This window comes from Dermacentor variabilis, chromosome 11, assembly GCF_050947875.1.
Source record: "Dermacentor variabilis isolate Ectoservices chromosome 11, ASM5094787v1, whole genome shotgun sequence".
Classification (NCBI taxonomy): domain Eukaryota; kingdom Metazoa; phylum Arthropoda; class Arachnida; order Ixodida; family Ixodidae; genus Dermacentor; species Dermacentor variabilis.
In genome coordinates, this window is record NC_134578.1 from 45,623,506 (window position 1) to 45,911,863 (window position 288,358).

At 44.9% G+C, this 288,358-nt stretch overlaps 7 protein-coding genes across 10 annotated transcripts; 4 read left to right on the forward strand and 3 right to left on the reverse strand.

Annotated features, from left to right (window-relative positions):
* Positions 1-12,868: 12,868 nt before the first annotated feature.
* LOC142563720 (translocator protein-like) lies at positions 12,869-26,596 on the forward strand. The gene is made up of 3 exons (XM_075674315.1): positions 12,869-13,026; positions 24,673-24,885; positions 26,179-26,596. The coding sequence occupies exons 1-3, from the start codon at positions 12,910-12,912 to the stop codon at positions 26,353-26,355; spliced, it is 507 nt and encodes a 168-aa protein (XP_075530430.1). The 5' UTR covers positions 12,869-12,909; the 3' UTR covers positions 26,356-26,596.
* LOC142563719 (S-phase kinase-associated protein 1-like) lies at positions 26,531-38,410 on the reverse strand. Its single transcript, XM_075674314.1, has 4 exons — positions 36,784-38,410; positions 34,543-34,760; positions 34,236-34,376; positions 26,531-28,924 (listed from the first exon to the last, which is right to left on the reverse strand). The coding sequence occupies exons 1-4, from the start codon at positions 37,061-37,063 to the stop codon at positions 28,895-28,897; spliced, it is 669 nt and encodes a 222-aa protein (XP_075530429.1). The 5' UTR covers positions 37,064-38,410; the 3' UTR covers positions 26,531-28,894.
* Positions 38,411-44,217: 5,807 nt separating this feature from the next.
* LOC142563746 (sulfotransferase 1A2-like) lies at positions 44,218-60,431 on the reverse strand. Its single transcript, XM_075674347.1, has 6 exons — positions 59,706-60,431; positions 58,946-59,157; positions 57,442-57,568; positions 56,729-56,823; positions 54,027-54,210; positions 44,218-47,224 (listed from the first exon to the last, which is right to left on the reverse strand). Exons 1-6 carry the CDS (start codon positions 60,139-60,141, stop codon positions 47,079-47,081), a joined length of 1,200 nt encoding a protein of 399 aa, XP_075530462.1. The 5' UTR covers positions 60,142-60,431; the 3' UTR covers positions 44,218-47,078.
* Positions 60,432-60,598: 167 nt separating this feature from the next.
* On the forward strand, positions 60,599-73,478 carry LOC142563747 (UPF0046 protein C25E10.12). Its single transcript, XM_075674348.1, has 4 exons — positions 60,599-61,164; positions 63,577-63,781; positions 64,972-65,198; positions 66,776-73,478. Exons 1-4 carry the CDS (start codon positions 60,888-60,890, stop codon positions 66,907-66,909), a joined length of 843 nt encoding a protein of 280 aa, XP_075530463.1. The 5' UTR covers positions 60,599-60,887; the 3' UTR covers positions 66,910-73,478.
* Positions 73,479-78,317: 4,839 nt separating this feature from the next.
* On the reverse strand, positions 78,318-100,580 carry Rab21 (RAS oncogene family member Rab21). Its single transcript, XM_075674353.1, has 5 exons — positions 100,054-100,580; positions 92,418-92,477; positions 90,958-91,065; positions 87,817-88,024; positions 78,318-83,653 (listed from the first exon to the last, which is right to left on the reverse strand). Exons 1-5 carry the CDS (start codon positions 100,189-100,191, stop codon positions 83,523-83,525), a joined length of 645 nt encoding a protein of 214 aa, XP_075530468.1. The 5' UTR covers positions 100,192-100,580; the 3' UTR covers positions 78,318-83,522.
* A 306-nt stretch (positions 100,581-100,886) lies between these two features.
* LOC142563748 (TBC1 domain family member 15-like) lies at positions 100,887-194,589 on the forward strand. 4 transcript variants are annotated; one of them, XM_075674352.1, is made up of 16 exons: positions 100,887-100,972; positions 110,485-110,574; positions 112,197-112,359; positions 116,568-116,808; positions 162,542-162,659; positions 162,878-163,081; positions 163,514-163,639; positions 166,778-166,881; positions 167,648-167,742; positions 168,605-168,721; positions 169,293-169,393; positions 173,765-173,864; positions 174,430-174,527; positions 174,911-175,027; positions 180,205-180,597; positions 190,183-194,589. In XM_075674352.1, exons 1-15 carry the CDS (start codon positions 100,946-100,948, stop codon positions 180,529-180,531), a joined length of 2,028 nt encoding a protein of 675 aa, XP_075530467.1. In that variant the 5' UTR covers positions 100,887-100,945; the 3' UTR covers positions 180,532-180,597; positions 190,183-194,589. The 4 variants fall into 4 exon arrangements, with proteins under 4 accessions (XP_075530467.1, XP_075530466.1, XP_075530464.1 ...); XM_075674349.1 differs by lacking the exon at positions 100,887-100,972 and adding an exon at positions 104,819-104,922; XM_075674350.1 differs by lacking the exon at positions 100,887-100,972 and adding an exon at positions 104,819-104,922 and having other exon boundaries at positions 180,205-180,500.
* A 4,825-nt stretch (positions 194,590-199,414) lies between these two features.
* Positions 199,415-240,069, forward strand: LOC142563776 (TNF receptor-associated factor 5-like). Its single transcript, XM_075674387.1, has 12 exons — positions 199,415-199,562; positions 217,090-217,366; positions 217,880-217,984; positions 219,427-219,585; positions 220,412-220,486; positions 222,165-222,239; positions 225,129-225,221; positions 227,758-227,820; positions 230,552-230,605; positions 232,004-232,066; positions 234,068-234,139; positions 236,744-240,069. The coding sequence occupies exons 2-12, from the start codon at positions 217,136-217,138 to the stop codon at positions 236,918-236,920; spliced, it is 1,167 nt and encodes a 388-aa protein (XP_075530502.1). The 5' UTR covers positions 199,415-199,562; positions 217,090-217,135; the 3' UTR covers positions 236,921-240,069.
* Positions 240,070-288,358: the final 48,289 nt, after the last annotated feature.

The window sequence follows — 288,358 nt, forward strand, 5'->3', positions numbered from 1 at the left end:
CCTTTATGTAAACCTCAATAGACTTTATTGTTCATCAGAAGATTTCATCTCGCATACCTTCAGGGCATTTGTTCCTCAGCTGACCACGATGTTGATGTATGCCAGCATGACAACGGAGAGTCTTGCATGTACTTATCTTCCAGAATTTATTCTGACGATACTGGGCAGCTGCCTCCTCGCACCGTCCCCTAAGACTCGCGTGTTTGCGGATACAAAAAGTGCTGACTCTACGTCGTAAGTGCACATCTTGAAAAACAAGACTCTTTTTCTCTGTGTTAAAACTAAATTCTAATAACGTAGAGGTTAAAAAAAGATATAAGGTAAGCAATGCGCATTGCACTGAATTCATTCACTGCCGGTGTGCGGTGAAAGCGTCTGCCAAACTTCGTATTTTACAAATGTTATGGCGTGTCCGCAATATGCGTTACAGTTTACAGTCCTGAGTACAGGAATAGCGGACACGTCGGTGGCACGTCGGCGCCGGTTGCGTCGGCGCCGGTTGCGCCATCTCGTGACGCGTTTTAAAGCGAAGCTTCCTTTGCCTCTTCCTCCCATTTTGCGGATGCTGTGCAGAGCCAAGCAAAGAGCTTCATACACTGGGCATGTGCATGTGGTCAAGTGACACTGGGTATGCGCTCGTTCTTGGTCAATGCCCCTGATGGGGTACGCGCATGGTTAAGTGTTCGAATGGACAAACGCTGAATTGCGTTTGCCTAATTAGCGCAGCATTTGCCTAAATTTAAATTACTTTTGTGCCATTCTGTGTACAAACATTTCCGTCAACAGCGTTGCGTTAGCATTAACATTTGCGTAAACATCAAGGAAAGCTTCACTGAACACCAATTCCCACACGTAAGCGTGCGATCCACATAATTTTCTTCAACCGCGAAGCTTTAGAAATGTCCCATGTTGCGCCGTTGCAACTCAAAGAAGTGACTTGATGCTGGAGTAAGAGCATCAAGGTGTAGTCAGCTACACTGCGGTGTGGCTCACTTTGAGCGTGAACATTGAGCGTGAAGCGTGTGACGAACATTGAGTACTGTGCTTTCGTCATGCCATGTAGTATTCTTAGGAACATACGCGTGCCCCCTTAAATAGTTAGAAGCAAAGCGATAGTATGCCCAACTGCCTCGTCAAAACTTTCTTTTTTTTTTCTGTGCCTCTGCAGTATCCTTCACCCTTCTGGAACAGGCAGCCGCCATGTCATTTTTTCTGGTATTGTTACTTTGTGTTTATATGTACAAGCACACGCCCGCAAGTAATAACCAGTTTACAGTCTCTAAGCTCTCATCGTTTCGTGCATAGTCCGTGATCCAACTTTTCGTTAAGCAATGTTGTCCATCTCTCAACCTTTCCTAGCGAAAGCGAAAGCATAAAGAGAAAAGAACAAAACAGGAGATGGTCCCTTTTGAAAAATAAAAGTTAACAGTTCAGGCAGCTTTTGCAAAGCGGGATAAGAAACCTAACGTGTTGCCAGATGTCACGTCCTGTCCCTTAATACAGTACCCCTTTCTCCCGTATCACAAAAACAAATGGCTCGGGAACCGTTCACGAATGTTTCTTTTAGCACCCGACCTCCCGCGGCGCTAGACGTGTCACCTCAGGATGTCTCTACTTCCCAAAACAAAGACAGAAAGAAATACAGTCCTGTCTAGCTTCCGGTTTAGTTGGCACCACTGCGCAAAGGTCGAAGCCTGGACTCGGTCGTGCGCCCCCTTGTGTGCGTTCCTTTCATATCGGCAGGACGGGGGGGGACGACGATTTAAAGTTCCCGAAAACCGAGGGAACAACAATGGCGGCGCGGTGGCGAGCGGCGGAAACCGGAAGTATGACGCTATCCGCGCAGCGGGAAGTGTGAAGAAAAAAAAAAAGGGACGTACGCGGGAGGTCCCGGTTTTTTGGCACCAAACGCAGACGACCACCACATTGTGCGCCTGCTATGGTCGCGCGAGCGGACGACAACACAACGCAGCAGACGACGACCCACAATGAGCAGACGACAATGCTTGGGAAGAGGGATGTAAGCGGAAGGGGGAAGGCAACACACGTAACAAAAAACTAACCAAAGCTCAAGTGCATAAAGAAAGAGAGAACTACGACATCCGCTGTAGGAGAGAACTGGATCTACAGCCGTGCGGCTGGATCCCGTATAGCACTTAATCGCGCGACCTTGTTTTTCCCTTGTTTTCTCTTTTTTCCCCAATCGGGGTGGAGCAAAAAAAAAAATGGCGGAAAGCGAAGGAGTCCAGCCTTCTTCGTTGTGCAAGCAAAGGTGGCACGCGACACGTGTGCCCACAATGCAGCCCGGTCTCTGTGGTGGTGAACCGTAATTTTTCGTTGTACCTTTTTTTACGCGTAATAAACGATGCTGTAGTGGTGTCGCCCGTGTGTATGCAGTCGTGTGGGCTATACAGGAGTGATAGGGTGGTGCAGTGAGTGGCGACCTCTGGTGAGCGTGTGTGTGTGTGTGTGTGTGTGTGTGTGTGTGTGTGTGTGTGTGTGTGTGTGTGTGTGTGTGTGTGTGTGTGTGTGTGTGTGTGCGTATGGTTGCTTGTGACGTGTGCGTGCGTAACCTTATTTTGTGTTACTCATCTGGCTGATGCTGCTCCGGTCGTGGTGTTTGAGTAGCCCAGCTGCTAGCGGATAAAGAGGGTCGGGGAGGACACGCGGGTGAAACATACGCCCATTCTTGTCAGCGCTGAATCAAGCCGCACAGTGGCTGCCTTTCGGAACGCGGCACGCGCGACCTTTGCCCCTACCGGGGTGGCACCCAGGTCACCAAGGACGTCGTCTGCACAGATGTGGCATTTATGCGCTGGTCCTTTAATTTTTTGGCACACTCGGGTCGCCTCCCTTTCCAGACGCTATGCTGCGCTGTGGCCTTCAACTGTAGTCATGCGTGAAGGTACAGTCGCGATCGAAAGTTTCGGGACTATGACACCAATAACAAAAAAATCAGTACATTGGATTTCAGCTTCGTGACCTGGAATTGGTTTAATGCATTGTATTGGACAAACGCGCACGCGCACGCGTGCGCTCTGGATTTCAGCCGGAATACCCAGGCTGCGAAAAAAAAAAATCGCGACACCACTGGTCCCCAAACTTTTGTTCGCGACTGTACACAATAACTTACAGTAAAGACAAACCTCGGTATAACGAAATCGCCTCCAATACGAAAAATACATTCATTGTAGCCGATATTCGCTATAAGCATACTCCTTACACGCTTATGTATAGTCGAGAATAATTCTATACTTACATCGGTACATTCGATATTTCGTTACGTCAGTGAGCGTTATATCTAGGTGAGACTAAACAGTTTGAACTCGTCCGTAAACGTACAACGGTTTACTAAATACGGGGACACTGGAGGAGAAATCATGCGCTAGCAGCGGCGTTGGTGAAGTCATCTTGTGAGTCCTATAAATGCGCTTTACGTCACCGTCCTTGCAGAAAGGAAAAATATTTGGAAGATGCTTAAGCTTCGCCTTTACGAATGGAACGCGTGAGCATTCAAAGATCCCTGCGTGTTTCTCATGCTTCCTAGCAACTGCAGCTTACGTCACCTTAATGTTTACCGGGAAACGCTGGCGGCGAAAGCTATGCACGAAGGCAAGCTCTCTGGTAGAAACGCAGCCTCTCGCATGGGTCGCGATGAGGTGGAGGCGAACGCCATCTGGAGATGTTGCAAGGAACCGGGCGCACCGCTTTATGGCCTTTGAGTTTGCGCGCGCAAAATCTGGGAAGCCATGGCCACTCTATGAACGGTGGAAACGCTGGAAAAGGTGTTTGTGTTATTTTTTTTAGATTTTGCGTAACAGAATTATGTTTTCTCGTATATTCAAATTAAAATCCGACGCTATCATGTCTGTGGGTTGTGCGTAAGTCGCATTTTAACATTTTTCTACGTATTTTACCTTGAGAAATTCAATTAGTTCATTAATTTACTTGCGCCACATGGAGGTCCTGCGTGATTGGGTATGGGTGGTTCGAAATGCTTTATTTTGGATACGCTGGAGACCAGACACAGGACGCCGGACACCGGACTTTCTGCGACACGGGGCGCTTAACGATATTGCGTTAAAAGAAAACAGAAATCCACTCTTTGTTAGAGTTGCTGTCAACGCCTTTGTACCAGCAGATAGGTAGGACATGGTTTCTACAATGAAGTCCACGTCTCGACATGGCGCCGCCTGCGCTGACGTGCACTTCTGTGTATCCGTTGTTATAGTATTCCGTAAAATGCGACCAATTACTCTTTGCATTCGGTTCTAAAGTAATTGAACACAGCTATACATGTGTAGCCAACTGTGCCAATGATCTACTACCAACCGACAAATACAGTAAATATTAATACAAGACCCTCCTCTACAAATGCTCCTCATTCTTTTCCTTCTTTGTTTGCGTGCTTTAACAGCATTTGAAACAGCCGGCTCCTAAAGACATCCCCCGGAAAACGCGTACGGAGTTGAGAAATCTGAACCACACACAATGTGTAGTTAAGAAGCGTTCTAAGACGCATACGCGTAAGCGAGCACTGGTCACCAACGCTGAGGGGTTATGGTGCAGTTGCTACATACATCGGTCCAGATTCATATGGTACGGTGACCTGTGTTTTAATGCGGATCGCTCACATATAAGCTACCTCCTGCCTCCCGTCAGTTTTTGTAAAGCTACTTCACTAGCCTAGTTTCGGCTGGCGCAATGCGTTGCCGGATGGCGCAGTGAGTTCGTCTAAGGTGAGTCATTTTGTGTGTGACGTGAGAGTGCGTGCGACAATAACGATTGCGTCACGTCGACATGACAGCAACTGCGATGACGACCGCGATGGAGCGTGATGACGACAGTGAAGTTACAGTAATATTGATGACGACGGCAATTTTTAGAGCGCCTCCTCACCGAAATGCGAACGGTGTCCCAAAACGCAGGTTCTCACGTGCGCATTGTGCTTTTATTTAATGCGATATAAATTATGCGGACACATCAGGCGAATTTCCGCTGTCGCCGTCGCCGTGACGTTCCGTATAAAGTCCAAGTGCGACAACACGATTGCGCGCCGTAGGCTTTAGGTGCGAGGGAAAGCTTGTGAGGTTGTGCCGAGAAGGGTTGCGGCTCGATGCGGCGACGTCCCTGGGCGCGCGAGGAAAGATGCTGGGAAAGGAGCATGCCGTCTTTTCACGCGCGCAAGGGGGGCGGGGATGTGGGGAGACGTGCGCGCGCTAGGAGGGGGTGGGGAGGGGGCGCTTTAGTGCGAATCTCCCCTTCCAGTACGCTTGCGGCGGCCGCGGGCGCCCATGCTTGAGATAGGTGAAAGCTTCGTTTACGCTGTGTTCTCGCGCGTCTATGTCGCACTAAAGTGAGAGACAGCACGTGGGGGAATTCATTTGCCGCAGCTCCCGCTCATCACGCAAGTGCTCGGACAGCGAGTGTCCGCGGTCATCGAGCGTCCGCGGTCATCGAGTGAGGTGTGTTCGTGTTTGCCTGTGCGCACGTTACAGCGTGCTTATCAATTTAGTTAGGAAGCAAATGGTTACAGCAGTTTATGCAGCTGATAAAACTACTAGCTTTACTTCGTATAGCCAGCTAATAATTTGCTATAACAATCCCTGATTCGCCTTTCGGACGAAACTGCGACTTTTTTTGTGTGTGTGTTCTAGCAACTCAAAATGAAGATTTTGCGTTTATCGGCTTCTTGATATCGCTGAAGTTTTGCGACGAGTTTGCTTTTTACAGTACGGGTCGTTCATAAAGGGCTTGTCAGTCCGGCATTATTTTCTTGGTTCATGCATAGAATGATTTTCTAGTAGTCTAGTGATGCCTGACTGCAGCAGCGCAGCAGCATGTTAGGCCACAAATTATATCCAGCATTTTACTGAGCAATGCGGACCGACATGCTACCTTCTTTACAACATTTTAATGCCTACAAAGAAGGAGTCACGATGCCATTAAAGTAAGAGCGCAGGTCGCTGTAGTATATATATTAAATATTTTACGAGATACACATAGTGACAACGGCTCCCAACCCATCCAAGCCAGCCGACAGTCCACAACAGTCGACGCCGTAAAAGAAACCTCGCCAAAGTAACTACAGACGTAAAGTGTTTGTCCTACCAGCATCCACGTATACATGCGATTCTTATTGACCAATACTAATCTAACATAACTCCCGTATAACGAACTGCACATCGGATATATCGAAATCAGAGCGCCAGCTGCCAGCGCTATGCACCACTTACATGCCGTGAACGTAGCGTCAAGGGAAGTTAATTTCTTTGTGTCATGGTGCTCTTCTTTCTTTCTCTTTTTCTGCGCCCTTATTTGCAGAGAATGTGCCGTGCCGTTACTGTGCCGACATTGAGATCAATGGGACTGGACTTGGTCAACACAATCTGGCGCACCGAGAGTGCCATTTTTAGCGACGCTGATGAGTGGTTTCTCTATACGCCGGATAACAAATCCGTATATAACAAACGCATCCCCAAAAAATTCGCTTCAGTTCTTTACAGGCGAATTCGTGCTATCGAGTTACCGGATACATCGAAATATTTTTAGAGAATAAAAGCGCTCGTTATAACCGGGTTCGACAGAATTGTAGCTCTAGCAGCATAAGAAGCCGGCCAATGTTGGCCCACACCAACTGACATTAGACAACGCTGGCTCGGCAGTGGTCGCGCTTACAGTGGTACTTGGGAAAAGACGGTCAGCGCCCGGTTTCCACAAGCCCACGCGATACTTTTCGTCTCCGATATTCCTTGTACAAACACACGTCGCAACAACGGGAGCTTAGTGGCCATTACACCTTCTTACACCACAGCGGAACTGCCTCAAACAACGGGTTCCATTGTCACCCGGGAACGTGCACGCTATCCACCGGACACATCACTTTTCACAGCTCTGTTTCACCGAAGTCTCGCTTTCTAAGGTGTCGATAAATCCCTCTCCCAGCGACGTCCGCATAGACACGTCTTCGGGTTTTAAAGTGAAACCCGAAGCAGACCGCAGCTCACTCTTATCGCCCGTATAGCTCCGTAAGCTTAATTTTTTTTCCCGCGGTTCTGTGGGACCTAAATGTCCGCGACAACGAACCGCAAAACGCCGTTTATCCCCATTGTCGCGGCACTATTTTGCGGTCACTTCGTCGTCGTTGTTGCGTCAGCCTAAAAAGGCCACGTCGCCGCGGTTTGGCTTTCTTTCTCTCGAATCATTTTACACCGCGCGCTGATCCTGCTAATCTCACGGAGCGAACAGGTCCTGCGAATCGAGCGAGAAAATGGACACGACAAGTCTGTGTGTTCTTTTACGCTTTTTCGCTTGTCTTCTGGTACCTCCGTGTTATTTTTTTCTACCTTTTGTTCCGTTCGCACGCCCTTCAGAAAGCCGCGTGTCAAAAGAACTCGCCTTTCTGTACCTACACAAGGGTGTCGTCACGCTCGGGTGCACAGACAAGTGAGGAGTCTGTAAAAAAAGGGGCTGGCTAATCCAGTCTTATTGAGACACTTTACCCCAATCTCGAGGTTTCCTTTCTTTTTTCTTTTTTTTTCTTCGAGATGTTTCCCGTGCCCTCATCCTGCCTGGGGAAGTGATGGCTTTCCACTTCCGCTACTTGGACGCCGAAGAGACTCGGGACCACTTGAACTGAAACCGCAGACTCGTTGTTTCCGTATACGTTGCAGTTGATTGAAGAAAAGAGTGGTTGCGACTCTAGCGCTGTGGGAGCACAGTTGCGTATACCCAATGAGGCCTCAGTTTCGAGTTTCCGACAGCGACGCTTCGGCTTCAGCACGGCGGGATACGGTGGTCGCCATAAAGTCGTGAGTTTGTTGTTGCCTGAATCGAAAACTGCATTCCATTCTGTGCGCAGTAAAACATGAACGAAAGGAAGAAGAAAATACGCCTGTACGGCGGAATTTCGGCACATGCTTTGGAAATCAAGTAGTCCAATGGATCACTGAACATTCATCAATCAAAGATTAATCAATAAACTAACCCTAATAAAAATACTAGCGAGCTCAGGTGCACCCTGTCTCCTCTACTGTGACAGTCACTAACACAAATAAGTTTCGCTTTCGCTACAGCCGGATATGGATGAGTCGTGACGTCACGACACACTGACTTGCACTCTGCTCCCGTGGTTGTTGCAGCCGCCACATGCGAGTGCTTGCCAGAAGAGCCTGCGATGCACTCGTGTAATTTTTTTTTCTTCTTTCACTGCGAAGCCGTTAGCTTCTAGTTGGTCGGCATTTTTTCGTGTCCGCGTCCGGCACCAAGAATGTGGGCCGATCCCGGCGGCTGTGCAGGGCCAGGGACAGTGGCTCGTATAGATAGATAGATAGATAGATAGATAGATAGATAGATAGATAGATAGATAGATAGATAGATAGATAGATAGATAGATAGATAGATAGATAGATAGATAGATAGATAGATAGATAGATAGATAGATAGATAGATAGATAGATAGATAGATAGATAGATAGATAGATAGATAGATAGATAGATAGATAGATAGATAGATAGATAGATAGATAGATAGATAGATAGATAGATAGATAGATAGATAGATAGATAGATAGATAGATAGATAGATAGATAGATAGATAGATAGATAGATAGATAGATAGATAGATAGATAGATGTACAGGCTTCAAGCAGTTAGCAAAGTGAAGCGAACAGTGCGCGCATTCTTTGGAATCACGCATACGACATACGGCACAGCATATACGTTTCAATAAATGGCATGCAGATAACACGCATAAAAGCCATATAATTGACGATAAGGCGCTCCTGATAACAATGCAAAGCACGCAGTGCTCCCTGCATGCGTTTCCCGGTAAATATCACTGTTGCGCAGGCTGCCGCATTGACGGCTGCTTGCAACGCGTGGGGAGTGAGGTCCGTAGCCTCTCGTATTTAAAAAAATACTAGCCTAGCAATTGGTTTTACATTTTCTTCCAGCACCACTATGGGCGGCGGTGCACTGTCAAAATTACCGTTACTCCCATTGGTATGATTATTCCATAAATTATCATTACTACCATTGCTCTAAAGCAATAGAGCATTACCTCCACCCCCCTCCCTCCGCCCTCAGCAGTTGTGCTGGTTTTCAACAGCTTCGCTGGACGTCTACGTATAAGGTATATGTAAAATTTGCCTATGCCTATACTTGTACTTATAGGTATAGGTAAATTTTGCTCTGTACCTCGATGATCTATTTCATAAGGTCCGGCATTGTGAGTCGACTTTAGCAGTGAAAGAAAATATCTCAAATGTGTTTCCCGACATTAATACTTGCTCAATATTGTCCTTTTAAGCATCAAGAGTATGTTAATTTTGTCACTGCTCCTTTGAGTTTCACGGTTTGTGAGCACGAAGAGCGGATCTTAAGGGCCGATAGAGGAAGGAGAAAGGTAAATAATGACAATAATAAATGAGAGAGTGAGCCTAGGGCGCTCATCAAAATCATCCATCCCTGCAATCATAGAAGATGAAGAAGAGGAATCAAAAGAGTCATGGCGGGGTAGACTTCAGCCGATGGCCAAATTTCTGGCCATCGTTACCATGAGTGGACCAGAATAACCGGCCAAGCATCACCGCGGGACCACCGAACAGGAAGGGCTGCCCCCAAGGAACCACCACGTAAGTCAATCCAACACTCAGCTCGCAAGGAGCTGTTGGCGCGACATGTGGACCGCTGTGCCGTTTACAAGGAGATGTTGTGGAACGATTCCACTTTCGACTATTAGTAGAAAATAGTCCGCTACCTATAGCGAGTAAGAATAGAACTGCAGGGGACACACACCAGCGGTACATGGTGTGCAAATTGACAACTCCGCAGGTTTGTTTTCCTTTGCAGTCGAATTCCTTAAATCAATTACTCAGCGTAGCAACTGAGCGTTTATTGAAAACGAAGGGAAGGTATGTACGTGGTGATAACAAGACAGGCCACTTGTGTCAGTGGCTGTGAAGTTTTAATGCGAGTAGCATCCTTAGGGTGCCCACTCATATTTTGGGGGCTATCTATCTATCTATCTATCTATCTATCTATCTATCTATCTATCTATCTATCTATCTATCTATCTATCTATCTATCTATCTATCTATCTATCTATCTATCTATCTATCTATCTATCTATCTATCTATCTATCTATCTATCTATCTATCTATCTATCTATCTATCTATCTATCTATCTATCTATCTATCTATCTATCTATCTATCTATCTATCTATCTATCTATCTATCTATCTATCTATCTATCTATCTATCTATCTATCTATCTATCTATCTATCTATCTATCTATCTATCTATCTATCTATCTATCTATCTATCTATCTATCTATCTATCTATCTATCTATCTATCTATGTCTAAGTTTCTTTCGCACCAACTTGGGTCATCGGGAAGCACATGGTCTAATGGGAGAAGCGTGGGGCTGCTGTGCTAAGGGAACACCATGTTCGAAACTAACCAGCGGATCGACCATCTTTGAACACTGGGTACGTGCCGATCTTGAATGCAAAAAAAAAAAATATCCCCTTGCCCAATGCAATGCCTCAACGCGCCCTTCCGGCACTGATGTAATAAATGATCAATAAAATAAATATGTGCACGTTTATTTGTCAACAACACGCGCCATTAACGAAGCACTTCCCGAGCTCAGTTTCAGCAATCACCGACAGCAACAGCTGAAAAAAAAAATTGCTGCAGAACCCAACTCAGGATCAATGTCGAAGTTGACGAGCTTAGCATCGAAGCAATGTAATAACGCCCCCTTTTCGCGGAGCAGTTAGCTCTAGAGGAACGAGGTGGCGCTTTCGGCGGCGCGACGCACATTGCCTCAACGGAGAAAAAGCTCGAATACGAAATCATTACCGCCTCACCCCGGCTACGTTGCGATAAGCTGTCGGAAATGCAACTGGCTGTCCCTAGCACACCGAGCTCCATTCCTGCTGCAGAATTCCTGATGCAGAATTCCTGCTGCAGCAATTGAAACGCGATACTCGGACAACATGGCGGCCGGTACTTTCTTGTGCCACCGGTGGGCGCTGGTGACACTGAGATGATGCATTTTTGCGTCACATGAAAGCGAGAACGTTTTTTTTTTACGCATCGTAAGTGATTTCTGCCTCCTCAGCAATCACCCAGCGATCCCCGGTGGCGCAACAGGCGCAGGCCGCCACGCTCTCTGAGTATCGCCTTTCCATTGCTCAGCACTGTATACAGTGGCCAACTGCATACTGTACAATTGGCTGCAAAAATAGCGACTCGCATATTAAGGAACGGAACGATTCTGCGTGACCTAGCCAACGGACCGCTGCTACGTAAGGACTGCGCATGTTCCGGCCCTTCGCAATGCACGGCTCTCCTCTAGGATAAAAAAAATTCCCTCGTCCGCCAGCGTAGTATCGCTAACATCCAAATGAAGAACTTTACCCCGGAACGTAGGCAAAAGTGAGCACAAATCGTTAACCAATATGACAAAGGGAGTAGCGCCGCTTCCTGGCATAGTAAGTTTCTCGCACGTTATCTACACACATCCACCCCAACTCAGACGCCTCAATCCTTATGTCGACTGTATCGCCAACGTATCAAGAATAAGTGAATGGGCGCACACTAGAATCAATGCGCCGAAGGATGGGTGATGGCCTGCACCACCAGCACAGAAATGTTCGAAGCTGAGCGGTTCGTGACGGTCCACAGAGTAAGCGAGTGACTAGCGATAACACGTCTTCGCTACAAAATATTGCAAAGTACAGGACCTCTACGTTCCGAGCCTTGTGCAGAGCAAAACCAAACCTATCGCAACTGAGCACACCTGCGAGTAACACGGTAGAAAATAAACAATCCGGTAGCCACCGCACCAAGGAACATTACCGAGTCAGCAATATGACAAACCGCTGCTTTAAAGTGTTTGCCAAATAAAGAACAGAGCGCTAAACACACTAATCCCGACTTATGAGCTCCGAAAGCACTTTACATGTCCCCTGAAGCTGTGGCCAAAGCTTCGTATCGCCTGCCCAATCATTTCTACGATATCCGCCGAAACAGAGGTTTGCTGAGCCACGCAGGATGTCATGTAGTACATTAGTTGTAAACCCTGAGGCAACGGAGGCTGCTGAGGCAAGCGATTGACGCTTCACCACGTGATCAAACATGGCGGCGCCCACAAGATCGCTGTGAAAAGGGTATATTGCCAACGCCGGAACGTGCATGCACTTGGGCTCCCCGCGCTTCTCACTGCACACACTGCGACGTCTAGCGACGCCGCCGCAAAGTCCGCGCATGTGGAACGGGTTCTATTCCGCCGAGCACCTGATAAATTTAAAGGATTTTTTTTCTTTGAAGACGGCGCATACGCAGTGACACATGGCCAGTAATGCAAATTGGAGTCGAGTCTATTGAAGAATGGCACATACGTATAGTGCGGCACATAGCCTTCGACCTAAGTTGGCGCCAAATAAATTTGGAGAAGAGCGACACACATCAAGTCACACACACTCGGTGATACAAGTTGGCATCAAAGAGGTTCATTGAACAGCGCCACCTACCCAGTGACCCAAGTAGTCGGGAAAATGGTTAGACAGACAGACAGACAGACAGACAGACAGACAGACAGACAGACAGACAGACAGACAGACAGACAGACAGACAGACAGACAGACAGACGTGTAGTCATATATAGATAGATTGAGTGAGTGATTGATTATTGCTGATGTTTGCTGGTGTAACGAGCTAAATCCACCGAAGGCAGTACCGTGTCGTCAACTGACATTGATAAGCTTCTGCACCTATAAATGAATAAGCAATATCTACACTATCGCACGTGTCCCAGATTCACCGGCCCACAGCGGGATTCCTGCTGCAAGATCTACAGCAGTTGGGAGGACTGTCGTGACGACACCGGACAAGATGAAGTTCGGAGTCGTCGACCTGTCCAGACAGCGACCTCACCATTCTGTGCCAAAGGTCTCGGCTGCCAGTTCAGGCGGTGCTGAAGGGTGCGGCGATGTGTGCCGCTTCACACCGGTAAGTAACATTCCTCAAGCTTTGAGGCTTATTGATCAGTTTTACACAACCCTACATTGCACGAAAAAAAAACCGTTCGTGTCTGTAACGCAGTCTAATGAGACATTTACTTAGAAGCGGAGGACACACCACAAGGCGCTGCCCCGTGACCTCAACCACCTAGCAATACACAGAGAATCTGCGTGAGAAGCAATACTGAAGTTAAGCGTTCCAAACTTGAAAAGTGCCACGCCCTTCAGATTGAAAAAAAAACGACCAGTGATTGAAATTGACTGAAATTTATTGAAATTGATTGAAATTGATAAGCCCGAAAAGCAAAGCATATATAGAGATAGCAACGTACTAGACCCGATGTAAGATTCTTAGATTTATCGGCCATATGAACTCAACGTTCGCTTACTAATTATCTTAACAAGCGTGATGTCACGCGTGCACAAGCAAGTTTTGACATACATACATACATACATACATACATACATACATACATACATACATACATACATACATACATACATACATACATACATACATACATACATACATACATACATACATACATACATACATACATAGTTGCTCAGTGGCTATGGTGTTGGGCTGCTGAGCACGAGGTCGCGGGATCGAATCCCGGCCACGGCGGCCGCATTTCGATGGGGGCGAAATGCGAAAACACCCGTGTGCTTAGATTTAGGTGCACGTTAAAGAACCCCAGGTGGTCAAAATTTCCGGAGTCCTCCACTACGGCGTGTCTCATAATCAGAAAGTGGTTTTGGCACGTAAAACCCCAAATATTATTATTATTATTATACATACATACATACATACTTTTTCCTGAATTTAGCGACGGCTATTTAAAGTACGCGCATTTTTTCTTATGTGCTTTGCTTGTCTATTTCCCCATCAGTGACGAATTATGATGCACTGCTGACAAACGCGTGGAAATTTCATCCAAATGCCTTGCCGATTCAATAAAAAAAATCAACGTATAGTACGCTGGCGATCCGCATTCAGCCGGCGTCTTTGGATGCATTTACTTGACAGCACAACCTCTGCATTTACACTTCGACACCGGCGAGGAGCTTTAAGGCCTTTAACAGTCAGGCTGCCAGATGTCCTGCCACATGAATTCGAAGTAGTGACACTCTTGCGCCCTTAATGCTGTTGCAAAGGTCCGAGCATTACCGTCGGCTCTGTTGGACGAGACAATCGCTGTGAACGGTGAGCCTCGCCACGTCGTGCTACTAACCTGTCTTTGGTCACCGTTAGCGGCAGGTCGCGCCTAACTGTGCCCTGATGTTACAGTGGCAACATGCTTAAATTAAATGATAGGGTTTTACGAGCCAAAACCACTTTCTGATTATGAGGCACGCCTTATAGTGGAGTACTCCGGAAATTTCGACCACCTGGGATTATTTAACGTGCACCTAAATCTAAGCACACGGATGTTTTCGCATTTCGTCCCCATCGAAATGCGGCCGCCGTCGCCGGGATTCGATTCCGCGACCTCGTGCTCAGTAGCCTAACACCACAGCCACTGAGCAACCACAGCGCGTAGGCAACATGCTTGGCGTATGTGTGTTGGCCACAGATGACGAGCTGCTTTGCTGGGGCATATTAAAAATTCACGCTGTCCAAACTGCTGGCAGGCTGAAGTTAATAGCCACCACGAACTAAGCAACGTCTTCCGAGGTACGGCAGCCGCGTAGGCCTATTTCCCGTAAGTCAACTCGCAAATAGACCAGCGAAGGCGAGTGGCATCAAAGAAGGCTGCTTTGTCGAGGCCAGCTGCTTCCCTATATCCCCATATAGGGAATCCTTCCATATATAGGGAAACCTTCCCTATATAGTCAGTTACTTTCCTCCATGCCTGCATGCGTATAACCATTTACGAAACACACGACGCAGACATGATCAGCACCGCCGCTGGCGCCATCTCGTAACGCTGAGTGCAGCCAAAGCGCGGCTTATGTGTCACTCAGTCACTGGTGCTACACATTCATCGTAATGATTCATCTTCATTCATCGATTCAATGATTCATTCAAATTAGTGATTAGTGTGCTCAATTAAACCCCTCAAATTCAATTGGACTTAAGAGTTATTTCTTCTAATGAAAAACTGTGCTCAATACCCCCAAATGGGGTCCTTAAGGAAATAATAAATGACGATGATGAGTCACCAAGGCTTAAAGCACAAGTGCGCATGAGACTATATTTCTTCAAGAGCATTAATTACGATGTAATTATTGCCTGCGTACGCACTTATCTTACTCACTGTCCCGCTAAACTCTTCTTGTATTCCTTAAGGAGAGCGGTGAATTAATGGGTCGCTGGCATGGCGTCACCTGAACTCAAACGAGGCACACACCCATATTTTCGAGCATAACCTATCACCGAAACTCCGTTAAACCAGACGAGACGTTGAGTTAACTTCGTTGCTCCGAGGTTTTCAGTGCTTTAGGTCCTATGAAAATGTGCCGGAGAATCGAAAGTACGATTTCGCAAAAAAAAATTGTTAAGTTGGGTTTCGTTAAATTGAGGTTAGACTATCACCTTTTTATATTTCCTTTGTCAGGAACAACGTTAAAATGGTGCATAAGAAAGAAGAAGGAAAAAGGTTCTAAGGCAAATTAGACAGGTATCTTGGTACACGTACAACAAAATTTGTACTGGAGTAAATGAGCTGAAACATCATTTGTGTCAATGGGACACCCACCCACTAGATAAACTTAACATATTACAAACACTGATATTTTAAAAAATAAGCTTGAAAGGCTTGCGGCTTTGGAAAATCCATTTTCGAACTATTTCAGGGCATAAAGCAAGATTGTGGCCCGGTAAGTCGCGAAATCTTCACTTTTTTTATTCAAAAGGAGCGTGTTCTACTTAAATCGATTCAGCGCTTGCTTGCATTGAAACGCTTCATCGTTTGGCATGAACGAGTGGGCAGTTCTGAAACTTGCTCTGATGGTGGTTTGGGCAAGTATGCACTGCGTGATCCTCCACGCACAGCGCATACGAACGCTATAGCGAAACAAGGTTGCGATTTGGCACCTCAGCACCTCAGCGCTACGGACAGCAAATTCTCGTCTCACCTTCATATCTCCATTTGGTGTACCTATGGAACCAGTCATTACGCTACGAACCCTCAATTTCCCGAGAGCGCAGCAAATAACTATGTTACCTTGTAATGCGACAGCTCAAAACGCGCACCATGCGCGACCTGACTTTGGACGTGACTTTGGACGCTTTTCCGCGTAAACCAAACTGATGCGGTGGTCTCGTGAGCGGTGCTCACGAGACCACAAGAGCCAAAAACGAAAGGTATACTCCCGCACGATGCAGGTGATAACGCACCCTGAACCCTTTGGTGCGTTTGTTTCTGAACGAGTTGAGATTTGAGGTGTGGTTTATTTCACCACATCAGCACATTTGTACCCCAACAGAATGTACCACTTATGGTAAGGCTAGCAGGGTAAAAGCTGCATATCTGCAGCTTGACTAGCCTAGCCCTCATGAACGACGACATGAACTCATGGCGACATGAAGAAGTCAACGCAATGTTGTCGGGGGTTAGGGGTCTTTAATTTCCCCCTAACCTCGTGCCTTTCTCGGGGGGAAAAAGAAATAAAAAACAATATACAGGGTACGGACGACTGAAGAAGGTACCCAATGCACCGCCAGACTTTTATAAAGTTTACTAAAATAACGGGATACATTGGCCACGCCTGTAGGTCACTTAGTATGCGCTGCTGCTCGTACACCTGTAAATACACAAAACCTTTGCGACAGACCCCGAAAACACTCGACTTCATTATTCATGTTTTTTTGCCAGACCTACATATTACATATAGAAATAGCAGCGGTCAGGAAACCATAAGTTGGAGATTGTAACTTCCAGAATCATTACGACCGCGGAACTCCCTTCCGGTAATACGTCAAGTTCATGAGGTTTATATCATGATAGTTCCTTGTTCGTCGCAAAGAAGCTACGGCGTGAAGAACGGTCTTGCAAGAAGTACAGATTTTGAAGTCCCGAAAGCTCTCGAATGTTTTCTTTTTCTTTTCGCGGTGCCTCTGCAAGAAACACCGATGGTCACGGAACTAAAATGGGCATGTTTTAAATTCCACATTTATTAGAACCGCGCAGTTGACTGCGCGTGAAAGTATAGCCTAATTCATAAGACTTATCCAGGGAAATTTTTAAACCTCCTTGGGGCTTATCCCTCGATCACTTCGCCTTCACAGCTGAGGAAGTACAGCGTTCCGGTGGGCATCACGCTGATTCCCTGCATCGGTGGCGCCGTATGTTCCCTCTACCTTCGCAAAGAGCACCGACACTGGTACGAGGTAGGATGACAAAAACTGATTGATTGATTGATTGATTGATTGATTGATTGATTGATTGATTGATTGATTGATTGATTGATTCGCTCAAAGTCAGTAAGCCAGAAAAGACTCAATATTTGGAAGACGCTTAAGCTTCGCCTCTAAGAGTGGAACGCGATAGCGTTCAAATACCCCTTACTGCTTTTCATGCATTCCGGCAACTGCAGCTCATTTAACCGTAACGTTTACTGGGAAACGCTGGCTGCGAACGCTATGCGTGAAGGCGAGCTTTCTGGTAGAAACGCGGCCTCTTGCGTGGGTCGATCTCCTGTTATTGTTTCACACTTTTAATATTTCAGTCTGAGAAGAGGTAACATAAAAGACATGCGCTGTCGGTGTTTTTTCTTTTCATTACATTTGTTTGTGGGCTGCCGTTCCCAAATTTCGAGGAATAACTTCGTGAAGAATGAAAGACGAGGTATGAGCAACTTTGGTGGTAGAGAAGTGGTTGGGTTTGCGTGGCTCGGAATTTGGTTCGATGGAATGTATAGATTGAATGCGAAATCCGCGCGTAGTACAAACACTGTGACGTCAGAAAACTAGGATTAATGCAGAAAAAAGCAGTGCGTTTTGTTTGTAGGAGGTATGACAAAGAATCTTCGCCGTCTCTCTTCCCCTGCCGACTCCTGCACAGCGTCGCAAACTTGAATGCCTAAAATTTCTTCACACGTTAATCAATTCTCGACGCCTCTCCTCTCTAGATAACTATACTTGACTTTTTCCAAACCCTCACGTACGAGGAGTCACCACGCTCTAAAGATGCTCAAGTATGTATGTATGTATGTATGTATGTATGTATGTATGTATGTATGTATGTATGTATGTATGTATGTATGTATAAATAAATAAATAAATAAGTAAATAAATAAATATGCTTTTTGCCGAAGCGACGTCTAGCGCCGACGCCAACGCCGGATTTTCTGCGACACGGCCGCCTTGCGTTAAAAACGAGATACGGGCGGTGAGGCCGCCTTGACGTTCCTCGAACAGCTCACTGCGACGTCACAAATTTTGAAAGTCACGTGCTCGGGCCTGGTCCATTGTTTATCGATAAGGGTGGACAACGCTATATTTTAAAAGAGAAAAAAAAAGACTGAAATTAGCGAGTTTCAAGAACTCCAACTCAGTCGCAACAGCCCAAGGAAAAAAAAAATACGTTGAAGTCCCAGCGCTGTGTAGTTCTTCGCGCGAGATTACAAAAAAATAAAATAAAATAAGCATGAAAGTTAAGCTATCATTTTCGGTTTCGGCAGGAAACCAGTTACCGCGCTGAAAAAATATAGGCAAATGAAATATTCTAGGTTTTTAAAGAATAATTTATCAGCCTATACCTATATTAGAGCATTCCCCTGTAGTATAACCCTGTTATGCAGGCTGTTTCTTTTTAGCTACACCAAATTTTTTAAAATCAGACAACCTAATTTTTAAGCGTTTCTTATAAGGCCTCAAAACGCGTCCCGAAAACGAGGATTTAACAATTTTCATTTAATACTAATTGATGCACACATTTGAGAATTTGCCTGCGTATACACCGCCCCTAACGTTCCCCATATTTTCTGAAAATATAAACTTCGTGAGTGATAGTGCTCCTTTTTATCTCAGGAAGCCGTGAAAGAATGAATATAAAATTTTTGGATGTTGCTCCGCATTGACAGTTTCGACATAAAACATGCTGGAGCAAATATTCGTAGCACGACACAGGCGTGTGCTGCAGCCAAACGTCTACAGACAACTCAGAACCATATCGTAATAGAATGCCAAGATATTCACCCAGCAGAAACCACATAGGGAACGTCCGCCTCCCAGAAGCGCTGGGATTCAAAGCAGATGGAAGCATTAACTGATGAGCAGGGAGAAGATCAATACAGCCGATTTCGTTAGAAGCATATGTAAGGGTTTTCAACGAAGACAGAAAATACCAAGAAGAAATAGGCAAAATGCTAGATTGTAATAAATGTAGTAAAACTTGATTAGCTCAGACAGACTAGGTGACTATATGTGACCGTCGCGATTTAAAGGGGATTTCAATAGAAAGCCTCATCAGCAGCAATTGCATAGCGGCACTGCTGTATCCAATCCCTAGAAATATTTTTGTATGTAGCTATTGTGGACATAAAATTCTTCGTTTTTATAAGAAAGTTTTCGTTTCTGTAAGTTCCTATGCAAGCCGCGTCGTGCTACTGTCTGTAGTTTTCAGATTACCGTATTTTTACTTTCTTGCTACTTGTCGATACAGGCCTAGAGTTTCCTACAAAAATTACCCGAGGAAGCTGGCGCTAGTGTCTACAGCAGCTGCAAGCACGGTCGTAAAGCCATGGCGGCCGCGATGTACGTAAAAAGAAAACAACTAAGAAGGAGCATTGCGCAACGCGATTGAAGCCAAGCGAGTCGGCCCAACACGTGATCGTCACGTCAGAGCGCGGTATATTTTAGTGATCCGGCTGTGGCCGGTAAAGGGCGAAGCTTTCCAGCAAATCCCTCCGCACGCCACTGAATAAATCCCTCCAAATCCCTCTAACTGACGTCACGTTAGGTCAGATTGAGCCAGGGTAGGGTATAACCTACCTAACCAAACCTCAACGACAATTTTTTAAAGATCGTGCGCATCTGTAGTGTATATGTAATCTCGAGGAGATTTCTGAATTATCGCATCTTCCCTATATACTTCAGGAATCTCCAACACCATTTTCAGCAATACCCTGTATATTCGAAGCCGACCCGCTACATGCACAACTGACGTAGCCCCATTGCAGGCCCGTTCGTGGAACGAGCCAGGTCTCAGAGTACGTCTAGGACGATGCAATGGGTACATACGGCTCGAGGCGGCAGAACAATGGACCGCGTGCGTGGTTTGGGTAATGGGCCTATATACTACAGCTTCAGCTGCTGCGTTCACGGTGCATAACGCTGTTATATATGGACAATTCTGACGACCGCGTAGAGAGCGCATACGTCACATCAACGCCACCATTGCCTTCTGGAGCGCCGCTGTAAAGTGTTTGCTTTATTAGACACCAGGGCGGCGCAACGCGCATGTGTTTCTCACCGGTACTTTTGGCGGAAGTGCGCGGCGGAGCGGAGGTGGTTACGCACCGTAAACTCTTTGATCGAGCGGACGGGTGCCCTCACGACTGCGGGCTGGCCGTGGATTTTGCAACGTTTGGCTTTTCGGGCTTGCGGATATTTTCTTTGCTTTGTTTCACTTCTTGCGCGCGAGTCCGTGAGCGCACGTGGGACGCAGGCGGCACGTGGATAATCGTACAAAACGCGCTCCGCTCCGCTTCATGATTATTATAGTCACCACTGTGAAAGCTCTACACGCAAGTATAGTTCGGTCATTGGAGTCTCACTCCGCGTCCGTTTTGCAGTGCGGTTGTATTTGATCTGCGACGCCTGCCACGAAATAACTACTTCAGATATTACAACTACAGCTTGTGGGCAAGGTTACGACGAATAACGTTTCATTCGTGCACGCTTACGCTGGCCCTATGCGATGCACTATGTTATGGTCACGGGTGCAAGCGGTTCGCTGTGGCCGCTGTTTAAGGAAACGTGCAGCTCCGCTTGTTCGGTGGGGAATGGGTTGGAATCTGCGACGTCTTCCATATAATAATGATGTCAGACCTTTAGACACAAAGTATGAGTCTTACTTTTACATCGAAGTGCACAAAACACATAGCTGCATCTTTTCATTCATATATGGAGCACTATTTTTTGATCACAAAAGCGAGAAGTCAGAGAAGTCTCTCTCTAGCCGTCATTGTGTCGCTTTCTATGAAACAGTGTGGAGACTACATACTCTGGCGCTAGTGTCTACGGGAGCTGCCGAGTCACACTCACCGAGCTCCTACTGGACGCCGAGTCACATGCCTATATCACTGTACCGGCTGTGTTCCAATGCTCCCCGTTAACGGCAAAGTAAACCTCTAAGCGGACAGCGGACATATAAGGCCTCGTTCCATTTCTGACCAAGCCGTCAAAGACGACAGCTTCGCAAAGGCAGTACCGAAGTAAAAAACGATGCAGGCTACTTTGCTGTCCAAACAAGACGGCGGCTGAGCAGGAAGCATGGAAACTCGACGGGATGGTCGTCTGCGCACAAAAAAGTGCAGCCACGTTTCCCTGCGCATGCGCGGAGTTAAAGTACAGAAATAATAAGTGCTTTTGTTCGCTTTTTCTTGGCGCCGGTGACGGCACGTTGCATATGCGCCTTCCCATCATCTTCTAGACGGTTTCAGAGTCGTTCCATTAGTTGGCTCGAAGCCGCCTGTCTCCTTAGCTGTCTACGTAGACTGTCTCTGTGGTTGGCCAGAATTGGAACAGATCCGTCGTGTCCGCCGACCCACGTGTTGTATAGTTTCGCATTCAAGACCAAAAAGCATTTTCTAATACTTTTGGTGAACCGCTGAGGAAAAGAAACGACGCAACCCATCTCACGATGACTCTAAAAGTTACTGCGATTATCACTGAAGCAGTGCAGCGACACAGCGTATGGCCACGGCCGAAACGAATCATATTTGAGCCGTGTAATACTAAATTAAATTATGGGGTTTTACGTGCCAAAACCACTTTCTGATTATGAGGCACGCCGTAGTGGACTCCTGAAATTTCGACCACCTGGGGTTCTTTAACGTGCACCTAAATCTAAGAACACGGGTGTTTTCGCCCCCATCGAAATGCGGCCGCCGTGGCCGGGATTCGATCCCGCGACCTCGTGCTCAGCAGCCCAACACCATAGCCACTGAGCAACCACGGCGGGTTGAGCCGTGTACTAGAGTTGGACTTCTCTCGCGCTTCTTTGATGGTTGATGATGATCTATTGGCATCCCCTTTGAAACTGGGCGGTGACAAATAGTCACCTAGCCTGCTTCAGTTAATCAGGCACGCTTCCGATGATGGTGATGATTTATTGGCATTCCGATTGGAACGGGGCCGTGATGAGTAGTAACCAGCAGTACTTGAGTCAATCAGGTATGCTATACATGCTTTTCATTCTAGCATTCTTGTATACATCTTCATCTTTTTTCACTCCCTCAAAACTTCGCTGTCTACCTTGTACCGCACCTGTGCCTGTAACGGATCCCATCGTATCAATCCCTTCCCTGGTTTTCTTTTTTCATCAATACTCTAAGCGTCTTTTGCTCAGCTTGACTGCTGACTGCTTGAGGCTTACATCCACTAGAAATCCAAGCGCTCCTGGAAGGTGCACGTTACTTATGAGCCTCCCTGGGTAATATACCTTCGTATTTCCTTAGGGTGTACTGAGCGGTCTGCGGATCTTTGCTGCAGCAGGAAAATGCGTCATCTTCTGTAGCTAATATTTGCTTCGGTATGCATTCTCCCCCTCAGGTCACAAGCTGGAGCCTCAAATAGCAAGGGACTGCCCTTTGTGTTATTGTACAGATTTCCCTCTAATTTTTTCTTCCCACTCTCATAAATCTTCATGGTTTTATTTGTTTCCATTCTTAGCATCCGATTCGCTGCTTCTGTTTCTCACACTTTCCTTTTGGTCGCTCCTGGTTGTCTATTTACACTTCCTCTGGGCACACTGCGTCATCTAGCGGTGGGCGCGCTAAGTCCCTCGATGTATGTAAATTTCACATATCTATAGTTAGCCCATACTAATTCGCGGCTAAAGCTGATAACCTTCCTTGTCGAGAAGTGTGACACTGGTAGAAATTATCTTTTTTTTTGTTGCCCAGGTAAAATGTTACGGCAGCGCCTCCTCGTCCTTGTGACCTCACGCTATGCAGCTAGTGAAGAAACACCGAAGAGGAACGTTAGGTTAAACTGTTTAGGTAAATTTGCTAGTAAAGTGGCCACTCTTAACCATGACAGGATGCTTAGCCCCAAAGAAATGCGCAAGAAAAAATGCAAGCTGGCAGCTGATGCCGCTGAGATTTCCCGCACTAGCACGTCGCGACGGAACGAATTTTGTGGCGTCTGTTTGGGCCTAGTTAAATTTTAGTACAAATGTACTACATTGTGTTCAAAAAGAGCCAAAGATTGACATTTGCAAGTTTCAAGAGCTGCTACTATGCGACAACTGCCCAAATATAAAAAAAAAAATCGCCCAGGCATTCCACACAGATGGTTAACCAGCGAATGTGGAACGGGCGGCCCCGGTGTTAATCACTGGGTTAATCCCGACGGTTCATTAAACGACGGTTCGGCAGACTGCCGGACCCTCGGTAATCAGTTGCTGCTTGCGCTCGGCTGCACAAGCCTGTTCTAGTGCCCGCGGGCTGCAGCATCGGCACGGCGTAGACGAGCTCGTTCCCCGTTCTGATAGCGGTGTTGCTGGTCGAAAGCTGTCTGCTCCTCAGGAGTACGTATGACGTTCATAATGGCAACAGCGCGAACAAAAACGACGACGGAGTTGTTCGCGCTGTCACCATTATGAATGCATGCCAACTCACCCAACTTTCCACTTTAATACAGTACGTATGACGCGTGGCCTACCCATTTCGGAGCCGGAGAGAAACTGCTGCGCGCGCGCTCGACGCCACTACTGGGGCAACCAATCACACGCCTTTCTTTCTTTTTCGCGCATGCGCATGGGGTTGCACCGGAGGAGTCTTCAGCGTACAGGTGAGAGAAGACGGACGTACGAGCAAATCGGATAACCATACACATCTTAGCTGTAAAAAAATTACTTTGAAATCCGTGATGTCACCTAGATGTGGCGACGCTGGGGTTTAGGTGCGAAGTTAAACAAAAATAGAACTCTAACCTTCATTTTCTCCCCTAATCTAATCGATCTATCACCGCGAAATCAGTGCAAATGAACTCGTTCAAGAATACCCTGCCTAAACAAACATAGCATTTATGTGTTCAATGTCCCGAGTGTGTCTTCAGTGACTCCAAGCTCTGCAACTTTGGATTGTTCTCGTAGTGTCGATCACGTTTCCTGCCTTTTTTTTCCTTGCTCCTTCATTTTATGTGCTGGACAAAAAATTATTTAATTATGATGCTGCGGTTTCACGTGCAAAAACCACGATCCGATTGTGAGGCACGCCGTAGTAGGGGGACTGCATGCGGATTAATTTCGGCCACGTGGAGTTCCTTAACCTGCACTCCAACGTATGACACACGGGTCTCACTCTCATCGTGCCCCCTTCGGAACGCGGCCGTAACGGCTGGAATCGAACCGGCGTCCTCAAACTCAACAGCGCAACGCCATAGCCGCTGAGCCTACCACGTTGAGGCGGACACCTACGAACTGTACACCTGAGCACCTTCTGTCGGGTGTGTGCGCAGAACCTTCGCAAGCCCGTGTGGTGTCCTCGCCAGTGGCTCTTCTTCCCGGTGTTCAACGCGTGCTACGCCTCGATGGGCCTCGCCTCGTACATGGTGTACGTGCAGCAGGGCTACCAGGGGTCCTCCAGGTTCGCGCTGCAGCTGTACGGCACGCAGCTGACGCTCGCCTGGTTCTGGGTGCCGCTGCTGTTCGGACGCCGGATGCTTGGACTGGTGAGCGCCCTCTCTCACACGCTCGTTGTTCGACTCGCTCCAGTTTCGCTTACCAGTTTTACCGAACATGGCCTCCAAGATTGCGAGACCTCGTAACGCCAGATCTCGGAGGCCAAGTTCTGGCCATAAAATTTTCTACTGAAATAATCAGAAGTCTAGAGCTGCAATCGTGTGGATACGCAAGATACCGAGATACGCAAGAGACATTTAGAGTATTGGCGAGAAAAAAGAACGCAGATAGGAGACGGGGGCCGAGGTTATCACAGGCATCAGTAACTTCACGCGATGAAGCATGTAGGAAGGGTGCAAGATTACGATAGAGTAGGACGTAAGTAGCTTACAAACGCTGACTGCGCCATCCCGATTTAGAGGGGACACCACCAGAAATCATCATCATGGAAATGATTAGTACTTTCTCTAATCTCCGTGATTATGGTTTAAGACATGCTTGTTGCTTTATTCATTGCTTCTTATCTTGAATTATGGGCGTGAATTTGCAAGCAATCATACTTTTTCTAGAAGCTTGAAAGCAGCCTATGACTGCGCGCATGAATACTGATTGCAAATCGTTCGCCTTACAACGCATCATTTTTTTCAAGATTATCAATTTGCAATGCCGCATAGTCGTTTGAAGCCAAAAAGGGAGAAGTTTAGGCAAATGCATGCACTATCCACTATTCCGAAGGTAAATTCATGGGTTTACTTCAATCTATTTGTTTTTATTTCCCAAAAACGCGATTTCTGCGGAAATATGCGTTTAAAGTTGATAAAATTAGTAATCTCAATTCCACAATTGGTTCATAATGTTCGTAACATGAGTTTAGAACAATAATTCAGTGGTGTTCTTAAAAACAATGGGTGTCATTTATGAAACATTGTTATTCACACTGTTTATTTAAACAGTGTGAATAACAATGTTTCATAAATGACACCTCCGTTTTAAACAGTGTGAATAACAATGTTTCATAAATGACACCTCCGTTTTTTAAGAGCACCACTGAATTATTGTTCTAAGCACATGTGTTTTCTGCATATTTAATAAGTACTTTGTTTATTATCTCTTTTTTGTCCTTTGTTTTATTGCGCACAAATAAGAAGGCTTTAGTTCGCCATTTTGCAACACGCATAAACAAACGATTCAATTAGCGCGCTGACCGAACCCCCTGTATATTTGGAGCTTTTATTGACACTGCAGCTCCCGAGTTACCTACAGCACGTTTTGTAGGAAAATCTATACGCCTGTATAAGCGACAACTATTCTCCGTTTTTATTGATTCCTTTCTCTCCTGCAAGGCCCTGGTGGACTCTGTGCTGCTGGCCGGCGTCTCCGGTGCGACGCTCTGGTGCTTCGCTCCCATCAGCGCCGGAGCCGCCGCCATTTTCGCGCCCACCTTTCTCTGGTCCGTGTACCTCGCGCTCACCTCTTTCTTCCTCTGGAGGCGAAACTCCATCGTCCTCAAGAACGGCTAAGAAGAACGAGAAATTCTGGACTTGTCGCTGCCTCCTCCCCCTCCCACCGTATATATATATGGCGCAATAACCTGCGTTCATTCGATGTTGTTTACCCGGGAATGGGGCCCAAGACGAACGGAGATGGAGTAAAAGAAATTATTGCCGTTTATTTGTTTCGAACGTACCGATTGTTTGGGTACACTTTTGTGCTTTAACGAACACTAAAGGGCGAAGAATAAAACTGTTGTTGATGATGATGATGATGATGCAGAAGAAGATGATGATGGGAGCATTCTTTTTTAAACGTGCTTGCGACAAGATTCCTTAGAAATTTCTGTTGCATTGCCATCTTTAAATATATTTATGCTTTATTTTGAAGAAGAATAACTACAGTTCCCATATGTCTCAGACAATTATTTAAGAAGAAAAGAAAAAAGAACCGGCAACATTTGCTGGTTACGTATTCTAGCTCCTATTTTGACGCACTGGAATATGCATACATAGGCATCTTCTAGGCTGCAAGAGATTGATGGTGTCGAAGTTCCACCCAACCCCGGACCTAGAGCATGGCGATTCGAGTCGCCACTTTCTCACCGTCCCTTTCTCACCGTGCCCATTTAAGGCGGATCTTGAAAATTATGCAAGAACAAGGCGAATTTATCCCCCTTCGTCTCATGACCATGCACTACGTCATTACGACAGGGAAAACAGCGACGCGCAAAAAGGAGCTTGGCAGCGTAAAGCCACAATTGGAAACAAATGGTGACGTCATCCGACAATGTACTAGACCAGCGCCAAAATGAATTGCTGTAAACGGCAGTCGGCGACTTTTAATGCGAAGCATTAAAAAGAAGCTCTCGGCAAGGCGACGCAATGTCATCTTCATTTTTTTTTCGGTTCACCTAAAAAAAAAATCAATTTTCCGCCTAAAATTCGGCAAAATAACGCTACGCACTTAAACTGCACCTAATATAGTCTATAATATCCCAAAATTGAGGATATATGCAGTAGTTCAATAAATATAAAATAAACCTTTTTTTTCGCTTCGTGAGGAGTGTGAAGTCATAAGTTAGCTTGTGAGTTTGGAAATAGCCAATCTGTATATTCTGTGCAGTAAGCCTTCATTTAGAGTGGGTCACGTGATTATAGCTTAATTTGGCGGTCCTGGGTACTCCAGCCACGAAGGCCTCACCACTTGCAACAAAGAGCGAAGCTCCGCCCCCTTCACGCGCTAGATGCGCAGCTGCCACGACACTGGCGGGAACCTGGCGCAGAGGCGCGCGCTCATTGGTGCAATGGTCGGGCACTAGGCGCCACTCTCCACAGCTGCTCCCGTTCTCGGACTGCAAACTGTCTCGACCAAACCGAAGCTGAGCGTTGCTTCTACGTCATGCGCAAAGAACAACCGGAGATAGGTAGCGCTGCGCTAACCAAACGGGCGAGAAAGAAAAGCTTTTTAGCTTGCAAACGCGCAAATAAGGAGTCGCTAAACACAGTAAGGCAAGCAAAAACCTCGGAGCTCTAGAAACAAGCACACATGTATTAAACCGCCATCGCGGTAATTGTTGGAACACGAACAGCATCAGTACAGACGGGTGGCACTTGGTTCCACTGTGTTCTGCTAAAATGTATTGGCACTGTTCTTATGTTCAATGCAACTATAGGCAAATCGTGGGAGAACTCCTATGTAAGGTACACTGATTAGCTATGCTAAAGCAAATAAAAGAAAAACAAACAATTATGGTATTGCATATTTCGATAGATGTCATACCAAGTGCGACAGGCACGTGAAATATACACCTTCTTCAACGTTTCCTATTTGTATATTGAAGCGGCCTCACTACAGCAGCCTGGTGGCTACGGGCTCGCACACTTGTAGTTTTAACGTGGTACCTACAAGAGCATCAGGGACTTGATGTCGGCGAGTTGGTGCAACGTACCTGAAGCAAAACAGCACGAAATAGACGAGGACGAAAAGAAGACAGGTACTATACGGACGGGCGCTAACTTCCAACTAAATTTTTATTTGAAGAAACAAGACTTACGTATACATGAAAAAATAATTGCACCACGCTGACGTCATGAGCTCTCTAGCGCATCAGGAAGGCAATCTCTTTGTCGGCAAGCACCACTGACGGGCAGCTAATGGACGTGCCCTCGGTCGTCGCTATGTAAAAGGGCACCCAGTATCTCCCTTTCCTGTCTATTTCCGGAACTTGCATGTATATAAACCTTGTTTCTTGAAATAAAAGTTTTGCTGGAGTTAGCGCCCATCCGTTAATTGAATCTGTCATCTTTTCGCCTTCGTCTCTTTTGCACTGTTTAATTTCTTAAATTACCTACAACAGAACAAGGAAAGAAGGCTGCTTGTATTGACAGAGAGTCCAATCAGAGCCAAGACTAGACTTGTGTCCGGTCATCCATCGGAATCGCGACGCGACGTCACGTGATCGCACTTTCCGAAACGGTGACGTGTGCCACGGGGGACCGGCGTCCACTGCCGGACAGCATGGAGACCAGGCTCCTTCGTGCGAACTTCCGGGCACACGTCACGCCTTCAGTCGTACCATTCAGTCTCTCGCTTAACCTGCATGAAAGAAAATAAAGTTTTCAAGCATCCGTTAAAAGTCATCGATAATGATTGTCAGAGACAGCGTCAGCTGCTTTGAAATCAGCCGGCTGTCTCTTGACGACCAGCTCAAGCTGATAGAGAGAGCTGACAAGATGGCAAGAGCCAGCGGAGCCCTGGGCTAGGGTCCCCGACCATTACGATTTCTCTCATTATTCTTTTAATAAAGTTTATCTATCTATCTATCTATCTATCTATCTATCTATCTATCTATCTATCTATCTATCTATCTATCTATCTATCTATCTATCTATCTATCTATCTATCTATCTATCTATCTATCTTGAACGGCATTCTATATAAACCATCTGAACGACGAGGAGATTATGAGGCGAGGGTGCGGGGTGATGCAAAAACGGTAGTGCAATTAGGTTTATGTGCACGCTAAAGATCCTCAGGCGATCAAAACTCATCCGGGGCCTTCTATTACGCCATCTATCATAACCTGCTCTGCAGTTTCGGGACGTAAAACCCCATGATTTTTTTTTCTTAGAGCGCAGCTCTTAGGCGCCCGTTCCTGCGCAGAGCGTCGACGTATCCGAGCGAACGAGCACTATGAAGTATGAAAGGGCGAACGCGGAACGCAGCGGGGGATTAAAGACGCGAGGAGGAAGGTGCAGCAGAACCATAAAATAGAAAGCGGAGGAGGAAGGTATGGCGAAAGCATGAGAACAAAAGCGTAGTGCGGCGACGATGGCTAAGAGATGGCGCCAGCGTAGCGCGCGTCGTCTGGAACGTGTCTCTGCAGCGGCTGCTGTGAATCGCGTCCACGCGTCACCCACGTGCTGCCTGTCCAAATCTCCAGATTAGCGAGGTAGCGAGGCAGTCGCGCCACACTTAGCTCTGTTTGCAACGTGCCGCACGAGACAGATTGTCTGCGCCAGCCAATATATCGCGAAATGAAAGCACGTATAGAGCTGCGCTCAAAGTTCGCATTAGGGAGTACCGTAATCACAGGTGAACTTTTTGTGCATGCGCGTGTGTTCTTTTTTTTACACTGATGACGACCTTATTTTATGCTGCACAATCTACAAGAAACCCATATGGGTTCATTGTTCACGGCTGCCCAGCCGAAAGCCCAAGTTTGGGAATAATAGAGCTGATGAACTAAATGCTGAACGAGTCTGTTCCGGTTTATTTTCTGGTATTGCGCTAATTTGCGCGAAACGCACATGGACATAATAAGAGGAAGGCACAGACCAGACTAATGACCAAGACAATTAACTTTTGACGTGGGCGGTGACCACAGACCCTTGTGGGTGTGTCTTTTTTTTTTTCACGTGCTAAAGGAAAAACCAACTGTCCGTTCAACTCTTAACTACGGGCCGTACTCCAACAACAACATTCGAAAACGTCGCACGAGGGGTTGACCGACTCCTGGCATTGCTGCGTTGCAGCCAGGCGCGCCACAACCTTGTCCTCACCGAGCAGAACCAGGCCAAAGTAAAGGAAGGCGGCGTGGTCGTCCAGTTCTGTCGCTCCTGCTCTCATGCCTAGTGAGTGGCACAAAGAAACGACGCTGCGGACAAGCGGCTTATACAACAAAAGGTGTCTCTCTCTCCAGTCGACACCTCTGCTCGACGATTGATAGGGATTGATAATTGCATCCTTTTTTAGAACGGAGTGACGGCAAATAGCCTCCTAACTGACTTGAGTTAATCAGGTTTTGACGTAATGGTTCTACGAAAGCCCGCAAGGTGGAGAGAAGTAATTAATTAAAGGAAAATTCGACATCCCCCCATTCGTAGCAATTGCTACAATTACTACGAATTTTTCTTCAACTGCGAGGCTTTTCTTTCGAGGAACCCGTATGGGTTTCCTTTGTAGCACTTGCTACGAATGGGTGGATCTGACATATTCCCTTAATTACTTATCTCCACCTTGCGGGTTTCCGCCGACCCATTGCGTCAAACTCTGGCCTTTGCTTCGAGTTCTTGACAAATTCGACTTCACCCTGCCATCTGCTAGCCGCCTGGTTAGGTGAGATGGTTGAACGGGTTGCCTCGGAAAGGCGGTGGTCCCGAGTTCGAGTCCTGGACCAGGACGAATTTTCTTCAACTGCGAGGCTTTTCTTTCGAGGAACCCGTATAGGTTTCCTTTGTAGCAATTGCTACGAATGGATGGGTGTCTAATTTTCCCTTGATTAATCAGGTTTTACTGCATCTATTTCAGTTTAGCTTCTTGCCTAGACCTACTTCATCTTGCAAAAGTTACTTATGCCTGTAACGGTCCTGCACCCATACTTCCCATTATTTTTTTTGCGCCACCAACACTATAAACGTATCTTGCTTGCCTTCATGTCGACAAGTTAGTACTCCCACCAGCTTTGAACCTCATGCGCTTTTTGGCTGTTCTGAGCTGGGAATTGCATTTCAATGCGCCGAGTCATCCCTGTTTCTTTTTCTGTAGAAGACAGACATGCCTCACATTCTTGCGAATATTTATTTTATCTTTTTTCTGTTCTGGCCGCCAGTTCGGACTTTTTTGACGTTTAGTATTCGGATTTAGGATGCTTCGTACATCCTTTTTAACAAGCAGGATCGCCGCCAAATAAGAACACGTGCATGTTCAATGTTGTCACCAATCAATGACGGGCTGAACCGCATCCAACATAGCACCCTATGGCCTCCGAGATCACCGGCACAGCGTAGGCTTCATACGTAAGAGTCCTTGTTTGTCGCGGGCTATTTGAATTGCAGAAGAGACGCGCGGTTCTTTTCAGTCGGAACGTTCACTCCAACCAACTTCTAAAGTCTTAGAAAAAAAAAAATAAACGTTGCACTGTTTAGACAAAAGTATATTGTAACAAGCTCGATTGAATGGTTCCCTCGAGTGACTCTTAAGGACTTTTCCTCTGATTACTATACAGGAAAGGTCGTCTTTAACAGCCTCGCAATGGAACAAGAGTTATTGGCTGATAGTTCGCCATTTAAATCAGCGTATTCAGATTTTCTGGAGATGAGCGTTTAGTTAACGGAACTGCCACCACGTTGCGTATTGACCTTAAACTTTTCAAACTTTCCGCGGTGACGTAGTGATGGCGTCAATGAAAAAAAAAAGAATTAAAAGCTATCACTGAGCAAAGAAATTCACCACAAAACTTGTCCCGCCAGCGTTATCAGTGTTCTTGATGAAGGGTGACCGCTCATCGGCTGGTAATTACTTTTCATCTTGAGAATGTTTAGTAGCAACGAGGCAAACCTAGCGGTGATTGATTCCGCACTTTTCAGAGACTTCCCAAAAGGCATCCGCGCTTTTTTTTTCTTTCTTTTTCTAATGCTGCGGAGTCAACAGGCTAGGATAATTGTCGGAAGCACTTCGCGGTAGCTTTACCTTGGGCCTAAATCCAATGTCACTTATTCAAATATATGTAAAACGCAGAAACGCTTTCTGAGATAATCACTTGGCTGATTTTATTGAAATTTGTTGCATTTGAAAGATAATGTTAAATTTTAGTGAATGTTGTAAGCGGGATTTTGAATTAGTTCTGGATGTTTTAAATGGAATTTTCAAAAATTGTTAAGCCTGAAAAAAATATAGGAGCACGAAGCTTACAAATTCGCAGCTCTGCACCTGGAATAGATATCGCAGTTCTGTAAACTGCATCCACGATAACATCCAAAGCGGATAAATTTGATATGCCGATTTATATAATACGTGAATTTGCTACATTTTTACAAGGTTTTCGGAGATGTTCTATTCACAAATTAGGGGTATTTTTGACAGTCATGTATAATATATATATTTTGTCCGCTTTAAATGTACTTTTAGGTGCGATTGACGAAATTGCGACATCCCTTTCCATGTTGAGTTACAGATAGTTTCGTTTTTTGAATATATGCGATTTTTGTTCATATATATATAAACAATTGACGACCTAAATAAAAAATTCGCAACCAATAGTAATTATATTTAACATTTTTCTTTTGTAAGCGACAAACGTCATCAAATTTGGTGCTGCGGTTGCCGAGAAAGACGATTTCTAAATTTCCGTGTATTAAGATAGGAGGCCCGAGCTAAAGCTTTCTGAACGTCGCGCAAAGTCTACGAGAGACGCCGTCGTGGACGGCTTTTGATTTTCACCAATCGGTTTCGTTAATTAAGGTACGCCCTATTGTTTCCCTAGCAATTTTGCTTTCCGCACTGATGGGCTACCGCAGCAACTGCAAATCGAGGAAAATGTACTTGGGTATTAAGATGGACGCGCAAACAAGTCGGCTTTGCACCTTGGAGCAAAAGGTATGACAATAATTTTACGAGCTGTTTCTTTGTCGTCGTCCATTAGCCTGCTATGGCCGAAGCTTCTCACACTATCACGTCACGTTTACTGGTGACCAAGCCAGGTACATCTTTGGGCATGACATATGCAGTACTTGCATTTAGTTGTCAAAGCACTGCCTTGTCACGGTCATTCTCAAAAGTGAAAGATTACCACTATTTACGATTATTGCGCAGTAATACATGCAGGATTTTTCCGTTCTCCATATTGTCTACCATGTTGCCATTCTGCCTTTATAATATAGCCGCAATGCCGACTGGCAGGTATCAAGTGCCAAACAGGATGCCCACGTACTCGAAGGCCTCGCGCACTACTCCGCACGCTTACTTGCATTCAAGAGTTGTGCGACTGTCGAAGACATCATTAAGGAATGTTCGAAGTTCGAGGAAGGTGACAGTCGGCACATGAGACAATTTGTTCGCATTCCCATTGCGCGAAAATCGGCGTTAGCCTTCGAAGAATGACACCGTAGAGTGCTTTGTAACTAATGTGATGTGGTCCGCGTCGGACTCACCCCGTAATGCTGTCGACTAAGCATCTCGCTTATATGTGTCGTCATCCGATAGTTGCCGGGCGCTGGCGTCGACCATAGGACCTACCGGACCTCTCTTCAACACTTGCCGACATTCTCGCCTTATTTCGTACCATGGAGTTCCGGCTGAACTCTTTCAACAGCCATCGATCCCGAAATTTGGCTACCTGCCAACGTACGTTCTGGCTTTTTATCTTTAGGTTATCTTTATATTTAAGTAAGCGCTATTCTGAGATTTCCATCTGTTTCACCTTTCCCAGGACGCCCGCATTTTTGTCGGCCTCTGTTCATATATGGGGGCATCTTGATATGCGCTGACAGGCTCCGCGAGAATAATGTGCCCGCTTAGAACGCTTCGATAAAATTTTTAGAAGAGGCACCGTGCGCCGCCCGTTACTCCCAGTTTGCCGTGCATATTTGTTTACTGTGTGCTATGTTCAGTCTCGTCAGCTGCTCACCAGCTGCTCATCGGAGGGCGTGAAATTGTTCCTGATGCACAGCCGCTTCCTCATCTCGTCGGTAGTCTTGGCGCGGATCATGCTGGCTACCATCCGGCAGGCGGAGTTCATCAGACCCTTGATGTCCAGGTAGTCTGCGGCCTGCAAGCAGTTTCCGTGGAAACACATTCACAAAGATAAAAAAGGGAATGTGCCGCATCATGGTCTCCGTATCAACACCCACTACGGCTTTGGTCGCCATGAGCGCGAGGGAAAGAAAGCGGTGATTATAATCGAGAAAACACGGCAGTAACGACCGATGGCTTACCACGATCAGCTGGAAGAGCGTGGCCTGGTCCACGTTGAAGAACTCGGCGTCCCACGAGGACAGCGGCTGGCGCACCCCGATGGCCGCGTCGTCCTCTGCCAGCAGCAGCCAGTCGTCCTTGTGGTAGGTGGCCCACTGCAGGACCTTCTTCAGCGTCGCCGTGCTAACGTTCACCAGCGGCACCACTTCGTCGGCGTCCGTGTTCATCTTGCCTAGGTCTGCGTTGCCCAAAAGAGGTAAAAGAAAGGACAGTACTGTTCAGCGTCCGATCCCTTCATAAAGGCCAACTGCAACGTCATTTCGAGTTGCGTGAAAGGTCTATAGTTTTCAGGTAATCTTACATTTGAAATACGATCGTGCACGACGCGCCATGAAAGGATCGCAGAAGTAGACGTCTTGCATACCATAACGGGGGAAAAAGAAAAGCGCCTCCCTTACCGCTTCATCGGATGTGACGTATGAATCCGAAAGCGTGGCTCCTCAGCGTGACCCCGGCTATAGAACGTTGCCCGCAGCTGTCCGCAGCGCGGTGGAAAATCTCGGAACTGACGTGCTGGGACTTACGTCATATCCGCTAATCACCAGGTGCGCGCATCGCCTACTTGGGTGCTGGTGTTTAAAGGCTGCTAATAAGTAATGCAGACAATTACCAGGTTTGTTGCATGGTAGCGAAACTAAGAAAGAAAAAAAAATCCCCGACGATTACGATACTCCCTCTGGCGAAATTTGAGCGCAGCTGTATACTTGTTTTATTTCGCCACAGATTGAGGCATCGCAACCAGTCACCGCACGACTGGCAGAGCCACGATGCGCGGCGCCATATACAGGGTGTCCCAGCTAACTTTAGCCAGAACTTTAAAATATGCGAATGCCAAGTAGCTGGACAGAACCAACGTAATGTTGTTTGCCGTGGCTTGGAGATACTCAAATTCTTTTTTTCATTCTGCCTAATTAGATTAGCCTTAACTAATAATCAATTTGCAAATATTGTAATCAGATTAAAAGTGTCAATGGAAAAAATTGCAGAGCGACATGAAAAAATTGGAGGACGCTTAAGCTTCGCCTTCAAGAGTGGAACGCGACAGCGTTCCCGTCGACCCGCCAAGGGGTGTAAGACAATGGGCTACGGCGCAGCGACTACGCGCCCCGCATTGGACGCGGTGAGCGTCGAGCAACGCAGCGTTCGGCGCGACAACGAAATGTGCGCCTGAGCAAGCGACGCACGCCTGAGCCTTAGAAACAGCTCGTTTCTAAGGCAACACCGCGTTCACTAGAGGCGCTTTTGTACCGCTTTGAAGCATCTCTTGGTGAAACTTCCGGCAATAAAGAAAAAAAAAAACTCGTGGCTCAGTGGTAACGTCTCCGTCTCACACTCCGGAGACCCTGGTTCGATTCCCACCCAGCCCATCTTGCAAGTTGTTTTTTATTCATGAAGTGCCTGTTGGGATTTATCGCCCACTGTCAACGCCGCGGACGCCGACACCGACACCGGCTTTTCTGCGACACGAGCTCCTTAACGCTATCGCGTTAAAACTCCCGATACAGATTTGTGTTGCTCAATAAGCGCTACATAAGTGTTCTTTCTAGCCTAAAAGAAGCCCGCGAATGCACACAGAGTGCCTCGAGCGGCCAGTCGCGAGCAATTTTGCGTGCATCTGCATGCTTCTTTCACGCCCGGATTATGTAGCACATATTGAGCAAGGTTTACGGACTAGATTCCAAGGGAAGGGAAGCGTAGCAGGGGGCAGCAGAAAGTTAGGTGGGCGGATGAGATTAAGAAGTTTGCAGGGACGACATGGCCACAATTAGTACATGACCGGGGTAGTTGGAGAAGTATGGGAGAGGCCTTTGCCCTGCAGTGGGCGTAACCAGGCTGATGATGATGGTATTGAGCAACAGAAAGCTTTGTTGGGAGTACCCTCGTTTTCCTCATGCTTTCGTGTCGTTTTTCTCTTTTTCCTTCTTTATTTTTTGGCTCCGTGGCAGTTAAGAGGTTGGACACTTTCAAATTGCGCCATGTTGCTCCATTCCGCCGTATGGGCGTTTTGAACCAATCAGAGATGCCGTGCAGCCCTATGAGCAAGTCAGAGCTGGCGAATTGGACGATGCGGCGGAATTCGACAGCGTGCAGATTAAAGCTCTCCGATGTGCCTGTCGATTTGACAGTTACGAAGCCCGCCGATCCTATCGACCAACTTCCATTCCATCTATTTAAACAATAGAAACAGCGAGAACCCGCACCTTCCATCATGGTTCGCAGCGTTCCGGACACCATGGCCGTCTGCAGGTCCACCTCGAAGACATGTCCCTCGCTGCTTTGCAGCTTCATGGTGCTGGTAGACGGAGCAGCGGACGTCTCTACCGCCTGCTGAGGCACGGGAGACGCAGCGCTGATGTCTATGCCTGCAACGCTGGCTGATGGTGAAGCACCAGCCATCTGCCAGGCGCCCACGTCCTCCTCTACGGCAGCGTCCGGAGGAGGAGTCATCGGACTGTCGGGGACATCGCGACCGGACTCCATGATTTTGCTATACGAGGTTGCTAGCTCGCTCACGGAAGTGTGGCACTTGCCCACTACGCAGGAGTGACCAGGAAGCCGGCGCAAAGAGCGCGTAAAGGGCACGACGATGACGATGACCTCAGGAACTGGCACACATATTTACTCGTTGTGTGTGATCGGCCGAGAATGTGGAGGCGTGAAGATAGAAGACTTATGAAGCGTCCTGAACTTATATGGGCGAAACTTTCAAAGAAATAAGAAACGCTGTCCGAAATCTATTTTTTCGCTTTATTAAAGGGACGCTAAAGGCAAATATTAAGTCAAGCTAAAGTGATAGATTAGTCCTCCAGAATCTCTAAGGCGTCAATATTATCGCGAAAAGAGCCTTAATTATCGAGAAACTGAGGTAAATGCAGGACATGATTAGAGACTCCCCCGGGGCATTCAAGTACTTGCCCGAGGACGAAAGCGCTCCTTAGTTAAATTCTGTCACTAATATTCCACCCCTCGTTGCACAAAAAATCCTTGCATTGTGTTATAAGACGAAATAAAATGCTGCTTGTTCAGTTCTATTTCACTTTTAGAAAAAATTACTCATTGAAATAACCTTGACAACGACGCGGGCGGTGGAAAGTATCGTTTTTGCTCGATACGCCTTCGCGTTTCAATAGTTATCGCGTAGTGCTGCGTTGGATTTGCTAGCTCGCGAAACTCGCGCAAACCGCAAGTAGCAGACAATGCAACTTCCATGTGATGTCGCCGGATGCCCGAACGGTCTACGCCACTTGACCAAAGAGCAGCTGCAGCGGCGAATCCGCCACTCTGTCCTTAGTGTTCCTGTATATGCTGATAGCATATAGAGGAACACTATCTCTCTTGCCTCGGTACCGCCATCTGCCGGGCGCCGCTTTACTCACCGACGGCAGCAAAGGACGATGATGGCGTATACAACGTCACCATTCCCCCGGTTGAGTGGCGGGATATTTGAATTGCGATAAAGATATACGGACCCTTCAGATGCAATTTTCTCGTAAACTAAGTATTTTCTTGGCACAGAACAAGCGTTGCGGAGTTCGTGACCTCGGCCATGGTAGCAAATGCACCATGAATCTCCAAGATGAAAAAGCGAAGCACGCTCCAAAATTCGGCTAAACATGAGGTATGGGTAGCTGCATAATCAAGCTTTAAAACATCGAAACTGTAATAAGCACAGTTGCCTGCCCTAACTTTTCAAGCAGCAGTTATTATATTCATACATCCCTTGTCCATGCAATCATGCCAAATTATTTAACAAAGCTTGGCCAAAAGAATCGTTACTGAAACTAGTAATAAATGAACGATGTATCAATGCACATATGATGAAACCGATAGGTTATTTAATATCGCATACCTGCCGAAAGGCGTCTTTTACGACAAGCTGCAGGCTGTGGGCGGCGCAGCCAAATCGAAATTGCTCCAACTGACGGAACTCGCGTAAAAAGCGGGCAGTCGTCGAAATTGTCATCATCATCGTGCTCTTCAGTCTCCCACCCGGTAAATGCAAATGCATTTATCATTGATGAAGTGTTATCTGTCACCACGCGAAGGACCTGGAAAATGAAATAGAAACAGTTAACGGAGGCGAAATTGTACGAAAATACATATTTCACCTTGTCAGCGACGTTGCACTGCAGCAACGCTGCGGCATACTCGGAGCGGATCCGAGCAGCTGTGTGGCTCCCCGTCAGGCGACTGAAACTGAGTAGCCTCGCGTGAGCCGTAAAGTCGGTGTCCACGAACTGCTTCGACGGCCAGGAAACACTCCGTAGACCGCGACGTCACACGTCTAGTGCAATGCAGACGTACTCCGCTCCCGCCAAAGACAATGACATTTTGGTCTGCAGCGCTGGCAATTTCCCGTGCAGGAACTTCTCTCTGAGGTTATCCCGCGATGGCAAGTTGTAGCCTGGGACGGCGACCTGAAATTGAAGGAATTCAAAGCAGTTACATTGTTGAAAGGCGGCCTATAGTAATGCCAAACTCACCGTTACGAATTGTTTTAATGCATCGCTCAGGACAACACAAAAGGACTCCATTTCAGCGCAAATTATGTTGATTATGGCGTCGATGAATAGACACAGTGCTGCGCCCAGCGGTGAAGGCCGACGTTATCTACAGCTGGTTTGCCAGCCCCTTCTCTTGTTGCGTATACTCGAGTTCGCGCTTTCTTTCTAGGTGCCGAATCAAATCAGATAAAACTCCGACTACCGCATGTATAATTTCGGAGCAAAGCTTGCAGCGTGCAGCTTGTTTGCTTTCTTCGCGGGTAAATTAAAAAAAAAAAATTGTTTCCAACCTACCATATTGGCGCACTTACTGCGTTCTTGAGCCGCTGGGCGCAGGGGCCAGTGTGGCAGTGCGTTATTGAAGCGCTTTTTATTTGCAATAGAAGGCTGGAAGGAAGGGTGGGGGTGCTTGCACAGAAAGCCGAGGGGGATGCTTCGAAGCATTGTCTAGCATTCACAGTATGAGCGAGTTACTAAATGAATGATTGGGCTCCGCCAACAGGCGCCCGCTGAGCGGCGGCGTCTAGAATTGCTCGTAGATAGAGCGGGGCGTGCCACTTTTGACGGAGCTCGACGTCTCTGCGCAGGCGCGAGTAAGAGCGGGCGGGAGAGAGAAAATCTGCGGGCTTTTGCTCCTTACTCAGTCTAGGCACTACGGAGGAGGTTTCTTAGAGCGCGTTGTATTCGTTTGTCCCCTAGACATGCCGGCATTGCTGCACTCATCTCTTCCGTCTCCTTTTCAAAAATCACTTCACACACACGGCATTGCGGAGTTCGGTCGAGTTGGTTTATACGCTCCGCCGCTGGCTGCCCGCGCGGTGAGGCAGTGGGCGCGGACGCCGCTAGGTGATCGCTGTGTCTGAAGGGACAATGTTCTGACTGGTGTTTTATAAGTCGCGGGTCGCTTTTGTCGTCGCGACGATAGATCGGATTTTTTACGAGCACTGCTCTAGGAGGGCACATGTAACCGGCAAACGGACGCCTCAGGAGAGCACCTGAGGTTATATTAAAGCAGGCGGCACAGGATCTCCAGGGCACCCAAGCGGTAGCGGGGCGATCAAAGCTGGAAGCCGGGCGGCCCGTGGGTTGGGGCCTCTGCGAGCGCCAACCCACAGACCAGTCCGGCTTTTAGCTTTGATATCCCCGTTGCCGCTATGGTGTCCTGGAGGCGCCGCCAATAATGCGAAGTAATGACAGGTTGTTTTCATTAGTAAAAACATGATCGATTAAATATGATTGCCTTGAGCCGCCAACTTGCGATGCTAAGTTCAGCACAACCGCGCCCCGCGACTTCTGCCGGCACGCCTAGGGACAAGCGCACACACCGCGCGCGAAGAAACTCCTCCGTAGTACCTAGGCAGAGTCGTATTTTCAAGGAGCAAAACTCCCCACATTTCCTCTCTCGCACCCGCTCTCTCTCGCGCATGCGCGCAAACGCTCGTCGTCTCCGCAAGTTCCGCGCCCCGCTGTACCTACGAGCAGTTGGAAATACGCCACCCGGACAGGTATTTACAATTCCTAGTAGGTACAGCGGGGCGTGGTACTCGCAGAGACGACGGACGTTTGCGCGCATGCGCGAGGGAGAGAGGAAATGCGGGGACTTTTGCTCCTTGAATATACGATCTTGCCTAGGCACTACGGAGGAGTTTCTAAGCGCGTGTTGTATGCGTTTGACCCTAGGTGTGCTGGCAGAAGTCGCGGTAGTGCTGAACTCGGCATCACAAGTTGGCTGCTGGACGTAGTTATAATTACTCAATCGTGTTTATTTACTAATTAAAACAACGTGTATTATTTCGCATTATTGGCGTCGCCTCCAGCTCACCAAGCGACAACGGGGACATCAAAGCTAGAACCCTGACTGGTCCGTGGGTTGGGGCTCGCCGAAGCTTGTGCGTGCCAGGGCAGTATAAGATCGGCTGTCCGCTATCGCGGGCAGCCATTATCTTATGCGAACACCCACTGGCACGCTTCGGCCTCCGCGGCCAACGAACCGCCCTGCTTCTAGCTTTGAGCCCCCCGCTACCGCTTGGGTGCCCTGGAGATTTTGCGCCGCCTGCTTTAATATAAGCTCAGGTGCTCTCCTGAGGCCTCCGCTTGTCAGTTACATGTGCCCTCCTGGAGCAGTGCTTGTAAAAAATGCACTATATCGTCGCGACATACACCAGTCAGAACCTTGCCCCTTCAGACACAGCGATCACCAAATGTCCGTGCACACTGCCTCACTGCGCGGGCAGCCAGCGGCGGAGCGTAAACAAACTGGACCACGCACTCCGCCACGCCGGTATGCGTAGGGGACAAACACACTCAACACGCGTTAAGAAACCTCCTCCGATGTGCCTAGGCAGACTCACATATTCATAGCAAAGGCCCCCAGATTTTCTCTCGCCCCCACTCTTACTCACGCCTGCGCAGAAACGTCGAGCGCCGTGAGAAACGCCACATCGCGTTGTACCTACTAGCAATTGTAAAAACACAACCCCCCGAACCTGCCACCCACCCTTTCTCACACCCTAGAACAGAGTGCATGTGGGCTTTCTTCGGTGCGAATCGTCGCGTCGGCGCTCGGGGAGGCACCGCTGTGACCGCAGTTACTTTGAAACAGCTGTCTATAAGGACAGAATTGTAGCAGGCACGTTGCTTATAAATGTGCCATGCTTGTAGACTGCGAAGTCATCTAAAGAAATACTGCTTTATTGTTAAATTCGAGGCTCTGACTTACTAATGTTTGATCTTGGGCTGGTTGGTTCTGCGGCATATTTTGACAAAAACAGCATGTAGACGAAAAGGCGCTCTATTTTCGGAAAAATACGTAATTCCATTTCCATTCCGGGCAAAAGGTGCTCAATTCCATTGCCATTACATTCTTCCAAGCATTGTTGTTATTCTATTCCCATTCCATTCCAGGGTCACGAAAATGTGGAATGATTCCGGAGTCATTCCAATTCCGGAGTGGTTCAGACACCCAAGGCTCTCATGCACGTGCCAAGGCACATGCCAGCAGGCCTTTAACAGATGATTTCTACATTCGCATTGCAGCCCCATTCACTATCTTCCCAGCCTCTACCACAGCTTGGGTTGTATAGTAAAATTTGACGAAATATTTAATTTGCTATTGCAAATGCCTTCTCTGGAACTCATAAGCTTGTGAGAAATGCGTGCCCATCGAAGTTTTTTTTATGCAGACATATCCACTGTTGGCGTCCGGCCGATGCGGTGGCCCGAGTTGTCGACTATGTATGCGCTCCTCGTCGTGATACCATCGTGGCCACTGCATTGTTGCGATTCCAGCTTCGTGATCTTACTCCTGTAATGAAGTCATTCAAGCCTTCTGATTGAACCCAGTGGGACAGGTTGTCTAATAGCTTAGCTAACTAGAACTAGGTATGTGTTTGGGTCGTGCTGCCATCATGGTCGTTGAATCATTGTCATCCGACTCATGGTGTCGTCATCAAGCCATTGTCATACAGTCGACGTGCACTCACTGTCACACTGCCATAGTGACGCCGTCGTGGTCGTTCAATCGTCGTCTTTCCAGCTTCACGATCCAACTCGCCATGCTGTAGCCGTCACACCCACTCTGACCTAGTGGTCCAAGCTGTCTAATAGCTTACACCACTAGGTATGTTGCCGACGTCGTGATGCAGTCGTGGTTGTTGCATCGTCGTCATTCCAGCTTTGTCATCCGACTCTAGTAATGCCGTCGTCACAAAATTATCGTCATGCCGTCATTGTCCTATGGCCTTCGTTGTTCCATGCATGTCAATCTTTCTTCGTCATTGCATTATAATCATACTGTCATTCAATCGTCATTATGCTGCCCTTGTCATCGTCAGACAGTCGCTATCATGCCTCCCTTGTCAGACGGTCGTCGTAATGCTGTCTTGGTTGTGCCATCATAATTATACAGGCTTCCTGGTATCCTGGTAGACTCATCATACACTCGTCAAATTACTATCGTCCTCATGCCGTTGTCATCATCATACATTTGTTCTTACACCATTGTTGGCATGCTATCGTGGTTATTTTAACATCATTGTAACTCCAACATCTGATACTCGTCATGTCGTCATAATGCCATCGTCGTCATGCTGTCGTATTCCCATTGCCATCGTTTCAGTATCGTCATCTTATTGTCGTTATATCCAATGCATCCATTGTCATACCGTCTTGGTTGTGCCATCATTGTCATTCCTGCTTCTTCATCCATTTGTTGTCATGCCGTTGTCGTCACACCATCATCTTGATACAGTCATTCTGTTCTCCTCATGACGTCGTTGTTACATTGTCGTCATATAAGTGTTGCAATTTAAGAATAGACATCTCACTGTCGTCATGCCACTGTTATACACCTTTGCAGTTCTATAGATATCACTCATTTTTCGTTATTCCATCATCTCTGAATCAGCATCATACCAACCTCGTCATGCCTCCATGCTCATGGGCGACATTGGCATGAGAATGACATAGCAAAGTGGGACGATATTGGCAAATATGGAATATAGTCAATGCAATGAAAGTCTCAGAATTACCAATAAACATCACATAAACACGACTTCAGGAATATGGTCTGTCGCTACACTGCTCGAGTGCAATTCACATTACCATCAAGAGACATTGTGAGACGAGTTGTGCAGTAATATTTTTCTAATTGAAATGAGTTTTTTCTGACACTCTGACATTTATGAAATTTTTGCAGTCTCTTCCATGCAAGCAAAATTCATCAGCGACTATACTTAATTGCATAAGAGGTTAAATTTCGATATAACAAAAATTCAAAATGACGAAAATCGCAGATTTTACCAATGTCATTACTAGAGGTCTAATTATATATAATGTAATACCTTGTTGAAAATGATCAACTTGAAAAGTCACAATGCCATCTAAAGCCAGAGGGACAAAGTTTAGGCAAATTCCTGAATACCCATACTGGCTAAACCACCGTAACTGAAGCTCCCATAGACACTAGAGTCAGAGCTTCCTTTAGTAATTTTGTGTTATAAGCTATGTATGGAGGCAGGCTGCAGAGTGAGTCACTGTTGTGGCCACTATTGTGGCCCACCTGTTGCCTTGCAGGCGGTCTACTAGCAGAAGATACCTTACTGTGGGAACGTTACAAAATGACGACAAAGTAAAGAAAAACCAATGCAAATTGTGGTATGGCAACTTTATTCATTTTAATAAATACCCTATGCACCCACGATACCTGTACAGCCCAACACCCAATGCCTTTCCTTACATAAAATACACGTTACCTAACTGCAATGCTAAAATTTGACACTGCACATCAAACCTCACCGGTGACTCCTTAGAATGTGTGACCCTATGCAAGACGAACAGGCATAATACAATTGACAAAGGCAGTTGCGTGCACAGGAATCCATTAAACAAAATTATTGACGACTGTTAAAATGAAGTTTTAGCAAAGAGAGGGCTCAAGCAAGCTAGTGATTTTCCAATTCAAAAGATCACAGGAGTAGAACTCTGGCTTGTGAGCCTGGCATTACTTTTCTTGTCGTGTAGCTGAAGGCTGGCTAATTAGACAGGCAGCCATTATCCACGCAATATAAATATGGGCAACAATGTGCTAGTTTCTGCCCATCTAGGCAGTTTTCATGAACTTATGTAGTTGCCTCTTTCGAAAACCAGACAAGTGTTTGTTTTGGCTGGGATGACACACAGTGTTAAGAACGGCCAGCTGCAGTGAAAGTTTGCCAGCCATTTACGACAGCGGTGGCAACCTCATCTTGGAACGCCGCCACCAACCTCTAGCCACGGCGTGACTAAGTCGACTTTGTGTCAGGAACAATGCGCGCATCCTCCATTCTCCGTCGCTTCAGCTAGGATGCGTTTGACGAAGCAGGCTTTGTGCTGAAACCGCCACCGTTACGCTCTAGCCTCGTCGCCGTTGTGACTGAAGGAGTTCGACGAAACAGGCTTTGTGCGCAACACGACAACGTGGACCTAATCTGCTACGGGTGGGGGAGTTGCCGCGGGAAAGCCGACGAAGGCTCCTTCCCACGCGCCGACCAAGACGCAGGACAATGTGCTAGCTGGGCGCGCTACCCGGAACGGCTCCGAGTTCTACAAAATTCGTGTGGTGTCGATTTCGGACCGTGAACATGTGTGTGTGTGCGTGTGTGTGAGCCCTCATCCTCATCCAAATCGAGAGCCCGCCTCCTCTAAAAGGGCGGGTCATCTACAATGACGTTGAAATATGACGTCGAGCGGAGTGCATATAAGCAGCGATTGTCGGCTGCTAGTGTGTGCTCGTTGTCGTGCTAGAAATGTACTCGTGAGCTGCGTGCTCGTTGTCGTGCTCAAAATGTACTCGTGAGCTGTGTGCTCGTAAGCTGTTTGCTGTGTGCTCGTCTTGCGGGCTCCATTCGGGAGTCACGCTAGACTGTCGATGTATCTCATGTTCAACTGTAAATAACATGTAAATAAATCCTGCTCTCCTAAGTCCCGACGAAGAGTCAAGCTCCTTCCCACAGCTACGACTGCCAAATCTTACATGTGAATGGCAGCGGGGAGACCGGCTTACAGCTCGTAGATCGCCTGACAACTCTAACAAATGGTAGCAGTGGCGAGCTCATACGATGAATCTTACAACAGACAACAGGCAGTCTGTGTCCAGCTTTTCAACTGCATTCGTCCATGTACCACACCCCCACGTCACCGAAGACCCATGCATGAAGGTACTCCCATCATTTCTCGCTCCTCTGTCTTCACTCCGCGTCAGAAGAAAAGCATGGCCGTTACTTCAAGAGTGCTGAGAATGTTGACAACTACGGCAGAACTAACTTAAATCGCGCACTTAGCCTATGGCTTAGCAGTCATTCGCCTAGTCTCCTGCATACCCAGCCTCGCTTTGGAGTGCATCATGCCAGGAAATATTTGGGAGGAGCTTGACTTGACTCCATGGAGGAGCTTGACTACCGTGCCATGGTTCGGAGTTGACCTTATCCGCAAAGAACTGGCCTGACATGAGCTGGACAGCACCGGTTCAAAGGAAGAGCTCATTCAGAGCCTCGAAATCAAAATTCACCAACGGCGTGAGGCAACGACGCTATCATACGGGGGTAAATCTGCTACCGCCGGCAACTCAGGTTTTACCCTTGACCCCGCGATGCTCAAAACTCTGGCACTTCTGTTTCAACAGATGCCACACCAGTCCACTACAGTTACCACACAGCCAGTTGTGCGGTCAGCGATTGCCTGCTTTGACAAGTCTTCAACACAAAATGTTAATGCCTGGCTGAATGACAGCCACCGTGTACAGCAGCTTGTCGTATGGGATGACGGTACCATCTATCTCATTGTCGCAAGTAAACTAAAAGGCACAGCTAGGAACTGGCACCTCGCTTTTGGAAATCACCATTCAACCTGAGAAATGTGGAGCGCCAAGTTAGACCAGGGGACTTGGTCATCCAGAGAGGGGTGGAATGTGGGTGATGTGCTTGGCCCAGTTTATGTGGGCTGCTACAGATGGTGCAGTGCGTCCTGCGCAGCAAGTAACTGTGCCGACATCGTCAGCTACTTGTTCTTCCCTTTCCGGAGGCCTGGTTTTTGCTTTGCTGTCTTTCTGCGATGGGTAGATCGCTCAAGCCATAGCCGCTGGCGTGTTCAGCCGGTGTTTTGCAAAGTGTAACGTTCACCCTCATTAAGCCGTTTACCTACAATGTGAGCCTTCCTGCCTTCAGCCCAAGCCTCACTGTATGCCGACCAGCTAAATGTATCATCTCGGAAAGGCATGTTGTTTCCAGCACCGAAGGAACTAAAACTTGACACAATACACTGCTGGGCTGTTTGCAAAACATATCAATTTAAAACCTAAATTTTTCAAAATTCCTGTAAACCTACGCATGTTAACAGTCCCAGCAAAGCACCTGTGTTGGCAGACGTTGCTGTACACTCGCAGTGAAAATCACAAGTTAGCTGTCACATTCTAACATAATTTCACAATTGAAATTCATAAAAAACTATAAGTGGGACTAGACAGCATCCTTCTCAGCTTCCTCGTCCGGTGGAAGCTCATAGACAAAGGTCAGGTCTGTGTTGCCGAACTTTTCCTCTAGCCAGGCGTCCATTTTGGCGTTCATCTCTGGCGTGAAGTAGTTCTTCCAGTCGCCAACGATTCCTGGATAACAAAATGCAGAAGATTGTGATGCAACTTTTCCTTCCCACTTAGAACACTATCTTAACTTTTATACAGGCTTACAGTACCGGTATATACGTAAATGGCTTTAGAAAGGGCTAGTATTAACTGTGATGTTGCAGAATGATTGTTTGCGGTGAACATGTGCTGCGAACGGCTGTGACCATGTGCATGTGCTTTATGCCTGTCATTCCCCTCTCCTCTATAATAGGAGCAACCCATATTTCCTGATTGCCTTTCTTTCATCTGTCTGCCTGTCTGTCCATGTGCACGTGTGTGAGGTCATCCATTGGTGACCCATATTGGTGACCCAAAAAGGCGCACAAAGGGCTGGAATTTACGGATGATTTGCCAGATGAAGAGACACTTCAGTTTTGAGACTTGAATATAAGGCTAAATGACAGCCACATGTGCTGGGCTTACAAGGTGCGGGGAAAGTAAGAAATTCCGCATTTTGACTGCGGTCACTAAAAAGTGATAAGCAGAGGTATTGCCTTGGCATGTGTCATCCAGGCAGTCAAAAGATAATGCCACCAGTTCATAACAGGAAGCCTTGCACCACATATAAACAGGCCGAGGAGTAGCGGATACCGAAAAGATAACACTGGAGATTAAGGACTATTGAAGAAAAGGCAAAGAAAAGAACAAAGAAAACTAAAGAACCTGTAATTTTACTGTAAAAACATTAACTAAAGAAAAGGTAGCACACTGGCACCAAGTCCAGGTGCTATTGTCTACCCCGCACAAACTGAAAAGAATATGCAAATAAGCCCGAGACAGAAAAGGAGCCAAGCCAAAATGGCTGTGAAACTAAATACACAGGTAAGCTTGTAGAAGGCACTAGAAGTGTTGTTCAAAAGATCCCCCTATCAAGCAGCAAGATATCCATAATACAGGCCAAGCGCTGTATAAATGAAAGGCTATGCGAACACAGGTACACATGCTAGCCAGCTGACTGCACTCAACCACTTTGTTACGAGCTGCAAATAGTGCAATTGTTCTGCCCTGCTAGTCAAAAGAAAGCCTGTTGTGAGCACAAAAAGTAAGTACGACAGAGATTTGGGAAGTGCTCATGATATCAGAACAAAAGAATGCATGCGTAAGCTTTAGGCGTGTGTGAATATTAAAAAATTTCAAATAAAAAATTAGTGTCCTATTTGAATTCGTCTTCAAATTCAGTATTTACTATTCGTAAATGCAAAGATATTTATTTTTTTCAAAATACTTTTCAAATATTTCAAAACATCAGCTGTGCCCAAATGCATTAAATATTGGAGCAAAACCACGGTAAATTTTCACCCCCGTGAGTATAGTATAGACATGAGAACTTGCATAGTGGAGCAGGCTTCGTCACTTAGGTAGTCATACTTTACAGGCTCTATAGCGATCATTCACACACTCTGTAGAGCCCCGTGCAACTGATAAACGACTTGTTTGCTCCTAATGCTCCATTTGTGCTTTTGATAAACATAGCTTCATAACATGCTTAAGATTACTGGGAGGTGAACACCATCTTGTATTAATTGTAATAACAACTGTTGATTACTATAAATCTATTAGAAAAGTATGCAATATTCGAGTCGCTCCTGGAACTACAGTCTACGTTCGTTACAACGGACCCATGTACAACAGACGTTTGGATATAACGGACCTTATTTCAGCCTTAGTTTGTCCTACCTATTTTATTAATGCAACGAACTTCGCTTTTAACGAACCGGGTTACAACAGACTATCAGCTACAGCGGACGAAATTAGCGGCAATTTTTGTCAAAGTTGGATGTATAAAACGGACTATCACTGTGCCGATGCGGGCTGGCAACTGACTTGCGAGGGACAGCCGACGATCGCAGCTCAATATCCCGCACACGAGAGAGGACGACGGCACCGAAACGCAACGTCTTCTACCATATGCGAGGCAAGGGGGGAGGGGGAGACGGCGAGAGAGAGAGGTTCGACTCCAGTGGCTGCTGCTTACGGCACGGCTGCCGTATCTTGGAAGCAATCTGCGATGTGGACAAAGTGCTCGGCCGCGTGGGCGCCGCATTGAGAGCGATCTGCAATGCGGACAAAGTGCACCCTGTGCCAGTAGCTTTGTATGTGCTGTGCTTTTGATGTTTACTTCCCATTGAAGCGAGAGACAGCACAAAAGTCAATTTGATCGCTGCTGCTGCACACTTATCTTGTGTAATTTGCTATTGCAATCGATGCTTCGCTTCTCAGGCGAAACTGCGACTTTTTTAATTTGTTTTTTCTTTTTACTTTGAATGTTCACCACTCACTCTTTGCAATAATGTTGTTAGACATAGCGACAAAAGTTCTGGAAGTGAGGCGTTTCGAATATTACGGACTTCGGATAAAAGGACGTTTTTTGTCAGACTATTCGGGTCCGTTGTAACGAGAGTCAACTGTATTCGATTCATATTTGATCTGGTCTCAAAAACCACTATTCGCACACCCCTAGAAACCATTCCTTTGATTCTGCGCACAAATGTTGAGCTACAATTTGTAACAAGTGCCCCTCTGAACCATCAGAAATGCAGGTCAACAGATGTCACATTCTTTTATTTGACAAAGGATTTCATGTTTTTCTTATTTCCTCACGTTTCTTCCCTATTTTTCTTGATTTATGTTTTGCGAATTGATTCATAATTTTTTGTGACGTAGCTGCTCACGTCGCCCACTTTACACCATATATGAATAAAGCGATGAAAGGGGCTATATTTGATGAAGAAGGAAAAGATGACAAAGAAGGAAAGAAGGATGCGGACGGGTGAAGCGTCATCCTTTTGCCAGTGTAAAACTCAGTGCAACAAAATCACGACCATATATTAACATCTGCTTCACTTGAATAAAATCGGCTGGTAATTTGTGCATTCATACCAGTGGTTATGTTGCGCCTTTTGGTTTGTTCTGTTCTCTGTTAAAAACATCGCACAAGAAAACTATAAACTATGCATGTATGTGTATGTGTGTGTGGATGTGTGTGAAAGGAAGAATACATTCATCAAACCAAGAGTCATAAGAAGCTACAAAGAAAATCCGTATGTGTTTTCCAGAAAGGAGTTTGGAAGTTGAAGAAAAATTTGTCCTAGTCTGTGGATAGAACCCAGGCTCAGTGCCTTTATGGTGAAGCTGCTTTATGATCTGTCAATATGTTCGGCTTCATAATACGACCTGCTAACCATTCTGGTTAGATCAGATTAGCAAAGGAAAGCCACATGTCTTGGGTTCTGTTCACAGATATGGATAAATTCTTTGTCAACTTCTGAGCTTTCTAACAAATTCGTACAGGCTTCCGTTGTAGATCTGCACATAAAAATCAGTTGTTGACATTCAAATTTTACATGACTTTTCTGAAAATTCTTGTCAAGAATTTTTTGAAGTTTCACTGTTAAGATGCTGGCTAAAGCGGCGAAGACTATGCAACTGCTAGCCCCAAATAATGAAGCTCCCATCTGACAATGAAACCATGTCAGAATGCTGCAGTCCACCAAGTTTAGACGCTGCCCCCAGTGCAGTCATTGGGCTAGACTAAAATGCAGTGCAACCACTGTGGTGGCGTAGTGGCTTTTGCGTTGCACTGCTAAGCCCAAGGGTGCAGGATCAAATCCCAGCCGCCGTAGCTGCATTCTGATGGGGGACAAGATGCAAAAATGACTGTGTAACGAACATTGTGTGCATGTTAGAGAACCCCAGGTGGTCAAAATTAATCCGCAGTCCCCCACTACAGAGTGCGTCACAATAATATTGTGGTTCTTGCTCGTAAAACACCAGAATTAGTTTTTTTTTTTACAATGCATTGCTGGTGTCAAGACAACACAAAAAGAATGACGAGGGCAAAAAGTTAGGTTAGACGTCCTTTCGTGGGAAAGCAGGACATTTAAAAGAATAAGTCTTATAAACTAGTCCCTGCTGCAAAGCCTTTTAAACCCTGTAGGTTTTCCTTGTAAATGTTTTCAGAAATGTTCCAACCACTGGGGCTGATACAATGAGACCTATTCTTGCACGAGGCCTCTGAGTGAATGAGCAATTTTTTTACCACCTGTTAAGGGAAGTTTCACCGCAGTTCTCATGCAGTGGGGTGTTTGGTGTCAGATGTCAAAGAACAACAATATTGCAGCTTGCATTTGAGGCACTGGTGAGAAAGTTCAGCCAATCCGGTGCTGGTGATGAGCTATCACTGAGAACAGCTAGCAGCACAGCCCTATCATGCCGTCGGAATGTGCATCCAAGCGCCACTGTTAGTGAAGTGGGCATAGTGTGCAGGGACATATTTCAGATATAATGGAGTGAATAGAAGTACTAAGCTGTGATATAGTGAGGCATTTGAAGAGGCTCGAGTATAGTGAAGGAGTTGCACCGGAATTGCACCAGAACGGTGAAGTAATTATGATGACTTGGATAGGTTTCGAGCAGTGAAAGAACAGGCCTCTAGGACTTCCATAAAGTGAGAGACTTCCCTTACAGTCTCTGACTTTCGGTACCTCCTCCTGTGTATCATTATGCTGTATTATGCCTTTTGTTTTAATAAACTTCCTTATTTATTCATTCACACAGCTTCACGGTCTTTGATGTGCAAGTTGTTTGGATTGGCATACATCTGGGAAGTTTCCTCTTACCTCAAAAGAAACAGCCCCAGTAGCGACATATTTTGCAAAGTTTCAGGCGCTCAAAACACTATGCAAGTTCCCAACCTGTATTACAAATAATGTAGCTTTGTAAGCCTCATAAAAGTGGAGTGAAAGTCGACACTTGCATACACAAATGCACACAATGCCCAAATAGTAATAAAGCCAACCCAAAAGACTTGTAGGCACAAAGCATGCTTTTGGAATCAATCCTGTTTCCTATGTTTGGTCAACACCACTTTCCCTGCAGCTTGCTGCTTAAGCGCAGTGCTGCATCTTCATGGCAAGGCACATTTCCCCGCCAAGTCGAAATTCACTGCACGACAAGTTGCACTGCCGTGAAGCCGCCACTGATGGGAAAATTTGGGTACAGCTTGCAACCACACTTTGCACTTGAATTTTTTTCATTTTTGGCAAACTCTATAGGCACGAAAATGCGGTAAGTGAAAAATGTAACCAATGATTGGCAGCAATTAATTAAAGAATGAGCTAATTGAAATTGTGCCAACATTGCTGTGTTGAAAAAAGGTTGCAGTTTTCCAGGGAAGGCAAAATACTGACAGTGATAGCAAAGCGCTGGACTATCACAGAACTAATTAAACAGATTTCAGTAATAAACTTTTCAGTCATTATTTTAGGGCACACATTGCAATTTAGAAAGAGGAGCTGGTGAGCTCGCAGGGCATATTAAAATGATTTCTGAACCTGGCCCCAGTCTCACCATATGCATTCAGAAATTGGGTAGCAAAATGTGTGGTGTTAAGGTAAAATTTTTCTTGCACTGCTGATGAAGGCATTTGTCAGCAAAAAAAAAAAAAAGAAGTCAGCAGAACAACCGTGCATTTTGACACAAGTCTGATGGCACTTATCTCGCAAGTGGTGCTATTTGAAAAATTCCTTTTATGTGGTTGTGCCATGAGAACTCACCAGCTTTGCATTAAAGTACAATATGTCCCCTAAACTGGCTATTTAAGAAGTTTGTGAAATTTGGTTAGCTATGCCTTTTTATTTATGGCGCAAGTAATGCCTGCCTGCTGCTTGAGTAATCCAACTTATAGGGTAGAATTTTGCTACCTGCCACAAGCGATTTTTTAGAAATTCTATTAAGATTATAAAGACGTAGAACATCCAGCACAGTCACCGATAGGTAATTTGAATGAGATGGGGACCAACTGACAGTTTGAATAAATTGGAGTCTGAAATATTGAATCCACCAGAAAATAGGTAACTTTTTTCCAAAAGTGGGCAAAAACTTGTCAATGTTTTGCTGCAAACACATACACTTGCCTGTGAGCTGGTCAGTATGTATTTCAATAATTGTCATGCTCACTGCAGATAGATGAAAGCATAGTCAATGTATGCACTGAATCTTCATCCTCTGGCAACGTTAAACAAAGATAGACTGTGCTCTATTAGTCAAATTATTGCAGATTTCTTTGCAACAATGTCTTGCACTTCCCTTAATTGCCATCCTTGTTGGTGAATGTATAGAGGGTGGAGCTGGCGCTACTTGAAGTTGCTTGATTATTTAGAGCAACAAAAATTAATAACAGCAGTCAATGAATTATTCCGTGACTGCACCACTTATTTAATTCACAAAGGAAAGAACGTTAGATGCGTGAACCTCGCAAGAGAAATCACAAATGCAGCGTTTTCAACCAAGTGGCTTGGCTTGACTTGTCCAATGGTTTAGGCATGGTTGGGGACTAGTAGATAAACTATGTTTTGCTAGCTTTGGATTCAAGGAGGCGCTAGTGAATATGCTCGTGATGTATTAAAAGAAATACTGCTCTTTCTGCTCCGTTAAATCGTTGAATTTGCGTGCAGTCGAACAGGCGGAGTACGATTTAACGAATGATGCACTGTAAGGCATCTGAAACTTTGGTAGTTCTTGCTCATTAAGCCTATGGGGCCAGTGGTGGTGCCGAGAAGCTGTTCGAGAGTCGAGCATGCCCAAATTGCTGGCCTAGATAACAGCAATAAAAAGAGGAAAATATATAGAAGGAAAAAAAAAAACAACAGAAATTCAGACAATATACAATAAAAAAAGTTATCCAGAAATACTACATTCTCTCTTTTTTTTTTTGTGCGTTGTGAACTGCTCGAAATGGAAGCATTTCAGCTTGCCTGGTTTGCCATGCTGATACACAACCTACCTTTCCTCATGAAGCCACCTTCTTGAAGGTTGACAAAGCCAAGCTTGCGCCAATGCTCGTAGTTGGCAGCCGGGTTGCGCACCATGTGGCTGAAGTTGCAGTGCTCGGCGATGGCCAACACCTCGTCGTCGCGTAGCGGCCGGCCCAGGAAGAGGGCTATCCTTTGAATGATGCTGCAGGCGTCCTGGCCATGCGTGGTCAAAATTGCATGATACCAGAATGAACACAAGCGGACTGCTGCACTTGTTGTGACAGAGCCACAGCTTTGGCAAGGTACAAAGCCTGGGCCGATCAGTTCACACCAGTCGATGCAACAGTGCAGAAATGCAATCGCACACAAACGCAGACTGACAAATAACTTAGGCCTGCTTGATTTTTTACGCTATGCTAAGTCACTCACAGAAGCTGCAGTGCTGAGTGTTGAGGAACTGTTTAAGTAGTTGGAAACAGGTTGCAACACGGCACTATGCCTGAGCACAGCATCTAAAACCTCAGATGCGACACAGCTCTCGCATAACAGCATGCGGCTCTCAAAGAGCTGGTTGGTGTTCCGCTACACAAGTTACTTGTGTGAGAGCTCATGCCCTTTACAGAGAAAGTTGTGCCGCCGACAACAAAATTTGGCGAAAGAGTCAAAGAAAGTGATTTGCTTCGAAACGGGAGAAAGGGCCAAATAGATAAATTCCCTTTATTAAAGAGATGATGCGCTTGAAAGCACGAATTTGCTGCAGTTAGTATATTAAATTAGTTGTTTCACTGCATAATTCCATAGATAACACTGCCTGTAACCGAGACTTCTGCTTTGGTAGTTCAGATGGCTACATGCATGTGTTGACTTGTTATACGTGTGCTCTCCTAGGTTGAGCCATGTCGGGTGATGACGTAGCTTCCGTGATATGAAAGTGTGCGAGGAACCTCAAGAAAAACCATTTCTGCAGTTAGCACACAGCATGGTATTCTAAACCTCTTGCTTTGCCCCCCCTCCCCCTTCTTTTTCTTGTCACTCTTCTTATATACTATTCGTACAAAAGAAAATGGTTCCTTCATGTGAATTCCTTTCAGATGATAGGAGCAGCCCAGTGCTTGCAATCAAAAGGCATAAATTATATTAATTTACTAGGTTTATGCCCCAAAGTAATGCGGGGACCATGAGGAACATTGTAGGGTAAGGGTTGATATCAAGGCGAAAGCCCTAAGGGTCAAAATCCGCTGTCTAGCATTATCGAAAAACTGACCATCCAGCATTATGGCAACAAAATTCAGTGGCACCAACATTGATAGTGCCACCCATGACTATTAGTGGGGCTTGAACCCACAACCTTTGGTGGGAGTCAAACCAACAACCACTGATGGGAGTCCAACTCACGACCTTTGGTGTTAAACAGGGCAGAGTTATTGAAGGTACCCAAACCCATGACCTTTGGTGGGACCAAAATTCAATGGCACCAACATGTATGGTGCCACATCGTGGGAGTTGAACCCACGACTTTTGGTGTCAATTAAGGCAAAGTTAACACACAGTTAATTAAGATGTAGTTAATTAAGGCACTCCAACCCACAACCATTGGTGGGAGTCGAACCGACAACCTTTTGTGTTAATTAAGGCAAAGTTAATTAAGGCACTTGAACCCGCAACCTTTGGTGGGACCAAAATTCAGTGACACCAAAATTGCTAGTGCCATCTTTGATGGTCGAACCCATAGCCTCTGATGGGAGTCGAACCCATGACCTTTGGCGATAATAAGGGTCAATTGAGGTACAGTTAATTAAGGTAGAGTTAATTAGGGCACTTCAACCTACAACCATTGGTGGGGCTTCAGATTATTTGGTATTTCAGGCAACTGCTGCTGAGTTTGAATAATCTCTCAGCTACGCAATATTGTTTCACATTTGTGTGTACACTCTGGTCCCCCAACTGCACCCTCACCTAATAATCATGGCCGCTTTATAAATGAATACATACGGTATTATTTTGTATGTACAGCCTACGGTATTGTTCGAAAAAGTGCTTGCTCTATTCCCAAACATTATGAAATCCCTGCCACTCCTGCTGCATGCAGTATACATGAACATCACTGTTACTAGGCAGGTTTCTATAGATGCCATGACTAAGCTGTGCCTCTTACAGAAACAAAAACACAGGAATCTCAACATTGGTAAAGCAGGAACACATGTGGTAGCAGGAAATGACACCACTGCTCCGGTACTATGGTCTCCGCGATCCGGTGACCTAACCTGATCTCGGAAGCCCTGCCAGTACCAAAGCTCAGTGAAAAGATGGACAGGACATGGAAGGCATTATCCCATGTAGGCATAGGGACACAACTTTGGGCACAGTAAGAACAAAAAGAGGAAGGCCTTCAAGGTTGCAATAGAGGAAGCCCACGATTTGTCTGTGGTGTGTGTGTGCTTGCAGTTTTAATGACACAGCGGCAGCTTAGGTCATACTGTGCGAAGGCAAGTGTTGTAGATGTTATCACAAGTCTTTTTTAACTTTTGATTGTTGATAACTTGATTGTTGATAACTTTGCTTACACAAAGCGCACTCAAAATCTTTTGGTTGTAAAAGATTTGTCAGGCTCCGATACTAGACGCATTCTATGATATTAAAGAAGGTTGTGACACACTGCCTAGCACAGACTTCCGAATGTGGAGATTGAAATAAACAACCTTGTTTAGACACCGCTGTGAGTGAACATTACCTTGTGGAGATCTTCATACGAGATGATGAGCACATTGGGATCATTTCTGTGTTCCCACCATTCGAGATAGTGCTTCCAGATGGGTCCGTAAGACACTACAGGAATGACAAAGCAAGATTAGCTCTGCAGATAGCAAGAGCGTGAATGTATTGAGTTGATATCGCAAACATATAGTGTGCTTGATACACATAGCTTAGCATGCAGGTTTGCAATCACACAGCAGTAAAGATCTCGTCTATACAGAAATCAATGCAGTATCGAAAAATTATCAGGAAAGTGTGAACGCCCAGGCTTGCTGGTGAGACACTTTCAAACTGAATGGTGAAGAGCCGAGAACCACACTTATGCGATAAAATTTTTCTTGAAATAGACAGCATTTGTGTCAATCCATGTCAACATTGATGATCTATTTGTTTTAAAGAAATGTTCTTATATTGTGTTTTGTCCTTGTCAAATACAAGTGCACTCTCTTTCAAAACAGCTTGTTGTTTGAAGTCAGCTTTAGGAGCATAGGTATTCTGTTTCTCTACTTTGAGCATGCATTGTTCTGTTCTGAAGAGAACATTCAAATGCTCTTCATGCCAAAGATCTTTCAGTGAGTTCCAGTGAACTAAATATGGAACACAGACTTCTTACATTGCACAAACACACACAAAAAAAGCTTTCAAGAGATGGCTCTATGGCCTACATGCCAATTTGCCAATGATTCTTACCATGTCCCTTCAGGAACGATTCAAAGAAATCCTTGAAGCTTCCCTCATATCCTGTCTCTTTGATGAGCCTAGTGAAGTGGTATAGTGACACGCACACATCCTTGGGGTTCCGCATAATGTAGATAATCTGAGAAGAGAAGCAACAGCACTTGGCAAATACAGTTTTATTTATTTTTTTAGAAGGGGAGGGGTAATTTTTTACACATAGCAGTACTATTCTGCCATCAATGATCAACCTGCCTGACAGACTAAGCTACGCACATCTCAAACACTTAAAAAAAAAAGAAACGGGCATCCCAAGTGGCATCTACATTTATGCCACAAGTGGCATCACATTTCTAGCACATCGCATCTGTGGAAGTGGTGGTAAAGCTCTATGAAGGCAAACCACATTGGAGACATTTAGCCTGTCTGCTATTCCGGCAAACGGGGGCCGTTTGGTCAGATTGCCGGATTTACAGGGGTGTAAACGTGAGCGGCCGGAGTGGTGCAGCTTCCTGGTGGCGTGGTGTTCAACCGGACAAACACAGAGCTAAAGTTGCATTAACCCACTATATCCTGCTTCACTCCTGGTGCAAATTTTCGGCAGCGGCCTAACTGTAAACACGATTACGCCGCTGTCGAAAATTTACCCCAGCAGCTAAGCAGAATACAGTAATTCGCTTTGCGTTTGTGTGGTTGAGCTTTGCACCACCAGCTGGCGCCACCAATCTGGCCGCTCATGTTTATACCCCCCTCATCTAGCAAACCGCCCGCGCTTGCCAGAATACTGGACGCACAAAAATCCTCTATTAATGCAGTGAGAGAGGGTAGTCCAGGACGGGGCGAGTTGTCTCATGGGGCGAGTTGTCTCATAAGGTGCACAGAAATGCTGGCATAATGCCTTCACGGCAAGAGGAAGTACGAGGCGGCTGCTGGTGTGTGCTCTCCACCATTCACCGGCAGAAGAATGGACTCGCTGGAAGTGGGTTTTGGCTCCTTTCGTATGCAGAGAAACGCACTAGATGTAAATGCCGTTGCACAAGTACATTAGCCTGATGTGGTATGACAGCAAATGAGATTCGTTACTGCTGCATTTGTGTAACGACGGTGCTCCAGACGAACAAGTTGACCTGACAAATACTATGTATGTGTGAACCATAATGCTTTCATTTTGTACACTTGTGCACACAATTTAGCTGTGTTTTTCTTTCCACTTTCTGTATTTTCCTGTAGGTATATTTCAAAGTGTACTGAAAGTGAATTTCATGTCAAGGCGTCAAGCCGCGTTATTTGTGGCTTTGTGCACGTGCGCCTGACATCACATCATTTATGTAAAATAAACCAATTGAGTAGAAGTAGGTCTAAAAAAGTTACGCATAAAATAAAAGCGATGAGCTGAGGCCATCTGAAGTATGGAAAGGGCGACGCTTTTGATGTCACCTGAAAACCTAAACCAGTGCTTCCTCATGATATGAGGACATGTAGGGAAAGACACAGGCGAAGGAAAGGCCAGCACACACACCTTTGGGTTTTCTGTGCGTATAGACTCTGGTAGCAGGGAGTAAGGGAGGTGCGTCTTGACCATGCGGGTGTCTGGAGAACTCTCGATGGTCGAAACGCCGGGGTAGAAGTACTCGAGGAAGGGGAACCGCTGCTCCATGTTGCGTTCTGACGCAGACCGAAAGTCAAGCCCCGTCACAATGAGGTAAACGATCTCCTGCACCCACGTCGTACCTGGATATTCAATGATGACAGTAAGCCACATCAGTTGACATCAGCGTAGTTGCTATCTTGTTTGATACACTTAAGGCGCACGCACATTCTATGTCAGTTTCCCATCACCGGATTACTTTTCCATCCGTCAAGGTTCCGACCAAGATACTGTGATCTATAAATAAATAAATAAATAAATAAATAAATAAATAAATAAGAAGAGAGATGTTTCAAAGCTTCTTTGAAAGAACCACTGAAGAAACTCTGGCTTTTACACAGTTGACCTTTGGACTTGCAGAAACTGACGTGTTTCGGTTGATATACGAGCACCCAAACACAGACACACTTCACTAACCACAAGCGAAGATCTCACAGAAGGAAGCAGCTGGCGAGTTTAGCCTTTCCAAATAGCGAAAATTGAGACCCGTGACAGGATTGCAGCAGTACTAGCGGATCGACGGCAAAAATATCAAGACTAGTTCGGCGGCGGAACGTCGACAACAAACGCAGACATCACCTCTACACGGCGAACGCCTGACAACCACCGCCATCCGCTCGGGCGCCCTCACCAGTCTTGGGGAACGACACGACGTAGACGTCGTCCGGTCGGGCCTTGAGCGCCTGGACCCTGGGCAGCGACCTGATGACAATGCCCGGGAACACGTAGCCGCGGTAGTTGTAGAAGTACATGTTCGACGCGTAGTTGTCGTCTCGCGGCAGCATGACGCACTCGCGAAACAGCTCGCTGTGCTCGGCCTGCCGCCGCCGCTTGAAGTACAGCGCGGCCGCCAGCGTGCCCCCGAACAGGGCCGTCGAGAAGAGCCTCTTGGCGAGCTTGTATCGACGAGCGTCGTATCCTTCGCCGTTGCGCGGCTGCTGCTGCTCGCAGTAGAAACGCCGCGGCCGCGCGATCGTCGGAATCGCTGTGCGACGGCACATTTCCGCGACGGACCGCCGAGGCAGCGCTACCCTGAACCCGGTGGCGACACTTCGAACCGGCAACATGACTGTCACGCTGACGACGGTCGGACCGTCGCGGTCGCTCGAACTGTTGGGTCGCTAGGCAGCTGCTGTCTTCGGACGGCGACGCGTACTGCTGTGACCCCGAAGTCCGAAACGGCGAAGGTTCAAAGCGTCGCAAGAAGGACGACGCGGCGAATGCGGAGGACGGACAGCCAAGTCATCGACGTCTTTTCACTGAGGAGCCGATACCAAGGCTGCTCTCAGTACGGAATTAACGCCCGCTCACACGAACTAGGTTGTAAATCCGAATCTGAATTTCGTGGGCGCGGCCATTAATGCAAACACAGCACCGCAGTAAGTCGTAACGAACAATTTAATAAGCTCATAAAAAGCTGAACATGAAGTAAGTAAATTATTTTCGCATGCTAAGAAATTTACTTGTTTTAGGATTACGTTTAGTTTGTTATCACAGCAGAAGAGTGCGGAACTATTGTAGCGCTTCTTTTGTTCGTTCGTGGTTCGTGTTGATTATTCGGTTGATCGTTGTCGCAAGATTGGTTGTCGTGCGGGGTTTGATAAGCTGTGATCCCGTTTTGAAATGCCTAAAGCCATGCAGCTGCGCCACCCTTCGCTTCCCCGCGGTGACGTAAAAACGTCCTGGTGATGCGATCCCATTATCGGTCTCTAACAGAAATCGCTGGCGATTGCCCATTCATTGCTCCCGGAGTAGCAACCGCTGTTCTGAAAACGAAACTAACGTTGGGCGTGCGCGTTGCGTGAACGCGAAAATGGGCAGCGATGCCGTGGTCGTTAACCCGCTGACCCACGACTCCCACACGGCTTGGAATCGGCTCAAGGCGACCCAGACGGTGCGCACGGTGACTCCACTTTCGCTGGACACGCCGATCAAAGATGACGCCGTGCGTTTTGTGTGCGTCTCGGACACGCACAGTGCGATTCAGCGGATGCAGTACCCGATACCTGACGGTGACGTCCTGCTCCACGCCGGCGATTTTACAAAGAAGGGATCGCCCCACGAAGTGGGCGCTTTCAGCGCGTTTCTGGGTGAGTTTCGTTTCCTTTCGGATGTGGTGGTCACGTGGAACGTTTGTTCGGAAGTCGCGCCGGCGCGAGTATTCACTCAGTAGCAGTGCACGCCAGATCGCGTAGTGATCGAACAACGAAACGGGGTATATACTGTGCCAATCAAATCTGCGGTCTGATCATTACGCGTGTGCAAATTGCTGAGCCGGTTGCAGAGTCCGTTCTGTGCTTTCAAATTGCGCCACACTTTCGTTACGTGTGAAATTATATATCACCTCCGCGATAACATATGTATAGTTTAATTGCTGCAAGTGGTCGCTTGCGGGACCGCCTTTGATGACAGAGATAAGTGTACTTAGTGCGTATTTTAAGTAAATTGGATGCACAAATATAAACGATATGACGTAGTACATGTATATATCGGGAATTAGTAAATTCGACATATTTTTTGTATTGCATATGCCTGATGAAGTGTACTAACATATTTTGTGTGTTGGTAATGCGAGCTTGCTTCATGCACATTCCTTCGTTCATTAATTAATTAATTTGTTCAGAGTCAGCCGAAAAAGCAGATTCCTTTTCTTTAACAACTTCCTGTTGACTTACATACAGTAATCTCATAGAATACCACCCGAAGTATCAATATTTCACTGCCAGGTCTCGCCACTTACTGGTTTTTGAGACTTTATTTGACAATTCGAAATTATAATTCCTATAAAGAGCAGCTGTTTTCACCATTGTTATAAAGCAACACTTGCGTCTTAGTGTTAAATAATAATAACTTTGTTATTGCATTGCATGCTATGAAGCCTCCCTTATTAAAAGCACAAGTGGAGCCTTAAGAAGCAAGAAGTATTGTTCACATGTCCAAAACCATTCTGAGAGTGTAAATAATTGTGATTTAGCCAGTAAATTCTGGCACTCTTAAGGGACGTAGCCTGTTCCACACCATAACTTCTTATGCATTATGCTTACTATGACTGCGGGGATTAAATTTGTCATGCGTGTTTACCAATTTTATCTTTTACTGAGCACAGTTGACGATGTTGAAAATAATTGAGAATGATTGGGAAATTATTTGTTCTTACAAATAGTGACTATTCTGTTCCCATACCAATCGTATAGGACAGTGTTCGATTTGTTATTTTATAAGTTTCGGATACTCGCAAACCCTCTTCTTCTTTGTCAAATTTCATGCTAAGCTGGCGTCTCTCGAGGCATGAGAGGTAGCTGTTAGCTTGCCATTTCCCGTCTGTAGCACGAAGCAAGACAGATCAGACAGACGAACAACACAACACGTTTCGCCCACATACTAGGAGCTGCTGCATAGCCGGCTACACAAAAGGAACAACCGTTGGAAACACGTAGGCCTCCTACTTACATGTGCACACGCCAGCGGTACTCTTGTGCCAACATAGGCAAGGAGAGTGAGCCGAGTGCTTGAGGTGACCATGAGGGAGTACCTTACCCTGCATGTAACCTTTGGGTGCTTTACTTGTCTGTTTCACCCGGAACAAATAAGATGTGTATGTATATGCAGTGACGCCGTATTATAAAGACTTTGTTGGAACAAAATGGTGGCCCCCTCTATCACTAAAACAGTGGTACAACCATTCTCTTGGAGCAGCAAAATATTTTTCTTCTTCTTTTTTCCTTTTTTTGTCTGGCATCTGTCGCATCAGTCTGGCTCGGTGAACGAGTTCTGTGGAAATCTGCGAGGTGGATGGAGGAAATTTCATGAAAGGGGAACGAATTGTCCACCCGATAGCAGGAGCATAACCAGGGGAGAAGGCACACCAGGCACGTGGTAGAGTCAATGGAATTTCGAAAATAAGTGTCATTACTCATTATACCAGTACTAACACATGGAGCAGAAACTTGGTGTCTAACAAGTGCTGTGTATGTGCGCTCGTCTTGTCCTTGTCTTTTGCGCTGTTGGAAGAAAGAATGTCACACCAACTTGCCCAAGCTTCAACAGTGTCTAACAAAGAAGCTTGAGAGGAAGTTATGGACCACGCGACAAACGACGGAATGCAGAATGATAGGCATAACGCCGAGAGACGGGAAGACAGCAGTGTGTATTATAAAGCAAATCGGGTAGCCAATAGTGTAGTTGACACTAAGAGGAAAAAATGGAGCTGGGCAGGCTGTGTAGTGCTTAAGGGTACATACTGGTGGTCTATTAAGAGTTACAGAATGGATGTTAAGGGAAGGGAACTGCAGTGAAGGACAATAGAGAACTTGGTAGTGCGATGACATTAGGAAATTTGCAGCTGTAAGATGGGGGTCAACGGTGCAAAACGGGGTATCGGAAATGCTGAGACCTTTATCCTGCAGTGGATATAAGTAGACTGGTGGTCATGATGATAATGACAATGGCTCTTTAACCTGTTACTGACTCTAATTGTTTCTCTGTCAACCTCACTCGTCCAGCTACCCTTCCACACAGGCACAAGTTCGTCATAGCGGGAAACCACGAGCTGTGCTTTGACCCTGCCACTACTTGGTATACGAAATCTCGTGAACAAGCTGCGCTCGACGACGCTGTGGCCCATGTCAAGCGGCAACTAGTCAATTGCACGTACTTGGAGGATGCCGAGGCCACTGTCTGTGGCCTGAAGATCTATGGCTCCCCCTGGTGGGTACCTCATTGCGTAGACAAACTAAAGGTGAATAGAAAGTCAAGTAAAAGTAGTAGATCAGTGTTCCAAGGTGTCTGTAAGCATTGTTTTGAAGTGAAGCTTTCTTCGTCCTGTCTGTCAAGTACAGATTTAGTCAGAGTGGCCCAGCGAAGTAATTAGGAAACTTGCGCTGTTTTCCAGCTTCATCATTTTCATGTTTGCATTACCTATTTGTCCAACAGGAAATGAATTGGCAACACATAGCTCCTAGCTGTTGGACCCTATTGGTACCAATATGAACCCATTGATCCTCTAGGCAACAAATAGCTGTTACCTGTTTCACCCTGTTGGTGCCAACACAAGTCCATAAGTCATATTAGCAACAAATGGAGGGAAGCTATTGGTACCATCACAAACTCTTGGCCCTGTAGGCAACTAACTGGTGTTACGTATCGGACCTTATTGGTAGCAATAGAATCCATGTGAAATTGACAGAGTTCAGTTAATTTACCCATAGGACTGCTATATTTAACCACTAAAAATCCTGCTGGTATTTTTTGCTAGAATGTTGTAGTTGGTGGCAGTTAGACTGTGGAGACAAAGGGGTTGTGCTGAGTCGAGGAAGGTGGGATGACAGGTAGAAATGTTTGGCGATTGGTTGGCACAAGCAGTCACATCATCAGGCCGCAATGGCAAAGTGGAGACACCATGCATGCCGGGCTGACATGATGCACCTGCTTTCAGTCAACTGCAACGATGGAGTGGATGCAAAAGCTTTGCCTACACCAGTTCTCAGTGTGTGGCACCAAGAAAATTAACCTTTCAAAGTGAGAAAATAGCATAAATGTTCAAGGTACTTGGCCTGTTTGTTCGTGGAGATTCGTAGGTTCATGAGCTGCTGGGAGTTGTATGAGCGCTCAGTCCTGAAGAAAGTGATCAAGAATTTTGTGATCCCACTTGGCTTTGATCATTATCGGAAATGCACAATGTGACACCCGTATAACACTTGGCACAGTTACTTCCTTATTTTGTCCAGAAAAAGATGCGTAGATAAAAAGTGTAGACGAAGTTGCATTCACCTGTCGCTTTCTAAGAAGCTAGTTGCCGCTGAGGTGGCAGAATCGTGGACTTGTGTGACCACCTTTCAGCAGCAGCACCAGTCTGGTGACATGCCTCTTCTTTTGTTACCTCCCCACTGTGCTGTCAGGCAGCCACGGTTCAACAACTGGGCCTTCAACCTTCAGCGGGGGCAGGCGCTCCTTGAAAAGTGGAACTGCATCCCGGCTGACACGGACGTGCTCGTGACACACACTCCCCCGGTCGGCCACGGCGATTTTTGCGTCCGGAACCGTCACGTGGGTTGCGTCGAGCTTCTGAATGTTGTGCAAAACCGGGTGCGGCCGCGCTACCATGTCTTTGGTCACATCCACGAGGGTAAGAGCACAAGCTTATCGCTTTCTTCCTTGCGGAGGTCTTATGCTGCGTCTCAGCTGGATGTGTCAGTAGTCACTCAGTTGTGTACCAGCAGTTGTTCCTGTTTGGTTCGCCATTATTGTCCCAATCTTTGCTTCACTAGATTCCTGTCAGGTTAATATTGAGGAAATGCTACTCTCACACAAAACGTTATTTGACTCTACACAGAAAAACCAACAAACTACTGAAAACTTGCTAAATAAAGGTCACCATCGCTGCCTCGTGCTTAGATTGAACACTAACCACTTTGGAGTTGTCATAGCCATAAATAACACTTGGAAGCAGTCATAGCTGTGAGTGAAACAATGAAGCTTGTAATTTCCATCTGGCGGTGGAGCTAAATGTTTCATAATAACTGCTTCTTTTTGAGCATTCGCAATCCTTTTTCACTTTACAAGTAGCCGGATGTATCGGAATAAGCGCACAAGGTACTGAAGACCACGACAGTGTTTGCAAACGTGAGTGTGAGGCAACCGCTTGTGTCTTTGTCCATCTCCTCTGTAGTTTCAACATTATTAGACATGCCGAGAATTCAGGGATGACTGACACACGCTGCGAATTCACCATTTTCAACGGCGTCGTGTGGCGGTCGACGTAGGCAGTGCCACCGATGTCGCGTAGGCAATGTGCCGTCAATATTTTGACATTGACATATTTTGAACCGGTAATGGATACTCAACAAACAGGAAGCTAATGCTCGTGAACCATAGGAACTAAGTGGTACCACCGTTTCAGATCATAAGAGCCGAGAAAACATAGCAAACAGGAACATATCAGTTAGGTTTTACTGTATCTTGGGCTGACCACCAAGATGCACATGTGAAAATGAAACCATGCATATACCATTCACATTTAACCATGCAGAACGCATTTCGTTTCATCACCCATCAGTGTAGCTAGACCTCTGTACGGTTCGACATTGATATAAACACATTAAAACACGCGCTCAGAATTTGCCAGCTTGCTTTGAGACGTGTACAGTTTGACACGAAAGGCACAAATTAAGCACGAAAGCCTGGTGTCACAGCCCCTTTAAGTGAATACATAGCTAGAGTAATTGCTGAAATGTGCTCATTTGATAAAAAGATTTCTGCAGTAAGAATATCCTTTAGGATATTAAAGGTGATTAAGCAGGTGACACTCTGTGCATCCATTGATTATTATTGTTTATTTATTTGTAAACTACTGTGGACATGAAATGAAGTCCAAGCAGGGTGAGCATTAAAAAATGTAGATAATTATAGTATAACCTTACTTTAATAAGGTCACATGAAAAACAAAAATACATTATATCTGATATTTGTTATAAATATATATTAACTACACTCTGACATTGGCAAGAAACATTTTGTTAGATTTCCTTCATTATATTCAATCGTTCATTATATCTGTGTTTGTTATAGTGAGGCTTGACTGCAATAAGAATTGTCCAACACTTTGTTATGGCCTGTGGGGGAATGATTGAGATAGTTGATTATTTTGTGTTAGCTATATATGGACCTGACTGTTCTGCTGTCAATTTTCGTTCTTAACCTTAGGCCACGGTACGACAACTGATGGCGAGACGGTGTTTGTGAATGCGGCCATCTGTGACGTTTACTACAGGCCAGTCAACGCACCAATCATCTTTGATGTCCCACTACCAGAAGGTGCCTCTAAAGTTGCTGATTGAACTGCCTGACGGTTTGAAGAAACACGTCACAAGATGTTCCTGTCTCACGTGTTTACACATTAACGTGTTTACACATTACACATTACGCTGGTCACTTTGCGTGCTGGCGAGGCAATGTTGCAGTGTTATTGCTGAAGATCATATTCAATATTCTTGTGATCCTGGCTAGTTTGTTGTGTTAATATGTGATATATTTGAGCCTTTAACTCTTTCGTTACCGCAAGAAATGTGCTCGTTTTCGATGCTTTGTGTTTTAACATTTTATTTCAAGACGTAGTAGTCTCAACGTCTACTGCAACACATAATACAGTAGAACCTCGTTGATGCGTGCCCGTTAGATACATTTTCCCAGCGCCAACGTTCGCAATCGAGAACACAAAAAATGACCAATAGAGTTACGCTAATTTTTTACCGGTTCATACGTTACCAGAAAACACGATTTCTCAGCACCAACATCTAGTACATCACCAAACTGTGATCGTATGATACGTTTTCCAGCCGGTATACCCATGTGAACAAGAAAAGGCGTGAGGTGCGCGCGCCTGAGAACAGTATATAGCCGCCCGTCTCACGTGAAAACGACGGCACATGCAGTTTCTTATTCCAGTACAGTCGAAAACTGTGATAACGAAACCCCGCGGCAACGAAATCCTTGCGACAATGAAATATTTTCGTATCCTCGCCGAATGCCCATAGGATTCAATGCATTTCATACCTCTTGGCAATGAAATACCGCTGTACTACAATCCCGCATCAAGGAAATTTGCTGGAACGTAACCCTGCATATTACCTACTCGCGCAAGGCTAGCAGGCTCCAAAATGTGCTCAAATCCGATTGCTTTGCACTAAAACTGCATAAAGTACCACCATATTACACTTGTGCATGCACTGCTAGTTTTGTTTACAAAAGCATCCAAACCCCTGGAGCAATTGCGTGCACTGGAAACACGTCATGGCCGCCATCCTGTTTGATGATCACCCGTTCGAAGCAGCATGCGTATTGCTACTGGCATGTGACAATGATTGTCTCATACCTAGTGCAGTGCCTTATGTTTACCTTGGTGAGCAAAATGCAGCCAAGAAAAAAAGGTAACCCACATCTCGCCGACGTGGAATTGTTTGTGGTGCTTGAGATGGCAGTCGCAGCATGCAATGCCACGCATCGGGCCATGATTGAGCGATCGTCTGGGAATATGCATTCCTTGCTTTAAGAATGCTGGTTTCGGTGCCACCCGACAGGCATCGTGTGCAGATTCGACACCAGATGTAGATTTGAGCGAAGGGGCCGTAATCTTGATCGATTGCCTTCGGGTATACGAGATACTATCGCTTTCATGCTCGATACAAGACACGTCGGCGCCTAGGCGACAGCGTGTGCCGGGGAAATGCTGCTGTTTGTGTGGAGCATTGTTGCTTTGCGTCCGGTGCCGAGTTAAGCAAAATCTCGCAAAAGCGATCCTACCTCCGAAAGCAATTCACCAAGAATATCGCTCCATGACAGTGCTGCCACTGCTGATCGACGCACGCGGAGCACTTTGTACTGTCGGCAGTGTGGTTCTATATCCTTGAGCAAAGCTTGCCAAAGTAGGCCAGCGGAATTTTGACAGTAAAGTTTTGATCTGTGGCGCAATACCTATCTGTGCCGTCTCATTTCGCAGCTACGAAATTCTCACGAAAGCGAATTTTTCGCGTTCCCCACCGATTTCGTTATGCGAGGTTCAACTGTAGCAGCAAATCTCCGCCCGGGTCGTCGCACGCCACATTTACAGCTGGCGCCGCCCAACCTATTGCGATAAGCATCTTCACGTATGCGTTTTACAGCCCGTGGTGCGTAGTGCCATTGGTAGCGTACTGCATGCTTGCAGTAGGCAATAATTCAAACACGCTGCCATTCCCTGCTGCAAGGTGTCCCATTTCTCTTTGGCGGCATACGGCGTCGCCCCCCAGCTCGATTTCGTTTCACTTTTTTCCCTCTTAAAACAACACGCAATAGGAAAACAGTAAAATGTATCTCGGGTCGCCGGAGCACCACCTGCTCGACGCGTGTTGGCGTCTCGTGCGACGATACACGCGACGCTTCGCATTATGTAGATGTCAACAATACTTCAGGCTGTCTAATTTTGTTAGTTACTTTGGATCGTACGTTTTCCCGGTTGGTAAGCTTTTCCTCGCGGTTTTTGCCAAGACGTATGAATGAGGTTCTAGTGTATTATGGCCTGATCATGAATGCTCTAATTTATGTATAGCAGTAATTGTTCAGACAATTTTTGATAATTCTTTTGTGAAACTTCAAAGAGGCAGCTCACGGAACATGAATGATAGTAATGATTCGCTATTTTTAGTTTAAGTCGCGAGTAAAAAAAACACCGGTAAGAAAATGTGGACCTAGTTCCTAGTTCCCAATTTTTGTAAGTCAGGTCACAGACAGACAGACAGGCACACAAGAAACTTTATTTGGTCCTAAGGGACTACGTTGTCATAGTCGCAGGCCGCACCCGTGCCGGGGCTGGAAGACCGTGATCTTCAGCCCTGTTGCAGCCCGAACCTGGACTTGAAGGTCGTCGCTCTTGACGTAAAAAAAGAATGAAAATTTGTTGGCATGAATACTAGCTATAATGCTGCCCATGCTATGCGGGAAATCAGTAGCTTTGCAAATGTGAAAACAGGTAAGTTCCTATGTACAGGGAGCATTTGCTTTAGAGCACAGCTCTTAGGCTCCCGTTCCTACATTGAGTGTCGACGTAATTTAGCCGTTGAGTACAGCAGAAAATGAAAGAGCAAACGGAGGACGCAGCAGGGGATGAAAGACGGCGATAGCGAAGATAGTGCGTGGAGGAAACTGGAGTAGGAGAGTGCAGTGGAACCATAAGGTGGAAAGCAGAGGAGGAGGGTATGACGAAAGCGTGAGAAGAAAAGCACAGAGCCGTGCAGTGTGTGTTCTGTGGCGGCAACCGCTATGAAATGGCGCCAGAGTAATGCGCGTTGTCTGCTCACTGATGTGGCGAGCGTGTCCGCCAATACTATACAGTGAAAGCCTGTTAATTCGACCCCCGTTAATTCGGAAGTTTGGATAAGTCGGATGGCTCTATTGGTCCCGGCCAAGTGCATGTTAGTCTATGGGACCAAAGCTTTATTAATTCATCAGAATTCGGCCTCGCACCAGTTAATTCGGACAAATGCTGACGGCTGCCGCTACGTGAAAGCGTAGTAAAGCAGCGCTGGCACCACTGGAGTGAAACCGAAACCTGAGAGGCATTGCCTTCGTCGTCAATTAGTGGGGACAATCGCAGCGTCACCGAATGTTGGTGTCATCTTTCTTCGCTCCGCTGCGCCTTCGACGCCATTTTCCCTTGTGTTGTTGAGTCTGCATCATCTCTTCTTGCGGAGTTTTCTTTTTTCATTGTGACCATGTGTCGCATGCCACCACCATCGTGTGCTACAGTGATGGCAACGCCGGCAAAGCAACAGAAGTATGAAGCCAAGAACTTGGCGACTAAGGTGGAAATTTTGCAGGCTTTGAAGAATGGCAAATCGCGACAGCACATTATGACCAAGTACAACATTAAGCGGAGCACGTTGGGAACGTATGTGAAAAATGAACAACAGATTCTTCAAGCCTTCGAAAGCGAGAAGTTTCATGCATCAAAAAAGCAGTTGCGAACTGCAGCTCATCCCCAGCTCGAAGAAACTTTGCTCCAGTGGGCTACTGACTGTTGCGACGCACATCTGCCTTTGAGCGGACCTCTCATCATGGTACAAGGTGAGAGGTACGCTGCAATGATGAACATTAAATCATTCAGAGCTTCAGAAGGGTGGTTCGCGAGGTTTCGGGAGAGACACGAACTCGTCTTCAGAAGTATGTGCGGCAAAAAGGCCAGCGTTGACGAAAGTGTGACCACCCTGTGGAAAAATGTGAAGCTGCTTGAGCACATCGCCGCATATGAACCAAGTGACGTGTTCAATGCAGACGAAACTGCTCAGTTTTTCAGAGCTCTGCCTGACAAGACGGTGACTTTCAAAGTGCAAGCAAAGGATAACTGTGCTTCTTGCCGCCGATATGACTGGCACAGAGCGCTTGTCATTTGTCATCGAGAAGGCGCATAAGCCACGTTTTAAAAACATCAGAAGCCTTCCTGTCGAGTACAGAGCGAACAGGAAAGCTTGGATGACCTCGGACAGTTTTCGAGGCTGGCTGCAGTAGTTAGATTGGCACTTCATGTCTAAGGACCGCAAGATAATTATGGTTGTTGACAACTGCAGTGCACATAACTGTACGGTCGAACTGGAGAGTGTCGAGGTAGTTTTTTGCTGCCCAACACTACATGTGCCCTTCAGTCGATGGACCAGGATATCATTTACTATGTGAAGTCGAAGTATAGAAAGCACCTGCTACAGCGAATGATCTTACGTTCAGAAGTTGGAAAGCTGTATTAAGTGGACTTACTCAGTGCAGTGTACATCATCACCCACGTTTGGAAAAATACACCTCCACAAGTCATCGCCAACTGTTTTCGGCACAGCGGTTTTGCGAGGCCCGGGCATGCGGCAGTAGCTGACGAAATGTCAGCCGAGTCCACCGATGATAACTGCCCGACCTTTGATGCTGTCCTTCCTACAGACGTGACCCTTCAGGACTACATCACGATTCATTATTGTGTCACCACGACTGGTGTCCTGACCGATGAAGAGATTAATGATGTCATGGGTGCCCGGGAAGACCATAATTCAGACGAAGAGTCATGCGAGGCGGTTCAGCTGCAACCTCATTGCACCTCACGAAAAGTCACAGAGGCGCTTTTGACATTGGACGATGTTTGCCTGAGCACTTATGACAGTTCGCAGGCTGTTGGCCACTTGGAAGAGTTAAGAAAAATTGTGATGTCAGCCGGAATCTGTGAAAAAGCAGACGACTATTGCAAAATACTTCAGTAACTAAACATATGCTTTTCCAACTTGATTTTAATGTTGTTTTTCCTGTTCATTTGTTAATTCGGCATTCGGATAATTCGGACATTTTTCCCGGTCCCGTGAGATCCAAATTAACGAGCTTTTACTGTATATGGAAACAAAGCACCGCGTGAGCAGAGGTTAATTCTGCATTCGGATAATTCGGACGTTTTTCTCGGTCCTGTGAGATCCGAATTAATGAGCTTTTACTGTATATGGAAACAAAGTGCCGCATGAGCAGAGGTTTGTCGGCGCAGCGGCTGGTGTGAATCGGACCCACAGATCAGCATCACCCATGCGCTACCTTTTACAATCTCCCAATTAGCGATGCAGTCGTGCCGCACTTTGCTTCATTTGCATTTTACTGTGAAATGAAAACACGTCTAGAGCCGCGCTCAAATTTTGCTTAGGGAGCATCACAATCGTTCTTGAATTTTTTACTCATTACAGCAACCACCTGGTTCCTGTTTTTAATGCCTTCTTTAGGCTCTCCAAGCAATGGTTATCAAGTTAGGGAACATGCAGAAGCCTCCTCATACTTCACTATTTTGTTTGATCAGCTTTTCTGAGCAAGCAAGGTGATCTAGTTTGCGTTCAGCTGGTTCTAGAGGTTTCACGTGCTTTGTTCAGTTCCTGTTCAGTGTTATATGATAATGTGGAATGTTGCACAATATTGTACAGTAATGCGTAAGGCCAATTGGACAGTCTGTGTTCAGAATGTAAGGCTTAGACAGCTTGCCAAGCTTCGACTGAAGGTCACTCTGTAATCGACTGCGTGCTCTTGTGTGGGTGCAAGCCCCACACGATGGGAAGGATTGCTCATAATAATTTGTGCATACGCTGTCGAAGCGCCGATGGATAAAAGCGACCCACGAGGGGTAAAATAAAGTTGCATTTGATATTACTAAAACAAAATTATCAAAATAACACACACTCATCAGCATCTACCGTTCTTCGAGTCATTGTTAAAACAGTGTTTACCTCTAATCACAAAAATGACAACCCGAGAGAAGCTTCTGTGTCGTCGTTGCTGCTGTTATTTAAAAGTGATCTTGCCAAATTGACCGAAGTACATATTTTGAGTCTTTCTATTGAAGAAGTGCTAGGAGTACTGGAGGCTAATTTAGACTATACCTCCAGTCAAAGTTTTATTTTTGCAGACCTCTAATCTTTCATAAACCGTAAAATCTGAGAAATAGCTAAAGTTCTGTCATCATTTCAGAGGATGCATGATATTGCTAGTGGAAGAATTCTAATGGAAAGGTAAAGCAACACTTAGAAAAATGGTCTATCAAATTGATCGATTTCTATAGGCACGGTAACGAAAGAGTTAATGGCTTCTTTGCCCTGTTTTCAAGCAACATTTTTTTTTTGGCATAGTGCACTTGTTAAATTTTGAGTGCATGTTCACAAAGTGAAATGCTGCTTTGGTTGGATTTTCTTGTATGTATGTGTATGCATGCATTCCTCAGATGAGAAAGCTTATAAGCCCACTGGGGTGAAATTGTTCTTGGTGCCTGTTCACGGCCTTGATGCATCTGCATTATATGTGGTTCACAGCTGACTAGAACGTATCAAAATATTAGGGTGTGAAATAAATCATTTGTATTGTATTGCTCAGACCCTACGTGAGAACTATTGTTTAAAGGCACCTTGAAACGATTTTGCCCATTTCTGTACAAACATACCGAGTCATTAGGGTAGGTCCTTCTGATCATTAATTGATGCATCTTAAGTGCTCCGTGTAAAACGTGTTATTTATTATGAAGTTTCAAAGATGTACATCGCTGCCGAGCGCAGCACTCCACTCCCCTGAGGTTACGGCTGGTTCTGACCAAGCGTCGCGAGGTGACCATATGACACCAGTAGAGCGAGCTATCCGATTAGCTGCCCAGGACACGTCATCGATAATTTTTCGTACTTTATGATGAACAAATGTTGTTCTTAATAGTTGGAATGTCATTTTTTCTATAAAAAGAAAGTTATAGAAAGAGAGTGCACAGGGAGAATTAAAACTACACTCAAGCGCTTCCAGCACGTAGCATACGTCGTCTGCTTGTGTTACGACGTGCTCCGTGTTGACGCGAGCTGCGCAGTCTGTGTTGGTGTCGATCTGCCTTTCTGCAAGCACTATGGTTTGCTCTTGCGTTGTGGGCTGCAAATGCAGCGACCGGCGACATGTCAAGCTGTGACATCGTGCCCCTTTGCAAAGCAAACGTGAGCAGAGTGGCTGCAGCGCTGGTTGTTGGTATCCGATCGGCACCATGCATCCATGTGTTTGCGACCATCACTTCACGCCGAAGGATTACTACCACATTACAGTACTGTTTCGTGTGTCCGCCGTATTCAGGTGAACGTAGGCCCCAAGCGGCCTGGGTGTTTTACGCGATGAGTGGAGGCACGAACGTGAATGATCCTGCACGGTGCAGCTACCTGGTGACACAGAACTAATAAAGCAGTAACCAAGTGTATTACTCGACTATGTTGCTGGTATAAAATTTTGGCAAGAGCGTAATCGTGAACACATTGTTTTTCTAAATGTTCAAACATTTTGCACTTGGTTAGAGCAATATTAGCTCTTTGTTTGGCTGGTTAAGCTCTGCACCACCAGTTGGCTGGACCGTGAAAACCTATCAGACTGCTCACGTAGGTCTACGCTAAAGCTGTTTCATCAAAGCAATAGGAACACGGAGGTGCTTTAACTTACGCCTCCACCCATCTGCCAAAATGTCCAGCTCGCCTGTAGTTACCGGAATACCAGAAACGCTTGGTGCTTTGACAATGCTCACAACGCACGCTGTTTCGATAACACTCGGGACCGACTGCCAGGCGGCTGGTGGAGATGGTGTGCTGGAAAATTCTAGTGTGAATGTTTTACTGTAGCTGTACCCTACGCCTCAGCAAAATTTGTTCAAACTGTTTCAGGGACTCTTTAAAGGTAAAAGTTTTGGCCTGAAGTGAAATGTGTTAACAATCATAGATTGCACGCTTTTGATGCCTCTGCATTAAAGGGGTTTGGCAACTGGCCAGAATGGCTTGTCACTTCATGCACGAATTAAGTTATTTGTATTTATTACCACAAATGTTACTGAGAATTGATAAACTAAAAAAAATTGACTTGCCGTCCCAGCCCTGCGAAAGTGGGCATCCAGCGAAGCTGTTGAGAGCCACCTCAACTGCTGAGGGGGCTATGCAATGCTTTATTTGCTTGAGAGTAATGGTAGTAATGGCAATTTTAACAGCACACCGCCACCTGTAGTGGTGCTGCAACAACATCGAAATCGGTTGCTAGGCTGGTTTTTTTATGTACAAAACGCTAGGGACGTCACTCCCCACTTTGCAAGCTGCCGTCGGCTGGGCATCTCGCGCAATAGTAATCTTTACCAAAAGACTTATGCGGTCATCGCTCTGCATTAAGCCTCTGCCTTGCGGGGGCTCCGAGCCGCTGCTCCTGGCCCTACATTGCTGCTGGGATTGGCCCACATTTTTGCTGACAGACGTAGACATGAAAAATGCCAGCCAACTAGAGGTGAACAGCTTCGCTGCAAAATTCAGATTTTATATTATGGCTGCTAATCAGGGACAGATTACCTGCACTTAGAACTGTTTCACTAAAAACTTCATTCTTGAACACAGTAGAGATTATTTTTGCAGAGGTACATTTTGTGCGAGAGGCCATCAGAATGTTGTGCGATAATCAGCGATTTGCTTTAACAGAAATAACTCAAGGAACTTGTCGCAGTTGAAGAATCGAAGGTGAATCGTAGCTCAAAGCACTTATTCAATGCTCCATGGCACCTAGCAACAGTTACAAGATGTCCTTCTGCAAACTTTTTGTTGTATGCAATAATGTTCCATGTAATTTTCCCAAAAAGGATCTTTTTGTGCAATCTAGAACAATCTATGTGGAACATCAATGTGTTTTACATTGTAGTGCCACAATTCTTACTAGGCAGGACATGTATTGACCAAGCACTGACTTTTATTCTACAATTGGAAATTTTGCCCCAACATAATTGATTGTAATCTCAATTAGTCATTTCCAATAAAGTTAACCAGTCATCACTGCACGCTTAATCTTTGCTGGTGCAAAATGATGTTGCTGAAAAAAATTACCTTCTCTGTTGCACTGTTTTAAAGTAATCTTAGCTATTTGCTGATGTGATGTTATGCTCCATTATATACATATTTTTCGGTATATAAAAGATATTCTTTTCAAAAATAGTATCTTGTATTCTTTAGTGCATTGTCTGCACCAAAATCATCTTATGCTGATGCGTGATTGTGTCCTCTGAGATCTCGGGTCTGTAGCCACGACAGTTGTCATGGAGGAGGGAAAAAACAGAAGCCATGACATAACTGCCTGGGAAGCCTCCCTTGGCGTTACTCCGCCATCTTGTCGGGGCAGATTCTCCTCTCTTTTAAATTTCTCGCCTTTGGTGCACAACTGCGCCGGGCTGTGCGGAGGCGTGTGCCATAGTTATCAGTCCAATGGATTCACTCACGGTGTACCATTTCGATACTGTTGCCAAAGTAATTTCATCCACGTATTGCACTAAAGCTTTGAAAGGAGTTCATGATGAACTCGGCAAATTACACCGCGAGGCCGGTCAAATTTCCTGACTAGCACCTATACGTTTCTATAGGTTCGAATTTTCATTATTTCAATCCTGAAATTGGCTTTCACCAGATAATTCAAACTTGACCACTCCTGTGGTGACTCCAATAGCGTCTAGTGGCAGCGTCTGCCTCAGTGGAGCTTAGGGGGAAGTGAATGCATTGAACATATGTCGTCTCCTGTTGAAAACGTAAATTTTCGGCCTGCCATAGGTAGATTTTCAAACAATAACTGTACCTCACAATGTCTATTACGGTATTTACCAGATTCTAAGGTGCACCTTTTTTTAGAGCACAGCTCTTAGGTGCCCGTTCTTGCGTTGAGCGTCGCTGTGCCTCAGTGTCCTACCTCGGCATAACTGAGCGAACGAGTACAGTGAAGGAGGATTAAAGAGTGAACACGGAACGCAGCGGCAGATGATAGACGGCGAGAGCAAAGAGAGCGCGAGGAAGAAACTGGAAGCATGAAAAGTAAAGCAAACGAGGTCACCTTGAAACACCACCAGATGGCGCTCACGTCTGCAGCATCGTTTGCACGGGGGGGAAGGAATAGAAGAACCAGAAAGCTCGACTTTGTGCATAGTGTTCACTGCAGTTGTTGGGAAGCGGCAACTGTGGTTGGTCTATATATAGTGCCGTGCATAACGGCTGGTGCAGTGATCGGTGCAATGCCTCAATATATCACAAAATGAGAAGATGTAGAGACCTGCGCTCGAATTTCGCATTAGGAAGTGTCGTAATTGTCGGTATATTTTCTCCCAACTTGGGTCGAAGATTGCCTGCCCTCGAAACCAAAACTGCCTGCGTGGTGTTTGTGTTTTACCGCGTAAAACAAATGCATTGCGGCAAAGCTCTTAAAAAAAAGCAAAGTGTAGTGAAGCTTGCTTTAGGAAACCGGCCACTAGTGTGCAACGCATGCTAGCCCCTTGCCCTTTATTCTGCTATAGGTTGCTGAAAACAATGTCCTGTTCAAATGAGTGCGGGTACACCAAAAGCCATCTTCTTAGTGACAATTTATGTGAATATTATGCTTAAGTTGTGGGAATTCCTTTGTTTAGAAGCTGTTAATGTCATTTATACTACCTTTGTACTTTCTACATAGTTTTTTTCAGCGACATAAAAAGCCACTGCGTGCTTGATTTGGGGGCATTAGTATTTAGCCAAACGCTGCCAAGTGAATCAGTGGTGTGTTTTCTGATTTTTTTCTGCATCTTGTTCAATTCGACCCAACAGGTAATTCGAACACTTCCACAGGCCCCGTTGGGGTAGAATTAAAGAAAGTAAACTGTACCAGGATATCACACTTGACTATTTACGGGGAAGTTCAACGAGTGGGGCTCTGTGATTGGTCTGTTGAGCACGTCGTTTTAAACCACAGGTAATTGGGGAGTCCGAGGGGCCACCGGTTACTGCTGCTTAGTTTGAGCTGATGTGCTACCTATCAGTGTGCATGGATGTTGCTGCATAAAGGTCTGTGTAGAACAGCCATGTTTAATAATGCTCACAGCGCAGTTCACTTGTTACCAAACAATCCCCATGACTGTTTTGTGAAACGTTTCACGGCTGGGTGCATATTTTACTTGCTCCGCTTGCAGCTCAAAAATAGAAATGCTATTTGAAAGCAGCTTCTTATTGTGTGCATAAGGACGTTGCTCTTGACAAGGCAAAATGCAGAGGGGAAGGCATTCATCTAGACGGCCTGTCATCCGTTTGTTTGCGTGTTGGATGCACTTGTTGCAAATAAACAGCTTTTATTCCATTTGTGTGTGCTTCCCTGTGCATCTGCAGTCTGCTTGCAGTGGCTGGGCGGCCATTATGCTGGGCCGTAGATGCAACAGGTCGTATTGAATTCTGTATGTATCTTTATTACATATCATTTATACGGTTTTACGAAAAGCACTTTGAACAGCTCATCAGCTCGTGCCACATACACACTTCGGAACGTTCATTCAACCTCAACCTCGTCGAGCAGCTCACCTAAGCTTGCCAGGCATGCATTACACACACACACGCCAGCCATGCATGAAAGTTGCAGAAAGAGTGCGCTGTGTATCAACACACAATGTTGACATTGCTAGCTTCTTGCCACAGTTCTTCATAAACTGGTCTCTTTATGGTTGCAAGATAAAAAAAGACTGCGTGCTGTTAGGGCTGCTGCCTCTGTCACAAGTTTCGCATGGTACACATTCTGTTCGAAAACCTTGTGGGAAAGTTTTCTGCACGTTACATTCTCTTTAGTCAATGGCATTTATGCATTCCTAAAGCAGCACCAATGTGACGTTTCCGACCTGTCATTTTTTACGTGCTACCAATCCTTCTAAACTGGAAAAATGCTCGCAGGCATTGGAGTGCCCTGAACAATTTGCTGTCGCACTCGATTATGTGACCAGCTGTGGTAACCAAGCGGTGGTTGCATCGCGACGTCGCAGTACACTGAATCGCTCCATTCCTGTAATTGCCGAGGCCAGGCTTGGCCTTGCCAAACCTAATTCATTTAAGTGCGAGAACTGCATGGTACAGTTTCTACAATTTTGAAAGTATGCATGAGTACTCTGTCAAGTGTATGCTTCCGAGCCTCTGTAATGCTGAGAACCTTTCGGTCGTCCCGAGGAAGTACAACTGCTGCACTTTTTATTCGCATCTCTCTCGTTATCATGATGCCACAGTTCAGGCTGTCTGTGAACCCTGGCTTTGAGGTTGTCCAGCACCACCTCCAGAAATGAACTGTGCATTAAACAGAAGACTAAAAGTAACACAGTGCCACCTTGGCCAGAATAAAGTAATGATTCTATGCCAATGCTATTCCTTTTCGCACTTCTCAAGTTGTCGAGGCAGCATGCTGTCCCATTATCAATAGGTTCAGCTGGCCGTGAACGGTGAAGCACAAGATTGGCATAGAATCGGGTGGGAGGAATCACTACATCATACCGACGTTCCTTTTTTTTTTCCCTGAAAGTGCCCGAAAGTCGGACAAAATAGCAAAGGAGCCTTGGCTTCAAGTTCACAGAAAAGCCAGTCATACGTGCATTTGAACTTTCAAGCTCGAGCTTTCCCAACATCTCTTCAAACTGGTGACCTTTTCTAAAGGCTGGATTCACACAGCAGACTGAATAACTGTGCAGTACTCTTGAGCTGCAACTCCCTGCACTGCATACATCTGGTGCCACTGAATTACATTGTGCTTGTCTGAAAGCTGATACAGCAGCGGTTCAGTCTATCATGATCGCAGTTTCCGCAGCAGACTCTCAATAAGTGCGACTGAACTGCCAAGCATAGTGAACAGGGCTACCCAAGACATTTTCCAGGCTCTTGCGATTCCAGTGATGGCACAGCTGAAAAAGAAAAAAAAATCGCGCGGGGGAGGGGGGGGGGCAGAGGGGATGTGTGCAAACCTTGTTCCTGTGCTTCTCGCAATTCTATACAAAGTTTTGGAACATGGGTGGCACTCGCTTCCATTCAGTTGCAGGTCAACGAAGCAGGCAGAATCATCAATGCCACATCGTCTCGCAAGGCCCAGCAGGATTTGTCAGGCTCACAAATACATAAAACGCCTGTCAACTCGACGGCTTTGAAGCCACAGTCTTATCGTAATAGCTCCCCCGCTTTGTCGAAGGGAGCACCTAGCTGGTCAAATTGGGCCATTCACCGAGCAAAGCCATAATGTGGTACCACACACGCACACCTTCCATCGTGGAAAAGAATCCAGCAACGTTCGGACTAGTAAGCACAGGTATTTGTGCATAATGCCTGCACAGAATGTAATAAATAGCCAGAAATAAATGTGCGTTCAAGTGACAACCGTGACGGCACAATTATTTACCGATTCTAAACTGCCAGAACGGACCAAATGTAGAAATGTTAATTTTCGTTACCATCAAATGTCAACATGTCAGGCTGGAAACTGACTAGGTTATTAGTTCCAATAGGCATGAAGTTTGCTAATAATCAATGGCACACTTGTTATGCAATATACATACAATAGTATTTTGTCATGAACATTAGGGGACGTGACGATGATTTATTGGCATCCCCTTTTGAAACGGGGTGGCGACAAATAGTCACCTAGCCTGCTTGAGTTAATCAGGTATGCTACACACTTTTCATTCTAGTAATTTTTGTATACATCTCCTTAATCTTTTTTTTTCTCTTCCTCAAAGCCTTGTATCATGCAACAGCATAACTGGAGATGGCAACTGTTGAAACCATGTTCACATGCTACAAATCCTCAGGGTAGCAGCGATCAAAGATTACTTGCCCAGAATTCAGCTGCAATTACTGTTACACATGGAAGCATTAATAGGAACAGCAATGAATTTTGGCGCAAAGTTCAAGTGCAGATGCGTCTTGGTAACTACAGCGACTCTGCTCAAAGCATATGCATAAAGTACGAGTGCCGAGACAAGTGCTAATCAAGGGATTAATCGTGCAGCAATTACATTATTGATCCACTTTATAGTTCTTTGTGGAACATCAACGTACCTGCTATGCCACATATTTCACAGGCAATTTTGGAACTAGTGAATGTAGCAGGAAATTCTAGCAAACTGACATGCTTTGAGCAATGTTTGCAATGGTGTCCTTTATGATCAACGAATATTTAAAAAAATGCAAATGTCGCATAATGAGTTTGCCACTGATTATCAACCTGGTTCTGACATCTGCCGATATTAATATGCTGCCAAAGGAATTGGTAACCTTTGCTGAATTGCGCATAGTAACACGCAAAAATTTCCACGGTCTATATTGAAATGCATCACATCTAAAATGTATGCTTAGAATAAGCCTCTTTCCCAGTATAGGCTTTTGTCAATGCTTTGAGTGAATGCAAAACCATATGCCCAATATACTATATACATATTTTCTTTAACTCGTGAGATGATGATAAACGAAAATTTGACTGATTAAGCAAAATTTTCTTGCATAACTTTTTGATGTTTCCTGCTGCCAGTAACACTCTTAGTACTGCTAGCTATGCCATGACACCTTAAGTTACATGTTACAAAATTATCACCCACAATGTGGTAATAAGTTGTATTGTCCACGTTGTCTAGTCAATGAAATGTCCACTAGAGCATAAATATAGACTGCACTTTGTCACAATTTCTACAGATAATTTGGTGTAACATTCTAACATACAAATACACTGCATAATTCTCACGTTCGACAAGCTAACTAGGCTTTTTATTTCCATAAGCTAGCCACTGAAAACCATAGCATGGTGTTTCTGACTGTCGGGGAAACGTTGCAACGATCTAGGGTTTAATAAAACTACACTAACATACAAAACTTATTTACACAAGCATAGCAATGCAGACTCTTTGTTGGCATGCACATCTGGTTCACGTTTCAGGTCATGCCGGTCTATTTCTTCACTTGTCAGTACACTCTCACTTGAATTTGAGCAACAAGTTTTTTGCATGTAGCTGCTACTGTTAATAGTTGTTCGCATAAGTTACAAAAGTGAATGCTCGGGTGATTTGAAACTATCACTACCGACGACACTGATTTCATTCTCACGGCACTCGGTACAAAAGGTAATAAAAAAAACATGCAGTCTCCTTCCATTAAAGAAACAGTTTCAGTAGAAACGCTCCTCTCTAACAACCCTTGCTGCTGTAATTTGCGTAAACACCTCCTCAGTTAGTTCATCTTTTTGTAATGCAAATAAACAAGTAGTGTTTTGCTTTTATTATGTACACTAGCTGACGCAGTCGCTGTTGCAAGGTACACAATACACAGGTACATGAGAAAAACACAGTCTGCATTAGTGTCGTCTGCTATAACTTGCAAGTATTACACCATATAATTTCAGCACAGTGGCATTGTTATCGCATAGTCTGGTGGAATTTTGCCTACCTGCTTTCTATTGCATTTTTGACGGCCGTTGGCAATGCGGAAAAAAAAAAGAAACTTGCAAAGATGTTACAGTTTTGACTATTCTTCAAAATAAGCATAGCTATACCTATTTGGATGGCCATATTTGGTGAATCATTTTCCTCCAGCTCTAATTGTGCCGAGCGACTGATCCTGCATGTAAGCAAATGACAGAGGGTGGAATAAATGTACAAAATAATTAACTGTCGTAAAATGTGGGCCGGAGACGCATCAGATGCTCGGCTTTCGAGAAATGAGCTACTACTACGTAATGTTGAGCCAGGTTACGAAGTCACACAAATCACTTGACAGCTGCCACTGTGGGAACTGTCCTTTTCAAAACTGGAGCGGGTGTACAGTGCAGCCTGCTGTTAAGTGGAACACAATGACGTGTGGCTCCCACTTTCCTGCCGCTCTAGCTGCAACGTGCAGGTATGAAGAAAGGTGCCAACGGCACCAATTCCAAGTGACCTGGTGCAAAAGGGGGCTGACGTACGCTTGTAAAAAAGAAACACTTGCACTCACTCTACATTCACGCATTCCCTTTAACAGATGGCAACACTGTACAAAGAGGCATCACATCGCTGGAGCCAACTCGCCACATCCACTTATACCGAAGACAGGTCCGAGATCCACCACATTGTTGGCCACGAGTGTAATACGCTTGCGACAGTTCGTTCCCACTTTAACTCAGCACAAACATCCACACTCCCCCTGCACACTAGTACAATCGAGTTTTGCATGCTCATCAAACACACGTACAGGTTGTATATGTGACATGGCAAACTCTTTTAAACACTGCTGCTACAAAATCTACATCACAAAGACACTAAAAAGAGAACGAAATAATAAAATAACTTGCTTTTCTTTCTTTCGAGTCCTCGATGCTCTTGCACGCGCACACACACACGCATTGAGAGGTTTAAGCTCTTAGGATTAACAGTAAGGAAACGTGTGGAAACGCGAGCGGTTTGCAGAGCAGCACGTGGCGTGCTTCACAGAGAAGGAAGAAGAGACACAGAAAACCAGTCTTTGCAAAGGAACAAACAAACTCTGAAGAATGTGGCGGCACGGTGGCCTTTCCGTGCAGCGGTCCGGCGCAGAAGAGAATATCCCGGACAGAAAAAAAACAATAGCACTTCTGTAGCAAAGACGAGGATGACGGCACAGTCCTTTCAGCCTCCGCAGCAACTAGTCTTCTGCACGGGACTGTCATCGACGATTACCACCGTGCGCCGCGAGTTACCTCCACGGCCGAGGCTGTTGCGATGCTGCTCGTCGTTAGTGTTGGCCACCTGCATCATGCCTGCGAGCGCAGGAGGAAACAGTGGTGGAGCGAACTGTTATACGAAGCCCATGAAAGGAATCGAGCTTAAGAATAGCGCAAGATCAGACATGGATGAGAAGGATTTGGGAATCTACCAGGTCGCCTGAAAATTAATGGAGCCGTTTCACATTAACCTTCCGAGTGTCACTTATGTACCGTTACGTTTCCACGTTTCTGTCCCGCTGTGTCGCTGACGTACCTGCATGTTCAGTAAATAACACTAAGCTGGTGAGCTCCGAGGTGGTTCCGCCATGTTTTGTATATTTCTAGAAGCATACTTTTTCTCCTCTCTCTAGGTTGGTTGTTAGCGGTGGCAGAACGGGCTCCTTTGTGGGCATGGTTATGCATGCTGCACGGAGCTCACGCATCTGCACATGGGAGAGGTGGCTCCCTGACTTTGTACACCGCTACGTCAGCGATTCTCCATTCATATACAGAACTTCATTGATACATTCCCGTAACGTAAGTTTCTTGGCACCAACATTTGCAATCGAGAACACAAAACAAATGACCCAATAGAGTTATGCTCATTTTTTTACCGGTTCATACGTTCCCAGAAAACACGATTTTTCGGTACCAATGTTCAGTATGGTGGCAAACTGTGATTGTATGATACGTGTTCCGGCCGCTAGGTCCCATGTAAACAAGAAAATGCGTGAGGAGCATGCGATCGAGAACAGCATATATGTGCCCGCCATGCCAGCTTCACCGCAATACTCGCCTGCCTGTCTCACATGAAAATGGCGGCGCGCCCTCAGTTTCTAATTTAGGTACTAGCAAATCTCTGGGATCGTCGCAGCTGGCATTCACAGCTATCACTGCCAATCCTACTGTGATAAGCATCTTCGCCTATCTGTTTCACAGCACATGGTGCCGTCGCTAGCATAGTGCACGCTTTTAATAGGCGATAACCGAAACGCGATGCCGTTCCTTGCTGCAGACTGCGATCGTATATGTTTTGCAACCGCTAGATCCTATGTGAACAAGAAAAGGAGCGCACGATTGAGAACAGTATATAGCCGCCTGTCTCACGTGAAAACGACAGCGTGCAGCAACTTATTCCGGTACCAGCAAATCTCCGCTCTGGTCATTGCACGCCGCGTTCAGTGCTATCGCCACTCAATCTACTGCGATAAGCATCTTCACCTATCTGTTTTGCAGCGCGTGGTGCGTAGTGCCATTGGTAGCGTACTGCACGCTTTTAGTAGCCGATAATCCAAACGTGCCGCTGTTCCTTGCTGCAGGCGATGGCATTGTGGACATCACGTTCTGCTTCGGCGGCATCCGGTGTTGGCCACCAGCTCGATTTCGTTTTTGTTTCCCATTGCCCTTTTAAAATAGTAGGAAAGTAATAGGAAAACAACAAAATGCGTCTCGGGCTGCCAAAGCACCACTAGCTCGATGCATGCATGTCGGCGTCTCGTGCCACAACGCTCCATGGAACGCTTTGCATTACGTAGATGTCAACAATACTTCAGGCTGTTTAATTTTTTTTAGTTATTCGAATCGTATCTTTTCCCAGTTAGTATGTTTTTCTCGCATTTTTTTCCAAAATGTATGAACGAGGCTATACAGCATTCACGCCACAGCGAAAAGCTACTACTCTTGTGTGTTTCTGCCATCTGTTTAGGCAAGATTTTAACATTTCTTTTTTCATCTTCTGCTGTCTTTGCTACAGCATTGTTGTTTTCCAGTGACAAGGGTGCCCCTTTATCCAGGATGGCTCTGCCCTCTGTCATATCTCTTTGATATGTTGGTCTCCTTAATTTCTCTGGTAGAGTACAAATAAACGAAAGCACTCGTTCCTAGAATGTAGCCACGTGATCACTCTGAAATGGCTGCTAGCGCGGAACCTTCTACTATTGATTGGAGCGACATATATTTCAACTCGGAATACGAGGGACTCTGGAAATAATAGCTTGTCATCCAAAAAAGAAGCAACTTTTACTGCATCGGATTCTGATCTTGACAACGCTGTTAAAAAGTACTGAGCACAATGGTGTTTTTCAGTTGGCTGCACATCTCGTTACTTTTGTCAGAGAGCAATGTGAGGACCGTACAAAGAGTGCCATTTGCCATTATCCGTGTCATTATTTCCCTTCTGCATAACCAAAAATAAACCATTGTGTTTGTTTTATAATATCTGAGAAAATAACCTGACACTGAAAGGGTCAAGAAATAATGAGCAGAAGTTTTAAATATGCCTGTGTAAATAAACAACACCAATATCAAAACTGGAGCTTGTGCAGAGGTTGCTGTTCTGTGTACACGTGCATGCATCCAAAGTTCGCTTTGGTGTAGGATTGGCGAAATAAAATCAGTTTGAAGTTGACAATTGTGCTGTCCTTCTTGTCCAGGTCTTAATATTTCATGATGTCCTTGTGACAGAACAGGGAAACCAACTAACCCATAATAAACGAGTTTTGCATCAGAACCACACACAGAAGAAAGGAGACAGCACGGGCGCCCGTGTTGTCTCCTTTCTTGTGTGTGCGGTTCTGGCACAAAACTCGTTTATTATGTCGGATAACCAGCTAGCCCAGCAGTTCATTCAATTAACGCAGCACATGCAATAGTTAGCGAAAGGAAGTTTTCACTGCAGCAGTATCCTTGTTTGAGCACTTTTGCAAGATAAAATCACTTTTACATGTTCCTTAATTTACACACATACATGTGCCATCTCTGGTCACAGTACAAGCACTGAGATGCCTGATAGGTTTACTGGCAGGCCTTCGGAGTTTTACACAGACCCCCGCTCTTAACGTCCTTTTGACTTTCAGAGTTTTTTCATCTTATCGCCTTTCTCTTCGCTAGCTTTCACAAAACACAGATGGGTTTTCTCCATTTCTCGGTGTACAGCGTGTGCGTGCACCTTTAATTAAGGAACACATCGCAGGCCCCATTAACGGTCTCATGCATGGTAGGCGAAACGCGAGCTCAGATCGCCACAACAACGTCAGGAACTACTCTGAATGGCTGTCAGTATGCTTATTAGGCATTTAAGTGCTTGTACTGTGACCGGATATGGTGTGTGCGCACCTGTATAATTAAGAAACGTGTACTATGTTCCGTGACGGTGGCTCCTCTCCATTATTGGCGTGCTTCACCGCACAACAATGCTGTATTGCGGCGAAGCTGACCAATCAAGTTGGAATTATTCAGCGAAAGCCAATTTCGATATTGAAATAACGTAAGTTTGGACCCACAAAATGTATGAGCGCCGGCTGGGGCATTCAGTCGGGATCAATTTAACCTAAAGATCAAAGGAGACAAGCATTCAAACATTTTGTATAGAGAGAAAGAAGTACAGTCGAATCCACTTATTGTTGCCACTTTAATATTGCTGGAAGAAATAGTTAATTAAGTAAATATTTATTTCAAAAGCCCAATGCAACGCTCTGCCCATTATGCTACAGATGCATACATATTTCTCCTATGCCAACGCCAACTAGCACTTTACCACTATTGGTGCATGCGTCATGTCGTCTAGCAACAATTTCCTTTGAAAAGTGGTAGGACTTGCTTTTGCTTGAAGTATACTCACAGACAACTTTCTGTGGCGATGAAGCGAAAGCTACGGGCACGCAGCTGCTGCAGATGTGTTATGGCACCAAGTGGTCCGCCAGCGTTTGACAGTGCTCTTGGTTGCTCGAAACAGACACTGAATTGACGCAGCTTCATGTGCGACGGTGTAGCGTTTGCCCAGACGGGGAAGGGAAAAGCCTCAAAATAAGTAAACTTTTACATTCAGTAGTGTCTTTTACCGTATGTAACTGTTGCTAATAAGGTGTTTATGTTTTACCTTCCCCCAGCTTAAACTAATGTGGATGAAAACATAGGATTCTTTTCAGAAGCGCTCTCACTTGTATGCACTTTGCCTCTGTAGCTTTCCCTTCATTGCCACAGAAAGTTGTCCACGAGTATAGACAGCTTTGAAGATTTTAAATCTGCAGCAGAAATGCCAACCCTGGGTGGCCCAGTGAATTTTGCAATAAATTGGCCCTTGAGGAGTTACAGGCACTGTTTTTTTTTTAATGCTGAGTTGCTCGAGAGAAGTGTTTTGAAAGAAGAGTTGCTTGAGCGACAACCCACAACCAGTTGAGAAGAGGGAGAGATGCATTTTGCCGCAGAGCCCCACTTACGCTTGCTGAGGTCAAGGAAGAGGTCGTCAATGCCGCGGTTCAGCTTGGCCGAGGTGTGAAAGTGGGTGGCCCCGACTGAAGCGGCATATGCCTCGGCCTCCGCTGCCGAGACGTTGCGCTGCTTGTCCAAATCGACCTTGTTGCCCGCAATGGTGAGGCACACGTCCGTGCCCAGCATCTTCCGCAGCTCCTTCACCCAGTTCTTCACCTGAGCAATGCGCTACGTACTGAGCAATGCGTCACGTACCAAGTGTGCCCACGTGCTTAATGTGACTGGCAGAATTTGAGCTAAGGAAGCTGCTGTTAGGCTAGCTACTTTCTGTTTCAATCGATTGATCAATCACTGGAAAACTTTACCAATCAACCAATTAACCAAATGTATTTTTCCACTGTTACAAGCAGAAAGCAGTCATGTTTTTGAGAACTTTGGCACAGTGGCTGCTACTATAATTGGCAATAGTGAACAACACGTGCACAGAATACATATGGCATGTGCCAAAATAACGATTCATAAGAGCAGGTACAAACAAGAGGAACTGCATAATCATGTGCACTACGAATGAAAACTACATGTACAATACTGAAAGTAGGTCATCAATGAACAAATGCATAATTTTCATTCTGAAAATACTCAGCGTAGTCTTCAAGAAGCTTGGACATCTCCCCCATCAAAACACATATCCAAGACAGCTATACAAAACAAACCTGCTGATCGGTTTCAGATGGACTAAAAAATATCAAGTGATGTGCATCTTAGTACATATGAAAGAAGTAAAAAAAGTTTCCAGACAATGCACATGGACAGATGTACATACTTGCAAACGTAAAAAGAATGTGTCCAACATGCATTAAAGGGACCACAGAATGCTTTAAAAAAGGTTCAGAATGTCTTGCAGACGAATTCCCTGCCTTGCAAAGATATTCCCCACAATATATTTTTATTTTCTAACAGGTTTGTAACAGCAAAGTAATTGACAACTGTATGCTTTGTCCCTGTAGAGGCATTATATTTCCCTTTCTTTGGGAGCCGAACGTGTTTTTCAGTTTCTGGCCGAATGTGCACACATGCTCAGGAATTACCGCAGCTGTGGGTACAAAACTACACTGCCCCCGATTACCCACCAGTTATCCAGATTGGTACAGGTGCCCCCCGGCCCGACACTAGGCTTCCTTTAGGGATGAACTGTCCTGGGGAAGGAGATTTCAACAGGCAAATCCCACCAAACCATATGGGCATAGCAAAACTCCTAAAGAAAGGGGGTATGGGCCACTTCCACAGTGGAAATTTCCGATGCTGCGTCCCAAAGCACCCATTAGGTGGGGAGGCCCTCGGGTTAGGAACAAACACATATTTCAAAGCGTTCATGTTCTATAATGGCAAAGTAACTGTCCAGGAAGTGCTTGTACCTATTTTACTGCTAGGTACCCGGCAGCAGCTCTAGCCTGCCTCTCACAGCCATGGCAGATGCTCTACAACAAGGCCACCTGTAGTTAGACAAGGGGCACCCAGAGACCATGCCTAGAAATCACTACAAGGCCCCCTTTCGAGATTAGAAGCCCTACAAGTAGCTAAGCGCAAAATCAGGGGACATCTCCACCCGTTAGAAAAGCCGGTAGGTTTTCGGGGGCACTAGGATTCAAACCGAGCACCTGCTTCATACGAGGCGGATGACCCGCCATTACGCCAGTGCAGGGGTGGCCTAATGGTGGATATTGCATTGTTTAGTTATTACTTGTGAGGGATGTTCTACTTTACAGTTTCCTGTTCGTGTTGCATTGATCCACAATAATGTATTGAAAGGCCCGTTACTGCCAGCAAAGAGCAATGCTCACGGGTAAAGACCGAAATGCATGTCATGCTTCCGCTTTTTTCCTTTGCATGCCTAATCTAGTCCAATTTAATTCATTTAGTACACGTTCCTTTACACATACCTTGAAAAGGAAAAATTCTCATCCACCTAAATGTAGTATTAAGCTACGAAGGAAACAGACCAGGATGAATTTTTCCTCAACTGTGAAGAGTCTTTTTGAGTCATATTTTTGAGTAACTTGTATCGGTTTCCTTCATAGCTTCATGCTACATTAGGTGGATGACAACTTTTCCCTTTCATGATACTTCCTCCACCTTGTGGGATTTAGCAGAACTGATTTGCCATATATACACTTTGATGTAACAGAGATGTTAGGTTAAAAGGAGTATGCTTTCGCTACAATTTTTCGTGAACACTACTGGCAATTAACAACAGCTAGAAATGTTGAAGTACCTAAGCAACACCAACAAAGGTGCCTGAAGCAACTACAGAGGTTGCGTCAGGTGGCTTTGTGGCACGGGATATGTAAAATCACTATAAAGGGTACTACATTGTAGCTAAAACAACAATGTTAAAAGTCTAAACAAGTGCGCACCATGTAGACCAAGCAGCCGTGCATATTGCTACAGCACAATATGTGCGATCACGAAAGGTGAGCAGTGTGAAGATGACGACGACGATTAGAAGCTAGCGCGGGCTAGCTTCTAATCGTCTTGGTCGCTGGGCCTTACGCCTCCAAGAATATTCGTATACTGTCACCTATAAATCTGGCCTACTACACTGCTTCCGAGTCCGATCTTTAGTCGCTCTGGGACGGCGCTTTTGCCGCCGGGGGTAGTGCTACGGCACAATATGTGCGATCACGAAAGGCGAGCAGTGTGAAGACGACGACGACGATTAGAAGCTAGTGCGGGCTGTTGCCTCTTGGCCAAGCGAAGCGTATTGCCTTGTAAATATACTTGTAAATAGCTTTTCGTCAGTGTCTTCCTACGTAACAATATCATAACCAAAGCAGGCAACCAGGATGTTTACATCCTTTTAAATTTGCAAATATTACAACCTGAAGAAGCTTAAAAGCAAATGTTCGGAGACCACAGATGACACGAAAAAATAATTTTGCAGCCAAGCCAAATAGTTCGAAATTAAATGGCACAGCTCACATTTGCGTGTTTGACCAATGGAATGCACCGACAAACTTCCACGTTACACAGCTGTCTCGTAAAATACTATTTTAAATCTTTGTTGTGCCGGTTGCTGCTGCAGATTTTGTACAAGTTGTGGCTGCAAAAAAAGTGTTGCAATCAAAGAGCTTCCTTTCAATGCTTATTACCTTGAGGAATGACCCCTCGTCTGTGATGTCGTACACAAGCACCGCCCCGTTGCTGTCCCTGTAGTAGATGGGCCCCAGGGCGTGGAACTTCTCCTGGCCTGCCGTGTCCTGGTGCAGGCAAGGAGAAAGCAAGTAAGAAGGTCAAAGGTCAACTGGAGCGATATATTGGACCGTGTAAAAATCCCAGTTTCCAATAACCAGAATTCCTGCGACGAAGGAAGCATGTAGCGGAGGTGCATCTCGATGCCGGCGTCACATTTCCCTCTAGCGTTTTCAAGTATGCAACTCTACGCGTCTGCAACACGTGCACAGTGTTGCCAGTCCCCAGAGTGAGGTTTACTTCGAAGTGGAAACAAAATGATTATTTTCTAAATTTTCCCTAAATTTCCCAATAGCGTATCTTTGCTAATTAAAATAGGTATTTCATGGCTATGTGATCTACAAAGATGACTTATGAGCAAAATTATTAATAAGTGTGCACCTTAGGTAAAGGTTGGTTTTTGAGACATCAAATTACGTTGTTATTGCATGTAAGTGCAAATAAAAACTAGATAAGCTTACAGGTCAACTGAAACAAAGTTTTAAGACTGCGTGAGAAGCCTAGTTTAGGATACTGATGAAATAGAGGAGCGCCTGTGCAAAATTTTACATTTGAAACATGAGCGGAAGCATCGCCAAAAGCTAGCAAAGGTGGCTATTTTTATATTGAAATTTATTAACATTTTACATTTTGCACCCATCGACATGCTGCCGCAGTTGGGACCTCAAGCTTAGCAGTGCCAATGTCATAGTCATTAAACTACTACGATGGGTTGAAAACAACATCGACACTATGAGACAAACCACAGTGGAAGACTCATAATTAATTTCAACCCTTCAGGGTTCTTTAATATGTGCCTATATCTAACTACACTTAACGTCTTTGCATTCCGCCTTCATTGGAATGTGACGGCCTTATTCAGGAATTGAACACACGAGCTCGTTTGCTCAGAAGGGGGCATCAAAACTGACAGGATATCCTCTGTATGCCTGTTAGATCATTTGCAAATACCTAATCATGGCCTTTATGTTTTGTTTTGCTGCTATCAGCGTGTATGCCTATAAATGAACATTGGATCGAAGAGAGGTATTGTCAACTCTGACGACAAGGTGTAACAACAGGGTGAAACGAGGTGCAATGCTGGGGCCCCTGTAGCACTGTGGCACAAGCATTGCGCGAAAAAAAATGCACACTCGACTAGGCACAACCATACGCTCATTTAAGTGGTCCAGCAGTAGCCCGTATTTGCCTTCTTGTGTTGTGCCCCTTGCCATCTCCTCACTTACTGAACAAGCTCAACTAATCAAGCCAGCATCACACACTCCAGATGAATGCAACTTCTGCACATGTTAGCCTGTTACAATAGGCGCTCAAGGTCTATGGTGGCGATTTTCATTCAATGTAAACACACTGGACTCACCCAAATGGCCAGGTGGACCCGCTCTCCGGCTATGTTCAACCTCTTGTCAAGGTAGGACGCCTGTGGCAGCAAAGTGAAAGCAACATGAATCACCCACGTGGACCTTTTTTTCAAACCTACTTCATGTTTGAAATAAAAAGTACGTAATAGTAACAAAAAATGCATGAAAGCTGATAACTCGCTGATAAGATCATATTTATTATTATTATTATTTATTATTATTTATTATTATTTATTATTATTATGATAAGATCATCAAGTGCCATATTTCTGACACTCAAAAGGAACTCACCTTCCCTATCTCAACGTAAATGTGTAGTATCATTTTCAAATAAAGTTTACAAAGAGTGGAGAAATAAATAACACCGATGTCAAGGAATGGAATGGCATTCCTTCAACTATTCTCCTTGGATTTGAACAATAGTACCTATGTATTTAAAATATTTCCCTCTAAACATGTCATACCATCAGGTATATTATTTTGTAGCTATGTGATATGTGTTTTGTATGCAACACATGTTCTGTATAATATAAACACTCCTGCACTTTCATATATGTGTCTATTGTTATAAATGCATCAGTGGGAATAGTTTTATAAGTTACCTTCTGTTCAAAAATTCTTGTACAGTGTTTTACATTTATGTTACATTAATTGAATTTTCTTTATTTTCTTGTAGTTTTTTAAATAATGCGGACTACACTGTCTTGAACTGCAGTTTCTTCACTTTATGTTTTACGTTGGATCCGTAACTAAGTCGACTGGCAAACGATCCTGCTTTTTGCTGTTCAAACATGTATATGCAAACAGCAACAAATTCAATTGGATTCAATTGAAGAAAGGGTATCCAGTTCTCTGAGTGCGGTGACATAGGGGAAAATTTGCCGGTGATGTCTATAGCATCCATAAATAGTGCAGAAACTATTGCGCTCTTCCGTTTGCTCTTTACCACGTGTAGGGCTTCATCGCACTCTTGGCATTACTCCATGGCCGGTATAACGTAAAACTATTCCCATCTGTTTTGATTCCAAATCGGCCATTAGCCCTTCGTGGTAGGTCAAAATGACTCAGGCTCTGCCCATATGGGCTGGACCCAAACTGTTCTGACCTATCACGGAGGGCTAAAGGCCGATTTGTAATAGAAACAGATTGGAATAGTTTTACCTCATAGGGCCCATGTTTCTTTGCCTGTGCAGCTGCGTCATCAACCCACCTACTCGCTCGCTTTGGCGGCAGTTATCAATTCCATGAACATTGTCCCCAGCTTTGTTGAGTGCAGCGGCGGTAATTGAGATATGGTACGTGTTGTGAGCTAGCTGCAGAACATGGCACTTGAGGTGGGAAAATGCCACGCCCAGCTATCCTACATCAGTGATTACTAAGTAAGCTTTCCCGGGCATGGAAAATAAAGGCAATTTTTTCTTGTAGAAAATTTTTACTTGTTTTCTTTTTTTCTTTCTCTGTTTTGGTTAATTCGAAAATCAGCATAATTCAAACAATTTTCATAGTCAGGCAGCATTTGAATTGAAATTTTACTGCATATTCATTAAGTAATTAGTACTTGTTTTTCTGAACTACCGGCAACCGAAAACTTGCTTCAGGTCAACATACAAGAAAAATAAAAAAAAATACTCTGGGCTTTGCGTTAACGTTCCTGTACCTAAATCAGACTTCGAAGGTGTCAAATGGTGTGTAGCAAAAATCATACATAGTGCTATGTGGAGTTAAGGGAAAATAAATTATTATCATACCTATACATTTGGCAGCAATGGTTCAGCATAACATTCATGCAAGTAGAAATGTTCATGTTTTCACACGGGAATCCTCGGAAAGCAGCCTCATTCCTGACACGGAATGGTGTGAGATTAGCTGAAACTTAGGTATACGCTGTTAAGAAACCAGACACTTGATCCCCCAGAAGGGCAACTTGAGGTTGTAGATAAGCATGCCCCAAACGTAGTTCCACCGTTTCCAACACGACAGGCACAGTCTCGAGAAAAGAACTGCAGGATAAAATTTCACCTCAACGTCTAAAACTTTATGGTTGCAGCCTACTGACGAAGTTGAGGGGTTTAATAAGCCGAAAATACCCAGTGAATTATGTGGGATGCTATAGTGGAAGGCTCCAGGTTAATTCTGACTACCTGGGGATCTTTAACAAGCACCCAATGCATGTTGCACAAGCGTTTTTGCATTCCACCCCCCATCGAAATGTAGCTGTCAAAGTCTGGACCGGACCTGCGATTTGTTCCCAGCAGCGCGACAACACAGCCACACACAGAAAGAAAAAGAAAGCACAGAAAGAACTCTCGTGGCAGGCATTCTGAAAGAGTGACTAACGTCACTGCACTGTCCAAATGCAGGATCAGAGCAGGAACTCTGAATGCACGAACTAACTCTGAAACTCATTAAACTGAAATGTACTCCCCCAATTTGTTCCTCGGTGGTTATTTCAAATTACTGTTGTCCAATGCTGCTCAGTTTGAGCCTTCTTTATGAACATTACCCACCCCATTTTGCTGCTGCAGCTGCTGATCTATGGTTAACCCTTTGAAGGGCTGTGCGATATATGCTTCCCACCAAATTTTTGCCGTTACAGAGACTGTGGGAAGTGCATTTTCCACCATTGCAGTGTGCTGCCTGTTCGTAAAAAGAGGCAAAAGCTGGGGAAAAAGAAATGGTGCTGCTGTCTAGTGGAAGTTAGTTGAACTGTTTGCATATAAACTTTGCCACGCGATGCGAGCATTTAGCTGGAGATAGAGCGAGTGTGGTTGTCACCACTCGGCAGCCTAAAATAGATGCCTACCTGCTCAGAAAGAGCTTTTTTATTTATAATAAGACAATCAAGTCTTGAGTATGAAAAAAAAAAAAAATACTTGTGGCAGGATCTGAGTTGAGTACAAGCGTGAAATCCTCGCATGTGTGCAAAGCGTTCTTCACATTGAGCCTAGAATTTGTGGGATGAAATCGTATCCCAATAAGTGTATTTTCGAGTGAAGTTTGTATTGCCTCACTGGTGTCAGCGTCAGTGTCGCCATACAAAAAAACTCAAGCAATGCAAAAATAAAAAATGCTTGTCAGGCTGTGGCTTCAAACCACTGGCCTCCAAGTTGTGAGACCACCACGCTAACCGATTCAGCCACTGTCAGTTCATCATATGTGCCCTTTAAAGCGGTGTTTTATATGCATGAAGAAGTAGATGCAGTGCAAGGTGCAAGCTAATCACAGGCGTCCCTTCCCACCAGAGGAGGAAAAGGGTGCGATCGCGTGTTCGCTTGCTTCGCGCCCGCCATTTCCTGCCAGTTCAGGCCTGGCAGTCAGATGGGGAGGCCATGTTGAAGGAACGGCAGCTGGAGCGGGCAGTGTGACATGCGTTCGACTGAAGAACAGGTGATGTTTGGTGAATGCCGCCGGGAACTCAATTGAGAAAGGGCTCGTCGTCGATGTGTCAACTTCACCGTGAAGGAGTGCGAAGCCGAGGCATTACGACAATGAAGAGCCACAGATCCCGAGCTTCACTTGCACTCCTGTTCCCGGTAGGGGAGGGGTAATTTTTTTTAAGTACTGTTTCGTAGTTTTTATATTGCAACAAGAAAATGTGCGCTGTCCATGCTGAAGTGAAAAGTACAGATAAAGAAAAGTTCACTTTTTGTGAACGAGTTTATATTGGGTCATGGGAAGCATACTTTCCAACATTATGCCTCAGTAATTATGTATCTTTCAAGGACTGTTCCCGTTGGTTTTAAATGAAAAAAAAAAAAGTGTGCAACTCCTGCTAAAGTGAAAGGAAAAGAGAAAGAGAATTTACAGAAAGTTAAAATTTTCGTGTCTATTGGGCCGTGGGAATCATACTTTTCATCAATATATCTTGGCAATATGTTGCCTAAAAATATGAATTTTACGGAGGTAGTTATTCAGTTCACGCCTGAACGGAAAAGCAGAATATTCTGTTTTTCACTATAGTAAATTGGCCTGTGAAACGGCTAAACGGAACTTTAACCAAAACTACCAGTTATCTCACTGGCGTACGAAACAGAAGACGTTCAGAAAACATGTCAAATAGTGATATTATAAATAATGACGAAAATCCAATCCACCAGACAGTTGCAGTAAAGTTAATGCAAATTAAAGATGTCAAAGTTGCAATTTTGTCTCCATCATGTGTAGTTCACTGGGCAAGTAATAATTCCTTAGAAAGAAGAGAGCAGTACGGAGGTGGCAGGATTTTGTACTAAAGCTGCCACCACTGCTTTGTTGACGCTGCCAGGAACAATACCTAAGATGATGCCCTTGTTGGCTGCTCCGAGGAGGCAGTTAAGTATATTATCGGCGAAGGTCATGGTTAAGACCGATTCTTATTGATGAAGATGTAAATATTACTGTACTGGTTTGCATTAATGTCCTGGATTAAACAGTGATACAGCGTATGAACACAATAAAAGGAAAAAGAAACTACTAATATTAGAGACAGAACGCAGCAATGTATATATTTTTTTCACAACAGCAGTGTTGAAACACTCGAACGCTTTTTGAATCAAACAATTCTTGGTGATTTTAGAGTCGCTCACTTAAATGAAACTACGGTTGAAATGGAACACATTTTCTCATCTCTTCAAGTTCCGCTTTAGCGGAGTCTAATGTGTGTAACATTGCTGATGTACCAGTGCTTGGGTTTCAGATCAACATTCAAAAAGTGAAACTCCGTTACTTTCATTTAATCTTCTAATAATCAACCTCCTTTGGGAAGAATTATGAAAATAGAGCTTTGAAAGGATACTTTATCAGCCTAAACTAAATTAGTTTCTCTTTATTTTCCCTTTAATAGGTTTTGGACGGAACTACCATAGTTTTATTACAGGCTGATGGTTGGGAACAGCGTTCAAATTTTTGTTATCCACATTTTACTTCTGCTTTGGTTTGTATGCTGATCTGTCATGTTCAGCATATTAATTTCACAGTATTTTGCAATAAAACACAAGCCGCTCGTCAGAACCATGTCGCTCTCTCATGCACATTCCCAATTTTATGCGCCATCCCCAATCACACTGTCACAAAGAGAATATGTCGGTTTTTACGTGCCTATGCTTAGGACATCTATATGTCTACGATGCTGCCAGTTAGAATGACCTGTCAATAAATCCTCATTCGGCTGCAGTCATTTAATATGCAACTTCACATAAGCTCTGAACTTCTACAGCGCACACACAAAACCACAGGATCAGAAGGTAATGTAGGACAACACATGCTGCCATTTTTCGTAGGCATACTTACGGTGACCAAATACCCCACAGGTCACATGTACACTGTGGGGTAAATGAGTAAAAACTTTACTGAACATAAATAAAATAAGGCACGATGGTTGGGGCCCCTATTCTAGGGCCCCACTGGCACGAGCGGCTCGCTGGGCCTGGTCCAGCAGAGCCAAATGGCTCTCCCGACCCTCGTCCGCAAGCCATGCCTCCCACTGCCTATTCCTCATTAGTGGATGTTGGTGTAATATGGGACTGTCTATGTGGGGAGGCCTCCTGGGGCACCCCCATGTGATGCGTTTTAGTGTGGGCGTGTCTGTGCACCACGGGCACTCGTCAGTGAACCTCGTGGGGTGTATTCTGTGTAAACAACAACGAAAAACAAAATAAGCAGACAGCTCCAGACTGTACTGATTACTAGTGGTTTTACTAGTGATTACTAGTGATTTAAGAGGGTTCCAACACACAGATTCAAAGATTTAGAAACTTCACCACATGCTTTTAGCACGCAAAGGGATGACAGCAAGTATCAAGGAGGGATACACTTCTATTCAACACTAATGGGGAATTTGGCAAATTGCGCCAGTGCAATTTGCTGAATTTGCCATAAAGTTGGTCTCGAAATCATGAACTTCATGTCACTGACATTTTTGTGACATCATGACACAGGGCAAGATTAGCTAACGTCATTAGCAATAAGGCTAAGTCTAATGATGTCGCTTGTTAAAAATAAAGGCAAATAAAGAGTGCTGCGTAGGTTTCTTTTAGGTATGCTTGCATCTGGCAGCAGCAGTGATTGGAGGAATGGAGCAAGCCAGTGTATCGTGAGATCATGACGTGTCCACCTATCGATTACTGAACCCCAAGCATGTTCAGGGAAAGAATTACTATTACAGTAAATTATTTAGGATACTCTTATGCTTGTGAGAAATTTTTATATGGCTTTGAGGGCTTGGACCTTAAGTGCAAAAAAAATAAAATAAATAAAAACAATAGATAAAACATGGGGGGGGGGGGACGAAAAGTAAGAAATGTCATGTCAGTAGTCCTCCCAAGCAATATGACTTCAATAAAGTGCGAACTTCGGTTTGGTACATGTTATACAAAAAACAAGTAACAACGCAAGAGACTGGAGATAAGGAGACGGACACGCCGTTTCTTTCATCTTCCTCTTACGTCCAGCATGTTGCGCTGTTACAAATTTTTTTTTGACAACTTCAAGCGCAAATAAAATTAAGCACAAATGGCTGTGGCCTGAGTGAGGATTCGTTGACATTACATTTGACGTGCAATTTGAGCTGTGTTCGTGACAGTGTGTGTGTCACAAACTACTTACAAGCCCATATAGCCAAACTTCACACGCGTAGCACACGCCGTACACCGTTCCAGTGCATAGTATTGTCGTCGGATGAACCGAACCGTGAATCAGACGGGAACGCACGTCGATTGTGCTGAAGCTTGCACGGGCGAAGCAAGCGGAAGGACAAGCAACGGGCATGATCGCGAAACGCCGGTGATGACGAAACCGAGTGAAATAACCGCACGACCGGCTCGCAAGGTAACTGAAACAAAGCGCGAGACTCCCACAGAGACAAGAGGCGAAGGGTTTGATCACTGGCCTGCGGTATATTGATCAAACGCTATCGCGCAACCGTTACGATAACTCTCAGACAATCAGCGAAACATATGCACTACTTAAGTGGTGTGGCCACTATATGCCGACAGAACTTACAGGGCCGGTCCAGTCGGCCCCGCTAACCGAAACTATCCAGTCTTCCGAGGCATTTCGAAAAACGCGAAAAAAAAAAAAAATTCCGGTACCAACTAGAGCACGGGTTCAAAAACGAGGGAACGAACGAAAGTTCTGACATGTAGAGGCGGGGCGGTTCTTTGGAACGCGACTGTTAATGACGCAATTTTTTTTTTTCTTTTCTTACACAGTGCCGGCACAACACACACGTCTCGCTCAACGTGCAAAGCACACGCAGTAGTCTCTCGGCGTTAACGTTTTGTCTGGTGGGCTGTGATTGACAGCTAAATGGGCGGATTTCCCGAACGGCGTGCAGTTTCGTACTGATTGCATTGCCCTTGGGAGTGAAAACGGTTACGTGGGATGTGGGGGCGACCCGCTACCGCTGTTTGAGACACGCTGTGTCACGAACTACCAAAACCCGAGTCTCTCGGATACGTGCCGACACGGAACCTTGCGGCGCAAGAGGCGTTTAAAAAAAAAAAAAAGAAAGTTCTTGAAACCAAATCGCACGTAAGCACGAAAGAAAGTGGGTTAACTGTGCGCACCTCCGTACGCGCACAAATCTCTGGCCACAAGCATCTGCGTTTAGTCTGGAAGAACGGCGCTACCGCGCGGACTACCGCTTGGCTTGTTTACCTGTAGCGTGGAGAGGTGTCTGTCGTTGAACTTGTTTTCGACATAACGTAGCACGAGCGACGTCTTGCCCACGCAACCTTCGCCCAGCAGCACCACTTTGAAGGCGTAGCTACGGCCCGACGGGTTGGCGAGGGCCATCGGTGACGGTAAAAAAAAAACAACGAACGAATGAAATCCGTTTCTTCGCGCTAGGAACACAAGAGGCTCTTGTGCGGCCGGCACTCTTCGCTGGCCACCGCTCACTCAAGAACAAGCGGGAACTGCAGCAATACTCGGTGTAGCGGGTAACGGGAGTCCGGGCGTCATCGAAGTGGTGGGCAACAACAATAAGGAAACACTCCTCGGCGGCGTCCGGGTTTAGGGCAAGTGAACAGCTGTCGGCGACCGATAATAGACGCGCTTTCTTAGCCGCTTCCGATGTCTTCTCGTTTTGCTTCGAACGAAAGATACGAGCACGAAGAACGATACAACAGAGACAACGCTCAACACTTCGCACTCGGAAAAGATCAATGGAAAACGTCGTTTCGGCCAGGCCATACGTAAGCCACGGTCTCGAAAATATGTCAACTTCTCGTTTTAATAGTCCTGAACAAGGCGTTATTAAAATTGCTATATAATCGGCAAACCTAAACAGTCAGTGCAAAACTGATAATGGGTAAAGATTGATAGTGATAAGTAATTTCATAATAATCAGGACTTTGCTTAGAAATAGTAAAGAAAGCTATTCAAAACGAGGAGGCAATACAATATGCTAATAATTAGTTTTATTTTTATGCTAGGTATTTAGGCTTTAGTTCGAATACGTTTACGAAAATTTCAAGCAAAGTTGGTGACTCGCTTGTCACATGAAAAAGCTCGCTAACGCCATCGTCAGCAGCAACGGACTTTAAAGATGGCGGACGGAGGGGGCGAGAAGCAAGTAAGATAATTACTCTTTTTGACAATAACTGAACGTTGTCGAGGGCTGAACGTTTCAACAATTGCTTTTAGAAGGTCGCCAGATGCCGTTTGAACTGTGCCAACTGCTAGCGTATCCGCGGTTGGTTTAACTCGATGTAGTTCATGACGAAGAACGAGGGACCTCCGCGAGAGAAGTTCGTTTGTTTGTTAAACTGTTTTACGCCCTAATCGCAACACTCATAAATAACGGCACAACTCCTAGCAAAAGAAGCTTCGTTTTGCGCATATCTGGAAGCGACTCCTCGCCTGTCACGGCCGTGCGAAAAGTGTTTCGACTCTCGTGAAACCGTGTCGATGATTCGTCCGCGCCTTTGATAGGGAGTTTTACAACGGTGTTCTTACACGAGTCCTCGAAGTACCTTTGCTGACGCCCGCCTATGCCTACATCGTGCAAACGTGCGCGAATCGGCGTTTTGTTTGTTTGGTTTTTGACTGAATGACACTACCCGTGTCTTGGCGCGACCTTATTATTGCGATGCTCGACTGACGCACTCAGTAGAGCCCGCGTTTGGCAAGGAAAACATAACGACGGCTGACGCCGTGGGTTGCAAGCACGATTCATGGGCTTTCGGCCGCATCAAGGCCGGACACTCTTTGTCATGTCTGTTTATGTTGTGTTTTTGAACGTTCGAATGCTTTTCGCGCTCCGATGGCTATCGGATAGCTGTAAAGGAGAGTTGTGTCGGTGGCTGTCGCTGTTGCGATGTTAAACCAGTGCAGTGATATTCGTGATGCGTTTTGGGTAGCATAATTGGGACGTCTGCGCTGTTAAGAGGAAGCTTCTATCCGAACCATAGGAGCGGAGAAATCGTGTTGCTCGGCATCTGCTGAACCGGTCATGACAGGTTTGGTGCGTCAAAGAATAGTTTAGTGAAAAGTTTCGTTTTACATCATACAATATATTAGACGATCGGGAGCAGATCTTTAAGCAGTCAGCTTTTTAACAAAGACGGCTGTAATGGGAAGCAATAATAATAATGATGATCTTGATAATAATTATTAAAAAAACAATTTCAAAATTCTGGTTGTTGGACAGTTTTGGACAACACAACATGGTAAAACAGTGCAGCAATTTCATGCTATGTCGTATGTTAAATGTCACATTTGTTTGCTTCAGATTACGTAACAAATGCACTTTACATAATTGTGACAAATGTTGTTGGTGCAGAGTAGAGCTATAAAAACTGCTTTCATAATTATAATTGCATTTTTTTGCCAGCTTTCAGCTATTTTTTAAAACATTTGAGAGCTTAAATTATTATTCTGGCTCCAACATGCAGTATGATTGAACATCTGTTCTTAAATGTGGCAAATGTCATTCTTGTCAGATCAGCAGTTGTCCATTTAGCACATTTCTCAGTTTCACATGTATTTGAATACGAAAATTGATTTTGGCACCAAGGGAAAGCCTCCTCTTAAGGGCTTATTGCATTCAAATGACAAGCCTGAATGCCTCATTTCTTTCACTTTCTATTTCATTAAAAATTCTTTTTTTTTCGGTGTTCAATCTTATATAGTTATGCTCCCTCTAATTTAGTCATTCCAATATGTGGTATCATTTCTTTCATATCAATGTTGCTGTTATACATTGGCGGCCATTGTTAGATAAGCTTCAGGTTATCTTCTGTCTCCCCATATTACAGGAAGCCCACAGATGTTTCTGATATTCTGACAGAGTTGAACAATAAAAGAAAAATGTCCCTCATTTCGGCAGGAACACCTATATTGCGTGCACAAACCTGCGATCTTATTGCATTACAGACTGAAATGGTCAAATATTCTAGACTCGACACAGCATAGGCTGCTAGCTGTTTTATTGAATTTCGGTGACCTTGTTGCTTACCTCTCATTGTGGCACAGTGGCTGGGGTGTGCTGCTGCTTTGAGCGCAAGACAGTTCAATTCATGGCCCCTGCAGTTTCATTCTGTTAAGGCAGAATGTAGCATCATAAGCTTACTAAACTTTAGATGCATGTTAAAGAAACCCAGCTTGTTGAAATGAATGCGGAGCCCCTGCTGTTGCATTTATCGTAGCCTGTGTGTTGATTGGCATGTTAAGCCTCATAATTTGACTTAGATTTTTCATGTTGACTCTTGTTGCTCATGCACATAAAGGAAAAAAAACCTGTTGGCACATTGGCTTACAGCAGTACAGGCATGAAATCTCGGGCATTTAAATTTTTGGGCTAAAAGAAGGACCTCAACTTTGAAATCGTAAAAGAAATTCTCTCAACTCTCGGAGTGCCCTAAACAATCTACTTTAATAGCTGTTCTACAAAGCAGTTTTGCCATCATCTTCCAGAGTCATGATGCAGAAGGTGGCCACAGGGCATCTTGAACATTGCTGTGTCTTGACACTTGCTCCCCGCTCGCTTGGTCATCTGCCATGCCGCTAGCAACGTTAGGCTGTGAAATGAGTAGTGGCATAGCAGACTTCCGAGCGAGCTGGGACGAGTGCCGAAACCATTGCTGTGTTCTGCGAAATAGCAAAAAAAAAAAAAACTTCATGTCAGCCTTTGTGTCCACAAGGTGTTTTTATGTTGCTACATTGGGAATCTCTAGTTTTAAGTGAAGCTGCTGTTTCTTCACAAAACTCTGCTTGTTAGCATTATGGAGTAGCATTCTGTTGCCGAGTGGGAGGTCCTGGTTGTCAGTATACCGTCGGTGTGACATCATGGTTTTCAAATTATTTTCTCATTTTTGGGCACTTTTGCGGAGGAAGAGCTTTTATAAGGTTTCCATTTTGAGTATTTGGTTAATCTAGGGTGCAGTCTAGTCCCTCTTTAATGATAAGCAATCAACTAGATGCGAGTAGACGGTGTCAAAATCGACGATGGCATGGCAAGTTGCCGTTGGAAGTTCGGGAGGGCTTTGCCACCTGTGTTTCATTTTTGCCTCTTTTCTAGCTTAGCAAGCCTCCTCTGACAGTAAACAGCGGTCATTTTGCTTTTGCGAGTCATTTTCTAATTTGGCTTAACCTAATATTCCCTGTTAGCATGCCTTTAATACTCGTTAGAACGTTATTATAATGGAATCGCACCTGACGTGAAAATACCTTCGTTATAATGTTCCTTATAAGTATACACACGGTAATTGGAAAAGAAAAGAAATTGCAAATGTACATTCAGGATGGATATTCACTTCATAAAATCCATGTTCGTCATATTGAAATTTGACTCTATTGAGAACTGTTCCACTTTATTCTGTTTAGTTCCCTCTACTTCTCCTGCTTTCCTTTTAGAATTCCTTCTTGCTTTCTACTGAATGAAAGTTGTCACCTGGCTGGGAAAAAAAAAAAGAGACAGGCAAACTCTTTGTAGGCAAATTTTTCTTCGTACAATATTTCTTTACAGGTAAATCATCTCGCCACTAAACAGTGATGATGCAAGGACAAATCTGCCCTTATCTCAGGCCAGGTATCGCTGAAAGGCTTATCCGCATTGCGAAAATAGGCTGTTGTACGCATCCTCTTTTTGTTTATTGCGACCGTTTCTACGTCACTTGTGCTAAACAATTTTTTTTGCTTACTTTTTCTTTTTCACTTCCGGTCGTCTCACATTCAAGCGTGGGTCTGATGCACATTCGCCGAGCGCGCCGGAAGACTGTGTGCGTTGCATATCTGGGGGGTCGCGGCTCGTGTGCTGATAAGATAAAGCCAGATTGCTGGGCTTTGTGACAGAGGTTCTCACTTTAGGATGGTGCGTGTTCATGCCGCCACTGGCAAAAAAAAAAAAAAAAAAAAGAAAGGATGGCCTTCTGTCTCACTCGTGAATGTTTTCAATGCTAGATTTGCTTGTTGTGGTCGTCTATGGCACTCACTGTGTTGCCCATTGTGGCTTGGAATATGTGGACACGTTTGGCCAGGGGGAGACTGAAGCGTGTGCCATCGTGTTCTCCCAACTCTGATCCGGTATGCCGAGGGGAATTGCTTTCCTCTTAGTTTCCTAGTGGTAGCTGTTAATGGCTTCTTCTCAGTTCTCGATGTGACTCTAGGTCTGTCCCACAATCATGTTGCAACACGTATGTACATTACAGGCAACTTGTGCATGTAATGTACCTGTGCGAGAACCTGCGCGCAATTTTTCAAAACACTTTTTGCATAGCCTGCGGTAATCATAGAGCACTAGTGTTAGTGAAGATCTCTAGTGCAACATGGATTCATCAGGGGATTATTATTATTATTATTATTATTATTATTATTATTATTATTATTATTATTATTATTATTATTGCTGTGCTCCCTACATTGCTTTTGACTAACAGAAAACAATGTCCCAAAGACATGGACACAGTAAAGCTCAGTGTATTAGTGCAGTGGTTTCTGTTATAATGCGTACTTAGTATTTACCTTTCTTTAGTAATTAAATGAACTTGTTACTTTAACTCAGTATACAGGTCTAACATTCTGTTGAATTTAAATGCAGCATTTTTCATTCTGATTGACTTGGCTATTTCTGAAGAAAAGCATTTCTGTATTGCACGTGTAATTGGAACTTCAAAATAGGAGTTGGATCTCCCAGCTAAAGCCTCCTCCTCAAGAATGGCATATATTATTTAAGGCCGCGTTGTCCCGGGGCAGCATCATTACCTTATAATTAGTGTTTCTTTTTACAAATACACAGCATGGTTTAGCGTGCTCCCAGTGCTATTGGTACATGTGTAGCACTCGCGTATTGGCATGTGCGAGCTCTTAACATTCCGATGAAAGTGTGCCCCTTGAAATAAATGCTTCACTAGCAGCTTCCAGTCAGGAGGGTTGCATTTACACACTCTTCAGACACGGGATATTTGGGATGAAGCTCTCCAGTTGTGGTCGTGTAAGTTCAGAGCCTGAGAACTTCATTCACAGCTGCAACAGCGGGGGTTACATATTATTAAGAGGGTAATTGCATCGTAGGGAGAGGGCAACTAGATGAGTTGCAGCAATAACTTAAACATGAAGGAGTTTGTTTGGTACATAAATGGGCTTCTGTTGATTGTAATTTATGAAATAGCACCGAACAGCTCTTGGTAAACTCATGCCCATGTTTGCAATAAATAAGGCATCACACAATAACTAGAATTTATGCATGAGAACAGTAGTTTTCGCATGCTTTTAAAGCATTGTATGCCTTTCAAAGTGTTGTTTTTGTCATATAGCTATGGGGCCTGCCATAGTGGCCTTAGTCGTTGTGGACTTTGGCTGCCAAGCCTGAGGTCATAGGTTTAACACCTGGTCGCATTTGGATTGAAGTGGAATGCAGAAATGCCTGGATGCTCAGGTTTAAAGGCTAGCTACTATGAAATTTTGGACCATGTAAACAAAAGAATCCATTTCATATAGTCTGGATGTGGAGCAGCCTCTGAGTGCACTTTTATGTTTGAAATTACAGTGGAAGAATCTCGAGAAGTTCGTAAAAATGGACGGTCTTTTACACCGAAACTGTTAAAAGTGCCGCCATTGCCACTCGCCTGAAGTGGCGCCTGAATGAGGATGCACGTCTTCTCAGCATAGCCTCTGAGAATAGATGGCGCCCGTGGTGCACTGAAAAATCTTGCGGGCAGCCTGCTTGGAATTATGTTGCATCTGCTAAAACCAGAGCCGTGTGCCATCTGCTTTGGTGCTGTTTATAGGCTGGTAATAAGAAAATTGGAGCGTGTCCAGCACTGCAGCTTTTCCGAGATTGCTTGAGTAGTATAAACTATGCCTTTGTAACCAATGTAGACAAAGTGAAATTCAGTTGCAGTTGGCCTTGAAGTGCACACTGAAGAATCACAGAAACTTTAATTAATCTGGTGCCCTGCACTGTGATGTCCTTCTTAGCTCAAGGAAGGGGTGATTCAACCATTCGACTCCACTTTCTTTTCTGTGTCTTAGTACACAAGCAAGCAATATGTCACCTCTGTTGTCAAAACAACAACAACAAATGAATATTTGACTTTTCGAAGTGTAATAATCGGTTCACTATGTTCAGCTATGTTCAGCTTCGTCGCAATGCAGTTGTGTTGTGCAGTGAAGCATATCTTGCGTGCAGCGAAGCAGCGAAACATACTAAAATTGGAAAAAGGGCACTGTAACATGGTCAAGTATGCTTTCTTTGTACATGTGTGCTGTCTCTACTCACGGTATGGACACCGAGATGTAGATGTCTAATCAGAATACAAGCATTGGCCCGGCACTGTCTTCTGTTTACTCTTCTTCTAGTCATTGGGGTAGTCTTCTTTAATTTGTGCATTGTTTTACTAATGTGTTCTTCTCACCAATTAAATTCCTATGTGCATAATGGCTGTTTCGTCATGCTTTACAACAGATTAAACTCTTTGTATCTTTCACATAGTAAGTGCTACTGCACAAATCTTTTTTTCTCATTCTTCCACAGAACAAGTAGTTCATTCCAACATGCAGTAGTTCTGGTGCATATGAGTTTTCAACCACCTGTATGCACGTCATTTATTTCATATTGGATTGGAAAATATTTATCCTAAATCACTATTCGTCTCTAAATCGCTTCGAGCTCAAAATCTACTGTTCGCATGCACCTGGAAATGAGATAAAGGAAAACTCCAGGTGCAGCAATTTTGTTATCATACAGTTTACTTTCTATTCTTCTTCATCGAGCGTTGCACTTAGGGGCCAATTGCAGTGATAACATTGGCATGGAAGCATCTGAGCCCACGAAAAAGGCCAAAGACAGTGGGAAATGAAGCAGGTAATTAGAAGATATGGCTATATATCTGTTAAAGTGTTAGTGTTTACGAAGTCATATATAGCAAATAGCTGTCAGGGAGATGACCACTACTATTTTAAAAGCAAAGCAATAAGTGTTACATGTTTATGAAAAGTAATCTGCATCTGATAGGATATAGCTGATCTTGTGAAACAAATGCGCACTCTGAAAGGTGCGTAATTCTTTTGCTTGCTTATTAATATTGTCTGTGCGCACATAGTTTTCCAGTGCATTCGTGTGTGAGGCTGGGCAACCAACGGGATGAGAGTTAATAGTTCCTAAATATAGAGATTAAAATGTGGAAATGAATAACAGGTAATAAGCCTCTGGCAAATGTGTAGCTACTAAGTAAAGTGCTGACACACGGTCATGAAGGTGGAATGGGATCACGGGAGCAGGTTGGCAAGGCACATTTGGCACGCTCAGATGCTTCTGACACTGAATAGCCAAAACAAGTGTTGTCCCAGGGTCATGTTTGTGAAAACTGTGTGGTTAGAGTTTCAAAGGAGGAAAAATACGCTAGACTTCTCGACTTCTCGACTGCTGACAGCATTACATGTGACTGCATGCATTTTGTTCATCCCCCTCTCCCCCATCTTTTGTTTAGCTTACCTTGTGAACATTTCAAGTGAAAATATGTGTCAGAATCATTGGAGCTGTCACACTTTTGATGGTAGGCAGGGTGTGCTAAGCCATTCTTCAGTACAGGGGGCACCAAGCATAAGAAATCCAGGGACTGCTGATGTGGTGGTTAACATATTGGTTAAGCTTTCTATGTTTCTTGGCAAGTTGCAAGCCGTATAACTTAGAAGTGAAATTGGAAAACACCAAAAAGCGAGAATGAGAAGAAACCACGCAGATATACCTAATGTTATGTTCTAGCCATAAAGCTGGCTTCTACCCACCAGGATAGATCAGTGGCTATGACATTGCACTGCCAATCTCGAGGTTGTTGATTTGATCCCGGCCACGTTGGCCACTTTTGATAAGAGCAGAATAAAAAAAAATGCCTGTGTGCTTAGGTTTAGGTGCGCTTTCATTTAAGAGCCCTCAAGTGGTGAAAAAAGGTTGAGTCACTTTAGCATATGCTAAAAAGGATGAAGGCGAAAGCCTGCAGACTCAGGAGACATTCTTTACATTACTTGCCATTTTCATTTGAATGCATTGTTACTTCCTGTCACTTGTTTTCTCCCACCAGAGGTTGTGGGTTTGAGTGCCTTAATTAACACTATTAATTAACGGCACCTTATGTTCACCTTAATTAACACCAAAGGTAGGGGATTTGACTGTCAACCTTCATAATGTCAATTGAACTCCAACTTGATATGGCTGGTTCGCCCATGTCTCCATGTTGGGTCGTGGGTTCAAGTGCCTTAATTGACTATATTTTAAGTAATTGCACCTTAATTAACTTTGCCTTAATAACATGAGAGGTATGGTGTTTGACTCTCGACCTTCATGATGTCAAATTAGAATGCAACTTAGTATGGCTGGTTTGCCCATATCTCCAAGTGGGTATGCCTCCCACCAAAGATTGTGCATTCTAGTGCCTTAATTAACTGTGCCCTAATTAACTTTGCCTTAGATAACACCAAAGGTCATGTTGATGCTTCTTCGCCTTGGCCTAATTTGTCCTAATCAACACCAAAGGTTGCGGGTCTTAATTAACTTCATCTTATTTAACACCACAGGTCATTGGTTTGACCAAGGATCGAGGGTACAACTCCTTATGAATTTTGGTGCCATAATGCCGGATATCGTATTTTTCAACCCACGAGCCCCCATCTAAGGCCTTCACCTTAATCCGGATTCTGCCACTACAGCAGCCTCATAATTGTCGCTTTGTCATGTAAAACCCGAGAGTATAATTTTAATTTAAACTGGTTTCTGATTCATTGAAAGATGCTCATGCTTGTCTAGGACTGATAGCAAAAGACATGGTTTGCATTCTTTGCTCCTGTGAAAAAAAGAAAAAAGGAAACATCCGGCAGTAAGAGGGTAAAGCAGCATATTTTTTTGTAGGGGTGTGGGAATATTCGAATATGGATCATATGGTCTCTGCTCTTTGATCCTATTTGAGAGTTCACTATTTGGAATTGTGGGATGTTTGTTTGTTCGTAATAGAAGGGATAACAGTGCCTATTGGAGTCCCAAAAGGAGTGAGAATGGCAGAAGTGATCACTGTTCCGAACGATTCCGCTGCAGGAAAGCCGTGGTTCATTTGCATGGGTACCAGTTCCTAAGCAAATGCGCGAGGCATTTATGACTTATGCTCGATAATTTCCAGTCAGTAAATAAGAATTGCTCGCGTTTCAGGAGCCTTTGTACAAATTTGTTGTCACGATTAGTTGTTTGGCCAGTTCAACTGCGTTTGTATCCCGCTAAAAACAAAGCGTGGCGCTGTAGCTTCACGCTATTTCTCACGTTCAGTGAGCATGAGACTGCATGCGCTTCTGGTGACGTGCTATTGGGACATCAGTGTCATGGTTGCCCCATACAGCTGAAAGCAGTTTCTCATCTCCAAGCTTATCAGTTGTCTGGAGGTTCACTTGCGAAGGATAGTGCTTACATGCGTCAAATAATTTATACGACTCGTATTTTTTGTGTCTTTTTACTAAATGGACTCGACACAAGCTTCATAATACACTTTGCTCAGAAATGAAAAAAATATCCAAATTGATATTAATATTTTTATTCGATACGATCAGGAAATTTCGCCATTTGAATGCCACTTATTATTGCGGTTCTTTTCTTTCCTGACGCAGTTAACCTACACCCAAGACAATGTGTCCGTACGCATGCTCAGTTCACGGGGCGAGGAGACGATATCCGGGAAGCTGGAAATCACAAAGGAGGTGAGTGTGGGCCTGGTGTGCATCGCATTGCTGGTGATTCAGAAGTGAAGTGTGTGCACGAGTTTTGCTTTTGTATTTCAGTAGGGGGTAATCCTGGACAAGTTAGGGGGTAATCCTGGACAAGTTAGGGTGTAATCCTGGACGGATTACGGGTAATCCTGGACAAGTTGATTCAGGTTAACTTTACAAGCAGTGCAAAGGAGACGGTGACACGGAGAAGAAAGGACACAGGGCGTGAGTTGAACTAACAGCTGACAGTTTATTGCACTCTGCAAAGGATGAATACAAAAAGCGTAGGCCAAGTCATTCAATAACACTGATTTGGAAGTTGAGCTGGGTGACAGATGGAACCGAAATACAAAATTCGTGCTGCTTATTTAGAGAGCCTCAACGATTTCGCGTGCCTCCTGATCTCTTTGCCTCAGAACCACATGACTGACAGATGTGAAGAAGGTGCACTCTTTCAATTGTAGTGCTGCAGTTACCTTTTCTTTTCTTATTTTTCATAATGGCACAGTACGGGTACATGCATTATAGATACATTGAACGGGTAATGAAAGCATTATATCTGCCAAATTTCTTCGACGATGTGGAAAAGTGGCAGACACGATTCATTTTGTAAACGCGCATGCATAAAAAATAACGTACATACCTTCATGCATACTTCACAGTCATTAAAGGCAATATACTAATTATGCTTTCTTTTAAGAGTGACTTGTGCTGTACACCCTGGTTTCACAGCTACTGCTATTATTGCTTTCGGCTGTCGATGTGTTGGCATGTGCATCCATATGCCATGCGAAATAACTAGCTAGTACATTACGCAACCTCCGTAGTTGCTTCAATGACCTGCGTTGAAGTAGTCTAAGCATCTGTTCAACACTCATGCCAGTTCGAAAGTAGTAACAGTAACAATAAAGAATTCTAGTGCTAGCCCATTTTAGTGCTGTTCACCACTAAGCATAGCATTGCCACTCACCCCTGCATTCAGCACGGACTCATAACCTCACATACGAGATTGCTCTCTCCTGCACCTTTTGGGAACTTCTCTGTTTTACCCCGCCTATGATGTAATAGACCACCAGGCCACAGGTGCAAGCCATTGGGTGGTTATTCATTTAGAAATTACTCCCTTGGGAAAGCTTGTGCACCTGCTTACCTTTAGAACGACAGTGTTCTAAACAAACACAGAAGCGTTGATTGTGCTAATCGTCTTGTCAGCGCTTCATTGTTGCTCTGCGGCACCTTTGTCAGATGCCAACCTTGAAGAATTGCTACAAGATCCTGCAAAAAAAAAAATCCATAAAGACTTAATAGGCAGGGCATTTCTATCAGCACTGCCCCAGCCAACAGGAAACATTCAGTTGAGCGGGAAAGGGGAAATTAAGCATTGCATTCTACACGTCTTTGTTACTATTACATCCATTTCAAAAAATTTTTTATGGGATTATATTCATTCAAAGCCATCATACTCATCACAGCATGTCCTTCAGGTTTGAAATAGACACTGCAGGGTCCCTTGTTAAGAGAGATTGTGGAATGCTTGTGGAAGACAGGAAATAGCACTTAGCCTAATCTCGTCCATTGACCTGGCCCTCTTTTGTCTTGGCTTGGCTATTCAGAAGCACGGACATGTCGTGACGTGGTTGGCCTACCCGCCACCTTCGGCGGCCAAGGAGCAGCCGCAGCGTTACGACGAGGACTCCGCTGGTGTCTGGGAGGACCTGACAGCTGACAGCACTGTTGCGTACCATGTGGGGGGCAAAGACAGTTGCCAGTCACCCGGTAGGTTTATTGGTTTGTGCATGGCATCGTTTTCTGCCGTCGCTGTTGGCCTCAACTGAAATCATTAAATCGGGCCGCGTTTTCAAACCGTGAAGTGGTTCTCAGTCTATTCCTAAAGAAGAACTGGACCATATTTTTGGAGTTATAGAAACTGTGCGGCATGCTTTTCACACATACTGTATTTGCATGTAGATAATGTGACAATGAATAAAATATGACTGGCAGTGTTTGATCTCTCGGAAAAAGAAAAGTGTTAATACGATCCCATTTCACATGATTTCCCTATGACGTTTGTGAGTGAGAACACAAATGACCTAATACAGTTATGCTTTCTTTTTTTACCGGTTGATACTTTCCTAAAAAACTTAGTCTTTCGGCACCATCGGTCCGTACATTATGAAACTCCTGTCATGTGATATGTGTTCTGGTCACTAGATGCCGTGTGAACAAGAAAAGACACGAGGCATGTACAATCAAGTGGCAAGTGCATGCCACGCAGCTTCCCCGCAGTGCTCGCCCACCGGTGTTGCGGGAAAATGCCAGCACACACTTGAGTTACCCCTTCCAATCCCAACAGATAGACCGGACATCACATGCCTCCTGTCGGAATTAATGAGGAGCGCGACGAGAAGATACTGGGCCCAGCCAGACGCTCGTCACGTCCGCCTTAAAAGGCTGGATCCCGATATGCGATTTCTTGTTCTGCGTGGAATTCCACGCCTTCATATGTGCCTGATATGCAGACTGCGATTAGGCGTCGCCTTCACGCGCAAATACTTGCACATCATTGGACGGACAGACTCCCCGGACTGTTCAGTGTGTAGCATTGTAGAGACTATGGACCACGCGCTCGTGGTGTGCCCCGAATATGCGCGCGAAAGACTGACAATGGCAGCTACCTTAAGACATTTACACAATAGACCACTGTCGGAGGACCTCTTGCTAGGCGCGTGGCCACAGAGTTGGCAGACTATAGAGACAATGCGTGCTCTTTTACGTTTCTGAGGCGACACGGGCCTGGACTTGTGCCTATTATAACATTTGTGCAGTGTGCCCTTCACCTCGTTCCTCCCATTATCATCCCCCATTGTGGCCCTTTTTCTTCCCCTCTTCCCCTTCCCTTACGGAGAGTAGCAGGCCAGATGCTCCATTTTCTGGCCGACCTCTCTACATTTTTCAATCATTAAACTGCTTCTCTTTTTCTTCTCGTGAGTCGTCGTATTCACAGCTACGAGAGAAACGTCTTGTCTGTCGAGGACGTTGGGTGTTCACTGGCTGCGCTGGCACCATTTTCACCAAGAGGTTCGATCCCATGTAAAGGGCTGCACCTCGTCGGAATTGTGAGAAAAGAAGTGCAGCCCTTATGCGAGTCTATACGGTAATTCGAACTTCCGGTTTATTGGAACAGATGCTCTATGGTCTCGTCACAATTTTATGTACTTCAATGTGCCTAAACACCCTGTAATCCAAGCGCATAAGCATTTACAACCGTTTAATTGAACATACCACTCTGCTGACGATGCCCTCAACAGTGCGCCAACTCGCGTGGTGTCGTTTTTGACCTGGCAGCACCGGCTGCAGCTTCCATCTCCCATTGCAAGTACCATACCTTGGTGCATATAACCCATGTAAGAAAAAATTGTTAAAATGAACAGTAGAGTCGGGGTGGGGGTTATATGCGAATCTTGCCTTGAGGTGCGGCTTCACAGCATCGAAAATTTTGCCTAGAAGTGTGGCTTCACGGCAGCACACGCTAATTTGCCGTGAAGCCGCACTTTCCGAACTTGTCACTCGTGCACGCTTAGTGCACATGCGCTGCCTAACAGAGCACTGCACGCAAGTTCTCCAGTCAATGAGCTTTTGATTTGAAATTCTTGAAGTTTTAATTATCCATACTTGACTGTATTACAATTATAATGCAAGGTGATACCGAAAAGAATCTGGAAATCTTGCATAAACGTGGATGCCCGCAGGGTGCTTTAATCATTGTTGCTGCTCACTGCCGTCACAAAATACAGTGACGTTTACTCGTCACTACTGATGTCTTTTCCATTGTCTTATTCCATTGTCAACAAGTACGGCGTCGTCCACCATGCCGCCAAGGTTATCGGATAGGCAGCACTTCAGAAGTGCCTGCAGCACAATTGGACACAGCTATGCCGTGTTCTATTGTGTGTGTTTGAACACTGCTCTGTATGTGGAAGCGATTGTGGGGTGCCTAGTGGTTGAGCTCTCTGCAGTTCCAAACAGCATAAAAAAAATTAAGAAAACGAAACTGTGTTATATTCGTGTCAGCAACCCAAATATAACACAAGGTGCATTCTGAGATTGGAAATTTAGAAAGAAGAAACAAGAAACGGGCATTTTATTCATACAAGTGCAGTAAAAGAATGACACTATGAAGCTTGTGTAACAATATATTTTAATGAAATAGTAAAGTTTGTTTTCAAATGGCCTACTTCTTGTTGTCAACATTATCAGGGCATTATTAAGCAGAGCAAGATTTACTGATGTCGTGTAGCGATCAGGTTAGGTATGGTGACATTGGCCATAAAGATAGTGCGGCGTGCAGTTCTTCTTGAGCTGTGAAACATTGCAGGAACATAGCGAGCCAGTGTGTAATGATGTCATGGTGCATTCACCTCCCAGCTTGTAGAACAACGTATTGTGCGAAATCATTTAGGGTGCTTCAGTCATGGCGAAGGTGTTGCAGCGAAGACGTTGAGGGAAATGCTGCAATGGTTCTTGTGCAGCAGCGGCAAAAGCCAGTGAATGCAGTTAGAGGCAAGCGGTGGCATGGTCAGAATCATTTGTTGATCAACGAAAAGGCAGCAACACAGTCTGCCTTGAAGCCCAGAGAAGAGGTGGCCATGCGAGGAGGGTGTCAATCAGAATCTGCAGCCAGATGCTGGCGTTGATGCGCCACATTTAAGAAAAGCCATTAGCCGCAGCCCTACATGGCCGTCGAAACGTGCAGCCAGGTGCTGGTGTCAGTAGAGCCAGCACACCGTGTAGGAACGTGTGTCGGATATACAGGGGAATGTAGAAGTATAGTCGACTTCCATTAATTCGATCATGATGGGACTGATGAAGCTGATCTAATTATCCGGTGTGTCGAAATAAGCAAGATGAAAAGAAGCGCCACAACATGCTGCTGATTCATGTGGCAGTATTTGCCCAATTCTAACACGCCCCAAAATTAAATGAATGTGTGGTTTCTATGTGTCCAAAATTAAATTTTAACATGGAAATGACTGTAAAGCTCCTAAACAAAGTAGAAATCTAATGCCCACCTGACTTTTTAGCAACAAGTAGGGGCAGGGCATCAATGGTGGTAGATTTCCCGAAAGTCAGCCTTGCTGTGCGATTTTTTTTAAAGTCAGCTTTTTCGGAATACAGCTGTGTTGTGCGGTAAAGCATACAAATTTCGCGAGCATTGTTTTGGTTTCGTATCCGATTATACTGCTTAGGCAATTTACGGCCCAATTTTCTTGGAAAAAGAAGGCACGCATTAGAATTGGGTAAATACCGTAATCATACATTGTGAGCCACCATTATTGCTTAAAGTCTTCCTAGAGCATGCCGAAAATGGACGTTTTGGACGGGACATGATGTGTGTTGACGAAGTCACTCTTTGCTGTGCTCCACCGAGACATGCTGCCACTAAAGTGGTCGCTATTAGTCACCATGAGGGTTACGTGCTTGCATACACACTGGTCTAGTTCAAGTTATTCTGCGAAAGCCAATTTTAGGATAAATATGACAACAGTTCAGCCCACAGAATTGCTCTAACGGCAGTCGGACTTTCATTTGGAATGGAATGAAACCGAAAAATCTAATTAACCAGTCTAATTAATGGAGGACTATTGTGTTAAGCTCAGATATATAGTGAAGCACTTGAGAAAGCTTGGGTTTAGCGAAGGAATGGCACCGAAATAGTGAAGCGTTTGCGAACTCAAAGCAGATTTCTAGGACTTCCGGAGGGTATAAGAACTCCCTTGTACAGCTTCGCTGTCTGTTATGTATGAGTTGTTTGTATGGAAGTACATCTACAACTTTCCAAAGACTTAATGTTTTTTCAGATGTTCACCTCACACTAAAAAAGAACGGCAAGCTAAAGAGGTTGTGGCATTAGAAGTTTTAACAGGACAACGGAGAGAAACGTGCGGTAGCGTCCGAAGGGTTAATGGATGAACCTCTCATTTCAGACTCCGTGAAGATCAAGAAGGAGAACGGCACGTCCGCAGGTGACTCGCCTTCGCCTGGGCCGCACACCACCGTGTCGTTCGAGGTGACCGACCTCACCTCGTACCGGTGCCGCCAGGTCGCGGACACGCACGAGCTCACGCTGAACCTGAGCGACGGCACACGCCTACCCACCTTCATTTTCATTGAGCGTCGTTACGAGCACTTCATCCGTGCCCTGCACGAACACATCTCCTTCAAAAGGTGAGCCAAGCGTTGCCGTTTCTCAAAACAACGAATGCTGCTTTTTCTTAGCTGTCTGCACGCCTTGTGTTAGCGAGAGCTAAGAGGCGCAAGGGTTCCTTTGGTTCACCACCTTAGACCAGAGGTGCTTGGCCGTTGAACTCGGCTTCACTTTCACTCTCATCTTGCTCATTGCATATCAGTTCTCTGGAATATCGCAAGGTTGAGGAAGGCTTGTGAAAGGCAAGAGTCGTCATCTGCCTGACTGTGCACAAAGCTAGAAAAATAACCGACAAGTAACCTACTTCGTGGAAAGGAAGCGTTGCAGTTGAAGAAAAATTCGTCCTGGTTTGATTGCCGGCACCTTTCCGGGGCGGCCACTCCGTCATCTGACCTGACCCGAAGGCTAGCAGGTTGCACTGCGAGGTTGAATTAACCGATAACGCGAAGCACAGGGACGGTGAATATGGCAAATGGGTTCTGCGGAAGCCTGCAATATCGAGGATAGTTCACAAAAAAGAAAAATTGTCCCCTCACCCGACTGTAGCATGAAGGAACAAAGGAAACCCATTGGGATTTATGCATTGGCTTTCCTTTTAGCTTTTTGTTACGTTCACGTAGATGACGTTCACATAGACGACAATTTTCATTTTTGCACATCCTGTCCAGCACCATCTGAACAATGTGAGGTAGTCTTATTGGTTGGTTGGGGAGAAAAAGGGATGAAATTTTTGTTCCTAAAAGGCAGGAATATTCAGATGGGCCTGAAGAGAGCAATTCTTCCACAACTTACGGGAAGCTGTAAATGCCAAAGGGTGCCAGTGACCTGCCTGTGCTATCTCCCAAATGTTTAAAATCTATAATGCTTGTTGCGCTTATTGCAATGTACCGATAAGCCAGGTCAGCATTGGCCGTACATACTTCATTAGTCACCGTCACGAGGCACTGCAAAAAATGAAGACGTCTCATAACTGACGAGGCAGGTGGAAATTGTTGCAGGTTTTTTTGTTTTCCGAGAAAACGATGTTCACTGTCCTTTGGGATAGAAAAGGTTGATGTTTACACTATTGCAGTGCTCTGAAATTATTATTTGGGCCTGCCCATCGTCTATTCGTGTCAAGTGGTTTATGTCTCTTTCGCAACTGAGCTCACTAATTTGCCTAGATGGGATCGGCGCTTTGCCGAACGGTCCAACAACCCTCGTGTTTGAGGCTTGAACTAATTATAGAACCCACAGTGCTGAAAGGTTTTCGACTCTAATTACTGTGCCACTCATAGCCGTGTGTTTGCTTGCATTGTGAAAACACTTGTTGCATTGTCGAATATTGAAGCATGTCGCTGGCGTATTTGAGTGTGTTTGTGTGACTGTTTGTCTAGAGTGCAGTACCCAGGTAAAAAAATTGAAGCTAGTGATTTGTATCAAGGTGGTGTTGGTAATGTGCGAGTGGTAAGTTCCAGTTTAGTGGGTGAAACTGCTGTGCAAGTTGGTGAGCCACGAGAAAGGCTGTTGAGGTGGAGTAGGGTTACTACACGTTCATCCTTTAAATATTTTTGTCACCGCAAAATGTCTTTAGCATAGCATTACTTTTATACCGCTACCGATGCTACCTGCTGCTGACAGTTGATGCGCAGTTTACTACGTATCGGCAGTAAGAAGGAAGTGGTAACGGTGACTGTAGAATGGTAACTCAATGCCAAAATACTCTTAATCATTGCAAAAATGTACTAAGTGGCTTTGCTATAGCTTGGTCCCCTTCCTCTTTTCCTAAAAGAAGTGTATTTAACTGGCAATGACTTTTTGGAATTTTTCTTCAGAAGGTTGCATGTTGCGAGGAAACTTGGCATGTAGGATTTCGTCTTGCATGCTGCATTACGGAGCAGTGCCGAAACATTACCAGGGGGTGGCGCCGCCAGGGTGCTGCGATGTGGCATGGGCATGAACAAGGCATGAAAAGTACAGCTCTGGAGCATTTCGCTCGGAGTAGTTTGTCATGTCTTTCGGTGAATGGTTGCACACGGAAACCCCTCGTGATACTGGGAATGCAAGCAAACCTGGAATGAGTGTGGCACATTATGATTGTATGTTGTCCTAGCTGTTCAGCGTGTAGTGAAGTTACCTTTGCTCCCTCGTAGCAGGTGAATGTTTCAGTCAGACAAACAACCAGCTTAGTTGCATTGGCCTCCACCTGGCGTTGCCAGTGAAGCTGAGAGAGAGAAAAAGAATTTGGAGACAATTTTTTTTTTACCAAGATGCACGTCGTCTGCTTCTCTTTAACAATTGACGTGACGGTGCATCTCTAAACGACTTCGTCTAACTTCTGCTTCTATGCTGTACTCTCCTTTTTTTCCTCCCGACGAGCATTGCTTGACTGCGCTGGTGCCGTTCCGCCCCGTTTTTTGCGGCCGCCAAAGCGATTCGACCGCTAGCAGTTCGAGAGACAGACAGTAATTCCTCGCTTTCGCCGTCTGCTGCGGACCTTTTCCTTCCCGGGCCTTCAAGGAGCGACCCGGCAGACCCGTACTCCCTCGTCCACGCGACTCCACGCCAGGACATGAGTCAAGCCACAGAGCAAGCCGTTGAAAATGCTGCAAGCCATTCCGCGAGCCAACCTGCGAACAATTCTCCGAGCCATTCCAGCAGCACTGCCGACAGCAGCACCCCTGCCGCGAGGCCTATTTTGGCGAAGCCTCCACACGCCATTCAGCTTTTCGTATCGCGGGCCCCGAACGTCATTGTTCAAAGCCAGCCGGATGGCCAGACACGGCTTGTGCCTCAGCAAGCCATGCGGCTTCTCCTGAGCCAGGGAAGCCATCCCCCGATCAACGGCCAGCAGTCGCAAGTCGCGCCGCACCCCGTACGATTCGTGGTGCAGCAGACGCCACCACCTCCGCCGTCCCCTCAGCCGCCTCCGGCGGTGCCCTCGTTCCCCAGTGGCTTGGTCATAACTGACGTGCGGAGCCAAGCCCCTGGCCAGTCCGGAAGCCCGCATCCCAGGCCCATCCATGCGATCCGCAGGAGGGGCCCGCACTGGCCTACGGAGGAGAAGATGGAACTGCTGTCATTGCTGAAGAAGCGCAGGATGCTGATCAACCCTCGGCTGGCGGAGGGCATGAGCAAGAAGGACAAGCTCGATGGGTGGAAGGAGGTGACGGACATTCTGAACAGCCACCACCCGGGTGGCCGCTGTGTCGCCGAAGTGAAGAAGCAGTGGCAAAACCTGTTCCTCAAGGCCAAGAGGGAGCGACGGGAACTTTTGAGCGATGGCTCAAAGAACGGTGAGTGAGCTGCCTCTGTGGGCTTCCTTTTTACTGTGTTTCGCTCGCGTCTTAATTGGCTTTTTTGCTTGTGCTGCACATTGCATTTGCTTCACTGCAAAAATGTCCCCTTGAGCAACACGAACGAAAACGCCCTAATTTGTCTTCAAGAGGCTTTAGTTGCTGGATGCGCTTGTCCCCCGTAAGGGTGTTCCTTGTGACTGGATTTAAAGTGGGAACACTGCATTTTGCACATTGGCATATGAGAGATTAAAACCTCTGCGTCACACGTAAACATTGCTTCAGAACAAATTATATGTTCTCTTTTGTATTGCTCGCGACTGTATGTAGATAGCTGCAGCGATTGGCAGGGCTCACTTGAAGACGTCGTTCCAGATGCTCATCAGTAATATGTTGGGCAAGTTTTGGTGTAAACGTATGATGTTGATTTCTGTATTTCTGTATTAAATATCTAGTTAACAGTGAGTAATGCGACCCATTGTGTACTGGTAAAAGTTATTTTTCACTTCTTTTTTCTTTCCTTACCTTGCACTGAGATAATGTGAAACAACATGCCGAATTTGAGGTCGGGCTGCTCTTTCTTGCTCCCTTTGAATTCTTATCTTTCTGAAGAAATTTGAGGTCTCTGTTCGGGTCCACCAAGGCTACATTGTGTTGGTGGTGGAGTCCCGAAGTACTTAAGATTGCTCCTTGCGGGCTTAGTTGGTTCATATCTGATGGAGAGATTAACGTGTGTCAAATGAAGACGAAATTAGAAACTCGTAGACCGCATGAATGCTTGTCCCTCTGCGTGCTTCTAACCCTGTCTTTGTCTTCGTTTCGCACTCATTAATCTTTCCAGAAGTGCTTGTGCCCTGAAGTGTCGGCGTATGCTGAAAGTCCTGAAGTCAAAATTAGCCTAAATGAGTGCACCCATCGTGCCTGTATGAGGGATGGATATGGGGCACTTGGCTTCTCATGGCTGTGCTTGTGCATAACACAAAGGGCAGTGCCTTGCTATTCGAGGCCCGAGCTGGTTGCCTAAGGACAAAAACATACTGGCACAAATATTTACAAAATGAGGTATGTGTCTGCTGCAGCAAAAAAAAAAAAAGGGCCACTCGGTGCATCCTAATGTAATGTGAAGGCATTTACCCAGTGAGACCAGTAGATAACGTACACCTTCCAGAAGTGCTGGTATGTGAGAGTGGATGGAAACATCAACCATTCAGCAGTCGAGACAAGCAAGAGACATTTAGAGTATTGGTGGAAAAAAAAAAAAAAATCGGGGAAGAGATTGGTAGGACCTGATCTGCTACAGGCATAGGCAAGGAACACAAGGTAGATATATAAACTTTAAGAAATAGCAAAAAAAGATAAAGGATATGCAGACGAAGTATGAGACTGAAAAGCATGTATAGATTACCTGATTGGCTCAAGCAAGCTAGGTGGCTATTTGTGATTTGCTCTGTTTCGAAGGGGATGCCAATAGAAATCATCATCATCATGAGACTCCACAGGCTTCTTGCCTTGTGATGTAAAAACCACTACGTAATTGAATCAAAATTTAGAAGAATCTTAAGCGCTGCTGAGCCTTGATGACAAGGCTTAAAGCAGCAGGCTATGCATCCTGTAAGCTTAAGTGACTATAGTGTTGGACAGACATGTCGTCATAGTTACTGTGAAGAACAGATGCTTGACATCATTGAGACAAGTATGAAGGGTGCAAGGGTCGAAACAGGCACAAATGGTGGTGCGATTGTTGCAGAAGGTGCAGGTTATAAGTGTGCCAGCTTTAAATTGCGAGGAGGCCTACACTGCTGCCGTTATCCAACAGAACTGCCGTATATGGTGAGCCTAGTGTCATGCATGGGATTTCACATTAAAAGTGTGAAGCCTTCAGTGGTGCCCGCAAGATTTCTTCAGCTAAGTTGAAATGGAATGGCTGCTAACGTGAGCTGTCTCGTCAAGGGGAACGGGAGTCAATTCATGGAGCCATTTCGTGGGGCCATTCAGGCTGATGTGTAAGCTGCATGAAAATTTTAACTAAAGCCTAAAATGCTCTTCACCAGGTTTTGGCATTTCAAGGAGGCAAGCTTGTTGTGTAGATTATGCACTGACAATTGTGTTTGCCAAGTGTCAAAGCACCCATGGTGCTGAAGGAGTCAAAGGTCAAAGAAAAGCCTATCAAGAGAGCCCCTGCTTTCAAATAATCAAGGTGACATGCACAAGCACCTCTATGTAAAATGCACTGCCTGCAGTGTCGCCGATTATGGTGCGTGGCTTCGGTAAATACTTCGCAGGACTTGAAAGACCACCACTGAAACGTGATGTGGTCCCTTCGCTCTGGAGGTGTTGCTCTGTCATGGGAGAAAGGGAGGGAAGGGGTGTCGCTTGTGGATGCTAGTTGAAGCAAAGGGAAAGGGTGTCTCTATTCACAGGAAAGTTCACCACCTTGCAGCTAGGGACACAACATTTTGATTCTGGCTATCTCCTTTAATAATGAAATAATTTGGAAAATTTTTGCTGTCATACGCTCTCTAGACGTCGCTGTAGAAGTTACAGCGTACAGTTTGCCGACCGTTTATTCGTACCTCACGGGGGCTGCGGAAATGTCCGAATAAATAGGTGTCCAAAAAAGCAGGTTAAGAAAAAGAAAAGAAATACTTTATTGCCATACATTTATTCGGGCTCGGCAGTAGGCTTGAAGAAATCGTGAATGCGCCGTTGCACGCTGTTTTGTTTACGTGCAATCAAATAAGTCTGAATCTCTGAAAGGGTCGTACCGTCACTATAGGTGGCTCAGAGCACAGTCACTGCTTGTACACGATCCGCATGCGATAGCAGCGTAGCACATGGTGCGTCATATTCCTACTCGGAGTCATCGTCCTGCAGTGCAGCAGAAACCTGACGAATGATCTTGCCGTCGTCGAGGTCTGCGCATGTCAGTACAGCAGTGTCAGCACCCGTGAAACTGTCAAATGAGACGGTGTCCGGAATCGCAATGCAACTGCTGCGCAGGTCTCAGCAGAGTATTTTCAGCGTCAGTAGATAGCACATCGGAAGGTGACAAATCCTAGGCCTCTCGGCACCCGCTTACTGGCATTCCCCAGCGCAGTCTGCGCGGACACTGTCAGCGCCATTAGACACTTCACGTGATGTTTCCATATGCCATGTTGGACCACCACAACCTCGACACAGCACACAAACCAAACACCATCACATCGTCACGCTGACACCAGTCGCAGAAACAAAAAATGTGGCCTACTCGCAGTGTCGTGCATGAAGAAACAAACAAATCAGCTGCTGGATTGTCTTGACATGGCTTACCAAGCTGAGACTGGAACTGCTGTAGCCACGAACCAGGCAGAAATGATGATGATGAGCGGGGATTTGCAGTAGCGCCACTTCGTGGGGCAGCAAGGAGGCTCCGTTCAAAACAAAAATGGCGTTCAGCAAGTCGAACCATGCACCGGTCAGAGTCGATGCATGGTGCTCTCGATCCAGTTGGCTCAAGGAGAGTCTGAAAAATCAGACGAGAGGTTGCAAGGAGTTTGAACTTATGGCACTTGTTATACATTATGGTGTACGGGGAGAATGGCGGTGCCACGAAGCACACTGAATAATCGAGCATGTCCAAATTTTTGGAGTCCAAAAAATCAGTCGGCAACTGTATAACGGTAAATTGAAATAGTGTCTGGTGAGGGGCTCTCTGAGGGTGCAACTCAGTTGCTTTTGTGCTTTACTTAGCAGAGAGCCCTGGCTTTTTTTTTGTTCCTGAACTTTGGTAGCACCCAACTGCACAATGGATGAATAAGCAATTTTATGCACGAATGCTGATTTTCAAGTAAACTTACAGTACATGTTCATAAAATACGAGAAACAGACCTTTAATACAGTAGATTTTCCTGTGAAACATAAATTAAAGAGCAAAATGATGTGCTGAATCCTGCAGGCTCATAGATGCATTACAATTGTGCACAGCATTGTAGAAAAGTGTCATAGGGAGAATTAAGACTGTAGTGTAGTTGTTGCCTACGCTCAATGGTACCCTTTGCACAATACACATAAGCACTTCGTAAGTTCCATTGCTTTGCACGTGGATGCAGTTACACTGAAATACCTTTGATTTGTCTGTTTTGCCCCCTTTAGCATCAGGAGCAAAAGGCTGGATACCATGGGAGTTGCAAAATGTGTCAAATGTTCTTGCAGTACACAGATTCAGTCAGGTGTCTTTTGTGTTGCCTGCAGTGTTTGGACGTTTGCTTCTGGTGGTATGCATTTTATGTCATCTTCACCGGCACCAGACTAACCCAGCACATTTGTGACATTGTAACTCACTGGTGCATCGTGTGTATCTCTGTGGTAGCAATTGCACAGTGTCTCTCCCATATTATTGTGTGAGCTATCTCTTTGAAGAGACTTAATACAAGAAAGAATAATGAGTGCCACCAAAGGTAAAACATCACTGTTGCAACAGCAGTAGCTGTTGCTTCACTTAGTCCTTGTAGTGACTGTTTTTTATGGCTTATCCACTGTGGAGCCTGAGTGGCTTCAGCATTCAGCTGTCGAGTATGAGTTCAGACGTTCGATTCCTAATCACAGTGGCCACATTCCAAGGTAGTGCGGCACACAGATAGCATTTGTGTACTGGGCTTTGGGGGCACGTTGAAGAATTTCAGTTCGTCGAAACTAATATGGGTCAATGAATCAACATCTTAGCAGCTCAACACTACATCAGTGTGTCACATCATGAGCAGGAGATTGCGCATCTCCTCCTCTACCTCGACTGCGGCTGCGCATAGCCATCTGCACACTGCATCTCGGAGGTGCTGTCAACGTCCAATTTTTCGGACTTGGGAACTGGGAAAACGTGAATATGAATACATCTGGCAGTCCGAAAAAATTAATGCATGCCTTTGACTGTCCTCAAGGGCTCAAATCGCCACAGCCATGTCTGAAATGGCTCTGAAGGCCTGCCAGTACATTTATTAGGCGCCTCAGTGCTTGTTCTGTGACAACAGACGGCAGGTTCCAACTTGTGTAATTGAGGAACACGCACTATGTCCAGTGACAGCAGCTCCTTTCTAATCTTGGTATGCTTCACTGCAATACATTGTATATGCTCGACAGCGCAACAGCTCTGAATGGCGGTGAAGCTGACTTTTGGGAAGTGGAATTATGGCATGCGTCTTAGACCTTTGATGTGCTTTCCACGCTTTGAAGTCTTCGGTGAAGATGACAAAGGTGGACTTAGCACCATTGCTGAAAGGTGTGAATGCTTTCAGTGAAAAACAGCACTGAACAGCAGGAACCTTGGCGGCAAATGTCGTAGCGGCCAAGCCTAATGTTCCAGAGTGCACGACAGCACAAAATGCTCACACGAGCATGCACCAAACATCATGTGGCCAAACACAAAGGGCTACAGTGGCCGTGGTGGCTATGGTAGCCAGCATATCTGCATGCCAGAGTGCCAGGTCGAGGCTGTGAGGTTATGAAAATGGCGGTGGTGGTGGCCTTTTTTAATGGCATTTTGGACCTGAGATCACAGCGAAAAGTCCGAAAATGGGATAGGGAAGGGTTTCAGCATCCCCAATTTCATATGCCCTTATACACTGACTCTATGGGGTATGTGGCAGTGCCGCAAAGGCATCAAATTATCGGGCATCTACAAAAAATTGGTCATTGACGGTGTGGTGGTGCAAAAATGGTCACATGACCCACACCAAACACAAATGGCTGCAGTAGTCGTGGTGGCTGTGGCTGCCAGCAGATCTGCATGCGAGAGTGCTGGCAAGATAATGAAAATGGTGGCAATGGTGACTTTTTCTTTTGGGTCATTTTGGACCTGTGGTCACACCAAGAAGATTGAAAATCGTATAGCGAAGGGTTGCAGCATCTGAAATTTTAGTCGTCCTTACACATTGACTCTATGGGTTATGTGGTGGTGCTGCCAAGGCATCCGAATTATCAGGCACCTCCAAAAAAATCTGTGATTGACTGTAATCTGTGGTGGGTGTAAACGTAGGGTGAGCCAGAATGGCTAATCACTTCACGTGGCCTGTCCTCTTGTGCGCTTAGTCTTGGAAGTTGCATAATATCAAGTGTTGGACGCGCATTGAAGGGAGAGGCAGCCCGAAGTGATTGCTTTCCATGGCCGGCGTTCTTCAATATGCCTGTGATGTGGCAGCAAGTATTCGCAGTCATCGAGTGAGATCTGTTTATGTTTACCTGTGTGTGCATGACACCGTGTTCATTCATTTAATTACTAATTGAATGTTCACTGCAATTTATACAACTGATAAAACTGCGAACCTTACTTCGTGAAGTTGTTTAATGCATTGCCACCGCTATCAAGGCTTTGCTTCTTGGGTGAAACTGGAAATCTTTTACACCTGTTCCAGAATGCTGAGACTCAGTTTATGATAAGAATGATCTGCTCTCCTAAGCGAATGCGCAGAGACAGGGGGTTCTGCAATGGTGATGATCAAGCTTTATTCGCTAAGGATGACTCATTGAACTAGAGTAGGTAAGTGAGGGGAGTGGGCCAGCTGTTAAAAGATGCTCCTCAGTACATCACGCAGAGTATGCCTGATTCCACACGAAGGCGTAGAGCATTCGGAAAAGGCTGTTGAGCTCTGCAGATCGATTGTTCCACCCTTTGTAGCTGGCCACTTTGCCCTGGTGCTTCCACTGGAGGATCTCGGAGTTGAGGTAGCACCACTGCAGGTGCCCAAGTATTGGTTGCTACCATCTTGCTGCATGCATGGCAACCTGTTTGCATAGAAGGCAATTAACTGTACTATGCCGTCCAATGTAATTTGGTTTCTTCTGCACACGCCAGTGCGCCACTACGTCCGGTGTTATAGCCTCACCAGTGTAGGTGGTAAAGCAGATTTTCTTCGCTGTCTATGCATGTCTACAGTCCAAACTTGTCACTGTGAACTTTCCAGTGCACTTGTCAATTTCAGTTTGCACTTCTGAATAAGAGCAGATTCAGTTTTTTTGTGAGCCTGTGGTCTGTATACTTTTGCTCATGGGTGTACCTGTGATTCCAGAAAAGTAGTCTGACAATCTTACCTGTTTACTTAAGATTTCTCATTAGTCTCTCTTTAAAAAAAAGCTTCCCATCATGAACACGTGCTTGAGGTCCGGAAGGTTGTCAATGTTGAAACGTGCCATTGCCTTGGTCATACGTTACTAAAAAATCTTGGTCAGAATAGAGTTGACAGACACTCCCATCTCATGAAGGACACGGCTGATATACACTTGAACCTCATTATAACGTAGAAGTGGGAGTCTAGATCATTTTGTTATATCCGTTACTGCCATTTACTACAATATATGCCCGATAGGGTGCACAATTGTAAACATGCAAATAAAAAAAAACAGCTTTGCGGCATGTGGAACAGCCACATGTCCACACTCAATAAAATTTGAATGAGACAACAGAAGAATCTTCAGCGTATGGAACATGTACGTGACTTCTTAGCACCTGATGCGACAGCCTTTAGGTAGTTGCCTTCTGTTCTACTGTGATGATCCTTCGTGTTTGCTTTCCACTTGGCTCGTCGTGGTCGAGCAGCATGTATGTGGCACACAACAGAGCACTCCACTGCATGATCAAGATGGCAAGCGAACTTCACTGCACCAGCTTGGCTCGGCCAGCTCGTGGCCTTCAAGACTGCACCAATGCCAATGTGATATAGTATGCTGCACCCAGATGCCAGCCCGTGTGGCGCTCTGCAGGGAGAGGGAGAAGGGAATGCAAGGCGTGGGTGTGGCCTCCAAGATTGCAACGGGGAGATCTCGAAAGCCACAGCCAACTGTGGCTGCCTGCACAGCCTGCCGCAGAGAGAGCAAGAGAGAGAAAAGTTAACGCACTAATTGTTTCCGCCGCCTCAACTTGCATGACATGCGCAGGCTTCCGCGTGACCCACGAGATTGTGCCGAGGAGATTTCGGAGGCCACGTCCAGCTGTGCCTGACGGCGTGGTACGCTGCGCAGTAGAAGTTAATCCATTAATCACTGAGCAAATGGAGAAGTGCGAGAGTGATGTGCTGCCTGTGCACAAGTGCGCAGCTATGCGCAGCTGCAGAACTGCGGCGTTGAGAAAGACCAGTGTTTGACGGCGTTTTCGACACGGGGATCCTAGAGGTTTGAAATACTGCAGCGATTGAGTGCCGAACCCCGCGGAAAGCGATGCCTTTGGCTTGCAGCGATTGGGTATTTTTGGTTTCGGAGATAAATGTAGTTCGTAATAACCATTGGCAGGACAATTTTACTTCGTTAAAACAATGCATGGATCTCTATGGGTATTTCAAGGTGAATTTCATTTGCTTCATTATATCCATGATCTTGTATTAACAGGGCAAGCTGGGCAAGTTAGCGCTGCCCACCCATAGGAACATGTGTATGATTTTGTTATATCCTGCTTTTTTTTTTATAACAATCTTTGAGTGCGATTGAAGAGCGAAGTGTGCTATCAGCGCAGTCTGCCAGTGCTACACTCTGGAGCTGAAACTTGGAGGTTGACAAAGATACTTCGTAGGGTTGTCAAGTGCTCTTGGGAACTAAAAGATATGACTACACAGTAATGCAGACACACGCGCACACAAGAAAAAGGCCATTTATAAGTCTTTACATTTAGTAAGTCAGCTAGACAAAATATGTACAAGCAATACGTAGAATCTTGATGGAGACACACTGACGAGCATAGGTAGACAGAAGAAGCTGATATTCACTCAATATTTTTTACAGGCTATGTATACTCATTCATGCTCAATGTGTATTCATGTGTACGTTCCTACACACGACTGCTCATACTCACCGACTTTGACTCTCATACATACATATGTCCACTTGCACTCGCCAACGGCCACTCACGTTCACTCAAGGTCAATGTCACTGACTCATTTGTAATGCCATTGACTGGCACTCTGGTGCGCTATCACATTCACTCACACTCACCGGCACTCACTCTCATTCACACCCATGTCCGCTCACACGCTTTGTCGTTCACTCAAGCTCACTGTGACGCCTGTGAAATGCGAGTGGGACAAGTATCAGTCGGTGTACTTGTCAATGGGTATCATGACCTATGCTGAGGAATCGAGGAAGTTCAATTTGCCACTCAAGCTTACCAAGCAGATAATCTTTGCCAATGTCTTACGCTGATCCTTTGCGTGTGGGGCCCTGTAAACGAAAGTGCGGCCAAGCGATTTTGTATACCCATGCCTGAGTAATGTTGAGAAGTAGTACGGGCTAGGCCCCCAAGGGTGCTGACAAGTCTGAACCTGCCTCGTAAATTCGTGGCTGTGGCATAGCGCTACCCAGCTCGATGTCGCAGGTTCGATCGCAGCCATGGCAGCCACATTTGAATGGGGGCGAAAATAAAAAAACGCTTGTCTGCTTAGAAATAGTTGCACTTTAAAGAAACCCAGGTGGTCAAAATTAATCCGGAGCCCCCATTGTGGCATGCATAATCAAGTCGTGGTTTTCGCACATCAAACTTTAGAATTTGAAGAGGCAGACAACCAATTATTATGCTACCCATTTTTGTTTAGTGCAATGAAAAAACTTAACAGTCAGTGTCCAGTTCTTCAGTGGTAATGCCGAAAATGGCATGGAACATTTCTTGTCAGAACTTCTTTTATCTCCAATCGTGATCATGATTTTGAAGTTGTATGAGGGAGACATGCTGGATACAGTGATTGGTGAATGTGATAGACATTGTGCGCAAGAATTGAAATAGCCTAGAGCGGTCCTAGCTGTAAAAAAGTAATAAATTGTTTATCAAGCCAATGTCCAGGGTAGTTATGTTTTCTGGAGTGTTAAATCATTTTCAGCATAGCTGATTGCTTTTGTGGTTTCCTGCCAAACTGTGTTAGTCATATACAAGTCAAGGCATCCTTTTTAGCTAAGCTAAGCGGAGCTAAGATTTTTTAAGTGAAGTGATGCTTTTTACACTATTTATGTATTCGTGTAGTGCCTGCTCCCATTTACAGCACAATTAGTTTATGTAATTTTGCGTCTCACATGGGAGACTGCAGAACTCTGGGTACTCACTCGCAACATAGGTGGTGCCCCAATGCAATCATGTGGTATGCCATGCAATGAGGGATGTGACGGCTTGCCACATGTCAGCTGTTCCACTTGTTGCAGTGGAAGCAGCGCCACTTTATAGCGCGAACTTGTTCTAGCTCTTATATAAACACAAATGCATACATAATATAAAGACTGCAATTGACAAACATGGTACAAAAGAAACAACTGATTTGCATACAGTAACCTTAGTGCATTCATACTGCAGTACAGAGGTTTCACTGTAAGTTGCCATGACGTACCATTTTTAATGAATTTCTGTGCCAGTTGAAAATTGCAATTCCTACTTAAATATTGCAAAACTGCATGCTCGGCTCTATCACTATAAATCATAATCTTTTTATTTCCACCAACATCTCGTGACACGTTCTGGGCAGTAGTCAGTTCCTTTAGATAATTCCTATTAGTGCCCACTGACATGCTGCAGCCAAAGAGGAAGATGTCGCAAGAGAAGCAAGTCTCTCTTGTGCCTGACTTATACCAGCATCATTGCAACGCACACTCAAGCCATTTCTTATTGCAGCTGTAAAAAACTACGAATCCTTACTCCCCACCATTACGTGTGACATGGGGCAGCCAAATGTCAGTTGTCAGAGCCATGTGGGGAAGACAAACTTCAGGTGATGCGAGAAAATCTGATGGTCCCACATCTGGTAAACAAGCTAAGGGCTGCAGAACAAGCGTTGAAAGCTCATTGAAAGGGACACTAAATAGCAACAATAAATCAAGCTGTATTATGAAATTATGCTTCCCTAATAGCAAAACATGAGCACTCTTATTGTGAAGCGCACTCCAGTAAGCCACAAAAGAGGCCAAAACTAAATACGGGTGGCGACGCCACTCTGAAGTTACTCCAGTAGCTTGCCATGATGTCATCGATTTAGATGGTGTCTCGTCTATACAGCTGTAGCTAATTGTTTACTGATATAGTAGTGCTACGTTGGGATTCTAAACAAACCGAATGCAAGCCAAATAGTACTGAAAGGCTTTGTCCCAGATAGGAGAATTTGCATTGAAATCTATGTTGTTATAGTGACATGCCAGCCCTATGGTTTTGGTGCAAAAATCATGAAAGGGAAGGTTGCCCTTCATTTTCTCCATTAACAATCACAACCATTGGTTTAAAGAGATTTAAGAGTTAGCCTTAGCTGTTATGCTAAAAGGATGCTAAAGATAAACAATAAGTCAGTTTAACTGATAAATTAATCTTCAAAAACACTATCTTCATTATTTTGCTATAATAAATTTATTGTTAGAAGTGAAAATTAAGGTCAAAGTTTCATTTTGTAAATTTCATGCCAGAACCCTATGCCAATATGTCACACTGGCGTAGCTGTGTAGAGCTCCTCGTTTCCATGGAGGAGTGGCACATGACATCGATGCTATCTAGCGAACTACGAGCACTCATCACCCCAACTATGCACTGACTCTGGAGGCACGTTAAAATATGCCGCGCTGTGCAAAAAGAAAACAGAAAAGTGAAACTTAAGAAGCAGTTTCTATATAGCCAGTTCGGCGGTGTTAGCTGTACGAGAGCACTTTAGCAGTGTCAAAATGCAATTCTGCAATTATCGGCAGTGGGCTGTTGATGGGAACAGGTGTCGACAAGATTAAGGAAACCCAGGCAGTTAAAATTAATCTGGAGCCCTCCGCCACCGTATATCTCATAGGCCGAAGTTGCTCACCACACATCACTGTGTTGGCACATCAGTGCAGCCACAATAATGACTGTACCTAGTGGAGTACACTGCAAGACCAAATGTTCAGCTAGGTCTGGTTGCATATCGGATGGGATATTTAAGGATCCTTAAACCACCTCCCGACACTTTCGATCCACTTTAAGGATGCCTATTGTGCATGTACCGAATGCTCTGACAATCATCTTCACCGAACACGGCAGTGCTCTGTGCAGGTGTGATAGCCACAAATTTGTAAGACAATTTCGCGCTCCTCTGAGGTCTTTTTCAAAGCCTTATTCGCACTTCGTGATGGCAGCCAGGTTGTGCATGTGATGTCACCAGAGTAAATGCTGTGATTGTGTCGACAGACCAGAGTGCCAACATGATGAGCTGGGTCGCAATTTCGTAGTGATGCCTTCGAATTGAATCTACGCCACTCTTATGATGTACTGCTCGTGACTGGCTGCTCCCATTGATATTGCAGGTGGAGTGTCATTCTGACCACTGACGAAAAGTACAAAAGGACAGCGTCGGAAAAGATATTGGCACAAAATCGCAGCCTTGGCTGTGTGTTCTGAGAAGAGAGAGAGGACTTCTATTGTGTAGCACTGATCCATCAATGAAGCTTTCATTCAGTCAGCGTCGCATTGAATGCAATGCAATCAGAGGTTGAAAGAGCCTTTCTTGTGGTTCGCTATAGTAGTTTCACTACGCTGCACTGGCCTTCATGTAATTGGCCAGACTGAGCATAGAGAAGGAGGCTGTGAGGAGGAAAGAATGCCCATGAGGGAGGGCAGCAAGGACGAGCGAGAAACCACTGCAGTCTTTCATCAAACACGTGTAACTTTGCTGTTACATCATTTCGAGAAATTCTTGCGGCTTCTGTTCATTGTAGACTGATAGACAGCTGTTACTATGCAGTCGAATTCCATTAATTCGATCCTGACAGGACCTACGAAACTATTTGAATTTTCTGGCAGCTAGAATTACACAAAACACAAAAAAAAAATGGCCGGAGCACAATATTGACTTGGCAGTATTTGCCTTGTAAGTTAGCTTTGCCACAGCTAGATTATGCGGTGAAGCATACCAAGCGGGGGAAATGTGTCACTCTTATGAGACATGGCACCGGATCCTTAATTTAGCAAACACACATGCGCTGTCTCCAGTCACAGTAAGAGAACCGAGACGACTAATAAGTGTACTGGCAGGCCTTGTGAGCTCTACGTAGACCCTCGCCCTTTTGCTGGCCCTAAACGTCCCCTCGACTTTTGGAATTTTTCACCTTACCGCCTTCCTTTTCACTAGCTTTCCCAAAACACAGATGGCTTTTTCTCAGTGCATGGAGTGCGCGCACACGTATAGTTAAGGAATGCATGCTAGGCCCTGTTAATAGTTTCATATATGAGACTATATATGTATGGTTATAAAAACAAAGGCTCAAATCGCTACATAAATGCGAGAAATAACTCTGAATGGCTGCCAGTATGCTTATTTAGCATTTAGGTGCTTGTACTTTGGTCAAAGACTGCTCATGCATGCGGGTATAATTACAGAATGCATACTACGTCACGTGAGTGTAGCGCCTTTCTATTCTTAGTGTACATTACTGCATAACAACGGTGTATTGTGGCGAAGCTGAGTATAGATTGATCAATTAAAGTGAAGCTTATCAGTTATGTTTGAATTATCTGGTGAATGCCAATTTTGCGATTGAAATAACTGAAGCTTGAGTCCACAAAAATGTATGGGCGCCTGCCGGGACCTTCGGTCTGGATTGGTTGAACCAAAAGATCAAATTATCTGGAGTCGAATTGACGGAAGTCTACGGCATATCAAATTTTTGAGCTCGGAGTGGTTGGGGGACCTTTCATAGTTCTTTGGTTATTGAGAACGCGTTCTGAATTTTATTAAAGTAGAAAGCTAGAAATAGTTTAGAAAGAAAGAATATTGTCTTTATGTCAAACATTCCTTTCACAGTCTTTTTTGCCAGGCAATGTCGCCTACAGCACTTGGGATTATGATTATGCACCTGGTGGTTCTTTTGAAGGAGGTGATTATTTGTACACTGTGGGAGTCATCAAAGGTAAAGTTCCCCTGAGCTTCTTTAAGATGCTCTGCCAGCTATGCAAGTACAGCTTCCACAGCTACCTTAGTCCCTTTGTTAACACACTGTGCATGGAGAATAATGGGCATGGGAAAGTTTGTAATTAAAATTTATTGACCTTTTTAATAGTGCGTTCACAGTGCTTGTTCATATAGGTAACTTGAGGACAGTCATATCATTATGTCATTATTTTGTTCGATGTTTTTTGACAAGGCTTAGTTTCTAAAATATTCAACCCAAAGTTTCGTCACTCAGTCTGCTATTTTCAGATTATGTGGCAGAAACATAGGTGCAGAGAGAGGCACACACCAGCTTGATGCTGTTTGTTGTACACTATTCACTCAGTGTAAATTGTCAACCACATGCATGCGATATTCAAGCAACGCAACAGGGTCTGCTTGTCGGGACGCGGCCTGGAGCAACCACACGGATACAACATTGCGAAAAAAAAGTACTGACAAATTTACATTGTTGTCCAAATAAATAGAACTCTGCGCCCGTACAAAAATTGCAAACAGACCACGAGGCATTATGGTGCATTGATGCATGCTTAATGTGCCGACGAGATTGTTTCTTTCTAAACTCATAACTTTCTAGCGAAATATTTTTTTGTGCAATAAGACATTGACAAGAAAAAGAGGGTACAGGAGACATTTCCCTGTAAACATTTTCTGTTAACATCAAGGACTTCTATTATTTCCTGCCGCATGCTGCACTTGCCAAAGTAGTTCGGGCTGGCATTGATGAGTATGGGGCTGTTCATTTTGAGAACACTATTGGCACCTCAGTTGACAGATTTAATGAATTATTGGCCCTGTATCTAGCGTCCACGGTTTTTAATTGCAACAGGAAGTTCTTCGTGCAAAAGGACGGCATATTCATTGGGTCACGCCTCGCACCAGGCTTGAGTGACCTTTTGCTAGCCAAATTCGACAGATGCCTTGAAGAGAGTTGTTTGCTCCAAATGGTCAAGATTCCCTGCTTCATTGACGATTCTCTCATCATCTTCCATGGGACTGCAGAAGGTGCCGTTTTAAACACGGTCAGGGAAACTTTACTTTTGATGACTCCCATAATGTAAAAATAATCATCTCCTTCCAAAGAACCACCAGGTGCATAATCATAATCATAAGTGCTGTAATCGACATTGCCTGGAAAAAAAGACTGTCACAGGAATGTTTGACATAAAGACAAAATTCTTTCTTTCTAAACTATTTCTAGCTTTCTACTTTGCTAAAAGTCAGAATGCATTCTCAACAACCAAAGAACTATGAAAGGTCCCCCAACCACTCTGAGCTCAAAAATTTCATGTGCAGTAGAGTCCCATTAATTCGACTCATGTTAATTTGATCTTTTGGTTCAACCAATCCAGACTGAAGGTCTCAGCAGGTGCCCATACATTTCTGTGGGCCCAAGCTTCAGTTATTTAAATCGCAAAATTGGCCTTCGCCAGATAATTCAAACTTAACTGATGAGCTTCGCATTAAATTATCGATTTATACTCAGCTTCACTGCAGTTCACCGTTGTTATGCAGTAATGCATACTAAGAATAGAAAGGGGCTACTGTCATGGGACATAGTATGCATTCCGTAACTATACCCAGCATCATGCATGACCAGCATGCATGAGCAGTGTCTGGCCACAGTACGAGCACCTAAATGCTAAATGAGCATACTGGCAGCCATTCAGAGTTATTTCTGGCATTTATGTAGCGATTTGAGCCTTTGTTTTAGAAACCATACACATATAGTCTCATATATGAAACTAGTATGCATTCCTTAATTATACATGTGCGCATGGTCTGTGCACTAAGAAAAAGCCATCTGTGTTTTGGGAAAGCTAGTGAAAAGGAAGGTGGTAAGATGAAAAACTCCGAAAGTCGAAGGGGACGTTTATGGCCAGCAAAAGAGCAAGGGTCTACTTAGAGCTCTTAAGGCCTGCTTGTAAACTGACGAGTCGTCTCAGTGCTTTTATGTGACTGGAGACGGTGCATGTGTGCATGTTAAATTAAGGAACACTCACCATGTCTTATAAAAGTGGCACCTCCCCCCCCCTCCCGCTTTGCATCTTCACCGCATGACTCGGCTGTATAGTGGCAAAGCTAACTTATAAGGCAAATACTGCCAAGTGAATTAACATTGTGCTTAGGCGTTTTTTCTTTTTTCTGTGATTCGTGTAATTCTATCTGCCAGAAAATTGACCAGTTTATAGGTCCTGTCAGCAATTCTATCTGCCAGAAAATTGACCAGTTTATAGGTCCTGTGGGGGTCGAATTAATGGAGTTCGACTGTATTATAACAGCTGTCTCTAAGTCTACAATGAACAGAAGCCGCAAGAATTTCTCGAAACGATGTAACAGCAAAGTTACACGTGTTTCGTTAAAGACTGCAGTGGTTTCTCGCTTACCTTTGCTGCACTCATTCATGGGAATTATTTCCTCCTCACAGCATTCTTCTCTATACTCAGTCTGGCCAGTTACTTGAAGGCCACTGCAGCACAGTGAAACCACTATAGAGAACCAAAAGAAAGGCTCTTTCAACCTCTGATTGCATTGCATTCTATGCGACGCTGACTGAATGAAAGCTTCATTGATGGATCAGTGTATACACAATGGGAGAGGTCCTCTCTCTCTTCTCTGAACACACAGCTAAGGCTGCAGTTTTGTACCAATATAATCTCTGACACTGTCCTTTTGTACTTTTCGTCAGTGGTCAAAATGACACTCCACTCGCTTTATCAGTGGAAGCAGCCAGTCATGAATGGTAGATCATAAGAATGGCATAGATTCAATTGGAAGGCACCACTACAAAATTGTGGCGCAGCTCTCATCATGTTGGCACTCTGGTCTGTCTACACAATCACAGCATTTACTCTGGTGACTCATCACACGCGCGGCCTCGCTGCCATCACAAAGTGCGAATGAGGCATTGAAAAAGACCTCAGAGGAGCACGAAATTGTCTTTCAAATTTGTGGCTATCACACTGCACACAGCACTGCCGTGTTCAGTGAAGACGATTGTCACAGCATTCCGTACACACACAATAGGTGTCTTTAAAGTGGATCGAAAATGTCGGGAGGTGGTTTAAGGATCCTTTAATATCCCATCTGATATGCAACCAGACCTAGCATAGCATTTGGTCTTGCAGTGTATTCCTCTAAGCACAGCCGTTGTTGTGACTGCATCGATGTGCCAGCACAATGATGTGTGGTGTGCAACTTCGGCCTATGAGATATACGGTGGTGGAGAGCTCGGGATTAGGTTTAATTGTCAGGGTTTCCCTAATCCTGTCCGCACCTATTCTCATCAGTAGCCCACTGTCCATAATTGCAGAATTGTATTTTGCTACTGCTCGAGTGCTCTCGTACAGCTAACACCGCCGAACTGGCTATATAGAAACTGCTTCTTCAGTTTCACTTTTCTGTTTTCTATAGATAAGAATTCTGACAAGAAATGTTCCACGCTGTTTTCGGCATTACCACTGAAGAACTTTTTTCGTTGCCCTAAACAAAAATGGGTCGCATAATAATTGGTTGTCAGTCTCTTTAAATTCTAAAGTCTGATGTGCGAAAACCACGACTTGATTATGCATGCCACAATGGGGGCTCCGGATTAATTTTGACCACCTGGGCTTCTTTAAAGTGCAACAATCTCTAAGCAGGCATGTGTTTTCTGTTTTCGCTCCCATTGAAATATGGCTGCCATGGCTGGGATCGAACATGCCACCTCGAGCTAGGTAGCGCTATCTCACAGCCACGAATTTATGAGGCAGGTTCAAACCGCTCACTTCTCAACACCCTTGCGGGCCTAGCCTGTACTACTTCTTAACATTACTCTGGCATGGGTACACAAAATCGCTTGGCCGCACTTTCGTTTACAGGGCCACACACTTAAAGGATCAGCGTAAAACATTGGCAAAGATTATCTGCTTGGTAAGCTTGAGTGGCAAGTTGAACTTCCTCGATTCCTCAGCATAGGTCATGATACCCATTGACAAGTACACCGACTGATACTTGTCCCACTCGCATTTCACAGGCGTCACAGTGAGCTTGAGTGAGCGACAAAGCGTGTGAGCGGACATGGGTGTGAATGAGAGTGAGTGCCGGTGTGAGTGAGTGAACGTGAGAGCGCATTAAGAGTGCCAGTCAATGGCATTACAAATGAGTCAGTGACATTGACCTTGAGTGAACGTGAGTGACCATTGGCGAGTGCAAGTGGACATGTGTATGTACGAGAGTCAAAGTCGGTGAGTATGAGTAGTCGTGTGTAGTAACGTACACACGAGTACACACTGAACTTGAATGAGTATACATTGGCTGCAAAAATACCGATGAGTGAATATCAGCTTCTTCTGTCTACCTATGCTCGTCAGTGTGTCTCCGTGAAGTATCTACATATTCCTTGTGCACATTTTGGCTAACTGGCTTACTAAATGCAAAGAGTTATAAACGGCCTTTTCTTGTGTGTGTATATGTCTGCAGTCATGTTCTCTTGTAGTTCCCAAGAGAACTTGACAACCCTACGAAGTATCTTTGTCAACCTCCAAGTTTCAGCTCCAGAAAGAGGTTAGCACTTGTAGACTGTGCTGATAGCATGCTTCGTTCTTCGATTATACTTAAACCTTGTATAGTGAAACAAGATATAACAAAATAATGAATATAACGAAGAAAATGAAATTCACCTTGAAATCCCCTTAGAGATCCATGTATTTGAAGCCTCGTTTTAGCGAAGTGAAAACGTCCTTCTAGTGGTTATAATGAAATAGATTTGTCTCCGAAACCAAAAATACCTGACCGTGAGAAGCCGAGTACATCGCTTTACATGGGGTTTGGCACTCATTCGCAGTGGCATTTCTAAACTTTTGGAGCTCCGCATCGAATACGTCGTCAAACACTGGTCATTCTGAACACCGCACTGCAGTAGCTGCGTACTTGTGCACAAGCAGCTGCTCACTATCGCACTTCTCCACTGACCTTCCGCTGTGCACATACCTGGCTGTGCCCACTGCCACGCTGCATGGCCACACGTTGCAATGCGAAAGATTAAAAGATTTTTGTAGCCACTTATATTGTGCAGCATGCTAGCAGGCACAGCTGGACCTGGCCTCTGAATATTCCTTGGCGCAATCTGGTAGGTTGTGCGGAAGCCTGCAGAAGTCGCGCGAGTTGCAGTGGTGCAAAAAATGAGCGTGTTCTCACCTCCCTCTCTGCGCAAACCGTGCAGGCAGCCACATCTGGGTGTGGCCTTCGTGGTCTCCCCGGTGCAATCTCGGGGGTCACACCTAGGCTGTGCATTCCCTTTTACCTCTCCCTGCGGTGAGCTGCGCCGCCTTGCAGCTGGGCATAGCATTTGATATTGCGTTGGCATTGGTGCAATCTGGAAAGCCATTAGCCGGCCGAGCGAAGCCGGGGCAGTGAAGTTCGCTTGCCTCCTTGATCACACAGCGGAGCGCTGTGTTGTGTGCCACAGACGTGCTGCTCGACCTTGACGAGCCAAGTGGAAATCAAACATGAAGGACCATGACAATGGAACAGAAGGCAACTAGCTAAAGGCTGTCGCGTCAGGTGCTAAGAAGTCGCTTGCGTGTTGCGTATGCTGAAAATTCTTCTGTTGTTTTATTCAAATTTTATCAAATCTGTGGATGTTTAGCTGTTCCGCGTGCCGCAAAGCTGTTTTTTATTTCCATGTTTGCAGTTGTACACCCTACTGGCTGCACAATTGCACCCTGTAGTTAGGGTAGTCGTGGGATTAGACGTTGCTAAAGCATTCGATAATGGGAAGCATTCGGCCATACTGGAGAGTCTCGGAGCTCTCAATGTGGGCATAAAGACTTGCAGTTACGTAAAGGATTTTTTTACGAATAGAACGGCAATGATCACGTTGGGAAGGTAGTCATTGGAAGTTATTAAACTGGGAAGCAAGGGTACGCCGCAGGGATCAGTTTTGTCGCCCACCTAATGTCGCGATGATGGGTCTCCCCAGGAAGCTGGCAGGCATAGAAGGACTGAACCACATGCTCTATGTGGACGATCTCACGGTATGGATGAGCAGAGGCAGTGACGGGCAGATCGAGGAGGCACTGCAGAGGGCAATCAAAGCTATCGGGAAATATCTGGTGCCGATTGGCCTCCGGTGCTTGGCGGAGAAGTCGGAGGTCCTTTTCCTAACACCGCAGGTGTGGCGATGGGGAAGGGGACAGGACCTGGGATACAGCATCGAGTTGCGGGTAAATGGTAACAATATTCGCACTGTTGACAGTATCAGGGTTTTGGGTTTGCGGATTCAAGCGAACGTGAAAAACGCCGAGACGATCCAATGACTGGAAGCGAGTACCAGCCAGACATGCCGATTACTCCAGCGAGTAGCAAACAAATGCGGGTATGAAGGAGGCAAACCTCCTAAGGTTGCTGCAGTCTTTCTTAATTAGCAGGGTCATATATGTAGCCCCCTACCTCAAATTCACCAAAGCAGAGAAAAACAAGGTCGAGATCATTATTAGGAAGAGGATCAAGATGGCTCTCGGTCTCCCCCGAACGCATCAATGAACAAAATCTTAAGTTTACGGGTGTCCAAGACCTTAGGCGAGCTCATTGAAGCGGTGGCAGTATCGCAATATCAGAGACTGCTGTGTAGACAGGCTGGTAGAAGGATCCTGGAGTGGCTGGAGTTCGAGATTCAGGCATGTTCCAAGCAGACAGGCAAAGTACCACCGCGAGTCAGGGACAGGCTGAGAATACTCCTGTTTCCCAAGAAAATGCACCCGGTGCGTCATGAGGGCAGGCGAAGGGACAGACCTGAGGCGCTGCAGAAAAGACTGGAAAGCAGGCAGGATGTGATATACACGGACGCAGCTGTAATTACATGCGAAAACGCAGGCCCTGCCTCGTGCTACAGCGTGAGACATTTAGGAGCAACAGAGGCGGAAGACGTCACCATGGCGCTGGCTCTGGCTCAAAAGAATGTGTGAGTTATTGTTAGTGATTCGAAATCTGCAATAAAAAATTTTGATGCGAGCAGGATCTCAGTCGGGCAGCCCCTAGTGGAGCAGGTTTCGCTAATTTGGACACTGGCTCATCGGGGTTTGCGAGGGAACGAGAAGGCGCACGCGCTGGCCCGAGGTCTCACTTTTCGGGATCCCAGCGCTGTCTCGACCCCCCCCCCGAAGCGAGGAACCCCTACAGACCGGTGACGAACTGAACACTTGTCAGGAAATTCTCAACCGTTATAAGCTGGGGCGTAAGACTTACCCGAGAGAGGATAAGAACCTTACTAAAAGCGAGGAAGTTATGTGGGGGAAGCTGCAAATGGGGGTATTTACGAACCCACAACTGTTGAGCAAATGGCATCCCTCGGTGTATAGCCCTCGGTGTAGGCATGGTGAGGGTATAGCAGACTTAGTCCACATGGTTTGGACCTGTCCTAGCCTTGATGAGCCAGATAGATGTAGAGAATCCTGGGAGTCCTTGCTACTCAATGAAGAAAATGCTCAATGACAGGTCATCGGTCTTGCCCTGATCGCCGCCATGTCCCAAGGGATCCCGGCCGACGGTTATGGAGGATGAGTGTGGGTTTAGGCCGAAGCCTCTACCCCGTCATCTATTTGACAGGTGCAAATAAAGTCACTTCTCTCTCTCTCTCTGTGGCAGTCCTTCAGAGTTATTTCAGACATGGCTTTGGCGATTTGAGCTCTTGAGGACGGCCAAAGGCATGCATTCGTTTTTTTCCGACTGCCAGATTTTTCAGGCGTTTTCACAGTCCCCAAGTCCGAAAACCTCCAAGATACAGTGTGCAGATGGCTATGCGCAGCCACGGCCGAAGTAGAGGAGGAGATGCATGATCCCTTGCCCATGATGTGACACATTTAGGCAGCGTGGAGATGCTAAGATTTTGATTCATTGGCCACTATTAATTCTGACGAACTGAAATTCTTCAATGTGCACCCAAAGCCAAGTACACAAATGCTATTTGTGTGCCCCCTCACCTTGGAATGTGGCCGCTCTGGTCAGAAAACGAACCTTTGAGCTTGTGCTTGGTAGCTGAACGCTGAAGCCACTCAGGCTCCACAGTGGATAAGCCGTAAGAAACAGTCACTGCAAGGACTAAGTGGAGCAATAGCTACTGCTGTTGCGACAGTGATGTTTTACCTTTGGTGGCACTTATTATTCTCCCCTGCATTAATTCTCTTCTAAGACATAGCGCCCACAATAATACGGGAGAGGCACTGTGCAATTGCTACCACGGAGATACACATGGCGCACCAGTGAGTTACAATGTCACAAATGTGCTGGGTTAATCTGGTGCCTGTAAAAACTGATATAAAATGTATACAACCAGGAGCAAACGCCCAGACACTGCAGGTGGCACAAAAGACACCTGAACCTGCCTAGTACAAGAACATTTGACACATTTTGAGACTCCCATGGTATCCAACCCTTGCTCCTGATGCTTAAGTGGCAAAACAGACAAATCAAAGGTATTTCAGTGTAACTGCATCTATTTGCAAAGCAATGGAACTTACAAGGTGCTTATGTGTATTGTGGCGGGGTACTATTGAGCATAGGGAACTACACTACAGTAAAATTTTTTATTCATCCATTGTGCAGTTGGGCGCTACAGAAATTCACAAACAAAAGCCAGGGCTCTCTGTTAAGTAAAGCACAAAGGTAACTGAGTTGCATCCATAGAAAGCCCGTTACTTGCAGAAACATTAAATACTTGAGCTTCTAAGGTGCCGTCTAGAGAGTGTTTTACCGCAAGAATTTCCCAAACATTACATCACAAGGTGCCAGGAGGTGAGCTTTCCTGTTAATATAGACACCCTTTCCCTTTGCTTCGACTAGCATCTGCAAGCGACATCCCTTCCTTGCTTTTCTCCTATGACAGAGCAACACCTCTAAAGCGAAGGGACCGCATCACTTTTAGTGGTCATGTCTTGCATATTCTGCAAAGTATTTACCAAAGCCACGCAATATAATCGGTTACGTTGCAGGCAGTGCGTTTTACATAGAGGCGCTTGTGCATGTCGCCTTGATTATCCCAAAGCAGTGGCTCTCTTGATAGGCTTTTCTTTGACATTTGACTCTTTCCACGCCATTGGGTGCTTTGATACTTTGCAAACACGATTGTTGGTGCGTGATCTACACACCAAACTTTTCTCTTTCCATTGCCCAAACCTGGTGAAGGGCCCTTTGAGCTTAAAGTAAAATTTTCGTAAGAACAATTTAAGCAACAATACCTTGATTTGGGTGAGTTGGTTCATCTTGACAGTTTTCATAAGGGACATCATGACCGTTTGTAATAAACGCCACTTGGAAGTAGCGCCAGTCCTGTCGCATGTGTTCCTTTGACTTTGTCTTCGTCTTTAGCGCTTTTTATGAAAACTGTCAACAATTTCAGGTACTCCCTAAAGCGAGCCTGCAAAAGTAAACTTTTGCAAGTAATATTTAAAAAGCTATGTTAGCTATGCAAATGCCATTTACAGATGCGTTATACTTTTTTGGCAGATGGCATTGCGTATGAAAAAGTATGGCCAGACAAAGTACGGTTTACTAGAAGTCATTTAACAGTGGTGAGACTTTCGCACAGTGTACACTTTGAAAACTTGGTGGCCTTCGAAAACGTGGGTGCCAACATGTACCCGGAAAGAACTCAATGCATAGTAATCTCCTTTTTCACCAGCAAACAATGAATACCTGCCAAACTGTAAACACTAAAATCTGTAAAAATCCTGTGAACATGACAAGGAGGATTGGGGAAAGTGGTAACCACACGTTTTATTACTGAAGAAGAGTCTGGATCCAAGCTAGTTGGTATGGCATCATTCTTTTAAAGGCAGGTCAAGCGCACAAAGACAGCGAAAAGAAAACAAACAAGGTGCTACTTACAGCTAATTCTATAGGTCCATGAACGACCAGGCCTAAGAACATGCGGCATCCTTAAAAAAACAAGGCATATGCACATCTATTTTGCACTGGGAAAGAAGCTGCAAGTGTGTGCCATTGTGTGATGAAATAAAGCTATCGGGTAGGAGCAGGTACACTATGCAGCGTGAGCGTTGGAGGCTTTTTTTGTCAAGCAGATGGGTGGCAATTGCATTAGTGACACATCTGTTAAGTTGAGGAAGGACAAGGATAGTTTGGTGGAACGGCTGAATGGATCATGTCTTTAGTTGTGATAAAGAAAGGGCAGAGTTTTTTCTGTAATGCCTGGTGGTGTTTGTTTTCTGTGCATGTGGAGACCATAATCAGTCTTTTTACTTCTTGCTACAATACATCAATTGTTAGTGAGTACATGTCTTTCTTTTGGAATCTTTTCATTTATTCCCTATCATGTATATGTTGTGCGCATTTTTGGTCCTGCAGTTTAATTCTGCGGTCAGAACGTGAGCCAAATGCTTTGGTGGCTTAGTGTTTGTGCCTCTATGTTGCACAGGGTCGTAGGTCGGATTCCTGAACGTAATGGCAGCACTTGACAGAATGCAATAACACTTGTGTACCAAGTATTGGCTGTCCTTCAAGGAAGTTAGTCTTGTAGAGGAGCCAGTAAGCCTCTAGGTCCGTGTGAAGGTCCTGCTGCACAGAGTGAAAGAAAACAGCATTAAACAAAAGCAAAGTTTTTTTCGCCCCCTCGTACCTTTTTTAAAATTGTACTGACATGATATTTCTGACTCATCAGTCTTTTTCGTTAAGTGGAGGTCCGGGACCTCTTAACCTTAGAATATATACTGGCAAGCCTCACAGTGCCTTTATTTATTGTAATAGCTTTTCCACAGCCACTTCCTGTTTTGTATCCCAGAAAGTGACTGGGTCGTGACGTCTGGTGCGGAATGTGGTCATGTGGGAACAGGACACTGTGATGGTTAGACAGTCCCTCTGGCTCGCTGGGTCGTCCACTGTGTTGCTACATTGGGCCTTACAACCAGTAGCAGCATAGGAGACTGCCGAGCAAGTCACAGCAAGTGTCAAAACATTGAAATGTCCTTCTTTCCACGTAACCACTTTTTTGCGTCATGACATCACGACACAGTAGAAACGTAAACAAAACCAGCTGTAGAAAAAGCTATTATAATGAATTATTTAGGGTGCTTTGAGGCTTGCTAGTATTTTATCTAGGGTTTAGCGGTCTGGGACCTTGATTTAATGCAAAAAAGAAAATGAATGGCAAGTAAATCCATGTCAGTACTCCTTCGAGGAGTGAAGTGTGAGCTCTGTCAAATGAACTCGGTGTTCTTCATGTAGAGCAGGTTTGAGACAGGTCAGAGAGTTGACGTTGTAGCTTTCGTGTAAGCCAGCACTAAGAGCAAGATGTAACCGTAAGGCACTGCTACTGCTTCGTAATCTGTGATTGTTGTGACAGTATGAGTGTACTGCTGAAGGCCTGCCTGACACTTGGCACGGTTCAACAATGGTTCGTTTTCTCCCCCTGGCCCACCTGTTTGCATTTGGGCCATAGATGCGGAGTTGACGTCGGAACAGTTCACCGGACTGTCCCTGAAGGTATTCGAGACCTTTGGGCAGCGATACCACTGGCGGGACGATGACACACCGATGGATGCCGATGCGTAAGTGGTCCTGTCCCGACTGTGGTCCTGTCTTGAGCGTACAGTGCTCAGCGATTGAAATGTGATGCTCGGAGCACAGGGATATGGCGCTTTTTGCTCCACTGGTGGCTGCTGACACCGAAATGATGCATTGTGGTTACGATTAAAGCGAGAGCCTTTGTGGCGAATTGTGACTGTTGTTTGGTCCCCCATTGATTATCTAGCGCTCTCCCTCCGGTAGCACAAAAGGAACTGGCTGCCATGCGGTCTGAGTATCGTGCTTTAATTGCTGAGCGCTGTACGTGCGTGCTTACTCTTCAGTCACACTTGAAGCCGCCTGCTTGCTTGTACCAACTCATAGTGGTGCTAATCAGTGTTGCAAGCAACAGGGAAATTTCTAGATTTAGAGATGTTGAATGTTTGGCAAACATGGAAATCGTGCAAGATGCTTTGCTGGGCTAATTGATGTGTTGCCGTGATGGAAAGTAGCACTCTCTTCTTCTCTCCTTCTTTTTTCCCCCTCACTTCTTACACTGCTTTCCACCATGGAAATCGGGTTTGAATTTAAGGAAATTTCAAAAAATGTTAAAGCCAGGAGTTCAACATTTGCTTGACTTAAGCTCTCTAGCCATTAGGGCGAGCTAGTGTGCGCATCTGCTGGGAAACAAATCAGATAAGTGGTTGCAGCAAAATGTAGCAGCAGAGAGTGTGCAGCAAGCAGACTGACATCAAGGAGCTAATCGCACGAAGGAACCAGAACAGAATGAGGGACACAGATGAGATATGTAGTGTGCGGGCTACCAGATTTACAACTTTCATTGACACAAGCCGAACAGCTAACTTCAGTTTGCACTGTGTATGTTTTTCTTTTTAACTTTACCTACTTCCCCGGGCTTTTGTGGTTGGCAGATAGGTATTTAAGATAGTAGAGGAACAAGAAGGGATATGGAGAAAAGAAGGAAGCACTCGATTGGCTGGCAGAGGCATTGATGTTCCATACATAAGAGGAGAGAGGTGAAGAGAGCAACCACTGGGCTGCATCTTTTCCACTTGAAATATGCAGTCAGGTAAAGAGAAAGCTATTGGGACTTCGATGATTGTCTTCGATGGTTTCTGCTCTAATTTCTTCTGGGTTCTTTGCTCTGTCCTCATCTCTTCGAGCAGATAGCTTGTCAGTGTCATGTACAGTGTACAGGGTCATCTGCTTCTAGCAGGAACATCTCATTAATATTCAAGCCAGGGTAACTTTAACATTTCATGTACTTCATGCTGAAAATGTGTCTTATGCCTAATGCAGATATCTAACGACATTGGCCTACTGGATGTCATGCCAAATTTATAGCTGCTATGGGTGCTTGGTGGTTTACAAAAGTGAACGACCCTGTACGTAATGGAATAAAGTGAGATCCTTGTTCCACGGCAACGCCATCACACTTACAGGGGTGGCTTCATAACTTTTGGCTTGGTTTGTACAGAGCCTATGCCTGATGATCAAGTTTGCCCAATAACCAAGCCAAACTGTTGTGGCTGTCTGGTGCAAAGCAGAGTATCGTACGAAAAATGCTAAAGGTAAATTTGGTGTTAGCATCCATCTATGTGTACCAGTGGGGCAGCACTTTTTCCGGCACGGAAAGGATTGCTGGTACACGGATTTGTCTAAACCTTGTCACGTTTCACTTTAGGGGCCTCTCTCCAGGCCCCATAGCAAATTTTGGTTGTACGCTGGAAGTTGTTACGTGTCCTCTAGGGAGCATTCTGCTGAAAAAATATTTAAAATCAGCTCATTAATAGCCAAGATAAAAATATTTCAGTATCGTGAACCCATAATTTCAGCAAGCAGGCACCACTGCCAAGCAAGACACTCTCTCCACTCGCCCCGTCTAGCCTCCGCAAACGAAATTCCTTCCCTGCGTTCTCCCATGCCGAACCTCGCTGTTTCGTTCGCGCAGCGCACGATTTTGCGCGCTGTGCACAAGGGAACATGACTAGCGGTGTAATTCAGTGCTACACGAATACTGAGGCAGAACAGGTGGATCGCAGAGCATGATCACATGCTGGAACACGATAGAAAATGGCATATTTTCGGTACCTGCGCACGTGACCGCACGACCGTGGGAACAAGCAGACGAAGCGGAAGTACGTCTCTCTTGCTTCGGCGTGAAGCAAAACAAAAAACACGCAGACGTTTGGTTTGTGTGTTATATTTCTGTAAACTTCAATTCGTCAATTCAAGCAACAGATCGCACAGATAACAGATGTGTCCTTGAATAATTCTCGAAGTCACATGTCACCACGAGCGACGTCACACTGCGGACACCAGTACGTTGGCGCAGACACACGAGTACGTCATCCTCCGGCTTGGGGTGTGGCGGGCGTGAGGAGAAGGAAAAACGGTGTTCGGTTTGACATTTTAGATCTTTCCGTGGCGCATAGTGATGCAATGCTTTGCAGACACGATTGTTATCGTGTAGTGTATGCTCTGCGTTTGTCAGCTCAAGATGGCCAGACCTGGTGAAGGGCCCTTTAAACAAGCTTTTGGGCTTGTTGTAAGAGGAAGCTTTAGCTTGCAGGCTCCCATATAGATGCAGGGGAATAGGGAAATTGTTTCCTTGACGACCACTGCACCAAATTTGGTGAGGTTTGTTGGATTTAAAATAAAAAATTAAGATATAGTGATTTAGTGAAACAAATTTTCGATTTAGGCTCTTAATTTTTTAAAAATAAGAATTGCTGTAAATCGAAAATTTTCAGAAAACAAAACTACCAAGCTTTTTAAATTCTCTAACTCGGCAATAAAAACGATATCAAAATTTGTAAATTGCATCTAATAGTACTGCTAAGCCGACCAAATTGATATATTATACTAAATGGCTTTCACATAAGGCACTAATATGTAAGGTTTTTTGCAAAATCTTTGTAAACAATGTAACAAATTCACATAAGATGTAATTTAATATATCAAATTTGTCCACTTTGAATGCTCTAGCAAAGGCAGTTTACACAAGTGCGATATCTATTTATGGTGCAGAGCTACAAATGTGTAAACTTTGTGCTTTCTTTTTAAGCTAACTGATTTTTAAAAATTACTATTAAAAAATTCAGGCACTCTAAATCGAAATTCTGCTTCCAACAGTCGCTGGAATTTCACTTTGTCTCTCACATGTAATGAATTTCATTAAAATCAGCCCAGTAGTTATCTCAAGAACAGTGTTTCTGCGTTTTACATGTATTTGAATTGGCGGCATAGGGGTTGGGCCCAAGCTAAAGCTTGCTCTTGACCTAAGATTATTTCCTCGAGTTTGCTGTATGACCTCATTTTATCCCCGAAGGTCTGCTATCATAGTGTTTTCAGAGCGTCACATTTGAAAGGAACTCTTTAAAAAATCTAATTTGTAGTCATCCATGGTCAGCGTCACTGCCCAAAAGTCGTCCACAATAATTACATGATTAGAAGTGTCAAGGCTTCTTTACACACTCAAAATTTCATAACAGAATGAAGTAGTTGATCTAAAACTGTGTCCACTGCTCTGAAGAAATATGCAGCTAGCATGCAGCGCAGCAAACCATAAAAACCAATAAAAGGAGCCACTGTTTGTTTTTTCAAAGAAGCCATACCAAAGCATAGAAAAATCCATGTGCTGTGCATCTTTCCAATGGGGGTTAAGTAACTTCAGTGCCAAATTTTGCACTAGGAGTTTTATTAGGGAACTCGTAAGTTCTGAAGGAAACGGAACTAGTAGTAAGTTGAAAACACAGAAACCGGGGAGCTCCACAAACAAAATGGCAACAATATCTCACTTGGCTGCCTGATCGTGCTTTCTCGTGCTACGTTCATTGATAGATGCTTGTATCTCGTTTTCGTTATCTAAAAGAGTGCCATCAGATATTTTAAAACAATTCTTAGTTCATAAATCCTATTTTTAATTCTTTGTAGACTGTGAAGCCATTCCAGTGTGAACGTCTTGCTTGGAGAAGTCGGTGCAGCATTGTTTAGTGCTTAAATTTTGCCTTGGAGTGTAGAATGTTTGCATGTGATGACGAACATATAGCGCTATAGATAACATATAGCATATTGATCTCAATGATAGTTCTAAATCTCTTCGTATGTGTTCATAAATAATTTGCCTTCACAAAAATTTTCTCAAGTTAAAACTGATGCCTTGGAAAGAGAGATTAGCTACCAGTAAATCAATGCACATTCAGTTGTAAAGTAGTGCCAATGCAGACTGAAATTGTTAACGTTGGAACTAAGTTTTTTTTTTTCTTGTTTCTGTGAAATCGGGCTAGTGGCTAGCACATAGGCAATGCAGGCACCTGCTGGTGTATTGACACCTGCTTTTAAAGCGGCATTGTGAAACACTCCTCAAGATTTATTCAAAATCTTTGCACACGCAAATACTTTGCAGCCACCAAATGTCAACAGCAGTGAAAACTGCTTCAGGGAGACAGCGTGCAACTGTGCTGGCTACTTTGCTACCATGCAAACAAACGAGAAATGGGAGCTGCGCAATAAAGTGGACTCTAGTCAGCTCTCTTTGTCAGACTTAAAGTCACGTTGAAGGCCTGTTGATGTGGCCATTGTAATGTTCAGGTTAGAGGTGGCAAGTCTTGGAAAATGCGTGATTTGGAAAGTGCCACGCACAAGTTTGTCAGGCTGTGCAAATCTGTAACTAGTCATCCTTTACGACAAACTAAGATGCACTGTAGCCTAAAATAAAATTTGAGGGAAATAAGCGACTTTCCATTTCCTTGGATTTAAAAAAAAAGAAAATTGCAGTAACCTTTCTGTTTTACACCGGCATTAAAAATTTGCTGCCAAGGGGCGAGCAGTGTCCAGGCGTGTTCGTGTTCGGATATGTGGTTGTCTGCTGTAATGAATTAGAACATAGCCTCAATCATGTCACCATGGCCTGCCTTGGCTTGCTGCTTTGTGGCTTAGTGCTCTGTTATGTTTGAACCTTTGCAGTGTTCAACTCTGGCAGCGTGTTTCACCACATTCTTGCTTTGTTCCCACCTTTAGCAGTTTGGTTATTCACCTTGCACTTCTGCTCTCTTTTCTCTTCCTCTCTCTTGGAAAATCAGGGGTGACTCCATCTTGGGCCCTTCGTCCTGCCTCGAGCAAGACGCTCTGTATCTGTCCGAGTCGCATCACCCCGAAGTCATATTGCTCCCCAGGTCCCCAGATCCTTCGGAGCCGGCTGGCCAACTCACTGACGACTCCGACCACAAATTCGGTGCCACAATGAGCAATGGTGACAGCAGCCAACTGTGCGACCAAAGCCTGAGCGGTGAACCTCCCATTGCTTCGGAGCACTTGACGAACATGAATCAGGCTCCGATGCAATTCAAGAGGGAACCCGAAGACCCACCAGAACCGAAACGGGAGTGCTGGCCTGAAAACACCGCCAGCGGTAGCGAGGATGACCGCGCGACGATGTGGGACACTCGCCACATGCGGGCGGACTACACGGGAGGCCAGACGAATAATGGGATCACCTTCTTGGGCTCGATCGCAAAGATGTGCGACACCGTTCAGAAGGCAGCAAGCGAGGTTGTGTCCTTGAAGCGGCGAGAGCACAAGATGAAGATGTCAGTCTTGAGGGCAAAGATGGAGTATTACGAGACAAAGAGGAGGAAGCTGCAGCAGTCGGAGGGAGGTGGTGGTGCAGCATGACCAGGTTTTACTGCATAGAAGAGTTGGTACGAGTGAGTTAGCAGCAGGACTGGAGCCTTGCAGTGACGGGAAGGCTGCGGAAACTGTATTTGGCTTCGACTTCTCCTAGTAACTGAGCCTGTAAATGAATTGATTCACAGAAATACAACCTTGGAAAATGTCCAAGATAATTTGCAGCGAAGCATGGAATGTTGCATAAGTAAGGGAACAGGTGCAAATAGCTGTTTTGATGAAACCACTCACTTGTTCGCACTCAAATCTCGCGCAAGCATGGAATTTTGCAACACACTTTGCTGGAAACCATGTTTGGCTGTACTTTTGCTCTCTCATTTAGAACAAGCCACGACTGTTCATCATTTGCGGCGACATGAAACCAAAAACAAAGTAATTGCCCCTCTGAAAGGAACAGTGGTACTGTCTGACTGCTGTGGCAAAACATAAAGCACAGCGTGTTGCTGCAACAGTCAGAGATGGCAGCCCTGTTCTGCAGCCGAGAAAGCGAAATGTTTAGCACCCAGCACCACCTCACAGATCAGTACTTTGCATGCGTTCTGCATGAAGCAGTGAAGTGCTGTAGCCATGTAATGTTGGCAAATGAAATTCGCTCTGAAATTCCATCTCTGTGCAAAATTTTAGGACAAATGAGCCAGTGGATTATCCGAAAGAGCCATTTGTAATGGACTCATCTTATGCAGCTTATTGTTTGGTGTCAAATTTGCTTCAGTTCTAAATTTGAAGCGGTTGTTTCAGGGTGGTCTCCTGTGCAGAGCGGAAGTACAGCTTTTAATTAATATGGAAATGTCATTTGGTAGGTAGCTGTGTGGCTGGCATTGATACAGTTTTGTCAAGAAGCATTGTAGGCACTAAGCTGAAGTAATTTTAGTTAGCTGCCATTGACTAATCTTATGAACGAGCTGCTTTTTTTTTCTCTGCACAATTTATATCTACTAGATGACCATGGCTAAGCTATTGGCCAACATTTGAACGGAAGCCATTGTGGTGCCGTTTCATTTTAAATGTTTATCGAAGCAGGCATTTATCAGAGCAGGTGAAGGACTGGACCTACATAGTTTTTACACTGTGAATCCTTTTTACTTCCTTCTTAGAAAATTATTTTGACAACGTTCCTAGTGTCATCACAACCTGCACATAGTGTTAGTTTGGTAATACCGATGATTTATGGTAAATTTATCAAAATAAAACTGCTTGAGAGAGCTTCATGTAGTGTTTTTCTGGATTTTTTAGGCTTGTAGCGCAGCTCAGGATGAGCAAAAAAGGAAGGTGGCAGGGGTAATGAAAAGGAATGGAGAACAGGGTGAGTGCTACCCTGTTTAGGCGCTACAAGCCTAAAAAAGTCATGACATACCAGCTTGCCCAGACTGCTATGCTTTTTCTGGCTGTTTACTTCCCATCAGTAATGGATTTACCAATCAGTAAAAAATAAATGAATTTTTAATTATGTGTTGCTTTTGAGGGATAAAGAAGAAACTGCTGAATCACTGCTAAAGTTAAGCACTATTCGTTTGTTTCCTTCAAATGTGGGAAAAGTGAATTGGTAAGAGAACTTGAGGCTAAATTTTTCTTGAGAAGCAAGTTTGTTGGGTCTTACAGCCCTTCAGTGCGCAAACGTGTGTGCAGTGGGACCAAAGCCTTCTCTTCACTGCTGGCCTAGTAAAATCATCCTGATGTTTTGCATTTTTTTTCCCATGAATTCCTTTGTGTGTAGGCTGTGTACCCGCTTCCCTCTCCCAAGGACAACTTGATTATGTATTTCTCTTACAATGGCATTGCTGGTGTTTGTTTACAAAAGTGTGTGCCTCCAATGTTGGATCTGTTTGTGTAGGCGCGTCACGTGTCATTGCACGTTCACATTGGCGAGTGCAAAAGATTGTGCGACCATTTCGATTGGTTTCTTCAATCGGGAAGGTGACTTGTTTAGGGTTGCTTCCTGACTTTCCGGCACCATAATTCGAAGTCGTGAAGTTGGTGACCCACACACCGGGGGAGGTATTCTGTAAGAGTCCACCTAGTGGACTGTCCATTTCGGCTGTTGCTGATTGGCTAGGGCCGTTCGTATACTCCTCGCTCGTACAGCTCCATCTAATCAGCAGCGGCGGCCGGAATGGACAGTCCACTAAGTGGACTCTTACAGAATACCTCCCCAGTGCATTGAGTTGGTGCCTCAGAATAACATGCTCTCTGATGCAGCTGCTTACCTTACATGTATCATAATTTGAATGGAGCCAGCTTTTACACAAAAGAATCTACTAAAGTGGTGTCTTGGTTCAAACTAGTTTGTCATTCATGTCGAATGGTACACGGTGATGCGGGACTGAATGGACATTTGCGCAAGCTGACAGAGCATGCGCCAACTGTTATATCGAGTCTACTCTTGAAAAAAGATTTGCTTTCAAGATTGCTCATAGTTTGTTGTATTTTATAGAAGCTGCGTTTGCGTGCCAAGAAAGACTTACTTTTGAGATCGCTAATAATTTATTTTATTTTATAATTATCTGACAGTGGGCTTAGAAGCAATTTTCCCAGAAACTTCAATTAGTATAGTTGGCATGTCTCCTGTCAGGTTGTGTTCTTGTCATCCTTTTGCTGTCTCAATCTGTCTGATAAATCTCCAGAAGGTTTTTTTCTTGTATTTCTTTTCTGCAAGGCCATATTCTTTGTTTTAGTTCACGATAGAGCTGACTCTGTAGCACACACAAGGACAGGCATGCAGCGCCACCATCGAAACTCTATAGGAATCCAGGAAAGACAAAAGTGAAGGGAAAGATAAGTGGATTACAGCAAATGCAAATTTGTTAGGGTAGCTAGCTAGCATTATCTTTTCCCTAGGGAGGTGACTAAGACACGTGTAAACAGATATTATGCTTGTGGGTTTCTATTGCACCATGGGAATACAGAACTAATTTTGGGTGAAATTATGCACTGTATTCTGGTTGTCGCCTTTACAGAAGCTGCACTGTCTGATTGGCTGAAGAAGCAGTGGATGAGTCGGTTTGGTCACGACAAAACGTGTTAATGCGCTGGCCTAAACAGCAAGCACAAGTGAATTTGTGGCTTGCGAGATTGGGCAACAAGTTTTTCTCTTGCGATGTGTCAGAAGGTAGATGAACTAATGCGCATAGACGCTAAATTCATAAAAATGATTCTAGAACTGTTCTTAATCTCTTCAGGTGCGAGTCCGTATATGTGTATTCTGTTAGATCTTTTACTAGGTATAAAACATTGCAAAGGCATTACTACAAGTTACACATTTCTTTGTTTGCGGTAGGAAGATCACATAGACAGGCAACAATCGTAAGTGCATTAAGAGAATGTGCTGTTGGTCTGCTTGAAGAAAAACAAATGAGGATGAAAATAAGACAGGTACAACAGATGGGTGCTGACTTCCAATTAAACTTTCATCTGAAGAAACAAGGTTCATGTACATAAAAATATGAATTGCACCATCGTGACGTTATGAACTCTCTATCGCGTTGGAAAGGCAATCTCTTTGTCGGCAAGTGTCACTGACGGGCGGCTAATGCACATGCCCTGGGGCCTCACAATGTGAAACGCTTCCAGTATTTTTATTGTTATTATTTTATTGTTATTATTTTTATCGTTATTTCCTGTGCATTGCTACACTGCAAGTTCCTTAGCGCAGGGGCCGCCAGGGTCTGCTTTGGTCACCATAGGGCTAATCTTGGCCAATTTACGTGGCACACAATATTAACATTGGACAATATTAACATTGTGCCTTTGCGCAACCTCTTTGAGGTTGTGGAACACCCTGTGCCAATATGGGATCACATGTACCTTCCTCCTGTCACCCAGTTTTGCTTTGTTAACTCCCTCCCTTAGCTGTTCGATCTTTCAAGAGGCTTATCACAAACCCTAGAAACTAAATGTAACTGAAAACCAGCTTGGCTCAGCCTTGTAATCTGGTTATTAAAATTGATTTCTACTTGGTGAATGCAATATTTATTAGTGCTTCCTTTAGACATGTCATAGCGATTCCTCTTGTTCTTAATTTGATGTGGGCGAGGTCATATGAAATCAGCTGCTAGCTCAACCCTGGCTGGCACTCTCAGCACTTATGCATGCTTAACAACATGTAGAACAACAAAGTAGAAAGCAGCTAGGCCGTAAATAACAATGCCTGGCAGCCATATGCAAGTGCCATCCAAACCTTAATTGCTCCAAGTTTGTGGCGCGTTCCAGAGATAGACTAGAAAGGGAGGTAGTGGAAGCCTTTCACATTACAAGGCCCCAGGGCACGCGCATTAGCTGCCCGTCGGTGGCGCTTGACAACAGAGATTGCCATTCTGTTGTGATGGGGAGTTCCTGATGTCACAGTGGTGCAGTTCTTTTTTGGCGTATACAGACCTTGTTTTTTCAGTAAAAGTTTAATTGGAAGTTAGCAACCGTCCATTATACCTGCCTTCTTTTCATCCTCATCTCTCTTGCGCTGTTCTTTTTTTTTTTTTCTCAAATATGTTACGCCAACTTGCCCACATCAAGCTCCTTCTGGTCTGCCTGCACTTTCTGTTATGTGTGGTGCTAAATTATTCCCTTCTCTTTTGCTATCGGTCGCCATATTTCTTTTGCAGAAAGGTGGATGAAATGGATTCATATCTGAATTAAACCTACTACTTTCGCTGCATTAGTCAACCAGATGACATTCTGCGGGCATTGCAGGGACGAGGATCAGGGTTACAGTCCCAAGTGTAAATTTGCTAAAGACACTAATCTCACGAACTTCGGTTGAGAAGAAGACTTCGGGACGGTGACATGCACATTGTGGTTGCTGGTGCAGGGTCGGCGTGAACATTGATAGTCGCTAGTTTCACTCGGTTGCAAGACCTCCCATCATTTGCTGGTGCGAATAAACCTTTCTAATCACTAGCGTGCCGTGCGAAATTTTGAAAGTGCCACACGGACGAGCGCAAACAGTGCCAATATGTGAACTTGTCATTTCTCTTAGCTTATGGCTATTTTTTTTCTTGAACTTACTGCATATCATTGTTTGTCATAGTCGTCATCATAGAAGCACCTTGTGGCAACTACTTCATGAAGGATAGATTACCATTTCTTTGCACTAAATGGGGACACAGATCCTTGAGTCGTCGTTTCGAATGGTTGGTCACAGATCGTTCCGAGTCACATGCTCCACGGTGATCGAATGTTGTGAGTGCATTATTGCTCCATTATTTCTTTCTGTGTGGAAGGATGGTTGATAGGGGTAGCACTGTGTGTTTCAGCCCTTAAGTACGTTCACTAGTTAAGAAGAGTTAGTAATTTTAAGACACTGTTTAGGGGGCTCATCAGCTAACTTTTTCGCTGCAGCACTTTTTACGAGGCACCATCCACGAGTGAGCGTTGCTACATTTTTCTAGTGTGTGGAAACGGGGATGAGTATTACACAGACAGGTGCTCGCCCAGTGAATCAGTCTTTTTGTTTACTACTGCACTTGTGGCTGTCTACACACCCGCTTTTGGTACTGCTTTTTTTACTGTCAAAATGTTTTTTTTTTACTGTCAAATGTATCTTTTATTAGCTGACTCTAAAAGCTGTGTGCGTTTGTTTCCTACTGTGTTGCAATGTTGGCAACTATGTCCCCTGATAAGGAGCATGCATTGTTTAGAAGCTATTGTTTTTATAATATGGCCTTCTATTTTTTTTTGTAGTGTGCAGGTGACAATTTGTGTATGTCTGGCTAAGCTTTCATGCTCCCAAGTCTAATGCCGAAAGCAGGCAGTCACTTATGAAATCTTATATACAATGGAGTCAGTTAAAACTGTCCCCTTAGGCCTTTTGATGCTGTGCGTACTGAGTTTTATACTTCTAGCGCCTATTTACTGATTATTTTTTTGTATTCTATGTGCTGCCTTTGTCCGTTGTGTCTTCTAGCCCGTGTGGCCATAAGCTTTAGCTTACCATGATCGTTATTGTTTATCTGCATTTTAGTGTAGCCATCTATGTAAGCCCCCTTTTTTTCATATTGAAATTGAAGAAAGTGTTCCTATCATACGTCTGCACTCTATCATAGTTCAGGCCTTGGGTCTTACCAATGTGGTACGAGCTCTCAGATTGAGGATCAATGACATGTTGAAAAGTGAGGCTACAAGTCTTCAAGAGTTGTTCAAAGAGGTTTTCGTAGATGTGCAGGCACTTTAGAGGCTTTTCAGCCGAAACACTATGCAAAGTTAATGTAATGTTTACTGCCCATGCTTGTTTCCGTCTTGATGTTACTCTTCAAGTTTGTATGTTTGTTTCCGAGCACTATATTTTTCTGTCTGTCAGCTTCTTGAATGCTTCGCACATTTTAAGATTTTGCAGCACTTCTGTTCTCCATGCTTAAGTGCTTGAAAGAACTAATGTTTGTTAGGGTGTGTTCGTTTCATTGGGGAACAACTTAGATACAGTGGCATTGAATATTGGCAAGGTTTCTTTGGTTAACAATGGACGACATTGCTGTATTGAATCTATGTGGTACTGATGTGACCATCTCTGTATGTATGGTCGGTGTCAAAAGTCTACGGATTACAAGATCTGAAAGTCAGCTGAATATCTCCACAGCCTGAACACACAATTCATGCTTTTAGATTGCATATGACATTAGCGTTGTGCAGTTTTACTGGGCCTTGTTCAGCAAGTGCTTGGAAATTCATATTCTCGGATCCGATGGTTCTTAAACTTTTAATGCTAACTGTATACCTGAAGTTAGATGGGAAGTGCAGTGCTACTGGTGCGTCCAGCAACTGAAGTTTTTTTTTTGTGTGTGTGTATTCTCTGTGGAATAACTAGAAGACAAATTTTTTATGCATCCTATTTCGGTACTGGGTGAAGGTGATCGACCTACAAGCCTCGTTGGCTGATCGTGACATCGATATCTTGTTAAGTGGCCTGTTTTATGAACTTTGCCTAATTACACATTTTCTGCGCCAAAAACTGTTACAGTTAAACCTCAATATAGCAAACTTCAGTGTAATGAAATTCTCACTACAATGAAGTATTTCACTTTTTGCGACTTCTTGTCCATAAAACACCATGCATTAGAACCTCAATATAACGAAATCTGTTTATACACGATTTCAATATAATGAAATTTCACTGCTTCGGTGAAGGAATACCGAGACAATAAATGGAAAGTTCCAGAGATGCAGGTAGTCAAATGGTTGAATTTCAAGCGGCTGCTTGTGAACGCACCTCTCAAATCGCACATCACACAACCAAGAGCGACCGCCAAATCGGAGCAGCGTCGTGCTCTGTGTGAAGTCTGAGTGCGATAAGACTTTTCGTGTCACAGGCGCTGCATGTTTTGGGTGTGAGTGAAAGTGTGTGAGCATAAGCCAAGAAGTATGGTGGGTCGATGAATTCGTACCGCCGATGTGCAGGTGTCGTTGACACGACGTGAAAGCATATCTTTCGTCACCAACTCTCGAATTCAACAAATGAAATTTTTTCTCATTCAAAGTTGCTTTTTCTCAATTGCTCAATAATTCGGAAAATCTTGCGGCCCCTTCGGTGTAATAAAACGTCGATTGACAACTGTACTTATTTGAGTAAAAGGTCGAATTTCAATACAACAAAATTTTCATACAGCAAAGCAAATTAATGAGTTTACCTACTTTGTTATATCAAGGTTTAACTGTACTTAGAAAATAGGGCTCTAGTACCAAATTTTTGTCACAGGCAGTTGTGAAGAACACTTGCCTTAAGTCTCTTTAGCAAAGTTGCAATCTTTCTTTTTATTTTTGCTATTGTAATGTTTGGCTAAATGTGCTCTCTGTGTCTGATAGCCTGCCACATGACCTTGCATACAAATTTAGTTTTCTTTAATGCCTTAAAAGCACTTTATCATAGGATAACAAACTACCTCATTACTGGTTTTACTTAAAAGTTTTGCTTTGCTATTAGAAGACTGTTAAAAAAAAGGCAAGTGTTGACCTTTTTTTTTTTATGTCGGGAGCTGATGTCAGATTTTCTGCTTATGTCTGGTAATATTTTTATGGCTGTGAACCAAAAAAAAAAAATGGAACACATAACATGCCCACATTACACATTGCACTTGTAAAAAATGCACAAATCCCGAACACCACTTACATACTTTTTTATTCTTTACCCACCTTTTATCTCACCTGTTTTTCCGTTGGCGTACTAGTGTTTCAGAATGTGTCATCACTTTGTGTTTGTTTCTGTGGTGCCTTCGAACATTTCTGCTATGACTTGGGCATTGTCTTCTTGTTTATATATACACATTAAAAACCTGTCATTATCACTCAAGTCTTGTGTGCTGCATTTTCTTGTGTGACGAAGCGAGTGTCCTTGTAGGAAGAGAAGCCATGGCCATACTTTGAAGGTCTCCAAGAATTGGCTGCATTTTCTGCAGCACTACACGGTATCCATACCCAACACTACTTTTTTCCTCAATTCGATGGTGCACCTTTTTTTTTTACCATGCCACGTAAGATTGTTCCACCTATCGTTGACACATGCAGCAGTTGACACTACCAATCATCAACCTTGGCATTGTTCTGAGGAATGTACTCGCAGGACAGATTGATCCTTCATGAATTGGTCATTTCTGTAATCTTTCTGGTGCTCTTGGTAGTCTCGAAGAAACAGAACATTAATAGAAGGTGTTGGCATAATTCGCCTTCAGTAGGCTTCACATTTCTCTACACTGAATGCAGAATGTGTTTCTTATTTCAGCTGATTTAAATGGACGGTTTTTAAGTGACAGCAGCAGTGACAACTTGGCAGGTTAACTCAGTTTGCCTTATTTTGCACTGAAGGGGCAAGAAAACCGTGCAAGTTAGTGCAGGTTCAAGATTAAAACTAACAGCATGGCTAAGACTAAGGCAAAGGTAAGCAATGAAACAGAATTGCTGACTATCAGTTGAAAATTCCTTGCTGAAAAGTTATTCAGTTATCAACTGCTAAATTTTTGTGAATAAGGCTACTGTGCGTGTACTTGCATGGCAACGATGTGAACAAAACAACAAATTGTGGTGTGATCAGTTACAACAGAATCAAAATAAAGAGGACAGATGTTAAAACGCTGCAGAAACAATGTAGCGTCAGACAATTGGTGATTTGTATAGCACTCTAAAAATGATGGGTATTTCTCTTGGAGAGCTATTGAGGGCCGACTCGTGCAACTTAGGCTTGCCCTTCTGTACGTTGTATGCCTCACTCATTTCGGACTAAACGTTTATCTGCACAAATCCTGCGGTGTATCCACAGTCGTGGCAATACGTTGCCAAGTGTGAAGAACACGTCAAGCCTTTCAGCATGCTCTAGTGCTCCCTGAAATGCACATTTGAACAGCACTGTCTGTTCCACGTACAGTGGTCACAGAATTAAATGTGCTAAACTAGGGCTAACTAATGCTCATGCTTTCGTTTCCACCGTCTCCAGTTTGTATGTCGTCGACCTAATCTTGGGCAGTACTCTCAGATCAGTTTGCATCACGTTCGGTGACCAGATTCATTGCGACGTGGCATGGGGCTGCTCTTGAGTAATTTCACGTGCAGAGTGTTCTAACTACTTTTCCTGTCATGTTTCATCCCGTGAGCCTAGTACATGGGACTGCACATAATTGAGACATTGCAGACAGCAGCAGTGAATGCGTTTGCGTGCCCTACGGAGCAGGCAACTTGTACCTGCGGGCCTTGTCCAGTGTGCTTGTGGATTGCTGCACAGATGTTGCCTACTCCGTTCCCAGCTGAATACTATACCACATCGATGCCATGTGGACGTCTTGTTTCGCCACTCAGATCAGATGGCGTGTAGGTTAAGTGAAGCGCGCAACATACTTGAAGGAGATAAAAGAAAGTAAACAGGTGATGAAAGCACATTCGGAGTATGAGCATTGCAGACGTGAGTCTAGTCTCGTGGTTCGAAGCCAAGTGTGTGTGAGTTGGCGCTCGATATATGTTCATGAAAACTAGTTTTAATTTCTAGACTATATGAACTGGTGATAGTAGTTGGGTGCCAAACTGGTTTTGCAATGTATTTTTTTGAACACCTTTCCTGTTTCTTTTTTATTTTCGTTCTGCTGCAACTGTTCTAAATACCGCGATCTGTTGTCTTGTCCACTTGGTTGCCGTGCAGGTGCATGGACAGGAAGATGTGTATATTAAACCACCTTTCACCATAAATTTCAGAGTACGTCACTTGTGTTGCATCGTTTACCTTTGTCACCCTGTTAGTTTTAGCCATGCCTAATCGGAAGATACGACGAACAGCTTTGCTGCATGTTAAGACTTGATAAGCAGCTAAGCTGCTTTATAGAGGCCTCAAACTTATATAGAAGCTTTGATCTTGCATAGAAGCTTTAAAAAACAGGCCTTGTGCCTGTGCTTTCTTACCTTCCGGTAACATTGTGTGATTGTGTTTTTGATCCCTATTGATTATCTTAACTTCTGTTAAGGTTTAAACTTGTGTTCATGGCATTATCCAGAAGTCTTTTCACAATATTATGTGAAATTCTTTTGGTTGTATTATGTGAAATTCTTTTGGTGAGGCAAGTGCATACACTTGCCTCACCTATAGCAGCTTGGTAAGTAGTTTGATCGATTATTGCTTTAATATGAGTTTGTGAATGCTGACATATTTTTTATTTGTTAGGCTGGGAACTGTGCCTTAAGTAAGCTCCAGTACTAGCTTAATGTAGCCAACAAGGCCAGCTTGCTTTCTAAAGAGCATGTTTGAGCATATTCATGGCAGCATGAGGAAATTTGTAGGTATTGCCTGCTCTGACAGTCATTGCTTCAAAAGCAGAAAAAAGAAGTGCCACAAGATGTTGATACTAGCCCAGCTGCTACATGGCTACGTTCCATGGCTACTTTCCAATGGGTATGGAATGCAGAAGCGCTTGTATACTGAGCTTTGAGTAAACGCCTTGTCTTGGTACATTAGGTTAGCCTGCTATTGAAACTCCACCATACAAAATTTGTGTTGCCTCAAAGCAATAGTAAATGTTGCATGCCCGTGCTAAGTTTAATGATTACTATTCAGCATATTCCACACTGCCGTCACATTCAAATGCAAGAGAGATAGTGGAGCTTCTGTTGAGCTAGCAAAACAACTTTCATACCACAGGCATCAGGGCAGGACCACAAGTTTGTCCCTGCCCAGAAATAGGAGTAGCAAGGCTCTATAATTGTAAAGTCTGTGAACAGCTACTGAACACAACCTTGGAGCAGAAACAAGACACGCAAAACAGTGGTTATCCAGGCTAATCACCAGGCATGAAAAAAGTTCAGTCTGCTGCATTTACGAAACCTTTAACACCGCGCTGGTGTCCGCACCCTTGCCATGACATTTGACAGGTCGTGCTGTCGAGGTAGCTACAACAGTAGACAAACTACTTCTCTGATTTCACCAACAGGTCACGGAAGGACCCGCTCCTCTATTTGGTTCAGATGCCAACTGTCGAGGCACTGCACAAGTCGTTTGACCAGCTGGACCTGTATCCAGAGTCGTCTTCACGGTACGACGTCATCCGGGTAAGTTGTCCGAGTATGCTAGGTGTAGTAGAGGTAGTGCAGAGGACACAGACAAGAGAGAATGCTTGAAAATTGTTTAGGTGCTGACTAACATCTTGTTAGTTGCTACAAGAATTTTGTGCAGCATGCCTTCTGGGATATGCTTCACCATTGCTTTGTGAGTTCGCTTGTGTTGTGCAAAACTTCACAGTTTCCTTTGCAACTCTTTAATAATGCAGAAGTTCTTGGTGAATCCAACCTGGGACGCAACCTGGGACGGCTTCGCCAAGGTGGCGAACTATGTCACTGGTGCCGCCTCGGGGTTGCCCGGCGAGGACTACAGACTCGGTTACGAGTACTTTGGCGAGCAGCAGCCCGACAGTCTGACTGGTCTTGAGATCAGTGACCACAGTGAAGAGCCTGGCTTTGAGGTGGTCGTCAGGGTCAGTCTCACTCATAGACAGTGTCCTTACTGCTAGTTCTTGAAAATTAGCTGAGTACAGGTAGGAACAGGAACAACATACTAGACAGGACTGACAGATGCTCAGTTTTAACAGATTTTGCTTGGAAAGGTGCTACATAGAATTTCGTTCATACATTCTTGGTTCCATTTTCTTGATTACTGCATTGTAGTTCTAGTTAAAGTATTTGCTGGTAATGCTGCTTTACATTAACTGGTTGCCATAGTTTTACATGAAGATTATGACCTCCATGTGTGTGTAAACTAACAAAGTTAGAGCGTCTTGTGCGTGTACAATGCGTGTGTAGTTCTGTGAGTTCCTTGGGATGTTAAACCCACAGATTTGATTTTTTTACAACATGCAACTACTACTGTCTCTTTACTGACCTTTCACCATGGTCAATGCCATTGACAGACCCTGCCCAAGCGGACCGAAGTGAAGCGTGGCAGTCCACTTTGTCACGAGGAGTGGGCCATGGCACATGGTCCGGACGGACGAATCCTTAATGAGGGCACCCTCAGGGAGCGCATCTTTCGAGGGGTGAGTTACCCAACCGCTATCTTTGAGGCCTTAGGGGCAAATCTCTCTAAGGGATATTGTGAAGAAATGCTAAACCTCTTGTACACGTCTAAAGGTCTCGGAAAATTGTTCATGTTGGGAGTTGTCCTCGGTGAACTTCCTGAAGTCGGCACTGCAGCAGCCACGTCTGGCACCATTTCGCTACTGGGCTTCAAATCCGACATGTAATGGCCGTAATTGTTATGCTCGGTTGCAACATTGTAAACTGAAGCAATTAAACTCACGCTAAACACACAACAGTATGCTTATTTCTACTTTTCACTATTCACGAAGGCAGCCAGAAGTTGTAAGTGCACTTTATTTTTTAATTAGCACACTCAAATTGCTCACTTTGGAAGACAGTGTCATTGATATCATGATGTTAAGTGTAATTAAATATACACATGTGGCAGCTTCTATGAAGAAAATGTGGTTGGGAAACTTGAGTCATTAACGATTGAATAACATTTTCCATGCCCGTTTGGCACAGGTATCGGTCTCTCTCAGTGTTCTGCGTTATCAGTCAACAAGATGAATGCATTTGAATATTAATGTTGCCCGCTCTGGCTGGCTCAGAACACGAGCTTGTGGGTTCAATTCCCGGCCACGGCAGCCACATTTCGATGGGAGCAAAAGGCAGAAGGGCTCGAGCATCGAGGTTTGGAAGCTCAATAAAGAACCTCGAGAGGTCGTAGTTGATCCAGAAACTGCCTTCTCTCATAGCCCCTGTGCAGCTTTGGGATGTTAAACATGATAATATACGCTCTGGTTAACCCCCCTGTATTTCCTCTACCTGTATTCCCTCTCACTCTAAACACAACCAATCAATCAATCAAACATGATATGGTTTCTGTGACAGGAGACAAACTACACTGTCAAATTTTAGCAAGCACTACCACTACAAGCCCCCCCATGTTAACCAGGCAGTTGCAGTTTCTGTATCCTGTACATCCCAAGTTATATGCTTAAGTTTTAGGGGGGTACAACACACAGATGAAACAGGACCTAGTGCTTAATTACGTCTTCTGCACTTTTGTCTCTGTCAGTGCACTTTTAGAAACTTCAGCATGAACGTTGGCCACCTAGCCCAGATTCCTGTCTTGCCGTGATACATGAAAAGTAGCAGTCTGAGCAGAGCCAATGTTGGATTGCCCAATGCGTGGCCAACTCAGCCCGCTATTTTACCAGCATTGGCCTTGTTGCTTGTGCTGGTGGGGGTATTGTACTGCCGAGCTCGAGGTCACAGGTTCGAACTCGGTCATGGGGGCCACATTTCGATGGGGGTGAATTGCAAAAATGCTTGTATACTTTCATTAAGGTGCACATTAAAGAACTACAGGTGCTCAAAATTAATCTTTGGAAAACATGTGCTTGGCGCATTATTGCTTGCACGGCTGCTGCGCCATAAAAATCTCAAATCATCATCAAAATTAATCTGGACCCCCCCCCCCCCCCCCCTCTATGACATGCCTCATAATCAGATTGTAGTTTTGGCACATAGCACCCCACAATTTAATTTCATTTCGTGCTGCTAGAGATACCACAGTTCTGTGTCAGACATCTCAACAGGTTGTAGCAAAGTCATCGCATGGCAGTGTCTCACTGATTTCCATAGACACAATGGGACCTATATTTTTAGATCTGGTGCGGTGACCAAGTGGCTATGCCATTGTCCTGCTAATCATGGATTCTGTCCTTGACAGCAGTGGCAAAATTCCAGTGGGCAAGGAATGCCGAAGTGTTTGTACTCTGAGCTTTGATTAAATGCCTTTACTTCGATCCTGAGCAACAGGCAGGAATGAGTGCTGTGCTTTTCGAGGAATCAAATTCCAGAAAAGATTTCATAAAGGACCTAATAAAAATGGAGATACGAAGTGTGCAACGTTTACTTCCACCGTAACTCCTCATCTTGTCAGTTTCTCTCGGCTGGGCAATGCTGGTAGAAATTCCTTTGCTTTGCGTTTGCTCCACAAGGGACTTAAAATAATCCTTCAAGGCTGGTGCTTATCCCCTTCTAGCTTGTGGTAATTTTGCAACATACCGAGTCAGAGCTCCTAAATCTGAAATGGACACTTAGGCATGGGAAAACTTGATTTTGGCACCACCTGTAGCTGTCCAATGAAAACATGTCAGCATGTCATCACCTCTGTCTTGGAAAACGATGCTTCACACATGCACTTTTCAACGAGATAAGCACCCCTAGGAAAATCGCGTTGTTGTCTCCATGCAGACGCAGAAATTGCAGTCGTCTCTGCACTACCGCCTGTTTACAGGCTACTGTAAGGTGCAAGACGTTTAGCCTGCCAAATTCAGAGTTTGTACAGTGCGTAAATGTACAGGTTCAAAGGCATTCTTTTGTATTAGAAGCCTTGTTTCAGTTATTCTTTTTTTAACCAGACCACAAATTTAAGTCAGATGTAGCAATTGGTGTGGCACCAATTTTGTATGTTGTAACATCGCACAAAAGGCGTTTCTTAAGTGCAACTCGAATGTTTTTTCTTCAGCCAATAAATTCAGGTTACGAGAGGTTAACAGAAGTGCCCGAAAGCAAAAAAAGGAGCGGTGAAAGGGTGGCTGGGATGCGTCAACTGCTGCTCGCCCATTTACTAGAACATCTAGAAGGTTGTGCATGTGTGCATGAGGTTTTGCTTGCTGGTAGCTTGTAGACATATGATTGCCCAACAGCTGGTGTCTGCAGGCCCGTCATGCCCACTGTAACGTCATTGCTGACAGTGACATAGGGTGGAAAACATTGAAATCTGCACGAGGGAGAGCAAGCAATCTTTATGCGAGATTGCAGGTTCTTTGCTGCTTGCAGCAGAGTGAGGTCTGGCTCACATTTTCCTGGTACTAGAACAGTAGAACACGTTGTGAGGCTAGTTGGTTCATAGCTTTCAAAAGATAAAGCGCCAACAGAGATAGCACACAAAGAAAAAGTTTTTTTTTGTAGTGTTTGAAAGGTACTTTAGTGACCCTTGAAAGAACTCTAGGTGGTCAAAATTGATCTGGTACCTTCTTCTACTGTGTCTAGATCTTGTAGCCCTGCCCCCCCCCCCTTCCCCAATGTAGCATTGAGTTGTTAAAGAGCATATACTTCGTTTGCCCTTCCCTATGTTGCAGGGAATTTCCACTGACCTGAGGCGAGAGGTGTGGCCTTTCTTGCTCGGTTACTACTCCTTCGACTCGACCTACAAGGAACGAGAGGCCCTCCGGAAGAAACTCAAGTACGCATGACCGGACTAGCACTTGTAGAGGGGCCCACGAGTGGTCGGAACTGTCATAATTATGCAGACGTACGAGTGGTGGACCACTACTATCACCACTACTATGCCAGTCAGCATCATCAGCTGGGTAGCTAGGCACAAGCGTGCAGAATCTGGAACAATCGGCTGAGCTTATAGCCAACTTGGGACTACCAGGATCTCGGATTAATTACAATGAAGATCCATCCTGACAACACGTAGTCCCATCAAATCCCTCGGTTACACAAGAACCATACTGGCTACTGTGAAACTTATGTTAAAAAGGGCCATGGCACCATATTTTATTTGTGGAACTAATCTTGTCAAGCTCTTTGTGAGTGAACTAGTTTGCAAAGTTCGAGTCAGTGTGATTGCCTGGACTTATTTTTACCTGCAATCTTTTTCTTTATTCCATTCTTTTTTTTTTGTTTACTGCCAGTATATACTATCCTATGGGTCCAGAGTTTGGTAGACAACAAGGATACTTAAAAAGAAGCTATCCACCACACAACAAGCAATGCAGCGTAAAAAGATAGGCACAATATTAAGAGATGGAGTAGTGGCAATAATACAGTAGACAAGAAACATCGGTAGCTGATATGTTGAAGGTTAACAGTGAGAAGCATGTACATGAATTCAGTTGATGTTGCTAGGCCTAACCTCCGCATAGCAGCCATGACATCTTTGCAGCTTCTCCTTTGTTTCTATGACTAATAGGCTCTTTTTCTTTCTGTGTGTTTTCTTGCAGGGACTACTATTACCGAATGAAGCTTCAATGGAAGTCCATTAGCGATGACCAGGAATCGCGATTTGCCGACTTCAGGGAAAGGAAGAACCTCGTTGGTGAGTGTGTGTGCGCTTGCCTGACGCAACTGCATGGCTATGATTGGCAGCCAGTCTTTTTATGTGTGACGCTTATGCAAGCCTCTTGACGAGCTTCTCACGATCAGTGCGGCATACTCACGGCGGCCGCATTTCGATGGGGGCGAAATGCGAAAACACCCGTGTGCTTAGATTTAGGTGCACGTTAAAGAACCCCAGGTGGTCAAAATTTCCGGAGTCCTCCACTACGGCGTGCCTCATAATCAGAAAGTGGTTTTGGCACGTAAAACCCCAAATATTATTATTAGTGCGGCATAGGGTTAATAGAGGTGCGTTTGAGCTTAGCAGCGGGCCGCAAGATGCGATACTAGAGCTCTGGAGGGGTCAGGATACTGTTTTGAGCACTGTACGCTGAACTCAGTAGCGTCTGTCAAGTCTTGCATATGCCCGTCTGCACTAGAACACGGTAGCCACAGCAGCACAGCAGACAGAAATGATGCACTTTATGTCACAATGCATACATGGATTCGCATGGTGGGTGCACCATTTAGAACTATCCCTTTAAAAAATTTTTTTTGGCCCTGTTTTACAAACACAATAATATGGTGCTGCCATCTGTAATCAGCACATGAAACTGTTTAGGCACATCTGGTACTCTAGAGGTGTACATTGTGATGGGCATGCTCAACCAGCCTCAGTGGCCCAGTGGCTGTGTCCTGCTGCCAAGTACAACAAGGTCATTGGGTTCAATTTCCAGTCATGGTAGGAATTGTAACCCGGCACCGTCAGTCATGTTGATGAAAAAAGAACAGGTGTTTGTGAATGGGCTTCAGCGCTGGGTCCTATACTGAGATCTGTGCTGTGTTTTTCTCATGTATCGCAGAGAAAGATGTGAGCCGGACTGACCGGACGCACGTCTTCTACCAGGGTGAGAACAATGCCAAGATCGAGATGCTCAACGACATCCTCATGACCTACGTCATGTACAACTTTGACTTGGGTGAGTGTTCGTGGGATGTTTTTTAATATATTTTTTATCTAGTAGCTGCCATGTGTTGCGTAGCTTTGTTCAGGGAATGGCTTAGTATGGGATTGTAAATTGTTTGTGAATCTTGAAAGTTTTAATAGTTTCTTCGTCTTGGTCACTGTCTGTTTTGCTTTATTGCGGTAGCAATTATCTGGACACTCGAAGCTCTGTTGCCATCATCGCTGTCATGCTGACCTACTCCATTCACTGCATTTGCTCTGCGGGGCAGCCGGATGGCAGGAGATGCAAGCCATACAGGGAAAACATTGGGAGATGGGAGAGGGAGAGTCTAGCGTCCCCACAAGCTTGAGCGCAACGCTAAGCCTTGCTGTCGCTTCCTGTGCTTTGCCTTCCAGCTAAACTGATCAATTTTTTTTTCATTATGGTTCCGAACTAGGTGCGATTTTGTCAGGCTCTCAACTTCAAATCTTCAAATAGTTATGGTTCAGGGACTGTGTACATTCTGACTAATTTTGTACTAGTGCTGCTAATTTCCTAAAACCAAAATCATGACATCATGTTGCCTATTGTCTTCGTTACACAGGCTACGTCCAGGGCATGAGTGATCTGCTGTCACCTATTCTGATGGTAGTGGACAACGAGGAGGATGCCTTCTGGTGTTTTGTGGGCTTCATCAAACGAGTGGTGAGTACAGAAAAATAGAGGATGTGTCAACCCTGTTTTAGTGGTGCCAGCTGTGCCCACTGCCATGTTCAGACTCTAATGCAACACACTGTAAGCGAAATGCTGAATCAATTAATCTTAGTCAAAATGGGCTATTGGACTAGCTGGTGTACGTTTATAGCGAAGAAACTGAGCACGAAAAGAAAAGAATGAGAGAGACAACTAGTCTCTCGCCCTCATTTTCATTTTGTGCTTAATTTCCTAGCTACGAATCAATTTAGGACTTTCGTTCACCTTTCTAGACACATTTCAACTTTGTTTTGTGCCTAGACGTACATGTAATCATCAGTGGGGCCAAATGAAATGTTGCAGATTTTTTTTTCAGCAATGAGACAATGGTGCCTCCTATCATAACATTATAGCCAACTACCAGATAGACACACACAAACTGGAAAAAAACAGCGTTGACATAGCATCAGCAATACAGTCGCCGACCGATTTTCCGGACTCCAAAAATTCGGACATGCCCGATTATTCGGTCAGCTTCGCGGTACCGCCATTCTCCCCATAGACCATAATGTATAACAACTGCCGAAAGTTCGGACACCTTGCAACCTCTCGTCGGATTTTTCGGACACTCCTTTAGCCAACTCGGTCGAGAGCACCATGCACCGACTCTGACCGGTGCATGGCATAGAGTTTCCTACAAAAATTACTTCTTGTAGGAAACTCTATGGTGCATGGTTCGACTTGCTGAACGCCATTTTTGTTTTGAACGGAGCTTCCTTGCTGCCCCACGAAGTGGCGCTACTGGAAATCCCCGCTCATCATCATCGTTTCTGCCTAGTTAGATAGAGCGGCTCTGCAGCAGTTTCGGTTTCAGCTTAGTAAGCCATGTCAAGACAATCCAGCAGCTGATTTGTTTCTTTGCGCAAGACGCTGCGAGCAGGCCGCGTTTTTCGTTTGTGCGACTGGTGTCGGCACGGTGGTGTTTGCTTTGTGTGCTGTGTCGAGGTTTCGGTGATCCAACGCGGCATACGTAAACATCGCGTCAAGGGCCTAGGGCGCCGACAGTGCCCGCGCAGACTGCGCTGGGGAATGCCGGCAAGCGGGTGCCGGGAGGCCTAAGATTGGTCGCCTTCCGATGTGCTCCCTACTGACGCGGAAAATGTTCTGCCGGGACCTGCGCAGTGGTGGCATTGCGATTCCGGACACCGTCTCATTTGACAGTTTCATGGGTGCTGACACTGCTGTATTGACATGCGCAGAACTCGACGACGGCAAGATCATTCGTCAGGTTTCTGCTGCACCGCCGGACGATGACTGAGTCGGAAGATGACGCACCATGTGCTACGCTGCCGTCGCATGCGGAGCGTGTACAAGCAGTGACTGTGCTTTCAGCCTCCAATAGTGACCGTACGACCCTCTCCGAGATTCAGGCTTATCTGATTGCGCGTAAACGGAACAGCGTGCAACGGCGCATTCACGATTTCTTCCAAGCCTACTGCCGAGCCCGAATAAGTGCGTGGAAATAAAGGATTTCATTTTTTTTTTCTTAATCTGCTTTTTCGGACACCTGTTTATTCGGACATTTTCGCAGTCCCCGGGAGGTCCGAATAAACGGTCGGCGACTGTATTTTCTTCGACAATGTTGCCAGGCCATGCCACAATGCACTCTGCATTTAGTAATAAGTCGCTAAGTCATGAGGAATTGCTTGAAATTTTACTGTTTTCTTCCTTTTTTCTAGCTGTCCTTATCATGTTTTAAACTATAGCTTTAAATTGCCTCCTGTTGTGGCTAGTCAACGGTCTGATTGCAAAAAGACAGCGTATAACCTTGATATCTTAAAAGAGTATCAGATTTCAAGATATTGCTTTGCCTAGAAAAACACGGAGAAGGCGGGAGGTGGAAATTCGAGACGATGAGCAAAACGAGAACAAGGGGAAAGCAGGAGCCAACGTTTCGACAAGTGGACTAAGACAAGTCCACTTGTCGAAACGTTGGCTACTGCTTTCACCTTGTTCTCGTTTTGCTCAACGTCTTTGCCTAGAAAGGTAGCTTTGATGCACCCAGGTGACTAACTAAATAAGCTATAAGTCTTTAACAGTAGCACCAAATGAAGGCGCATATGTCCCACAAAATGAGACTGATTCTTTCAGCTAGTTCAGAGTCCTAAGGAATCTTACCAAGGTATCTTACTAGCTATTTGCATAGTGTTTAATTCTATATATTGGTGCAAGTGACTAAGTGTGAAACCATTTTATTAGAAAATGCCAATATTCACATGGCTCCCTCCACTATTGCAGTGTGTGCTCACTGAAAATCTCGTGAGTTAGCTGCATATATAGTTGACTTCAGCAACAATCCAAAAAGCAGTTACTTTTATGATGCAGCTCAAAATAGGGACGAACAGTAAAAGTAAAAAAGCCGCTAAGTCTTTAAAAAGGCAGTGTTGTTATTAAGGTGACTCAAAACTTGCTAAATTTAGCAACTTCATTACTAAGTTAACATGCAACATACATCTGGGTATGTGGGCCACCAGCTCACCTTATCACACATTTTATCAAGCTGTTACTTTTTTAGTGAGTACCATGCTTTGCCAGAACAGTGATAGATGGCACTGTCATTCATTTAACTAAGACATTTCTGTTTCACATAGTCACAGATAACATGTAGGAATTCATTCTTGAAAGAAGCGTGCTAGTGCAACAGACATTTGTTAATTCAACTTCTGCAAATTCCATTTTTTAGTTCATTCAATCCTGAACGAAGGTCCCAGCAGGTGCCAGTACATTTCTATGGGCCCTTACTTTCATTATTTCGATCTCAAAATCAGCCTTTGCTAGATAATAAGGTGTCTAATCAGTTTCGCCGCAATACAACCATGTTGTGCGGTGAACCATACCAATAGTGAAAGGGGACATGGTATGCATTATACATTCACACATGCGCCGTCTCTGGCCACAGTAGGAACACCTAGATGCTAAATAAGCATGCTAGCAGCCATTCAGAGCTGTTTATGATGTTTATGTGGCGATTAAGCCCTCATTTTACCCACCATGCATGTCTTGTTAATGGGGCCTAGTATGCATTGCTTAATTACACTTGTACGCACTTGCTGTGGAATGAGAAGCAGAGAAAAACTATAAAACCATCAATGTTTTGGGAAAGCTAGCGAAAAGGAAAGTGATTAAATTTCTAAAAATTCAGAAAGTCGAGGGGACATCTAAAGCCAACATAAGTCTATCTAATATTCCGAAGGCCTGCCAGTAAAGTTATTAAATGTCTCATTGCTCGTACTGTGACCATAGGTGATGCATGTAAATGTGTAAATTAAGAAACTTGTAGTATGTCCCATAACAGTGGCACATTCCCCCACTTGGTATGCTTCACTGCATAACACTGCTAACTTTAACTCTACCTTGCGTTGACGAGTTTGTCATCATGAAATTTTGTTCCAGTGTAACCAGTGACTACTACAGTCATCATAAACAAACATTTGTCACACCGTGGATCTCTGATGACTATACTCGTCCTATTGCTTCTAGATGTGATTCCTGACACTAGATGGCCACACTTGTCCATGTTGTGCTATTCTTTTTGTCTTGGTTTTCATTATATTGCCTCCTCTGACACCCCCACATAAAGCATGGCTTCCTCCTCGAAATGAGACAATGAAAGTGTGCATAAAAGAAAGTATTTTGATGACTCCTCATTAGGCAACAGCCCTGTAGAGTTTTGTATGGAAATGGAAATTGATGTGTTCTCATCCGAGGAGTCTGATGACGATTCTGTGGACAGTGCGGAGGACCTTGCTGCTCTCCATGAGTCTACCATGCGAGGATGGCATACAAACTGGTTTAGGAGTTGCTGGAAAATAACCACTATTCATGTGCATGGTTTTGCACTGTTTAGGTTATTTTTTCTTCGTATTCTCTTTTTTCATAGTGTATTGAGACCTGCAAAATGCTTTCTTGCAAGACATTAAGGTGATGCGGTGAAGCCTTCTTTAAACTATTTTTAAGCAATTGGTGAAATAAAGGAGCCCCACTGAATTGAAATAGTGGTGCGGTGGAATTAACGGATGTCGACTACACTGCATTTAAACATACCGTAACATTAAATACAATGCACCACAAAATGCCATCTGTGCTGCGAATTTTAAGCACGATGGGTTTTCAAATTAGCTAGAGAGAACCATTTGTACCTCAGTGCCTAACCCCAAATTCAGGGCGTAGCATGTGTCATGCTGAACAGTTCTGCTATGCTGCTGACATTGAAACAGACACGATAACTTGCTCTTACAGTCAGTGAAGTGCAAAATAAAACCTGCCAGCATGGAGGTGCTTCTCAATCTACTGTGCCAGTGTAATTTGTACCTTTTCACCCAGGTGTCCAACTTTGATATTGACCAGAGTGGCATGAAGAAGCAGTTGGCGCAGCTCTATGACATCCTTGCTGTGGCTGTTCCTAAGCTGGCCATTTACCTTGGTCAGTACGTGTTTGTGCTGCTGGCTGATCTGTTTTCAGATCAGCCTGTTGATATTAGTTGCATGAATACACATTGTGCTTTGACCTTCTGATAGCATTGGCTCTGGGTCTAAACAGATTAAGCAAATTACTGCAGAAGCCCAGGAGATTGAGGAGATATTAGAAAAGGGGACATCAGTTGGTGCCAGGGTGCTATTTTCGGACACTCAAATTCTGCCACATTATCAAGGCGCCCATCTTCTCTGTATTGGTTCACAGGTTTGCTATACCATCTCTGATCGGCTTCAAAATGCCACTCTGGCAGAATTTAACACTGTGGAGGAATTTGAAATCGTCCGGAATAACAACCCAGGCTTCTCGAAATGTTAGTCTTGCACTTGAAGGAATACAATGGACAAACTTGTATGCGTTTCCTTTGTAGCTTTGTGCTAAACTTGGTTGGATGACCATTGTTTCCTTTCATCTAAAGATTTTATGTAATCTTTTGCTTGTTACACCAGAATAAAATTGAGGTGATTTGATGAGTTGAAGTGTTTCTGAGAGCAACCACGGTGCTCATCTTCAGAGGAGCACGAGTCTGGCAACCTGTACTTCTGCTTCCGCTGGCTCCTGGTTCTCTTCAAGCGCGAGTTCAAGTGCGAGGAGATCATGAGGCTGTGGGAGGTGAGTGGACGCATACTCCACATGAGGACAAGTGTGTATTCCTGAATGCCACACATTAAGATAACACCACAAGGATGGACGTACTGAGGAAAATAACATCTAAAATGCACTGAGTACATAGCGAGACACTTATTAGACCTGCAGTGTGAAGGCAGTTCACATTTGGAGATTGTTTTAGAAAGAAAAATATACAAAAAAGTGTAGTGCTGAAGTACAACTTTCTGTATTCGCTAACAGTGGTAGCTGTACCCCGTCTATGTTTCTGCTACGTATTGCTTTTCTGGCTTGTTGCTACAACCTGTAAATATGGTTACTTTAGGCTTCGTGCAAAGCCAGGTATGGGACCAGCTCTATGTTGATTGGACCACCATCTTGTCCTACAGGTGTTGTGGACAGACCTGCCCTGCAAGAACTTCCACCTGCTTCTTTGTGTGGCTATCCTGGACCATGAGAAGGACTTGCTCATTGAAAATAACTACGGGCTCAATGAGATTCTGAAGGCAAGTATGGAGTACTCGATTCACTAGTGCCTACCTAATAGGAAAGTGGCACAGAATAACACACATGAACAGATGAGGTACAGTAGAAACTTGTTCATAAAGTTTAGAAAAGAAGTTAGAAATTATTAACTAACTGAGGAAAATGTATGATCCGAAGTCACTAAAGGAATTGGTAGACCCAGTTGTAGTTGACATGTACCTAATGCAAAGCATTGCATGAACTTTTACAGCACGAGGTGCCGACGTGCATGTAAGTGAATGTAAGTGACGTCCAGTAAGTGAACGCTTAAATTTATATGGCCGATAAAACTGCGAACCTCACTTAGTGCTGTTTTGCAATACTTTGCTCTTGCTATCAGTGTTTCACCTTTTGGACAAAACTGCAATTTTACGCATAGAACCTATACTGGAAACCAGGATGTCGAACCAATAAAAGTACTGGTTACGTATGGGTTTGTCGCGCCGCAATTTCATTCTGGTCTGGATAAATCAAAATGGATAATGGTTTGTAAACTTATTTGTAACACTGGACCAGTTTGCAAACCCGTTCAGCAAAGTAAACTTTATTCTGCCCTGTGGCAAAATGCTGAAGAGTGACATCGACTTATCTGCTTGGCACATGCGCAGGATTTGTCAGGCAGGGGAAGATTTGGACTTTCTTGCTCATGACAGACCGAAATCGAAGTTTTTTTACATAAATATAACTGAAGTTCAATGTTTTACAGCTACAGCAGCTATACACATAGTCAGTGACCGATTTTCCGGATGCCCAATTTTTCGGACATGCCCGATAATTTGGACGCCTTTACGGCACTGCCATTATCCCATAGAGTCAACGTATCAGAACATCTGAAATGTCAAACAAAAGGAAAACGTGGTCTGATTTTCCAGACATTTTGTCATGACCGCAGGTCCGAAACGGCATTAATCTTATCCACCATTGCCGCCATTTTGATTATTTTTCCTCCTTTAACCGGCATTTTCGCACGCAAATCCGCTGGCAGTTGTAGCCACCACCGCAACAACACTAGGTATAGCTACTACGACGTTCGCTACCAAGGTTCTTTGTGTTTGGTGCCATGTTTTCTATTGAAACAATTTGTCACTGTTAGCAATGGCGCCGACTCCACCTCGTCAGTGTCTTGGAAGCTCGGGAAGCATGGCGCGTTGCATGATGCTGGTTTCTGAAAGTCCGCTTCGCTTCAGTACAGGAGTGTTTCGCAGTGAAGCATATACGCGAAGTATTGCGATGAAGCATATCAAGAGTGGGAAGGGGAAATTGTCATGGGACATGGTATTCTACTCCTCCGGTCGAACCCACTGGGCCCTCCCGGCCGGGCTGCTCTGATGCTGCTGGGACGACCCTCTACCCTTCTCCCTCCTGCCCTCTCTTTCTTTTAATCCCATCTCCCCCACCCTCCTGGCGCTGAGCCGTGCTCCCGCATGGGTTGCAGAAGATAGTGCCAGCCTTACCTCCTTTCCCACAAGAACCACTTCTCTCTCTATTCCTTGATTATACACGCGTGCACCCACTGTCTTTCATCACATTATGAGCACCGATATGCCTAATAAGTGTACTTGCAGGCCTTCAGAGCTATATTAGATGTGCGTGTGGGGATTTGAGCCCTTGGAGGCAGTAAAATGCATGCATTCATTTTTTTTCGGACTGCCTGATTTTTCAGACGTTTTTGTGGCTCCTAGGGAGTCCGAAAAATTGGGCATTGGCTGTAAACATAGCCATCTTAGACAGTGTTGTCTCAAGAGTGTGCTGCATGCAGTGCTGTGCTTCGAGCGGTCCTCCCTCTTTTCCATGTTTCTTTCTATTGTCATACATAGGGAGAATGGGCAAAACAACATAAACGTGGGAGCGTGTTTAAATCAGGGTGTTGGAATTTAATGTTTTTAATTTTGGTTTTAGTTTTGTTTCACTGAAGAACATTCCATTCCAGTTCTGCTCTGCAATGAAATAATAATATCTGTAATGGTTCATAACAGTTGTGGTTCGCATGCAAAAATGTTAAAAGCAAAGTAACGATAAACACAAAGTATTTCTTTTTCTCAATAAGTAAATAATAAATTCTGAGATCACGCTCAGTGCCTTGAGTGAAGGCACTGAGCATAATCTCAGAAGCAGCATGTCATTGAGTTTACTCGTGAAAATGCGAGACTGCTGTTCCGATAAAACGAACTTAAATGAATATAAACAAACAATAAAACTTTGGTAACAAAGCGTTGTACCCGCAGAAAACAAAATTATAAACTCTTCAGCGTGCAAGCCCGGGGCTTAGATTAACGGAGCGATCAACTGGCTATAGCTTGCACTATCCCTGCCTGAGATATACCTGATAATCTCGATGTTCCCTGAAGTCGGTTGTTTAGGATTGCTGACCTTTTCCTCGAACCGAAGACTGATGAAAGAGGTTTCAGTCTCACTCTGAAAGAAAATAATAAATAAACTTTTGGTTATGTTTCTGTTCTGGGCGAAAATATAATTTCTTTTTTCATTTTTTGTTTTGGTTTTCATTGCGTTCCGACACAGTGGTTTAAATAGCTAAACTTTCTATTAGAATTGCAAATACAAGTATTCGAGAAAACCGACCATCCCATATCGAATAAAATATCAAGTTTTCCCGATTTCTAAAAAAGGGAAATAAAAAAATTTTGTGGAATCTGTTCGGCAACAAAAAGCTTGTTTACATTATCTCGTACATGCACACTGATTGGTTTTTACAAATATTTTTTAAGTCTTACCAGAAAAGCTTTAAAAATGAATATGAAAAAAATTGTGCCTATAGTGGGCCAATACTGTCTTAAGAAAGCCAAATTAGGGATCCACGTTGGCAAGTAAAACATGCGGCCCAATATTTCCGACCTTGTTGAATGGCACCGTGAATATTGTTTACTGCATGTGTAATCCGGACCAATGAAGAATCTCTATCAGAATGGCACAGCCGATTTTCATGCCATGCTGTTAACCTTAGGCCATAATTGGGCCAGGAATAAGAATGCCACTGCCCATATTGGCACAATGCTGTAAAACATTAGGCCATCATTAGGCCTAATGTTTTACAGCATTGTATAAAACATTAAAGCCATGTAAAGGCTATTAGGCCATTAGGCCATCATTAGGCCTGTTTGTTGACCAGGAACTGCCAATATGTTTTGAATGTTGGCCTGAGCCACAGAGTAAGACATTTAGGAGGTGAAACTCTTGTCAGCACGAGCGAGCGCGGGCGACCAGATAAGGTCACAATTGTTGTATGCGCCGACGGGGCCCTTATGCAGTAGCGGCGCCACGCGGCGCGTCGTAGAAGCCGCAGCGAAAAAAGAAATGCAGCGCCCAGGTAGGCGGCTCCAGTGCGCTCTCCGACCACTTCCTTCATGCCCTCAATAGAAGTCAGGTGTGCGCGGCCGAACGGGAGCAACATGCTTGACCGGTTGCCCTGGCAACCGAAATGGCGGTAATTTCTTTCCAGGCCGCCAGGCGCCGGGGAGCACGATAATGGCTCCACGGGCTTGTGACCTTTTCTGGTCGCCGCAAACAGGAGTTTCCACTCCTAAATGTTTCTTGCTCCATGGCCCGAGCTGATGTGTCACCTGGAATGGCACGCAACAAATGCAAATTTTCTGGGCCGTTTACAGCTGTTCTCACACACTGAGAAGGGACTGCATCCATTAGTGACCATAGTGTTATTCTCATGTAGCTGTGCTGACTGGTGAACTAGTTGGCTTTCCCATTTTCTCTTCTTGAGGATGCCATCTTTATTGCATACTTTGTGTCCTGGTATGTCTGTTTTGTGGCCTACCTAGTAATAGTAGCAAACTCGCCTAACCGCTGAAGTGGAAGCTTGAAAAAAGAAATGGGGATTCTGTGGTGCCTCAAACAATGTTCTGGCTGCAGAACACGCCTGGCACAGATTAGTAGCTAAGTGAAAGCGTCTCTGCCGAGGTGGCTGTATAGTTAGCAGCACATACCTACTGTTTATACATATTTTTGCATCTAACGCAACTCGTGAGTCATAATGATGTTGTCGTGACGTGCGCCAGCGCTAAAGTTATTTCAAAGAATTGCTTAGGTTTAACCACCCATTTGCAACCTATATGTTTGAACCGTTTCGTACCGAACCTGTAACCATGAATATTTACTTTTTTTCCCGGTTTGGGTGAATTTCCGCCTTCCAGTTCAGGCTCAATTTGACACCCTCCTATAAACAATGCGCAATAGCTACTAAAATTTTAAGCGCCTTACCAGATCTTTCTCAATTTTTCGAACATGACACGTGCGTGCAATGCCACAAATTTACAAGCATGGCTGTTGTGAACTGCAGGTCATTGCCACTCGCCTTACTTTCATGCCGTTTTAAAGCGGACCTTTCCTTGCAGCTAGCTTTTGGCGGGTTTTGATGCTGCAGTGGTTGGACTGTGGGAGTAGAGGTTCATTGATAGCGTTGTCCCACTGTGGGTGACTCGATACATATGGGTTGCGGCGACGTAGCAGAAGTGACAACTTCAGCTGACAGCTGACAGCTTGACAGCTGTACCACCGATGTGAAGATATTGTTGAAACGGCATGGAACTTTGGTCGCTGAATTGCAAATTTGACAAAATGAAAACTTTTTTTTGTCATTGAAGTTTGTCTTTTCGAATTTCCTGATAATTCGGAAATTTTTATGACCCTTCGTGTGTTCCATTAAGAAGAATTAGTCGGCAACTGTACTTATCTGCATAAAATATCGCATTTTTTTGTAACAAAATTTAGATGTAGTGAAGTCAAGTGCCGATTTTAGCAACTTTGCTATTTTGAGGTTTAGTTCTATAATGGCAACCATATCATTGAACTTATAATTAATATGCTTTATAAACATTTTTGCTTGCCTGTGGTGTGGGTGGTGGTTGTGGCTACTAGAGCAAGGTGCCTGTGCACAGCACTCCTACTAGACAAATACTGTGAACCTTTTATGGATAGTCAACATACTGAATAATTTTTTATAAACAGTAAACTTATTTAATTATCGAACGATTTTTAGCAGTTCTCACCAAATTTTATTATTTTTCCCTCTCATTGTGTGTTTCTCAAATTTGAAGGTTAGCAGCTTCAGAGCTCAGATAATTTTCTCGATAGTGTCTCTTCAAAGCTCATAATTTGACTTGATTCCTTTCTGCATTTTCACTTTCAGCATGTCAACGACATGTGCTATCGGATAGATCTGGAGCTTATCCTTTCCACGGCGGAAGCGATTGTAGAACAGCTCAAGGGGTCCACGAAGCTTCCTGAATCGGTTCAAGAGGCGCTGGGCATACGCATTGCCAATGGTGCTTCATCCATTGACACTGGTGGCGTTGCCGCCAATGGCGATGTGAATCTTTGTGGCGAGAAGGATGCACCAACCTCTCCGGCGAGCCTGCACGGGGGGCAGCGGACCTGCAGCACCAGTTCGGTGGAGGTGCTCTCGGATGGTGACGTTGAGGCGAGGTACGAGCGCCACCTGCAGTTCTCCCTTTGAACTACCGCTTTCGGAGCGTAACAGGACTTAACGCCCCAGCTGGGCTGGGGAGGGAGGCTTTCGAATGTAAGTGTGCCGAACGCAGTTGCTCAGTTACGTGTGGGATGTGTTCCAATCACTTCCGGCCAGCATTAAGGACAGGGTAATTGAACTGCTTAGGAGACAGCTCCAAGCTCAAGTAATGAAGTGCGCTTGAAATGCAACTCTCGGTCTTGATGCCGCCATGTGTCAACAAGAAAATTTTGAAAAAGGCACTTATCTCTGTATTTTAATACAGTGGAATCTCGATACGAATCTAACGGGGTCGCGAAAAATATTCGTATTAGCTGAAATTCGTATCATCGAAACAATTAAAACTAGCTAAATTAAAGAGTCAGAGGTGAATTCACTGAGACACACGTACGTAAAAAGCATTTATTTCTTGAAGAAAAAGTCTAATGTCCTTCTGCTTCTTTTTTCTTTTTCATGTCACTTAGCAGACTTTGTACAAATCCATAAAAACGCGTGCACGTGTCGTCGCTGATTTCATCCGCGGCCATAGCACGTCTAATAACTTTGAGCGCATGCAGCATTTCAGCTGCCGGTGGTGGTCCTTCGCCGTTGCCCACTGCTAACACAAAGAGCGTGTCCTGAAGCACAGCAGCTACTCCGTCCGATGGCACGCGGGAAAAAAGGAAAGCACGAAAGCAACAAAAGCGCCACCGCTTCAAACTAAACTTCAAGCTCTTCGTGCCCAGTCGTGGCCTCTGCGCTGTCTGGCGCCGCGTCCGCGCCTCTGCATCAAAAGAGAAAAGGAGAAATCACATGACTGCGCGGTTCTCTTTCACAGCTGTCGGTGGGGCGGCATTTATTAAGGCGAAAGCCTTTAATGACTCATACTCGCAGTCGCATCCGTCCGTGCGCTGGAATCGTGCCAACTGTGGCCTCTCCTCCGCGCAGCGGCGCAACCTCCTCCCCTCCTTAGCAACCGGCACACCGGTCGGGGGCTCAGCTGCGCATAGCAACCACGACGTCACACAGTAGCGGTAGAACGAGCGCACGTTGGCGATGGCAGCTGCACTGCCGCTCCTTCGCCAGACGTCTCGCTGCAGTCAAGTGAATGAGACACATAGTTCCGAAGTGGCCCAGTGATTCCGCGCCAAGCGATTTGGGGAAGCGGCAGCGGACGCCGGATTCCCCCAACACCAAACGGCAGAAGAACAAGGAGCGAATGCGCATGCGACGACTGAACATGTCACCAGATGCGAAAGCAAGGGAGGCAGAACGGAAACTCCAACAGCAACTGATTAGATCGCCGGGTATCAAAGGCAGGGAAGCAGAACGAAAGTGGCAGCAGGGACAGGCGATATCTCTGAACACCAAAGCGAATGAATTGTAGCGCAGACGGCACCAGCGTGGCTTTCGCCAAGCACACCACTTTAGAATTTCCAAAGTGTCTTCGGTAATTTTCGTATCAACTGACGCGGGTTGAAAATTGATTCGTAACAACCGTTCTCTAGCACGTTGCAAAGTAATGGGGCTCGGCCGGGACCACAGGAAAATTCTTATCATCCGGAAATTCGTATTAGCCGTGATCGTATCGAGATTCTACTGTACTTTACACATACATACCTTCCAGCTCTCCCAAATATTTAATAAACTTTGCGAATTTGGGCCCGTTATATTAAAGGGTTCGTGCGGGTCCTTGAAACCCTTGAAAACCCTTGAATTTGAAAAGATCGTTTTCAAGGCCTGAAAGTCCTGGAATTTCCGGAGATCCTTGAAAATCCTTGAATTTCCTAAATTTATTTTTAATAAACTTCCAGTGATTCAAAAAAAAATTCAGCCCTCCTGAATTCCTGCTGCGATATTGTTAAAAGAAAAGGGAATTCTCGGGCATTTTGAATTTTCTGGTAAAACTCGCGGAAAATTCAGGGAATTTGTGCTTGAATCAGCGAAAATTGGCTGTCATTTTATTGAAAGGGAATGAAAGTCGCGACCTACTGCTGGCTCGAGTAAAAGCAAGGACTCGTTACGAATTGTCTTTGACACCGTGTCATTGGCTGGAAGAGTTGCTTTGTACAGTCAACCGATTTTCCGAACGGCTGATTTTTGTGAAATGCCCAATAGCGCGGAGTCGATGTATAAGAACGTCTGTAATTTCAGACGCAAGATCCCTTCGCTGTCCGATTTTCCGGAGTTTTTGCCGCAACCGCAGGTCCCAAATGGCATTAATCAAAGCCATCACCGCCGTTTTGATTACATTGCCACCTCAAATTAACCAGCGCTCTCACACGCCGATCCGCTGCCAGCCGTAGCTACCACCACGGCAACACTAGGCTTCGCTGCTTCGACGTCCGCTATTAAGGTTGTTACCGTTCGGTGCCATGTTTTTCATTGAAAGAATTCGCTGCTGTCAGTAATTGCACCAACTCCGCATCTGTAGTCCTCGCGTATGACTTCAAAGCTTAGAAAGCTTGGCACGTTGCAAATGCGGGTTCCCAAAAGGCAGCTGCGCCTCAGCACAGCGATGTTACGCGGTGAAGCTTAACAAGCGTGGGAAGGGGCAATTTTCACGGGACACAGTACGCATTCCGTAATTATACACGCATGTATAATTATGGCCCTGCATGTGGTCCTTGGACACCCACGCACAGCACCTTGAAAGTCCTTAAAAAGCCTTGAATTTTTGTCGTATACACCAGCATGAACCCTGTATTATGTTACGAAGGTTATGTCATGTGTTACGAAAAGTAAATTAAATTCACAGAACAGCTTTAATTAAAAGTGTTGAATGATAAGTCACTGAAATTTTGCATAAAATGCATGCAAAAAAATTGTGATGGTATTTGTGCCACCTTGTGGCTACGCAAAATGCCATATACAGGTAGGCTCCTTGGTTCAACCAAGTTTATTCAGTACAGGTCTCAAACCCGGCAAAATGAACGTCAGCAAAGTCACTCAGAAAGAAGGGTTGATGAAAAACAATAAGCTGCTTGTCAATTTCTGCTGTGCCAAGTTTTCTACTGGTTCTGCACTTCATGTAAGCCAAATCATTGTTAGTCAAATGCTTATGCATGCCACTGAAGGTTTGTGACCAAGGCAAAGTTCTTAAAAATGCCTGCTCCCCCTTTACCATTGTGCAGAAATTTAAGGTTCAAGGGTTGGTAGGTATGTATTAGTGAGCTATGAAAACTACATCACTTATATTAAGAGTATCAGAAAATGCGACTGTTTTCTTGCACGCAGGTAGCCTTCCTGTTGAAATTGTAGGCATCCTGCGCAGCGGCCCTATCGTTTGGCAGGCAAAGTAGCTTGCATTGCTTTTAACGCGAAAGCGTTAAGGAGCTTGTGTCGCAGAAAAGCCGGTGTCGTCGTCGGCGTTTGTCGTGAGCAAAAAATGGCGGAAGGAAATTTATAAATAAAAACAAGTTGCAAGATGGGCTGGGTGGGAATCAAATCAGGGTCTCTGGAGTGTGAGACGGAAACGCTACCACTCAGCTATGAGTTCGATGCTTCAAAGCGGGACAAAAACGCTTCTATTGAATGTGGTGTTGCGTTAGAAACGTGCTGTAGAAAGTTATACCGCGGTGTATATCGGTAATTATGAGCATGTAAAAGTCGCAGTTAAACGCCTGGTGAAGTACGTTTCCGCTGCATTTCTTCTGCGCTTGGCACGCATGCAGAGCCATCTTACGGCAAACACAGAAGACCCCCTCCTCGCAATGTAAGGCGTTGCCCCGACAGCTGGCGCACCACTTGCCCGCTTCTAGAGGATGATCCCATCGAGGCGTCAGCCCCATGATCGCGTCTGCTTTTGTGGCGCATCGCGGCCCGGTTGTCCGTGCCAATCATGATGTTTGGCTTGCGTAGATTGTTTCTCCCTCTGAGACACCGAGTTCTTTGGTTCGTTCCGCTTGCTCAGGCGCACATCTCGTCTTTGTGTGACTCAAGAGCATGCCGAGCGAATGAGTGTGCGGTGCGAATGGGGTGCGATAACGCTATCATGTTGCACTCTTGAAGGCGAAGCTTAAGCGTCCTCCAATTTTTTTACCTTGATGCTGTCTTCGTGTGAAGCTTTTCTTTTTGCTGACTCAGTCAAAATTATGAGATTAATGGCTGTTGTGTGCTTAGCTGTCTATTTAGCTGCGTATGGCAAGTATTGGAACACAGCCGTACTAACTGGTAGGACTTGCAGATGGTGGAAAACTGGATAAGTTAGTGGGTTAAATAGAAAAGAACAATGTAGAAACAGAGGGTCACATGAGCAGGATTTCACATAAGAAGGGCATGTCTTTCTAGAACATGTCCCATTTAATGATTCTTGATTCGTGACTCAAATTTTGTTCATTTGGTTTCTGTACAGTCTTAGTTGATTTCAACATTTCTTTTTGCATTATTTTTTGCAGAGAGAAGGGACATACTTTTAGCAGTAGATACGCTGCCTTTTTGTTATTAAACTTTAGTTGCGAGTCAGCGCCTGCTTGTGTTTAATTCCTCGTATTGCTTTCTGTTCTTCTCATTTGAAGTGGCTTGGACACATCTGTGAATGCATTATGGATGTTCCTTTTATTGTGAGACACCGTATCAATGCAGTCAAATCTGGAAATGTTGAACCTGACAGATAATGTGAAATAGTTCAATATATATTGATAATTTAAAACTTAAAATATTCCTATCTGAAGCTTATCTGAAAACACATTTCAGACAGTCTCCCGAGAACATGCAAAGCAGGAATTTACCATTCCTAGACCCAGAGCCATTCAGGGAAATGATTGGGTGCTATTCATTTTTTATGGAGTGATTGTATCTGACCAGAAGGCTTTTGCATTCTTGACGCGACGTGGCGATCCCCCTATTGTTAGCGAAGGGCCGAAGATAGTGTGCTTCTCTGCATGGTCGTTAGTTTTTTTCAAGCTGTTAGTATGTTTCACTGCATTGCACGGCTGTGATGCGGTGAAGCTTACTAAAGCAAGTCCTGCTTTATGGAGTGCAAAGAAGACCTTTGCTGCACAAGCCCACCATATTTTGGGACACACCTTGCTCAATTTTCCTCCATGGCACGGACTGCCCATCATATTCAATCCCTTGACAGCATCTACTAAAACTGTGTCGTTTTGTCAACAAGAATATTTCTGGTGACTCGAGAAGTTATTGCAGCCTCACTTGGAGAAGTGCACTTACAGGGGTGCAGTGTGGCACAGTGTTTATATGCCATGCCATGCATAGTACTGTGCTATACATAGCACGCATAGTGCAGTGCTATACTTCTGTAGCGGATTTCTAGCCAAGGGGATATTACACCTGTCTAATATAGACAGTCATTCAGTATAGCCGAGTTTGACTGTACTACTTGAAAAGGAAAGCCCAATAAAAAAAGAGAAACTTAGCTGCGCTGATTTGTCATATGTTTCATTTTTTGTTGTTACACTTGTCTTGCTTAAATTCATGTGATACAGAATTTTGTAGACGCGTAGGGTACAGCTTAAGTAGAACATTCGCACCACAATTTAAGTCAAGCGTTACGTATTAATGGAGCTACAAGCGATTAGAAGCTACCCTCCTCCCTAGCCATGCTTTTCCTCCTCAACTCGTTCGCCGAGCGAGTGGGGCTAAGCTCCGCCTTCACTGGTTCAGCGTCACGATGCGACGTCACATCATCCACTTCCGGTTGTTTTGGAGCCCGCCCCCGCCCGTGCCAGACCACTCCGCTAGCCGCTTGGCCGTCGACCCCAAGCGAGAGCTATCGAAGCAGCGTGCGTTGCGAGCATTCTGTTGTAGTGCCGAACGTGTCTTGTATTCCGGTAACCACAGGCAAGCTGGTCATTTCGGCAAATGACTGTAGGCATAAACTCAAGCTGATGAAGGAACTTTAGCGTAGACGTACGTGAGCGGCCTGATCGGTCTGCACGGTCCATACACTTGTTGGTGCAGCGTTTAACCAGCCAAACAAAGAGCTAATATTGCTCTAACCAAGTGTAAAACCATTTTAAACATTTATAAAAACAACGTGTTCATGATTACACTCCTGCGAAAAATACACACCAGCAGCAAAGAAGAATATACTTCATTGCTGCTACTGTGTATGGTTGAGCTTTGTGCCACCAGGTGGCTGCACCGTGCAGACCATTCGCATTTGCCCTTCTGCTGATCTCATGGCTCATCCCATTACGGCAAAGTCAAGCGGCCAGACTCTGTCCCCTTGCGCTTGCGTTTTCCCTAATACCGGACTCGGGAAACGCTATTGCGTTAGTAATCTTCCAGTGTAAAGTGACGGCCATAAACGCACAAATCCTGGCGCCGATCGGATAGCGGCAGTCCGATGCGCAGCAGCCAGTTCGCTCGTACGCTGCCTTGCAGAGGGACACGATGTCGCAGCTTGACATATTGCCAGTCGCTACGTTTGCAGTCCACAAGGCAACAAAGTCGAATCATAGTGCTCGCGAAAAGACTGAGACCGACTCTGACCGCGGAGCTCTCTTCAAAATGGAGTACGTTGTAACACAAGCAGACGACACATGCTGTGTGCCGGAAGTGCTTAAGTGTACTGAAAAATTATTCTTGTGCATTCTCTTTATATTACTTTCGTTTCATAAAAACAAATTAACTAACATTCCAACTATTATGAAGATCATTTGTTTATCATAAAGTTGGAAAAATTATCGATCACGCGCCCTTGTCAGCCAATCGGATAGCTCGCCCCACTGACGTCGTATGGGTGATTTCGGTCATATGGGTAGGGGCGGCTTAAAATTCCGCCGAGCAGTGCGCTGCGATCGGCAGCGATGTGCATATTTAAAACCTTATAATAAATTACACGCTTTACGCGTAGCACTTAGATGTGTCAATTAATGATCAGAAGGACCTACTCTAACGACTCAATACGTTTGTAGAAAATCGTCAAAAGCGTTTCAGGGTCCCTTTAAATCCATGTGATACAGATTAGATGTACACATAGTATCTGACTGAAAGACCTACTTTCCTAGCAAGTTAATAAGGTGCTTTAATATTTCATATTTTGTCAGTGCGTTGAAAGTCATGAAAGAAGTCGCTCACTTTGTTGCTTTTACCATGCAGTATGTTCAGCTGCAACTTTATTCTGTCTTTCTTCAATCAAAGGGACTTTCTCATTTCTGCTAAGGCTCAGCTCATTCTCTAGTTGTGTAAAAGACTGATTTGATCCTGCACTGATGTTTCCAAAATCTGCCAATCACATCCTGCATGTAGGCAATGATGGCAGGGCTCCAGCAGAGCAGATTCACAGCTTGCCTTTTAGTAACTGCTTGCAGTCTTACTCCTGTATTCAGGGATGTGCCTCAACTTGAAACCATGATTGACTTGGTCAAGTCCGGCCTAAGATAACGCCTGATGTGATCGTCCCCAAAGTGTTGACTGCATTTTCTTTGGTGTGTTCACGTCAGGTGTTATCTTGTGCCGGGCATGACTAAGTCGAGTCGTAGCTTTAAGGCCCATTTCTGAATACGGGGGTTAGTGCTTGCATGAGAACTTTAAGACCTCTGCATTGTTCTGTATAAGGACAAATATGTCATTTTTCTTTGCCTTTGGACAGCATACAGTAAAGTACTTTGGTAACTGATGACTATCGGGAACTTGGTGATATCTAATACCAGTGTTGTACCTGCGCTTTTGTTCTTCTCAAACGTCATCTGCATTGAATCTTTTTGAGCATGAAAGATGCATAAAAAATTAGTATAGCTGGATTGTTGTCAAGCACATTTGAAAGTGACATGCAGCAACACTCAGTATGTGGCGAGTTTCATTGGTATTGACCCAAGAATGTTCAAGATGCCTATGCAAACAAGGTATTTAAGGTGCTTTCCTGCTTCATTTTTTTTACTAGTGAGCATCTTCAGAATTTATGTCGCAAGTATGGGGTAGCATCCTGTCAATTGTTCCTTTGTCCTTTAGGTTTTTATGCTACACCAATAATTTTGGGCTTCAAAAAAAGGGCATTGTTTAAAAAAATCGCTGCATAATTAATAAAGGTTCTCTACAGGCCAGGTTAACTTAAAGAGCATTCTTACTAGCGCTTCCAGACAACTGTCTCAATTGTTTAAACTACTATGCCGCACATAATTGTGCTCTGTAACCGTCCTTGCCTGTGGTCTGTAATGCATGCCATTACCAAGTAAACAGTGAGGAGTGGCACACTACATGGCCTCCACGATTGGAAGCATGCAGAGAATCCCGAAGGCCACATCACACTTGAATATTGTCTTCAGTGGCAGTAGTGCTTTACACATTTTACGCAACATTGTACAGCGATACAGAGAAAGGCATCCGAGTGTTTAATACTGAAATGAGGCCTTTTGATATTAGTTACGGGAAGTGTGTGCTATTTTAGTCTGTGACAACCTAGGAATGCTGTTGCAAATACACAGCCACTGAACTCTGAGATAATTTGTATACAGTCTGCACTCGTTACAACGGACCGATGTACAGCAGATTTTCTGACATAATGGACCACATTTCCACCTTAGTTTGCTCTACCTATTAATGCAATGAAGTTCGCTTTTAACGGACTGCGCTACAACAGACGATCATCTACAGCGGATGAAATTGGTGGCAATTTTTATCAAAATCGAGCAGGTAAAATGGATTTTTGCTGTGTCAACACGGGCTGGCAACTAACTTGCAACTAAGCCGACAACCACAGCTCATTATTGTGCGCACGAGGAAGGGAGGAAAGCGGGGCAGAAGTATGCCCCATGCAAGGCACGTGGGGGGGAGGGAAGGGAAAGGGGTTCTACGCCAGTGGCTGCTGTTAACGATGCGGCCACACGTGCGCGGTATCTTCAAAGCAGCTGCGATGTGGACAAAGTGCATGCCCGAGCAGGTGCTGCGTCTTGAAAGTGATCTGCAATGTGGATAAAGTGCGCACAGTGCCGGTCACTTCTTATGCATTGTGCTTTCAATGTTTAGTTCGCGTTGAAGTTATAGACAGCACAAATGTCAATTCCCTCGCGGTTGCTGCCGCACTTGCTCACTCCAATGTTCTGACAACGACTTTCTGGGGTCATAGAGCGAGATGTGTTCATGTTTACCAGTGTGTGTGCGACATGGTGCTTGCTAAATTAGTTAGTAAGCTAATGTTTACAACTTTATATGGACAACAGAACTATCCTTACTTCGCATAGCTGTATACTAATTTGCAATTGCAAACGATGCTTTGTCTTTTGGGCAATACTATAACCGTTTTTTACTTTGGATGTTCGTCACTCTTTGCAATAACGTTGTTACACATCGCAACCAAGGTTTTGGATGTGAGGCCTTTTGGGTATTACGGACTTCGGATAAAACAGACATTTTTTGACAGATTATCAGGGTCCGTTATAACGAGAGCCGACTGTATTTGAGCCAGCCAATCATGTTTGCTCATTTTCTTGATATCACTATGGAAGCAGACTTTTTCAAATGTTGGCACCCCTGAAAAAAAAAAAAATTTGTAACCACTGAATATTTCATATAAATCTATTTCGCTCATAACATTCACAGCAGTCTGCCACATAGTAGCACATGTGATGCATTCTGCCAGGTGTGTGTCTGAGGCAACAAGAAAAAGGTAATGTTCCCGTGCTGCTCCAGTGTGCACTTTGAATACTACCCAAGTAATTTAGTAATGATGCCTCTCATTATGTGCTTCTGTTCTAGCTCCTAGCCAAGAGCTCTCCACGAAGACATCCGAGTAGCCAGGAGTGCAGAGTGCAGCCAATCGTATGACAGCGACGTATCTTTTTGTACAGCGCGCTGAGCCCGTCAGGAATAGTTTGTGATATTGTCCTCAAAAACGTATATTGTTGCCCAGGATGTGTGCTGTGGACACTGTGTAGTTTCTGGCCTCAAGTACTATCAAGACATCAAATAGTACCACCAGTACTGTTTGCCTTCTCTGGCGAATAATCTGTGCGCGGGCTTCAGTTAGCCATATTTGATTAGTGCACATGAAGCCATCTCCATAGTTATGCCTGGACCTCAACTTATGGAAGCTTTAGCAAGCGACGAAGCAATTTTTAAATCGGCAATCTTATTACACATTCATGCAAGAAAGAAAAACCTGCTGTGTTGTTGAATGAGAATAGTATGTTGTCTATTAAACAAACAAGTTTGTTAATGTGTATCTTTGCATTAGTAATGTTCACTTAAAGTTTGTTGAATTTGTCACTGTACCATTAAAAAAATTTTTTTTTTCAATGTGTGTAGTTAAGAGATCTGACTTTAGGCAAATTGCATTGATATGTCATTAGTTCTCAATATCGATAAAGCTTGAGATTTTCATATTCAGGTTCTCAGCATTAGCTTACAAGCTTCTGCTTTCTGCAGGCAGTCCATTTGGCAGCACTGTTTGTAATAAATAGTGATGTACAAAGATGCTACAGTGTACAATATCTTGTGTATTAGTGCATGTCCCATTATCTATATTTTGTGTCCTCTATATAAATATATATATATATAATATTTGTACTACCAAACAGCAGGTTCTTTTTACTATCTTTGTATCGCATTTCCGCATTTTCTTGTAGCGTTTTTTAGTTGTGTAATTTACATATTGGTGAAGCTTGTGCTTTCTGTTGGGCATTGTTCTTCCCTGTAAGTTATTTCAAAGAAAAAAATATATTTCGCAAGTACTACTGTGGGCCTCTGTCTACATGATCGCTAGTGCCACAGTGCATGGTTGCAATAGTTTTTGTGTGTGGCTGTGTGAATATGGGCACCATCAATTAGCATTGGAGGTTTGAGGCCTGGTCAGAGTGATGCATGCAACATGTGCTGTTAATGTGTTGCTCTTAAACTTGATTATGAGATTCTTGCTTTGTTGGAATATTCCACAGTTAAAGTCATTGTACTGTATGTTATGCATTTGTGCACTCCTCGGTCAGCATTATTCCAATATATTTTGTTCTTGTCATAGCATAGCTATTCAATGTGGTTGATGTTTGTGGTGAACATTTTTGGGTATGCTACTGTATCTACTTGCTTTTCTGTATGTCTGTTTCTAGTTCTCTTTATTGTAGAATCGTCGAACATTTGTATCTATTGTTTGTTTTTTAGTATATAGTCAAGTGACCAGTGTATAAATCTATAAGGTGGGGTAAGGTTCATAAAAGATAATCCAGAAGTCGAAATTTAAGAAAGCTTTTTATTAAGTCACAAGGCATAGTTCCTGCAAATTAACTCTATCGGTCCATAGCAGTTTTGGCTAGAACGTCAGTTCATGCAAGAATATCAGTGTAACCAATGCAAGCTAAAGGAAGCGTTTAGCAGATGCTCTGTAGCTTTGTGCTCATGAAGTCCTGTGGATGTTTCAGTGTCCCTTATAAGGAATCTTCCATCTTGATAATTTATGCAAGACACATGTGTTTAACTATTGCACCTGGGCTTGCAGCTGTCAATTAATTCATCCTTGCCACCATCTGCTAGCCTTTTGGTTAGCCCAGTTGGTAAGATGCAACTGTCCAGCAGCAGTGACAGAACGATGACAAATTCGGCATTAACTGCGAAGCTTTACTTCTCAGAAACCTACATGGATTTACCTTCACACGAAATACAGCTTTCCAATCCATGTTTTCACATGTTCATGCATGTACATTGAAAATTTTTGTTCATCCTCAATATGTACACACAATTTGCTCGTTCAGTATTGTTATGTTTGTAGAACCTGTCTGGGATGCTTCACTTAGAATTCTGTCTGAAGATGTTCAATAATTTGTGTGCAGCGAGCTGCCATCGTACCTTGCACCTTATGCTGTTGATGACATGGAGAGCGCTTTCTGAGTAGGGGTGTCGGTGACAAAATACTTGACATGAGTATGATTGCTTGGACAAAACTGTGTTCAAATGTAAAATTGACAATTTTTTCTTGTTTGTAAGATATTGATGGTAACATAGTGGTAGCTGAATTACAAAGCACCACTCATACATGTTCCTCGAAACAGGTCTTGCCATTAATACTGATTGGAAAGGGATTTTATTTGGGCTTGTGCAGAAATGACAAACGCATGAAACGTCTGTGCACAGTTTATATGACCTTGGTGGTGACAAAAAATGAAACCCAGCAGTTGTTGAATACCTAATGTTAGGTAGGGTGGGTTATAATGTGATTGAAGATGACACAATATCCCTCAATGAAAAATTGGTCTGAAAACATGGTGCATCATGTGCACTGACAACAAAATAAGTGCGTTTATTTCAGCTTTTAGGAAAACTAATTAATAAAAAAGATAGAATGTGGACACTGCAGTAATATAGCCTTCTCCAATCTTACGAATAAGCTATCCCAGTAGGCAAGAACAATAAGGACATAAGGTACAACAATTGCATCCAAAAGCACTCTGTTTTGACAAAATACCAGTGTATTATGTCCAGCAGAAGTGTCCTCAAAGACAGTAAAAGTGGTAGTGTGTTAGGGCACGTGATATGTTGATGTTCAAGCATTTTGGAAGAGTATCTCTGGGCTTGTAGAAATTGCCGTTAGTTTAACATCGACGTAAGTTGGAACCATAACATTTTTGTTTTTTATGTCATAAGACTTGCAAGAACTGCCAGTAAAATTTGAAATGTGTGTCCCATGCCTATTTGTAGTAGGGAGCCTACAAGATCATATAGACTTCTTAATGGATGGATGGACAGACGCTATGAGCGTCTCCTTTGGAATGGGGAGGGTGGGTCCTGCCACCAAGCTCTTATTACATTGCCTAATGTCCTACCCATGTATAGTTAGTAGTAGCGCTGCCCCTTGATGGCTGGCCTAAGTTAGATTATGCTGAGCCTGGCCTCCACTGTTAGTCTATGGCACTATATGTGTCATGAAGCAGTGGGAATGGTACACACGGGCAACAAGAGCTGGACACATGCATGAAGGAGATGGCATACTGAGTTCCTTGAACGGGGAAGGCAGCAAGGAATCTGGCGATTTCGCTAAAGCAAACATTGTCACATCGTGGAAGGCTTGTCACACACTGTATGGTCGGACACTTGACTTTCGGCAGTGGGCGCATGTACCATGGTAACCTTGCGAGGCTGTAAATGTGGCAATGATTTCAAGCCTGTGCCACAACTGCCGTAACATGTATGGCTGGTGTAAACTAATATTGCAGGTTTTCCACGAAGTTTACCAAAAGAAGTGAGCTTCCTGCAAGAACAGCCAATCTGTAACTACAATATGGCAGCAGCTTCACACTGTTTTAAAGCCCTTAGATACTAATGCGAGATTCAGGGCATCAGTGACAAAGGTCCGACTAAGTCGGTGATATAACATGCTGCGAAATGTGCTAAAATTATACGCAAACCCAGGTGGTAGGAGCGATTGCCATATTGTTGCTCAGTTGAAATGAATTTATTGAGACACAAAAAGTTAAAACTTAATTTTTAGTCAGATTGACGCATGGCATGCTTAAGGACACTAAAGAAAAGAGAAAATGTTCGAACTGGTAGAGCATTATGTCAAAACTTTATTTGCATTCTTTTTATGGAAAATGGGCTAATAATGAAGCTGGAGGACAAAATTCACATTCTTGAATTTTTCATTGGCGGTGGTTAAGGAGGCTGTGTGAAAATGTTCTGAAGTTGTGAAGCCGCATTTACATTGAACTCTTTCCAATATCTTTCATTGACATACAATTAACTAGCAATGAGAAAATGCTGTAAAATCTACGACGTCACAAGCACTGGTGCGGGAGACTCCTCCACCCGTTTTTTGGTCTTTGGATGCCTTGTCAGAATGGCTTGTCAACTCTTTGGTTATGATGGACTGACTGAGTGAGTAGATGAGCAGCGTAATCATTCTCTTTTAACCTGACATCTCTATATTGTGTCGGGACCTATGAAATACTGGTGGATTAACCATAGGTTTTCATTTTCTGTTTGTGCTGTTTGTCAAGCATATCACACTGGCTGATGCTTGTGTGTTGGGCTGTGTTTTGTATTGTATGCGATTCTACAAGGTCTTTAAAAGACTGTTGCTCATTCTTGGAATGCACGTCGTTTTGCCTCCAGATCAAAGAGCTATGCAAGGATGTATTTTACACTGTATATCGAAATAAATGGCATGTGTATTCAACATCTTTTGCGCTTGGTTCCTATGTACCGTAACTTGAACCGTGCATGAATCTGTGACGTTATAATAACAGGCACTTTTGTCCTGAGCGCTGAACGGTGCATCGGGTAATTGTGTTGGTTTTCTGCAAATGACTTTTGAAGATTGACGTTAGCATTCCCGAATCATCTTGCTTTCCCTCACCCCTGTGGTGGGGAAGATGGTAGCATGCTGGTACCTTATGATCCATGCCCTCAAGCTGTTTTCTACTGACCACCCCACAATTGTTGCTCGTGATCTCAGCACGGGGGGGGGGGGGGGGGGGGGGTTAGAGGGCTCTCGTGCCGACATGTTGCAAAGCTATGTGCAAAATAAATGCACATGGCTTTTATGTGATCATTTCATTCATCTAGCCGCCTTACACTTTATCGTACACAGGACATCATCGTGAATAAAGGCTTGAATGAATGAATTATAATTCGTTCTGCATGGTCATTCGTAGTTGACAAGTATGGGCGGCCGTGTTCAACTGACCTGCTGGTGGAAATGTTTTGAGAGCAATGTTATAACGCAATCTTGTGATTTTATTTCCTTTGCCAAGTTAGGGTATTCGTTGCATCTTGCACTCACTGTTTCGAGATGTTGCTACTAATGTGTTTCTTGGCGCATCCTCGTTCTGTTGTCACCACCGATGTCAGAAAATGTGGCCGTCTGGGCTGTCCAAACCATCTTTAGTTTTGATATGCTACTTGTATGTTTAAATTTTTCATTTTTATGCAAAGTACTTTATGTGTGACTAGATGTGCAGGGATCTTGCCTCTTAAATTCAATATGCATTTTCTTATTATATTAAGCTAAGGTGTTGGGTTACTAGGTCGTTTATGTTAATGCGATCGAAGTTGTGAGAAAGTAGCCATATCAGTATATTCACTGAAAGTGCCACAGTTAGGCTTGACCGACTTGATTGAAATAGTTTGAGAGATGTAGCGAAAATAATGGTCACATGTTGGAGTAGCTAGATTTATGACCTTCGGCTGCCAATTGTGTTAAAAAAATTTACGAAAGGCACTAAACTCGTAAAATTCAAAGTATCATGTTCACTACAACAAAACTTTGCTGCGGAACTGTATTTTTGTCACGGAGTTGAGCAGTTTCAGATGCACCTTTTGTTTTCGAATAAGCTTTCTTTTTGTTTCCGTAATATTTTAGTAGGCATGCCTAAATAAAAATGCTGGTGCCAACAGTGATTGGTATTTCAGCTTTTATCATAAGGGGAAGGGCTAACTCCGATGCTGCTTGTTGCCTAGTACATGTAAAATGCTGGAAGGTTTTTGTGAAATGAACCCGGGAGAGATTTGAATGAAATGTGTTGCATTTCAGAGAGAAATTTTGAAATTCTATGTGACTCTAGGAAGCAGAGCTTTAATTTAGTGCCTCAATATTATGAAAATTGCTGAAAATTGGCAAGTTCTAAAAATAAATAGGAAGTTTACAAATTCGTAGCTCTACACAAAAAAGTGTAAATAAATATCGCCGTTTTGTGAACTGTATCCGTTAGTGGATTATCTAAAGTGGATTAATCTAGTATAATTTGTAGCTTATGGAGATCTGTTACAATATGTTTAAAAGAGTTTTTCAAAAGTGCTAGTCGCCAATTAGTAATATCGACACGTGCGTTTTAATCTTACTCCGGTGACTGCCTTCGTCATTCACAGTTTTGCTACTATGTTCGTGACTGTCACTACAATGTGACAGTAAATTTTACGAGTGTGTTTAATATATCAGTTTTGTCCGCTTTAGATGTAATAATAAACGCAGTTATTAGAATTGCGATATCGTTTTTAATTGCTGAGCTACGGAGTTGTAAGCTTGATAATGTCGTTCTAAATCTTGCAATTTTGAAAAATAATTTTATAAAACATTTACAGCCTAAATTTCTCCATCATCCATTACATTTTAACATTTTCTTTAAATTGTAAAAAAAAGAACATCAAATTCAGTGCAGCGGTTGCCATAAAAAGAAATGATTTCTCCGCTCCCATGTATTATAAATAGGAGCCCTCGGTCTAGAGCTTCTAACTTTACCACTCAGCTGCAACATCATTAAAATATTAATCGATAGGTTATCTCAGAAAAACATTTCTACGCTTTACATGTATTTGAATAGGCGGCATCGGAGGCCTTGAACTAAAGCTTCCACTTCTTTTTTTCAAATCAAGTTTATTCATTACAAAAAAGGAAACGGTAACATTTTTGTTTTACAGACGAGGTTCCCAAAGTCGAAAATTGTTACCGGGACCCTCGGTAGCTAACTGCGAGAAGTCAACTTTACAAAATGTAGACTGAGAGAAACAAAGAGGTGAAGTGCAACAACAGGAACGTGATTAGGACTACAATGTACAGTATTACTACCAATAAATAAATACAAAGTCGGCGTGCAACATAACCTTTAAATTATGTAAAGAAGGAACAGAACGAAATAGAGAAAAATATCGGCAGACCCAAATGAACACAAAGTACATGTGCCAGTGTGCTAAAAATAGACATAAAAATTTTCAACAAAAAGCAAGAGTGCATAAAAAGAAGCATTTATTAACAAAACGACATTCACCATATTTAATGGAGTGTTGTCTAATACTACAATTCACACTTACAGTACCAGAATGGCCATTTTAACGTTAGTGAGTGTATTGATAATCCTAAATGGGAGTTTCCGCTCAGGGGCACTTTAAGTGCAACAGTCGCACTGAGTAATTTTCAGCTTCCTCTTACTGAAACTGAACGATATATATATATATATATATATATATATATACACATACACACACACACATACACACGAGAAGAAAGGGGGTTAACCGAGGGGCCCGATTTTTATTAGTCATAAGAAGCCAACAAACACTGACATCAAGGACAACATAGGGGAAATTACTTGTGCTTAATAAATGAAGTAATGAAACGATAAATTAATGGAAATTAAAGTGGATGAAAAAACAACTTGCCGCAGGTAGGAACCGAACCCACAACCTTCGCATTTCGCGTGCGATGCTCTACCAATTGAGCTACCGCAGCGCTGTTTTCCCATCCACTTTCTTGGGTATTTATGTGTCCTAGTAGAACCCCGGGAGTGTTAGGCCAGCGCCGCCACTCACAGACCTTGGCGGCGGACGTGGAACGTCCTTCATGCCGCAGGCGTCACGAGAACGTGAACGCGGGCAGCGGGGTTTAGGTGCGAAATTCAAATTCTGATACTTCGACCTTGATTTTCTCATCTAATGATCGAACTACTATTTTGAAATGACTGCCTGCAGGGTTCTCAAACAATGCTTTATTAGTCTAAACTGATTTATTGTTTCGCTTTCGTGTCGCTTTAAATTGGGGTGGGAACTGGGATAACTGACATAGAGCCACGCCAATCTTCATGGGCTGGCATATGTTTACAGCTGGAGCAAATTGCTTATTAAATACGCTTCTGAGGCTCCGGGCGGTTTAAGAAAAAATAGGTGTCTTTGTATTTGTCAAAGACGGAGACAGAAAGATATTGCCCGCGGTATATCGCTGTCTCTCTTGGGCTTTGACGAAACAACATGCAGAGCGGATTCTGGAATCACGTGAAGTATTTTTCTCAATTGTGCTAACATTCGCTAATAGCAGTTTAAAATTAAATAAACGCCAAATTTATACCGGTGATTAGGCTAGCCTGAGATTCGCATGATGTAGCTCAGAATCCGCTAAACTGACAGCGTTGCTTCAGGGAGGGAGACAAGACCTTATGTGCCATTATATGCGCCGATACGACGCAGCTATAAGATGAGTTATATCCGTGCGTAGCGCGTTCTCCGCGTATGTGACGAAGTCTAAGAATTACGCCTCTCATTGAAGAACCGGATTCGTTATTAAATCTTGCGTTAAACGAAAGTCGTGCAAAATAGCTAGCAAACAATTATCCTAGACTATGTACTATATATCTAGCTGATTAGTGCATGTTGACAGGCTGCAGATCAGTTTCGAACACACAGAGATGACTGAAGGACGCAAAATACCACTTCTGTTGAAATTGTACAGTAAGCGAGCTATTGTCAGATTACTGGAGCGCACTATTTCTTGAATTATTTGCGAATGGTTCATATTCCTTGGCAAATTTTCTGCAGGACTTGGTCATTAGCGTCGCTTTGACGAATTGGCAGGACGACCGAGAAAACGACTGCAAAAACATTTATCCGCATCACATGCGCAGACATTACAGTTGGAGGGATGTAACAATAAAGCAAAAACATATCTGCCTTAATGAGAGAGGAACGATTAATAAGAGCTATGTACCGTCTACTGGAACAACAGTTGACACGACAAAACCACGCCTGAAACGTTTCGCATAACTGAATCGAAGCGTACTAAAATAAAGGTGCGTTGGGAGCACTGTTGAAGGCGTTACGCGACATTATTCCAATCGGTTACGATTAGCTGAAAAAAAAAATTGTTATAACACAGCATACAGTAATACAAGGCAGCGAAAAGCCCCGTCGTCTGCTAGCCCGCAAGGACTATTCGCGTCTTGCGAGCAGCGAGCAGACTACAACCTGCACGCGCACGCGACAGGCGCAGCGCTGCGAAAGGAAATGACGCACACATTTGCCATAGTTGCCTGCCCAGTCTATCTCTCTCGCCAAAGCTAGCGTCAGTTCGCGCGAAAAGGAGAAACCGAGGAGAGAAGGAAGCGATTGGGGATAACGGGAATAGACGCGAGGGAGGTAAAAAAAGGAGGGGGGGAGGCCACTGCGGTGCGCCACGGTGCGGGGGCGCCGCGGGCGCTATGGATGGCGTCTCTGGGAGACCTTGACGCAAGGTAGGCGCGCGCCCGAGCGGAGGAGCATCGGGGGGGTGGCGGAGGAGCGCCCCGAGAAACGCGAAAATGCTGGACAGGTGATGAACAGGCGTCGTCGGGAGGTTGCACTTTGCTGGGCCAGCGATGTGACCGTGTCCACGGAGCCGAAAGCTCAAGGTACGTACACTGCGCGCCGTGATCCTGCAGGCGTCATGCTCTCTGCATCGCGTGCAAGTGTGCGCGCCTGCACGTATCCACACCGCTCTGGCACGAAAGCTTGGCTTTACCGCACGGCTCGCCTTTGACGCAACTTGCCTCTCCGTTACATCCGTTTTCCATTAAGGCTTTTCTGTGATAGCTGCAAAGGGATTAGAAGGAAAGGGAGTCCGTGACTGTGACGTTATGTCTGTGGTGGTTTCGCGATCAGGAACGCAGGTGATTCTTGCAGGAGCTGGATCGCTGCAGGCTCTCGTGATGAAAGTGTGTGTCCACATTTGCTAGTTTTGTGTAACCGCGCCTGCGCCTGTCGCCGTAGCGTCTGGCTACGGATCGCGGCCGTGACTGGATCATGCAATATATTCCAGCTTACGTGCGCTTCTGGAGCTGGCTTTCTGTAACCGTGTTATATTCGATCTCTTGCTTTTTGTTCATTCTCATGTGTGCATACTTGAAAACTGCGTTTCTGTGTCTATGAAGTGTGCACACCGTTCACGCTTGCTAGCGCGTCGCTGTTACGAAGCGAAACCTCTGGTGCACCGTCGCCGAGAGCAGGCACTCTTAGCATAACCTCACTGTCGACGAGCTGCTCTTTTGTGGGAAAGCGTGCACCATTGAATGATGCTATTATTGCAATGGTGTGTCCAGTAGCAGCTCAGCTGTGACTCCAGTGTAACGCGAAGGCGCGTGGTTTGGCTCAGCGTCTGCTGCATTGTCGCACGTTGCTCTGCTGCACATCGCGTTTTTTAGGGAAGCGTAGGGACCTACGCGCTCCTATAAAGCGCTGAGCGTCTCCCGTTTTCTGGATAAGCGCGTGTTGCGGAGTGTTCCTCGGCGCGTTGTAAGGCTGTCACGCCACCTCGTTTTCTTTCCTTCTTATTATCGCTTTTTTTTTGCAAACGCGAAGGCATATAGCCGAGTTTGCCATTCCTGGCGTCACGTATATACGCTCGTCGTGCTGCAAGCCACGTTGAGAACTCTGCAGCGAAAAAAAAATAAAGAGGGAAGAAGGGGGCAAGAAAGAGGAAGAGGCACCCAGGGGAAGTGACGCAAGTGGGTGCTGCCGCGGACGCCGCTACAAGCGTGCGCAGAACGAACGGCTCTCGTGCGGCGCTTGCTTGAAGCCGCGTTTTCCCTTTTGGCGCGAGCTGGTCGCGAAATTGGCAATCAGTGCGCCGACGCTTGTCGGATCAGGGTTCAGCCGGCGTCGCACATATCGACGCTTTTGTGGCGATCTCTCGGTTCTGCGGGAATGTAAGGGAGAGGAAAAAGTCGCCCCCCTCCTTTTTTTTTTCGCACGGAGGTGTACAAAGTGGAGGGTGGCAGAGGGCGCCCTTGGAAATTCCAAAAATAACCGCTCGCTCTCCGGCGCTGCTGGTATACCAAGACCATTCTCTCTCTCTTAGTCTGTGGGGGTTCTGATCTACCACGCATACGCGGCGCTGGTTTGTCGCTCGGAACGCACGTAGGTTCGAAACCGTCCTGTGCCCGGATCGCTCTGCACGGATGTCGAAAGCTGCCGCAAAGCACCAGACGGTGTGGCATTAAGTTTGACCTTTTGGTTCGTCTGGCGCCAGAAAAACCCTCTCCCAGAGTTCCTTTTTTCCCCTCGCTATCCAAAGCAAGCAAGCAAGCCGGGTTTTAGCCGGCGGCTTGTCGCTTACGTCAGAGGCGATCGCCCCCTCTCCCTTCCCTCAATGCATCCCGCGCTTCTCTCCCCCTTTACGCGCGTCTCCCTACACTGGGAGAAGGATGATGCTCTTCGCTGTTCCTTTTCTCCCAACCCGCCGCACGTTTTGGGAAACGGGGTCACTGGCACGCTTTCGGGGAGTTCATTGAGCTCTCGGTGGCTTGCAGCACAGTGTGCACGTCTCAGGCCTTGCGTCGCTAATTTTAGCATCGCCGCCGCCGCCTCCGCCGATTCTCCCTTCGCACGCTGGTCCTCCACCTTGCGCTTCGAAATCGGGACGGCGGTGAGGCGAGGATGGCTCAGAGAGGGAATTTTAGGGAAGGAAAGGTACACACCACTTTGCATCGCCCCCTCTCTTCCGTGGGCTCTCCTTTCCCGTTTTTGGCAGAATCGTGTCCGTCCCAGCTACCCCCTCCCTCGCCCTACTCACGACAGAGGTCTCGGGGTCGCCTCCCCTCCTCCTCACCGCTTCGTCCCTACCGCGTCGCCTCCCCTTCGGCCCCATTCGGTTTCCCGCGCGGCGGGTGCGCGCGCGCGCGCGTTTGACGTCATCAGTCTGGGCTGTATGACGTCGGTCCATTTAAGCGCCTTTCCCGCCATATCGCTTTCTTTTTGTCTGTTCCATGCCCTTTTCGTTCACTCTTGGAGGTGTTCCTTTATGCTTAGGCTTTAGCGCTGGCGTTTCTTGTTGTCCTACATCTGCAAAAAGAAAAGCTTTTTTTTGTCTCCCTCGTTCATATTGCACGGGTTCATTGCGTGTTTACAGGGATTGAAAGCCCGACCGGTATGCTCACTGTATCCTGAGAGCTAGGTGCCGTGCCCCAACCGCGATCTGCAGATGGCGCCAGAAAGGCGCACAGACGAGCCGCGATATGTATATCGCTGTTCGTTCGAGCTCAGCCTGCAGCATTCGAGTGCGGCTGAACTGCTATGTAATGCACCTCAAAGAAAAAGCAGAAGTGTTCCCACATTCATACTTCCGCACATGAAAAATAAAGGCGTCGTCCCTTCGGTCGAAGCTTGCAAGCATTTCGTTGAGGCGTCCACATTAACAGCACGAAGGTTCGAGTGCGAAGCCTGTGCTGCATCTTCGGCATCTGAAGATTTACCGAATGCATTGCAGGCAGGTAACGCAGCTGCTTCGCGCGCAGTGTGCTCCAGCGTTCAAGGCCACACGAGAGAGCACGTAGCATGCACAAATGGCTCCGTTTTGGGAAGTCTAGAAGTGCTCGGCCTTGCACCGCGTGATTTGCAGGGATGACACAAGCACCTCTCTACGCACCTCTGCAAAAAAAAAAAAAAAAAAAAAAAGAGAGAAACAAACTAATCCAAATCTACGTGAATCAAACCGTTTGTGAAGCGATTTGAATGCCATAAAACCAAATGCGACGCGTACAAATGCCTTTATCCTCATCCAGAGAAGCAGCAGTCTCGTGCAAGCAGTCACGTGATCTTGCACGTGACTCACACGCCAACCATTTCAGAGAGCTACTTTCGTCGACTCGCGAGAAGCATTCGTGCGATTAAGGAAACGATTACGCAGACCCACCGTTCATGTTGCATAATCTATATGCAGCAAAGCTATCAAGAAGCGTTTATTTAAATGGCATAAAACTGAATGTGGTGCTTCGAGTTGTGTTTATTGTCATTTTACCAACGTGTAGTCTAGTTCAATATTTAATTACGGCATATATCAGAAGTTTTCATGTCGTGCAATGTTTAGGTTTGTGCGCTACACCGTTCGTAGCTATGCCGCAGTGTAAACACCAGTTCAGGCGAGGTGGCACACTGGAAAAACCGGCGCTAAATTACTGAGTATATATATATATATATATATATATATATATATATATATATATATATATATTACTGAAGACACATTGAATATATTTGTGATGTTTTGAAATAAATCATATGGTTACCTTGTGTAGTCATCCAGCAGATGAGACATAGAAGGACGGTGTAGCAACACAACTAGAAAAGTAGAACGAGCCTATAGTAAGGTATTCCAGCAGAACTTTTTGTTGGGCTAGTTGGTGCATGTTACTGAAGTACTAAAGCGCCAAACAGACGACACAAAAAGAGGCACGTCCGTGTCTCTTCTGGTGTCGTCTGTTTGGCGCTTTAGTACTTCAGTAACTATAGTAAGAATCGCTCTTTCAGTTTTCGCACAAAAGTAAGGTAATGTTATTTGATATTTTCAAATAATAATTAGACGCAACACTTCACTGGCACATGCTGTCATTGATACATTCCGGATTTTACGGCGAAATAAACATGAAAAGCTGAGCAGCGGATACGCGACGGGAAACTGGCATAGCCATGGTCACGAAAGAGCGAGTAAACTGTACAGTTTAGCCTTGAGGTTGTGTCCACTGAGCGAGCTTTCATGCAGGCATTGTGTGGTGTCAGTTAAACCTCCTTGCATGGTGGCGTCATCCGTGCGCGCCTTGAGCGCGACTGACGTTGCGGACACCGCATTGATCCAACGCCTCCATAGCTTCTCTTTCGGTGACGTAATGTCACCACAGACGGTGATGTAACGCGCGGAATATCCCCAGGCTTTAGGTGACATATGCGACAGCCGTCGCATGACGTTGTTTAAGTAAACGCGTTAGAAGCGAACGTTGAATGTGACGGTGCAAAATTAATGCACTCTGGGCGTTCAGTAAACGCTTTGGAGGTCACATGCCTGCGCGTTTTGTGCATATATGCCAGACGTTCCCCGGGCCAGATGTGTTCGTCGGATCCAGAAGGTTCAACCGGACGGTCATACCTGGGTCGCCCATGCACAGCAGCCTATTCAAGTCATCACAAGAATATCGATATCCCTTCAGCGAATGTTCGTAGGCTGCCCATCAGGTATCATTGCATGTAACTGCGAGCAGGGACACCGCAGGAGTGTGCTGGCGCGGCGCGATGCCTAAATCTGGCCGAAATGCACTCCGTACAGTTGCAAAGAAAGGTACCCAAGGAGCGTGCAACGTCATGCCATCGTCATCACGCAGACGTTGAAACCTCGACACCACTTCAGCAGTGCCAGCCCATTGTCATGCCGTCGTTGTCATACCGCCTTCGTCATTGCATCGTCGTCAATCCTTCTTCGTCTCTCTATCGTAATCACGGTGTCGCAATTCAATCGTGGTTATGATGCCGTTGTCATGCCATCGTTGTCATTTCATCTTCATCAGACAGTCGTCGTCATCGCTCCAGCTTCGTTATCAGACGCTCGTAATGCCGTCGTCGTCGTACAGGCTTTGTGATTAAGTTGTCGTAACGCCATTGTCATCATAGTGTTGTTGTCATGCAGTCGTCGTCATGAACCAACAAATGCCGTTAAGACGGCATTTGTTATGCCGTGTTCGTGATGCCGTGGCGATCGTTCTATCGTTGTCATCACATTATAAATTCGTCATCCCACTCTCGCGATGCCGCTGTATCCATGTCATCGTCGTCCCACAGTCGTCGTCGTACCAATGTCATCGTGCCGTCAAAACGATGCCATTTCACCGTCGTCGTCACATCAGGAACGTCATCCTGTTGTCGTCATACCGCCTTCGTCGTTCCATCGACGTCAAACCCTCGTCATTATAGCGTGATCATGCTGCCTTCATTCAATCCTGATTATGCCGCCGTTAACCTTTCCATGCAATCGTCGTCATTACGTCGTTGTCAGGCAGTCGCTATCGTGCATCCGCTATCATACTGTCGTCGTCATTGCAGTTACGTCATCCGGTTGTCATGCCTTCGTCATCATATAGCCATTGTCGTTGCATCGACGTCATTCGTTCTTCGTCATTACATTATCGTCACTGCATCGTCGTCATATAGTCGTCCTCATGCCGCCATGTTCACGGATGACATTGGCAAGCGAGTGCCATAGCAATGTAGGACGATAACAGAGCACGTCCACTGTAGTCGAAGCAACGAAAGCTTCAGAACGACCGCTAGAGACGTCAAAGAAACGTGAGTTCCGTAATACAATGTGGCGCTGCATTGCTTGAATGATAATCGCTTTACTTTCGACCGTCATCGTGAGACGAGTTCTGGCGTATAACCTTTTTTTTTTAGGAGACAGGTTGACACACGTGGGATTTACACGAACTAATGACCCCACCAAATCAGTTGATACTGATGAAGTACTTTCGAAACTCTATTTTTTTCTGTTATTTTGGCATAAGAGGATTCATTACTATTGGAAAGCCAGAATGAAATGAAAGCCGAGGTTCCCCTTCTTGAATTCCGTGCCGCAACCCAGCTCCTTTACGTCAATGTGGCATCAGTGCTTTCTTGTTTGTTTTTTGACGCCTTTTCTGGATTACCAAGCTTTCTCTCAAGCTAATTAAGAATGGGCTTTTTCGTCTATTTCAGAGGGATATAAGTTATTAACGTGTATCAACTTATTTTCCTCAGTAGTTGCCCCTTAGCTCGGCTTTGGACGCAGTCAGAGTGAACGGGCTCACGCAGGGAGCGCGAAAAACCTTCGACGTCTATTCGATGCCAAACGGAAGAAAAGCAGGGCGCCTACAATTGAGAAAATGCGGTAATCAGCGGGAAGCGACAGGATCGGCGCGTTGCTTAGGGCGGCGAGGCACGTCCGCGGCGTTAAGACGGCACGAGCACGTCCGAGTGATATTCCCCGCCGCCGATCGCAAAGTGCCGTCCAAGTGGAAACAAAGGGAGCCACGTTTTGTTGTCTCGAGTGCGCACGCAACATGGGCCGCGGTGTTCGGTGCCGCGACCGCGCGCATGCATACATCGCGAGCTGCGCTATACACTGTGCACGGCGTGTACGCGGCCGAAGGCGCCGTTTTTAGTACCGCGGCACGCTCTGGTGGTCGGCGCGTGTTTTCCTCTTTCCCGGTGAATATTTGCGCGGACGCGGTCGTGCGTACTTCTCGGGAATGAAGTCGTGCGCTGGATCGTACACGCCAAAGGTGCAGCTTTTTTTTTTTTTTGTGCGAGCGTGTTATGACTGCGGCGTAGCGCCAGAGAACTGTGTAGTACGCGGATATAGAGCAGTGGGGACGAGGCTGGCATCGGGGTCCTCCACACAAACGATTACTGAAAGACGTAGCTTGCATAAATCGATGCGTCCATTATGAGTTATGGCAAAGGAAGTTTTTGCTACCCAACCGCCTGCTCAAAATGCGCTCACACATTTGGTAGAGCCAGTCGGTGTTCGAGCGAAGCTTACTTCGTCTCGTCTCCCGCATTGCGACCGCTGGCTGCGGCTGTCTTGCACAATGGACTCGTTCCGGACATTGTGCAAACCGGCACCGGATAAACAGTGCAAACCGAGGTGGTCCGCGGCGGTTGGTGATGTGCGTAAGCACACGCAGACGTCAGAACCAACACAAGCACACCGTCGCCGCACTTTCGTTGCCTTCATTTCACCCTATAATCATCCCTTCGTTGTTATGCCGCCGTTATCGCTTCGTCGTCTTTACTCTATTGTCGCCATTTTGTCGCCGTCGCGCTGTCATCATCGTGCGGGCGTTTGCGTTCCGCCGCCATCATGCCACAGTCCTCACGTCGTAATGACCGCGCAGTCGTCAACACACCCTCATCGTCATACCGTCGCATCGTGCCACTACTTATAACAGTGCACACTGGGACAAAGACAGGAAAAGGCGAAGGCAAGCGCTAACTTCAACTATTTTTCTATCAATCACGGCGGCGTCATCGTGCCATAGTGGCCTTGCCATTGTCGTCATGGCAACGTCGTCATATTGTCGTCGTCATCTGGTTGTCGTCATATCATCGTCGCCACAGAGTCGTCATCATGTCGTAGTTGTTCTCTTGTCAACTCATTGTCGTTGTTCTTCATAACGCGGGGTAACCGAAAAATCGCAGTTTCGCCGAAAATGCGAAGGATCGATTGCGATAGCAAATTAGTAGACAGCTATACGAAGTAAGGACAGTAGTTTTATTGGCTGCGCAAAGTTGTGAACATTCGCTTACTAGGTAAATTAACAAGCACGGTGTCGCGCGCGCACGAGCAAGCATGAACACTCGATGACTGTGGAAACTCGCTGTCATATCACTGTAGTGAGGAAGCGCGGCAGCAGCAGCGAGCGAACAGACCTTCGTGCTGCTTCTCGCTTCAACGCGAGCTGAGCGGCGAAAACACAGCGCAGACGAAGCTATCAGCAATCGGCACAGTGTCCCCATCATAGATGGCTTTCAAGATATGGTCCACGCGGCCGCGCCATACACTGCAGCCGCCGGAGTAAAATGAGCCCATTCCCCCTTCCTTCCCCTTCCCCCAGTGCCTTGCGCGCGACGGAAAATGGCTCGCTTTGTCACCGCTTTCCCCCTTTGAGCGCGCGAGATTGAGACGCCATCGTCGGCTCACCCTCGCGCGCTTTCACTCGCACATGCAGCATTCGGCGCGCGGGGACGATGTTATCGCCATTTGACTTTTATACGGAACGTCATAGCGACGGCAGAAATGCACCTTGAGTCTTCATATAGTTGCTATAGTGATAAAACAGCGCTTGTCGCAAGCACCGTGGGAACTCAGAACGCGTGAGATCCACATAATTTCCGTTTTCCTTTCCCATCTCACAATTTACACACTATAACGGTTTGGCGAAGATTCAGCTGTGAATAAAGGATCTAGAGAAGTAGTAGAAATTAAATTTCACCTGCGACATCCTAGTTGAATAATAGACAGCGTGAGAAAAGCAAAATTCTACGCTACATATACAGGAAGGAAACACACAGAAGAGCATGAGCTGAAAATAATGAAATGAAATACGATTTCACAGATAAACTGAACACGACAGTCGTTTGGAATCAACAAGGTCATCCCTGAACGGGGGTGCCGCCCTTGGGCCGAATTCGACAGTCGGAAATCCAAAGTAAAGATAACAAGATTGATATAATTTGTGTAGATCAGTGCACAATAAAGCACTAGTTAGTCAACGTACGTGGCATTTTTTGCATTCTGGTTTTTGGCTCATCTTTCCGGTTAACAATCAAACTCAGCCTAATAAGCCTTGCTCAGCTAATCACCCTCTTTAGTGACCCTTTGTACAGGAGCTTACAGATTTATGGGCCAGACCGGCTTATTCTGCCTGGGAGCTCGAGGGGAACAAGAGAACCGTCCTTGAAAACTTTGGAGCGATAGCGAACAGCTCTAGCGCGAGCCGAAGTTGCTTCATTGGGAACGCGTTCGAAACTATTTCGCGCGCGGCGTTGTAACGAGTTGAGAGGGACGCACTTGGGTTCGTTAATTGCCCTCCCTCGGGAGACGTTGGCCGCGGGCTGCGACGTTCACTTCGCGGTGGAGAGAGCTGCGGCAATCAATTTGGATGCACGAGTGCGCGGAGAGGCGACCGAGAGGGCGTGGGCGCTTCCCCTTTTTCAGCGTGCACTGAAAATCTCGGCGTGCCGCGCTACGCCCCCCTCCCCCCTCCTTCATCTGATCTACAGATGGAACTTGGACATTCGAAACATTTCCAGTGGTTCGGGCTTCCCTTTTTTTTTCAGCGTGCACTGAAAATCTCGGCATGCCGCGGTATCCGCCACCCCTCCTTCAGCCGGTCTACAGACGGAACTTGGACATTCGAAATATTTCCAGCGGTTCGGGAGAAATGGAAACTGTGTCGGAGAAGTGGGAAGGCGACAGTGCAGGAATGACGCAGGTCTTCAGCTATAGTTTTTCTGCATTGTAATGGTTGGTGTTTCAGTGCGGTGAAGCTATAGCTGAAGAACAGTGCCCTTCGTGGCCTGTCGTCTCCGGTCTCCTCTTACAGTGCTTCCACTTCCCCTGAAGCCTTGAAAATATCTCAGCGAGAGAGAGAGAGATAGATAGATAGAGAGAGAGAGAGAGAGAGAGAGAGAGAGAGAGAGAGAGAGAGAGAGAGAGCAACGTTTAATTATGCTCGAATTGCTGATTGTCTGCCGAGCAGAGTCCCTCCGTCCAATGCCTGTTTCTGCTGCCTGCTGGCATACCCGTGTCGTGCAAAACAAAGACGTTACTGACAACGAGTGGTGGAAAATTTGATCTTGCTTTGGTCCACTTTTGATGGCGTCTGCCAGGAACCGCTGAACTCCTTGACTTGGTGACGCTCTCTGCGCCCCAGCGTGAATTCAACGTGTCTTTGCCCCCTCTCCCCTCTCTCTCATCTTATCATTTTCTTTTTCACTTTCCCCCACCATAGGGTAGACAACCAGACGCTTTTCTGATTGACATGCTTGCCTTCTCCAGTTCTTTCCTCCTCTTCCTTTTGTTCGCGTCCAAATGTTGCGCCGGCTTATGTATATAGTTAGGTGAAGAACCGAAACAATGGCAGTAGCTTTAGTCAACTAATTTCTACTTGGTTAGTGGGTGACCTTCTCTGTCTCTTGAGCCCAGAATTGCAAGCAATACTCAACTCATAGCGATACCGGCTTGCACAGTTGTGGCTGGTACTAGCGCGCACTAGAAAACGTGCTGCGCCACTCGGGAGGCGCACGCAACCTGCTCAGACAAAGTCACTTTGAACAAACAACAACATTCGGGAAATTTTGGATAAAGTCGGCTCGTCTTTTTTTTTTTCGCCGAGCGGTAACAGCGATAATCCTGTGGAAAGTGGTCACTGGCAAAAAGTACACCTGAACATATTTTGTGGCACCCTTTGGAGGCTCATCTTTTCCCCGAACAACATACGCCATCGTTGGCGCATATCTTCTTTCTTTTCTTTTTTAATGCTGCACTTCCGGTATTTTTTTACATCCGCCGCCGTTCACGTATCGGGTTCGATCACGGCCGCCTTTTAATGAGGGCGAAATGCAAAAAAAAAAAGAACGATCGTGTACTTAGGTTTACGTACATGTTGAAGAACCACACAGAGAGACAGCGAAAAACTGACGAGAGGAAAGGAAGGGAGGTTAACCTGACGCACGTCCGGTTTGCTGCCCTGCACTGGGGAAAGGATATATAGGGATAAAAAAGAGAGTAGAGAGAGAGAAAGAGAGCACTGTGGTGGAATCAGATGCATACCACCTAATATGGACATGTACGGGCTTACAATCGGAACGCTCGCGTCTCCTACTGCAAGCCGGCCTCCGCTACAGTGTGACAACCAGCTATGACCGCTGGATACATGACAACAGATACCACAAAACACTGCTTCAATTCATACACAACACAGGCCTCACAGCACACATATAATACACATATGCGCTCCAAGAATTATGCCTTAAGGGCAAGCCTTTATCGCAATAAAAAAAAAAAAGAAAAAGAAAGAAAGAGAGCACGATTTCGCTCTCCGAGTTTACAAACCGCCACCAAGGGACCTCTCGACTCCAGGTAATACAGTAACGCTTTCGTGCCATCCACGCGTATGAGGCCATGGTCCAAGGATCTACAGCTCCAGAAAATGGTCTGGAGTCCAGCCCCAAATGGTCGAAATTAAGCTTGTGCCCCCTACTAAGGCGTGCGTCATAATTAGATAATGGTTTCGGCACGTATAACTCAATAATTTAAATTATTTCCTGGTACTATCAAGGCACGGACGGTATAAGGATATCAGCGTGTCATAGTGCTGCTGGCAAGGGTCTATAGGCGGCATATCGCTAATGTAAGGAACTGCACGCAAAGCCATCATCATCAGCTTATTTATGTCCACTGCAATACGATAGGCCTTACCAGTGATCTCCAATTACCCCTATCATGCGCCAGCTGATTCACGCTGACTTCTGCGAATTTCTTGATTTTAACGCACCACCCAATTTCCTGCCATCCTCGACTGCACTTCCCTTCCCTAGTACGCATTCTGTAACTCTAATAGACCACCATCAGACTTATCAATAAAGGATTAAAAATTTATTTACTCGGTAAATCTCGATGTAATCTAAATGCTTTATTCAGTAACCGATTGCATGTAACCAGTGACATTTTTGATAAAGCAAGCTACTCCGCAGGGGCGTCTGCGTAAGCAGGCGTTTGGTGTGTTGCGACACCACGTACCCGAGCATATGAGGGTTGGACCCTCCCGCGTCTAGCCGTGCAAGGCTTAGCCGTGTCTGGGGAATGGGTGATCCTGGGGGTTAAGCCAATGTTTGAACCGTTAAGGCCCCCCGGTGGAGGCAACACACCCCTTCGGCCTCTACTTCACACAGACGGCACCTCCAGACTGACTCAGCTGGAGGAAATCGGCAGTCGCCTTCTTTTGTCCTCCTCTTTAATCTTAGTCTTTTTCTCTCGCCTTTTCATCTGCCCTGACTTCTATTTCCTTCTCACTACAGAATTTCCAGGCGCTAGGGGTTAACCTTGTGTGGGTAGCCAAGAAGAGTTTTTGTTGGGCTAGTTGGTTTTCCATACGTGAAGTAGTAACTTAGCACGACAAAAACCACACAGACAAGAAATGCGGACAAAGACGGCGCCTGTCCTTATCTGCCTTTCTTGTCTCTGTGGTTGTTACAAACAAGCTCTGCCGACAAGCCCAGAAGAAGCAAAACAAAGCATGAGACATTCTGTGCCGATACCCAACTGCAGAAACCCTTGTTGAATTCAAACAGTCTAAAGCGCAGGGAAGGCCAGTAGGCAAGCTGGGCGAAGTTTCTGTCCGGAATCAATTCTTATACACAAGAAACTAAAGCATGGGATGCGCTCGGAAAGCTAAAGGGGCGGAAAATGCATCCGCTGCCTTTGGTACATAACCAAGGTAACAGGTTGGAGGACCAGGTAGACGCTTTTAGTACACACACACTCAGTATGTGTGTAGCGCCGCACACTATACACATACATTTCTTAAACACAAAGAAAGAGAAGAACGCAAGAGACTGGTCTAAAAATGCGTCGGAAACGATTCACATAACCCTCCGTTCAACACTGCTTAGCTTAGAGCAGCATTGAACGCCTGCAAAAGCTCTGCACCGGAAACAGACAGGATCATGCATGACATGATCAAGAACATGCACACAGACACACAAATTACATTGCTCGCACTTCATAACATTTGGGCAGCCGGACACCTTCCAGTGGCATGGAAAGAAGCTATCGTTGTCCCAGTTTTGAAACAGGGAAACGCCCATCCTTGGTAACAAGCTGCCGCCCTATAGCACTTATAATCTGCCTATGTAAGCTTTAAAAAATGATAAATTGCCATCTCTTGTATTTCCTAGAATTAAACATGCATGATCCCTATCAATGTCGCTTTCGAGAAGGTCGGTCCACAACCAACCATCATGTGGGCATTGAAGCGAGCACCCGCAATGCATTTGCCCATAAACAATATTTTGTATCAATTTTTCTACATGTGAAAAAGGCCTATGACACCATATGGCACTTCGGCATTATCAGAGATCTATCGGCAATGGGCATCCGTGACAACATGCTTAGCATAATGGAAAGCTATCTCTCGGACCATACTTCCCGTGTTAGAATTGGTAATGCTCTGTCTAGGTCATTTTCATAGGAAACTGGCGTACTGCAGGGCGGCTTAGTTAGCTGTACCCATTTTTTTATTGCTAAATGAAGTCTTTGCGTTCGTATATTCCACCAAGTATAGCTTATTCAGCATATGTCGATTATGTACAAATTGGATTCAAACTGTGTAACATCGCAGTCTGCGAGCGACACGTTCAGCTTAGGCTGAACGAAGTCTCAGCTTGGGCAAATCAGAATAGCTTCAAGCTGAATCTACAGAAAAGCTCCTGTGTCCTCTTTACAAGGAATAGGGGCCTCGTTCCAGAGCCTATAGTATCCAGCTCCATGGTCAGCGCTTACCTTTGAACCCACATCACAAATCTCTTGGTGTCATACTTCACTTGAAATTTACATTCATTCCACATATAAAGCATGTGAAAGCCAAGTGTTTGAAAACCATGAACATTCTTAAAATTATGGTTGATCTGACGTGGGGCAGTAACAGGGGCTGCCTAATGAACCTCTATGGGAGCCTCATACCATCACGTCTGGACTATGCTTCTGCGGTGTATAAAACTGCCGCTCCATGTGCACAAAACATTTTGGATCCCGTTAACCATTTAGGTATTCGCATGGCCTCAGGAGCATTCAGGACAAGTCATACACAGGGTTTATACGCAGCATCTAGTGAGTGGTCACTCAACCTGCAAATAACGTATATAAGCTTCGCATAATTCCTCAAAGTTCAATCTAATTCTGAACACCCTTGTTATAAAACCGTTAATGATTTGACGTCTGCCACACTATTTCAAAACGGACTTTCAATGAGAAAAACTCTCACTATAGGTGAGCAAGCTGAGCGAGGAAATGAACGTCTTACTACATGAGCATCCATGATGGCTCCAACAAGGCTGTTGCCGCCGTGGCTGTGGCAACTGATAGAAAGGGACACGTCCTTTGTCGAAGTTACAAAGCATGCTCGAGAGATGAACATCCATATGCACTTTCTTGACCTCCAGTCGAAGTACTGTTCCCCAGAATTTTATACCAACGCATCAAAGTCATCTAATGGTGTATCCTACACGGCAGTCAGGCCATCTTCCTAGGAATGCAATATTATGCACGCAGAAACGAGCATCTTTACTGCAGAGCTTATGCAGTACTCTCAGATGGAAAACGCATAAAGGCATTAAAACTACAAAAATCTGTCATACGGACTCTTTAAGCGTACTAACAGCTTTATTGTCTTTACGGAAACATAAGAATCCAGTAGTCAATGACTTCTATGCCCTGTGTGTCCTGTGTACGTGCCCTGTGCGTGTATCTAACGAACATATGGTAGTATGTTGCGTACCAGGTCACAGAGGCATAGTGGGCAACTTGCTCGTAGACGAACGTGCTACATCCATAACAACGATAGCCTGTAACACTATCATAGCTATCCCTCTCACAGAGTTGAAGCCTTTCTTGTGCAGGACACTGAGAAACATTTGGCAATCCATCTGCGACCATGAAACGTCTAATAAATTTCATTTTATTAGGCCGCGCGTACGAACTTTGCCTTAGGTAACAAAAGCGCGGCAAAAATATTTTCTGTCGACTGAGAATAGGATGCATACGCTACTCATTCTTACTCGACTGGTAGTGAGCCTCCTCTGTTGCAGGTGTGGTGAGAGGCTGACCATTCTCCACGTCTTGGGGGAGTGCCGGGAAGCAGAAGCTGAAAAAAAGCACTTTCCCTTAGTATACCGATGCCGCATTCGCTTTGAACCGCAATTGTTTCTCGGAGCAGAACCAATTTGTGACCATAAATCAGTGCTAAATTTTTGACAAGATGACGATTTATTGCGCGTTATAAGGCCACAATATTCGTAGCACACTCTCCCCCGAGAGGCTGATGCTGCGATAGTAGAGACCGGTATGGGACATGCCTCCGTGGCCTTTCGCCTCAAGGCCTTGCTGAGGAAGTAGCGCTACTTGTAGCGACTTATTTGAATACATCACCTCTTCGTAGCACATTGTTTGTCCATAGCATACGTCTGGCGTCATTGTCTGCTTTTATTACGAATATATTTACGCACTTTCCCAAGAATATTTTAGGCCTCTATACAGCCATACTTCATCCACGTTTCGTCGATTATTATTAATTTACCAATGACAGTCCATTATCATAGCCTTGACGCTCCTTGGTCACTTCTGGCCCTTGCGCCAATAAACTCCAATTATCAGCATCATAAAGCAAGCTATAGCAGGCGACCCAGCTTTAAGTACATAAACTTGGCGAGAAGTACACTGTCGAAATGGACGAAAACTTGTACATGGGTTTCCTCCTACCACAATCGGTGTCCTGAAGGTAGGTCTCAATCACCTGAACGGGACAGGCTTGGAGATTTGCATACCCCTCTTGGAAGACCGACTTCCGAGCTTCTCACTAATGATGAATTTATCTCTCTCTCTCTCTCTTGGAGGTGCTTTGAAGCGACGTTCATAGGCAGTAAAAGCTGTTGCTATATTCCTTGCTTAGGGCAGTCTATGACTTCTCTGATATAGACATAACGTCTGTTGCCGTTATAAGCAAATGTTTCTATCTGATAAATATACGTGACTCATGCACACATTATTTTAATGATCGTAACACACGAACAGTACTTTTAGGTCCGAAGGCGGGCTACTTTGCAGCTTTATGGCAAATTACATTACATATTTGACCACTTTTTCGAGGAACGTGAACGCTTGCCGGTGTGGATTACAATTTGTCGTTCAAGTCTAAATGTCTTACGAGTGAAGGGCGCCAGAAGTAGGTCCACCAGATGCTGTCAAAAAAAAAAACTGATGAAACAGTGCGTCTATGGCCCGAGAGCGGTGGCCACTTCGGACGCTGATGCCAGGGAATCAACGATGGACGATTTTCTAGTTTTTCACCGGCCCCCTCGCTTGCGAGCGCCTTCAGCGCCTTTCCGCAGCCCCAGCAACAATGAGCGTTGCGCTTCGTAGAGTACACAGACCCGAGCATCGTGGCATTGAGTTACCATGATCTTGTTAACAAGGTGCTCGGAAGTAACAGCATAGCACTTCTCTCAAGTGGGCACAGGGAGCGAGTTTTCAGTATCGCTGCCAGGTGCACTCACAATAAAACGTGGGAATGCTGCCGGGGACATTATAAAAAAAATCTTACTCAAGATAAAGTACATGTGAAGGGCTTTAGAGAAGGCATTAAAAGTGCCTGGTCAGCTCGTTCTGTTTGTGTAGGGAGGAAAGTAAGGTTAATCAGTTACTTTTTAGTAGTTTAATTAATTAATTATTTAATTATTTAATTTACAGTACCCTCAGAGTAAGTATACATTACAGAGGGGAGAGGCTACATAAAGGAGGTAAAAATGATATACAGAAAAGGCACAGTATAAGTAACAATGAAAAAATTATGCTAGCTCACTAATTTACACATAAACAAAATATAATAGTGGTAGTTCACTATAGAAATCTCTTGATACACTTTTCAATACACAAGTTAGCAATGATAGGTCAATACATACCTAGTTAAGTTGCAAATATAGTAAAGTAATAAAAGTCACATGATATATTGAACGCAATTGTTTATTTACTTTTGTGGGACAATAATCGGTAACTGCAGTCGATAGAATTTCTGAAGAAAATAATTGTAGTTGCTTACTTTATTTCTGTACTAGACGTTTTGTCTGTCGGTCTCTTCGGTTCTAGCGGTTTTCCTTTCACGCATGGTTGTGTCACGTGGTATGGGCTCCTGGGTGTGTGCCAACTTGGGTCACTGGATATGTGCCACTGACATGCATGCAGATCCTGCAGACACTAGCATTACAGCTTCGTGTAGTTAGTTTCGCAGCAAAATTCATGCCTGTGGGGAAAGTACCGGGTGCACAGCGGAAAGGAAATTTGCGTAAGACTGATGTCTATTAGAACCGTGGGACATTATAAACACTAAGGGACGTAACCTATAGAGTAAATTCCAAGTTCTCTAAGGTTTCAGCCTAAAAAGGATTCAGACGTGTCTTCAGTTTTAGCGATTCTTGTGCACTCTTTAGTCGTTTGAAGAGAGGGTTTTGCACATTGATGAGTATTTTGCTTGTGGGACAATTAACATAAATCCTAAAGCGTGTATATTCTAGCGCTCTAGTGTTACACCCAAACGAATAACAAGAGTGAATGCTGCGTCTTCAGTTCTCGTAATTCTTGCGCAGTGTCAAGAGGCCCGAAGAGAGGGTTCTCTACGTTGACAATCGTCGTCGCAAGACAAAGCCCAGAGGGCGTGATTTTTTTGAGAGCGTACACCGTAAAACCGTGCGCTGTTCCAAACTGTGCTTGTTGGTGTCTTTAGCTGTGGCCATTATTGTCGTGTACAGTGTGTCGCGGGCTGACGTGAAGGTGCACGATTAGCTAACGACAAGACGTGGTGCTCGCAGTGGAGGAGGAGGCGCGGAGTAGGAGGAGGAGAAGGAGGAGGCGGGTATGTCGCAGACGGTGCTCCGGGGGTTCCCGGGCCTGCCGTGCGAGGTACGGCTCGAGTTCCAGCTGCCGCTGCCGCGCAACCTGGCGTGCACGTTGTGTCGCGCCGTGTGCCCAGTCATCTACCGCGCCGGCTGCTGCCACGCCTTCTGCGAGCGATGCAAGCAGGAGCTCATGCGCTCCAGGCCAGTGCTCCTGTGCCCCGTCGACGGAAACGAGACCTGGACCGAGAAGGTACGCCTCCCGAGGCGCTAGTCACCCTCGGTGCACGTGTGGTGCATCTGCCGCAGAAGAGGCACCCTAAGTGAGAGAGAAACACTTGCGATATTACCCTCCTATTCATTTAAATTATATATAAAATAGTATACAGATAAGACGTGATGCAGTAATTCAATAATGAATTCAGCCTGCATGCGCGATCGCTAATAAATGTGCTAATGCGGGCAAGTGAAACGCGACTGATTTAGCGTAACCTAAACGCGCTCTTTAGCTCCTGTTTTCGCACTTTCTTCTGGGGTCAGCATGTTTTCCGCTTCTGCGTTTAACTTGGGCATCGTTTGCGGCTGGATAAGCAGCAGTGCGAAATCTAGTTCTCCAATGATTGCTGGTAGGAGGGGTTCTATATTATGATGCGCCATTCTCGTTTCATTTGACCGCGATAGTACACTACCTAGGAGAGGTAGATAACAAGACTGTAAAAACGAAACCATTCGTGCAACACAATTTCTCTATTCTTACGTGGTGCAGATTGTTCCGGATGACACTGTGTGGAATTCGCTGAAGGACTTCACGGTGCTGTGCTCGCAGAGCCTCCACGGCTGCAGGTTCAGCGATACTGTTGCTGCATTCAAGGTAGGCCACTCGCACATATATATCATTGCGATACGAAATATATGCACACTCCAGGCACATTTCTGCCGTCGCCGTGAGGTTCCGTATAATGTCCAAGGGCGACGAAATCTCCGGCGCGCGCCGTCTGCTGTATGTGCGAGTGACAGCGTGAGGGAGAGCCGGCTATCGCGGCTCAGTCTCGCGCATTCAATCAAGAAAAGCGGGGAGGAAGCGCGCCGTCTTCCGCCGCGCGCAAAGCAGCGGGGGAAGGGTAAGGAGGGGGTCGTTCTACTACGGGCGGCCCAGGTGGTTCCCGAGACCTCTCCTTCCCCCGCCCACCCCCCGCCTCTGTATCTTCAAAGCCATCTGCGACAGGAACAAAGCCCGCCGCGCGCTGTGTTTTCGCGGCTTAGTTGGCGTTGGATGCAAGACGCAGCACGAAGGTCAATTCGCTCGCTGCCGGGGCCGCGCTTCTTGATTGCAGCGTTTTGACAGCGAGTTTCCGCGGTCATCGAGCGAGATGCGTTCTTGTTTGCTTGTGCGCGCGTGACACCATGCTTATTAATTTAGCCAGTATGCTTATGTTTACATTATACGGCCGATAAATCTGCTATCTTTAATTTGTATAGCTAGCTGTTGTCTAATTTGCTATCTCTATCAATGCATCTTTCTGGCGAAAATGCGACCTTATTTATAGAAACAAGTTAACCAACATTAAAACTATTGCGAACAATATTTGTTCATCATAAAGTTGCAAAAATTATTGATGACGCGATCTGGGTAGCCAATCGGATAGCTCGCCCAACTGACGACAATTGGGCTAACTATGTGAATTGGGAGATAGCGTCGAGCAATCCGCCTTGCCGTTGAGGCCGTGAAGACTCACCGTCCTCAACGCGCGGGGACTGCTTCGTCCTCCCCCCCTACCTGAGTGTAGGTAAACAGGCGCGCACCCCATCTCGGTGGAGTAGTAGTGTTTTCAATCAATCAATCAATCAATCAATCAATCAATCAATCAATCAATCAATCAATCAATCAATCAATCAATCAATCAATCAATCAATCAATCAATGGGAGGGAGCTGCTATAACCCCAGAGGCGCGGCGCCGCTGCGATCGGTAGCGATGCGCATTTTTATTACCGCATAGCAAATTTCACGCCTTACATGGAGCGCTCAAATGTGTCCCCTAATGATCAGAAAGGCATACCTTAGCAACCCATTACATTTGTATCAAGTTGCCAGAATCGTTCCAGAGTCCGTTTAAGTGTAAGTATGCCTAATTCTCGAAAACAATCATTATATATTGATGTAAATGCCATTGAAGTGTGTCGGTCGTCCTTTACTGGCTTCCTGTGGCTTGCTGGAAAGTGTTCTTGACTCATATTGGCCGGATAATTATGTTTGTGCGTGCCTCTTGCATATAAAAGTGGGTGCGATGATGACAATGTCCTGTGTCGTGCAGAACCACATCCGCGACTGCCCCTACATGAAGAAGCGGTGCCCTTTGTGCGAGGAGGACGTGCTGTCCAAGGACCTGTTCAGCCACCTGGGTAGCGTGTGCGCCAAGAGGCCGCTCGCATGCGACCACTGTGGCCTCAACTTCCACAAGGAGCTGCTCAATGTGCGTTTGCCGTGTTTATGTCGCCTTTTCCTATCCTCAATATGTTCCTTCGGTTCGGCTTAAGTATTGCCATCATTATATTGTAAGGGCATGGTTCAAACCAGCCGGTGCCGGCCTTGACCACGAAGAGAAAACAATACATATTTAAATGATGATTTGAGGTCTATTTTGGGAAGTGGCGCAGAGAAAGGCAGCTGAGTATGACTTACTATTGAAGCTTCACATGCGAAGTTTCATAGTGAGTCAAATGACGCTTTGATGTTAGCCTGTGGTCGGACCTAGTCTTCTGGCAATGTTACCTCCTTAGCCGGTACATTTGCCGGAATTTCTTGAGTCCTTGGACATTCCATCCTCGAGCATGTGTAGCATTTCAATTGTGGATATGATTGCGCGCTACCGGGCTTATTGCGTTGCTCTGGCCACTGCCACAAGACGTTGATGTAGACTCTTACGGCGTAGTCTGCTCTCTCCTTGGTTAATACATATATTCTTTCGTTATCCTGGCGGTCCGCCTGATATGCTACTCCAGGTGCTGGGTGATAATTATGATCTATACAGTGATAAACACTCAACAGCACACACGCACACACGCACACACGCACACACGCACACACACGCGCGCACACACACACACACACACACACACACGCGCGCGCGCACGCGCGCGCACACACACACACACACACACACACACACACACACACACGCACACGCACACGCACACGCACACGCACACACACACACACACACACACACACACACACACACACACATATCGCGTTCTTGTCAATAATTTCAGCCATATAATGTGTTTTTTTATGACCAGGACCACAAGGCGAACTGTCCAGAAAAGCTCGTGATCTGCGAGTATTGTGGTGCCGATGGCTTGCTGCTGGGAGAGGTAGGTTACTCTGTTATGGAGTGTGTTTTTGAAACATTCAAAGATAGGTCGTAGATTGAAATATTTGCTGAAGATCATCAAGAAGTGCTTGGTGTGCCTTGAAGAAATAACAGACATATGCTTTCTTTTTTTAGCATTGCATATTTTGGCGTTGTCTTAAAGGCTATGGGTACCACGTGTGGAAGCGCCGTTTACACTGGTGCAGATAGCTTATCACACAGTTCTTGGTTATGAAAAGCTCAACTTTGACTTTTCAGCTAGCTTAAATTCCACTAAGTCACACAAGAAGTTGTGAGAATGCGCAGAGGAACCAAACATTTTCGCCACACTTACCTCACACCTTAACCAGTTTACCTTTAACACCACTGCATAGTGGAACAGGTAAAGGTTGTCAAGTTCTCAAAATGTCTTGGTACCAGTGCGATGCTTAAAAAAGTATTTGTGCACATTAAAAAAAGTTAACGGCATTCCTCGCACCAGCAAAACAATGTGACTTCTGCAGAACCTAAAGTCTTGAAAACATGAAGATGAGTTGGCTATATGCAGATGCAAACGTGTGCATGTTTGTGAAGATACCGTACAGAAAAATGCTTCATGTGCAAAATCATGCATAACTCACCAATCTCGGCAGAAGTTCCGTGCAAATATTTAAAACCAGTACCAATCTTTAAAACCTGTACAAATGAACACTATTTTTGAAACTGCTACTTTATGAGGCGATATTTTGTATGAATGTGTGGTTACTGTGTTGATTGCTGACAGCGTTTTCTTTTCTGGCCGACATATTTAAATTTGGCATCAGGTACAGGCAGGTTGCAGTTATCGTGCTTTATTCTGCGATCCTTTGTCAAGTGTACATTGATATGTTAATTGCGTGATACTGTTAGAGGGAGAATGCGCTTAAAGCTGTTAGAGTTGCAGCAGATAAAGAGTGATTCACTGTTGAGAGCGGCCATGTGAAGAATACTGCTGTAACTATGGCGATGTTCATGACCATCTTAACCGTGTTCTTGTCACCGTGAGCAAATGATTGACGTCTAATAATAATAATAATATTTGGGGTTTTACGTGCCAAAACCACTTTCTGATTATGAGGCACGCCGTAGTGGAGGACTCCGGAAATTTTGACCACCTGGGGTTCTTTAACGTGCGCCTAAATCTAAGCACACGGGTGTTTTCACATTTCGCCCCCATCGAAATGCGGCCGCCGTGGCCGGGATTCGATCCCGCGACAATGATTGACCTCTGTCAGCACCTTGTTTTACTAGTTTTCTTAAAGAAATGGAGTCCTGGGGTAGAATTCAGAAAGCTGTTTGTTCGCCAAAACTTTTTGTCTTTGGCCAACTACTATCATAAACGCTGTGTTCGCCGTCATGATTGGCCGCCTCTATTCTTGTGAACTGTGCTATTTTGAGGACTGTCCATTGTATACAGGGCTTGATGCACTCATTGTAGAAACTATGAATAGGTTAGATTTCTTTTTTACTTTAGGGAAAGGGTGAGATGGGCAAAATATACTTGAGCATTAGTAACAACTTTTTTTAGCGCACAAAATATGTCACAATGAATTACCAACCTGCCCAAGCATACGCTCTTTAAGCATAAGTTTTTTATATATTTATGAATCAATATAATCTGAACTTTTCTTGCATGTTTTGTTTGGACATCGCCATTCTAGTTGCCAATGCATTATGAAGAGTGTGACCTGAAACCATGGTGTTGCACGATGAAGGACTACGGATGCACGTTCGAGGTAAGAAATATTGAAAAATTTTTTTCGCATGAAACTACTGTTTCGTGGGTGACAAAAAAACTTTCTTTTGTTGGGGTTGAAGCACCAACACACATGCATACAAGTTTCAGAAAAGGGAAGCCATGAGATTGTGTGTCTCTTTGCAGTTTACACGCACGTCATTGAGTCGATGTCGTGCATAAAAAGATAAATACGGATATATTAGTTTTGAGTTAAACTAAGAATTTGAATTCATTTTTGTTTTAAGTACCTCAGAGTTGAACAAATGTACTCGATTTCTTTCTATTTGACATATAATGACACTATCTGACTCTCATTTGGAAACTGCAGAATCAAATCACTTTAATTATAAGGGCAAAGCTGCTAGCTAACACGTGAAATGCAAAAAAAAGAGAATGTTTAATGGTTATTTGGGTGATTTGGGCCACTAAAATAATTATACATTGGAAGAGGAAGGGGTAAAACAGTGCGAAGGACATAACGAAAGCAGAGGCGACGTACACAGCGCAGTATACGCCAAGTCCGTTTTCGTCATATCCTTCGCACTATTTTTACCCCTTTCGGCATGAAAAAACCAGCCCAATTCAGCACCCTTCTACAATGAAAGAGGATTGATAGGAGTGCAGTGCAATTATTCATCTGTTTTACGCCGTGTTGCATGATTAACCAATGGTATTGTAGCCATAAAATAGCTTATTCAATCAGCACTCATGCCATACTCATAAGTTTGATCTAAACGGATATTTAAACCCACTTCCTTCACGTCTAATGGACTGGAATAAGCGCGATGGCTTTCATTAAGTAAATAACCATGAAAATATTTTAAACGGACCTAATAATAACAGATATATAAAGAGTGCCACGTTTACTTCTATTATTACCCCGCAACCTAAAGCTTCCTCTCAGTTGGGGCGACGCCTATAGAAGTTTCCTGCCTATTGCTCTTTCTTTCAATGTTAGCGTTTGAGAAGGGTGCCCAAGAGCACTAACAGAGCGGAGTGGTGACAAACCGAGCGGGATGACATTAACAACACCTGCTCCACTTTTGATAGAAGAGAGAAGGGCCACATGTTTATCGGTCCGCGAGCTTTTACTCGGGAGTAGTACATGCTCGTGAACAATCACCCATTGTCTCGCGCTTACGGGCTGTCGCACTGGCTATGACGTGATTGACGGTGGCAAAAGAAAGTGGGCTCCAAAAGTCACAGGAGAGAGTGAGAAATGTGCCGTGCGAGATTGTGGGGCGCCCCGCGACATGCGACGGAATCATACTTGGCTCGCATGTTCACGGCACCATTGCCCCCAGATTGCGAACGCTTCTTAACTCGTTCAAAAATTGTGCAGATTCCCACAAACTGTGGGAATCGATGTTATGCGATGCACTGTGTGCTACCCAGCCTTTGTCTGGGTTTCCGCGAGCCGTTACCGGCTGAACAAACGTGGTTATGTAAATTGTGTAGTTTGTGGGTCGCGAGCGTATGTGGGTGTGAGGAGAGTAGCATGACGGCGACAGCGTCGAAGGTGATCGTACGGCATCAAAGGCGCGATATCTAGGCCGACCGTTCAACGCGAGCTTACGACATGGTGATTTTTTTTTTGGGGGGGGGGTTACAACAGCTTCGCAGTTGAAGAAAACTTTGTACTGTCCCGGAGATCGAGCTCGGGACCAATGTCTTTCCGGGGCGGACGCTCTATCATCTGAGCCGACAATAGCAGATTATTTTCGACAACTCGAAGCATAGGAATACTGAAAATGGCAAATTATTCCCGCGGAAGCTCGCAAGGTGGAGGAAATTTCACGAAAGGAAAGATTGTCTCTCCGGACTAGGAAGAATTTTTCTTCCACTTCGAAGCTCTCTTTCTGAGAAACAACCGCACGGGCTTCCTTTGTTGCTTCAATGTAGAGCGGGTGGATGCCAATTTTCTCTTTCATGAACGTTGCGATGAGATTAAAGTTGTGAGCTCTGTGATTGATAAAAAACAGGCCTTGCAAGACGTTATATGTCGCATGGATGAACTTACACACAACTGCTCAACTCACCTTTAGTTATTTGTATAACAATAAATTAACCACTTCACTAAAGTTTCGCTGCCACATATGCAACATGAGCGTCGGACCTGCGTAATTTTTTATAACAGTCTGTTTAATTTTCTATTCCCTTTGGCTTTCGTCACTGGCCAATACTTTTTCTCACAAAGCAGTTCCACCGTCACTGCTGGGATCAGGCGCTCGGCGCAGCGATTGCTAAGAACAGAAAACCAAATCAGTTCAGAATTACGTACACTGCTCCCGGTATCGGCGATCGCTTGGCTTATCGGCTAGCGACTTATCGGCTGCTAGCATCGAGTTCGATACAGCGTCCGTCACAGAGCACCAGAGCAAAGAAATGTTTGTTTAGCATACAAGCGTCCGCTCGCACTGAGCGACGATCGTCGTACAAGATCAGATGCCTGCAGCGTTCACTGCAAGTACACTACGACACCTGTTACGCCCCTTGAGCGCTGACGACGACGGTGAAGATGTAATAGCGTTCACAGCTGCATTGGAGTAAGGAGTGAAAACAATATTCTGCGGTGCTTGGGGGAGGTGCAGCGAGCTTTTGCATCGGCTTACCTAGTAGTAAGTAACAGCACAATCCAAATTTTCTGGCGGTCAATATGGGCTGTGGGGACGTACAACCGTTATAAGAAATAATGAATATAACGAAGTAGCCCCCCCCCCCCCCTTCCCGGACTTCGTTATATGGAGGGCTTACGGTATTGCATAAACTGGGAATAAAATGTGTTGTCGCAGTGCATGCGGCGTTATCTCACATTTCTGTCCACAATTGTCGCCGGGAGTCCTTTTCGTGTCTAAGCTCTTGTCACTGTGCTTGTGAATTTTCACAGGGCCCCAGAAAAAGTCTATTGGAGCACCTGACTTTTGAGGATCATATCCACATCATCGTGACCCACTTTAAGGAGCTTTCTGTCGTTAATAAGGTGGGTTTATAATTGATTTTTTTATCTTTTAAGCTTCATTCCTCGCCTGTAAACAATCGCTAGAGACGAAGCCATTGCTGTACATAACCACACAGTGGCATTATGCGTCCCAGCCTACAGGCCAGTCTTTAGTCTGGCCATGAGGTTAGCGTTGCTTTACACGAAACAAAAGCAAGAAAGAACGATGGTAGTAGTAGCAACTTAACCTATTTTGTGACCAAAACGCAGAGCGGAAAGGCCGTGGACATCGTAACTATTTCATTATTTAGTGGATACTTCAACTCTTGTACAGCCTTGGAATATATACAGCGTAACACAATAGAGAAAGGGGAGAAAGGATGTCATAATAAAAGTAGTTGTAAAGGAAATAATACAGGACATAAGTAAAAATAAAGGGGAATAAAGTAACGTCTAGAAGCTACGAGAGCTACGACTTTTGGCTAACACAGTCACAAAAGTGTAATGGAATGACATCTGTAAGACGTTTCCAAAGAAATAAAAAGCCCAGAACGATGCGATGGGTGTCGTCTACTTCCCGGGCACATCGGTTCCCCCAGAGATGGGCTCATGGCTTAACGAAAGCCCAAAGTTCAGTTTGGTCTGCAACTGCTTGCCACTGTGCGCCGGATTGAGGAAAAGACCCATACAAATGAGAACGAGAGGCTTATCTGAAAGAGTGGACTGCTTGACGAAGCGGGATACAAGGTGTTCTGCACCGAGAGAGATAATATTGTAGCCCATTGTAGAGTACTTCACGAGCATCCGGCGTAGCTTGGTGCAGTTCGACAAGGAAAGCGGCTTCGTTGTCTTCACCAAATGTCTGCGTGAAGAAAAAGCCGTTCAAACTATTGAGAATAATTCCAGGCTGGTAGAAGTGTTGCCAAAAGAGCAAAGGCACAAACGATCAAACTTTTGAAGGAGCTAAACCTCGATGGGGAGACCAAAAGCGTGGTAGATTGTAAAGAAGCTGTTCTTCGTCTCTTCTTTGCTGCGAAGACCTATAAGCCATACGGCTATTGTGACAAAGGCGGCTCGTCGCAAAAGATAGTGAGCGGTTTCCTGCAGAGTGCTTTGAAGAGCCTGGTGACCGCATGGTGCTCAGCGTCTTTGAGCAGACTACTCGACCACATACATAGACCGCAGGTCTATGTATGTGGTCGAGTCTGTATGTGGTCAGAAAACGCTCCTTCCTCTTGAATCTTGCCACTAAAAACTTGTGAAGAGAGGTATTGTTTCCTTGTGCATCACGAATGATTTAAAGGAAAGTTGAGCCCATTCCATGCAGTTCAGTTTCCATGAGCAAGTACCCAAGGTAATGTATGAAGATTAACCAGCCCCTTTGTTTATGGCCGTGGCTGAAACCGCATTTGACAAGACGAAAAAAAGCAGGTATAGAGTGTATAACGCAGCCGCTGCCCTACAAGCATTCCACGCAACGGTGATGCCGTACATGCATGACATTTCTCAGAGCCTTAAGAAAGTCGCCGCAAGGAATGGAGGGATACTTGTACTATCTGCGCCGGAAAAGGAAAAGGAAAACGGGCCCTAGCAGTATCTGTAGCAAGAAGAACGCCAACATGTACACAAAAGGCGCGGTGTCGGTCACGTACTGAATACCTTTGTCGTGTGACCGAGTCTGCATATATCACAACCGACCGATGTATATGTGACAGACTGCGCGAACACCGCTATATCATCTCCACAAGCACAAGCACCTTTGCATTGCAAGCACCGCGTTGGCACGCCAGGTTTCAATTCAGCAGGTATTATTAGGAAAGAAAATAATAAGAATGAACGGGAAATTTGCGAAGCGTTTGAAATCGAGAAGCAGGGCCAAAGTTCGTGCGTCAGTGATGCTTCAGTAGTCTTCACATATAAAGAGGCAGCGTTTTTACATGCATGCATACATACATACATACATACATACATACATACATACATACATACATACATACATACATACATACATACATACATACATACATACATACATACATACATACGTGCATACATACATACATACATACATACATACATACATACATACATACATACATACATACATACATACATACATACATAGGTAAGTACGTACATCGGAGCAGTCCATGTATGTGTGCAAGGTCCAGCGCCCCTCCTCCTTTGATTACAGGGGGACTTCAGATTGTCCATAGCATTTACACAACGTCGTAAGCACGAGATAATCCATCTCGATAGATGAAATATGCCACTTTCTTCTGGACATTGTTGATTGCAACTTTTCACTATAGCAGAAATTCTGCAAATTTTAGATATTCTCAGAAATATATCAATGAACTATAATAAAATGTAGTCTCTCAGCATTTACCTCATCTTTTAGAAAAAGTGAACGCCGTCAGAGGTATTACATATTTGATGTACTGAGATGCCATTTGTCATTGTAAGCACAAACACAAGGCTTTTGAGCATCACGTTTAGTAATATTAATAATTAAGTCAGTGTCAGTTAAAGAGCTACACTGGTGCTTTATTATGCTTATTTTTTTACATTTCTACAGGAACAGCAAGACGAGATTGGACATCTAAATGTGCAGCTTGATGCACTCACGAAAGCCGTGAAGGTAAGCATTTGCCTAACGTAGTCACTTATGTGTCTTTAGCGGATTTGACTGAGGAAGTTTCACGGAACAGACATCAACTTTTGATTGCCTTAAAATGATCGCACAGAACAAATGCATAAATTTATCGTATTTATAGGCGAAGTTAAATAGCGGGAGCAATGCGAGCCAGAAATGTGACAAAGTACATATTGCCTCCAAGGAAGGTGCGATATCTGTTACCTCGTACGCAAGGAAATAGAGAATCTCAGAAACTCGCAATTCATATCTACACCATGTCATCAATGTCAATCACTTTTGCTTGACTGCATATGTCATTAGTGTCATTAGCTTTTGTTTGATGACCATAACTGCGCTCACACATTTGCAAACTTTCTTCTTTGCCGTGGTAGGTAGCTGCTTTGAGTGCGATTTGCATTCTTTGCCTAGATTAGGCACTTTGAATCTATCTATCTATCTATCTATCTATCTATCTATCTATCTATCTATCTATCTATCTATCTATCTATCTATCTATCTATCTATCTATCTATCTATCTATCTGTCTATCTGTCTGTCTGTCTGTCTGTCTGTCTGTCTGTCTGTCTGTCTGTCTGTCTGTCTGTCTGTCTGTCTGTTAGCTTGTTTGTTTGTTTGTTTGTTTGTCCAATCGTCCGTCCGTCCGTCCGTCCGTCCGTCCGTCCGTCCGTCCGTCCGTCCGTCCGTCCGTCCGTCTACTGAATACAACGCAGCGACTCAAGTTTTCTATTACGTTGGATCACTACGTATGTGCTCATATCGAGGTCGTTCCATTGTCGTCATTTGACTCCAGACATGCTGTCGTCGTCAAGCCGTCGCCGTCAAGCTGTCGCGCCATCTTCACCATTTTAGGAACGTCGCCCCGATGTTGTCATGCCGTCATCGTCGTCATGGCGCTTTCGTCGCTCCATTGACATCGTTACTTCTTCGCCCTTTCTTTGAATTATGCTGTAGTTATTCAATCATAATTAAGCCGGCGTTGTCAAGCATTCGTTGTCATACCGCACGTCGTGGTGGTCCCATCGTTGTCATTCCAGCTTCTTCATCAAATTCTCGTCATACTATTGTTGTCATGCCGTCGTCGTCGCGCCATCGTTGTCATACACTTGTCGCATTCTATCCTCGTCAAGCCGCCGTCATCATACAACCTTCGTCGTTCCGTTGACGTCATTTCTTTTTCGTCATTCCGTCGTCGTCATTACGTCGTTGTCATGCCGTTGCGGTCATGGCCGACCCAGGCGGGCGTGTGTCATGATAATGCAGGTTCATCTTCGATGATGCGTATGTCGCACATAGCCGAAGCAATACAAATCTCGGACGGACCACTGCAGATTTTAAATATATGCATACAACCAAACGCCTCCTCTACGAACGCTTCCACAGCGAGATGGCCTTTATAATGAAGGATTGAGATGAAGTACCCGCTGAATTTCTGTCTGTCAAATGTATTGTCAATGTCTCTACAATAGAGACAACCACTAGATTTGCCTGTAGAAGGAAGGAATTTGGAATTATCGATGGCTGATTAGTTGCTTTACAATGAACGCCACATAACGGTGCCCCCACTGAACTCCAAAATGTAACCAAGGTGCGCTAGCGCTAACGGAATCACTAGCAACGCACTTGAAAGAAACTGCCGATGTCAGAAGTAGTTTGGCTTCAGTGCTTCAGGAATGGCTCAACTCGTACACTACTTGTTCACGCCAATCAGTAGCTAGCACGGGTGACGCAGTTTCAAAGGTCGTTACGTTATGTAGTCGCAAGTGACGTCCGACGACGTGGTATGATGAAAAATACGAGAGTGTCAACAAAGGCACCAGCGGTGAAGGTCCCGTAAACGAAGGAAGGATTTCGAAGGCAAGGGGGCCGATAGCCGCACTCGATGATTTGCAGCTTTACTTGGCGGACCATACGCGCCTGACTGCGGAGCTAGCTCTAAACCTTGATGCATTATGGTTGACAGCAGTCGCACATTCTGCCGGGCAAACTGTGCACATGTACAAAAACAGTGACCTAATTCATTAAGTCTCCCTTGAATTCATGCTCAATGAATGTTATTTTTTTTGTTGAACGCGCTTGGACTTTTCTAGTGAGAGCAGTAAGGCTCGCAACCTTTACAACGAAGTGATTGGTATAACGGGTAATTTTGGAGGCTGCTATGAAGACACTTTGTTATAAAGGCGCTTGACTGTATTCAGAAATATTGTGTCCCTACGCTGCTTGAGTGCTAATCGCATTGACATTGACAGTATTCTTGAGATGGGTTCTGCCGGAGTGTTTATTATAGTTGCACCTTGTTACAACAACGTTGCATCCAATTAAAGAAATGGCTTCGTTATATTAAATATCTGCAATAAGCATGTACATTTGTTACACGGTGGTATTAGCGAAAAACCTTTTAAATACTTCCGTGCATCGAATAATTCTTCTTTATGTTCATGTTCGTTATATTTAGGTGTGACTTATTTTGAGTGGGAATGGTAATGGTTTAGGCCGAAATTTGTCGCTTTTAGGTATGCTGATGGGTTGCTAGTAACTCATGGATGTAGCCAAATTTTTTTCGAGTGGGATTACTTTAAGGAGTGTCTCATGTACTGTTCAAATAAGAAGATTTTTTTTTTATAATACACATATGCACTGCATCCATGAAGTATTTTATTTCAAATCATGCATAAATTCAGCCACTGCAAAAATTTCTTATCATTTTATATTTCAGGAAGGGAATCGGAGAGTGTCCACAACGCTTCAAACCATAAGCAGAGCACTGCATGTGAGTGTTTCTATCTCAAACTGCTCTACTGCTGCAGTGTCGAGTGAGAAACAAACACAGTTCATATGCGATGTATGAGAACTGTAGTTGATGGCAAAAAAAGGAGATGGATTTATAGCGCAGCGCATTCCATTTGGACCCTCTATATGATTTTCAAACCCCTTAATATATACTCGTAAGAGTCACTAGAAGGTGAGGCAAATATATCTGTGTGATTATTTATTACTGTTACTATCCCAAAATACCAGACACATATTGAGGTCATAGCATGTCGGCTCAATCCGCGATACCGTTCACACTTAACAGGAACGCCTAGCTAATAATAAAGCAAATAAAACTGGATCACTTCTACTTCATATTAGAAAAAGCAATGCCCTACACGTTGCATTAGGGTAGCACCACTGTGTGTTTCCTTTAAAAGTGCAGCGTATTGTGCATACATGGGTTGAAAAGTAACTATCTGTACGCTACACATCTGTATAATGATGAAAACTATAAAATATTGACGTATAACATGCTAACTTAGGTTGGTTACATGCCTGAAGAAAACGAGTAACAGCGCTGAACGACGTGACGTGACTGAGGCATAAAAATTGTGTTGGCCATTTTAAATAAAATAAAATATTATAATTAAAGTAACAAACTGCGCCCTGCCCGCTGACGAACTCAGTGCTTCGTCTGTCTCAGTCACATCCCGTTGTTCCGCACTTTTACTCGTTTTCTAATAGCGTATGTGCGGTACAGGTCACGCTTAGTGTGCATAAATATTCAGGGAAAATAATCGCACGCATGCATTAAAAGCTCAAACGTTAAAGAACTCTATAACACTCTACATACATTTCGATACATAGACAATGTCACAAGCAAACAAATACGTAAAGAAAGAAATACAATAAATTTGGTTCATTAGAACAAAGTGTGAATCGCAATGAATATGCACGATAAAAATCCTCTCTAATCAAGTATTATTTTTTGTAGCAATGTAAAAAAGTATGGTTGTGACTCTTGGCTAGTTTGCAGAATATAGATACGTGTAGTGTCGCGATGCGGAACAGGACGTACAGGCAAGAGACGATGAGGAAGAAGTTGTTGTTGGTGGGGCTCTTCGGTCGCCTTGTTTTAGTGCCAGCTCGTGCCTTCAGCATTCGCGTTGCATAAACAACATTCGTGCTTGTCTCCGCTTCGCAACAATATTATTGTAGTACCTAGCACAGCGATTTAAATTCAATAATTTAATGTTTTGTTGCCAGTATTATTATCAGTAGCATCGCTGATGTTAGGTTAAAGGGTCGGAAACTTGTGGAAACTTGTATTTCTGAACAACTCGGGTAGAATATGTTGGTGTTTTTTTACATGAATAATTGTGACCTGAATGCGCGACTTACTGGGAAATTGCAGGCACAGCAAGAAGAAAACCGCAAGCTAAAGGCAAAGCTGGACGACCTGTCAAGGATGATAGAGGTAAAGAACCTCAATCTTGAAGTGTCAAAAGTTAATTACGCAAACTTACATATAGCTTTCTCATGAGTACATTAAAATAAATAATAGCTGCTACATTATTGAAAACACAAAACTGGAGCCTTTTGTAAACTTTGAGGAATTTCAGTTTGCGATTGTACTTATCCCTCGTTACAGTGTTTAGTCAAAGAAAAGAAGTGTCATCCGCCAAAGAGAAGCTGGGAAACTTACAGTGGTTTCTTCAAAAGAAAGCTTCGCAGTTGTGCAAAATATCATGCTGGTCTGGGTGATTGAACGCAGGACCAACACCTTCCCGGCGCAGTTGCTCGATCATTTCTGTTAATAGTTATGGCAGATATCAGCGCAAGGCCGCAAATTCATAAGCCGAAGAACAGAAACACTGAATATATAACAAATCATTTCTATTGAAGTACGCGAAAGAAGTTTCATGATACGGAAGCTGTTTCTGTTTAATAAAACAGTTTTAATCTTCCAGATTTCTCCAGAACTAATTCTTTGTTTACTATATGTATGCTAAATCAGAGCAAGGCCACTACTATCGTGGCAGCGTTATTTTATAAGGTCCTGTAGCAGCACTGTGGCTTGAGTAGCCAGCCGCATTTGAAACTTCTTAGGCCTGCAACGCCTCCAGAATTTCTACAGTGTCAAAGTGGGCTGGTGTTGGCACACATCGCAAGTTTACGTTCCTACTTAAACGAAAGCCATGACGCGCTGCTAGTTTATTGTTAGCAGAGGGAATACTGATCGAATTTATGTTCTGCGACAGGTCAAGGAGGTAGGAGAAGCTCCTTCTACAAAAATGTGCCTTTCTGTCCTTCCGCTCTCCCAGGCAATAGTTTCCTGACAGAGGTCGTCACAAAGGGGCAACACGCTGCTGGCTAAGCAACAGCAAACACGCAGCAGTTACACACTCGAGCCGGAGAAGGCAAGATAGGCCAATTCGAGGACGAAAACGACAGCAGCTCGTGGTGCAAACAACTTAGAGAAACTGTGAACAGGGATTAAGAGAGGAAATGTGCCCTTTATGCAGCGTCGCGAAAAACTATTTTCACTCAGTAAAGAGATTTACCACAAAATCTTCTGATTATTCACTACAAAGGTACAATGTAGAAAGAAACAGCGAGAAGGCTCACCAGGAAATTATTTTACAGACAATTGTGGCATTTCTGTTATCAGCACACTCAGCATAGCATGGCTATCAAAGAGGGAAGGTGGGGAACTGAACAGGAAAGGGAAGAAAGGAAGACAATCAGATAAGGTGATTCTTCGGTGCGTCTGTACACATTATTCTTGTGGGGTACTCGCCAGTGCATTCCTGACCTGTAATTCCACGTGCGCTTAGAGGCTTGATGTCAGTAAAGTCATTAAACATTTTCATACTATATTTTACTTAACAACTAAATACTAAACATTCATCGATTGTAACTGCGCAGTGACCTTTCGTTTCACCGGTATAATCGACCACGATTTTATTTTACATTCTAATGTATTATTGATGCTCTGCACGCATTGAGGACACTGTACTTTACAGTCAAAAGAATGATTGAAGAATTTATTGTTATGCTGAACCAGTCTCAAAAAGCATGATGCTACGGGGAAAAACGAAGCAGGGCAGTAGATGCGATGGGACAAAACTTAACACGTGTCTCAATTTTTATAGCGGTCTTTTTATTTTTAATCAACATTACAATGAAAATATATAGCTGAAAACGTAGATGAAAGAAAATGCCATGCAGCTGTATCAAAAGGGAGACCGGTTCGGTGAGTGTAAATAATTCTTTTGATGTTATTTATAAGAAAAACGCGTGCATACTCCTAAACAGTAAAGTGTACTCATAAAACAGGAAAGCTTACATGAATTGCTCACGTGCCAGAAGTTGAAGCACCTACCGATAACCCTTTGCAACTGGGTCATCGTGGGATGAAAAGCTTACTTCACTCGCAGCATAACCTTAGTGGACACATTGTACTCTTGGTTTGCAGCAAAAGACGATCCACCCGATACCAAGTTCAAAGATGGACGGTACTACGACGACACACCATAGGATTCCTGGGGTGAGATACCTCTGAGTAACTCAACGCTTGTTCACTGCTGTGATAATGTGCAGGATTGGCACGAATAAAACTTAACAACAACTGAAACAGAATTTTGACTATGAGACTGACACGTCTGCGCAGCGCCACTATTAAAACGAATGAGGACTATAAGTGTTATGCAGATATTCTTCTCGAACTAAAATTAAAGCTTTCACATCCTAAATCATCTGTACAATGTTGAGTAGTAGTCATCTTTGATGATTGATACAAGCAAGGCAGCTTACTGAAGTTTCACTACTTGAGCCATGAGAAAGTTTAATTCAACGCTGTGGAAGCGATCTGCAAGGTGTGGGACTTATTGACGTGCTGTTTGAAATGGTCCTTGATTATTGCATTATTTACAAGCTGTGCAATTAAAGGCTAGATAAAGAATGTTGTCACAGCAGCATTGAGTTTGTCATCCGCCTGTGCAGCAATGTGAAATTTGCGCTACATGCGAATTTATTGGCCATGCACAGGTGACTTATGGAATCACGGCAATATCGTGCAGCTGAGTTGTTGAGTTTTATTTGAATATTGTTACAAACGTAAGTACGCGTCATTTGTCAAGAATGCGATGTCCAATATGTGTAGTATGCTGCACCTAACCGCATTGCCGGGTTTTGTTATGCTGGTCTCCTGATTTAGGCTCTAGAAAGACAGTGGCTTTATCAGGCTGGCGAGGCGAATGTTTTCTTTACGTGGTGTGGGTGGTTCTGGTACGAATAAAACTTTAATCAATTGTGTCATTTTTGGGAAGAACCGACTGGTGGGCTGGGTAGCCTATGACAGATGATTGTCCTGAAAAATAATCAATCTTGTGACGGTGGTTTTGTTACGCCGTTCCTTCCTGCTATTCCTGTTGTACGATGATATACGGGGTGTGTTTTTAATCGTGAACTGAACTCTAATCAGTCACCCATGATACGTAGCACAATCTTACTACCTGAACTAGATTAATCTCAGAGCTAGACATTATTTGCACAACAAAATAGAAGTGAATATTTGACTAGTTAACTCTTTCTCACTAATTAACTTTAAAAATAATTATGCTGCGCCACATTTTGCAAATTATGAATTGTAAGCGATGGCGTTTAATGTCATAGCCACTTTGAACAAATTGTGAGGAATGACACCAGTTTCGAGATATGCGTTCCCAAATGGTGATGAAATGCCTTGGTGTTCCAATAACTTTTGAGCTTGGAAGCATACAAAAACTTTTTGTTTAAAAAATGAAACAGTTCACGTTTACGGCAAGTTCAACAGCGGATATCCCCAAGCTGGCACTAGTTTCAAAATTTGTTCCAAGTAGATGCGCCTTGTGAAATCACTCGCTTCAATTGAGGTGAATCAATGTGCGCTAGAATAAGTTGAAAGACTAATTAGGTAAATTTTGTTAATTAGTCAGTTATGCTTATTAGTTTCCAGTGTAAATAATGTACACATCTTCACGTATTCCATATCAATAAGCAGGTTTCTGGTAAACGCCACAGGGGATCCTTAAAAATGATGTTAGCGTTTAATTGAAATACTCTATTTGTAGTGACTACGTGACAACTAATAAGTTGTTTGTATAGCTGTGTCTTAGTCTCCGATGTCGTCCTTCGTGCCCATTTGCACTATAACTCAGGTTATGCGATACATGTGACGGATTTCTTTGTTGAAGTTCACTGTGAAATAATTGCCTAATCGCGCAGGATTTGGCACTCTTGGCGTCCTTTGTGATATTGGTTTATTGCAAGCAATGCTAATGAAATAAATGCCTAATATCATATGATTTGGCGCTTTTGGTGGCCTTTCTTGATCTGGGTTTATTACAAGCAAAGCCGATGATGTGTAATAAACATGTGATTTTGATGGTCAAAAACTGGGTTTACTGTAGATGAACATGGCCAGTCTGTAGACCATGCCATCTAAATACATGCCGCAACAAGAGAGGGTGTTCATTCACAGATACCGTGCTTGGCACAGCACACGACCACTTGCGTTACATTCTTGACAGGCATGCTTACGTAGCTGCGTTAATACAGCGTGCTTATTATGGGCTAGCACTTGGCACTTTGCAGGCGAAACATAACGTGTCGCTGGCGATGGGCTGTGCCAACGAGCGGGCACTCTGTGGTGAAACCATGTTGTCGAATTCCTCAATAAATCCAGTGCTAAGGTGCTTTGACGTATACATTTTACACTCCAATTTGGATCCACCCTAAATTACACAATTTACAGTAACTGTCAGTGATCTGCGATGCTACCAGCCGCAGTTCTCTCATTTGAAAACCTGTAGAAGGTATACTTAGAGGAAAGCGTTGCAGGTTGGGCCCCATGGCAGCTCGCTCAGTGCCTTTCGGTTTTTCTCAACAGTTGGTGTAATGTGCAAACTTTTCTTCATTTTATCAAAAACTATTTACAAATACATCAGGGCTGTATCATCTTTGAGTCGTTGTTCTGCTGTAACGTTAAGTATTTCAATTAGTCAATTTGTCCTGAAAATGCCCAATAATCGCGCTTTCCGAAGCTTCTTGATTCCGCAATGAAATATTCAACCGCGCACTTCTTTTTTTCTGTTTCTTGTGGTCGGGACAGGACGGAACTATCGAGAGGGTTACGTACCCTCGCTTCGTAGAGGCTGGGCTTGTCTCGCGTCCTGTCAGCGCCCGGGGCACCTCGTCTTCTTCAGCGGCGGCCACAGCAGGCATTCCGACCGTGAGCATGATGGTCCCGTCATCCGCCAGAGTCGGTCGGCAACACCAGAGCACCTGACAGACGCCCGGTGGTGGAGCGCAGGCCTCGCAGGCACACCAGCAGCAACACCTCCACCACCATCACCATCACCAGCACGGCCTACACCAACACCACCAACACCAACATCCGTCTCAGGGTGGTGCAGGACCTTCGGGAATTTGATACGCGGAGAAGGCCACTCGCGTCCCTTCTTCAGCCCACGATGCTCATGCAAACGAAAGACGGGGGACAGGAGACGAGCAGTGAATCGAACTATGTGCGTGCGTGTGTGTCGTTGTCGTCGTTGCCTCTTTGTGGTTCTGGCGCCTCCGAAAGCGGGGCTCTTCGAGTTGAGCAGGTGACATGGTTAGCGTGGTCTCACTACGAGGGGTGCCACCCTCCCATGGTGGTAGTGTTCAATGATTGTTTGCCCGAGCTGTGCGTTGAAGTTTGTTACTTTAGTCGTTTTCACAATCTCTGCCGCGAACCCTTGGGTTTAACAGCCGGGATTTTCCGAGCTGATAGTGGTAAAGCTGGGGCTCCTACAAACAAAAAAAATTGTTTTGACGCATAGAAATCTCCCCAACTAGTGAGCTTCACAAGCATTGAGGTTGGGCTAATCTGTAAAGTTCCATGGCGCCTCATAGCATGGGTAGGCCCTAAGACATAAAGAAATAAAGACAGCCGCTGCTTATAAATTTCATTGGGTAGTAGGTGATGCGTGTTGAGACCAAAAGCACTTTGCTTTTACTTGATTTTGCTTACTTGATGTTTTTCATGCTATTGACAGCTTTTGAGCAGATGGGATTGCTTTCTGTCCTCTTTAAGGCGAGGATACCATAATGACATTCGGTACGTGGACAAATGCGCCTTCAACGGGATTGTATACATGGTCATGCTTGACCTTTTTTATACGAAAAGCTAATCACCGCTTCCAACTAGCATGGAAGAAGTCTAAATCGTGAACGAAATTGAACAAACTCAGACAAAAGTCCTTGTGATATACAGGAGTCAGTCTATTTAAATTGGTAGTGCAGGCTTTTTATCCTTATTTTTTATTGCGAGCTCAAGGTGACAACTCATCACTTATTGACTACATAGCACACACATAAACTTTGCGACAGTGTGTCTTGCTATGGCAAAGGTATTTTTGTTTTTCTGAAGAATATGAGCGGGCCATATAGAGAGCAGGTTTATATTTCCACGAGTGACGTTTGGGTGGGGCATCACTATTCCTTTGGAAATCGAGGCCCTAAACAAACAAGGACCTGCAGATATATCGTTGTTAGCTGTGCACAGGAACTGCAGAGGAATGTGGGGAAAGTATTTTACAGAAATAATTGACAGCCTAATATTAGTAACTGTCTGTGCACATTTGGAAGCATACTTTGGTGCTCTTTTGTCTATTAATTTTGTTTTCCTATAAAAGCAGGACAGTTGAAACCACAGCAAAGCTATTTCACAAAAATGATGTCCCTGCACTGTGTGCACTCGCAAAGGCTCGACTGATGTTCATGCGAAAAAAAACAAGGCTTCATTTTGTGCATTGATTTAATGACGTCAACTATTGAATGCTAGTTCATTCATAAAACAATCATCTAGGGAGCTCCTAAAAGTAATGTGAGGATTTGTTTTGTTGTGGCAAAAATTGTCTGCCAGATTGGATTAGGGTTGGTTTTGGCGGGCTTGTAGCAAGGGCTAGTGGCGGTTCAGATAATGCTATTGAGATACTGATTATGTAGTCTCAAGCTCTAAGCTGTTGTTTCAGTACAGCACATCGTTTCGCTAGAGTTACCTTAATCATCAAGCAGGACATGGTGTTGTTTGCTTTGGTTTGCTATTTATTTGTGCCCAAACACTGCCTCAAAATGCAATGAAACTGCCCTTGCTCGCTGATGCTTACAAGTGCTTGCGTAATGGTAAACCTGTTACAAAAGCAGTTACATCTGAAAGTAGCTACAGTACGTCCGCACAACATGCTAATTCAGTAGTAGTTATGCTGGCTGACTTTAAGCATATGTGTTTAGAAAATCTCATTTTTTCATGCTTATGCTACATGCAAAGCTTGTTTCTTTAAGCAAAAAAAAATATGCTTAAAACTCTATTTGCGCAGTTAGACAGATTAAAATTTTTATTTCTGAGATGTGCTTTTATTCCAATTTTACAAATACGTCAAATAGTACTCGTACTCTCAGTTTAACTTATGCCCCTTTTGATCACATGCGCTTGAAGACTTTTGGTTGGGTTGTTGCCATTTTCAAATTAAATACACAGTAATCCTATAATATAAAAATCGCCTCTTTTGGAAAATGTTCGAAAGTAGCTTTTGACAAAGTCGTCACTGGTCGAGTAAATATACTGCCATAAACTATGCTGGATGCAAACATCTTGATTTTTTGCTGTACATTATTAATATTTCAGTCCTTTATAGTTGGGACAATTATGTGAATCTACATTCTTTTAAATGTGTGATAATGTCAGCTGCTCTCTTTGCTATTCTATACTTCTCCATCTTGAGTGTACAACAGAATTCCTACTGAAGTTACCGCTTTGTAAACACCCTTATAACTGCTCGACGCTGGAACAAGTTCGATGGCAACTGAAGAGACGGCATGCTATTTTTCTTCTATACTGGCTTCAGTGGCAAGTCTATGGGTGCGGTTCGCTCCTCGCACCGGGGGTGTGTGCAAAGTTGCTCAAACGGACGCCGAGAGACTTGTGTGCGTTCAAACAGTGTGCTCCTGTCTGAAAAGAGATGTGTTCGTGCCACACGGTGGCTGGTCGTCGGATTTCACGGGTTCATGCAGCTGAGCCCGACGTGTTGAGAAGCGATGTTTTGGACTCAAGATCGAGTTGGAAACAGCACAGATACAGTGGCAGAACTTTTTTTCTTGGCGAACGTTGAGTCCCCAGTATGACCAGGCTGATTGGTTGTGTTTGTGTTCACTGCTTTGTGCGCCCCCTGTGCTTCAATATTTAGCGAAGCATCCTGCCTATGTACGACCCTGAGCAAAAGTACTCGCATATGGACGAGGGAACTCTTGATAAAGTCGATTTTGTTCTCCGCCTTTCAGTGGAACTTGAAATTGAGGACTACAGTGGAAACTTGACATTCCAAACTTTCCAATGCACTCGTAAATTTCACTTTGTGCATCTGAATTACGAATAAATTCCGTGTTTTTGCCGTGCCTGTGGTCCGTATGCTTTTGCTCACGGGTCACATTAGGTGTTGAGAAGCCTCCCTTTGCATTGCCGTTAGCTTTGTAATGCCAGTGAGATATTGCAAAAGAAAGAGAAGTTCAATAGAAACACCAGCAAAATTTTTGGAATATTATACTATCAATTGGTATACAATTGCAATCTTGCTCATAACTCCTGCTCTCCCGTAAGGAACTAATCCGAAAGGCGTGTCTTTGCTTGCTTATGACGGTCCTTGTCAGGGATGTCAGGGACAAAACAAAAATTTACTTGTGTTTGTTCAACGCTCCCACTGGCACTGCAACAATTACCATAATCTGTTACCATTACCATAATATTTACCATAAGCCATGGCTAAAAAGGCTTTGTGTGGCCACCAAGAAGCTCGAGTGACCTGAACACAGCAACCGGCTGGTCATAAAACGCTGCCAAGAAAACCTCTGCTGCCTTTGGCGACGCGGTATCTCGTGTGAAAAGTTCTGGACCTTTGCAGTTTCTTTCTTCAAATTCTGTTTTCCTCTTCTTGTTTTCAACGAGCTAAAACTGCCACAGAAGAACGTGCAGCGATGAACTCTCGGTGAAGTTAGGGGGAAGAAGACACACAAGCCATACAACCATGACAAAGCTCAAGTATGTCGTTGTCTTATTATATACAGTATTTATGAGGTAGGAATAGTTGTACAGATGATAACAAAACCTATGGCTCTCTATACACGATATGTAAGCTATACATATAAATATATAAATAAGCATACATAGATATATACAGAGGACACGGAAAGTATATACTGTGCGCTACTTACGACACACGACAGCTGAATTGATGCACTCAAATATGTTTCTTTCCACTTGCTTAGGTCTCTGCTTGCAGTGACTTAAGTAGTAGCATCAACGACCACGCATGTTAGCGGTTTCTAATTTTGCCAAAGTTCTGTTTTTCAAGTTTTTGTAAGACGTACGTTGCACAACTACTACTTGTTCGCCCAGCACGTAGACAGTCACGTCAAGACAATTTTAGTCATTTACACTAATGACTCCTGCCGATCGCCTCCATCAACCCAAAATTCAAGGATGCTAGTGCATGATTTCCAGGTGGGACAATTGCCGCAAAGCTCCTTTTTAGCTGTGACGTTTATTTATAGACTTCTCTTGCTTTGTCTCTTTGCTCTGGTGCCGTAGTGAGCCAGCTGTAATATAATTATAAGTGGCGACACTTGTGCCGGCACACTTACAATCACAAACATTTGCACACACGCATATGTCTGTCCCCAAGAGAGAGATGTATGTAAAAAAAACAGTAATTATCATTCTATAAGAATAAATCGCTCGAACATGTCGTCTTTCACTGGCTCTACACAAGGCTCCGTGTCCCCTGGTCGGTTTTGAGGGCCTGCTAGCAATGTGAATATGTAGATAATGCCTTTTAGCCGGTGTGAAAAATGTTATGCCAGGGTGCCCATACCCTCCCGCCTGCCACTGTCACCGCGACGCCCTTAGCCTTGCTGTATAACATTAACGATGCCTTGCACGCGATCCAGTGCCCGCATTGGTGGAAGTTGAGCTGCGTCGATGACGCTATTGCTGCTTACGTGGCCAATTCTAAAGCAGCCCATAACACTTCAGCAAACACGAAGGAAATGTGTTCAGCAGTTCTCTGGAAAAAAAAGAAAAGATATATGGAAGATTACCAAGCGAATTGTATGCAGCCAGCCCTCAAAGTAGTTAAAGCTGTTGCACAAAACTCAAGTTTCTATTGCCGGTTTGTGGGTCATTGACCGTGTCGCCATGGCACTAAGTAATGAAGGAATCGCTGTAATGTGTGACATGCACATACAGTTTTATTAACTGCATTGTTGACCGGTCATCGTTAGCAACTTGAGCAATATTAAAACCACGTGTTTATGCCAAATTAGGGGCTGATATGGCATCAGTGCAACGCGTCGTTATGGTTTGGCTACAGCAGGAAACAAAACGCTATTTTGACCCACCGTTGAACACAGCAGGGCTCAACAAAACAAGAATTGTTATCGTTCATGCTGACATTATGCTATGTGGAACAATTTACCCTACAATATTTTGCGTTTCTGCGGGATCACCGCTCAATTTTTCATCCCCGGAGCTGTTGCAATGGCTTGCTTACGATCATAGTCGAAAGCATCATACTTTCTGACACAGCTTGTTGTCACTACTCAACAAACAGACGGGCACATTTCTTCGGGTTCTGTAATGTGTTTTTTTTCGTTATAGTGACCATTTGTTCTCTTTATTCAAGATTAAGAAATATTGATTGAAAGACATTCATGTGTTCCACGTGAATCAGCGATTTCCTTCTAAAGCTGAAAACGTGCTTGTTTGTTAATGTTGACGTAGTTTACTGACAATGTTGTGATGCCGTGTGCTTGTTGATGTTACCGGTCGTTTTTCTCAGTGCTATTTACTCTTAAGCCACCTGCCCCAGACTTTGATTGCTTGCACCTGACTTTATTACCTGTTCATTCAGGCAAGATGACCTCCTTTTTGGAGAATGCGATTTAAGTGCAGAGCACATTGGCTACACTAAAGTGTCTTGCTTTTTAAATATTGTTAGAGCGTTTTGTGAATGATCGTAGAGTTCTTACTTCTTTCATCCACACTACACTACAGAAAACATTCTAAAGGGCTCTTTTGGAATAGAATTAGCAATATCTTCACGACAATATAAGATACGAAAAAGAAGCAACCTCATTGTCAAGGAGAGCAAACAAGAAATTACGGCATGTCACGTTCAATAGTGAAAAAAAATATAGGGCTTAAATTACACATACGCGCTCACAGATATGTCGCGTTGCATTTACGACGGCATTTATTCTTCAGTCGCAGCAATTTTACTTATTTGCATTTGCATAGTTGTTATTCTGAGCATTGAAGTTTATGAGAGACAATTTTTTTGAAAGCTAAAAATATATCATAACGGAGGACGGTGAACTTAAGGTGTTATGATCCTGGACGAAGTAAGCAAGATTTTCGTTAAGCAAATTTTTTCTGAAGCCCACAAAGCGACAGAAGTTTCATGAAAGAAATCTGCGTTTCGGCAGTAGTATTGTGTTAAATTGTGGCAGGTGCCAGCATTCCATTTCGTGCCACAGGACGGAATGGGAAACGAGAATTCTCGCATCATAGAGGCTTACACAATGCCACCATGCCGAGTAACGAGTTTCAGACACTACCAAAATGTTTAGCTTCATAAATTATGAGGCCGCATGTTTCTTTGTGCTTTTAGACATCATTCACGTTATCATGTCTTATTCGATAGAACATATTTCCGTTCACATCAGCCTACGGCTATTTATTTACATATGTAACTAGCGGTGGCTGCTGGAAGAAAACGCTAGGCAGTGAATAAAGTCCGGTGCAGGCCACACTGCCAGTCCTGCTTTAATTTGTAGCTTCCTTGTTCATTAAACAATGCATTGGGCATCAGCTGTACAGAAACGCAAGTACTGCCACGTGTCCATGTGAAACCTTCTGTACATATACATGGCGTCGTCGAAGCGCGCTCTCCATACTTGCAAGTGTTCGAGACGTATATTGTCCGAGACTCTTTGTTGGTACTGTATTCATTCTCTTGTAGCCGTCTGGAATGGAGAGAGAGTGTTAAAGCTTTAAATAATAGTTTTTTCGGACTTTGGCAATGTATTCGCGTAGCTTACCATTGTGTGCGCCTGTTGTGGAGGGAGCAGGACCACTTGCAGAGAAAGAAAACATTGTGAAAGCTGTTGGGATGAGTGTCTTCCCCTAATGGTTGGAAAGACCTTCGTGATAAGAATGTTGGGTTTGAAGACGAACGGAAGGTTGGTCGGTGGCCGCATCAAGAGAGCGTCAATAAACATGTCAGTGGTTTGCTGTCAGCTACTATTGCCTTTAAAACTTGTTTAAATGCCGCAACGTAAAATTTACCAAATAGATTTGCATTTTTATTGGGATCTTAGCGAATATGACATCCTATGCTGAGGATACAAAAGTAGGCTCTCTGTAAAAGGTCCCATGTTCAGTACTGGTTCTGCTTTTTTGCTTTGATTGAAAATGCTGTGTTCAATGAAAATGTTCCGTAAAACGATGAGACCTGGTCTCGGCTATATTTAGCTGTGTTGTACATTAGGAACACGACAGTAAAATTCGATGATGTGAGAAGGCATACCGATGTCTTGAATGCAAAGAACAATTTTCTTGACGTACGTACATGCTCAAGCAGACTTAGAAATTAACATCTGCGAATACATAAACCTTGTCAGACGGCAGCTGTTCCTGATGATTATGATAGCTTAAAAAACACTATCAGGGCCAGTATGACTAAAACGCAACAATAGATTTTCGCAGTGAGATAACATTTCGTCCACTAAAATTATTTCAGAATTTGCAACTTAAGTGCTTGGCAGGTTTCTTGATCAGATTTGACTTTTTGAGGCAACCCACATTGTACGTGGCTTTGCAGCCTTATAAAGGAAGAGTCAAAGGCGAGATAATGGAAGACTGCCTCAAGCGCTCTCCACTCGAATGAATGTAGAACGCAGAAGCGGGTTCATTTGACAGCTGCTAGACTGATACGAATAAAATTCACTGCATTTAAGAGAAAAGAAAGCTTCGTTTTGTTGACTTTTTTAGCACTGAACTGTAAATCAGGTTTTCTAGAGAAATTTCAAATGTACAGCTCGAACTGCACAGTGAAAATAGAAGTTGCCATGCTGTAAGTTCCACGTCATAGACTGAACTTAGATATTACAGAGATGGCTACGAATTATACCATAATATATGAATAGTACTTGTGCGAGTTTTCGCTGTATATGTACAAATTTTAGGCGAATGGCAAGTGACTCTGCTTATTTCTTCTGCTATAAGTTCTCTAAGTTACTTTGTAGAGAGTTTCGGTGATGATTTTTTATTCTGGTGTTAGCCAGCTACATTACATTTACGGAATTTATATGAATATTTCCTAATATTCATCAGCTTTTGCAAAAGAAAACATGAAACATTGTAACTATGCTCGGAATAGTCAACCTAATTGTTTTTTTTTGAAATGCAATGCTTTTCATTTGAATCAGCTGTAGCGGCTGCCTTAAGACAGTGTTATTGAGCTTCACGCGTACTTGAATGGGGCTTCGGAGTGAGAGGAAAGACTGCCTATTGATCTCGTGACTCTTAGATACTGCAGTGAGTTGTCTGTGTTCTGGGTCAGCCACTCAAGGTGTTGTTGTATGCTGTACATACAAGTGTACGACGGTCGGTTGCATTTGTCGGGGTGTAGACCTAGTAGCACATATTGTGGCACTGGCGATGGCTGAATGTTGTGTTTTGCAGCCGCAAAAACGTTGCAAGCGTCCGTTATGTGCAATGTTGTTGGAGCGTGCTACCAGTCTTTTTGCTCTGACAACTGGGCTGCTTTCGTAATAATCCAATGATGATGCTGTGTTATGTGGCCCATGACACTATCTGCTCAATGGTAGCAGATAAATAAATAAATGTGTTCCATATATTTGTTATGTTAAATAAATTCAAGCTTATCGAGGACCAGGAAACTGAGACAGATACACTGATAAAATTTTAGCAGCTAGAGTTGTGTTCGCCACTAATAAATTATTTACTGAATTCTTACGGAATCATTAGTATAGGTACATACAAAGAGCTACGTAAAACCAGTGGAAAAAATCACCCACGATTACGATGCTCCCTAACGCAAAGTTTTGAGTGCAGCTCTGTACGTGTTTTCATTTCGCGATATATTGGCTGGCGAGGACAATCTGTCTCGTGCGGCACGTTGCAAGTGGACCGAAGTGTGGCGCCTTGCCTCGCTAATCTGGAGATCGCGAGTGCTAGCACGTGGGTGACGCGCGGGGGCGAGTCACGGCAGCCGCCGATTACAGACCTTCCAGACGGCGCGCGCTACTCTGGTGCCATGTCGCAGCCATCGTCGCCGACGCTTTTCTTGCTCATGCTTTCGCCGTACTCTCCTCCACTTTCCGCCTCATGGTTCCGCTGCGCTCTCTTCTCCGCTTTCCCGCTCGAGCCTCTCCCCTCTCCCCGCTTTTTTTCATCCGCCGCTGCGCCCCGCGTTCACTCTCATCTTTCGCTGTGCTCATTCGCTCGGTTACGCCACCACCGTCGCTGACGCCGACGCTCGCAGCAGTAACGGGCGCCTAAGAGTTGTGCTCTGAAATACATAATTCTTCAGTTTTATCTGCTGTGCTCACTTGGCTATGAATGCCACATATGAGGCAGCAAGTTCGGTTTAAGCAAGTTTAAACTGCTCGTAGATTTGCATGACCTACTTACCGTGTATATATATTTTAGTCTTCTAAATTAGTACCATTTATGCTGGTACCGTTAAGGTTCTTGCGCAGCGCAAGCACAAATGTTACCACTCGCTGTTATATGCCTAGCATTCAAGACATGCTTGTCTAGTTTTGATGATGCGTTGGGAGCTCTACACTGTTTCTATAGCTGGAAAGAACCGAAAGTACATGCGGTAAAACAAATGCAGCGTTCAGAAAGGATGGATATTATGCACGATTACCCTGAACAAAAATGATATGACTACACTTTTGTCTGCAGCTTTCTCACTGGTTTCGACGAACTTTCGGCGATGTCGCTTGGCGTTTGCGTTGTCTAGGCAACGTTTTTGCGCGCTGTTCCGTACTGCTAGGTAAAAAAAAGTGTCGCGGTGTTTTGCCAGGGTGGCGCTTGCGCAAATTTTTTTCCTCGTTGTCGATGTTTCTGGTTCCGTAGTCTCGGGCAAGCATTGTGTGTGAGTGTGCGTGTGTATCGCTAGTGACCGACAGCTAGTCGGACTTCGAGTTGTCGCGCGTGCGCCCGTTGACGCGTGCGACGTCTTCGTATTTGTAAGCGAATTATCGCGATTAGTAGAACCGCTGTTTAATTAAAACGCCCATCACAAAAGAACAAGAAGTCGTTCTGGTGTCCATTTCCTGCTGCTGTTTCCCAGAGAGCGGGTCGTGACTCATAAGGGGTCGTCATAGGCAGCTGAGGTAAGCACTTGTAGCGCTCAAATAACGACGCACTGTGAGGCGTGAATATGCCAGCAGCGCATAATTTGAAATAAAACTTTATCGGCAGCGCTCAGAGCGGATGCAGGCAGAAATCGAAATGTAAATTACAAGATTGACGGATTGAGCTGTTTGATTTTTTTTCGAGTGATTAGTGCTGGAACACTAAACAAGATAGCAGGGCGAGTAAATACGAGGACATGCGCTTTGTGCCCGTTTTCGGGCTGTTAGAGTTGTCGGACGATCTCGCCGTTGCCACCAGTTGAAGGAGTTGTAGGTCGTAGAGAGGAACTTGGGAGAAACTAGGCGTACAGGGTTTATTTACAGCATTTACAGTTTAAACAAGAGATACATCGACAGTCTACCGTGGCTCCCAAATGGAGCACGCAAGACGAACATACTGCACACAGCTTACGAGTACGAACACGAGCACAGAGCACGACGACGAGCACACTCTAGCAGCCGACAACGGCTGCTTATAAACACTCCATTGGTCCCTAGTTCCCTAGGTGAGAGAACCGTTGAGTCTTCGTAGAAAGTCCTCGTGGGCGGCCCGCCTGTTGTCCATTATCTCGAGTCTTGATAGGCGCGTCGGTTCCCCGAACTGACCCCCGCAGCGTGACCGCCGGTTGCCCATTGTCTTGCCTCTCTAAATTCTAGAGCTGCCTTTCTCCTGTAGTCGCCATGAGTGTCAGCAGACTGTGACGAATCCTGGGGCCCCCGTACCGCAAAGCACCCTCTTGTTAGGGAAGCTCTTCTTGCTGCCGAGAGAGACCATGAAGACCGGGTAAATCAACCAACAATACGTTGGGCGCCAAACGTGGCCCGCCCTGCTGCCGTCACCGATTCTTCGAACGAGGAGCATGGAAGATTAACGCTGCCGTAGTCTCCCGTTCTCCGAAGGATGTTCATGGTCGGTTAGCGCTGTCGTCCTCGCTGGTTCTCTGAAGGGCGCCACCACCGCGGATCGATCGAAGCACCTGCAGCGGGTTGAAATAGTTTTGCAGAGCAGTACCCCTGCAGGCCGATCCTAACAGGGCACAGAGTGACTATCGTTTGACACAGTGATAATCGTACTCGCATCAACGTCGAAGTGGCCCACCTACCACGGGAAAGAGGAGCTTGCACAAGCGAGCCATCAGCAGCCCTGCCTCAAAATGAGTTAATATTTCTTCAGAATGTCAGCATGCGCTGCGGGCGATAGTGATACCTTGCTCAGATGTTTCATTGATCGGTTCGTTATTATTACATGTTCTGGTGTAGTATTTCCTGCAAAAATCGCATTAACGTCAGTTTTTGTAGGTATATAATCCTTGGTTTCAAGCGTTTGTTGTTGTGTTTACTCGTCCTCTTGTCTTGTTTCGCGCTACCGCGCTAATCACTTGGAAATTGAAAGGATGACACAGTTAAGCGCTGCATTTCTACTGTAGGTTTAATATATGCACGTGATAAATATCGTACACGAAGGCGAACGTGCTAAAAGGAGTAAATAATGCCCCAATACATTTTCACAATAGCACTTCACCGAACACGTGCAATTAAGTGTGATATAAAAATGAACATGGACCCTTTCTAAGGGAAATTCAGCGCTGACTTTCAGTGCCAATATAAAAGGAGTTGTTAATTTTTTCTTTCTGTACTGTTCTGGCACTCTATGCTTTTTACACATTTGTCACGTGCCCGTAACAAACCTTCAGAGAAACAAATAATAAAAGAGATTTTACCTGCTAGAAAGATGATCTGTTTATAAAGCACGCTGCAGTGGAGGACTTCTCAATTATTTTAACCAGCCGGGGTTCTTTAACATACACAGGCATTTTTGCATTTTGCCCCCATCTAAATCTGGCTGCCATGGCTGGAATTTGATCTTGCCACCTCGTGCTTAGCAGCGCAAGGCCATAGTCACTAAGGCGCCATGGCAAGCAGACCTTCAGTTTAAAGTGAGGGCTTATGTCGCAGCTTTTATGCCCGCCTCTCTTGCTACACCATGAACGTAATCTAAATCTCCCAGTTTTCTGTTCTTGGGACAACAAACTGGCAGAGCAATGGCGGTCAACCCGATCTTGAGGATCAACAATGGAGGCAGCTTTATTACTTGTCACTAGCTTAAAAACAGGTAGGTACGCAAGGGACCTACTTTAAATGGAGTCATTACAAGGGTCCATTGTCGAATACATATGCGAATATTGATCGGATAACCTGAATTGGGAGCGCTCTGAGTTTAGTGACTATTCCAAACAGGAACTACTTGTATATTTCCAGGCGCGTGTGAAGTTCGGTGTGCTTTCTTCCGTTATGTGTTATTCCATGACCCAAAGGCAAGTAAACGAGCGCTGGCAAGTCCTTTATATGGGCGTAATTACTCGTCCCGCATTGAACTCAGTTTACAGAGTAATATCGCTCTTTCATAGAGCGCCATTGCCCAACTTGAGCGCAATCCGAGTGAGTGCTCAGAAATGAAGTTAAGTTTGAGGAAGACCGCCGTACAACAATTTGCGCCCTCAAAAGTGAATAACGATGTAAATCGGTTTATAACTCACACCAATGCAGCCAAAAAGCATGTAAAGGTGTGTATTGTGGACCGATTTACTCCGTTTTTCAGGGTGCAAATTATTTTGCAGTGCAGCTATGTTTGCCGAAAATACATAAACTTAACGTCCCGATGCAACGAATTGTTGATTTTACTCGCGCTACGCTTCATAAACTGTCCAAATACCTTCACAAGGTTCTTTCCCCCCTCCTTGGTAGAGGCACCACTCACGTTCGCCATTCTGAAGACTTCATAAGCATGATTCGTCATTTTACTCCCGATGGTCAGAAAGCGCTTGTCTCGTTCGATGTCGTGTCGCTTTTTACAAGCGTTCCCATTCTACGCGCCGCGGAAATTTGCACCGCCGCTCTGGACGATGACCCTTCCCTACCAGGAATGACACCCATTGACGCTCCTGACTTGAAGAGGCTCCTTCTTTTCTGCCTGGAGAACATCTACTTCACTTTTGAAGGCACCTTCTACAGGCAAGTGCACGGGATACCGATGGGTGCATCTATTTCGGTAACTGCTGTAAACTTAACAATGGAATGGCTTGAGCGTCGAGCACTCGCCTCTTTCAACTCACCGCGCAGAGTCTTCCTACGTTACGTAGACCATGTCTTCTGCATAATTCGGCAAGAAGAAATTTCTTCATTTCTGTCGCATTTGAGTAGTATTGAAGCGTCTATCCAATTCACAGTCGAGGAAGACAAAGACGGCGAGCTTGATTTCCTGGACGTCCTCATGAAACGTGACCGGCACGGTCTGGAATTTTACGTGCACAGAAAGAGCACACACGCAGGCAGGTACCTGCATTTTAATTCAGTGCACCCGATGAACCAGAAGAGATCGGTAGTAGCTTCTCCTGTCGGCAAAACCAAGCGTATCTGCTCAACGCCACAAAGCCGCAGTGCTGACCTGCAAGAAGTGCGCCGAAATACTCTTGGCATCTGGCTACCCGAGGTCGTTTGTGAACTCGGTGAAGCGCCCTCTGTCTCAGCCCCCAAGGCCTGGCTGTGTGCTTCCGAGAAAACGCGCCCCCATACCGTATGTGCCCGGTGTGAGCGAGGGCTTAGCCCACGTTCTACGCGGCTATGACGTCCAGGTAGCTCACGTGCTGTCCCCAAAATTACGCCATCGGCTGGTAAATGTGAAATACAAGCTACCGAAGACAAAGTTTCCTGGCATCGTCAACGGGATTCCATGTGAAGACTGCGACTGCGTATATATCGGCGAGACAGGAAATTTAGAACAGCGGTTGAAGGAGCATATCAGTGACATGAAAAAGAAAAGAAAGTCGCATCAAACGCCTCGGCAGAACATGCAGGTGACTTGGGCCACAGGATTGATTGGAATAACGCCAATACATTAGAAAAAGAAAGAAATTTGACTTCAAGACACCACTTGGAATCCCTTCTAGTCCAAATGACAGATAGCACCCTCAACCGGAATGACGGAACCCTCCTTCCCCCCCCCCCCCCCCCCCATCTACACGCGCTGCTTACGTCGTATTTTAAAGCCATATAAACATTCTATCGCACGTCCTTGATTTCCTTGTGAACAAGGCTCCCGTCGGGGGAGCCGAAACATGTTTTCTTGTATTCTTTCAGTGGTCGGTGTCCTTCTTTTTACCCTTCTTCATGATGCCGCCCGACTAGACAGACTTCCGCCAAAACCTCGATTTCAGCTTTGTAGTCCATTTCGTACTTAGCAGACAACGCTACTCAGCAGACGGCGCGTTTGGCCGCACAGTTGTTTTTGACCATGCGACGCTTTATACTGAACAGCTATACTCCATAAACTGCAACTGAAATTTGTAGAGCTAAACTTACATCAATCCACGTAACATAGTGCACTTTTGTGGTTCAGGAACGCGTCCTACATTGTTTTAGTCACGATCACAAGCTGCGTGCTGTGGTCGCTCGTCACAGAACCATGTCACTTCGCTCGTTGGACAGTAAATAAGTTCAGATCAGCGATACATTCCACTAAACAGTTACGTCGTATTTAGCGACATTAAGTATGGCACCTAATGTTACACGGAATTACACGAAGCGGCCTACATTTCACTATCGTATGTGATGCTCTATTTTTCTGTAGCGAATGCCAGCAGCGAGAGAATTAGTCTCTAGCCATCGTAGCGTAGCCTGCTGTGTACAATATGGCGTATATAGTCCCGTAATATCAGTTGCCAGCACTCCATTTGTTGTTAGAGTCAAAATGACGTTGGTGACTATAGCCAAGTACGAAGGAAAAAATATACAAGGAGAGAGCGTTACGTCCTGCATTTAGCCTAGACCAGGTAACCTCATCTGACGCCGTCCGTCGATCTCTCCGAGGCCTAATTGTGCGTTAACTCTTCGCCTGTTTACCATCGACCCTCGCTATCCGTTATCTGCTCTACCCTTCACCGAACTCTCCGCGCATGCGGTGGCTAGAAATTACTGCTTGCGTATCACGTGGCGAGGGCCTACGTCGTGTGAGCCTATGCTTCACATTTTTTCTATGACTAGGCTTCAACTGTCACATGACGGTCTCTTCTATTTGTTCTCCTTTCTCCACTCTAGCCTGTATAAGCAAGGGAATAACTTACGTGAATGAAAAGATTGTGAATGAATGTTCAATGCAGTCTAAAATTCAGCGTTGGTGGTCGTGTGGGTTCACAGAACGCCCCTTAGCCCGCTCATAAGATTTTTGATGGTGTGGTATGCTTTCCTGTACAGCAGCGAGTTCATCAAGTGTGAATCCTGTCCCATCCCATGAGCATCAGCGCGAGTTTGAAGACAACGAAGATTGACTAAAGGTGTTCAGGAAACTTAGGACTTTGCGCGTTACGGTCAGTAAGGACAACACAAGGGTCTAGTACTATTCCACTGTTTTATTGTGACCAACTCGAGACCGAGTATAGGTATTTATACAGTACCAGTGACACCCACGACGCTAATGCAAGAGCTAGAGAAATTTGACATCCCGCAAGTAACGCCTGAAGAACTAGAGAAAGCCTTGGGAGCTATGCAAAGGGGGAAGGCAGCTGGGGAGGATTCTAGAAAAACTGGCCACCCTATATACGCAATGCCTCGTGACCTCGAGCGCATCGGAATCTTGGAAGAACGCCAACATAATCCTAATCCATAAGGAAGGGGACGCCAAAGACGAAATATTATAGGCCGATTAGCTTAATGTCCGTTGCCTACAAGTATTTACTAAGGTAATCGCAAATAGAATCAGGAACACCTTAGACTTCTGTCAACCAAAGGGCCAGGCAGGATTTCGTAAAGGCTACTGAACAATAGACCTTATTCACATTATCGATCAGGTGATAGAAAAATGTGCGGAATATAACCAACCCTTATATATAGCTTTCAATGATTACGAGAAAGCGTTTGATTCAGTCGAAACCTCAGGAGTCATGCAGGCATTACGGAATCAGGGTGTAGACGAGCCGTATGTAAAAATGCTGAAATATATCAATAGCGGCTCCACAGCCACCGTAGTACTCCATAAAGAAAGCAACAAAATCCCAATAAATAAGGGTGTCAGGCACGGAGATACGATCTCCAGTACTATTCACAGCGCGTTTAGAGGGTGTATTCAGAGACCTGGATTGGGAATAATTGGGTATAAGAGTTAATGGAGAATACCTTAGTAACTTGCGATTCGCTGATGCTATTGCCTTGATTAGTAACTCCGGGTACCAATTGCAATTCATGCTCACTGAACTGGAGAGGCAAAGCAGAATGGTGAGTCTAAAATTAATCTGCAGAAAATTAAAGTAATGTTTAACAGTCTCGGAAGAGAGCAGCAGTTTACAATAGGTAGCGAGGCACTAGGAGTGGTAAGGGAATACATCTACTTAGGGCAGGTAGTGACCGCGGATCCGGATCATGAGAGTGAAATAATCAGAACAATAAGAATGGGCTGAGGTGCTTTTGGCAGGCATTCTGAGATCATGAACAGCAGGTTGCCATTACCCCTGAAAAGAAAAGTGTATAACAGCTGTGTCTTGCCAATATCCACGTACGGGGCAGAAACCTGGAGGCTTACAAAAAGGGTTCTGCTTAAATTGAGGACGACGCAAAGAGCTACGGAAAGAGGAATGGTGGATGTAACGTTAAGGGATAAGAAAAGAGGAGACTGGGTAAGGGAACAAACCCGAGTTAATGAAATCTTAGTTGAAACCAAGAAAAAGAAATGGGGGGGGGGGCATGGGCAGGCCATGCAATGAGGGAAGATAACCGATGATCCTTAAGGGTTACGGACTGGATTCCAAGAAAAGGGAAGCGTAGCAGGGGACGGCAGAAAGTTAGGCGGGTGGATGAGATTAAGAAGTTTGCAGGGACAACATGGCCACAATTAGCACATGACCGGGGTAGTGAAAGAAGTATGGGAGAGGCCTTCGCCCTGGTGTGGGCTTAGCCAGGCTGATGATTATGATGATGAAATCGAGACCACTTGCAAGGAACACGCCTTATTGATGACCGCAAAATGTATTATGCAATGCATCGACAAGGTACATTGAACTAGATATTTTTGAAAAATGTCAGGCTCCATGGCTCTTTCTTTTTCTCTTTTTCGCACAGAGCGAGAGAGAGAGAGATGTCGAGAATAATAGGAATTGACCGAATGCTTTGCCCGCCGTTTTGGCATTTTGGTTCACTGCTGGAAAGTTAGTTTGACTACAAGGGCCCTTTGTGTTTCGGCAACAACCCTAATTTCTGGCTCCACAGAGCCTGACTCACTTTTTGTCTCCGTCAAGGAGAATTTCGGAGGATAGTACCGCTCACATAATTGAAGAGGGCAGCGGCCTTGTCTTTCAGAGACCACCCCCCATAACTGTATGATGTGCGTTACTAGACACTTGTAAACAGATTTGAATAGTTTGTCCGAAGGGGCAGTGACTGTGTAAAAAAAGATGCTTCAAGGAATATTAAATTCGCGTTCCGAGTTCCTCGGATCTGATCGAATTTTGAAATGTACGAGACATGCTTCCTCTAGGAAGATGTTCTCATTTTGCAAGCTATCAGTTCGGGCACGAGTTTTACGTCAAAATGGCATGTTCGCATGATTTACCGAAGCACACGGTATCTAGGCTAGGCGGGAATCAGGGAAACCGCTCTCGGGAATCGGTAGAAAATCCTAGGCGGTTTTCTCCTCAACACAGATTCGAATGAAATAACGAAAGGCTTGGCAACGCTTATTTGAGGAAATACGGTGTTAGAAGGTGTGTAATAGTTACAGCATGTCTTGCCACTTTCACTGATGAAACAATCTTCTGCAGTAACTTCACCAAAGAATGGACTGATGTCACAAATTCCAACCTCTGTCGACTGTAGACATACACAGCTGCCGTAGCTTGGTCTGCTGAGTGTCTCCTGTTGAACTGCCTCCTACCTAACTAATATAACAGAACTAACTAATAGGAAGCTTTAGCATGGGGTCAGCTCCGAATTATCTACAAAAATACATATGAAAAGCAGAAATACTCCAATGAGACAAACCGCGAACCGATTTGACTGAAGTTTGTTGCACTTGAGAGAAGTTAAATTTAGGATCTGCGTCGAAGTGGAACCTTCACATAGGACCTTTACTTTTATAAATATTGTGGAAGAATCGGTATGTGTATAGAGCAAAGAAGTCCAGCATGAAGTTCGCAAATTCCTAAAGCAGGTCTAAAAACAAATCTTTCAGTTGTGCAAACTCCATCTGCTTCAGAATCTAAACTGCACGAACTTGCTATATGAATAAACAGCTTATGTAAATTCGTTAAAATGCTTGCGATAGTTGTACAAAGTTATTACACACAGAGTAGTGCTATATTTGAAAGCGGTATGATGAATGCGATAAGTTTCGCTGCTTTAGAAAATTTAAAATGTATGTTTTACAGGATTGTGACATCGTTGATTATTACCTGGTTACCGAGTGTGAACTAGCTACTTAATATCTTTTTCAATTTTGCAAATTTAAACTGTCTTTGTAAAAACATTGATTGCCTGCATAAATATCTGCTTTTTATATATTGTAACGTAATAGTGAAGCTGAAGAACGCAGTAGCAAAACTGTTTACCACGAAACTAACTCTTTATTCGGTGACCTTGTGCCCACAACAGCAAGTTACACTGAAAACAAAATCGCGGCCAGCACAGTGGGTGATGATCGAAAATCTGATCTGCGGGTCAAGTGCGTCGGCTGTTATACGTGAGTCATCGAAGGTTACAGAGTAAGCACTGGTGCCCGCTGTCTTCCAGAAAGTAGTTCACAATTCGCTTCACGCAGTCGGAATGCACAAGGTTTGGTGACAGCAGAGTGCGGATATTGGATAACATTCGAGAAACTTCCAATATATGCAGGCGCATGCTGCGCTGAGCGATAACGTACAGATTATAGTATGAAACATTGTAAACACGTACACGTGCCAATATTCACTAGACTCACTAGGTTTTAAGCTTTTGTTTCTGACGAAGAAGCCTCAACAAATAAATGTAAGCCGAGACAAACAATTTTTTCATTCTCATGTAATTTAGATAACAATTGCCAAACGACTGAGGAATAGTCGACATTCTCAGATCATGAACAGCAGGTTGCCATTATCCCTCAAGAGAAAAATTGCTGCAGGCCACTTGGAATCTTGACGTAGGACACATTTCAAGGGATACGGAAGAAAAAAAAAACTCGAAATGCAGAAGATCCAACGCACTTGTTCGAATCAACGCTAAGCGGAGCATGAAATGCTGATTGAAACGTTTTGAATAACTGCTATGCAATGCGTTTTCATTTCAAAGCGCGGAAAGAAGAGTAGTGTTCATTTTCTTACAGCAAAAATTTTGCGTCTCAGATTCACGGTAGTGCATGTGTAAATCCGCTTCTTGTTCTGCACCACATTTCGCGCCATACCGATAAGGTGCCTGTTCGGCATGTAAGTGAAAAGCGGCTACCCACAGTGTGCGACCCGCCTACCTCACGTGACTACGGATTAGACGGTCTCCGTGATTGGCCCACGTCTTAGGACACTATATCAGCGATCGTCTAATTTTTTTAACACTTTCGACCGGTATCGGCCAACTTTTTCGTCGAGACTTGTTCGACCAGGTGCAGCAAACCACGGGGAGGAAGGTAAATAAATGACGCTAGTGTTGAGGACTGGTCGAGTTGGTATTGCATTCTAAAACTGATACAGCGCAACACGGAAAGGAAGCAACTAGTCGAGCCGACCAGAAGTAACAGTTCCCTCTTCTGGCCGTATCGGGTTGTTTCTTACTAATCATGTAGGGCTGTAGCAGACATAGAAGGTAAATGAAGCTTTGCATTAGTAAAGGAATTAAATGCTAAATTATCGGCTAAAATACTTCATATAGTTACACTACAAATGCTCATACTATAATTTAGAAACAGGCATCAACACTAGAACACACATGTGTAGTGTATGTCAAGTGTACTCCTCAAGTTCTATTAAAGAGGGATGCGATGGCTCTTTGGAATTTGGCGCGTGCTTTCGTTTGTAGGTGCATCTACCAGATGGCGCCCCAGGATCGCGCAAAGCGATCAAAGCATGGGCAGACAATAATGGCATATTGGGAGAACTTCAGAATGTCTTCAGATTCAGTAGGCGTCTGGATGACAACTTATTTGTCCTTACTCATTGTATTGAAATCGCCAGAACAGAAAGGAGGCTGTTATATATGACTTTTTTAGACATTACAGAAGCGTATGACAGCATAGACCGCAACGTTTTGTGAGATAGTCTGGAAAGGGAATGCTTAGGTGATGATTGCATACAGCTTTAGAGACATTTGCCTACAAAATAACGTTTGCGTTGAATGGCAAGAGATGAGGAACGAGGCGGAAGTTGATATCAACACGGCACTGAGACAGAGGTGCCCTTTATTCCCACTGCTGTTTATGATGTAGATGGCAAACATGGAAAGGGCTCTGGAGGGAAGTAATATCTAGTTTAAGCTCTCATACAAACAGGCGGGTACACCAGTAGATCAGCAGCTTCCAGGTTTGTTTTATGCGCAATACATTGTGTTGCTAGCTATGAATTAAAGTGATATGCAATGTCTGGCTAATATATGTGGACAGGAAGATGAGAATTTAAGTATGAAATTTAGCCTTAAAGAATCATTTGTTGTGGTATTGAATGAAAACAGTGAACAGACAGTGTCAATAGAGGGCCAGAAATACCTCGTGGAAAAGAATGTAAACACCCTGGTATGTGGGTAAACGAAGGCAATAGATACATGGAAACACAGGCAAAAAACACTAACAGCAGAAGGGAAGACAAATGCTACCATAATTAAACACATAGCGCTATAGGGATACACTAGGTTCGAGGCGCTCCAGGGTATGTGGAAAAGTGCAATTGTTTCAGGGCTTACATTTGGAAATAAAATTGTTTGCTTGAAGTCAGGGTTACAATCAGGACTCGATGGCAACAAAAGGTCAGTGGGACGCCACGCATTGGGCGCTCAAGGGGAGATTACAAATGAAGCTGTGCAAGGTGTTATGCGCTGGACAAGTGTTGAACTGAGGGAAGCTCACAGTGAAATTGATTATGAAAAACGACTGAGGAATATGGCAGAAAGTAAATGGGCTTGGAGAGTGCTCAGATATTTGTACAGGACAAATGTTGATTCACAGTGGAGGAAAAGAAGTAGGAAGCTTACCAACAAGTCTGCGACCGGTATGGTGAGCAACATTAACATTAGCAACAGTAAAAGGCGATTGCAGGCTTGATGGCCGAAAAGTAGGTAGACCAGAAACAGCGGAGGCGCACGAAACAAGGTTCCCAATACTGGTCCAGAAAATTTAATGCTGGGGATTTCTTGAATCGAAAGTAGTTGAATGATGGAGTATCTTTCATATACGCCTTCGATAAACGTATAGCCTACATATACGGAAATCTATGCGGAACATCGGGGCGAAGGTGACAGCGAAAATTCGCTTGGAGTGTCTGTATGTTTGTTCTCGCAATAAAAATAAAATCTGATAAGCTGTATCCGCGACGCAGTTGCACTGCGGTGCGTGAAACATCTTTTGCGTGCTGCTGAGGGTGTACGGACGACATGGTACAGAATTGACCTAAAGAAATATACAAGTGACATATGATCACAGATAACAACATTTACATGCTCAACTTATGGTGTTGCTGGTTGGGGGCCAGCAGTCTAATCTTGCTATCGCGCCGGCTTCTTATTCGCAATCGACGCCATTAGTTTTCATTAAATGAGGCGCTCCTTCCCGTGCAGACATGCGCAGGTACGCATAATTTTACCGTGCATCGACAGCCTGCACAAAAAAAAAAGGGTCTTCGACATATATATATATATATAGATATATACATATATATATATATGGGGTTTTAACAGTTGAGGTATGACGAGCGATCACTCGAATCTTTGTCCTTGGCTAAACTTCCGCATTCGCTATGCGCAATTTTCTAATCGGGAACAGAGACAAGCAGGAGTGCAGGCGAATAACTCTCCCATGGAAGTTCTCTGTTCGACTAAATTCGTTTTTCATGCAAGTCGTACCGGTTTTCTTGTTTTTTTATCTCTCGCTTCGTTTTTCAGCTTTGCATTCTGCTGTCTGTTCTTCTGGGGTAAACTTGAGGGGGCGCGCGGTGGGGGGGGGGGGTAACCGCAGACTGATACCAGTTTCTTATTCCTTCATCGTTAAACGTATATAGTATCGAAAAATAATTCTAGCTCTCATGATCTTACGAAAACCTTTATTTCTGCCTCTCTTCTCGTTCTGCCACCCATTTTATGGCTAACCTGCCGTTGTGGGTGTGTACCAATGCTAGGAACCATCATCGAAAAACACTTAAGATAAGCACGCAGGTACATTCAGCCGATGCCCGGGTATCAAGAGAAGCAGAGCCTTCTGCGGTCATCCACCAGCGAAGACCAGAGTGCCTCCGAGATGAGTGGCGCCCGGACCTCCGAGAATAGCACCAGTGGTCCCGACTTCGAGGACCACCCAGGGAGCAGCTGTTCTCTGGAGTGCCTGACTGAGGCTCAAGGTCAGCACTCGTTGGTCATCTCGTGGGTGCGAGTCACTTACTAAAGATGCAGCTATCTTTTCTACGCACGCTAATGAGCTAACTGCAGCACTGATTCAAGGATTGCGCATACAAATTGCGCAAATAACCTTTGCTCTGTTAACCACCAGTGGCACTAAAAACAACAACAACAAATGAATTGCATTTTCAAATCTACTAGGACTTTTCGTAGTTAACATTTGGACTCGCTCTGTCGAGGTGACAATGCACTTAGAAAGTGTGCGGCGTCAGGCAGGTGGCGATAAGCCGCTGCAGGCCAACTTTTACAAAGGCCAATCTCTCTTCTCTACAAGGGTTATCTGCGCAGTGATTCCTGGAAAGTAGGCCGTGCATGGCTTCCATTGCGAGGAAGAAAAAAAAAATACTGGGAGGGAGCGTCACGTCACAGTTTCGAAGCCTACTAAAACATTAAGTGTAAGCTCGTGGAGAAAGAGGACTTCTTCACGTGATACGCAAGCGCAAATTTCCAACCGCCGAGAGCGAGGTGACTGTGGTATGGAGGGAAAGTGAAGTGAAGGATGGGGTTACGAGGGCGATCGTGACGCAGGCATGGTACTTAAAGCTACCGCCAACCAAACTATGCCTTCTAATTTCCGGCCACCACGGAGGGAATATTCCCCAAGGGCCAACGCGCATGTGGGCCTCGAAAGAAAGGAACGGTGACGGCAGAGCAAGCTGCCTTGCTGAAGTTAGTCTTTTTCATTCCTCCATGCGTTTGAGTAAATGACACAGCACTTGGTTGCCAGATCGTTAAGGGCAATGTTTCGTTTGTAGTAGCCTTTGGTGACGCCCGCGCCACTATCGGCCCGCATTACCCTTTCCCTCATTATTTGTGACACGCTACGCTCTCTTCAACGCGCGGGGGAGCTAGTAGTTAACACTGGCCTATCACGGGGTGAAGACCCTTTTCGCAGAAGCCTTCATTTGTGTTTTTTCATCTTCTGTCCCAACTTGGCGTAGTAAAGTGAGCGAGTAAATTGTGTCAGTCCCTCAGACCATGCAATCAACGCTGGTGACTTGGTGGACAAATACTGGACGAACCTGCTACTACAGTGTACGATACCTTCCCTGGCAAGGGTTTGAACCTGGCTTGTCGCGAGGGCCAGTGCTGGAGGCGGTGAAAAGTCCCAGCACTTGCACGCCTGATAGAATTAAATGATACAGATAGCCGACGAGGCTTTTCAGTAGAGCGTCACAGCGCTACGGGAAGCTATCGCTTTAATTTGACAACCAAAAGCTCAATGGTTTCTGCCCAATTCTTGCGACTTTGCTTCAATATTTTCCCGCGATGCTCGCTTTTCGTTTTTTTATGCCCCCATAGTCAAGATACGCAAGTGAGCGTGAACACAGCAGAATTCTACGTAGCGCAAGGGAGGGAGACAAGGACAGACCTAAGTATTACTACATCCGGCGTTCGCTTCTCAGGCCGCCGCGTTCTTATACTTGTCTTTCGTTTAAGCTGCACAATAATTAAAAAAAAATTGCCCGTGGTGGATAGCAGAAATTACTCAGCGAGGCAGCCATTACTTCTACAAGAAACCAGAATATTTAACTGAATAATTAGCATGCTTACACTGATTACATTTTCTATTCATTAGATTACCACACATATTTCCATTTGCAAATTGTAGCCGATAAGTTCGCAAGGCGGGTTCACTTGGGACGAATTGTTGGGACTAGGCCGATTTCGATGTAATAATTTTCAACGTGATCAACGATATGCATTGGCATTCCCCTTGCTTTTGTGCTTCAATGCTCAAAACATCGTTTTCTTAAAATAGCAGATGAAACAAAAGTGCATTTTCATCGCAAGTTGGACGGCGCATATGTAGAAACCAGTGCCCGTACTCAGAATTCGTTCCCAGTTGATACGTCTTCCAAGCTCACTAGCTATAATCGGTAAATTGAAATACTTGTCCTAAAGTAAATGTTCAAAAAAGTTAATTAGTGTAATCGTAATAATTATTCATTTAACTATTCTGATTTCTCGTACAAGTAATGGCAGCCTCACCGACTAATTTAGGTCAATGGTTAAAACCGTGCTATATATTCGACAGACAATTGACAAAAATTTTTTGGTGCAGCTAAAAAAAACACCTCGTATATGTTTTTTTGTCTCCCTAGGGCTGCTCAGGATCCCAGTATGGGACCGAACAAATGTGCCGAATTACTGATTTTACCTATGCACGCTCTCTGCAGATCTCGGTGCGGTTCCACGCTCACCTCATTCCGTTGGGGCTCGCACGACAAGGTTCTTCCGCTACTGGAAGATGCGCGCAGAGACGACGGGCAACTTCTTGCTGTTCTGCCTCGCCGGCATGACGTTCGCAACGCTGTCCTGCCTCGTCTTCGTGGTCATGCGCTACAACAAGACCGTGGTCTCACTCGAGTGGCGTTTGGCGCGCGCCCTGTTCAGCCGGATCTATCGCGGAGACTGACCACTTCGAGCAGCTATTGCGAGGAACATACGAGCAACGGCGAGGACGCCGATCGTTGTGCGGCGAACCGGAAATTAAACAGCGCAGAAGATGAGAAGGAGGGAAGCACGACTCATCCAGTGCCTGCATGGGTCTAACAAAACTGTATTAAATTTCACTGCGTTCCCGTGCAGGCATGCAGCGACCGGCCTACGTCGAAACACTACGGTTATGCACGTTGTACCGCTTACTTGGCGAGTTAATCGACACTTCCTTAGAAACAAATGATTAACTTGATTCAGGCTCTGCCCGGCCCACGACAGAGTCCCCAGCAGTGGTATACCGACTGGAGAATGGTTATAAAACACTTGGTAATTGAACCCGAGGGCAAAAAGTAATGGAAAAAATAAAGCGCGATATCGACAGTTTTATCTAGCCTACTCTAAAGTATGCTGCTTAGTGTGGCTTGAATGGTAATGGAAGTGACGTTTGGTTGTTGCATCACCAACTTCGTTGCTCAAGGTACGCCGGGAAGTCTGCGCTGCACGATGCGTATAGAGTGACGTATACTCGAAAGTTCCCTCATCTGCTGGTCAGCGCTCATCTGGTGTTAAACTCTTCTTGTTTCGTGAGCGCATCCTACAATACTTATCAATATTGTGGTTATTATGAATAGTTACAAGCAACACCAATTTAAACGTGAATGAAAAAAATATTTTTCTGAAACCCTGCATAGTCTGAACAAATGCATATGAGCAGTGATACCGCGCTGCAGCCCCATCCTAAGCAAGCCGTAGTCCCCAGAACGTGCGAGGATTCTTGCGTATCGAGACTATTGAAATGTCAGTCGCGTTCGGAAACGCACGAACGCATAATCTACGCTTCCTCACATCTTCCTAGACTCCTGTAGGCGCACCGTCAACGATCTGCCCTCAGATCACGCGGGATCTGTAAAAAAAAAAGCTTCATTTCCGATTGCTGCCTCTTAAGGTGCTTAGAGGTACTTGCTTTAGCGGTGTTTCACGTCAAACCGCCATAGACTCGTCGTGAGAAAGCACTGTGTCTTGACAAAGAGTTCGACGGCCTCAGCTGTAGGTCACACCAGCAGAGCAAATATCAGGGGGAGGACATTGGAATCAAACTGAATACTCAATAATCGCGCTACTCGCGTACACCGGCGGTGTCGCCAACTTGGTCCTACTTGCGTACTACTCTCTGAATACTTCCATCGTCCTTGCAGCACTCACCGACCTCAGCCTCTATGGTCACTAGTTCAATTAACAAAGCGAAAAGCCATATTTTCTTTTCTTCTAGAGCTGCACGGGAAGAATGTCGCGAATCATGAAGCGATCGTGAGCAAAAATACTTAGGGTGCTTGAAGGGGATGCTGAAAAAACATTTCGCGATCATTCGCACAACAGGGTGGATATCTTGAAAGAGAAAAAGACATTTCAATGTAGCTTTTTTGCCCTACACAGGCACTGCATTGAGGGCACGTTGATAAAGCATAAATAATTTTCCGGGTTTCGCGTGGGAAGGCAATGATCAGATTATGAGGCACGCTGTATTTTGAGAATTGAGAAAAAATTTGAATGACTGCGGTTCCTTAACGTGCGCCTAATGTGCGGTACACAGTCATTTTTTTACATTAAATAGCCTCTCTAATGCGACCGCCGACGTCGGGATTGAACCCACGACCTGCGCCGCGATGCTCTAGCCGCTCGGTTGTTGTGGTGCATCAAAAGTGCCCTTCAAGCGCGGTTTTCGACATTGAGACATAGAAAAGCACTGTCTCAGCACTTTCTTGGTGAAAATAAATTCTGATTAAAGAATAGGGCTGCCCTAACTGAATGTATCGAATTTTTCCATGCTTACACTCGTCTGGAGTGGTCAAGCGATATCAGAAGTGATAAAGTGCGCTCCTTGATTTTTTTTGTGCAATGAAAGGTTACTACATTGAATTACTTTGTAACATAAAACGCATTGCGTTGGATGTAAGCGACATAGATCACGTGGAATGAATCAACCAATCAGTCAACAAATTAGCCCGTCAATAATTCAGTGAGTTCCTTTACTAAGGATACGTTTGACAGTCAGCTGGGCTAAAAATTATGCCGGAAGCATAGCATTTGATTGTTAAAGTAAGCGAACAGGCTAGGCGTACTGCCCCTAATGAACCAATTACTACCACTTCTTGAGTATACTGCTGGGGGAAATAACGGTGTTTCGTGACGGCGGCACAAATTATCGCCAACGTGCTTGGTAGACGACATGACAGCGGGACAATGACGACGCCGTACAGTGGTGCGACGACGACTGCATGAATACGATAGAAGGACGACGATCGAAATGAAGTCGGCGCGACGACCAAGGCGTGACGACAACAGAACGTTGACAGCCTAACGATGACGGTTGTGGCAACGGCTGCGCACCTACGCTTTGTTCTCCGCTCGTTTACTCCACGGATGCCGGATACTCTTCGGACCGTTCGTTTATTCGTGGAGACCGTGTGAACTCGACCACTGAACGAACTCGACGGCATCACCATGTACAAACAATACATGGTGGCTCCATGACGATAATAGGGGGACGACGAGGACAGGACTTGTGTCGGATGACAAAGCTGGAATATCGGCCATGTAACAATCACAATGCCATTACGGTCAGTAGTCCGCCTTTGTGGCCCCAGTTAGAAAACTTGGGCCACTTGGTAGGGGCAGAAAGCGTGACGACAATGGCAAGACGAGAGTAGAATGTCACGAAATTTGAGTGACGACAATGAAATAACAACGACACCATTGCGACCGAAATTACAAATCTCGTGACCTAAGCAGGTATACAACTTAGGCCAATGGGCAGGCGCAAGAGACTAGAAGATGGTTAGATTGATAGCTAGACAGGTAGGCTGAAAGCGGCTGAACTAGGCAAAGAATGCTGTCGGCAGATAATGTTGGTTGATCCCTCTTTCAGAGGAAATGATCTTCACGCGAAAAAGAAACGCGTACTCGAAGAAGCGATGTCATCTTTATTGCACATTCACACCACAAGTACGCACAGGCTTTTATTAACTAGAGTTTCGCCCGGAAGGCGAAACAATTATAGGGGTAGCAAACACGCGAGGCCTGACCCGGAGGCTGCCAGGCGTCCCAGGTATGTCTGACCCGGCGGCCAGTGCGTATGTGTCGCAACTGTTTCGTTAGAGCTGCGGCGGCATTGCACGTGCGCGCCCATACACATGTTCAAAACTGAGCACACACGCGAAAATGGATGGATGGATGGATGGATGGATGGATGGATGGATGGATGGATGAACGGATGGGTGGATTCTATGAGCGTCCCCTTTGGAACGGGGTCGCGGGTTGCGCCACCAAGCTCTTGTTGTTATATTGCCTAGTATCCTGCCTATCACTAAAGATAAAGAAGGAAAGGAAAAAAATTAATTCCCATCACCAAGCTTTGCGCACTCCTATTGGGAACTTTTCACGTCGCCGTTGTTGTTCAATTCTATACTTTTCTTCCACCAATCATCCAATCGCCTCTTACTAATCTCTGTTGACGAGATGTTCACTTTCCCCGCGCTGTCGCTGAACCAAAGGGTTTCAAGGCCAGAGGTGCATAATTCGACCGCTGGGCGGTGACGATTGTCCTGAATTGGCTTCGTAATATCGCGAAGAACCTGCAAGGAACGCCGCTGCATGTAGACGTCGAGTGAGTAAGACACACCTTGCAGTACTACTATCTATACTACCCTTATAGGTGTAGTTACGAATGAAGCCAGGGTAATCGGCCAGCTAGCAAAACTGGCATTCCAGTTGTTACGCCTTGATAACGGCGATTCAACGCGCGAGGCCAACGTCCGTTCGAGGTGTCTGCAACAGGCCCCATGTGTGAAAGGGGTAACAACCATAAGGTAATTGCAGCTCGCTAATCACTGCAAGGAACCGAAGTCAGGCCGCGAGAACGGCGTTGAATGCTGCGTCCCGAGTGCCTCATACGCGAGAGCGAAGGTGCGACATCAGAGGCGGACTCCGGCGCGATGCTGCGAACACTTCGACCTCTCCGATTGGTCAGCATAAGGTCACTAAATTTTCTAGTCTGGTGACAGCGAAAACGATGGCTTAGACGTGAACATCTTCGGCGCTGTGAGCAGGGTGTGCTCAGACATGTAGTGTGCTCCTAGATCCATGGAGCCAGTTATGAGCTGCAACTATGTAGCATAAAACAGTTTTGCGTTTAATTCGACCTCTCGAAGTCATCTTATCGCCGACAAGCAGCTATCGGCGATAAGGACGGACGGCGGCTTAATTGGGTTCAGATAGCGAGTTTACTGCAACGCCCTAGTATAACGCAGGCCAGTTACCACGCTTTAGGCGCTCGCGCGGTGTAGGCAAGCGGCCCTCTGTTGGATACCCGAGTTAGAAGCACAAACCACGAGTGTCCAGGCAGCCCGACTGAATGTTTACGGGATTTCTTGTTCATAAAGCATATATACCTAAACATTTTCATCTCAGCAAGTATGCGTCATCAAGAGCATTATTCCAAATCTTTCTAACCATCCTATGGCTACTTTTTTATACATAAAGAAGTCAGAAAACAGCGGTTTATCATTATCGGGAATGCTAGCGTGATAATGATTGGGCTATGTGCGCATGCGGGACAGATTTTCGGTTAAGCCCGGCAGAGAACACTTCTTATGTCAGCGTCTAAGACAAGGGAGTTTGTCACAGATCGGAAAAAAATATTCAATCCGAGTCAGCGGATTATCCACATTGAAAAAAAACACACATATGCAACATACCACATATCAATAACTCCATATGACACAACCATAACAACAAGTCCTTCTATAGGATACCATGGATTCATAATCCACATTGGAATTATGCCATACGGGGGTTAATGGGCACAAGTGTTATTTCCATAGTGTAACAGTTCAGCAGTATTTTATAAGCATTTTCAATAATCAAGTGTTTTCTTCTCATTAATTGCTGGTTCTCCGCAGACGCAAAAATGTATTATCGTACCGTCTGGTGTCTACAGACATGTACGGGCATATATATATAACATAACCTTCTGGAATGATTATGTGCTATTCTTAATGGGGAAGTGGGACAAATAGGAGCGGGGCAGATCATGTTGATTCCTACCAATTTCTGTATTTAATTTACCTCATTCTCATGTAATTCTTGTTTTTTCCCGCGCTCTCGTCCTTCTTTCCTTTCTCCCATTTCCTTTTTTCCGCTTTGAATTCATATTGGTTTTCTTATAGTGGAGGAGTTGCTGAATCAAAACAGATAATAATGCTAAAAAATTCTAGTTTTAATAATGTTACTACTAGACATAATTCTCTTCTTCTGGTTCGGCCGCCCTCAATTTGTGGGTGTGTGCCACTGTTCAGAATCATCACCAAGAAGTAAATTAAGAAGCGCACAGGTACCCTCAGCCGATGTCCGGAAATCGAGGGAAGCAGGACTGCTCTCAGCAGAGCCTGCAGCGGTCGTCCACCACAGTAGAGAGCAGCGCCTCCGAGATCAGCGGAACCCGGGGCTCGCAGGACAGCGCCAGCAATGCGGACGTCGAGGACCACCGAGGGAGCATCTCGCCTCTGGACTACGTGGCTAGGGCCCGAGGTCAGAACACACTAATCATCCTGTGGGTGCGTGGCGCTCACTAAAGATCTGGCTATTTCTTCTACATACATTGAGGAATGTACCGAAGCACTGGCTGAATTATTTCGCGTTCAAGTTACACAAAAAGCCCTGTGCCAGCTAAACTATCAGGGCCTTAGAAAAAAAAAGGAATTGAAATTTCAGTTTACGAGGGCTTCTCATAGTTAACTTTTATAATTGCTTTATGGTGGTGAAAATTATGGCGCCGGTGTCAACGTCGATGACACCCATGTTGGAGTTAGAAAACTGTTAGAAGAGAGCGCCGTCAGGTAGCTATAAGCCTCTGCAAGGCGGCCTACACAGTAGCAGAGCAGCAGGGGTATTGCTTTTGCATTCGTTCAGTTTCGCACACTTTTGGCCCACCGGTACCATCGTGTCGTTTCTGTGGAGCAAACTGCCCTGGAAAAAGGGTCTATTCTCACTGGCTCACCCCGCGCAGGGGCGTCTGCGTCAGCAGGCGTTTGGTGAGTTGCGACACCACGTACCCGAGCACACGAGGTTTGGACCCTTCCGCGCCTAAGCGTGCGCGGCTTAGCTGTGTCCGGGGAAAGTGGGATCTGCGGGGGGGGGTTGACCTGTTGCGCCATGTCTGGACCTTTAAGGCCCGCCTTCAGAGGCAACACACCCCTTTGGCTTCGGCTTCACATAGTCGGCACTCCCGGACTGACCCATCGGTAGTTTCCTTTTTCTCTCCTCCTGTCCAATCTGTCTTTTTCTCTCGCTTTCAATCTTTTCTGTCTTCGCCTCTCTTCTGTATTACTTCCTATCTTCTAGACAGCGATGGTTAACCCTGTGCGAGTAGCTAACTTAGGTTATATTATATTCGGTTATAGCGGTAACGCGCAGTTGGCCTTTGCAGGAGCTGTTTTACAGCTCCTACAGCGTCCCCTTGTAGGTCTCTAAGGTGGGTAGCAGGCGTTAGTGCAGGAAAATACACACTCATTAATTGCTCATACTTCCCCCACTACCTTATCGTTCCCTGAAGAGTGGGCGCACTGATGAAACCCTCCAGTTTTTTGCTCGCCAAAAAACCCGCGATTCCCGCGATTCCATGGAAGTTATTACTGGAAACTAGAAAAGACATTAAAAATGATCTTACCTTTCATATAGTTCAATGTCCCTGACGGAAATTTTTGGTGTAGACTATAACGTATCGAAAATGATGAGTGGCGATCTCATTCTGGTACTGCGTGATTAGAAACAACATGAAAATCTGCCTAAGCTAGTGTCTTTCGCGGACATCCTGATAACATGTGCCCTGCAGCGCACGATGAACACTATTCGAAGCGTCGCTTGACATGATGATTTTATGGAATTGACTGACGCCGAACTTCCAGAGGGTTGGAATGATGAAAACGTGATCAATATCAAAAGAATTCAAATGAGGCGTCATGGAAAAGAGATGAATACCAAGCACCTAATGCGTTTGACTCAAGCATTCTACCGGACGCTATCGAGACAGGGTATGTGAAGATCCCAGTAAGACCGTATAACTCAAATCCTCTGCGATGCCTTAAGTGCCAGCATTCAGCCACAGTTCACACAACTGCCGAGGCTGTTAGGCTTGTGCGAAATGCAGTGCTGACGAACAACTCTCTGTATCGTCAAAACTCTCTCCACTGTGTTAACTGCGATATGAAGCACGCCCTATACTCGTGGTCCTGCCCACCATGGAAAAAAGAACAAGAAATTGTAACAATCAAGGTAAAAAAGAACGTATCGTTCAAGGAGGTACGTAGGTGGTTATCATACCTCCCCAAGAACAGCTTTGCCAATGTGGCGCGTCAGGGGGCAGTGACACAACGGCTTCCGGCAGCTGGGCTGGTGGCCTCAAAGTTCTCGTCCGACGTGTCGAGGCCATCACGTCAAACACAGTGCCTCGCAAGAGGCGATGGACACATCAACCAGCCAGACGGCACCGCCAACGCCTAAGAGCGCCGAGGTTCTCGCGATCGCTACAAAAAAAGAAAAAAAAAACGCATCACAGGGCCTGGCAAGGGCTTTCTAAGCTGATATGCATTCCCTAAAGACACAGCACAAAGTTCTTTTTCAATATGGGCATGAAATGTTTCAATGGAACGTTAGGAAATTTCTCCATAACGTTGATGACATTACAGAGCTTTTTGTAATTATAGTCCAAAGGCACAGTGTTTTCAGAAAACGCACCTCACATTGTGAAACACAAACTCTCTGAGGCATTACGCCATTTTTCGCAAAGACCGCCATAATGCTACGGCCTCGTCTGGAGGCGTAGCAATTGTAAGTAAGTCTGCTGATTGCCAGCATTATTCTCTCCAGAGACCCCTCTATGCTGTGTCTCTGCGAGCAGTTTTCGTCAAAGTTAACTATCTGTAGCATTTATATACCACCTTATAATCAGTTCACGGAAACAGAATTTTAAAGCCTCATTGACCAGCTCCTAGAACCATGCGTGATCTCCGGCGATTTTAATACCCATCACACTTTGAGGAGACTCCCTGCGCGACAGGAGAGGCCGGCTAATAGGAAACTTCCTAGTAAACTCCAGTGCATGCCACTTCTATAAGGAGGAGCCAATCTATTATTACGCTTATCATGATTCGTATTCATCAAGAGATCTGTCGATTAGCTCTGCTTTTCTTTTATTTGAATTTGAATAGAATGTAGTCAAAAATCCATTCGAAAGTGACCACTTTCCAGTAACCGTAAACTTAGGCACCATGATTCTCTTTTGCATGCCCCTAGGTGGAAACTAGCCATTTTCAATTGGGAACATTTTAAAGAATCGACTTTTTCATCCCGGCATTTTATCAGCGAATTTAGTATAGACGACGCTGTAGCGCATTTTACCGATTTTATATTTGACGCAGCTGAGAGATGCATTCCACAAACGACTGGTGGCTCAAAGAAAAGGCGAGTGGCATGCTGGAATGACGACTGCAACCAGGCGCGAAAGAAACAAAATAAAGCATGGGGTATTGTGCGCAGATCACTTACTGCAGAAAGTCTGCTTGAAATTTAACACTTCAAGTCACAAAGAAGCAGGACCCGGAAACAGGGTAGGGGCACAAGCTGGGAGAGTTTTCTTTCAAACGAATTTTGCACGCAAGAGGCGAAGATTTATATTCTCATAAGGCTAAAGGGGCAGCAAATTCATCCGTTGTCCTTGGTCGATAACCTAGGGAATACCTTGAAAGACGAAGTCGACGCTCTTCGAGCACGTATGAAACTTGATACACTGCAAAAGAAGCAAGTAGCAGAACTAAAATTACTGGACTGTAAACGCCGACCGTATGAGCTGTACAACCGTCCTTTTAATATTGCAGATCTGAGGCTCTTTGAGCGTACGTAGAACTTCTGCAGCGGGCGCTGACAGAATCATGTATGACATGATTAAATATCTACACTCCGACACACAGATGATGCTTCTGGTACTTTTCAACTCTGCTTTGGCTGTTGGATACCTTCCATACTTATGGGAAGAAGCCATTGTAGTACCGATATTCAAACAGAGTAAAAACGCATCCGACGTATCAAGTTACCACCAAATAGCACTCACAAGCTGCTTGTGCCAGCCCTTGGGAAGAAAATATAAATCGTCATCTTTTACTTTTTCTTGAACTGAACAAAATGCTTGACCCTTACCAGTGCGGTTTCAGAGAAGGTCTGTCGACTACCGACCATCTTTTACTACCGTACTATCGCACTAGATGGTCGCACTCCCTATCGTACGACCATCTCGACTACGGACCCACCTCTAGGAACAGGTTCAGTCACCAATTCGCCATGCTTGCCGTGGTAATTCAGAAACAACCGTGGGAGAGGAAGCCGGTTACCGCATGACGCGTTTCTCAGCGTTCACGCGCGCCGGCACGCCATGTATTTTTGAGGTCACGCGCAGGCTTCGGGGCGGCGGTACCAGGTGGCACCGAGTTTTATTTTGGAAGCGCGAAAGACAAATCTCACTGCAGTACAGGCCTCATACATTACTTGTTTCGATGGGGGCAATACGTTGTGTCGCTATACTGATCCAATGATAGGCGCATTACCGTCAACAGTCCTCCTGAGATGGGTGTCGCCTACTTTTTTCGTCATTGTTGAGCTGCACATTTCCGGTGGCACATACCTAGTACCGAAGTAGGCGTCAAATATGTTGATTGAAGTGCTTCACACACCTACTGCAACATCCACTGGGGACCAAGTATCCATCAAAGAGGTTCATCGAAGATCAGCGCACACCGAGTGGCACATATCCAGAGCTCCAAGTCGGCGTCAAAGTGTGTCATTCAGCAGCGGTACCTAACCATCCCCTCATTTACAGTGACCCATGTCGGTGTGGAAGAGGTTTGTTGAAGAGCGACACATATATGCATATTACACATACTCAGTGAGTCAAGTTGGTGCCACGGTTGCTTTCGAACCCTGTTCTCTCAGCATAGCAGTCAGATTCTCTAACCATTTGGTCATGAACTACACAAGGCCTAGACGGCGGAAAAAGGTTAGATACAAGCGTACATACATAGAAACATAGATAGATAGTTAGCCCCCGGAATGTCTGCGAAGTACCCCTAGGAATGCGAATCCATTAAAACACGAGAAAGAAGTGTCACTTGACGTATACACGACCAGCCGTGGTTGATTTGTGGCTTTGGCGTTGCAGTTCGAAGCAGGAAGTGGCGAGATCAAACTTCGCCACGGTGGCTCCATTTCAATCTGAGTGAAATGCAAAAACGTGTGCGTACAATGCGTTACATGCACGTTAAACAATCCGAGGTGTCAAAATTATTCCGGAGTCCCCCACTACGGTGCGCCTGATAATCAGATCGTGGTTTTGTCATGTAAAACCCCAGAATTTAATTTTTATTTTAATGACATGTACTCAGCGGCACAGCCTAGTAACCCTAGTCGGCGGGAAAGCGGATAACCGATGTCAGACAGACATACACAGAGAGATACCGCACACTGGGTGAAGTTCCCAAAAGATGCAAATCACATTAAAAACAAAGTATAAACATATGGGAAATTGACCCTAACTACATGTTAAGCAAGCCGTAATTAGTAGCCTCTGTGAGCGGGGGGAGAATGGTATTAAATAGAGTAACTTGGGTAAGAGAGAGAGAGAATAACTTTATTGTTCCTCCAGGATGGGATCAAGGGGAGCGGGAGAGGTGGGAGATTCTCTTCTGTCTTCTTCCCCCTTTAGGTGGCAGCCAGTAGCCCTTGGGCCCCGGCGGCGCCTTCAGCCATCCGAACGAGTTGGATTTGCACTTCAGGATCGGAGCTGAGCAATGCGATCTCCTACTGCTTCACAGACTTGATTTCTATACAAGAGTGTTGGGCAGGACTACGTTTGAGGGAGCACAACAAAACCATGTGCTGAAGGTCTGCCCTGCCTTTGCAGATTTTGCATTCGGCTGTATACAGTTCTGGGTAACAGCGGATGTAGGGTACAGGGTTGGGGAAGGCGTTGGTCTGGGGCAAACGCCATGCCACCGATTGCCACTTAGTTAAAGTTCTGTGTGCTGCAGGATACTATGCCCTCACATGTTTACAATGGTCAAGGATGTCCTAACAGGGCACCAGCCTGCCCTGCCTCTACCGGCGAAACGAGCGAGCGTCAGCGGTGGAAAGGTCGGCGTCGACTTGGTTGGATAGACCTCGAGCCCCGTGGTGCGCGTTCTCGCACCCCCGGAGGCCGGGGTGGGCCGGCGCCCAGACGATTTGGAGCCCACTGACTCGGTTGCCACGAAAACTGGTCAGCAGGATGTTGAGTGCTTCGGATGACACACGCCTCCTTCCGAAATTTACGATGGCAGAGTTGTAGTCGCTCAATATGAATTTGTATTTGGAGGATGCAGAGTGAGGGACGATAACTGTCGTGACGAGGGCATCACTAAAAGCTGCCGCGAACCAAGCAGTGACTTCTGCTGTCCGGCAACCAAGGAGGCCCTGTTTTCCAAGAGCTAACGCGCCGGCGGGCCTCGATCGACATTATGGGCAGTGCCAGAGCTTAGTTTGCTTACCGGAGTAAGCTGCCTGACCTGAAGCTCCCTCACAATCTCTTTTCCTTTCTCAGTACTCTTGATTAAACGAGCCTGCATGTTGTTACCAGATTTCTCAGTGCAATATTTCGTTAATGGTAGCCTTTAGAAACCTCTGCGGCATGATTTGCCCGCACGAAAACTTCTGACATGATCTTTAGCGCCTTTCCCACACTCCGCAATCCACGACACGGCTAAAAGTGACCGCTTGCATATCACTTGCTGATGGCCCTTTCCCCACGAGTATTCATTTGTGCTTTTTAAAATGGAGCTTTCTACCTCTACCTGGGGTTGACGGCTGTATGATCGAGTAAATTAGGCCGATCATCGAAACAGTGCCATCAGAGACGATGACTTTGGGGATTTATTCTCATACCATCGCACAAGGTGTGTCCCCAAAAGGGCATTATAGCAGTTTGTAGTGCGTGCCGATCGTGGAGGCAGTGCATTGTGACCGCACCCACACACGCCTCATAGCATTTGCCAAGCAGAGCTGACCAATCAGTGTCCCCAGCAGCGTATGTGAGAACGTTGACCGGGAAGCTATCGCTAGACTTTTGCAACCAGCCTCCGTAGGTTTCTGCCCAATTTTTATGACTAGTCATCAGAATTTTCAGATGGCGTCTGGTTTCTTTCTTTCCTCAATCATGAGGAAACCCAAGTGAGACTGACGAATACGCTCTTTGCAGATCCCGGGGTGGGTCTTCGCTCGCCTTCTCCGGTTCGCACTGGGGCGACGTGGTTCCACCGCTACAGGAGGAGACCCGCAGCGTTGTCCGGTCGCTGCTTGCTGTACTGCCTGGCTGTCTTTACACTGGGATCAGTGGCCTGCCTCGCCTTCATGTTCATCCGCCACAACGAGAAGGTGTACGCTATCGTGTGGAGCTTGATGGCCGAGCTGTTCGGGCGCATTTTCCGCGATGACTGACCATGTTGAGTAGTTATTGCGAGACAGCGAAGTGGCGGCCCTGGCAACGCTAACCATTGTGTGGCGAAGTGTGAACAAACGGCATGAAATAAGGCACAGACTGGAGGAAGACGCACCAAGGACTTTCCAGCAAACTACGCATACTTCAGTACGTTCCCACTTGGGTCTGCAGAACTATCCGACACCGACACACTTTCCATTTTAAGCCGTTTACACGGCTCGATGTATGATTCGATGATTTAAAGGACGACGATTGTTTAATAAAGAAAGGAGTATATGGACTCAGGCAGTGTGTGGCTCGAGGGAGAGCTTTTGCCAGTGAGTAGCTGATTTGAGAACGCCGATAACGGGGGTGATAATGATACTCGCCGACTAGTAGTCATGAAAAATAACAAGTATCGGCTGTTTGCTTAAGACTGTGTTTGAAAGTTCTGGCACTTAGTTCGGGTATAAGAGAAGCATGTTACTGCAAGTGACATCCTAATTGCATTAATTTTGACAGACAACGTGACAACGGATGGGTTGGAATTTTGCTTCTCTGTGCAGTTTATAATACTCGGAGAAAAACGAGAGGTCATCGGAATCCATGTCCTGGGCTCATTTCCCGCTAGGCTGTTTGCTAAAGTTAATGATGACGAAAGACAAGCGGCAGCGGAGCGGAATGACAGCATTGCCGCTCAAGTTCTATGTTAGGTTTTATTTATTGTCATGTAATTCTTCTTTGTTTAAGCCTTCTTATTTTCTTCTGCTTTTCTTTCTCGCACTTCTTTTCACTTTAAATTCGTTTTCCTTTTGTTGAATTATTATTATTATTATTATTATTTTATACCCGGTTTTCATCTGATTATTTCATTTTTTACAAACACAAAACGTTTACTAAATTGTTAACTCCCTTGTTATTATTATTATTATTATGCACCTAATTGAGCCACCCGATTCTTGGCCAATCCCTCACTGTGGGTATGTGCCACGGCCATTCAGGACAACAACAACTACTGCACACTGACCATTGAATGATGCCTGCTTTTCATTATTTTCTTGTTAAACAGATATTATTATAAAGCAATGGCAAGTTTTATTAATATCACAAGTAAAACTTCTTGCCCTCTTCTCGTTTCGCCACCCGCTTTTTGGTCAACCCCCTTGTGGCGTGCGTCAGTGTTCGAAATCATCATCAAGAACACAATTAGGAAGCCGACAGCTAGCTTTGCTTGGTGTTCGCGTAGCGAGGCAAGCAGGCGTGCTCTCAGCAGAGCCTTCAGCGGTCGCCCACCCCAGCAGAGTGCAGCGCCTCCGAGATGAGCGGAACACGGGTCTCGAGGGACAGCACCAGCAGTGCGGATGTCGAGGACCACCGAGGAAGCATGTCCCCTCAGGATTACCCGGCTAGGGCTCGAGGTCAGAACTCACCAATCATCTCGTGTGTGCGAGCCGTTGCCTACCTTGTCTAAACACGTTGATAAGGTAACGTTAGCGCAATGGATGAAGTGTTTAGGACACAGATTAAACAGCATCCGTGTCAGTCAACGACTAGTGGAGCTACAGGAAAAGGTACTCCATTTTTAAATCTACCTGACGTTTCTAGAGTTAACCGCCTTACTGGTCCCGTGTCAATAACAGCAGTGGCGCAAGTGAAGTCAACGGTGTGAGTTCCACTTGCAAAATTGCACTGCATTTGCTCTGTATGCATCGGCGATGGGAAACAGCTCTAGAAAGACGTTGAAATTTAATATGTGACATGCAACATGGCGTCCTATAAATTGGCGAGCGTAATTTATTGGGGCATCTTTAGAAAATGTAATCTAGCTTGACAGTGCTGCACTATCGCGAATCATTCTTGGCCTACTTCAGAGAAAAGACGGGGAATGCGGGAGATGGAAATTCAAGACGATGAGCAAAACGTGAACAAGGTGAATGCAGGAGCCAACGTTTCGACAAGTGGACGTGTCTTCTTCAAGGCGACATATGCTTTCCTCGCCACAGTATATATAATTAGTGCTACGTGTGAAAAGGAAAGCAGAGGGCGCTCACATTGTTCCTTCATCTTCTGTCGGTAGAAATCAAGAGAAAAGACGGGGAATGCGGGAGATGAAAATTCCAGACGATGAGCAAAACGTGAACAAGGTGAATGCAGGAGCCAACGTTTCGACACGTGGACGTGTCTTCTTCAAGGCGACATATGCTCTCCACAGTATATATACTGTGGCGAGGAAAGCATATGTCGCCTTGAAGAAGACAAGTCCACTTGTCGAAACGTTGGCTCCTGCATTCACCTTGTTCACGTTTTGCTCATCGTCTTGGCCTACTTCAGTCACTTTTTGTCTATCTGACCTCCTTGTGCCGCAATTCAATAGCTTTTAATAAAATAATGCTTAAATTTCTACTGCTGCGTTTTTAGGTTGTTACCGACTGCAGGAGGAACCATGGCGTCAGGCAGCGAGCCTCAGAAATTAAAAAAAGTAAATGAATTCTGGGGTTTTACGTGGCGAAATCACGACCTAATTAGTATCCACGCCATAGTGGAGGGATGCGTGCTAATTTTCACCACACAGGTCTCTCTGACATGCTGGCACACGAGCGTCTTGGGATTGCGCCCCCATCGCAGTGCGGTAGCTGCCGCTGTCATCGAACCCACGACATCGCGCTCAACAGTGCAACGTCATATCCGCCGAACCACCGCTGCTGGTCTAGGCTCGGCAAGCCATCCTCCTCTAACACCACCCGTCCCTGCGCCGGCCCACCTTCGGGCTTCGCGGGCGCGGATTCTTGTTAAAGGCACCGACACACCATTGTTAAACTTCTGAATGCAATATTTGGTTAGCGGTAGCTCTTAGTGAAGTGCCGATTGGTCCACGTCATTGTCTCCGCGTTGCTCTCCACCATTCTACACGCAACAGCGAGTGAGATGGCTAGATATTACCTCTTGCCTATCGCCTGTTGAGAGCCCTTTTCCCACAAGCCTTCCTTTACACTGTTCAAGACAAAGCTTTCTTTTGCCTTCTCTTGCCACTTTTGCGCGGAGGGCTGTTTGGCGGAGTAAAGTGTAATCAAAGGCGGTGACCTGGTGGGCCGATCTGGATAGCGGTGCACGATGTGTGGCCGATCGTGAAAGGAGTGCAACATCAGAGCACCGGCAAGCCTAACAAGATGAACCTATTAAGTTAACCAATAAGCGACCGCAGCCGCCTGTCTCATAGAAGTGGTAGACAGGGTGGAGATCGCTTTACTTGGACAATAATTCACAGTTGGATTCTGCTCGATTTTTTTTACAGTGGTTCTATATAATGTTATGCGAGGTTCACTTTTTGTTTTGTTTCCTTTGAGATCAGGACACGAGCGAGAACGTGACGAACAGAATATTTGCAGATCCCAGGGCGAGAATTCGCTCCCCTTCTCCCGTTCGGGCTGGGGCGACGTGGTTCTCCCGCAACCGCCGGAGACCCGCGGATCTGGCCGGCCACTGCTTGCTGTTCTGCCTGGCCATCGTGACTTTTGGATCTGTCGCCTGCCTCGTCTTGATGTTCATCCGCCACGACGGGAAGGTGTACGCGCTCGTGTGGAGCTTGATGGCCAAGCTGTTGAGGCGCATCTTCCGCGGAGACTAACCGCTTCGAGTAGCGTGTTGCGCGATACAGAAGTTGCGCCGACAACGACAACGACAATATTCCGTACCGAATTAAGTGCGAACAAGCAGAGCAGAATAAACGACGAAGTGATGGTCAGCGCCCGTCACACTTAATTGAGCACGTTCCTCCTTCGGTTTGCAGGAACCGACCTACATCGACACACTTGCTCGGTTTGTGCCGCTTCCTCGGCTCTATCTGTATGATTCGATGATTTCTGCGGGGTTTGTTCAGAAATAAAATATTCTGTCAGACTAGGCGGTGACGGGCTCGCGGCAGAGCCGCTACTAGTGAGTGACTGATTGGTAATGCTTTTGCTGTCGTACAAACGCTGATGGTGTTGGAGAACGGCGATGACGAAAGTGGTAATGGCACTTGTGTGGTAAATAGTTCTGAAAAAAAGACCATTAAGTATTGATTGCTTTTATTAAGCTTCTTTTTAATGACTTGGCACTTAGTGTGGCTTCGCCGGGCACTGTGCAGATGATGATGCCAGTGACATTTTGGTTGGTGCGTTAGATCGACTCTGCTTTGTTGCTCGACATATACTCCCGAAGACGGCGGTGGCCGGTGCGCACTGTGAAGTGCCGAAAAGCTTTCTCATTTGGTGGTCACCGTTATTTGTTCCGTCAGTGTCACCCATAGTGTTCAGCAATTTCATTACGTGGAATGAAAATTGGCGGGAAACTGCTAGGTATGTCTACAAGTGCAGTTAGAACTGGTCAAGATGGAACCTAGCCCACATCAAGCCAGGCATGCCGTTGCAGTAAGCACATATCAAGCAAGACATGTCAATATTGTAGCAATTCTATATAGCACAGGCAGAAGTTCAAACGCAAAAAAAGATTCGTTGGCAAATTTGAAGACATAATTACATCTAAATATAACTTGCAATCACTCGACAGTTCATACCAAACAATATGTAGCCCGAAAACGTGCATTTTTGAGCCTGAAATATGGTACAAATGCAAATTCATGCGAAAATTGAAACATAGCCATAAAGCCTAGCAGTTTCTTGCTAGAGCTTGAATTATTGTTCATTGCATAATCGGTAGGCTATAATGAAAAGCGATGCAAATTACTAGCAGAACGCTGAAACAACCAATGTTTGGCGTAGTTCATGTTACGTAGCGTACAGTCGTGGTTACTCAACTGGTACTCACGTATACTTTGGCGTTGGCACGTCGTTTTCAGCGTCTACAAGTGTCTCATATTGCTCACAAGTTATCTTTAGGTGATTTTAGTCAACTCAGATATACTCGTAATGATGAGCTGCTTGTGTAGATTCTAAGGCAAATCATAGCTTTACATATTAAGCTGTAAATATTATCCTATCCGATGCGCTTTGTCAATCATTTGTTGACGTGAGAATTGCACGAGAACAAGTATTTTCTATTCCAACAACAACAGCAAAAGTTTTTGTGCTTCCCCTTGCGTTTATTTATTACGCCCCATGCTTTATTCGAAACTAGGCATGTTATTACTTTTTCAGGAAGAAGTGCTTTTGTACCACTCAGGTCATGTGCGTGAGCGTGGGCCCGTACGTTTCCTTGAGTCGCCTAGAGTGTATGCGTCCACAATCTTGTTTCAAGCATGGCGCCGACTTCGGAGGTTTTTAAGAGGGTCATGGCGGCGATCCCACCGCAGCCATGGTTCCGTCAACAACCAGGACATATCTGTCGAAAAGTCTTATATAGGCACAATTAATGGCGACGGAGCATCGTGTAAATTTATACATGCATGCCGTCTTTGAGCACTGTGCCCAGTGGCCAACGACCGCTTTTCATCTAACTGTAAGGCATTTTTTACGGTTGGAAAGAAGTAGCGCCGTTGTCATTTCGTTCAATTCGCCGTGCGGAGATTATATTTGGTATTGAACGCGGCCGCATTCTTTCTGAAAGCAAAGATAGTGAGAAACGTTGATTTATATACCATAATAAACCAAATTAGGAATAAAGGACGAAAGGACGAGGCTAACAATATGATATTAAAATTCACTAAATTATATCTGATCGGAATGTAGGATATCCCAAAGATAAATTTGATGTTGAGCCAATAAATCTACCTTCATCATCTGCTAGGCCCGCTTTGCATGGTACATTTAAATTCACATATCTATGCTTGTAAACGAGGCAACCAACGCGACGCAGACATTAAGGAAAGAAACAGCCTGCTTCTTGGCCAATCCCCGTTGTAGATTTGCGGCAGTGCTTGGAAACAAGACAAGAACCTACGACATATCTGTGCGCACTTCACGCAGCTTATTAGACAGAGTGCTCTGGCAGCTGATGCAGGCCTATGAAATTTTAAAAAAAGAAGGCGATGTCCAGGAGTCTTTCTCCGCCAGCAAAAGTTCTAAACTGCGATGAATGAATCACGCCTAGGGGACCGCCATCCCTGGCTCCAGTCTCTTCTGGTTTCCGTTGACGAATCGGGGGCTCACGGTTGCCACCCTCCAGAGCCAAGATTCCCCCGACTCGCATATGCAGTTGCTTGCGTTGTTTATATTACGCAAAAGATGCACAAATTTCTGCTCAAACGTTATTAGTGCTCGTACTGTTTCTACGTGTTCTACGCTGCGCCCGCTTGCTTCAGCTAAGCTTGGTGACAAGTGCACCAACTGGCCGGACTTCAAGTTCTACACGAAAGGAATAATCATGTACTTCTTGCGGATTTCCGTTAATTATGCGTTGAAGTGAAATATTTGGTTTGTCACTATTTCGCCCAAAACGGTGCACTTCCGTTCGCTAATTCAATGCAACTGCAAATTTTATGCTTTGTATAAAGTTCAAAGCTCACGTAAATGTTAGACTGTTTTTAAACGAACCCAACTAGTGGTCCTTGAAGAAAAACGGCGAGATCGATGAGTCGACAGGCTACCATCACCGAAAACAACGTGAGAGAATTTGAGGACGACCCATCGCGGTTGCCCAGTGGCTATGACGTTGAGCTACGTAGCTCGAGGTCGCGGGTGCGACGCCGGCTGCGGCGGCCACATTTTGATGAGGGGCCGGATGGACAAACGCCCGTGTACTTTGAAAGGTCGTCTGCCGCTCAAAACACGTTATTATATTGTGGTAGGAATGAGATGCCCAGCCTCAATTTAACGAAATGAACATGCTCACGCCGCTAAGCAAGGAAATAAAATTTTAATTTCATTCTGAAATGGCAGTCAGAAATGCACATGGGGCGTCGCTTGACGATGAAACTGTATCAATCGGTCTGTGTACGGCCCGGTATCCCACGCGCCCACCCACACACACAAAAAAAAAAAACTGCGCAGCGAAGTATACTTTGCTTGGATATTGTAGTGTATGCCCCGAACTTGTCTGTCTGTGCGAGTTTCTTCTAGCTTTTCTTCGTGTCAGAGAAAGCATTTTTCGTATTTCGGGCTAACACATGTTGAAAAGTGGCTCTGCCTTCGTACAGGCGAAGGGGAGTGGTGCGTAGGTGAATCCTCAAGTATGACCTTTTGACATGCGGACGCGCAACCGTACGCGTAGCGCTGGGGGGGTGGTGTGAGCCTCGCCGTCTTTTTCGTGGTGTCGACGGCGTTCCGATGCCGTCACCACACCGACGTACGTAGGCATTCCTTATCTCAATATGCCTCCTTGAGCGTCGCACAAAAGATTTAGATTGACTACATAGACTTGCATCTGTACATCTGTATGAAACATGCGAAATTGTAGGTAACAGAAAATTAACTCGTGATTTATGCAACCGATTACGTGTCGAGGACGGCATGAGGGTCGTCATTTCGGCTTTTTAAAATCATGTAACCAATTTCTACGGAAGCTTGATGCCCTTCCACTTTCTCTCTTTCACGGGCAGAGCATCGGCATTGCGTACAGTAATCAGTGTTGTGGGCGTCCGCACAGCGTTTTAAAGTACAAAAAACCTATACATTTTTTTAAAACAAATTCTGCCCGCTTCTTCAGGAAACCAGTTTACGCTTCAGCTCTTTAAATGGTGGGCCATCTGTTGCACTACAAAAGAAGGCCCTCGAGAAACAAAAGAGCAGACAGTCCCTTTAAGATATGGTGCACGTTAAAGAACTTCAGGTGGTCAAAATTATTCCGCCTCTACTGAAATGCCTCACAGAACACACATGGTTCTGGCTCACGGAAGCCCAGGATTTTTACAGTGATAGCTTGTATGGACTCGCTACCCTGGTTGTAAGGATGTCCGCCATTGAACGCCGCAGGAAGGCTATAATTGTTTGCACAAAAAATTAGTAAGAAAGAGCAATTATCATTGGGCCGCAAGGATCAAAACTTACGGTCAACAGATTGGTCGTCCAGGATTCTGCCTTTTACAGCGGCGAAGAATACCGATACTGGAGGTCGCGATGGCTCCAGCGGCTGACACGATGGACTAAAGCCAGTTCATTTCTGTACTGAATGGAGCGAAATTCCTCGCATTTTTCGTGTTTTGGCATGTCGCCTTTCGAGCTGCAGAGGTTGGCTATACACGCACAGACGCAAATGCTCGCACATGCATGTACGTACACTCGGACACACACACGGACACACAAAAGTGCGACCCCATCAAATCACACGTACACATTCTTATATGGCTGAAGTTTAACCGCCAGTTACCTGCCATCGTTATTGTTTTAAGTTTTCGGTTTCGGACGCCATCGTTTCAAGGGCTTTTTGCACAATCTTCGACAATCCTCATTCTTTTCAAACATGTTGCAATTCCCATTTGCGTTGCTTCCCACGATTTTCCTGCACCGGCCGGTGTGGTTGTCGTAGTGCCACAGAGTCAACCTCATGTATCCTCCGGTATTCATCAAGGGGCACTTGCACACTGTGTTTGGAGGTGGAACCATGAAAGTTGTGGTCACAAGATTGCATTTAAAATTGCAGTTATGTCATTCACAAAATACTCGTTTTATTTCAAATGTAATTTCCTCCCCCCCCCCTCTGCCCCACCCACCCATTCATAGTTTTCTGGCTTATCTTTGAAAGACATTACCGATAGGGTTTACTATCTGCCTAAAATAAACTAAAAGAAAGGGAGAACAATTGTTTTGGAGGGGAAAAGTTTTAAATTATCGAGCAGACTGAAGTACACTTTATGAACAGCCCAAGTGAACTGACGAGAAGAGTTACTTCCTTGAAATCGCTTTTCAGGTCACTGGTGTCGCAGCACGTGGTGCATAATTGGGCATTACCTTTTGCATTTCTAGCTCCACAAACACGAAGAAAGCAATGACTCAGGACCTATCGTGCTAAAAGGAGACCAAATGGGGTTGTTGGATGTAGTACCGGCCTTCCCGTCTGTAGTTGGGCTACTGAGTATATGAGAAGAGAAAAAAAGGAAATATTTTTTTTCACTTTAGCTAGGTACTTTCTCAACACAGAAAATAATCTTGCTTGCGATATGACCGAACAGCGTTTGTGGCATAACTGCTCTGTTACGGTAGTATGCGCCTATCTCAGAAGACGTCGAGTATATTGCATCAGTTTTTATATCAGTCTGAGACGACCATACCAGCCGTAGCATTGGAGTTGCACTGTTGAGCTCGACGTCATGCGTGTGATCGTCGCCTTGGTGGCCACATTGGGGGCAAAATTCAACTCACTCATATAATTAGACTTATATTGATGTTCAAGAACTCCGGATGGTCACATTTACACCGGAGTCCCCCCTACAGCATGCCTCGTGTTGAGATTGTGGGTTTGGTACGTAAAGAAACCGAGAATTGAGTTTTGAGATTGTCGCCGGGTGGCTTATCGGTCAAATAGGTGCAAGAGTGTTGCTCCCGTCCATGTGTTTGACCACTACGGCACCTCAGCGCTAGGAAAGGGTTGCGTCTGCTCCAACCGGAAGACGTCCTCACCAAGCAGGTGCTTTGGTATGCCGCGTGTGAAATAGCCGCCACTACATTTTAGGGAAACTGGTACGAGAAAATTCCAACCAGTAAGCTACCCTACGCTAGTAAACGCTCTTGTTTGTAAACTGAGAAGTGAGAACGCATGAAACACATCGGCTATTTTACTGGGTCCAAACTATGTAGTAATATTGTAGAGGTCAGCGACATAATGAACTTACTCTTGGGATAAACGCAGGTGTCTTTGTCCTCAAATATGCCTTGACAGTCTGTAAAGGGATGAAGACCAAATGAATTATTTTCCGTTCAATTTTACCTGTAGGTGACGTTTATATCCATAGGAGTTACTTGGCTGTGTCCTTGAAGTTGAAACTGATAAGCAAGGTGAGCAGCACCAGAAGCAAAATCTCGTAATTGACTTGTTAGCTGTATGCTTGCCAAGGTATACTTATAGCGCAAAAGATGTAGTGACGATAGGGTTGTCTTGCACTGCTGTTTGTTTTGTTTCGTTTCATTTGGGGGAGGGGGAGGGGGGGGAGCGTTAGTTCTGGACATGAGTGTTTGAAGAGCCGGATTTCCCGCGCATGCCCATTTTCTGATGTGTTTCGAGTTAATCAGCAACAAAACCAACCAATTTACGCCTGCCACGCACCCTGCTCCTGATATTTAGGCATTACTTTTGCATTTGAACAAAAATTACAACATAGCAGTGTCGTACGGGAAATTCGAAAGCCATCGAACCAGTAGTTTCTTGATTCAGCGGTGAATTGGGTGCTGCTAAATGGACAGATTTGACGGCCATGGAGTCAAATGTCACTCGAGTAGGCAGGGCTCTATGAAACTTGCTTGAAATCTTGAAGGCGGTCAAGTGATGGTCGCGCACCTTCTTGTAGCAGCGATTTCGAACCAACGTGAAAAAGAAATATCTTCAGCCGAAAAAACTAATTAAAACCCATAAAGAAAAGCTATCAAGTTCGAGGTAAAAATAATTTCTATATGTGCTGAGCGTGGCTAGAAGTTATGAATTTGTGTTTTTCTTCGTATTTTGGTTGGCTTTGATGAATGACTGGAAATCACTTGAACTCTCGATGACTATTGAAAATTGCCGTGTGGTAGACTCGAAGGCACTTGACTCAAAGGCATTTGAACGTTCCCATATAACGCAGGTATATTATGCTCATTCTATACTGAAGTTAAAGTGAAAGTTTATTCTTTTTCGATGAAAAGAGGTCGTCAAGACAAAAGGCATGAGATTGACAAGGTATTGGTCTTCCTTAGAACAGCTGGCATTGCGCACAAGCACTTCACAACAATTTCACAAATAATATTACAATCATGCTGAACAGGATGGCACACTAAGTGAACATGGGGAAAAATATTGCAATAAAAAAGTACACTGCATACACAACCTCTCGAATGAGAGGCACAAACTAAAAATATTTTTTATAGATATATAAGAAATGACTGTCATAAAACAGAAAAAAATATTTCAGAGCCGAGACATGCGCTAAGAGAAAATAATTTGAAAAGGAGCAAGATAATAGCAGAGTACACTGAATAAATAAATATCTCATTGCGTTTCTTCTGTTATTCCTTTTTATTGGTAGATTTCAAACATTTTTATGAATGGTAATATTCAGTTTCAAAAAGAAATTGACTTATTACTGTGGGAACTTGGTAGCTTCGTGTTTGCTTGCCGCAATCAGTGCGTGTGATTGGCACAAGATTACGTTTCGTGCGGAAAGCATCTCGGCTGCTTGAGTTATCCGAACAAAAATAATGTAATTGATGATAATGAACGTATCTAAGTAGAAAGAAATTACATACTTGCTTAGTTTTAGGGCTGCCATGTTTTTCAAATACTAATGACCTAGGCAAAGATGAAGGTCTGTCTGAATGCGGTACAATAATCTTGAGTACCCAAGTGTGTAATACAGGGGTATCTTTAACCAAGGCAGGGAACGAATTGGAGATTTTGTGCCAACCACCAATGGTTTTGCTTAGATCAGAGACCCATGTTGTGGTGCGAAAATCCCAAGAAAAAATTCTTATTATACCACACACCATCGAATTTCTGGTTTGAAACTCACATTATTTCTGTACGCTGGTAGACAACTTCCAGGGTAATACTTTCTACTGTATGATATGTTTAAAGATAATAAAGTGTGATTTCAACAAATTAAGGCTTTGCTTGTTAGTCAATAACTAGATATGCAGTTTACCTAAGTAGACATTTGCCATAGCCTTCATTTGGGAGGAGGAATGGACTGAAAAATATATATTCGTGTCATCAGCGCATGTGGCTAGATTGGGCGATTCGGATATGACGGTGATATCATTTATGTAACCCGCCGTGGTTGCTCAGTGGCTATGGTGTTAGGCTGCTGAGCTCGAGGTCGCGGGATCGAATCCCGGCCACGGCGGCCGCATTTCGATGGGGGCGAAATGCGAAAACACTCGTGTACTTAGATTTAGGTGCACGTTAAAGAACCCCAGGTGGTCGAAATTTCCGTAGCCCTCCACTACGGCGTGCCTCATAATCAGAAAGTGGTTTCGGCACGTAAAACCCCATAATTTAATAAAATTTCATCTATGTATACTAAAAGCAGCAAGGGTCCTAATATTGATCCTTGAGAAATACCATGCTGTATTACTAATTTCTTGCTGCCAATCTGTTATTCAAAAAGTATCACTAGCAAGTCAGATGCAATACCGCGTGAACTGTTAATCTTGCATAAGAAGATGTCGTGATGAGCACAATCATAAGAAAGTTGATAAGAAAATAAAAACGCTTGTGAATTGAAATTGCACCCAGAAGAAACTAAACTAGTTAGGCCATCCTCTTTTTCTAATAAATTCGCAATTTGGTAAATATAACACAAGTGCACTTTTTCAACCTTTTCAACGAATGAGCATTCTTTAGCTTAAGCAATGGTAACGGCCACCTGGGATTGTATGTTTTGGTCAATTTTTTGTTGGGCTTTAACGTATCAGTGATGTTATTCGAATTTACAGGGACAATGCATGCATATCATTTGCGCTAAGAGTCATGTTCATATTCTATAACATCAAAACTAGTGCCGAAGTTAGCTATATATGTAACGCTTCTCTAAATTTCATGTCGATTGATATCATTTGCAGGCAGGAGGAGAAATATTGTAATCATGAAAATATGGTGAGTATCGCTTGCACTGCAGACAAAAAACAACGGTTACCTATAAATTATGAGCATGCACACTTTATGAAATGTGAACATGTTCCGAGTTGCATTCCCCGATTTCCGGAACATGGCCTTTTGCTTCGACATTAATAATCAGTCACGTAAGCCACCAGAAAAAAAGGGAGTAAAAAGAGTATTCTACTTCGAAAGCCAAAAACGATACTTACAGTTGAGACGTCCTTTATCTTTTATGGCAAGCATCAGTCGAGCAGATAAGATCGTAAGAAACAAAGAAGTCAGCCTGCAAGCCATCATGATCGGATCAATAAGAAGACAAATTTCCTGTACGTTGTGGTTTCAAGCGCATTCAGACACTTAGTACATTGAACATTGTCTGAAAACACATGCATCCAAAACAACAAGTCAAGTTCTTCAGCTGCTAGCGAATAGCACGCGACGTTCCACGAGGACGAAAATTGCCAAATGTCCCACAGATTTCATAAACTGTGAGCAGTTTGATGAGAGCTAGCATTTTAAATAAGCCAAATATGATGTTGTTCAGCATCTAGGAAGGAGCTGGCTTTGTTTGTCACATCGGATGACAAACAAGGACACCTTCGCAGGTATAATTCTAACAATGTGCAATAAATATTAATTCTTTGCGTGTTTTCCCATGTCACGTAAGGAACGCACGTACTTAGTGACTTTTGGATGAGAACCATGTCTGACATTTGTGGCACACGCCATCTGTGGCTTGTGACACCGGTGATTGATGTTTCTGACGTCATATATTTGCGCCTTCGGCATCTCGGCATTTATTACTGGATGAGATCGTACGTTTTTCTGCCTTCATGTAGCCTGGCGAAATGCCATCAAGCGGTGGTTATCGATAGGAAAAAAACATGTCCAACGTATTCGTTCCACAAGGAGATGTAGTTTTATTAATATCACGCGCCCGCGGGGTTTTGGCTCCAGCTGAAGCCTGGGTTTTTGTGA

Coding starts and splice junctions, on each gene's coding strand:
- LOC142563720 (XM_075674315.1), top strand. CDS start 12,910: ATGAAGTTCGGAGTCGTCGACCTGTCCAGACAGCGACCTCACCATTCT. Junction 13,027..24,672: donor ATGTGTGCCGCTTCACACCG/GTAAGTAACATT, acceptor GTGTGTGCGCAG/AACCTTCGCAAGCCCGTGTG. Junction 24,886..26,178: donor GACGCCGGATGCTTGGACTG/GTGAGCGCCCTC, acceptor CTCTCCTGCAAG/GCCCTGGTGGACTCTGTGCT.
- Rab21 (XM_075674353.1), bottom strand. CDS start 100,191: ATGGCCCTCGCCAACCCGTCGGGCCGTAGCTACGCCTTCAAAGTGGTG. Junction 91,066..92,417: donor GGGTCCACCTGGCCATTTGG/GTGAGTCCAGTG, acceptor TGCCTGCACCAG/GACACGGCAGGCCAGGAGAA. Junction 88,025..90,957: donor ACGAGGGGTCATTCCTCAAG/GTAATAAGCATT, acceptor CGCATTGCTCAG/GTGAAGAACTGGGTGAAGGA.
- LOC142563776 (XM_075674387.1), top strand. CDS start 217,136: ATGTCGCAGACGGTGCTCCGGGGGTTCCCGGGCCTGCCGTGCGAGGTA. Junction 217,985..219,426: donor ATACTGTTGCTGCATTCAAG/GTAGGCCACTCG, acceptor TGTGTCGTGCAG/AACCACATCCGCGACTGCCC. Junction 220,487..222,164: donor ATGGCTTGCTGCTGGGAGAG/GTAGGTTACTCT, acceptor TCGCCATTCTAG/TTGCCAATGCATTATGAAGA.
- LOC142563747 (XM_075674348.1), top strand. CDS start 60,888: ATGGGCAGCGATGCCGTGGTCGTTAACCCGCTGACCCACGACTCCCAC. Junction 61,165..63,576: donor CGCTTTCAGCGCGTTTCTGG/GTGAGTTTCGTT, acceptor TCACTCGTCCAG/CTACCCTTCCACACAGGCAC. Junction 63,782..64,971: donor AAGATCTATGGCTCCCCCTG/GTGGGTACCTCA, acceptor CTGTGCTGTCAG/GCAGCCACGGTTCAACAACT.
- LOC142563748 (XM_075674349.1), top strand. CDS start 104,821: ATGGCACTCACTGTGTTGCCCATTGTGGCTTGGAATATGTGGACACGT. Junction 110,575..112,196: donor AGCTGGAAATCACAAAGGAG/GTGAGTGTGGGC, acceptor TTGGCTATTCAG/AAGCACGGACATGTCGTGAC. Junction 116,809..162,541: donor GAACACATCTCCTTCAAAAG/GTGAGCCAAGCG, acceptor TTTCACCAACAG/GTCACGGAAGGACCCGCTCC.
- LOC142563746 (XM_075674347.1), bottom strand. CDS start 60,141: ATGTTGCCGGTTCGAAGTGTCGCCACCGGGTTCAGGGTAGCGCTGCCT. Junction 59,158..59,705: donor CGTGTCGTTCCCCAAGACTG/GTGAGGGCGCCC, acceptor TTGAATATCCAG/GTACGACGTGGGTGCAGGAG. Junction 57,569..58,945: donor TACGCACAGAAAACCCAAAG/GTGTGTGTGCTG, acceptor TTCTCTTCTCAG/ATTATCTACATTATGCGGAA.
- LOC142563719 (XM_075674314.1), bottom strand. CDS start 37,063: ATGGAGTCCGGTCGCGATGTCCCCGACAGTCCGATGACTCCTCCTCCG. Junction 34,377..34,542: donor CGCTCTTCCAGCTGATCGTG/GTAAGCCATCGG, acceptor AACTGCTTGCAG/GCCGCAGACTACCTGGACAT. Junction 28,925..34,235: donor CGCCCTCCGATGAGCAGCTG/GTGAGCAGCTGA, acceptor TCTTTCATGCAG/GTTAAGCGAGAGACTGAATG.